The following is a 288,358-nucleotide window of genomic DNA, read 5'->3' as shown; positions in this document are numbered from 1 at the left end:
ATCTGAGTTCAGTGGTTTTAAAAGTCTTAAGAAGTATGGCTCAACTGTCCCACGACTGAGGGCCACACAGTGATATTTCATGGGCTCTAGACAATTTGGTTTCATGGACCCCTTCCTCCATGAAATAATAATAACATATTTTATGACTGCAGTGGTATAAAGTGGATATAACCCAGGCTGGATTGATTATTACATATTGGTTATTATTGCATCCATCTTTTTTCTTCTGATTTTAAAAGAATGTAAAGGGGCACCTGGGTGGCTCAGTCGGTTAAGCATCCGACTCTGGCTCAGGTCATGATCTCACAGTTCATGAGTTCAAGCCCTGCGTCAGCCTCTGTGCTGACAGCTCAGAGCCTGGAGGCTGCTTCGGGTTCTGTGTCTCCCTCTCTCTCTCCTCCTTACCCGTTCACACTCTGTCTCTGTCTCTCTCTCTCAAAAATAAACATTAAAAAAACTAATTTTGAAGAAAATCGAACTGGAACATTTTTGTGAGCCCCCAAAGTTACCGTGTACCTCCTGGGCCGCCAGTCTTTGAAGTCTGATGTCTTACGAGTGTCATGGGGTCTCTGTACAAATTCAGTCTTCTTCCTGGAACCCTCTCCCCTTATTTACTTTCCAAACATACCTTAGAGCAGGGGCTCTCTGAATATCTCACTCTCCTTACAGCCTGGATTCCTGGGCGTTACCCCCAGCTTCTGATGCAGGAGCTCTGGGAGGAACCCAACAATCTATTTTGTTTTTCATTTAGTTTTTTAACGTTTATTTATTTTTGAGAGAGAGAGAGAGAAAATGAATGAGTGGGGAGGGGCAGAGAGAGAGGGAGACACAGAATCTGAAGCAGGCTCCAGGCTCTGAGCTGTCAGCACAGAGCCTGACACAGGGCTCAAACCCACCAACCGTGAGAGCAGGACCCGAGGCTAAGTCCAATACTTAACAGACTGAGCCACCCAGGCACCCCCAGAATATACATTTTTAATAGCGCCCAGGTGATGCTCATGCTCTGGTCCCAGGACCACACATGGAGCACAGCTGCTCTAGAGGACGGCGGGTGTCCATTCTCTCTGGTGAGCCTTCTCTGACCTGGTTCACTCGCGTTTCTCCCTCATATGCTCTCCAAGGACAAAGGCATCTGCTTTATCTATGGAATGGCTTGATCCACGTTTCTCTTGTGCACTTGTCTGCAGGCTGGCTCCATGCAACTTTTTGCTGGCTATGCGATCTGCCCAAGCAGTGGTAGGTGGTCAGTAAACATGTGCAGACTGCTGTTCAGAGAAGTTGAACCAACTTAACCTCCTAGCAACAGTGAATGCGGTTTCAGAATCCTTTTAAATCACCTGCACTGCATTTTCCCCCTTCAACCTCAGAATTCTCATAGGCTCCCCATTCTTGTGGAAGAGTAAGGAGCTTGCAAACTGGTGCAGCCGCTCTGGAAAACAGTGCGGAGGGTCCTTAAAAAATTAAAAGTAGACCTGCCCTATGACCCAGCAATAGCACTGCTAGGAATTTACCCAAGGGATACAGGAGTGCTGGTGCATAGGGGCACTTGGACCCCAATGTTTACAGCAGCACTTTCAACAATAGCCAAATTATGAAAAGAGCCTAAACGTCCATCAACCGATGAATGGATAAAGAAATTGTGGTTTATATATACAGTGGAATACTACTTGGCAAAGAGAAAGAATGAAATCTGGCCATTTGTAGCAACGTGGATGGAACTGGAGGGTATTATGCTAAGTGAAATAAGTCAGTCAGACAAAGACAGATACCATATGTTTTCACTCATGTGGATCTTGAGAAACTTGACAAGACCATGGGGGAAGGGAAGGGGGGAAAAGTTACAAACAGAGAAGGAGGGAGGCAAACCATAAGAGACTCTTAAATACTGAGAACAAACTGAGGGTTGATGGGGGGTGAGAGAGAGAGGAAAGTGGGTGATGGGCGCTGAGGAGGGCACCTGTTGGGATGAGCTCTGGGTGTTGTATGGAAACCAATTTGACCATAAAATATATTTAAAAAAAAGAAAAAAAAAAAAGAAGCTGGGCGGAAACTGCTTTAGCGAGTCCCCTTACGGCCTGGCCCTACGCCCCGCCCCACCCCGCCCCACCCCGCCCCATCCCGCCCCCTAAGGCCATAGGCCCCGCCTCTCTCCCCGCCCCAGGTCGCGGCTGCTCTGCGCATGCCCACTCGGCAGAGCGCGAGCTAGGAGTTGCGGTGGGGAAACAAACTTTGCCCCGGAGATGTCTCCAGCTCGTTCTTCCCCGGAGCCTGTCAGGTAAAGTCCCCCGGTCCCTGGCACTCCGAGCAGGGCCCGTCCGTCCCCGAGCGCGGCGGCGGGGCCGTTCGGCCGGGACTTTTCTTGCCGCGCCCATCTACCCACCTGCGGAGCCCGCGCTCGGTGCGCTCGCCTCCCGGGCCGCCCGCGGGGACGCGGGGCCTCTGCACCCATGGGCTCACACCCGGCCCCGCAGGGTCGCACCCCTTTCTCCTGCCCAGCCGCCTTTCCTCTTCAGCTTAGGGCTTCTCCGGAGTTCCATCCCAGAAACCAGGAGCCCGCACCAGGCAGCTCCGGGTTCAAGGCCGCGGTGGCCACCTCCAGGGTCTGGCAGTTACCTAACCTCTCTGAGCCTGGGCGGGACCCAGTCCTAACCTCTCCCGGGCTGTTGTGGGGACAGAAAGAGAAAAGCGTGGAATGCGTGGGACGAGCCCTTGCTCAGAACCAGGTGGCTGCTACGGTGGTGGTTTTTTGGTGGTTATTCCAGCCAGCCCCTGATGTGGACACACACGTTTTTGCAGTTTTGCTTCTGCTGGTCCCTCTGATCGGTTCTGGGGCCTCTTAAAAAGCCACAGTCGGTGGGTCCAGTGCACACTCTGGCGGGCCAGTTTTCTGGACGTGGGCCTGTGTGCATGGGGTACACCCAGGAGCCCCCTCCAGTGCCCGCTTGCTGTGGTTCTGAAAGGCCTTTGGTCGTTTTTGAAATCCACTGCTGGTACCCAGCCAGCTTTAGTGAGCATCCTGTCATGAAGAAAGAGGCAAAAAAACAAAACAAAACAAAACAAAAAAACCACAACAAAACACCTTCCCCAAACAACTTGCCCACCTAATGCCGGACACATGTATGACAGCAGTCACGACGTGTTTACAGATACCTTCAAGCAGGTCACAGATGAGGAAAGCAAGGCCTGGAGAGGTCCTTCCAAAACACTTTACAAGCAGTTCTGCCCCCCCCTTAAATATCTGACTTCGCCCACTCTGCAAAATTGCCTTTCCCAGAGAAAAATCAAAACCAAACTGTTAGTTTCTAGGGCCGCTGTAACAAAGTATCACAAACTTGATGGCTTAAAACAACAGAAATTCATTCTGCCATAGTCCTGAAGCCCAGACGTCTGAATTTCCTGCCTGTTTCAGCTTCCGATGGATCTTGATGTTCCTTGGCTTCTGGCCACATCACTCTAATCTCTGCCTCTGTCTTCACATTGGCTTCTTCTGTGTGTGTGTGTTTCTATGTCCTCTCTTCTTATGAGTATGCCAATCATTGGATGTAGGGCCCACCCTACATCCGGGATGATTTCATCTTAAGACTCGTGATTCCACCTGCAAAGACACTGCTTGCAAATAAAGTTGCATTCTGAGCCTTCTGGGTGACATGAATTTGGGGGGACACTATTTAAGCTACTACACAAACCAGCAACAAAATACACCAGTCAAAAAGACCAGAACATTCAAAGTCATGAATTCGGGGCACCAAATGTGGTTACAAATCCAAATACTTGCATATTGTCAGGTAATGGCTCTCAAAGGGGGTTCCTCTGGTCCACAGCATCAGCATCCTGGTTGCTTGGGAGTTGGATACTAAGTTTCAGGCCCCACCCCAAACTTACCGAGTCTTGCTTTAGGGGTGGGCCTAGCAATCTGTGTTGTAACACGGTGAATCTGTTGTCACTAGATTTTTGGGACCTTTAAGGCAATTGAAGACATAAGGGTTTTTAACCCTTTTTGAAAAACTTTATAAGGCAATTGAAGACCTAAGGGTTTGAGGACATAAGGATCAGGCTAAGAGAGTTCTAACTTAACGACAACGACCTGTTTACCAAACCTGTCTTACTGGAGTATTATCAAGGATTGCAACATTTAACTGTTGCAGTTTTGAAAGAATCTTTTACCATAATTTCTACTTAATTTCCAAAGTGAAACCATGCACTAAACTGTATTCTTAGCCTTTTTTTTTTTTTTTTTTTTTTTTTTTTGCTCATTTTATCTTGCCGGTCATGCAGTTGGGCTGAGAGTATTATTCCTGCCATGTTATCGACAAATACAGTGAGAGTCAGCCCTGGTAAGCTCCGAGATGCACAACACAACAGAAACATAGGCAGGACTGGGAGCTTTTTCCCACACCTCTGGTTACTGAAGTGTTTTGTTTGTTTCCATTTCAGAAACAGTCTGATAGATGATGCGAAGGCCCGCTTAAAAGAGCATGATGCTGGGACCAGATACTCTCATTTGTCGTATGACAAATACTCTGTCCTTTTACCGTTGCTGGTGAAAGAAGGAAAACTCCATTTGTTGTTCACCCTCCGGTCGGAGAAGGTAGGTGACAGAAAGGTCCCTGCCATTAAAGTTCCAGGACCTTCGAAAACCCCACCGAAACCTGTCACATGCACGCATTTTGAGGCCACGGATTCTCAAATGGACTTTGAAGATTGTGATGTTCAGGGGACAAGAAGCCGCAGGGTAGCATGGCATTTTTTGGAGAAGTTTTAGAAAGAAAAATAAGCAATTAGCAAGTAGTTTGAAATATTTTTAGGTCAGGGTTTCTTAACCTTAGCTGTATTGGTTGGCATCTGGGCTGGATAATTCTTTGTTGTAGGAGCTCTTCTGTGCACTGCGAGATGTTTAGCATCATCCCTGGGTTTTACCCGCTAGGTGCCAGTAATACACACACACACACACACACTCACACACACACACACACACACACACACCCCTTTGTGACAACCACAGGTGTCTCCAGACGTCCCTGCCCTGGCAGGGTTGGGGGCCACAACTGCCACTGCCAGTAGAAAATTCTCGAACACAGAAATGAACAGCCAGGGCCCTGAAGCTGGCTGCCCGCCTTTGAACTCAGGCTCTCTCCTGGCCAGCTGTGTGACTTTGGTCTAGTTGCTTACCCTCTCTGTGCTACAGTCTCTTTACTTGCAAAATGAGGACAAACCACCAGTACTTGCTTTGTGGGGCTACCCACGAAGGATTTCCCAGGGAAACAAACACAGAGCACCTAAACCCACCTCTTGCTTGGCAAGGACTCGGTAAGTTTCATCCGCCACCATTGTTACTGTTAGCCCACTCGGCCTGGGCTTTAAAGATAAACTGTTGGGGCGCCTGGGTGGCTCAGTCGGTTGAGCGTCCGACTTCGGCTCAGGTCACGATCTCACGGCTCGTGGGTTCGAGCCCCGCGTCAGGCTCTGGGCTGATGGCTCAGAGCCTGGAGCCTGCTTCCGATTCTGTGTCTCCCTCTCTCTCTGCCCCTCCCCCATTCATGCTCTGTCTCTCTCTGTCTCAAAAATAAATAAACATTAAAAAAAATTTTTTTTTAAAGATAAACTGTTGTACTTTAAAGAGGTGTTGGGCTGAGAATGGAGTTTCCATGGGTACACCCCTGGATACAGTTATTCTCCTTTGCTGTTGGGGTACTTCTTTTTTTTTTTTTTTTTAACGTTTATTTATTATTGAGAGACAGCATGAGCATGGAGGGGGGGGCGGTGCGGCCAGAGAGAGGAGGAGACACAGAATCCAAAACAGGCTCCAGGCTCTGAGCTATCAGCACAGAGCCCAATGCGGGGCTCGAACCCACAAACCGTGAGATCATGACCTGAGCTGGAGTCGGATGCCTAACCGACTGAGCCACCCAGGCGCCCCTCTATTGGGGTACTTCTGAGGTAAAATTGGGGAAGCAATAACTTCAAAGTTATCCAAGTACAAAAATGAAAATGGGCCATAATAGGCATGGCTTTCTAAGCAGGACAATGAACAGTATCCCCTCAGGGGGACAAAGACAGCTGAGGAATCAGCTGAAGTTTTGTGGGTTTGGGATTAGACTCGTATGGATTCTTCTTCTTCTTCTTCTTCTTCTTTTTTTTTAGTTTTATTTCTTTAAGTCATCTCTACACCCAATGTGGGGCTGGAACTCACGACCCCGAGATCAAGAGTCGTGGGCTCTTCCTGACTGAGGCAGCCAGGCGCCCCTAGACTCGTGTGGGTTTTTTTGGATCTGGGTCAGGCAACCATCACATCAACACAGGAGGTAATGAAAATCCAGGTTCCAACAGGAGAAACCCAACTGGAAACCAGGGGACTGGGTCTGTTCTCATTTCTGCCAAAGAGCAAAGAAGCACTTCAATATATTTTTTGAACAAGGGGACAAACTAGTGTAGAAAATCGAGGCAAGACCCAAATGGATCTCCAAGTTCTGTATCACCCAGGTAGCTTTGCCTGTTGATAATTACAGGAGAATCCTCTTAGACCATAAACTCTGGTGTGCAATGGTCACATTTCTTTAAAAAAGAATATTGAGGGGCACCTGGGTGGCTCAGTTGGTTGTGTCTCCAACTTAGGCTCAGGTCATGATCTCGCAGGTCATCGGTTCGAGCCCTGCGTGGGGCTCTGTGCCGGCAGCTCAGAGCCTGGAGCCTGCCTCAGATTCTGTGTCTCCCTCTCTCTCTGCCCCTCCCCCACTCACTCCCTCTCTCTTTCTCTCTCAAAATTAAATAAACATTAAAAAATTAAAAAAAAATGAAGAAAGTTTAAGTCTAATTAGATCCGACTATATCCTATTTGCCCCTGGAGGGCAAGGAATGTCCCTCCCAGGCATTACTGGAGCTGCACCCCTCCCCGGAGTCATGCATGCAAAGGCTCATGGGTTTCCCACCAGTAAATGGGGAAGGGGCGCCTGCCTCAATCCCTCCTGCTTCCGTGTGGGCTCCCGTCCTAGCTCCGGAACCTACAGCAAAGTTCTTCATCTCTGTGAGCCTCAGTTTTCTATTCTCAAAATAGGACTGAAAACCGTGCGTAATGTTTGGAGGGTGAAGAAGCTCTCCCTGTCCCTCTTCTCTCCCCTGTTCTGTCCCCCTGTCTCCTTGCTTCCCTCTGCCCCCAGCTCTCAGGACTTGAAACAGACAAGAGGAAAGGCAACAACAAAACGTGGACTGAAGTTTTAGGAAATCAGCCTGCAACCTCATTTGGCTTCTGAAGAGAACTCCACAAGGTTTTATTTAAGAAAAAATGTTACGGTGTTGAAAGATGGGGTGCCTGGGTGGCTCAGTCGGTTAAGCGTCCGACTTTGGCTCAGATCGTGATCTCGCCATTCATGGGTGTGAGCCCCACCTCGGGCTCTGTGCTGACAGCTCGGAGCCTGGAGCCTGTTTCAGATCCTGTGTCTCCCTCTCTCTCTGCCCCTCCCCGGCTCCCACTCTGTCTGTCTCTCTCCAAAATAAATAGACATTAAAGAATTAAAAAAAAAAAAAAAAAAAAGAAAGATGGAAACCTTGCGTACTTTGATAGGGGCCTTTTTGGTGCTGACAGTTTGTGAATAATCATTTTTATGAGTGTGTCTGTTCCTTGAAAACAGCATAGCATTTTCTTAGGAGTATTCAGAATAACCCATTACATCAGGCCAGTATTTCTGTCAAAGCCGATGATTCCCTGTAAGTGCCTTCTGCCCGTATCGCTTTGATGCTGAATGAGCTAACAGAATGGAGGACTTCTTTCAGAGGTGATCTTACAGGACGTCTCTTTCTTGGGCGAATGGGTGGTCATCGTCAAGACGGTAGAAACATATCCCTCAACCTTGTTTTCACCAACTCATAACCCTGATATGAAGATGTGTGCGATTTCTGTGTACTATGGCAATTCCTGCAGTGTTATTGATTTGTTAGCAGAGAAGAACTTTAAAATGTTTCCTTTTGCTTTTTAGAAAGCTTGCTCAAATAGGACTTTCAATTCTGGAATGCTGCAGAATTGATAATGGCATCTGGCTTGTTCTTACACAGATGTATTGGCCCTGGTGCTAAAAATGCCAACAGGACCTTTGATTTAGCTTCTAAACATCATGAACTGACCTTGCAAGTTGATGTCAACAAATATTTCACATGGGCCAGGCCCTGTGCCATGACGTTCAGCCGCTAGCTCCTGTGACTGGCCCTGTGACCTTGGGAGGTACCTGACCCTGGGAGGTCTGTGGAGGACGTTCCCTCCCCCCACCCCCCACCCCCATGGTGCCCTGTTGAGAAGAGGCCCACCTGGGACTCTTGCTGACCCTGAGGCCTCCTCGACAGTTGAGTAGAGAGAGGATGGTGGGCACTGGGCGGGAGTGAGTGTCCACGAAGTTGAGGTCACGTTTGCTGAGGAGTTTGGTCCTGCACGAGGGGATGTGCTTCCCCACCTCTGGCCAAGATAAGAGAGAACGCATAACAAGACAGAGACAAGAGAAAGGGAGGATGCCACAAACGGAGCCACAGTTCTGGTCAGGAAGGCCTGGGATCAAGGATGGAGGTGAAAGGGGCAGTGCAGGGAGAAGGGACTCCTGTCCCTTCACGTGCATGTGCAGAGGGACACAGAGGCACCCCCACTTGTCACCGCTAATGGCTCAGGTGGCCACAGTTCCTGTGTTTTAGTAAGCCCTTAATTAATGCTGGTATGCTGGTTAAGAGCCGGGATGGAGAAGTAAACACTCGACTGCGTACCTTGCGTGACCTGGTCGTGTTATTTAACCTCTTTGAGCTTAATTCCCTTGCCAAAAAGTGGAAGTGATAATAGAATAGTAGCTTATATATCCACAAATGGATGGAGAGATAACTTGTGGGAGCACCTGGGTGGCCTGGTTAGTTGAGCATCCGACTCTCAGTTTTGGCTCAGGTCATGATCCCAGGGTCATGGGATCAAGCCCCACGTCAGGCTCCATGCTGAGTGTGGACCCTGCTTAAGAGTGTCTCTCTCTCTCTCTCTCTCTCTCTCTCTCTCTCTTCCCCCCTCCCTCCCCCTCACCCCCTCCCTCCCTCTCTCCCTCTCCCTCCCTCTCCCTCTCCCTCTCCCCCTCTCCCTCTGCCCCTGTCTCCCACTTGTGCTCTCTCTCTAAAATAAAAAAAAAACATTTTGGAAAAGATAACAAATTGTGATATATACATACAGTGGAATACCGTTCTGTCATGAAAAGGAAAAAGTGCTGATATGCCGTGGTACAACACAGAAGAGCGTGAAAACCTCACTCCGGTGTAATGTATATATAATTGTTGAATCACGATATTGTACACCTGCCACTAATTTAATATTATATGTCAACTATACTTCAGTTGAAAACTTAAAGATTAAAAAAATTTTAAAACATTATGCTAAGTCAAAGAAACCAGACACGAAAGGTCACATGTCATATGACTGCATGTATATGAAATAACCTGGGGTAGGTAAATCCCTAGAGACAGGAGGGGCGGGGTAGGGAGGGGTGGGGAGCAGCTGCTTAGTGAGTACAGGGTCTCCCTCTGGGATGAAAATATTCCGGAACCAGGTAGTGACAGTGCTCACATCCCACTGTGAATGTATTAGATGTCACTGAATGGTTCGCTTTAAAATGGTTCATTTCATGTTATGTGAATTTCATCTCAATTAAAAAAAAAATGCTTTGGGGCGCCTGGGTGGCGCAGTCGGTTAAGCATCCGACTTCAGCCAGGTCACGATCTCGCGGTCCGTGAGTTCGAGCCCCACGTCGGGCTCTGGGCTGATGGCTCAGAGCCTGGAGCCTGTTTCCGATTCTGTGTCTCCCTCTCTCTCTGCCCCTCCCCCGTTCATGCTCTGTCACTCTCTGTCCCAAAAATAAAATAAACGTTGAAAAAAAAAAAATGCTTTAAAAAAAACCCAACAGCATGTGGAGCCGATCTGAGGGCTCCTGTGAAGCAACATGCCCAGAACATGGTGGGACTCAGTAAAGCTTATCTGCTGGTCACAGTGTCCTTTGTATCACCCCTCCTGCTTTTCTTCCCCCGTCCATGTAAATCTGTATCTTCTGGGCAGATACAGATTTTTCTGAGAACGGTGACAAGTAAAGGGAGTTCGCAAAGTTCATGTTTTAAAAGGATTCAAGTAAAAACTTTGTGTGTGTGTGTGTGTGTGTGTGTGTGTGTGTGTGTGTGGTGGGGCAGTCTTCTTTCCGCTTACTCCCACCAGGGTGGTGGGACCGGTCTGTGACACAAGTTCGGTAAATCCTTGCTGAGTGAGTGAATGGTGCCTGAGTGGGAATCCCACATTGCGACTCTGCCCTTTCAATTCCCAGCTACGCAGGTCTCCTGGAGAAGTTTGCTTTCCTGGAGGCAAGTGTGAACCCACAGATGTGGATGATGTGGCCACGGCTGTCCGGGAAGCCCAGGAGGAAGTGGGGCTGTGCCCCCGTCAGGTGGAGGTCGTCTGCCGCCTGGTGCCGTATCTGCTTGAGGTAAGTGTCAGGGTGGATCTGGGTGGCTCGGACTCCGAGCACCCAGCGGATCCACTGTCTCAGCATTCCATGCGTGGCCAACCGTGACCCTCGACAGCGCCTAACACAGAGTCAAGAGCCTGGTTCTCATGCGGACTTTGCCCCTCGTGAACTCAGTGGCCTTGGGCACAGCTCCGTTGCCCATCTGGGCCCCTCTTTAACCATCCAGAAATGAACAGGTTGAACTGCATCAGTGGGTCTCAAAATGGTTTCTGTGGAACCCTGTTCACAGAACAGAGTTCTTTCCTTAGCATTCGGTTTCCATTTACTTTGCACCGGTCAGCATTTCTTTTGAGAATTCTGTTGAAAAACCACCACACATGTGAGCATGCTGTATACCAAATTTTCACCCCTTGGAGGCCACCAGTGCATCACCTTTGTCCTAAATATGCTCAATTTTATTATTTTTTTACTTATTAAGTTTATTTATTTTGAGACAGAGTGCAAATGGGGTGGAGCAGAGAGAGAGGGGGAGAGAGAGAGAGAGAGAGAGAGACCGACCCAGACTCTGAAGCAGGCTCCAGGCCCCAGTCTGTTAGCGCAGAGCCCGATGTGGGGCTCGAACCCACAAGCTGTGAGATCATGATCTGAGCTGAAGTCAGATGCTCAACCAATTGAGCGACCCAGGCACCCCTAAATATACTCATTTTGACACATACCATGGAATCAGGCTTCTTTTCCATATATTCATTGAGTAGTACCCTGAGAGCGCCAGGCAAGCTGTTCAAAAACTATTACTATTTGTGACTACATTTCTGTACGAGTCAGGATTTCTTGAATAGTATACACCAAAAACCCATAAATGCAGCAAAATGAATTCTGGAGCTGATCTAGCCTGATCTTATTTCATATGAATTTACGACTATTTACTAGTTGACTTTAGAAGGAGTAAACGTAAATTTGTATTTGGATACCAGCATTATTTTAAAGTTTATTTATTTTTGAGACACAGAGAGACAGAGCATGAACAGGGGAGGGGCAGAGAGAGAGGGAGACACAGAATCTGAAATAGGCTGCAGGCTCTGAGCGGTCAGCACAGAGCCCGACGCGGGGCTTGAACTCACGGGCCGTGAGATCATGACCTGAGCTGAAGTCGGACGCTTAACCGACCAAGCCACCCAGGTGCCCCGATACCAGCATTATTTTATCGCTTTAAAATTTTTAACGTAAACTTGCAATGTCAGAATAGTTGGAGATTTACAGAAAAGTTGCAAAGATACTATGAAGGGTCCTCATAATCCTGCCCCCACTTCATCTCATTGTTAACATCTTGCATCCCTGGTGTCTATTTGTCACAACTAAGAAAGCAATGTTATTACATTGCTGTTACCTAAATTCCACATTTTATTTGCCTTTTACCAATTTTTCTACTAATGTCCTCCTTTCTGCCCTGGATCTCATCTGGGACATCATATTGTATTTGTTTGTCATGTCTCCTTAGTCTGTGCTCTGTGACAAGTTCTCAGACTTTTCCTTATTCTCATGACCTTGACAGTTTTTTTTGTTTTTTTTTTTTAATATTTACTTTTGAGAGAGAGAAAGACAAAGTGTGAGTGAGGGAGGGGCAGAGAGAGAGGGAGACAGGATTCCAAGCAGGCTCCAGGCTCAGAGTCATCAGCACAGAGCCCGATGCAGGGCTCAAACTCACAGACTGTGAAATTGTGACCTGAGCTGAAGTCCGACGCTTAACCGACTGAGCCACCCAGGTGCCCCAATCTTGACAGTTTCGAGGTGCACTAGTCAAGTATGTTGTAGAATGCCTCTCCATTTGGATTTATCTGATATTTTCTTCGTGGGTAGGCTGGGGTTATGGGCTCGGGGGAAGAATACCACAGAGGTAGTGTGCTCCAACCAGGTATCGGAGGTAGGTGTGAGCTGTATGTTTTATACATTGGGCATTCAGGTAAATTTTTATTTCGGGAGGAGAGTCCCACTGATGCATACAAATCAGAACACCCATGGGTTAGACCATTCTTTTTGTTCCATTTGGCCTCAAGTCTTGGTGGTACAGCCTTGTCACAATCAATGATGCTGAGACATTTATCTTAATCTGGCCCATTTGAAAAACAGAAAGGTCACCACTCGGGGGAGATTGAGTTGAGAAGAAGCTAATGGCCTCTCAAATAAATGCTTCCTAACTAAGAGGGGAAAATGTGGGATTAGGACAAGAAATGTGTCAATTACTTAATTACTTTCTAGGCAGCTCTGTTCTCTCTACGGGGAACCCTTTCCACTTGGTATCTGCAAAATCCTCCAGCGTGTTTTGGGGATTTATATTAAAACTCTATTGCCAGATCGAACCGTAATGGTTAAAAGTTGCCCCAGTGAGAGGAACTCCATTTCCAAGGTGCCTGGGAACTACTGAGTTCTGCCCGGAGTGGTGGAATACAACAGTGTTCACAGGAGTGTGTTGGGTCTCAGGAGATTTCTGTGGGCCAGACGCTCCTGGGGCCGGATGTTTCTACAGTGACCAGCTCTTGATATAATAATGCCAGTCACATGATCAAGAAATGAGGAGGAACACAGGGCTTTCTGGAAGGGTGTACTGTCTTTGGAAGTGCTGGCGAGGATTGCTTTGTTCTTTGAGCCTTGCAGTTCTTTTAAATGTAGCACAAAAATGCCATGTGTTAAACACTTAGAAGCATAATCTAATTCAGTGCCTCCTACCTAGGGGCGATCTCCTCCCCCAGGGAATGTGGCAATGTCTGGAGATGTTTCTGGGTGTCAGAGCTAGAGCGGGTGCTGTTGGCTTTTTCCCACCCCTGCACTAACTCCCCCCCCCCCCCCCCCCCCCCCCCGCCAAGGCAGGCTGTGGCCCTCTGAGCCCAGCCCAGTGGTCTTTTCGTCAAACGTGTGTGTACTTCTCTTTGCAAAAGTCTCAGGAGACATTTCTTCTTTTTCTATGTCTGTGGCCCTTACGTTTCCGTTCACTCCTTCACTTTGCCATCTCTGCAGCTTCAACTCCTGTAAACGTTTCGGTGCGTTCCAGTGGCATGTCCCATCCTGGGCATGTTTCTAAGAGCATGTGGCTTGGGACAACTGGGTGGCTCAGTCAGATGTCTGATTTCAGCTCAGGTCACCATCTTGCAGTCTGTGAGTTTGAGCCCTGCATCAGGTTCTGTGCTGACAGCTCAGAGCTTGGAGCCTGCTTCGGGTTCTGTGTCTCCCTCTCTCTGCCCCTCTCCGGCTCATGCTATGTCTCTCTCTTTCTCTCTCAAAAATAAATAAACATTGGGGCGCCTGGGTGGCTCAGTTGGTTAAGCGTCCAACTTCGGCTCAGGTCATGATCTCACAGCCTGTGAGTTCGAGCCCTGCGTCGGGCTCTGTGGTGACAGCTCAGAGCCTGGAGCCTGCTTCAGATTCTGTGTCTCCCTCTGTCTCTGCCCCTCCCCTGCTCATGCTCTGTCTCTCTCTGTCTGAAAAATAAATAAAAACATTAAAAAAAATTTTTTTAAATAAATAAACATTGAAAAAAAACAGCATGTGGTTTCCTCCAGAGACCCAGAAGCATGCCTTTCCCCTTTCCCACAGCCTAAGCCAGTCTCCACGGGATTCCAGCCCAGCAGGTGGCCGAAATTCAGTCTTTTCTTGGTCCTAGAACGTCCGCCATGCACCCGCCATCTTTCTTCCTTCCAAGATGGACACCCGTGTCTAGGAACTGGGTGTCCAAAGATGCTTGTTCATTTACTGATTTCCAAAGTCTCTCACTTTTCTAAACTTGAACCACATTGAACGTGCCTGACTTCCCTTCTGAATCATTCAGTCTCAAACCGTTATCTCCCTTCGTGGCTTTGATATTTTTCCCCACCAATTTCCTCACGCTTGGACACGCTGGTCCAGGGGCCAGCACTGGCCTCGCTAAGTTGCTCGTTCACACCCGTGCCTGTAACGGTTTGGCCCTTAGAGTAAGGATGCATTTTTGTCCCTACCTCAGCCCTCAGCAAGAGCTTAAGTCCGAGCTGCAGCTGAGAACTCTCCAGAGTGTGTGTAAGCCACGTGCAAGGCTGGTGTGCCACTCGGAGATAGGTTAACATCTGTGTCTTCACCGAACATAAGTGCTCTGCTCTACAGCGTGGGCAGCAGGCCAGGTGAATCCTGGTTCCTGCCAAGTATTAGCCGGCTTTGACCTTGAGCAGGTTTCCTCAGGTCTCTGATTTCCATTGTTAAAGCTTCCTCAAGGTCAGACTGTCGTGAAGAAGCAGGGGGAGGGTGCTGCAGACGAGACCAGGGCCCCTGAGGCTGCGGTCACGGCATGGTGACAGCAACCACAGATGCGCCCTGCACGAACACTCCGGGTTCTTCCAGACCCTTTCTTATCCCTCTTACTGTAGTCTGAAAGCTCACACCCGCAGCTTGCCACCTTCCCCTGCTCACAGAGAGCCTGGAGGGCCCGAGAATTCACGCTGCCAGGAGCCCCTTCGCCGGCGACCGTGCTGAGGGTCGTCAGAGTCCGGCTCCGACGTGAATGGCCGCAGCCGCCCTTGCCCGGGTTCCTCCCTGCCTCACGCACCTCCTGGGAGCTCCTCCTTCAGAAATCACTTGTATCTGAACGTGTCATGTCTCAGAGCACTTCTGGGGGGCCCGTGGCCCGAGAGGCTGAGCATCCACTCGGGGCCAGGTGGTGGTTACTGCTTCGGCCCTGGGGCCACTTCTGACCCCAGATTTTCCTCCCAAAGGACGGTGAAGGTCTGTGCTGCCACCTTCCCCTCCTGGCCCGCACAGTTGACTTTCACCATGAATTCCGTTAATGGTCTGAGTCATCACCGCTCTGAAACATGTTTCAGCTCTCGCTCCCCTGCGAAGTTTTCCACAGGCCTGTGAATCCTGGTATCCTGGGTCGGTCTCCCAGTGTACCCCTGGCTTCTCCCGGCCGGCCGCTTTCTCTCGGGACGCCCCCCAAGAGCTCTAGACTTCTCTCGCTTTCCATTTCAAGGGTACGCGGCTCTTCTCTTCTTATGCAGCTGCCTCACCCTCCAGGTTCCCAGTGGGGCCTTTCATTTCACGATACTTTGCGTTCCTTTGCAAGCAGTTGTGGTTATAAATAGAAATCCCCCCTCCCATACATAGACATCTATGTTATGTAAACTGGTTCATATGTAATAAGTATAATTCCCTATAATTGGGCCTGTGCCACAGTTGATATGTCACTGGACTTTTGTATTGATCAGATGGGCACGTCCTTGTCTGTACCGATGGGGACAGGTGGTGTCTATCACATTCATTTTAAGGGCCGAGAGTATCCCCTTACACAGATACCCTCCTAACTGACCTATGCTGCACGTCCGTCCGTCAGTGGATGAGTGGAAACTTCAGAGCCTGAGGCTAGTGCAGATAATGCCTCGGTCTTGCATCTTGACTCACTGGTAGGACTTTATCATACAGATACGTTTGCGCAAATGCGCTTGCGAGGTCAAAGGGACCACGTTTTTATAGTGTCGCCAGGCTGCCCTTGCCAAAGATGATGCCGGTATGTTCACAAAAGAACATTTTCAGAGTCGTTTCACAGATACTGCCCACGTATGTCCCCCCGTTTCACGGGGAGCATAAAGTTCATGTCTGGAGCAAATCCCCCCTCCGTCCCTACCCACCTTATGTGATTGGCCGCTCTGGACTGTTCTCTTATTTTCCTAGACGTGCCAGGATTTTAGCGTCTGAAACAATTCCCTCTTCACTTTTTTTCTTTTTTTTTTCAACGTTTATTTATTTCACTTCTTAATTCGTGTGTTTTGTTTTCCGCTTTCAGAGAGATACGCTGATAACCCCCGTTGTAGGATTCATAGACCACAAGTTCCAGGCCCAGCCCAATCCCGATGAGGTGAAGAAGGTGTTCCTGGTGCCTCTGGAATATTTCCTGCATCCGCGGGTCTACCACCAGAGTCACATGACACTTTCTGGCCATGATGTTGTTGTTCACTGCTTTGAGTACAGACATCCTGAAGATGACATCACCTACCAGATCAAGGGAGTAACGGCGAAACTTGCCCTGTTCGTTGCCTTAATTATTTTGGGGAAAAAACCCACCTTCGACGTTGAATTTAATCTCAGCGATCTAATGTCATCCTCTGAAGAGGTCTTCCTGAAGCGGCATAAACGTGCTACAAGCAAGTTATGATTTGTGAGACGAACATCCAGATAACCAAGAGGATTTGGTGTGTGCTTATCCACAAGGACAACAATAACGCCAGCTGTCGGAAACGGACGGGCGCGAGTATCGTTCCCGCAGTATGAAGGTAAAAGATACCTTGCCTTTTTCCCACTTGCCCTCTATTACCCGAAAGAGCAAAAGGTCTTTCAAAAGTGGAAAAATGTGAGGGGCGCCTGGGGGCTCAGTCGGTGAAGCATCCAACTTCAGCTCAGGTCATGATCTCGTGGTCTGTGAGTTCGAGCCCCACGTCAGGCTCTGTGCCGACGGCTCAGAGCCTGGAGCCTGCTTTGGATTCTGTCTCCCTCTCTCTGCTCCTCCCCAGCTTGTGCTCACACACACTGTCTCTCTCTCAAAAATAAATACACATTAAAAAAAATTTTTTTTTAAAAAGTGGAAAAATGTGTTTATAGTGTTGCGTAATTTCACCCACAGTTTGTTAATAATACATTTTTTAATACTTGTAAGAAAAAGTATCTGGCATATAGTAGGTACTTAATAAATATTTGTTGACTATATGACCGTGTGGCATTGATCTTATTCTTAGGAGGTAATATATTCCTTTCTGTCTGTTGTTACATGTGACTAGAAACTTCAAACCACCTGTCAGAATCTAGTCACCTTCTCCTCGCTGGCAGCAGAGTTGAAGCTGAGCTCTGAGCTTCCCAGGAAGAAACAGCATTACCCAGGACCCCTTATAGTTAAATGTGGCTCCGGAACTTAACCTGGGCCAACAGGATGTGAGTGAAGGTTGACCTTGCAGGCCATCTCCAATTAAAAAAAAATTTTTTTAACGTTTTATTTATTTTTGAGAGACAAGGAGATGTAGAGTGTGAGCAGGAAAGGAGCAGAGAGAGAAGGAGACACAGAATCCGAAGCAGGCTCCAGGCTCTGAGCTGTCAGCACAGAGGCCGACGCGGGGCTCGAACTCATGAACCGTGAGATCATGACCTGAGCCGAAGTCGGACGCTTAACTCGACTGAGCCACTCAGGTGCCCCTAAGGTCATCCCTGTTTTAAAAGATAAGCCAGCTTCCTCAGACTCTCGTTCCCCTTTCCGAGAGCCACAACACAGATGTATCTGCAACCCCGCCTTGACCATACAAATGAGCACAATTCTGGGGGGGCGGGGGCGGCAGACCTCAGAGGTGGTTGGAGTTTGGATCTCTAAATGACTCTGTAGCAAAGCAACCTGTCACTCTGCACTGTGACATTAGGTCATTTTTCTGCCACTTATTTGGGGTCATTTTGTTAGAGCAGAGTTATTCCCCTAAGTAATCTGTAATACTTGGAAATGGCCAGCTGGATAGTCACCCAAACTGGAAGGACTGCCAGCAGTTAGAAGTTGCGACGATCTGACGTTGAACGTATGGGTTCTGTGACATGCACAAGATGCCCGGGGGTATTGCCTGGTTTGGCACTCATTATCCAGAGCAACTGAAAAGAAGGAATTTGAGGCCCCTATGCCCACCAATCGAGAGAGAGGATGTTCTCTTGTCTTAAGATGATGAAAGCAGAAAAACACTGGTCTTGAGCACTAGCCCCAAATCAAAAGTCAAAAAGACAAACGTCCTGAATTGCATGCCTTGAGATGTACCACTTCTTACATGGGCATCTCCAGACCTCATGCTTCGGAGTCAGCAGGAAATCTCTTTAATCATGGTAACCGTCCTGCACGAGGCCAAGGACACCAGTGTGCAAAGCAAAATGACCTCAAGTTCGTGATGGCAGTTTCCCGTCTTACTAGCAGTCGCCGGAGGTATAGGAAACCACACCAGTTGTAGGAAGACTCTGGGATAGCTGAAAACAGAATGCCCACGCCAAAGCCACCAATCAGCCACACAACTGCCCATCGCCTCGGAGTTCTTCTTGTCTGCAAGCTGGCAGAGGAAAGATACCCGATCTGGTGCCGCATCCCCAGAAACATTGAAATGGCAGAGATCTGGCTCCAACCTTGAAAGCAGATGCTGGGTAAGCCTCCCCATTAACATGCAGTAGCTGGCCCTGCGTGAACAGGCCCACACTGTTGCCGAACAATTACAGAGGCATTTGCGAACGTGTATTTACAATCTGACAGCAGTGTAATCGCCTGGTAGATTCTTGAGCCCTCTGACCATGCAGAAAGCCGCCTCTCTGAACTGTTTGTTTTCGTGAACCCCGCAGGCCTGCCTGGTTTCTAAGAGGACGTGGCCCGGCCAAAGTCTACAGTCTGAAGCACGCTCGTGGCCACCCAGTTTAAGGGGCCAAATATTTAGCATTGGAGGTATTACCCAACCCTGAACATACACCTTTTTTTAACAGTGTATTTTATGACATCCATGTTCGGGATTCCAGGGAAACGTCCTTTGGTTAAAAGGAACAGAAGTCTAGCAAATCCGGCTCAAAGGAAAGAAGGTATTGGCAGGGTACAGACCTCATGGAGTCTACAAAACCACTGAACCAGTCAACCTCAGGAAGCTTAGCAGTGGGGAGGGAGCAAGCCCAGCTAGCCACCTCTAAAGCAAGAAGTTGTAAACCTTCCTTTTTGCATCCTGTTACTTACTTTAGAAAATTTTTTTTAATGTCTGTTTATTTTTGAGAGCAAGAGAGAGCACGAGCAGGGGAGGGGCAGAGAGAAAGGGAGATAGAATCCGAAGCAGGCTCCAGGCTCGGAACTGTCAGCACGGAGCCTGACGTGGGGCTCGAACCCACAAACCACGAGATCACGACCTGAGCCGAAGTCAGACGCCCAACCGACTGAGCCACCCAGGTGCCCCGCATCCTGTCATTATTGTGACAATAACCGCCTATTTCAGTTGACTGATACAGACATAGAAAAGCGAGAGGCCCTCACTGCGTCCATCTCTGGTTTCTTGGAGGAAGCTTCGTTTAATGGAGCTTGGGACACCTCGCACGTTTCCAGTAACCTGTGGATACGTTCAAGGGCAGGGGTCAGAGTTGGGACCACAAATGCACACATCTCCCTAAGTCCCCTGAGTTAGTAGGCAGTGGGTGGGAGCACTTCAGAAGAAAGTGGGCTAGGTGGCCATCCCCAAACATCTAGTGTCTCCGGTCCCTGAATTCTGTGGATTGTGCCATGCAGACAGCTCAGCTGTCTCCTTCTTTGCATCCCTGCGTCCTTGGTAAGCAAGTGGCTAAGAGCCTTGAGTCTGAGAGTCAGGATGCCTAGATTTGAATCCCAGCTCCAGCATCAGCCTATTTGGTGACCTTTAGCAATTACTCGTATACTCTATAGGCCTCAGTTTCCTCTTCGGTAAATGGGAGAAGTCAACCTTTTGTTTGAGGTCTTTTGGAGGGTTTAAAGGAGTGAATACATGTGACCCCTTTACTCACAGCACAACCAGATGCTCAGAACAAGCATCTGGCTAGTAATTATGGCATTCTAACTGCAAGGTTATATTGTAACAATAATGTCAAGTATTGTCCTTTCTCTGGTTCAGAACGTCGTCATTTTCCTGTACAGCGGTGCCTGCACTTTCTTGGTTCATCGTGAGCACCCGTGGCCTCTCAGTAATTTTTTCACAACACAGTATAGGCCAAAAGAAACCTAATAGTTGCATTTGTTATGTCGTTCTAGCCAAACAATCTAGTAAGTGTTTATGTCCTACTAACTTGGTAGCTATTTGAACATAAACTATATACTAGAAAAATACTGTTTTTTTATTTTTGTTTTTTATTTATTTTTGAGAGAGAGAGGGAGAGAGAGACAGAGCATGAGCATGGGAGGGGCAGAGAGAGGGAGACACAGAATCCGAAGCAGGCCCCAGGCTCCAAGCTGTCAGCACAGAGCCCAACGCTGGGCTCGAACTTACGCACTGTGAGATCATGACCTGAGCCGATGTCACTGAGCAAAGATGCTTAACCAACTGAGCCACCCAGGCACCTCTAGAAAATACTGTTGTTTTTTAAGTTTATTTTGGGGGGGGGGGGTGGTGAGGGGCAGAGAGAGAGGGAAAGAGAGACTGAGAAACCCAAGCAGGCTCTGTGCTGTCAGTGCGGAGCCCGATGCGGGGTTCAATCTCCCAGACCATGAGATCATGACCTCAGCTGAAATCAAGAGTCAGACGCTTGACCGACTGAGCCACCCAGATGCCCTTTAAAATACAATTTTTATTTGAATCTTACAACCACATTTGCTTACTAATGGGATATGTGCATACTAGTTGGGCATAGAAATAGATGAAAGATTCAAATACCGCCATGTGGTAGGAATAAACACACAGACACAGAGAAGAGAGATGGATGCCTGACTCAGATTTAGGACTCAGGGAAGCCATCTCCGAAGAGGTGGTGGCTGAGCTGAGCCTTGATGGCCGAGTGAATGGGGTGGTGGTGGTGTTGAGGGGAACTAACATTGATTAAGTGCCTGTTACATATTTGGTCCTTTACTTTGATTCCTCATTTAACCCTCACACCAAATCTCTGCACTGAGGATTACTCCTAACTCCCAGTTTATTTTATTTTAAAAATTTTTAACGTTTACTTATTTTTTTAATTTTTTTTTCAACGTTTATTTATTTTTGGGACAGAGAGAGACAGAGCATGAACGGGAGAGGGGCAGAGAGAGAGGGAGACACAGAATCAGAAACAGGCTCCAGGCTCTGAGCCATCCGCCCAGAGCCTGACGTGGGGCTCGAACTCACGGACCGCGAGATCGTGACCTGGCTGAAGTCGGACGCTTAACCGACTGCGCCACCCAGGCGCCCCAATGTTTACTTATTTTTGACACAGAGAGACAGTGTGAGCAAAGAGAGAGGGAGAGGCAGAGAATCTGAAGCGGGCTCCAGGCTCTGAGCTGTCAGCACAGAGCCCGATGCGGGGCTCGAACCCATGAACTGTGAGATCATGACCGGACACTTAACCGACTGAGCCCCCCAGGCGCCCATAACTCCCATGTTAGATGAGGACCACAGAAGTTAAATATTTGCCCATGATCGCACGGTTCATAAATGGAAGAGGCAACATCCAAACCCACACGTATGAATTTCGGACCCTGTGCTTTTTCTACTGTTACACACCTACTCCAAGACAAGGCTCGTTTCAGAAGGACACGGGCAAGAATAGAAGGTTAAATTTACGTTTCCCTTGATTCGCTCTGTCTGAAAGGGAAGACAACACAAACTTAATAAATTGGAGGGGGAGCAGTGTTTATTTTTGCCGTCATCGTGTCCTCCCGCTTACTCAGCTGGCGGTGCACACAGTGAAATGACTAATTAGCTAGGATGATTTTAATTAAAATGGAACCTACCAATTAATAAATGAAAGTGCTGGCATACTTGCTAATTTAACAACTCTGTCCGTGGTGCCAGCTTTTCAGTTGAAGAACCGAGACGGGGAAACCTTGCCTTCACCCCTGAGACAAGACGATTTAATAGAACTCAAGTCGTGTTCTTGTTTCCAGTTGGTTTCTTATCTGAGAATAATAGCACAGCTTTTGATAAGATCATCGGAATGATCCTCACTCAGTCCAGTTGTCTTAGATGTGGTGTGCGGGGTCGCCGATGGGGTCTGTGTGTACACGGCATTTGGGATTCTTGACTGCCTTGCCATCACCCCTCAGTGCCTTCCCGTTGTTGAACAGGACTCAGACTTTGAGTTCATGCCCGGGTGCCCACTGCCTTGACCACCCACGCTACGTCGTGGCACGGACACATGGATATTGCCCTGCATTGGTTATCTGTTGAATATGTGTGTATCTGTGTGCTTATTCCAGCCGTGACCCTGGAAGGGACAGATGAGCATTCCATGAGACCTCCCAGTCTGACTTCCCCTGGCCCTAAAGGAAGCAGGGATGGGGGCAGCTGGGTGGCTCAGTCGGTTGAGCGTCCAACTTTGGCTCAGGTCGTGATCTCACAGTTTGTGAGTTTAAGCCCCACGTCGGGCTCTGTGCTGCCAGCTCAGAGACTGCTTTGGATTCTGTGTCTCCGTCTGTCTCTCTACCCCTCTCCTGCTTGTGCGCGCTCTCTCTCTGTCTCTCAAAAATAAACAAACATGAAAGAAAGAAAGAAAGAAAGAAAGAAAGAAAGAAAGAAAGAAAGAAAGAAAAAGAAAAAGAAAGATGGATGGCCAACCCAAAGGGAGTATTTAATTTGATGGCCAGTGATCTATGACTTGTGTGGTCTACTTAAATGACTAAGCTAAGTCTATTAGACGATCCAAAGAATTTGAACTATGCCACAACATTTGAACTATGCTCAGGAACTACTCTGGGCCATGTGCATGAGATGAGTAAGCCCCAAAAGTCAGAGTTTTGACTTACTGAGTTACTAACTAACTGACTTACTAACTAACAGTAATAGCCAGTAATAGGTAGAAATGTGTCTTGAATTAGCCAGTAATAGGTGGCTATTTAGTTAGCCAGTAATAGGTGGAAATGTGTCTTGAATCTAGGCAGTAGCTGTCCTGTCAGAATCCACCAGACACAACTGGAAGAGGAAGGAATATTTCCTGATGCAATTTAAAGATCCCTTTTAAAGACCTCATATTCAAGTCCATAAATTTTTATTTTATAGGTGTAGCCTTGGTGTGATATTTCCTCGACTATAACTTTCCCCATTTTTCATTTTATATCGTCAAGGCTTTGTTCGTTCCTTCATCATGGCTGTCAATGGCACTTCTGTTCCCTTTTTTTCTTTTCCCCCTCTCTTTTTCATTTCTTTCCCACGTGAGACTGAAATTTTCTGGTCATTTTGTTCTACTTTCTTAATTGATTTGTGTTTATTAATTTGTGAACAGATCCCTCTCTGGGCTCATTTCCTTTCCTTCAACCAGCCTGGGTTTTTCTTCTAAATCTGCTATATCCCATGGAGCCCATAAAGCATTCTGAGAAGTTGCCTACCTTTTTTTTTTTCTTTCTGACTACAAATCTGTATGGCCTAACATTGAACCCAGTGATAAACTGAAGATAGTTTTGCTAGAGTTCCTAACCTCTTATAAATGCATATCAATCTGTCTTAGCCCCCTCTAGTGAATTGAACAGTGGCCCCAAAAAGAAATGTCCGGCTCCTAATCCACAGTACCTGTGAAGGTGACTTTATTTGGAAAGAGGGTCTTTGCAGACGTGATTAAGGATCTTGAGATGAGATCATCCGGGAGGTAGGGTGGGCCTTATACATGGATGGAGGGGGAGATCTGAGACACACACAGAAACACAGGGAGGAAGGCCTATGAAGACGAAGGCACACGTCGGAGTGATGTGGCCACAAGCCAGGGAACACCAGGAGCCACCAGAACCTAGAAGAGACAAGGAAGGTGCCTTCGCTAGCAATGTCAGGGGTAAGTGTCAACCCTGTCAACACCTTGATTTTGAACTCTGGCCTCAAGAACTATGAGAGAATACATTTCTGTTGTTTAAGGCCACCAAGTTCATGGTTCTTTGTTATACCAGTCCTTGGAAACTCATACCCCCGGCTCTGAACCCCTCCCCACCACCAGTTTTGAGGAGTAAGTCTCCCTTCTGTCTTAGGATTACAGTCCCCTGTCGACCGTCCACGGGTTGGCATGCAGCCCACGCCGTTAATCAGATTTACTTCCCCAGTAATTCCCCTGAGATTAGGACCACGCAGCACCAGCACCTTCCTGCTCTCTGGAGAACATCCTTGGGTGTTCTCACTAACTAGCCTAGCAGTAGTCTGTAAGTTCCATGAAGGCAGTGACCTGACCTTGTTGGCATTTCCAGGGCATGACAGTACCCGTGCTGCAGCCCTTCCCGACGTTTCTTATCTCAACAGCTCAGAAATCTTTGTCGTCCTTGACACTATCCTCGCCCTTACTCCCCAGCAGACACAGTCGGTAGCCCACTCACACCCCCAGGTCCCCATCGATGCAGTGAGCTCCAGACCACTTCCAACAGCCAGTTCTTCCATCTGTGTTTCCGAAGGTTTTTCTAAATCCGTAGCAGGCAGGTTGGGAGTACCAGAAAACTAATGGCCCCCAGGTCAGTCCTCAGTCAGTAACTGGAAGAATTTGGTATATCAGTCGCCCAGTTTCTTCACCCGTCGGGTGGGATAATTCTGAGGCGTAATTCTTCATGGACTCGGAGAATGAACTGAGTTCCAGTTGTCTGCTAGGGTAGCCGACTCGCCTTTCAGTAGCTGTCTTCTTTTTCTTGTCCCCTTTCCTCACTCCCCTACGGATGTGTCCTGCATATTCCAACAAATGACTTGAGTCTTTCTCTTAGATGTTCTAGGTAAACTCAAACTAAGATACTCCCGTATTTGAACTGTCACCCAATTCTGCTGAATTTACCTTCTGAATATTTGTCAAAACTATCTTTTCACATCTCTACTGACATCAACTTAGTTTAAGGCATCATAGACTTCCAGAAAATATCTACCTGATAACCACTGCTCTGTACCATTTTCTTCCCTAGCCGGAGTTATTTTTTCAACATTTAAACATTTTCTTTGAGACACCTGGATGACTTCCCATTGTTTTTATGAGAAGAATGATGGAGCTTAGAAGCCCTGTATTCTGGCTCCTGCCTACCTCTCTAGCTGCCTACCTCTACCACTCCTACACCCTTGGCTTTGGTTCAATTCATGGATGCCACAGGACTCTTGCACCAGCCGATCCCTCAGTCTGCAACGATTTCGCATTGGCCTTTGCTAACTCTTACTTATTGTTCGGATCTCAGCTTCTCAGAGAAGCCTCCTCTGGCACCATAAATAGGTCAGCTCCCCTGGTGATAAATTCTCTCGGTATCGTGTACCTCTCCGCCATAACTCTTATCACAGCTACATTATTACACCCCTTTGATTCCTCGATTGACGCATCCTTCCTCCTCTAGACTCCGAGCTCCGTAATAGCAGGATCGTGTCTCACTTTTGGTCCGTCACTGTACCCTACCGTTTAGTGTAGCCCTTGGCAAAGAGTGGATGTTCAACACATATTTACTAAGTGCAAGAATAAAACTAAATGGGCAAAGAGGCATGTCTTTCTAATCAAATAGCCAGTTTGGCGGGCTAAGGAAAAATCCAGTCTCTTCCAAATAGTGGACTTGACAAAGAGCAACCCGAGACGGCCCGATGTGGTTCGTCAACCCCATTTACTGCATAACTGGTGGAAAGTGCCCTACCGAGAGTCAATCAGGGAGCAGCTCTTAGCTTCAATCGGTCACGTGGTTGTTTCCCTACCTAGCTGTCTGGATGCACTTTCCCATGAGCGCTGGAGCGCAAGAGTGAGACCCCCTTCATCCTGCCTCCAATGCCAGGCACACGTTCGGGCCTATGCCCCTTCAGATCTAGATGAACTTGACTTGAATCCCCACTGTGATTCCAGGGCAAACCCAGTGTCCTCCCGAGATTTATTCCAACCCTCAAGGGCTTACAGTTACTCGAATCACTTCTGGCTCAATCTCCAGCTTTGGCGAATCTCAGTTCTGTGTTCTATATCTTGAGGTTTTTCCTTCCTCCTTCCTCTACCCCGGTGTCAGCCCAAATCTGGTCACAGACCATCATCTCTCCTTGTTTTTCGCAAGATGCCTTTTATGTAAACCTCTGAGTGCCTTTGTTTGCTTGGAGACAGAGGGGTATCAGCCAGGAAAGCAGACTGTAACATGAGAGAGCAGAACTTAAATCCGAGTGTTGTGTTTTCTTGTTGTGAAAAAGGTCCCGTCCGCTTCTGCCAAATCAGGCTCCAGGTGGACACCACCCTCCTCAGCCCTCTGGCCCTTGCCTTCTATTCACTCGCACTCCCTAAGTGGCACTCGTTTCTTTTCTGGAAGGTCATATCTGACTTACTTGCCTCCTTGCATCTCGTGAGCACCAGGACTCACCTTCCACATCCAAAAAGCCTCACAGTGAATTTTCCTACATAAGAAGAATTCATCTACATATGGTACATGGATTCCAATCACATTTTTTTCCCTCATCCCCTTGGATTTTTTTTTTTTTTTTAATGAAATGACAGGGTCAAGTGAGCACAGTCTTCGAGCAAAGCCCATGGATGCTGGATGGAGAAAAGCCCACATGTGTGCAAAACGTATGTGGTGTCTACATGCATTGATTGTGTAGAGAGATAGGCGAGCCTGAGAGATGGTGGTGAGAGTGATAAGATCAGACGTTGGAGTAAGAAGCTGCATTTGAGGGGCTGGGGTGGGGGGTGGAAGGACGAAGCAATGGGGTCACAGTGGAGTACGAAACACGGAGGCGGAAGAGAGCGGGAAAGGAAGAATTTTTATCGAGGGGGCAGTCTGACTTTTGGGGGAGGGGGTCGAGAGGAACAATCTGGACACACCTAGAGACAACACTGGGTCACCAGCCAGGGACGTGGGCACTGGCCCTGGCACTGTCCCTTACCATGCTGTGTGACCTTGGAGACATTAACCAACCTTTCTGAACCTCAAGTTTCTTATGGATGAAGCAGATTTGAACTGGTCGCCCTGTGAACAACTTCTACTTCTAAAATCTCTACTTCTGGACCTTCCCCAGCCATATTTGAGCACATACAGGTAACTAAGCGGTTTTGCTTACCGTTTTACAAAGGAAAACATCTGACTGAGGAAAAGAAAAGAATCGCTTTTTGTGTACTGTCTGAAGCCAGCGGCGTGCAGAGAGCTCATTATGCGAAAATACCATGTGGGGGAGATTAATTAAAAACTCTGACATTCAGAGCAGGGATTTGGGGCAGGAATGTACAAGTCCAGAACTCTAGGTAGAACTAGGCATCAAAACGGTGAACCTTATTAGGTGTCTATTAGGCATTAGGAGGCGGACATTTAGAAGCCAATATTCGAAACCCAAATGCTGGTTTGTACGTTTTGTTTGAATTATTGCACATTTAATAGGATTTGGCTTCGGCGACTGTGCTTAATGGTCTGTTCCCTTGACAATTCAATCCCCAGAGGGGCAGAGGCCACGCGGAACACATGGGCCATTTTGTAACTTAGCAAGTGAGTGAACGTGTATCCCTGCCCCCACTCACACAGTAAGGAAAAGAATGGCCAGCACGTGGTAAGTGCTCAGTGATGGAGGCCTACTGTCATTACTATCAGAAAAAAAATCCACACTATCCTTCATATTATAATAGACGCCCAAACAAGCTATTTTTTTCCCCAAAAATGCTTAGCAGACAAAAGACTTTTTTCGGTAGTTCGACTGGCACTGTCTTTGATTCTGGGTGATTTTGCTCCCCCTACATCCCTCACTTGCTTTCCACCGGCCAGTCTTGTCCCAAGTCATATCCCAAATCCATCCAGTTCTCCCCATTTCCCCCATGACACCTGGACTTAGCCGCCATCACCGCCTACCCGGACCCACAGCAGCCTCCTAACTGGCGCCCTCCTTACGCCTTTTCTTGCCCCCGCCCTCACTCTGTCCTTCACTCAACATCCAGGGTGATCTTTTGAAAACAGGAGCAAAATCATGTCGCTTCTTGGCTTAACCCCTTCTCGTACCTCCCAACCGTGCCTATAATAAGGTTCAAGCTTGTTTCCTGGCTGACGAACAGGCGCATTCTGGATCCTGCCTGCCTCCGACCCCCCTCACCCTCGGCCACTTTGCTTCCTTCAATACATTCTTCCTTCTCTCCCAGAAGCATGCCAGCGTCGTCCCTATGACAGGTTTCACACCAAGCTGTCCCCTTGCCTTGGGATGGTCTTGCCCTGGTCTTTGAGTGTCTGGTGCCAGAGTTATCACCAATTGTCAACACTCTTGTCCTTTCCGGGGAGCGTGTTATCCTTACAAACCCATGCATCAGTTTTCTACACCCGGCTTCCATATCTGATATTTTTGTATATTTATTTTATGTTTCTTCCTCTGTCTCCCACTGGAACCTAAGCTCTGTGTGTGTGTGAACATTTTATTAAATTTTATTTTCTGCCAGGACTCAGTAAATCTATCTGCAATGGATGATGGATTAATTTTGTTGAAAACTGGGTGGCCGAGTCCTTTTGCCACAAAGAAGTAGGTCAGCACCGTAATGAGATCATATCAATGATTAGGTCAAAAAATTCCCAGGTATTCCGATTTTGGTGTTTATTATATTTTAATATTGGTAATTTGGGTCACCAGGGGGCAATTCTGTCACGATTTATGCATCTTTAATTATGTTTTAGAATTGTTAATTTTTTTTCCTTCTTAAAAAATGTCTAATTTATTCCAGCTGATTAGCCCATTTCTATATTTGTATACGTTAGGAAAAAATTAGGACAGCCTAGACACCCGACAACTTGCGAACGGTTTAAATAAATTATCGTAAGTTATGGAAAAGTCTATATGATTCCATTTTTGTCTAATAATCTTACCCGTGTTTCTCGTTAGGTAGTCACCAAGGTGTTTGAAATTGTCTTCTCAGGAAGGGGGTTGGGATCATGCTACCCTTTAACCCAAAAAAACTTTGCAAGGCTATAAAATGTAAGGACTTGGGATGTGTGAGTAGGAGGAAAGAACTTAAGAAACAAAACAACAACCGAATGCCCAGTAGAGAAAAAGGGGGTAAAAGTCCAAATACCGAAATCAGGATTTGCAACTATAGCATTCAGCTGGGGTGGTCGGAGAACGGTAATTCTGGCTGTGTTTCTGGTAAGCACTGGCTCAGCCAACCGGGCAACACCATGGCACGCTGTGGGTGGCTCTGAGACCATCTTCTCCGATGTCCCCTCTCTGACTCCATTCCTTGCACGCCCCATGTCACCCCCATCCACCCCAGTGTATCATCTTCATGTACCTGTGTTACAAATTGGTCACCTGTAAAACACTCAGAGAAGCTTTGAGAAGGTTTGTTTTTGCTTTCTTTCTTTTTTTCCAGTTTATTTACTGATTTTGAGAGAGAGAAAGCACAAGTTGGGAAGGGGCAGAGAGAGAAGGAGAGAGAGAGAGAGAGAGAGAGAGAGAATCCCAAGTGGGCTCTACACTGTCGGCACGGAGCCCGATGCAGGGCTCGAACTTACCCACCATGAGATTATGACCTGAGCTGAAGTCAGACGTTCAAATGACCGAGCCACCCAGGTGCCCCACCACTCATCCCACAACAGCAAATAGTGTTGATATATATCTATCCCAAGACTATCCCCTAAGAATGGTTCTCCAAGATGAGGAAGAAAACACATTTTATAGTCTCACAAAATTTCCAGGCCACTCAATAATCACAGATGCTCTGAACTGAAGACATGGGTTTCAGTTACGGCCAGATATAGGTAATTATTTGAGAAAACAAAAAATATTGTACCTAAAAAAGAGTCTGAGCCTTTGCATACAGAAGACACATGCTTCTCATGCCACAGATTTTTTTTTTTAAGCAGGCTCCACACCTGGCACGGAGCCCAACGTGGGGCTTGAACTCATGACCCTGAGATCAAGACCTGAGCTGAGATCAGGAGTCAGACGCTTAACCGACTGAGCCACCCACGCGCCCCTCCACAGATTTAAAATAAAAAAACCACAAGCGGGTCCTTCCGTGGGGCTCACAGATTTTGAAAACCTTCATCATCAGACAACTTTTCTCAATGGCCTCCTCTTCTACCCACTGCTACTGGAAATGGCTGAGTCTAAAAGGACCCAAGCAACAAACGGAATGAACAAATAACGAGTGTTTCCGGGGGGCTTTCACGCTCCGCTCCTTGCTTAGTCGTCCTTATGCTCCTACGTGCAAGACTGGAACAGTTAGCCCTGTTGTACACAGCGTGAGTAAAGAGATTTGTGAGGTCGAATGATTGCCAAAGGACACAGGGCTCTTCAAGTGAGGATCACTACTGCAGGACCTACGCCGGTCCACCTGAGTCACCTTTCCCAGGAAAGACAGAAGGGGTAGCTGTGGTTTTGACGGCCCTAGCATGTTTTCAGGTCTCCGTTAGCCGACGGTCATCGGTGACTTTCCTCAATCACTCCTTCTGAGCTTCTCGTCAAAGAATCCCCGTGTGGTGTTTCCTCTCTGGGCAGAGAACCCACAGACCTTTCTAAGCCTTATGGAGGTATGACGAGAAACAGAATACTATTCAGTCTTGTGCCCTAAGAGTTCTGGGCAACACTAAGTTCAGAGGACCCCCCGGAATAACATTAAAACGACACCACCGACAGCAACAACACTAAGCAGCTGACAGAGTGGAAATTGTCTGCCAATGAGTTCTATTTTTTTCTCTCTCTCTCCTCCAGGCAATCTGACAAAATTTATTAATTTTGACCTCCAGCTAATAACACATCGGGAGATAAGCTCGCTGATGAACGTTTTCATTTGGAACATAAGGCCATCGGTGTTTGGAGATCATGCAACACTGTTAAATTAATGCTCATGCTCTGTTAGTAGGGGGGAAATAAAGTTGTGGATCTTGAACTGAACTCATCAGATAAATTCTCTTGGCTCCTAAGCACTCAGACCGCAGGGAGAAGCTGAAAGTAAACCGCTGGATTATCTTGGTCTACTCGCATTTTCGCAGTGAGTTGTTGCATATAAAATTTTCCTTCTCCAGCCCTGAAGTTGAATCTTGACTGTGTTAATGAGAAATGAACCGGGCTATCTATTATTTATTTCCCCAATTATCCTCACTTACTACAAGTTTTGGTCAATAAAAATGGAATCGTTAAGGGGCCAGCATAGCAAAAAAGTGATACTCAAGAGGCAAACATGTTTAAAAAGGGACACGCCAAAACACTGGGATTAGAGAATTTTGTTGTCCGATTTAAAGGCCAAAGGAAAGAATCCACCCCCACCCCAGCAGCACTTCCAAATGCAAAAACACTACTCCAAAGAGGATGCAAATGAATGGCACCAGCCCCAAATTCTGAGAACCCGGCAGCTCAAAGAATAAGGGTTAGGTCACTATGAGATACTTCCAATAACAATAGCACAGAGTCATAATTACTACCACCATTTTATTTTATTATTTATTGATTGATTGATTGATTTTTCTAAATGCGAAATTTATTGTCCAATTGGTTTCCATGCGACACCCGGTGCTCACCCCGCATTTTCCTCTTTAACCCTCACAAAGACTATGAGGAACGCTGATGCTATTTCCAGTCCCACTTTCCAGATGAAGAAACCGGGGCCCATAGAGTATCAAGTAACTTGTTCAAGTAAAGCCGGGGCTCAATCCACTTCTCATTGTAACAAGTCACCTTTTTAATGAACCCCCGGGGGCTGCCTCCCTCCTGCCTACCTGCTATTGTCCTTCATTACACCGGTACCCTCTAAAACCTACAAAATCTGCTTCCCGGGGCCAGAAAAAATAGCTTTGGGAGCGAAGGTAGAAGCTTCTAAAGGGCGGATTGTGGGGGCGGGTGCGGGAGACCTTGCTGGGAAGCCCGTTCTGCATCATGCATGAGATAAATATTAGCCAGTAACCAAAGATGTCGCCACAAAATCAAACCCTCCCTGCCCAAACATCCTCTCCCCTCTCTTCTCCCACCCCACCACTGATCTTTAATAATTTAGGAAAAACTCAAGGATTTCCCCACACCACAGGACACAAAACAACACCAATACGGAGCTTGCGAGAACTCTGTGGCCAACTCCCATCTGAGATCACCGTGTTCCAACTCGGACGATAAAACCAATGACGCGTAAAGACCGACAGACAGCATGGCCGCTTGCAGGAATCTGCCATTTTCGTGACATCTCGAGAACGACGGGCGCTTTCCGTACGTTAGTTCCGACCGTCACCACCACCTACAGCATCGGTACGACGGTTGCCATGCTGCCAGTGAGGAGAGCCACCAGAGCCACGGAGCTGGCGAGGGGCGAAGGATGTGATCTCTCTCCATCCTTCCAGTGCTCTTCCGTTCTCATTCGGGACGTGCACCTTCTCCGCCCATCTTAGCCCTGCCCCTGCTCCCTGCGCTTGCCGAACGCCCTTGGCTTCTCTGATTTGACCTTGTGGGAGCTTTTCGAGGGCCGGCTCGTGCTCTCATGTTTAGTCCTCCACTTCCTCCTCTACTCACCGGCAGGAGGGGGATGCCTTTGACCTCCTGCCCCATGCTCTGCGGGGACTCTCTCTGCCCCTCAGCGGTCACTTCACCTGACCGGTCACCTGACGGTCACTTCACCTGACAAGAGTTCCGGCTCCCTCTCGGTCTCGGTCTCGGCAAATCCAATTAAGATCCCCGGTAACGTGTGCATATTTCACCGTGAACCTCTCCACTGAAGGGCTCCGACACTGCAGGGAAACTGAACATCATGGCTCCCTCTGCGGAGCCCACAGCACAGGCATATGCGAGAAAAGGCGGTGGACGGAAGTAGGGGGGAAAACCCACTTGTTTTGGGCCCATCAGGTCTGAATCTATGCAGGTATGGCCAGTCCTTTACTACTGTTGGCCCTCACGTCCTCATGTGTCAAAGAAGCATTGAGGTACCCAGTCCGCAGGGGGATTGGAAGTAACAGAGACAATAAAGTGAGTGACCTCTGGACTCCTGACCAAGAGGGCACCGAATGGTCACTGGTATCATCATACACACTGCATAGACCCCTGCCCAGGGGATTTTTGTCTCTAAAACTATGTGCCCAGAGCTACCTCTCTAAACCTCTCTCTTTGCTCTAGTCCGTTGCTTCTCAAAGTGTGGCCCTTGGGCAAGCAACATTGGTCCTCACGCAGGAGTCTCTGTGAAATGCAGAATCTCAGGCCCTTCTTCAGACCTCGTGAATCAGAATCTGCAGTGAAATAAGATCCCTGGTGATTCTTGCGAAGTTTGGGAAGCACTGCTCTATTTTATTCTTCCCTAGTAAATATCACCTGTAATTTTTGTCCCCTCATACATGTTATCTGGTGTATTACATTCCTCTTGCTGCTGTAATGAATTATCACATATGGAGTGGCTTAAAACCCCACACGTTTATTCTCTTGAACTTCTGGAGGCCGGAAGTCCAAAAGCAGTTCTCCTGGGATGGATCTGTTCTTCTCCCTTTTCCAGCTTCTAGAATCACATTCCTTACGCTTGTGGCTCCTTCTCCATCTTCAAAACCAGCAGATAGCCTCTTACGTCAGCCTTCCCATGGCTTGTGCCTCTCCCTCTGCTTCCTCTTTTAAGGATTCTTGTGGCTACATTTAAGGCCCAACTGGATAATCCAGGAAAATCTCTGTATAAGAAGACCCTTACCTTAATCACATCTACAAAGTTCCTTTTGTTATATAAAGTAACATTCAAGGCTGTAGGGATTAGGACATGGGTATTGGGGAAGACCATTATACAGCTTGTCTGGGTCTCTGTCTGGCACTTGGTAGGGTCTTTGATAGAAGTTAGTTGACGGTGCTGTTCATTTAGAGGATGTCGCAATTCGTACGTGCCCACCTAGAGATGACTTCACGGAGACAGGCAACTAAATGAATTGACTATAATCTGTCTTCATCAAATATTAATGAACATGTCCCTCAGGTTCGTATGTTTTCAATGGAAGAAGTAATTAACCTTCAAGGCTTCACAAAAGAGGCGAACTAAGTCCTGAGAAATGAATAGAAACTCTGCAGGTGACTGAGACAGGCAGAGACACTTCAAGCAGAGGGGAGAGCGTTTAAACAAGCATGGCGACGTAAAATAGCAAAGCCCATTCAAGGAGCTGTAAGTTTTCGGGGAAATAAAGCACCAGTATGAAGCCAGGAAGATCAGAAGATTAAGCAAAGGCAGACAGGAGGGATCACACGAGGGAGGGCTTTAAATGCCCGACCAAGCAAATTGGTGTTCATCCTGTAGACAGCGGGCAAGCATGAAAGAGTTAAAATCAGGGTATTGACGAGATCGCACATGGCTGAAGAAAGGTCCTCCTGGTGACAGCGTGGAGGCTCTTTTGCAAAAGCTCAGCACCATTAAATTAATGTTCAGTGCGTTGTGGGTGTTAGAATAAATATCTGCTCAGTGTTTCTCATGCACCATCACTCTTGAACTGCCGTGGAGAAAGGGACCCAGAATCACAAGATGTTCTGTTCCAAGCAGATGCCACTCTGATCGGAGTTGGGGGCACAGCTGTTCAGTGGTAATCAACATGCCGTTGCTGCTCCGATCCTTTTTAACTAAAGAGGGGACGCCAGGTATTAAATGGCAAGAGAGCTCTTGGCACGGCCCGCCTGGAAGGCGTCTTCGTTCCTTCAAGGCGAGCTCAGTCTGTTCTCCTCTCAGGGCTTCTGAGCCTCAGAAGATCTGCGCCAGTCACAGTCATCGGCCTTTTGAATGGGCACCTGCGGGCAGTTCTGGTGGTCAGCAGGGTTGAGGAGCACTGGGCTGGCCACTTGAGTTGTCCTTGGGAAGCTTGAGGTCCGTGAATCATCTGGGGCAGTGTAGGTAGACAACCATGACTTTTCCTGGCTTGTCTGGAGACGGGGACGACAATGAAGAAGCTGATGGTGACAATGACTGTTCAACCACTCCCTCTGTGCCTAGATCTTGCTTTACCTACACTGCCTCTAATCTTTACAAGAGTGTTCCTAAAACTTTTGAGTGTCACCCACAGGAAGGAACTCATTTTATACTGTCATGCATTATACCCATCTATGTGCGTAAACGCTGCACGAAACTACACGCTCTGTGTAATCCACTATGGCATTTTCCACTCCATTCTATTTCATTTCATATGTTTTAAATTTCTTTGAATGTGTATTTATTTTCGAGAGCGAGAGAGAGACAGAGCATGAGTGGGGGAGGAGCAGAGAGAGAGAGGGAGACACAGAATCCGAAGCGGGCTCCAGGCTCTGAGCTGTCAGCACAGAGCCCGATGCGGGTTCGAACTAACAAACCGTGAGATCGTGACCTGAGCCGAAGTCGGGCGCTCAACCGACTGAGCCACCCAGGCGCCCTTATTTCATTTCATTTTTTAGATGTTGGTCGTCGTGTCCTAAATTGATTTAGCGATCTACGTTCAAGAGTCAAAGGCGAGTATGCTTGTCCCCACCCTCCTACCAAAACAATCAAGGGTGACACGTATTGAGCACCGTGCCTCGGGGACCAAACATCCCAGTCCACTGCAAACTCCGCGTTCCTCCCATCCTGTCACCCTGTGCCCCAAGGCACAGGGCCTCTGCTGTTGGGAGAAATGCCTCAGTGCCACAGAGAAGGGACAATCACAACCACAGCAGTGACATCATAAATATCAACAGCCAGCACCATTTAAGCCCTGTTGACGCGATAGCCGCTGTGCTAAGCGGACGTGTAACGTGCTTCCCGCTTCGAGTGATGGACACGTACCACCAGAGACACAACGCAGCACGTGGAGCGTGCACCGAACTGAGCACCGGAAGCTTTGCCGTCTGCCCCGCTCCCATCCCTGACCCCTCCTCACCGAGTCCGGCCTCAGATCACTTAACTGGGCACGGAGGCCAATTACTTGTGCGACGCCAGCAAAAACATCTAAGAGTCACATTAAGGATCAGAAGCGCTAAATCCCTTTGTAAACTGGACAAATGTCAGTTCTTTACTTGTTTACCATTCTCGAGAGGCCCCCTTTGCAAAGAAGATGGAAAAAATGCCAAGCCCTCAGCTTTGTTCTCTCAGCAAAGAAGGCAAATAGGAGTCTTGGCGTTCCTCGCTTCAGGAAAAAAAAAAAAAAAAAAAAAAAAAAAAGCCTGACACAAGCGGGGATTTTGCCAAAAACAAAAAAAACAAAAAAAACAAAATCTGGTTTCCTTCCAAGAAAGGTACTGCCGCGGTCATCCGCCTAGCTGACACTTCAAGTGGGGATCTGTCCCTTCCAGAGCCTCTGGGGCTGGAGGCTGGGAGTCTGGCTCTGTCCATGCGCCTTCCGCCTGTTCTCAGCTCTTCCGGGAAGGCCTCCGCTCACCAAAACTGGAGGACAAAGGGGCAGAAGGTGCACGAAAAATCCAGAGCCCAGTCTCGGGAGGAAAAGCTCTAGAGACTCTTGAAGAACAGGCCCCAGATGGAGAGACACCAGGAACTCCGCTAATGGAGCCGGCGGAGATCAGAGTGCGCGGGAAGCGTGGGTGGGAGAGGGAGACACAGAACCCGCAGCAGGTTCGATTATCCTTCGGTCGTGTCCCTACGCTGCCCTCTGACCTCCAACCTTTGTCCGCGCTGTCCCTTCCCCTGTATGTCTGCTCCGTGCTCCCGTCTCATCCGCATGGGGGCCGTCTTTTGTCTCCCATCATCTCCCCCTGAAACATCAGCTTGGCCAGACTCAAAGGCCTTCCTCTCAGCAATCCAAAACACCAGAGTCATGAGGACAGACCACTCTTGCCAGACAGACTGCAGAGCAACAAGGAGACTTGTAGCTGACGCAGCATTTCCCCTGCGTACAACACAACCAGCCCATGGCCTCGTGGAAAAACACGGGGCATGACGCCAGGTTCCTGCGCTGTGGCACCAAACGCTCTCAGCTTGCTGTGCGCCTGTGGGTGAGTCACTTTACCTCTCTGAGCCGACAATGCCACGCATGCCTGTTCCTACGTAGATATGACGCCACCATCAACAGAGCCCCCACACTCTGCTGGGTACTTTGTATTCATTATCGCGTTTAACCTTTACAACAGCGTTGTGTTGGGATTTGAACCAGAGTTGATCTGACTCCAGATGTCATGTTTTTCGATTTTTCACAAGCCAGTTGGCTTGTGTATCACCTCCATGATTTTTGCCATAAAAAATGCCATCCTGCACCCCTACTGATATTTTCAAACTTACAGACACTTATCCTAAAGGGAAACTATATTTCACTACCATGGAAGGAACACCAATATATCACTGGCCACCAAGAAAAGACGAACTCAAAAGGAGGAACAAAACAATGCTGTAAAATGCTAGCCAGATATTGGTATGAATCCAAGGCTCACAGAAAACAGCTGATGCTCTCACATGGGAAAACCGAGGAGAATTTAATGGGGACATTAGTAACTAAGATGTAGAACAAGGTTAAGGGAAATGAACCTGGCAAATGTCGGGAGCAATTACCCACTAGGGTAGGCTTGATGGATTTAGCAAATCAAGACACGGGATGTCTGGTTAAACTTGAGCTTCAGAAAACAGCAAATAATTTTTTCAGTATAATTATGCCCCATGCAATATTTGCTATCTGCTTGTACTAAGAGTGTTTGTTGTTTGTCAGAAACACAAATTGAACCGGCCTTCCTGCATTCTTCGAGCAAAGCTGCCCTAGGAGGGATAGAGCAGGAGAAGTTATTAGAACACACGCGGAGTGCGGTATCTGGAGAAGAACCAGTGGGGCAGGGTAGGACCTGGAGGAATGAAGATCCGAGCTCTCGCTCCTCCTGCCGGTATTTCCCATTTCTCGAACAATCCAGAAACTGGCGTGCAAGTGAGTCTGTTGACAGTCTTCCAAAGGTTTCCACGGAGATCAGCCTCGAAGGGCACAGAGCAGGGTAGAGAGAGGAGAAGAGTGGATCCGGAGGGCCCTAGCACACCTCCAGGGTATCCGAGCCCGAAGTCTAATTTCTTACAGTTAAAACTTTAGCAAGACTTAGAGAGGCGTCGAATATTTGCTAGCACCCAACCTGATACTTTCTCCTTAACTTAGCCAGAAAGTATGGAAAAAGGAAAAATAACCTCCTCGTGAAGCGACTGGTGTTATTTAATGTCACGGCGATGTACCACCAAAGATTATCGTGTGCGCGGCCGGCGCTTTGGGAAACCTTGCTGTAAAGTCACCTCTGCAGGGGTAGGGCTGGGGTCAGAGCAGGGAGGCACTCACCTTGGGTGCACAATTAAAAAAAAAATTTTAATGTTTATTTTTGAGAGAGAGAGAGAGAGAGAGAGAGAGAGACAGAGCATAAGCAGGGGAAGGGCAGAGAGCGAGGGAGACACAGAATCCGAAGCGGGCTCCAGGCTCCGAGCTGTCGGCACAGAGCCCGGTGCAGGGCTTGAACTCACGAACCATGAGATCGTGACCTGAGCCAAAGTCGGATGCTTAACCCACAGAGCCACCCAGGCGCCCCTGGGTGCACATTTTAAAGGGACGCCAAAAAAGTAATCAAGGTCAACAGTAGTCTAATGCATGATTTCTAGAAATCAGAACAATGCAAATATCCAAGATTACCGAAACATCGATGTTTCAACAAAGACAGGATCCGCCCCCGTGTCTGCATAACTCATTTTCACTCGCATCCCCCTAACCCCGCGTCTTAGGCAGTGTCTGCACTTGGGGGGTGTGGTTATACCAGTACTTTTCACATCTAGGGAGTACTTTTTAATTATTAACACCTTATTTGAAGTTCCCAGCAATCTATGAGGGAGCCAGGAACAGTCATGCCTGTTTTATAGTCAGAGATGAGTGGTTTTAATCAGGGACCTGGGTTCAAAGCCTGTATCTGCCTCCTAGATGTGTGTGACCGGGGACAACCTGCAAATTTACCTTCCCCGGGAGCCTGAGGTCCTTCAGCTGCCCCACTGCCCCCTGCCCTCTCCCTTCACTACAGAGCCACTCAGTACCCACTGAAAGGTCACTTCTAGAACTGGCAGGGAGAGCCCCTCTCTGCTGAAGACTCTTTATTTCCTACCAAACTCATTTGCTCTCATTCAGTTGAAGAGGCTTTCACTGGTTGACTTATTTCCGGTCTTATCCGTGAAAGGAGCGGAGGGAAGGTACGTGGAGGGACTAAAGAGTCATTTTCCACCATATGCACAGCGAAGCAAAGAAAAGGGTTGGAATAAAAAAGCAGATTTACAGAGGGAAGCAAAGAGAAAGCACCGTACCCCCCAGAGACCGAGAAAATGCCAGGAGGGGTTTCAGACTTCCTTGTCGGGAGTCCCATCCACCCCTGGAGTCCTTCCAAACACCACCTGGTTTTTTCTTTAAGTCCATTTTTAAAGGTTTTCTTTTGCTTTTACCAACGACAGTAATGAAAAAGCAAAAACCACTTTCACAGCAACCTAATTAATTCACCTGTAGCTCTTGGAGGCTCCATCGCTTCTCCTGTGTGGAGTGAATTTTCCCCTCTCCAAACAAGAGGTAAAATTGAACTGTGAGGCTCGTAAAATACGCCAAATAAATATTCATCATTGCCTCATCTGCTTATTCAAAATCCCTCCTGGATATTTGCAGATTTTCTTGTACAGATTCTAAAGCGTATAATCCTTCCATACCTCCTGAGCTTTGAACAGAGGAACAAATCACACCAAATGTAGTTTTCAACTCTCTGAACAATTCTGATTGCTGTGACCATGAACGTATTACGGGCTCAGTTATTTTGAGGAGTGTTCCTCTTTGAAGAAGATGGTCTGGGGATTCGTGAGTCGGACACAGGTACGGGTTCTGGTTTTGCCACTTATTTGCTGTGTGGTCTTGGGCAAACAAACAAACAAACAAACAAACAACTTAGTCTCTCTGGATCTTATAAATTTGAAATTTATAAGGTGGGAATAATATCTTCCTGGCAGGAGTTCTAGAAGAATCAACTAAGATAGTATATACGAAGGGGGGATGAAATTAGCTCCAACATACAAGGTGCAAGAACATCACATTTGTTTCTCTGAGTAAAATGTACCCTACTCACAGCCTTGTGCATCTCAGTAATAAATAGTTTATGGCCCGGCTGCTTCTGCCTCCCCAGTCGCCTAAGCCCAGAATCTTCTCCTTCCCTTGGAGACATTTCAACTCTATGCAAAAGTGCAGGCCAGAGATGATAGACGCACAGCCCACAGATGTGTTTCAATTATTTTAAAAACTGAATGCGTTGTTAAGGTCTAAAAACTGGGCGACAATCAACCTTGGTACATGCACACAATGGATTACGAAGGAGCTGTAAACACAACTAAGAAAGATCTCCATGAACTGATTATAGAGTGATTTCCAGGAGAGACTAAGTGAAAAGAGCAAAACACAAAAAAGCATATACAGAATGTGTTCGAAGAGAAAAAAAGAAAACAGTCATATATGCGCTAATCTTAAAAAAAAAAAAAAAAAGAAAGAAAAAGAAACAAACACAAAAGATAAGCCAGGAAACAATGAACTGGTTACCTGCAAGGGTTAGGTAGGAGGAAGAGGGCGGGAGAGATACACAAAGGGGCAAACTTCTTTGAGTGTACCTTTTCGTATAGTTTTGACCGTTGGAAGAGTGTTCATGCTCCACGGGTTCAAAAACTAAAGTGAAATCCACCAGCACCACCAGGGAGGAGTGATGCAGCCCAAGGTTAAGCAACCTGGGGTCAGTCGGCCGCTTACACACCCTGAAAGCGGGTTTGAGTTAGACCATCCAGCCCATACCAACCCCAGGGCCAGTGGCTCCCCTGTTTCACCATTTTGGCACCAGCTCTCCCAGCCGCTGACTAGAGATGAGACCTTCCATCTAAGCATCTGAGGTGTTAATGCCTTAGCACTACCTACTTTGCAGTTAGAAGGTTAAAAAATACTTTCCTCCTTTGGAAATTCTTTCTATCCCTTCCATCCACTGCCCTTGTGTATCTCTCATCCTTTATCTCCCCCCTCCCCTGCCTCTTGGGGTGAGGGAGGGGTCCCACTTCTCTCTCGTTCTTTCATTCATTCATTCATTCATTCATTCATTCATTCTTTTCTGGGTGGGCTCACTGGGAAAGAAATCACAGGCTCCTCTTGGACCCTGCAAGTGGAACACATGGGTAAAAGAGTCCTCCAGAAGGTTCTTTGGGACCTGGGTGACAGCTGGTGTGATGAACATATATGGGCTTTGGAACCAGTCAACCTGGGTTGAACCCAGATTTTCCACTCTCTAGGGTGTTTCTTGTAAACAGCAGTAAAATTAAGAGAAATGTACTTTCTACTCCACGGGATATTGTGTCAGTTAATGAGATGATATATATAAAAACATACACCATGTAGCTATTCACTTACTCATTAAAAATTACTTCTTTCTCCCATCCATACAGCTGGAAGGGAAGACATATGCCGGAATTTTTTTTCTTTAAAAAACATTTTTTTTTTATGTTTTATTTATTCTTGAGATAGAGACAGAGCCTGAGTGGGGGAGGGGAAGAGAGAGAAGGAGACACAGAATTCGAAGCAGGATCCAGGCTCTGAGCTGTCAGCACAGAGCCCGACACGGGGCTCGAACCCACAAACCACGAGATCATGACCTGAACTGCGAGATCATGACCCGAGCCGAAGTCGAACGTTTAACCGACTGAGCCACCCAGGTGCCCCTGGATTTTTTTTTTTCTTAAAACAAGGCCATTTAAAAGTATTCAGTATAAAAGCAATATGTGTCAACTGTAGAAACATTATCGAGTACAGATATGCATTAAAGAATAAACATTTCAGGATATTCACCTGATATCCTGATAACCACCACGAAGACCTTCCTTGATGTGTCCAGATCATCTTACCCTTAAGTATATAAGCGTAGACACAGGTATCATTTTTCTGGGTGCTTTTTCAGCCTGCTTAATATATTCTTCCATTGATACTATTTTCAAAGATCCCATGGTTTTTAATTTTATGGGTAGGAGAAACAAACCTCTTATCCTGACTTCTGTTGTAGAAGATTTCCAGGTTTGGAGTATTATAATTAATGCCACCGTGAAACAGGCTTGGAGCAAAAACATTTGCATACATCTTTAATAATTTCCTTAATATATCTTTCTAAAACGGAATTGATGAGTCGAACATTTACATCTTCCAAAGGCTTTTGTCTCACACAGATTCCCTTCTCAGGGGGTTGTACCCCTTTTCACCTCCCAAAACACTCCATATGGATCCTTTGCCCAACACCTACAGTCACACCGGACTGTGGCATTGAAAGACACACAAAGACACACTCATCACACAATTTCCAAATTGACTGGCAAGAGAAAGGAAGTCACCATTCAAATTTGTATTCATTTGAGCTTATTTTTCTCAGATGCTTCTTGCTTACCAAGCGGAACGTTCTTTTTTTTTTTTTTTTTTTTAATGTTTATTCATTTCTTTTGAGAGAGAGTGACAGAGTGTGCATGCATGTGAGTGTGAGCTGGGGAGGGGTGGAGAGAGAGAGAGAGAGAGAGAGAGAGAATCCTAAGCAGGCTCCACACTGTCAGCACAGAGCCCAACTTGGGGCTCAATCCCACGAACCGTGAGATCATGACCTGAGCCGAAATTAAGAGTTGGATGCTTCACTGACTGAGCCACCCAGGTGCCCCACAACCGGAACATTCTTAAATAAATCACTGTCCTGTCCAGATTGTGTCTTCGGCCTTTTCCATGAATACAGATGGTTTCTCACTTGAACTGTGTCTGTCTGAAACTGACTTTCACTTCTGAGCATATGCCTTTCCATGAAATCCCAAGTTAATACCCCAAAATACAGATGGAAGTTTCTTGAATAGATTATATGGCCCATCTGTTTCCAATACTCTTCTTAGGGGAATAATTTTATTTTTTACATAATTACAGAGAAGTTGGCAAAGCAAATTTACCTGGGACCCTAGGGTTTTTTATTAAAAATAATAAAGCCTCCATTTCCCCCCAAAGAAGCCCTGGTGTGTAATTGATGTCAGCAAGAAGTGATGCTTGTGGGGTCTTGATTAGTAGGTTTCCTTTGTGTTTTATTCCCTGGGAAATATTTTGTTTTCCAGACTGGGACACCAAATCTCCTTTGAATGTTCCCCTAGTACTTTTTTCTGTAGCACATTTGGTTTTCTTTCTTTAAAAAAAAAAAGTTTATTTATTTTGAGAGAGCGAGAGAGAGGCAGAGAGACAGGGAGAGAGAGAATTGCACACAGGCTCAGTGCCATCAGTGAAGAGCCCGACTTGGGGCTCGAACTCATGAACTGTGAGATGGCGACCTGTGCCGAAATCAAGAGTCAGAAGCTTAACTGACTGAGTCACTCTGGAGCCCCGAACATTTGGTTTTCTTATAAACACTTCGGTCTTGCTTGCTTTTATGCCCATGTGTTCTTTCTTCAAACCACATCTGAAGTTCCCTACCCTTCAAAACACCTTTTCCTATACCAAGTGGAATTCTGTTCTCCTCTGTTCTAAAAAGTGCTCTTCTCTCCTGGCTCCTGCCCCAAGATTCATTGCCCCAATCTGTTTTTTTAAATTTATTTTTGAGAGTGAGAGCGACAGAGCATAAGCGGTGGAGGGGCCGAGAGGGAGGGAGACACAGAATCGGAAGCGGCTCCAGGCTCTGAGCGGTCAGCCCAGAGACCGAGGCGGGGCTCGAACCCACGGACCGTGAGAACATGACCTGAGCCGAAGTCGGCCGCTCAACCGACTGAGCCACCCGACCCCAATCTATTTGTGTTCAAGACCTGAAGACCTACTAGGAACCATCTCCTTCTCTCCCTTCCCACCCTCTTCCCTCCTTTAAGCATGCATCCAATGCCTACTCTTGTCCGCAAAGAAATAAGTAAGACGGAACCCTTGCCTTCCAGAACGAGATGGAGTAACAGGCGTGCAGTGATGCGACCGCATGGCACTCATTTACCGAGAGCACCTCTCACTTCCCTATCTGGGGAACTCAAAAACTTCTTTTTTTTTTTTTTTTTAATTTGGCCACTTTAATATTCTTCTGGCGCACTTTCAGGAGACTGTCACTAGCCTGCCAAGCTTTTCCTGTGCATCTTTAACCGTGACATACTAGAGAGAAAATAAAAAGGAAGGACCATTGCCAACATGAGTCAGCTTTTGTGACGGGCCAGCACCTGTGCCTCCTTCCTACGTCTGGGGAGCCCCCCACCTTGAACCCTGGAAGTAGACAAAACCTGAATCCCACCCTGGAACCTGATGATGCCACACGTTTGCTGTGCCAGCCTCCCGCCTTGTTAAGATGCAGGCTCGGGGTCCAAGCGCCACCGATCAGATTCACGCCCAACCTGGGCTCTGACGCAGGGTAGCAGAGAAGTGATCCTGAGGCTGGCGTCTGGTACGGGGGCAACAATGTCAAGGCTTTAAGTGGCAACAGAGTGATGGATCAGCGGTGGTATCCGGCCTCTGCTGTGGGTGGCGGTGGTGCAGAGGGGTCCCCTGTTTACCAGAAAGGTGAGAGCCGTGTCCCCACCAGACAGCTTCCGCGGCACAATTTCAGCTGGAGTCCTGTCCGCTTCCCAGCCAGGATGACTCTGCAGTCCTCGCACTAGATTGTGCGGGTGACCCAACCTCCCTCCAATTAATTCCCTTCCTTTGTATGTTAGATCAGCCCGTTTCGAGTAAGATCCTTGACTGATGAGAGACTTCATACAAAGTGACGCACTATGTCACGTGAAGGCCAAATGACCTCATAGCTGCGGGCTTGACTTCTGGCAGCAGCCGGGAAAGAGCGAAGTAGGGGGAAAATCAAGTTATCACAGCCTATTACTGGAACCCCCCCGCTCGGGAGAACCTGCCCCTTGGTAATTAGTGCCACATTCACATTGCAAACCTTGATTTTGTTTGACCAAACAATACCACCCCGTCGCGGCGAGTCACTGTGGCAATTTTGACTCGTATTCCTTTTTACCGCTTGAAAATGTAGTATGGAGGCATGTTTTGCTTCTGTGAGTTGTTTACAAGAGCTGTAAGCGTGAGGATATTGCGGTTGGCTTGCCTTCATGGAAGCAGTGGGATGGCGATAATAGCTTCAATCGATATCCTACAGCGGTTGACCGCACTGCCCCACCCGTGTGCCCTTCACACTCACCTCTGCCCTCTTAAAACTGCCGGCTAGGAACACCTGCTGCTCTCCGCCTGAGGGCCTTTGCTACAGGAGCCAGCTTAGCCTGCGAAGCAGGGCAAGCCAGAAGTTCTGAAAAGTGAATTCTCCTGCAAGCAGCCCTCGGCAAATCAGAGAAGGGAAATTATGAGTGCCCAAACACCCCAGCTTCATCAGCGCCCGCGTGCAATAACTCAGAGGCATGTTTTACCCAGCCTTCCATAATCCCCCCGAGGGGACGCGCCCCGGGTGCAACTTGAAAATGCACCCTTTCCCTGTTTCCTTTCAAACGCCATCAAACTCGTCACTCCATCACTGGTGCTTCCTAGGATCCTCTCCCAAAGAAACTGAGCGCACCTCCCAGCCTCGGGGTCTGCTTTAGGGGGGAGCCGGAGCTAAGACACCCGCACATCACCAGCATCGTATACTTACCTGAATTTCGAACGTGTGAGGGACTGGCAGGCATTGCACACATTTGCTCACACACCTACCAGGCGATTAGGCTGATTTCCCAGCCCAGCAAGCCAAGGACGTTCCTGGAAGCGTGATTGCTGCCCAGAGAAGGGGCAGAGACAGCGCACTTGGAACAGTTTCTCTGGGTCCCAGACCCCCTAAGAGGGGCACAGCTGTTCAGGACACTGAACCCAGCATGGGGTTTGGCTTTGCTACTGCCGTTGTGTCTTCAAATTCGTATGACCATTCTAGAAGATCTTGCCCTACCAATCTACACGCTGCTGTTAAAGCAGATGTTGCAGTCACCTAGCTTTCCTGAATATTCCCGAATGGGACTCGGCATCGCCCAAGGTCACGAACCTCCTCTTGCAGGGCGGGGGGATGGGAGGAGTGGGGTCAGTGCCCAGGATCCCTAAACGACACCCCTGCCTGGACCTCTCCAGGCTCACAGAAAGCCCTTTCTCCCTAGTGATGTATGCCATTTGGGAAACCCCGCGGCACGCTGAGGAGACGAGCCATGAGGCCACACGAGGGCAGCCTGAGTAGTGGGGGTGGGGTCGGAGTTCACATTCGCAGGAACACGCGGTGTGTATTATCACACGACCTCCATTTACTGTCTGTCGCGTTGCCCCTCCGTCACTGCTTATCCTGGCCAAAGCATCGACACCCCTCTCCATTCATCTCATCCTGCAGCCTGCCTCAATTCCAGTGGGCATGACTGAATTAAATCCTTAAGACAAAACAAAACACACACACACGCACACACACACAAGCCGTGTTCCTGATAACCAACCAGATGAACAGGTTCGTGCGATGCCAAAACTCAAACTCAACATCGGAGAGACCATCCCATTTGGAAAGGCAGGGGTGTGTTAGATTAAAGCACGTCCTCTGACTTTTCCCGCTACAAAATATGAACTGTCTCTGAAACAAAACTGCCCAGGATGATTTAGCAGCCTTCTAAAATCAGCTTCAAATTTATTCAATTGTCTAGAGTGAGACCTCCAGACATGAAACAGGCTTCTGAGCTCTTCCAAAGGACAAACAGTGTCCCAGCTTGGAGACACTCCCCGGCTGTGTGTTGTCATTTCTGTAGCGATCATTTCTGATCAATGTTGTTGCTGCAGAGACGGCCCTTAATGCCAGGCCACTGCCAACACTGACGACTGATGTGACCTCAGCCCCTGGGCTGGAAAGTCCCTTGAGTATCAATTAGCCCAAGTATCTCCTTTTACCAACTGGAACAAGGACATTTCCAAAGTCACACAGGCAGCAAGTCAAAACCACAGGCCTCCTCGCTCACAGGACCTAAGGATCCGTGGCTTCCGGCAAGCTCTCTCGACTTTGACGCTATGACATTTGGGGCTGGATAATTCTTTGTTGTGGGGCTTGTTCTGTGCATTGCAGGATGTTTAGCAACATCCCTTCCCTACCCATGAGATGTCTACAGCACTAGCTGTGATGACCAACATCGTCTCTAGGCATCGCCAGATATCCCCAGAGGGGCAAAGTCACCCCAGGCTGAGAACTACTGGCTTAGAGCAACAAATTGCAAATTGGTGCCACCAGGGCTAAATTTGGCTCAGCTCTGCTTTGTTCGTCCTAGGTAATATTTGTTGGGATTTTAGAAATCTGGGACATTTCACATAAAAATCCAGACTTCCGGCTTCTCTTGAACATTTGGAAGATGTGGCATACATTCCGTGAGCACACGTCTCACGGCCATGGCAGATTGAAGTTGGGCTGAAGCCATGGCCATCTGCTCTCCTGTTTGTTACACTCCCCACTGCACAATAGTGCCCCACACCAGACATGCGATTAGTTTCACCATCTACTCGGACCCCGCTTTAGCATTTAAGTCTTCTCAAAACTGTTTGTAGTTTTATTTTCTCTTGAGCAAGCCTCTCAGCTCACTGAACAGGGGTCATGCCATGTTCTCCTTTTGTTTCCCCTGTAGGGCCTAGCCCTGAGCAGACATTCAGAAACAGTTATCCACCGATTTCTAGAGCAGCGTTTCCCAAAAGACATCCTGCAGGATGCTAGCTGTGGACTTCAAGGAAAAGGGGCTAAAAGTTGAACAAGGTTGGGTGAAGCTGCCTTCCGTGTCCCCATTTGGGATCCAAAAGTCTCAACTGTACAAGGCTCTAAATGGCCCTGCATTAAAGAAAGCTGCTAGACTGCACTTGACCTAGGGTGTCACAAGCAAGTTTGACCACAGACCTCCTTAGAACCCCAATCCTAACCACAATCCCAACAAACTACTGTTTTACTGAATGTACTTTGGAAATTGTTAGATTGGAACTCTAAACTTCTCGAATTAAACATAGTTGTTGAAATACCAAGTGCCGTGGCAAAGGCAGCTACAGAGTACCGGCATATAAAGAGTGATGCTTCTCAGCACAGACGTTCGTTTGAGTTACCTCTTTTAAACTTCCCATGCATGTTTGTAAAGTTGGTGTGATCAATATCCACATCTTACAAAGTAGAAAATAAAGCTGCGGAAAGACTAAGGGGTTGGTCCATGGTTGCATAGCTAGGAACAGTTCAACACAGTTCAACACAGCCTGTCTCCATCCCAGTTTCTATGCTCTTACCCTGGATTGACATTGTTCTGCCTCCCTGGGACACTGTGCCATGTTGTTGACACGTGTGTCTCCCTCTCAGAACATGCACCAGACCTTGGTCATGCAGGAAGCAGAAAGGGAATAACTGTCCATTCCCCCACTGCCATGTGTGGGAAATAATGCTTGGAAGAGTCTGTCATGGTAACTCATGTAGTTTTTCACACCAGGCCTGAAAATTAGGTCTTTTGGGTCTAATTTAATTTGGGCAACTCTTTTAACCTCTTGGAGCCTAAAAGCCACATAACTAGTAAATGGAAAACTGGGATCTGAACAAGTTCCAGAAAAAGGGTTACGGGCTCCTTTCACTTTGCTTATTTCATAGCAGGAATACAGGAACTGGATGAATAGATGGGTGGATGGATGATAGATGGATGGATGGATGACGGACGGATGGATGGATGGACAGATAGATGAATGGGTAGTTGGATGGACAGATGGATGGATGATGGATAGATTGATGGATGGACAGATGAATGGGTACTTGGATGAATGGATGAAGGATGGACGGATGGATGGACGGGTGGATGGATGCATGGATGGATAGATGAATGGGTAGTTGGATGGACGGATGGATGGATGATGGATAGATTGATGGATGGACAGATAGATGAATGGGTACTTGGATGGATGGATGAAGGATGGATGGATGGACAGATGGATGGATGTATGAATGGATAGATGAATGAGTAGTTGGATGGATGGATGAAGGATGGACAGATGGATGGATGGATGAATGATGGATGGATGGATGGATGATGGATGGATGGATGGATGGATAGTGAGATGAATGGGTAGATGGGTGGATGGATGATGAGTGGACATTATTCCTTGCTCACTCACTTTGGGTAAAGCAGCCCATTAAACTTTGTGAAGAGGAAGGGCATACTAGAAGGGTAGGGTAGGACAGGCATACTAATAGGGTAGGATGCCTGCCCCTGAAGAGGCTTCTCCTGGGGCTTGAGTCTTTTAATCTCAGAACAGGAAAGGCAAAATGTGCCTTTCTCACACTGAGCATTTTCAATTTGCATTGAGATCTTGTAGCTTCACACCATCATCACTCTGAGAAAGCCCCAACCCACTGGATATGGGCCAAGAAAACAACAAAGGAAACAAAGCTCTCCGGGAAATCAACTCGTAGCCCCAAAACATCAGGGAAGTAAGAGACTGAGTTAGCTGGAGGGTTATTTCATGCTGATTTATAGTATGGTTCTCTCAGCTTATAAGAAAAATGGTAATGATGGGGTAGGGGAGGGAATGGTCCTCCTTTCTGGTTTCTCTTAGGCTCCATCTGAGGAGTAAATGCTTTGTTTGCTTCTCAACCTGAATTTTACATCCCTATCCCCTTACCATTATTCACAATGATCTATAGCAAAGTACTTTGGGGAAAACACAGCCCTCTGCAACATTTGAAAGAGGCAGACAGCATCATTGTAGCGATGATTCATGCAAGAAATCAAACAGCTTCACCCTAAGGGGAAAGCCCTACATAATATTCAGGGGAAGGGGTAAAAGAAATCACTCAGAAATTACCTTTCAGTGCGAACAAGTTTTCAAAAACATAAACTACTTGATTTAAATTCCTTACTCAGTCTTATGTGGTAGATTCTTCCTACTTGGCCAACCACATTTACCAAACAATACTAAATGATTGATAAGATCATCTCTATGGATAACAGCTACTTATGGATAAGAGAGGTGAAATGTTTCTAATTCTAATCATACACGATCGTGTCCATTAAGAGGTAAAATGGTTTTCAGTATCTTACGACTGGTATCTTTTGGTTCTGGAAAGAGCTGGGTTTTCTTCTTCACCTCCCTTGTAAAATTCCAGTGGAATTACTATGAAGAGAAAATTCCAAGAGGGTGAAAAATGGTCTTAAGGGAGTTGATGAGAGAACAGTGCTGAGTCACATGGGTTGGGATCCCTGGATAGTGCTGCACTTACGGCAGGCATGGGAAGGACTGGCCTCCATCCTCCATCCTCCACCTCCATGCATCCATGCCCTCCAGGGGCATCTCTGTAGCACTGCTATACCTCCCGGCACTCTCTCTCCTCTTCCCCATCAGTGGTAGAACCCTGACTTCTACTTAAGGTCACTTAACTAAGAAAAAACTCTATTTCCTGATTTCCTTTTCCACAGGCTGTGGCCATGTGACTGAGCTCTGGCCAACAAGAGGGAAGTAGATGGACACAGAGGACTCTTGAAGTACCTTTAAAAAAAGGATGTGGGCCTTTCTTCCCCTCCCCCCATCTCTATCATGTTACCTGGAACACGGAGGTGAGGGCTGTAACCTGAACCATGAGAACGGGGGCTGATCCTTCCTTCAGGTGAAGTACAGAGCTGGAAGGAACACTGATCAATCCTTGGTGACTTTGTAGAGACTCCATCCCATCACTTTCATTGGGAAGCCTTCTCTGACCCTCTGGCCAGCACTTGGTATTTCTTCTTTGCAAGCGCTTATCGGGCTGGTAAGTGATCTCATTACTTCTTTAACATTTTTTGTTTAGTATTTGTAGCAGAGACTGTCAATGCTCCACCCACACCCTCTTGGAACTCACTGCCATGCATGATGACCCAGCGTTACATGGAAGCACTCGCAACAGTTTCAGGATAGCTTGGTCTAGCCACTGACTCCACAGCAGCCCCCACACAGGGCAGACCGGAGGGACAGATGGGGAGTGCACCCTCACCAGCAGCCCTTGACCAAGGACTGACAGGAGTTGGTGGACACGCCATGGACCTTGCCACAGGACACCTGTGAGGTAGTTTCCCACTGTCATCTGGAGTTCTGAGCCAATGACACTGATAACCTGCTGGATAACGTGCCTTGCGTCGACTTTTTCCCTTTGTGGCCTCATTTCCACAGAGCCCTATTTCCTGGAATCACCACGCAAATAAGGCATTTGCTTTCAGATATTTGAATGTAGCAAAAATGTGCTTCTGGGGAGCCCAACCTAAACTAATATCTGCCTCCCTGGGAGGAATCCTACCCTTTTCGTACCAGGACTATGTTTGTCCCTTTCACCATTTTGTCTGCAGTATTAGCAATAATAGCCCAAGGCGAGCACTCAAAACGGGATGAATACATGTCAGTTCACTTTTTTCTCCCCTCGGACGCATTTAGAGTTAGCCGCCTATGACTGGTCCTATGAGATATAATTAGGAAGCTTCCTCTATGACCTTCAGGATGGGCTGCACACCTAGCTTGAACTTCTCTGAAAATAACGCTGAGCTGGTGACAATCATGCTCCATTATCTTTTAAATTACATCAACACAAACCATAGGAAATCATGGCGCACGTCCTTTCATATGAGCTCTCGGATTGTACTAAGAGTTTTCAAGGGCATGCATCTCCTCCCTTTCTTCACTATTGACCTTCTAAATTTGCCTCTTTGCCCTTGACCCGTTCTATAGCACTTGAAATGTATAACAGCATAGAAAACCACAGACATTCCAGCCTAGCGGTTAAGTATCCACATATTAGACTCAAATGGCTCCCACTTTACATCCCTTCAGCGCTACAGACTAAGTTGGTGACCTTGGCAAAGATGTGCAGTTTCTGTTAAATCTCCTCCCATGTAAGATCGGGATCATAGTCCCTATGGCACAGGATTACTTTGTAGATTAAATAATATGATGTGTGTATACCAAAAGATCCTAATTATATTGAAGAAAATACAAGAGAAGAAATATTATTAAAGGATATAGCTAGGGGAGCCTGGGTGGCTCAGTCGGTTAAGTGACCCACAGCTGCTTAGGTCATGATCTCACGGTTTGTGAGTTCGAGCCCCGTGTCAGGCTCTATGCTGACAGCAGAGAGCCCACTTCAGATCCTCTGTCCCTCTCTCTCTCTTTGCCCCTCCCCACCTCTGTCTTTCAAAAATAGATAAATATGAAAAAAACAAAGGATATCTGAAGACATTGACCATTTGTCCCAGGTCACATATTTCTCTAGAAAGTTACTGAACCATCCCAAGTTATTTAGAAAACCATTCCCAAAATTGTACTAAGATTGTGTCCCCTATATTCTTACTCAAAGACCTCATTTCTGTTGGCCACTCCCTCAGATGGCCAGTACCTTGAGGGGTTCCTAAATTTGACCCTCTATACCCTTCTCAAATGTGCTCACAGCTGTTCCTGGGCCCTATACCAGTGGACAGAGCTGAGCTGTAACACCGCGTTTCACCATAAGTGGCCGCTGTTTGACGTTGCCTACAACGTAAGCTATTTTCACAACTTGAAGCTCTGAGTGAGTGAACGCCCAAGAAATGCATTTTACAAATTGAAAATAGATTTAGTGTGTTGATTTGGAGAGGTGCCTCGCAGCGTGGCTCTTGCCACATTCCACCGGAGAGGAGCAGGTTTGGGAATACTTAACAATCCAAATAGTGGTATATGGGACTCAGAGGAAGGTTTTCGTCCCCAAGCAGCACAGACTGTAGTGTGCTTCCTCTCCGTTGTTGTGACAATCAGCCGCATACCACTTATAATCTGGGGTTTGTAAACAGCCAGAAGATTCCCTCGGAGGGAGTAATTATATTTCCTTTAACATGTAAGGCAAACAATTTTTCTGAAGCATGCTATGTGCTGACTGCAAAGTAGATTTCCTTTACTAATTATAAAGGAAAACCCTCACAATGAAGGCACGGAATTTTGGCAGGACAGAGATATTAGGAGGCCAATAAATGAGCAGAGAACATGAAAAATGCCATGGAGTATTATTATTCAGGAGCTGAACTGGGTGGCCCGTTCAAAGAAATATGCATGATGAGATGTTAAGAGCATTGATGTTAAACTCAGTTTTCTCTTCTATGAAGTGGGAATAATAATGCTTACCTAATAAAGTTATTCGGAGAATCAAACGTACCTAAGGTGTCCAGAACAGTAGCTACCCCCAAATGATGTCATATATTGTGGAAGTTATCAGCCTCAACCCATATCCCTTTCTAACTCACCATTGCCTATACAAGACAATGGCTTCCTACCGAGAGCATCCCAAGTTCTCTCCCCGGGCATTCTCTTAGCCCAGGTGCACGGGGCAGGTCGGAAGTGCCAGGGAGCTCATGCGTCCAGGAACGGCCCTTAGCCAATCATGCAGAAAATTCAGTGACAAATACCCATTTCCTGGCTTCTTGGGCGGGGCCACTCTGAAGCTTGCTCCACAAGGGTCTGCTGTCAAAGTCTTGTTTTGAGATGGAAGGCAGCCTAAACACTCTATTTCACGTTAGCAACAGGCTTCCTAATTTGGGATCGTAATTGGGTTTACAGTGACGTGTTCAATGCAGTAACCAGCCTTGTCTACTCAGCCTCCATCCCCCAGCCACTGCCTTGGCTGAGGCTCTTCTCTGTTTGCCTGTGTGTGCACCATAGTCTCTGACTGACCTTCACACTTGCAGTAAATCTATCACCCCATCTCCCGCCCACTTCCCGCCAAAGTTATTATCCTAAAACACAGTCATGCCATTCCCTGGCTTTTGTTTTCCTAAGACTTCAGTGGCGACCGTCACCTCCATGATTACGTCTTAAAATTTATAACGTGATGCGTGAAACACTTCAAGAACTGGTTTGAAGCAATCTTTCCGCCTAGCCTCCAGTGACTGCTAACCCCAGCTGATGCTCAGTCCATACAGATCAAGACAGTGTCTTCTCCTTTTACCCGTTACCTTTCCATGTGTTTGAATGGACTTGTGATCTTCCCCGAGGAACCTGGCTTATCCTTCAAGGTCTGGCTCAAACGTCCGCACCTCCATGAGGATCTCCTAGGCCAAGTTCCCTCTTCTGGGCTACCACAGTAGCATCTGTATTCACTGACTCATTCATTCACTCAACAAGGGTTTTTTTTCTTCTGAGCATTTTCGACTGTGCACCAATCAGGGGCTGAGCCCCAGGGAAACCCATGCTGGATGACAGCAGAAACCGCCCCTGCCCACAGTGCAAAAAAAGGAAACAGACAGTAATTAGCAGGTCGATCATATAAAAAAATTCATTACAAACTGCCATGAGAGTTTACCATAAAGGATGCAGACCCAACCTGCGGAAACAAGGAATGGGTGCTTAAGTTGAAAGTGAAGTCGGCGATGACACCAGATGAAGGACTTGAACATACATTCCAGGTCAAGGGACAGCAGGTGGTGGGAGGGAACATGGTTCCATTTTTGAGGAACAGAAGGCCAGAGCATTTAGAGCACAGAGGCACAGGGAGAACAGAAGGAGGAGAGGCACTTACACCATTCACTGTGTCATTTCCGTTTCTTGGCTGTGTCCTCCCCACCTTATGATTGAGAATAAACTCCTTAAAGGGAAAGACCATGTGTCACTGAAAGTCCTATCCACCCCCGCACTTAGCACAATGCAAATAAACAAAATTAATGTACCCATTTTATGGATGAAGTTGTTGAGGGTCAGAAAGGTTGAATGAGTCACCCAAGGTCCCAAAGGTGGCGGCGTTTGCGCGGTAATAGAATATACATCCATCACTCCTCCACAACAAGGTTTCTCTTAACAGTCCACCAACACTCTCGCCTGCCCATCGTTTTTCTAAAAAGTTCAAGTTTCTCTATAAGCTCCTTTTCAAAGGGCTCATAACAAAACTCCCAAATTTTGCCGGTTACCGGGGAGGAGTGTGTGTGTGTGTGTGTGTGTGTGTGTGTGTGTGTGTGTGTTGGGGTCAGAGTACCGAATGATCTTCTGGTGATGAAAACAAAAAGGGGACCCTTTTCTGGTACAGGATTCTTTTCTGAAGCCTCTTTGGTGCCTGGAAATGGTGCGGGTGGTGAGAATTAGCCATCAAAAGAGGCTCCTGGTGATGCCCCTTAAAGAGCATCCGCGCGCTGAACCCGAGAGTCTGGAGTGAAAAACACCCTGGTTTAGACTCTTCAGGGGAGTAAGTGGGATTTCTCGTTTCCCGCTTCCCGAACCTTTTTGCCCTTCCAGCGGGTACCTGCGATTTGGGAAACAGCCCCACCTCCCGTCTCTCCCGCCTGCCCCCGCAGATCCGTGCGGGAGGAGGCAACCGTGTCTCCGGGAGGCATCCTCCAGGCCCAGACGTTCGACTCTGTCCATTTCAAGGCGCCGAGCCTGCGCCGTAAATAACAAAGTACTGCGCCGCCCGCCGAGGACACGGCGTCCTCTCTGCGTGTTTTATTCACGAGTCTTGGGCAAGTCTGGGCTCTGGGGCTGCGATCAGGAGCCCGATTTGAGACCGGCTCTGGAAGTGGAGTCGAGGCTTCGCTGGGGCAGGGAGAGGGGGCGGGGAGCGAGGGTGGCGGGGTGAAGGGGTGGGGCGGACGGGGGCGCGGCTCTTGCGAGGATTACGGCGGAGGCTGTGGCCCTTAGCGCGGCTCGCGGAGGCTGCAGCCATTGCACAGCGGAGCATCCCACATTCAACAGGAGGAACCCGCCGGAGAGGAGCCCGAGCCCCCCGCGCCGCAGCCGCCGCAGCCCGTGCGCCCCGCGCCCCCCGTGCACCATGGCCAAGGAAGGCGTGGAGAAGGCGGAGGAGACGGAGCAAATGATCGAGAAGGAGGCAGGCAAGGAGCCTGCGGAGGGCGGCGGCGGCGGCGGCTCTCACCGCCTCGGGGACGCCCAGGAGATGCGCGCCGTGGTGCTGGCCGGCTTCGGGGGGCTCAACAAGCTGCGGGTCACCAGGAAGGCCATGCCCGAGCCGCAGGACGGCGAGCTCAAGATCCGCGTCAAAGCCTGGTCCAGTATCCGCGTCTTTCTCGCTTTCTCTCTTTGCGCGCTCGGCGCTCCCGGGGCGGGGGTGGCGGAGCCTCGGCGCGGCCGCTGCGCGGGGAAGAGTGGCCGTGGGCGCCCCCTCCGCGCCCTCCCGCGGGTCCCCGAGCCTCCCCGCGGCCGGCGGCCGGCGGAGGCGGGGGAGGATGCCGCGAGGTGGCCCCGCGCCCTCTCCCAGCCGGATCTAGGGGTGACCGGAGGGGACTGTGAGCTCTCGGCGGGGAGGAACGGGGTGGATGGTGGCGCCCAGCGCCCCGGGGTCTGGGAGATTGCGCGGCGGGGGGCTCTCCGTCGGGTAGGACAGCTGAGCTGCCGGGAGAGGGAGTTTGGTAACACGGTTAAAGAATAATAATAACCGTTGGAGGACTGTGTGCCAGCCATCATTTTTAGAGTTTTAGGTGTGCGATCTTATTTAATACTCCCTGGGACCCAACGAGTTAGGGACCGTCATTGTCCGGCGTTTCATGCGAGGAAACCGGGGCGCAGAAAGAGCGATTTGCCCAAGGTCTCCCTGCCGCCACTAACTGACCTGGCCAGGATTTCCTACTCACTCTTTTTAAGCCTCTATGCTGTAGTGCTGCCGGGTCTGGCGACAGAGTGAGGGCTGGGGAGGTGCGTTCTCCCTCCCCGCTGGTGCACTCCGCTCCTCTGGCACCCGGGGATGGGGAAAGGCACTGGGAAGCAGGGGCAGGGGCGGGGGGTTAGGTCCTGGAGCATCTGAGCTTAGTCAGGGGTGAGGCCAAGGCTCGCTCTTCCCCGCCAGCGTCTTCTCTTCTGTGCTTTTCCGAAGAGGAAAAGCAAACAACTGGCCATCTTCTCCCACCCCCCCCACCCCCCCATCTCAAAGGGAGCTCAGCAGTCGGAGTACCCTTCCTATTCCCCACTCCTCCTGGGGGAACTTCAGAGTTAGGCCCGCCTGGGATTCCCCCTTGGAGTGCTTAAGCCTCTCTGTGTGCTGTCACTGTGATCCCTTCTCTGAAGTTCTAGGAGGGAGGGCTCAACCCAAAGGGTTCACTGGATCCAACACTCTGAGTTCTTCATGCAGCAGCATGGGAAGCTCCCAAGGGGAACTTGCCCTCAGCACAGTGAGACGGACTTACCCTCTCTCATGTCTGTGTTTTAAAGTCCCCAGCAGTCACTGCTCTCCCCCCCCCCCCCCCCAAAAGCAGCAGTCAGCCTACCTGTTCTTAGGTTAAATCCCAGACCTAGACTCTGGGGACATACGCAGAGGCAAGACAACAACCACAAAAAAAAAAAAAAAAAAACCCCAAAAACAAAAAAACTAAAAAAACACTGCAAAGGAGATTCTCCTCCCAGTCGCTACAGTGAGAGCAGGTGCAGGACTCCATGGCAGGCTGGAAGGTGGCTGTCAAGAGAAGCAGGCACTGATCCCTGACTCACTCTTCATACATGTAGCTGGTCACAGTCGACTCCAGACATGACTTTTGGGAATTCAGGGTAAGGGAAGAGGCTTTTGCAGACTGGGGAATCCTGTGTAGTTCTATTTTGTTAACTCTTGCTGAACCAAGCACATTGATCCCAGAAGGCAGAGCTTACGTCGGCCCTTTTCACCAATAAATCCCCAATGCCTAGCACAGTGTTTGGAACACAGTATGTCCCGCATCAGTTGCTGCTGACAGACTAAGTTATTGCTGAAGGAATGGATTGAGAAAAGACGCTCGGACGGGGAGGGTAGAGTGTTTCTTTTTCTTCACTTGCCGGTGAAAGAACGTCTGGCTTGCAAAACTAAAACTATGTATTTATTGGTAATTCTCCTTTTTTCACCACTGATGAGAAATATGGTATAGATGCCTATGTGTATCTACAATTTATGCCCCTTCATCCAAATTGGATTCTAGGACTTCATCAGAGGGGATGTTCAGAGGGTAAAAATGTTGAAGCTACTTTTTAAAGAAGAGAGCATCATTTGCAGTACAAATAGGTCTGGGTTCTCTAGTCTTATGCTAATTGCCTAGAGGCTGATAGGAACTGAAGCATTTTGAAATAATAAATGTCAAGATGAAAGCCAGGAGATTGATTTTCAAAGCCAGATGCACAAGCCTGTTTTTTATTGGAGCTGCGCGCGCGCGCGCACACACACACACACACTCTGGAATCACTGCAGATTCCCCACCCTAGTTGTTCAGTAAGCCAACCAGACATGGGGCAACATTTGGAATCCGGTATTGCAAAGGGCCAAGATTGATTTTCATTTCCCCAAGCTGGAAGCAGAGTTCATCGGTTTTGCAAGGGGGGATTGAAGTAGGTTTGTGAAGATTGCCCGCTGGGTCTTTCCTCCTACACTGGGCTAGGATTGGCAGGCCAAAGATGCCCACTGATTGTAAGTTTAGCCTTGGGAGCCAGGATGACTCATTCTGTGTTTTTATGAATCAGCTGATGGCTTCCTGGATGAAGGTCCCCCTTTTATGTGCTCTCTGTTTTTAATGGAAACCTTTTATCATCAAGTAGGATATGCTATTTGCTTGGGAATAAAGCAGACTCTGAACTAGTATTATTCAGACCTGGAATGAGGGTCCAAGTTGGTTACTCCATACGTTGTATGGGAATGGAAGAGAAAAGGTGCAGGGAAATGCCTGTTTGATCTCATTTACCCCTTCTCTTTTATGGTGCAAGAAGATAGATATTATACTGGAGCGAATTGAGGCTTGGAGATGTTGAGTAATTTGCTAAAAACATCACACAGATAGTACAGTTAGGATCTGAATCTTCGTCTGCTGTCTTCCTTTTATTCCATTTGTCTCCCTCTGTGGGAGAGCCACAGGAAATGTGATTTACCTCTCTGGACCTTTGGCAATGCAGTGCCAGCTTGCTTTCCTTCCCTTCTTCAGTGAATATGGCTCCTTTGACTTTTTTTTTTTTTTTTTTTTTTTTATGTCTGACTTAAGAGAACACTCTCTGGCTAGTTCCAAAGTAATATGGCTTTTCTCCCCAAAGGGAGATATGCTGGTCAGATGAAGCTCAGAAAGAACCGTTTTGGGGAGTGCAGGGCGGGAGGGATTACAGAGTCTTCTAATTGGTGACAAGAGCATCAGCTTTGATGGGGAACCGGTCCCGTCACCCGTTCACTGAGCAGTTTACACGGCAAGCTACTTAAGTGGCCGTGCGGAAACAGCACGTGGCCTTTGGAAGGCGAAGGATCCGGAGGTAGGCCCAAGCCTCAGCACTTTTTATCTGTGTGGCCTCGGTGGACACATCTCGGCCTCTCCAAGCTTGCCACGCCTCAAGTGCAAAACGCAGACAAGATGAACCGCCTATTGTCGAGAGGATCAGATGCAAAAATGAGACTGGCACTAAATGAGGAGTGGTTGTTGTGACTGTTGCCACCTCTGTTGTCCTGTCTGTGCCTGCGTGACTTATTTCTTTGAGGACTTGGATGCCGTCATTTTAGTCACGTGGATATTACAGGCGACGTCATGTTACGTTTGCTCTTTGGTGAAGACTGAGACCTTCCTAGACAGGAGTCCCAGCCCCATCTCTTGCTAACCATAGGTCATGGGTCTTGTCCCCTAGAGGCAGAGCCAGACACAAGGCTGCTCCCTTAAGGGTTGATTGAGGGGGTGGGAGGAGCTAAGCAAGGATTTCATCTGCCCGGGATCCCGCCAGGAGTTCTGGGGCATGAATTATACCTTAGAGTCTGACCTCGCAGCAGTAGGGGAAGTCTCTGTGTTCCCCACGCCCTCTGGCCCCCTGTCGTCAGTCAGGTCTGGGCTGTGGGACGCCTTCTTAGTGGGGGCAGGGAGCCTCTCAGGCAATGGTGACTCCTGTTTGAGCGCTGTTCCTCCAGAAGAGGGAAGGGGGTTGGGGCACTGCACTGAGCCCTGAGCGGCCGGCACTCCCAGCAGGCGGGGGATGGGTGTGCTGCCCAAGCAAAAGGGGTCTGAATGTGGCACAGACATCGATCGCCCTGTATGCTGGCTGACCTTGAATGTGTCGCTTACTTCTCTAAACTTGAGCTTCTTGGTCTATAAAATGGAGATAATAATAGCACCTCCTTTTACAGTGTTGTAATCGAGTTTAAATGAGATATAGCGTAGAAAGACCTTTTTGGTGATGCCTGGCATATACAAGTGGTCAATAAATGATAGCTATTATTACATTCTTATTCTTGGTTTCCATCTGGTGTCTCATTCAAACTGGAACTTTTGGGGGTGTTAAAGGGGCACTATTCATAGTTACTCTGGGACAGCAGGAGCAGACTGGGACTGTTTTAGGCAAACCAGGGAACACGGTCCCTCCCCTCGCCCCCCGCAACTGCCTTTGCTGCCAGAAGTCTTGTCACAGTGGGGCTTTTCTTGGACAGGAGCTGGGAGGATTTGAGGCTGAGGGTCTCCAGGCTGGGCTGCGGAAATATATTTAAGTGGCCATTAACAAGCCTTGTCTCTGGTTTGTGGCTCAAATTGGCTTGTGATGGAAAGGCACTAATGGATCGGGGACATTTATTTTCCCAGACTGATTTACAGAGAGAGGCCACATGAAACTGCTAGAATGAGAGCAGTTGGATGAAAAATGGTCCCAGCCGGTCATGGCTGCATTGGCTGATCTGAAAATGGGCCGAGGGCAGGCCACACGAAAGGAAGGCCAACACACGGTGGGCTTCTAACGTGTCACGGAGGTGGAGGGCATCGAGCCAGGGGAGGGAACTCACGCTTACTCAGCACTCGTGAGGAGCCAGGAACTGAGTTGCCTGCCAGGGGCTTTGTTTCATGTCATCCTAGGGACGACTCCACAATATCAGTATTACTATCTCCATTTTCAGGTTGGGAAACGGACATTCAGAGCCATGAAAAGATCACAGACTGCTATGTGGAAAAGCAGTGTGAAGGTCCGAGCCAGCTTTGTTCCTGCACTCTTTACGTTTGGGAAAATCAGAGGGATTTGGTGACAAAGGCACAAGAGGGAAAGGACAGACAGTGAGGGACCAAGAGGTAGAGAGAGGCAGGCAGACACAAAGACTGGAAGCAGGAGCACAGAGAAAGACCAGGAATGCATTTCACTGACCTAAAGCGTAATGGGTAGGACTCAAAGTTGGCACGGTGCCATCTCGCCCCCCACCCCCAAAATGGCCATTTGTATTTCTAAACCACGTCCACTTTCCCTCCGTTGCCGATCTATGGGACTCTTTGGAGACCTACTTAACATCAGATGGCTAGGACTGTTGACCCAGAATACCCATGCTGATGAAACACAGTCACCACTCCTCGGATCCACTCAAGACATTGAGGTTTCTTCCTCTGCCCCCTTTGCCTCGATTGGGCCACTGCGACGTTGGCAACTTGCCTGTACAATATCCCCAAACAACGCGGCATTAAACTGTCACTGGTGAGGCCCATCTAATGAAATATGGCCAGTAGTATCTTTCCTGTGTTTATTCACATAAACAAATGGAGTGCAGGAGGTTAAGTGACACGAGTGCTTATAAAACTGAGAAATCGCTTGGACGGTCTCTTGGCCAGGAAGCCAGGCCCTTGGCTTGGCCAGGAAGCCACTCTGCCATGATGATTGGAACAAAGTGTTCTGGATGACTCTGTATCGGAGAGAGATACGAGGATTTGACAGGAGAGGATGACTCTGTCTGAGTCACACCGAGCCCTGCTTGGTGATGACGCGAGATGGAGACGCTACTTTGGGGATCTTATTTATCCGGGAAAAGTTGCATCTTCCCTTTAACTGGGTCCTCCGCGGGGAGGGCGGGGTGGGGGGGTGGCGGCTGTGTCTTCTCTTCAGCCGATAATGGAATGGACTTCTTGCCTCCCCAGCAGTTGGAGGAAGAAAGGAAGCCCAGAATCAGTGCTTCTTGTGTTTCACAGAAAAAGGAAGTATAGGACATCTTACGGAACACCGGACGTGGAGCAGGTTCCCAGAAACGGCAGCCTGATCTCAGAGGAAACCAATGGCAGGTGGCCCATGACGCGCGAAGGGAGTGACGGCTGATATTTACGCTCACCCTACCCCTACCCCTCGCCTGTCTTAGCTGCCACAAAGCTCGTTGTCCTTCTCCGCGTTACATCGGACCCTCATAACCCCCGGAGGTTATCGCGCTTACTTTCTAAGAGAGCTGCACTGCAAGCGGTGAGAAGCTGCAACAGATCCGAGTTCAGACCCCAACTTGACCCCACCATGGCCGGGTGATCTTAAGCAGACAGTACCTTCCACTTGCCCATAGCCTCGCCTTGGTAATTACACCCACGTGTACTTGTGAGACCAGCTGAGAGTCTGTCACGTCCTGACTGCGCCCTGCACATAGCGGGCGCTCAAGGAAGGCTATTTCCTTCCTTAGTCAACCAGGCTGTAAAAGATGGGCGGGCACTTGACCCCACCCTCTGGTCCCTGGTCCTGCTGTGCCACCTCCAGACTACACTGGCACCAGGGGGCAGGGTGCTGGCTTTTGAATCTAATTTCCAGGGCCGGCATGCATTTGGACTGACCTGTTGCGACCCTCACTCTCGATGGCCCTCTGCCTGCCCACCCGAGGGCGACAGTAGGGATTTCTAGGATAGCTGGATGTGCAGGACCGTCAAGCCTCTGGAGTTTGGTTCGCTCTCATTCAGAGGAACCCAAATCCCACCACCTCTGGGCACATCACTAGCATCCAACACGGACAACAGGGCTCACCCAGGCATGGGGAAATGGCGCCCCCATGACCCCACGTTCCTGGCACTTCTCTCAATAGGGAGCTTTTTTGGCGTCTTGGCATTCGTCGTAGAAGAAAAAGTTTAATTAGAAACAAGACGAGCCTCCTCACAGGAAAAGGGTAGCGGGCGTGTAATCTCAAATTAGTTTGATTCCTCTGTGTGTGATCTCACACAGAAAATCGGTTGGAGCTCTGGTATTAAAATGAGTAAATTCAATGTTTGAAGGCCCAGGAGACAAAATTTATGCTTCAGTGAAAGAGGCTGTTTCATCTTTGAATGTTATATTTTCTTGATGGAAACACACAGGGAGCTTCTGTCCTCAATCTCATTCTGCCAGTGACCCTTGATCCCTCACCCAAGCCTCATCCCGATCATTGTTCTGGAGCCAGGTGTGTGCGAGACGGTGCTTTCCTAGACCGACCCCCCCCCCACCGCCCCCCACCCCGGGAAGTGAAACAACGGGCCCGCTTACTCCTGACTTGTCTAAATGGCTGTAGACCCCAGAGCCCAATGCAGGATAATTGTCTTCTGTGAAGGGAATGATAATGGTTCATTCCTCGGGCCGGCATGGACAACATACCCAGGTGGGATGGGAAGGACGTATGCTTTCTGGTTATAAAATAGTTAATGCCTGGAATGAAACAGACCTGGATTCGAATCTTAGATCAGATCATTTTAGCAACCTATCTAACCTTAGGAAAATGACTTAGTCTTCCATTACCTCAGTTTGCTCATCTGTGTTATGGGTACCATTATAGTACTCAGGGGGTAATTGTGTGTGTGTGTGTGTGTGTGTGTGTGTGTGTGTGTATAAAAAGACATAACACGTCTAAAGTCTCTAGTGATGAGGTTGGCATTTTCATATTTGATGAATGAATGAAGTCCTTGTCGTGTAGTATATGCTTCATATATGTTAATGGTAGGGAGAAGAAGTAGGACATTAAAAAGTCCCAACTTTACATAAAGTTTTCTGGACAGAGGCCCTAATCAGACTCCAAAACGCTAACATCCAAAGTAGCCCCAGACAGGATGTGCCATCATGCCATGACGTACACAAGAAGACTCAGATGAATTCCCGAAGGAACAAGAGAGGAGACGGAGGCACAATGCCCGGTGCTCCTACCGTGGGCCAGAGGCCGGGCTAAGCACAGAGATCTTCTGCTCTGACTTCTCTTTTCCTTATCTCCGCCATGCTGACCATCGCGATGACGTTGTCTCTGGAATTCTAGGCTCTCCCCTTTCCTTTCCCTTCCATCTTGTGTCTTCTTCTCATGAGTTAGCTTCATGTGCTCTGTCTGCAACGAGCTTCCTTCTTGAGACTTGGAGAGATGGCGGCCTTCTGCCCCAGCTGCCTCGTGCGAGTGTGGCGAGCCCCAGAGAGAACGGTTTTCTCCCGCTTTCCATACATCGAGGAAGGAATCTTAATGGCCCTCCATGAATCACATATCAGCCCCTGGATCCCTCTCTCTCTGTCTGGCCCAAGGGGTTAAGGTGCTGTGATTGGCCACATGTGCATCTCACGTCCCCCTACCCTGATCTAGAAGAATGGGACACCTTGATTGATTGCCTTACCAGGAACACATGAAGAGTGTGTGTGTGTGTGTGTGTGTGTGTGTGTGTGTGTGAGGGTGTGTGTGTGTGTGTGAGGGGGTGGGGACATATTCCAAAAGGAATGGAGGGCAGTTACCAGAAGAGAGGGGTAAAAGATACACCCAACTGATCAAAATGGCAGCCGTCATGGGTGATGGGAGACTCTGTTCTTCACCACAAAAAGTGAAGGGTCAGAGAGGGGACTGGAAGGCAGCTCCATTTCCTATCCCGGGACATTACATTCTCAGCACCAAGTTGTTGAATCATATTAAACGACATATATATAATATTTCCAACTGTCAGGCCCACTGTCTTTTAAATCTATTTGGTAATCTTGGAAATTCTAGAAACTTTCTCTATTATCACTTCACTGGTGAGCACCAAGCCTGGTGCTTGGTTAACAGTAGCCACTCGATACATGTTTGGGGAATGAGCGAATACATGACCGACTGTCCCCCAAATGTTAGATGTACATTTCAACAGAAGTTGCCTTGCCACTTGTAAACACCAACAGTGTTTACTTTCCTGATACGGGTGGTAGCTGGTCCACACAGGTGTGGCTTCAGGCTCCCCTCTGTCACCTCGGCTTCCTCTGACAGGAGGTCTAGATCTCTCCAGCTTGCGGCTCTTTTCGCAGAGACTGGCGAGGACACCAAAGGAGCTACGTATTCAGACAGTTTTACCTCTCCTTCATACAATCTGTTCTCTTGAAGCTGGATGTTCACTTTTTGAATTCTCTAATCACTACTTTCCCTAGGCTGGGAAATGCGGGTCTCTGACTTCTCAAGATGCTCTGTAATTTTCTCCTTATTGACATCCCGCTGCACCGAGTGCTGGAAGCCAGGGATCTTGAAGACAACCCATCGTGCTACATCTGGGGGTTGTTATTCCGTTATTCCAGGAGCACTTACTCGAGCATTCCGGCTTGTCCCCCCGGGGACCCAGGCCCCAGCAGCCTGGATGCTAAAATGAGATTTAACCAAACTAAACCTACTGTGGTAATCATATCACGATATACATATGTATCACATCCATACATTGTACTCCTTAATCTAATGCAATGTTATAAGTCAGTCATATCTCAGGAACACTGGGAAATAAATATGCCTTTCAAACTACTAGGGGAGAAAACCCAGTGTTTGAAAACAAACGGTATGTCCATGACTCTGTTCCTACTTTCCTTGGTAGGTATCAGGACCCTCCCCCTTCAAAATCTGCCAGGTGGGTGCAAGGGTTTCCTAGGGGGTGTTGCCCTGACGCACCTCATTGATTCTGACCCCCTGCTATTGTCCTGTCCTGCCCCTCCCACCATAGCTGGAGCCATCTCACCAAGTTCCCCCATTTCCTCTCCATCCCAGGGGGTGCGGCCCTCCCTGTAGGCTGTGGCACCCTTTCTACTCCATTTATAAGCAACGTATGCCACCTTAGGTACGCATGCCCCTGCTTTTCGGAGCCAATAAATGTAACACTCTTTCCTTAATTACTCATCATCACTATTATCGTAACGACCTTCATTGAGTACTTATGTTACAGGTTTTATAGGAATTTCTAGGGTGCCAAACATGTCACAGATGAAGACACAGGATCAAAGGGGTGAGGGAACTTGCCAAAGATCACACAAGTAGTGAGACAAAGAGAGCTGATGTTGACTGAGCCTGGGTCTCTCTCCAGGGCTTCATCTTCATGGATTTTGTACCCATTTTTCCCTCCTCTGTCCTAGACTCAAGCCCCTGGAGGTGAAGGGTGATATACCACATATCAGAATCAAGCCCCTTCCCCCCTTGTATTGCCAGAAGTGTCTTCGTGCAGACTTATGTGCTCCAACCTGTAGTTCCCTTAGGATGATTGTTTTTCTTTTCCCCAGAAGGCTTAGCTATTCAGGCACAGAGATACAAGGTGGGCAGCCCCACTGGCCCAGACAGTCTGAGTTCTACACTAAACTGGTGAGGCTTTCAGGCTGTGCTCTGTGGCCGCCTCTCCTTCCTCTCAATACAGACACGCGTACTTCTTCAAACAGGCTATCCATCAAATTACAGACTTTCTTTTCTTTTCTTTCTTTTTTTTTAAAAAAAAGAATTGTTTTTCAGAAAGAATTGTTTTTCATTTGTTTATAGTACACCTAGTTCTATCAGCTAATGGGGAGCTATTAATGGGGAGCCACCGTTCCTATGACTGGTCTGAATGATCTTGTAAATGGATTCTTTTTAGCCTCCCAGCTAAACTCACTAACGTTGTTCTTCCTGGGGACCTTGTAATAAACTTTGAGTCGGCATTTCGCAGCCAGAACCTGGGTCGCTAAATGCAGCTAGCAATGTGCCCACCTTCCTAAAACAGCCCTTCCAAGTTTATCTGCCTTCAGATCCATGAGAAACTTCTCTGCCTGACCATAAAGGAGAAGGTCCTTTCTTCTGGGACTGTTCCTTCATGGGAAATGGATAGCAAAGGCAGTTTTCACCCACCCACTCCCTTGGAGCCTCAACCTCTCTGTCCTCAGCCAATAGCACGTGGGGGAGACTTGACTTCTTCTTTTTGCTCTTTTGACATTGCCTTTGCTTTTCCTATTCTTCTTTTCCCTTTTGTATCCTTGATGTAGTTGGGTCTGTTCGCTCTTGAATAGAAGCCCAACTTCCAATAGAATTTCAAAGCACTGTCAAATTCTGTCGAGTCCTTTGGAAAACACCAAAGCAGGTCGCATTTGTGCTACAGAGAAAAACCCCTCAAAAATTTCCTCTTCCCATTTCCATCCTCTGTGCCTCCTGCTAACCTTTAACCTGGCCCCCGTGCTCTTCAAACTCCCCCAGACTCGCAAATCCTACCCTTAGATTCCTGGTCTCGTACATTTATCTCTGCTCACCTTTCACACCTATTCTTTTACCTTCCAGAAGTAAATCTTTGCTTTTCCCAAAGCACATCAATCAAGCAGGACTTTGATCTTCTCAGTCCCCCTCCACCCTTCCTGCTACACCGACATACTCAATAAGGCTGCCGCCAAGCATCGAGCACGGCTGAGCTCGTTCTCTTCAGCAAGAAGGAAGGAAAGAGCTTGTATCATTCCTAGCTATTTTCCTGCTGACCCCTTCAGCGGAGGAATCGTTTTCTGCAAGGCCAGAACGTGCCCTATGCTAAGCAGTGAACACTGAGAGAGGTGTATTTTAAGACAAACTCTGCCTTGGAGTTGCTCATAATCTGTGGGGAAGACAATAGGATAGTGATGCTGCTCCTGCTTTCTTCTTAGGTTAATTACATTTAAATATTAATTAACTAAAGTTAAAAGTTCAGTTCCTTAATCACTCTAGCCACATTTCAAGTGTTTGGTAACCATATATGGCCAACGCCACCATACTGGACAGCACAGATGCAGAACATTTCCACCGCTGCAGAATGTTCTGTTGCACAATTTGCTACTCTAGACTTCACCCCATTTATTCCCCCAATTGAAACAACTGTTTTACTAAATGCTGTTTTTAACAGCAGCAATGACTTAAGGGATAATGTCACATCACAGCAAAAACGGGCTGTTTCTCTGTGGAGCCCCCGCCTCTCTGGGTCTCCAGGAAGGAGTCAAGCAGGAAGCGCCTTGCAATGTCTGACACTGGCTTCTCCCTGCCACTTAGAGGTTGGATGAGGGAGAAGAGGTTGCGAGAACAGGAGCAAAGAATACAACCTTTCCTAAGTGATGGTTTCTTGGGGATGCCTCCGTGATTCCTGCTAAGCGAGTCAGTAACTGCCCTCTGTGCTAGCTATGACCTTTGTACCGTCTCTTGTTAAGGGGACTGTCGCACCATGTAGTCATTTATTTGTCCTCTCCGAACTCCTGAGAAGCGGAGATGCCAAGCCCCAAGTCACAGGGGGGCTCGCTGAATTTAAATTGAATTAGACTGAATGTTCTACATAACCAATCACTGCCAGGCACCCGTTTGAAGTCAATGACTTGGTCAACGTCTAACATGGAACATAGAGATTTTAACCTTTTTAGAAACCTTCTTAGGAACAAATACCCGCTGTGTCCTCAGGAGAGGCTGAGAGTAAATAAATAACTCCGGGTCCAAAAATCAAGGGATTAGTCTTGGGATCAAGGAGAGCTTGTTTTGGACCCATCTGGACCACGCTCTTCTGTTTCTGTTGAAAGCTGGCTCCTTGATATTTAGACTCTCAGTCACTGGCCATTTTGTTCCATGTTAGAATACTACAGAAATGTGTTTTGAATGCTAATTTGGACACAGGATTTGAATGTATTTCCTCTCTCAGAGGGAATCAAACTGACTTGTACAACCGTAGCCCAAACTGTGCTGCCCTCATCATCATCCCGATTTTGTGGATAAGGGGATCTGGGTGGGGCAACAATAGCGTTATTGACTTAATAAACAAAATGGTAGATTACAAAAAACATCAGATGTGTCGGAGAACTTCAATAGGTCTCAAATGGCCGCAGTGGTCTGTTGATCTAAAAGCAGTGGTGAGACAGGGCGGGCAGGGTCACATGGAGGGGGCCAGTATCGGGAACCACGGGGCAGCGGTGGGGAGAGGAGAGTCTGATGGAACACAGGTGGCTTCTCTATCCTGAGGTCCATCCAGGACAATTCTGGTTGCTCTCAAATGAGAGATGCCATTTGAGATTTGCCTAAAAGGTGTCCTTGTTTTAGACAATGAGTGTTTTTTTTTTTTTTTTTGGCTCCCCTAGCAGATTAGTATCAGTGTATTCTCACAGTCTTGAGATAACCCAACAGGCACTTACACGAGCCCAAAAAGAAAAAAAAAAAGAATTGGGAGCTAGATCTTCCGAGACCAATGCCTATTGTCCTGGGCTTTCTCAAGTTATCAGCTGAGATGGAGAAACAAAACCAAAATCGTCAGTTCTGGGGAAATGAGGGAATGCCTCACACATCCACTGCTTTGCCCCCGCTTGGATGTGGAGTTCAGTGCTTTGATGAACTCAGCAACAGCCAGGCGAGAGCAGAGTGAAGAAGGCGCATATCCTGCTTTGGGGCCCTCTTCTTCTTTGGGGAGCTGGCAGGGGTCGCCACTGACGCTTCCCGAGCCCAGGGAAGTCCAGACTTCCCACCTGGAGCTTGACATGTTCTCCTTGATGTCCACACCCTATCCAGCATTCTGTGATTTCCCACGGACCCATAGAAAGCCCCGAACTCCAATTTTTCACTGACCTCCCCAGGACTGACCAATCCTGTATGTATTTTGACAACCCACCTGCTTTCATCTTTCCTATTTTTCTTCAGTCTCTGCCCCTTTCTCGGTGCTTTGATCCCTTCAATTCCTGCCTTTCCCTTTCCTCGTATATTCTCAGGTCCCAGCTGAAAGATCGCATTCTCTTTCACACCCTCCCTGCCTTAGTTGTAAGAGTGCATGGAAATTTCCTCCTCAGGGACCACCATACAAAGGAGCTTCATAATATGGCCCTTTGTAGCAACGTGGATGGAACTGGAGAGTGTGATGCTAAGTGAAATAAGCCATATAGAGAAAGACAGATACCATATGTTTTTACTCTTATGTGGATCCTGAGAAACTTAACAGAAACCCATGGGGGAGGGGAAGGGAAAAAAAATGAGGTTAGAGTGGGAGAGAACCAAAGCATAAGAGACTCTTAAAAACTGAGAACGAACTGAGGGTTGATGGGGGTGGGAGGGAGGGAAGGGTAGGTGATGGGCATTGAAGAGGGCATCTTTTCGGATGAACACTGGGTGTTGTATGGAAACCAATTTGACAATAAATTTCATATATTAAAAAAAAAAGGAGCTTCATAAATATTCAGCATCAGGGACAACTGCTCTGTGCCCACCAAAGGAATAAAACCCTGCAAAGGAAGAATGTGCCACCCGTCTTGTAGTGGATACTGGGGTGCACCCCCCAGAAACCCCTTCTAGGACCCGGGACCAGGAGTGATGGTGGCTGATCAGTCACAGCTGTGCCCCTGCGGAGGCAATGCCCTCAGCCGAAGGAGGCCACCTTGCCCCAGACTGCGCTCCCTCCCTGGGGCAGCTCTCATCCGAGGGTATGAAAGCCTAGTCCCCTGGCCTTGATTCATGACGACCTGTGGGGCCATCGTAGCTCTGGAACTTTCCATGGATACAACGAGTCCTTCTTGCTTCTATGTCAGTGTTTAACTTCATCCTCTACCCAGCCCAGCTGCCCTCACACGCACACAGGGGTTGTCTCCTAGAGTTCTGCCCCTCACACCTCCTGCATGCAAACCTCAGTCTCAGGGTCTGCTTCCCCTGGAACCTGACCTATGACACCTTCTTTGCGTGGAGATGGTGGGCTGGGGAGTGGTGACAATGACCGCGGCTCACATTTATGGAGTACTTCCTGTGCGTGAGGCCTCCCGTTTTACATGTACTGTCACATACACGCCGCACCAACACCCCAAAGGGCGAGCACGTTGCTATCCCATTTTTGAGGTGAGAAAACTAAGGCTCAAGGCTTTCAAGCAAATCGTTTGGGGAGGAGCCAGAGGGCCACAGCCAAGGATCTAAATTTCGCTATAGCAATTGCAGCGGGCCACTGCAATAATCCCTTGGGGAAGTCCTTCTGGGGGCCAGTGTTCTGACATCATGGTCATCTTGCAGGACAGCCTATGTCCTGGTGGCCGTGGGAGCTCTCTGCCGGTACTTCTGTAAAACCACCCATCGCACCACACTGCCATCAGCTTTTATAATTTTGGGCCCCCTGTTCGCTCTGATATCCGATACTCAGTATGGAGTTAAGTGCTCAATGTGACAGATGAATCGAGAAGTCCCCCTCTCTACAACTGGGAAAACGGAGGGGTGGTCCGTCCAAAGCAAAGCAAAACACCGCGGCAAAAGTGCAGCCTCTGGACTCACACCGCTCACGTTCCCACCTTGGCTCCATGAACCTCGACATGCCTCGGTTCTGATCTCTGTAAACTGTGGTAACAGGATTTATCTCTTAGCATTGTTACGGTTGCCGTAAAAAAATTATGCTTATAAGACATGCCTGCTACATAGCAAGTGTCCCATAAATGTTATCTAGCCACAGGTAATTCCTCTTCTCCCCTTGCCCCATCATCAGAGAAATCAGAATGGGGGTTTCTAGATATCCGCCTGCTTCTGGGGGGCCCTCCAACTATCATGAAGCCCTGTGGGAGAACCCTTCTCAGAAAGGGTCCATCCTCGGGGCGCCTGGGCGGCTCAGTCGGTTAAGCATCCGACTTCAGCTCAGGTCATGATCTCGTAGTTTGTGGGTTCGAGTCCTGCATCGGCCTCTGTGCTGACAGCTCAGGGCCTGGAGCCTGCTTCAGAGTCTGTGTCTCCCTCTCTCTCTCCTCCTCTCCTGCTTATGCTCTCTTTCTGTCCCTCAAAAAACAAAATAAATTTTAAAAAAGAAGGAAAGAAAGAGTCCATTCCTTCTTTAGGGGAACAGCTGACTTTGGGCTATTAGAACAGTTTTGCTCAACCCTAAGGGCATGAGCATATGTGCGTGGGCTAAAGCAGTTCTCATTGCTGAGGCCAAGATGTACACATTTAGGAAAAAAAAAAATATATATATATATGTATATATATATATATATCTACACACACACACACACACACACACACACACACACACACGCACACCACAATGATCCTGACATGCATCCAGAAACTGACTGTACTAGAGGCTCAGTCAGGCTGTACCCTCTGTGGGCAGCAATTACCGCTACGGGGGAAGGGGAGACCTGCCATCACCCACCAAGACTGTGGCCTCATGGTCTCATTGAAAACTCGTCAGACACGAACTCAAAGGGTCTAGGAGATGTTTCAGAGAATCACAAGAGCTCGTGATTTCAAGAAACTTAAAACATGTCAGCCAGTCTCACATTTTAGATTCCCTCCCACGACATCCTTCACCCTCTTTACAAACACCCGAAGTCACTAAGAATGTGACTAGTTTTTGTCAGCAGTTTGAACCTGGAAGTAAATGGCGTGATAACCACATTTTTTCAGAGGATACAAATTCAGGAGGAAGAGCCAAGTTTTGGGATGAAAGAAGGAGGGTACAAAAAGGAGCCAGACAAATTGGCACAATGAACCTAATCTAGTAAGACCGCATTTCACAAGCATACATATAACCCTTTGGACCAGGATCAAAAACTCCCAAGTGCCCTAGAGGCCAATGCCAGAGTTTTCCATTTTCTTACCTATTTAATCATCATCTATTAATTTATACCTTGCCTCATTCCAAAAAGGACTTGAAGTAGCTTAAGGAGAAAGGATGCAGCAACTATTCTCCAAGCGGCATCCCCAGACCAGCAGCGGTAGCATTGCCTGGAAACTTGCTAGAAATGCAAATTCTTGGACCTCGCCCCAGACCTGCTGAGTCCGAAACTCAGCAGTGGGGCCCTGCGATCTGAGTTTTTATAAGCCCTCCTGGGAATTCTGATACATAACAAAGCTTGAGATGCATTATAATACAGTTTAAGATTTTTTTTTTAACTAGAAACTCCAAAGCATTCAGAAAGTTGAGACGAAGCTGAAGCTGAATGTTACGATGACAAAGAGAATGAATATATAAAGCCCTGCAGTTGGGTGGGGGTGGGAGGGTGCTGCAAATTTGGCTCAGAGCTTCCTACTAGCCAATGCAAAGAAAAGCATAGAATTGGTTTCTAAAGTGCTGGGATTGTAAGATCCACACAAACCGGTCCTTGTGCTGAGAGTTGAGGGAAAATTCCTCTGTGTTTCTAAAGAAGCGAACGTGTGTTGTAGCAAATGATATGCTCAACAGTATTCCCTAGTAGGGGAAATGATAGGTTTCGGAAGATGATTGGCCATGTCTCCTAACTGAGCCAAGGACCAGGCAATCCTTGGGATTTCTATTGAACTTGAGATCAAAATATATGATAGGGCTCTAGTGATCTTCATCAACAGAAGTAAGCTGCTGGAAGAAGGAGATACTCATCACACGGTTCTCTGTGTGGTGGTCTGACAATATTTGGATTCCCACGGCAACTTGGATTTCCCAGTGCTAAAGGTACCGTCAACCTGGGGAAGGAACCAAGAGGCTAGAGATCTAATCCTGTCATAGAAACCGCCCCCCCCCCCCCCACCTTCCTTTCAGCTAGAGAATAAAAGGCAGGGGGAACTTCTCCATTATCTACTTGCCTCTTCGTTGCTAAACTTTTTTGGGCCAATTTTCTCTCCTATTGGAAAATGAATAAACTATAGCTAGTTGATTCTTCCATCATCCACTTAGTGGTGTCCTTTGACAACTCATTTGTGTCTTCTCTGATAATGATCAGCATATCCAAAAGACAACGGACAGATCCCAAACCATGAACGCTGAGGACAAGAATACATAGTAGTTTCCCATGGTGTGGAGTTAACAGAATGAAAGCCCAGCAGTCAAACACTCAATCTTGGAAGTCACATGAAAAGGGCTCGTTTCTCAGTTTTGTCACCTGCTCTATGACCTTGCACGAGGTAGTTCATCTTTCCTCTTGCACAACACGGAGATTGAAATGGTCCATGCTCTAATACATGTGGCACCAGCATCATGGGAGCAATATTTGTTGACTCTAGCAGAACATAAAATGACAACAGCTAAACACCTCTCAGGAGACTTCACAGGGTTGGAATCTATCACTTAATGGATAACAGATAATAAAGCATAGAGGCCACGGCTAGCTTGCCTTCCTTCAGCTTCTAGATACAATCTCGGCATCCCAAGTCAGCGTCTTTATTAAGACCACCAAGCGTGTCTTCCTCCTTATGTAAGCTTTGATTATATCTTAAGGAGACCGGACAGGACAAAGGATTGCCCAGTGAACAGTGCAGGAGAGCGAGGGCGGGCTTCGGTGACTCTACCAAGGCCATAATGCAACGACGGCGGTGCAGAACCGCAGCCCGGACTGCCTGCGTCTCTTTCCTTTCACTGTTTTCTCTTAGGCTTCTTGTCGCTGGTTCTTGGAATTATTGATTTCAGTCACACTTGATTTACTGAGAGTTCTGAGAGTAATTGAGAGTTCATGGTGCGGCAGGATATGTAGTCAGCAAGGAGTTTGGAGACCTAGATACAAGTCTGAGCTCTGCCATGTGCTAATTGTGTTGTCTTTGACAAGTCAGGTTTCTTATCTAAGGAGTCTCCCTCTTCACATCTATTTAATGGGAATAATAACATCTGTACATCTTGCCTTTCTGGGATCGTTACGAGGTTTAATGAGATGTGTGTGAAGGCGCCGTGCTGTGTGGATGTAACGAAGTAATATTTAAAAAAATATTATTTATTTTGAGAGAGAGAGAGAGAGAGTGTGTGTGTGAGTACGTGTGTGGGGGGGGGGGAGGGGGAGAGAGAGAAGGAGAGAGAGAATCCCAAGCAGGCTCTGAGCTGTCAGCACAGAGCCCGAGGTGGGGCTCGATCTCACAAACTGTGAGATCATTGACCTGAGCCAAAATCAAGAGTTGGATGCTTACGTGACTGAGCCACCCAGGTGCGCCTCAATAATAACCCTGTAAACACAGGCTCTGAGTAACAGTATGAGAGGAAAAAATTAAGGCCTTATTTATTTAAATTATACTAATCTTTGAGAAAAATACGACTACCTAGCAGAACATTATGTGAAGCACTTGCCGACACTTTTTTTTTTTTTTTTTTTTTGCAATAATCTTAAATGTGCAAGAGCCATATAAGTATTAGGTAAGAGAGATGTCTGAAGATTACCCACTGTGTGAGCCCGGGTCATGAAAACAGTGATTGCCATCCCAAAACAATTTCCAAGTGAAAATCAGGTTATCTTAGAGAATACTAGAAACTATAATTAAGAAGGCATATTGCTTGGAAAAAGAAGTGTTAGACTCCGGTTTAAGCCCGTGGCTTCACTCTTCACTGTGTGCAAGGCCTTGGGCAAATAATATTATCTCTACACGATGTTACAGGTATTTTCTAAAAAAAAAAACCAAAATGAGGTTGGGGCGGGCCCCTGAGTGGCTCGGGTGGTTAAGCGTCCAACTCTTGATTTCCCTCTGGTCACAATTTCACGATTCATCAGATCGATCCCCACATCAGGCTCTGTGCTGTCTGCCCCTCCCCCGCTCAAAATAAATAAAATATTTTTATTTTCCCTCTCCCTCTCTCAAAATAAATAAAATATTTTTAAAAAATGAGGTCAGTAATGTCTGTCCAGTGGATGACTTAGGGTTATTGATTATGGTATTTGTTTTTGTGTGTCTCTTTTGGTTTCATGAGACAGTGACCACACACATAACTCAAACAAAGAGGTTCTAAAGACAGGTGTGGAGTAGCAAAGGAATTCTTGACAATCGGGGTAGGAGGCGTGCTGGGCCTGGGCTTCACCAAGCACTTGGCATTCTCGGCAACTTGGCGATGGCATCTGTGAGTGCACCCTGGGACAGGTCGTTGAGTTGCTTCCTCTGCTTTTCTCTTCTTTTCATTTCCCTACCTACCGGCTTTTTTAACTTACGCTTCCCCGGAGCACAGGTCACTAGGTCCCTAGTTTTATCTTTCCGTGTCCTTGATGATGATGAGTTGTTTTCTTGGTGCGTATGTTGCAATTCAGAGTTTTTGAGAGAACACCCAATTCTTAGATCAGCTTATTTATTTCAGACGAAGAGATGGATTCCTGCTTAGGTCGGGAATGGCCACTCCTCCGACACTGGGCCCACCAGTGCTGCAATCAGCTGTCAGAGAGAGAAGAAGTTATAATCGTGGCCCCTTGGATGTGTCGCTTTAGCAAGGGTGGTGAGTGAAGTTCCCAGAAATGGGCAACACGGCGTTGTATGTCAGGGCTCAAGTTCTAGACGTGGCTCGCATACAAAGCCTGATTTTGACGGTTTCTAAAGATGTGGCGTTACTTAATCTTGCTTAGCCTCGGTTTTCTCAGCTGAAAAATAGATGTGACAGTTCATACTTCCTAGGAGTACTGCTGAGTCTTAAATAACAAAAGTAAAGCACTTAGCACAGTTCCTGCCACAAACTGAACCCTCAGTAAATGCGAGCTTTATCCATACCAGGAGCAGGTGCGTGGGCAGGGACCTTGAAACGGGTTTGGTACGACGTGTCAAGGTACTCCATTAACAACTGTTCACCACCTCTTTGTGTGGAGATAAACACTGACCCGTTCCCCGTCCCCTGGGATATATACCCACTTCACGTTCCTTTCCTGAAGACGGGTGGCTAAGTCAGGCTTACTTCGCCCTTCTCACTGGAGTTGAGTAGCTGGCTCTCAGTTTGGAATCAGTGTGCCCACTTCGTGCTGGATGGGGGTTGAAGGCAGCCCGATTTAAGAGCATAACAAGTGTCTAGGATGAAACCTTCTCCAGGGGACTAGCATGTGTACAGAACTGTTAAGGAATTTCTTCTGGCATTTCTCCATCAGGGTCTTGGGAAACCAGAGGTATTCACAAAGAGGAAAATACAGTGAGCTAAAATATGCATGAACCGAGATGAAGTGCTTGATTTGGGATGTAGAAACCCCTTTTATTGTTACACAGCGATGCTTTATTTATTTGGTTTTGTTGGAAGATGGGCTGTTTCGCAGAAGTGAAGTTCATGGATAGCAGAGGTTTGCCCATCGCAGCTCTGAAACTATCTTTAACCCTTATTTCGTGGGAGTCTTCCTAAAACGTGTCACGTACTGCGCCTTCTTAAGATACAAATTTAAATGCTAGCACTTATTGAAACTTACTCCATACCTGGCGTTATGCTTAGGTGTTTAACTGTCATTAATTTTCCCGACACCCCTGCGAGACAGGTACTATCATAAGCCTCCACTTTACCGACGAAGAAATGGAGGCTTACAGAGGCTGAGGAACTTGTCCAAGGTTACAGAGGGAGAAGTGATGGCATTGGAAATTGTGCCCAGGGCCTCTCCAAGCTCTTCAGAAAGTGGCCATGCTACTGGAGAACAATTTGGTTAATCAATGACCCTCAGAACTGTTAACCATTAAAGTAGATCTTTGGGAGTCTCCATGCACATTTCAGAAATGTGTCTGTTACTCTGAGCATCCCTTGGACACTTTTTTTTTTTTAATTTAAATTCAAGCTATTTCACATACAGTATAGTCTTGGCTTCGGTAGTAGAACCCAGTGATTCATCACTAACATATGATACCCAGTGCTCGTCCCAAAAAGTGCCCTCCTTAATGCCCATCACCCATTTAACACATATGCCCCACCCACCTCCCCTCCAGCAACCCTCAGCTTGTTCTCTGTATTTAAGAGTCTCTTATGGTTTGCCCTCTCTCTGTTTTTATCTTATTTTCCTTCCCTTCCCCTATGTTCATCTGTTGTGTGTCTCAAATTCCACATATGAATGAAATCACAGTATCTGTCTTTCTCTGACTTATTTTGCTTAGCATAATACCTTCCAGTTCCACCCACGTTGTTGTTGCAAATGGCAAGATTTCATTCTTCCTGATCGCTGAGTAATGTTCCATCATATATTCCACATCTTCCTTATTTATTCATCAGTCGATGGTCATTTGGACTCTTTCCGTAATTTGGCTATTGTGGATAGCGCTGCTATAGACATTGGGGTGCGTGCGTCCCTTCAGATCGGCATTTTTGTATCCTTTGGATGAATTCCTAAGTAGTGCAATTGCTCGGCCGGAGGGTAGTTCTATTTTGAATTTTGTGAGGAACCCCCATACGGTTTTCCAGAGTGGCTGCACCAGTTTGGAGTTAGTACTCAATCTGGCAGCACCTGTTTTTGAATACTCACAGGTATTCCTCCATTCAGCAGATTTTCTTGAGCGCCTGCTATGTTGCTGTGGGCCTGGTGCATGCCTGGCACTCTGGAAGCAAAGAAATACGAGGCATGCAGCTGCCTTCAAGGGGGACACACATCAGTGATACTTCAGCCGGAGCAGTTGTGAAACGTGCCTGATGTGTGAGCAGCAAAACCTTGGGAAGGTGGCTCCTTTTGAGCCCACCTTTCAAAGAAGTCACCCTCTTCGCCATTATCCATTCTCTGTGGATGGGACTGAGGAGTGGAGGCCAGGAGCCATAGGTACAATTTGATGTTTCCTTGGCTCCATAGAGGTGGAGAGAGGAATGGACAAGCTGTGTTTTAAAAGTAGTTCGAGCAGTCTTGCTTGGAAAAGAAGCTGTGGCCAGATGCTAATGGGCCACATGGAAGAGTCTGGTTTCTATAACCCCAGACTTTCTTAAGATGGTGGCTTATGAAAACAGGAAGTACATTAGAGCATCCGGTAGAAAAAAAAAACACTTTCAGTGGGATGTGTTTTCTCATTTGATTAGTTAATGAGTATTCAATGCACTTTCCAAGAGTAGCTCTCAAAAAAGACAGCAGTTTGGAGCATTGGCATTATTCTCACGAAAATCAAGTATATGGTTTTCCAAGGAGGTGGTTTAATATATCTTAATGATAACTTTCCTATTTCAAAAGTAATATGTTAATAGAAACGACTAACCACTTTTCTCATCCAGAGAGAACTAAGGTATTCGAAACAGTCTCTTCAGTATTACCATATCCATTGGTCTATCCGTTTGATCTCACTTCTAGTTACCGTCCCCCCCGTTAGACATAACGTAGTCTCTCCGTCGTTCCTATTCGCCATTATGGGCGCTGTATATGGCACAGTGCTGCTAGGAGTTTCTGTGATGACTGATGTGTGACAGTTGTTCCAAGACCTTTTAAATTGGTCTTTTTTCTCTCTGATTCTCAGTAGATTGGCTGATGGCCATTACGTCTGGCTGCTTTCCCTGTGTCTTCTTATCACTTCTTCCTAGTATATTCTTTACCCTTGACAAAGTGTTAGCATGGCTAATGACTGGGCTATTTAGTACATGTTGTTAGATTAAGCAGGCTCTGAGGGGACAAAGGGGCGGTCTTTTGAATTGGAAGGCCACCTCTGCGATGGCTATTTTAACTGCCAGGAAAGCATCCCTTATCTAGAGAGATAACTGTTTTGCTTTATTAGTGAGGTCCAGCCAAATGACTTACTATTAGGCATATTTTGCCAGGAAGGAAAAAGAAAAAAAAAAAGAAAGGAGGGAGGAATGGGGCAAGGGAAGGAGGGACAAGAAGGGAACGGAAGAAAAGTCAGGTCATGGTGTTCTCTTGGCTCTCATTTTGAATGTCTCTCTTTTCCAATTTGTCGTTCACAGTGGATTAAACTTCATTGACTTGATGGTACGACAAGGGAACATCGATAACCCTCCTAAGACTCCCCTGGTGCCAGGATTTGAGTGTTCTGGGATCGTGGAAGCTCTGGGGGACAGCGTGAAAGGATACGAGGTAATGTTTTGGCTAATGACGGAAGAAGTAATACCTATCTGGAATCTGTTGCGATCAGAAAAGATGAGGCAAAAAATGTTTGCGAGAACATGTGTGTGTTAGGACTGTTGTCTTATTGTTAGGGTTTTTTTTTTTTTTTAATTTTTTTTTCAACGTTTATTTATTTTTTGGGACAGAGAGAGACAGAGCATGAACGGGGGAGGGGCAGAGAGAGAGGGAGACACAGAATCGGAAACAGGCTCCAGGCTCCGAGCCATCAGCCTAGAGCCTGACGCGGGGCTCGAACTCAGGGACCGCGAGATTGTGACCTGGCTGAAGTCGGATGCTTAACCGACTGCGCCACCCAGGCGCCCCGGTTTTTTTTTTTTTTAACAGTGTTTATAAATAATAGATTTTCCACATACCCTGTGCATTTCTCATGCACCATCTTGGTTGCTCCTGGGAACAGTCTGGGAAGTGGCCCAGGAAAAGAAAGTTTCCCTTTTCTTCGTGTAATACAGCTGAACAAGACCGTGTCGCCTCGGGTCAACCAGGTGGGCATACTCCCTCACCCTGCACATGGCTCCCATCTACCCCGTACCTCAGGTGCAAAAATCGACGACACAACATAGCAGCTAGGGAGAAATAGCCTCTGTATTTCATAATTTGGTTCCCTTAGGTATCTACTTAAATGATGCATTTAAGTAATCTTTTATAAACCATTATTTCAGACACTGGGGAGGTGACACTTTTAAACGATGATTTTAAAGGCAAAGGGTAGAAGTACCTGTCAACGAAGCAGAACTGGCCGTGGGTTGATAGCGTTGGAAATAGGGCAACGGATAAAAAGGGTTATATTTTTCTGACTATTTTGTAAGTGTTTACAATTCTCTATAATAAAAAATTTTTAATCGATGAAAAGACATATGACCCTTCCTACCACGGTAATGCAAATCAAACAGAATCCGGTCTCTAATGACTGAAAAACTGTGGGCAAATCAATCGCACAAAACCGCAGCCGTTTGGAGTGAGGAAAACCAATGCCAATCAGATACAAGAGCTCTCGCTCATAACTTAAGGGCCTCCCCAGGGAGAAACGAACAGAGCTAACATGTGAGAACCCGACATAACCAGAAACATGGGCAAATCATTCTTTTTCAGCCTTACCACAATGCTGCGAGGTAAATACTGCTATTGTCCCTTTGGAGATGAAGTTCAGAAGGGTGCAGTTGTTTCCTGTGAGGTCAACACGAAGGTAGTTGAATCTGGAACCGACTCTTCTTTAATCCCATGTTCTTCGCCCCTGCTCCCAACCTGCAAATGCTGCAGGGCTAAATGCAGGAAGGAAAATTCTATAAATGGAATGCCAAAAAGCCCTTGGCATTGAATTTGAGACTGCTGCTCAGTCTCAAATATACTCTGCGAGTATTAGTATGCTCCAAATTCATTGTGACGAATGTCTGAAAGTCTCATCCCACTCATCATTTTGCCACTGGTTTCCAGATAATCGAGCAGAAAAGTGTTAAGAAAGAAGTAAATGCACTTTTTCCTTTCTTTCATATGGCTTTGCATTTTCGGTCCCCAGGTAAGCAATATAACCAGTGGCAGCACCCTACCCCTCACCGCCGCTTCCCTCCAGTGTCTTCCAGCTGGACAAACAAATGAAAGAAGCCACCTACAGGTTTCCAGTCAGGGTGTGGCTTGGGGGAAAGCCAGTACTAATTTTCCCCCTGGAATTCTGATTTAGTTTTTTCAATCATGTTGGAGATGGGATTTCATGAAACCACACACTGAATAGCTCTGTTGGTTTGATCCATTGCAAGGGAGGCTTGAAAAGTTGTCTCCAGAGGTACGGTGGTAAAGGAATAATTTGGGCTCAACCGCCCAGGACGAACTTCTTTTTATTAACAAAATCAAATAATGAGGTCAACTGGATATTTAAAACAGAAAACAACAAAAGAGCTGCCTACCTCTGGACTCAGGCTAGGGCTGATGTGATGGCTAAGCCACTCTTGCCATTTTCATGGAGCAAAGCTGAATAAGAGACTGGAGCAGTCAGCCCTGTGACAGTGTGATCAGCCCTGTCAAGGTGGTTAAACTACTCTTCATTGTCCTCTGTGTGGACACTGGGGGTCATCAGCTACTCCATGGTATTTTTGGATCTTCGGTTTACATGATTCAGTGCAAAAGAGAATGCCAGTGTTAGACCTTGGTTATCCTCTGGCCCAAGCGGTTGCATGTAAGATGGTAACTCTCAACAATCACCATTTGGCCTTCAACCCTTCCAGGGATTGGGACACTCACTGCCAGGGAATAGCCTTTCCTTTCCGTCAGTTCTTTCGTTAGACAGCCATTCCTTCTACTTCGTGAAATAGGTCTGTATTCAGTGTGCGATCATTGAGCTGGGAGTTCCATGAGGCCAGGAACCCATCTGTTCTCTCAAAGAGTCAACGATTGTTCTCTCCTCGCTTTACGTGCCCCGTGCCAAGAGTACGGCCTGTGTGTTATGTTATTTCGTCTCTGTGAGGACCCTTTCCTTACATCATACTCACTTTACAGCTGAAGAAACGGAGACTTAAAGAGTTACACCAATATTCCCAAAAGTGGTAGGTTCCTTGGTAGACACCTTTAGAAAAATAGGTCTCTGTAGCATGTACCTCAGGTGTGATGAATTAATCATTCGTATCTAGAGTCAGCCTTGGTAGACTCAACTCCTGGCTCAGCTACTCCCTAGCTACTTGACCTTGGGCAGGTGCTTTCATGTCTCTTGGCCTCAATATAAATGTCTGTAAAATCTATAATCCTTCATCTGCAATGCGAGCTCTTACACGCCCATCTCATAGGAGGCTTTTGTTGTTGTTTGTTGAGGAGGGGATGAAGAGAAATGCTAAGCTAAGAGAAAACAAAACAGGAGGCTCAATTGTAAATATATGAAACTAAAGCACATGTGTATGAAAGCCATTCATTGATGGAAAATTCGCTATGACCACAGCAATTTGAATACTGCATTTGAAAGTCATAGACTACAAGCAACTAACACCAAAGAGCAGAGTGGGTCAGCTTAACCAGCACTGAGCAGTTCATACAAGTCATCAATATCAGTTCACTTAGTTGTATTTCCCTTTAATAATGATATACTATGAAAAAGCTTACCATATCACCTGAACGACTTTAAAGGGAAGAATGCCACTCCCCCCAGTTTTTTTTTTTTTTTTTTTTTTTTTTGCATGATGTCTGGCTATGTAAAAAACTGGTGAAAAGAACATGCATTCAGCCATGCCTTCATAGCGGTTTGTAAAGATCAGACGAGTTAAAACATGTGACACCCGGGGCGCCTGGGTGGCTCGGTCAGTTAACCGTCTGACTTTGACTCAGGTCATGATCTCACGGTTCGTGGGTTCGAGCCCTGCGTCGGGCTCTGTGCTGACAGTGCTGAGCCTGGAGCCTGCTTCAGAGTCTGTGTCTCCCTCTCTCTGCCCCTCCCCTGTTCACACTCTCTCTCTCTCAAAAAAAATAAATAAATAAACATTAAAAAAAAAATTAAAAAAAACCCCAAAAACCAAAAAACACATGTGACACCCCTAGGATAACACCTGACATATAACCCATGTCCAAAAAGGTTATTCTTCATACTTGGCGGCATCTCCCTAGTTTGCTGTAAGTTTGGCTGTTCTTGTTCAGTCTCCTGCACTTAGGTTTCCATGGCTTCTTCTGATGCACCACGTTTCACCTCTACTGTGATCGGTAATCCGGTGCTAGGCTTTGATGCAAATATCCCAATGCACTAGCCTGGCAGGGAGTCCATGTGGAGTGGCAGAAAACAGATGAGAGGAGATAATCTAGCCCCGCCTGTGTAAACTGCCTTATGGCTTAGTTTTCCTTCACTCCAAAACAGAGATAGGACGAGAGGCTGAGTTGGTCAAATGAGATTCTGACACCAGTATTCCACGGTGTGTGATGTGGTGACATTGTATAGGAAAGCTTCAGAAGGCAGATGGAGAACCTGGCTTCTATGACTCCTGGCAAGTTTTCATAGATGGGCTTCAGAGCATCCGCAAATGCCTTGGAATTGGGAGGCCGGTGAGGGTGTGCATGTTTGAGGGTTTGGGCTTTCTTTTTGGGAAGGAATCTATAGTTTTCATCAGGTTCTTAAGAGTATTTGAGAAATCTTTCAGGAAAGAGTAGGAAGCTTCCATTAACCATGTGCTTCCTCGTGCCCAGATCGGGGACCGTGTCATGGCATTTGTCAATTACAATGCCTGGGCAGAGGTGGTCTGCACGCCAGTGGAATTTGTCTACAAGATCCCAGATGACATGAGCTTCTCAGAGGCTGCCGCATTCCCCATGAACTTCGTCACAGCCTATATGATGCTCTTCGAAGTTGCCAACCTCCGAGAAGGAATGTCCGTGCTGGTGCACTCAGCTGGCGGTGGTGTGGTAAGTTGGTTGGTTGTGCGGCCTCTTCCTCAGTATCATTATGGTGAAGGTGGACTGATACCCAGTTGACAGTGAGGTTCTTATGTGAGCTATTGTCCATCAGTAGGGATGATCTCTGTGGTTCTGGATGAAGCACATATGCATGGCTCATATAGATGATTGCGCTAGGGGTAGAATGAGCCTCTGGAGTTTGAAAAGTCTCCGAGATGGCATGTTAGGACTCAGTGGGTCTCAGGGATGGTTTCAGTCTTGGTGTCACAATGGACTATTATGTCGATCATTGTACAACGGCTTATAAGTCATGTACTACCGGTATGATCTGAAACACCAAAATGGTGGATGATTTACTTCTTCAATAAGTTGCCATGGATTCTAGGTTGTTCCCATATTAATGACATCCTTATTCATTTGTGTTCTGATCTATTTTCTTGAGTGGGAGAGGTGGATGGAGATTGTATTAGCACGCTGGGCATTACACATAAACCTAAGAATGTCTGTGTGAGTAGGTGAACCTGCTAATATCACCTGTCAGCTGTGGCTTTGGTAAGGGGAGAAATAATGGAAATACAAAGTTGCTGCCTTAGAGCTCAGGATGGCAGAAATTTCTTCCATGGTTTGGATGTGTCTCAGCCCCAGGCACTCAGTCCGTGTTACACGCCTGCCACGTGGTAAGCACTGTGTTCCCATCCCGGTCTACTGGAGTCAGAGTAGAGCTCTAGTCTTTCTGAGCACGAGAGGTATAACTCATTAATTCAACAAGTGTTTATTGAATACATTCTATGTTATGGATTCTATGGGTTGGAGATTAAAAAGAGAAGGTCCTGATACACCCTTGAGTAGGGTTTGCTCTCAGTATTGGTGATTTTGTGGTTTGATGAGCTCAGAAATGAACTCATACGCTTGGGTCTATCCATAAAGATGTTTTCCGTGGAGGTTCCGCTAGCATTCATTCTTTCTTTATCTGGGCTTTCTACAACTATCAAAGCCTTATGCAGTATAAAGCGCATTTCTGTTTTGCTCTCCAAGAAGACGAACTCACGTACAAAAACGTGAAGGCAAAGTCGTGAAACTTAAGGAATATCTTCAATCACCTTAGCAAATTTGCTGATGTCTTTTGACCATGAGTAAAGATATAATAAAAGCTAAACATCCTTAGAAAAGAAATGGATTTCAGTGCCAGTGAATCTACTAACAGCAAGCAAGCCATTTAGAATGCTGGCATTTATGATCTCCATGTGCTCAGCATACCAAGTGCCAGAGACTGGTTTTCATATTAACAACAGAAGCTCCCCTCTTTACAGTGGTGCCGGACCCCGTTCTGCTGAGAGCCAGTGTTTAAACATTGGCACTGATGATGTTTTCTTTCTGATGTATTTTTTTTTTTTCATTTTGAGTTTGTTCCTGGAACAAAGAGGCGTGCATCGGGGGCACGTGTCTGTCTCACAAAAGGGAAGAAAACCTTGGGAAATAACAAAAGTTCTTGTCATGCTTTATTCAGGGCTTCTAGACACTGTCACGGTAAAGATCCAAAGAGTGAAACATGTGAAGGCAAACCGGGGGAAGGGACGAGGAGGTAGGAAGAGAAGTCCGTGCCCATAATGCAGACTCTGACATCCTAAAGCTTTGCTGCGGACTTTTCCTTCCTAATAGTGAGCGCAAAGAGGGAAGAACAACCAGCCACGCAAGCTAGTGTTCATTTGAAGGAAACAAACCAGTTACTAGGGGAAACCGTACCCAGTACTGGGTTTTGAGACCAGGGAAATATTTCTCTGCAGTTTCTCATAAGGAATGTATGCAATACGCAATCAACTGCCCTCAACAATACTGGTGTAATACGTGCAGCTATTTCTGTGATGGCTTTTCTTATGGTGTACCCCTAATGTCATCTAGTGGCACCAAAATAAAGCAAAATTTAGTGAAAGCAGATACCTCGGGGCCAAAAGGATGTAGTCTGGCTTAACCTACGGAGAGTTTAAAGGTGTCATTGGGCGGCCCATCTCTCAGGCGAGTGGGTCTCCTTGAATGGTATTTCTCCCAACCAAGATTTGATCGGTGGGGTGGAGCACTGAGTTCAAGGTGACCGTTAAAGGAAAGACTTTTGACGAAGTGCACATCCATGTGTATCAACACTCAACCAAGCTGGGTGGAGTTGACACTCTCTAACAAAAACCAAAAGAGTCCTAGGGCGGGGGTGCCTGGGTGGCTCAGTCAGTTGAGCATCCGACTCTTGATTTCAGCTCAGGTCAAGATCCCAGGGTTGGTGGGATTGAGCCCCGCACCATGCTCCACAATGAACATGGAACCTGCTTGGGATTCTCTCTCTGTTTCTCTCTGCTCCTCCTCCCTGCTCATGCTCTCTCTCTTTCTCCCTCAAAACAACAACAACGACAACAACAAAAAGGAGTCCTCGGAAGAGCCCAGACCATTCCATTGCCCCGCCAGGGAAAGACCAGCGAGACACGCCCAGGCAGAGCTAGGTTCCTCCCAATAACACAACCAGCCACTATTCTCATGGTTGGGGGGGGGGGGGGGGCTCCCTAGGGAATACATTTTATGTGTTATCTGTAGCATCCTGGGGAGGAATGGGGGCGCTTCTCACCACTGTGGGGCAAATCTGGTAAGCGCAGCCTCTGGCTCATGTTTGCTGTGGTAACAGGAGAGTGACCTCCCGCAGACGATCTGTGCTCTAATCCCTAAAGTGAGTACTTAACCTTACATGGCCAAGGAATTTTGCAAATGTGATTAAGGTAAGGACCTTGAGATGGACAGAAGATCCTGGATTGTCCAGGTGGCCCCCCATGTCACCACGAGGGTCCTTATGGATAGAAAAGGGAGGTGGAAGAGCCAGAAAGAGATTTAAAGAGGCTACACTGCTGACTTTGCTGATGGAGGAAGAGACCACAAGCCCAGGCATGTGGGCAGTCTCTAGATGGCTGGAAAGATAGGGAGATGCGTTCTTCTCCTGGAGCTTCCAGAAGGAACGCTTTGATTTTAGTTGAGTGAAATCCATTTTGGATTTCTGATCTCCAGAAAGAAACAGAATAAATCTGTTTTTCTGGAGCCACTATGTGTGGTAATTTACGGTAATGAGAAATGAATACAGCCACCTTCCCTGGGCTGCCTCCCTTCTCACCGTGGAGCGCGCACAGCCAGCAGCAAAACTAGGATTCAACACCCTACTCTGGCTGATGCCAAAACCTATTCTGTCTCCGCTCGACAGCCTGGAGTCTTGGGAGAACCCAAATCATTCCTCCCTTCATTTATTCATTTGCCTGACAGATGCTTGTTCAACCTCTACCCAGTGCTGACCGTAGGGCCGAAGGCTGTGGCCCAGGTGTATGTTTTCTGACTTGATGTTGATAGGATGACAGAGATTAGACCTAATTAGGACAAAGTTTCCCAGATCGAGTTAACATGAAGTTTGCAGGTCTCATGGCTCCAAGACCCCTATCTGATTTTTATCCAAGGCTGGGGAATTTGCAGACAGGACGTGTGGAACACCAGCCTGAACTGTGATTTCGAAGGACACTACTACGGCACAGCCGTCCCCGCCTTCTCCAAGGGGGGTACTTTCCAAGACCCGCCGTGGATGCCCAGAACCGCAGGTAGTACCAGACCCTGTGCAGACCGTGCTTGCTCCCACACGTACACACCTGTGACAAAGTTTAATTTATAAATTAGGCGCAGTAAGAGGTTAACAACCACAGCAAGAAACAGAACCGCTGCAACGTATATTGTAATAAAAGTTATAGGAAGGGGATCTCAAAATATTGTACTGTACTCACCGCTCTTGTGATGACGTGAGACGCTACGATGCCTACGTGGTGACGTGACGTGACGTGAGGCGAATGGCGTAAGCGTTGGGAGGCGGCGTTAGGCTCCTACTGAGTTTCTGATCATACGTCAGAAGGAGGATCACCTGCTTCCGGATCCAGGTTGACCGCGGGCAGCTGAAACCGTGGAAAGCAAAACCGCGGATAAGGAGAAACGCCTGCGTAGGAAAACAGTCCTGTCCAGAGTAGAATGCTTTCTCAGTGGAACTGCCCCAGTGTCTACACTGCTCTGTCACATCTTTGAAGGCACTTTGCCCCTGACAATAGCAGAACCAGATAAGTCTGAGAAGGTAATGCCCCTAATCACATCTTTAGAACCCAGTTGAAAACGGGCTTGCAACCTCTTAAAGGAAAAGGAACACAATAAGTAACCGAGTGGGGCTCGTGTCAGGAACTTCACGACGAGGGTTTTGCCGCCCATCCCGTTTAACGAGCCGCTAGGACTTGGAGCATCTCGATTGGGATGTGCTCAGTTTCTGGAGATCAGCGTGACCGTCACCCTCTGGGTATTTGCTTCCGTGGCTGACATTTGATGCTTTCCAGTTTTTGGCATCCTTTTACCTTTTCATCATCTCAGCTGAACAGAGAGAAGGCAGCCGGAGATGGGCCAGAGATCTTGGAAAGGAAAGCAGAGCTCAACTTTCAGACACAGTTCCGTGGCTACTGCTCACTTATTAAATTCTGTTCATTATAGATGGGGCATTTCCAGTGTTGTTCAAATCACTCTGAAGAAGAACCACAGAAAGGAGAGCCAGGATCTTTGGAGGGGGCACTCTGAGGCTCCCCTACCTCACGGGGTCCCCCCTAAGTGGCCGACTAACCATTAGCATTACACGGGCAGAGCCTGGGGAGAGTGGGGGTCCCCGGCGTGTTGGAGAATTTGGACATATCAGATAGCCATTCTATTTTAGCAGAAAAGACAACGACCATCTGCAAAATCACTACATGAGAATATTTTGTTGAAAACAAACCTGTCATTGATCATGGAAGGCACTAACATCTACCCGACTAATCTAGCCAGCAATCCAGGAATCACGGTGAGCCCGTCTCCTGCATGCGAGAAGTTTCCACATCCTTTGATTCGTTCCTTTATTCATTCACTCATCCAGCCCAGAGGTAGCAAGGTCCCACTCAGTTCCAGACACTGGATTAGGCACTAGGCGTTCAACATAGAAAAACACCAGATTTTTTTCATTCAGTGAGATGCCCTATAAAGCAAAGGTGAGCATATAAATCAAATAATCACAGGAATAACTTTGCCAAGTGCTAGGAAAGGGAAAAAGAAGCCAAAAGAGTGCTTGTAATAGGGAAATGACCTGGGTTAGAGGCGAGGGGTGAAGTCGGGGGGGGTCCCCCAAGGAAGTGGCATTTGCACTGTGATCTCTGGATGATAAGCAGATAGAGTGGCCAAGAGTGGACACAGAGGTGGAGGTGGAGGGTAGGGCATTCATGAGACATAGAGGCAGGGGTAGGCATAAAGAATTACAGACGGGGGGCGCCTGGGTGGCGCAGTCGGTTAAGCGTCCGACTTCAGCCAGGTCACGATCTCGCGGTCCGTGAGTTCGAGCCCCGCGTCGGGCTCTGGGCTGATGGCTCAGAGCCTGGAGCCTGTTTCCGATTCTGTGTCTCCCTCTCTCTCTGCCCCTCCCCCGTTCATGCTCTGTCTCTCTCTGTCCCAAAAATAAAATAAAAACGTTGAAAAAAAAAAAAAAAAGAATTACAGACGGTAGGACCTTCCCTATAGCTACCCGCCATTCTCTGCCGCGTCTCCTGCTGCTTTCATCATGGCCCCCGTCTCTCTCACCCACTTTACTGCAACGGCCATTTGACTGCCTTTCTGTGCACAGCCTCCTAAGTCAGCTCTACTGGCGGCCAACACCCCGTCTTCTCTTGTCACCCCTTATGACCCACGGACACTCCCACTGTTGGGAGGACAGAGTTCGGTCTCCTTAGCTTCTTGGCCCCAAAATGGCCCTCATCATCTGGATCTTGTCTTTCTCCCTGGCCACTTCTCCCTATCCCTCTTCTTTTGGTGACACAGGACTCGAAGCTTCCATAGGCACGTGGCCAAGATGGCCGCCCAGCCAGGGACTGCATTTTCAAGCCACCCCTCCCCGCCGGGCCCTGCATCTAGCTGGGGCCACGCCCCTGAGCTCAAGCCCGTGGGCCACGGCAGAGGCCTCCATGTGATGCCCACCCGCTAACCTTGTGTCCCTTCTTGTGAGACCCTCTGCGCTGTCTTCCTAGTTTCCTGGCAGATGGTGAGGCTGACCCGGAGCATATGTTAAAGACAGCCGAGTCTCCATCTGCCCAGGACCCTCGGTTCCTGCCTTTTCCTGCCCTGTCGCCGCCCCTCCTCCCCCCCCCCCCCCACCACTTAGACTGTACGTGAGCAGGGGGAGGAAGAAACTTCTGTTGCCTTAACTGCTGAGATTCCTGGGATCACCTGTTACAGCCGCGAGCGTTGCGTTTCCTTTCCTGCACACAGAGGGCATCTGACGTCCCTGCATCCCCAGGCTGTGCCCGCCTCCTCCCTCCGCTGTCCCCAGGGTGAAGGCACGGGCCCTGGAGGCAGACAGTCTTCATCCACGGCTCACCTCCTCGGGCAGGGGGGCAGGGCTACTCAGCGTCTCAGTTTCCTCATTCACGTAACGGGAATGATAACGGTACATTTACTTCTCAGTGGGTTTTTGTGTCTGTCGACTGGGTTGATGCTTAGGGAGCACCTCACATAAAACCAGACACGGAGCATTAACTCTTGTCATTATTATATGTTGCTTTGCTCATCTTCTCCCTTCCCCCAACCTCCAAGCCCCCTCCATCAGAGCACCTGGGTCTTATCCTTTTTGTGCCTATTCCTTGCTATATAGTAAGTGCAGCAAACATTGGTGTTTCAAAAAGCTGTTGCAGGCCGTTCTTCTGTGTTTTAGAAAAGTTATTTGCTGAGCTGAGGAGAGCCCTGTCATTGAGTTAATCCCGGGGTGGGGGTGGGGGGAATCATTTCTCAGGATCTTGTAAATTCCAATCTATTAAGAGGCCCTCCGTGTCCTTGCTCAGGCCGTCCAACGTTCTGCATATTTTTCGCAGATGTTTTTGTCTGCATTTGGTGTCCATTACTCATTGGACGAGGCCCCCTTTTCATGGCCCTGTGGCCGCCCCACCCATCACCCCCTCCATCATTCTGTGGTCCAGCACGTGGTCAGTCTGTGTCCTTCAGCACCCCAGCTAGCAGGTACATGCATGAGACCTGCGAGCAGGAAGGAAACAAAGACAGATACCAGCTTGGGCCGAACAAACCGTAGCTGCGTATAGAGTCTTTGAAAACATGACTCATGTAGCCATCCTAACAGCCCTCTCCCATTGGAACCCACTGGATAGCACTTGACAGTGAAGAGATGGGGCACGAACTCTAGAGACAGACTCCCTGCCCCACCTTCCCAACCACCCTAAGACTCAACTTCCTCGCCTGTAAAATGGAGGTGATATTAGTGCCAGCCTTCGGTGGAGCTTGTGAACTTGGGGCGGTGCTTGGCACATGATAAACACCCAGTGAAGCTTAGCGATTATGATTTCCTAGGTTAAGAGGTCGGGTTTTGTTTCCAAGCCTGCAAAGTTAATTAGTAGGAAGGATCAAATCTGAATGCATGTGTCCAGGGCCAGGAACCCCCAATCCAGTGCCGTTGACAGTACACCACAGCCATGGCCTTGGGAAGGTGGGCACCTGCCCCCGTTTCTTCTGCCTGCCCCACGTTGTACCCCGGACAAGGAGGACTTCACGAGAGCAAGACCTCCCGCCTCCCGGGATCTACAACACGAGGAAGCGAAGCCTCTGAAAATTTAAAGACAACAAAGTGGCTCTGTCATCTCCTTCATGAATAATCAAAGGTACGAGGAAACACGCAAGGGCAGCATCAGCACCAAGGGCTCCAGCCTGAGGACTCTGGGATGCCTAACACCCTGTCCTCTCAAGACCCCAAGAATAAGGCCCTCACCTTCCTAAATGTCACAGGTGCTTTGGTGAGCGACACCTCACGTCTCTGCTCCTGGAAACCTCTGAGGCCGGCGGTCGGTGCTTGGATTCCCCACGTCAGCAGTATGCCTTAGGTTAAGGAGAAATATGTCTAAAAACACGTCTTCCGAGCGACGTCTGTGTCTGCAAAAGCCTCATTTGATCTTTACTCTAGCTGCTTTTAACTCCTTTACAGTAAATCATGACTGGGTCAAAGAAACCATCTTTATCATAAATATTAGAAAGGTTAAATTTGGCCCCTGAGATGGGATTCGTGCATTCATTGGTCGTGGAATAAATGTATCAGTTCACAAGGGGATAAGGCCTAGATTAGAAGGAGCCCAGCAATTTCCATACACCGTCCATGAGGCAGATACTATCACATCCTCGTTTTCACAAAGAAACTGAGACACAGAGAGGTTAAGTAACTTGCTCCCGCTCCCACAGCTATGCAGAGGAAGAGCTGGTTTATGAACTCGGGTCCCTTTGAATACAGGACCCACGTTTTCAAGTACGAGGTGGTGTTGACGGGTTGGCGACACTGGTAGAGACCCTGCTTCTGCTTAGAGTGAGCTGGAATGGATTCCACTCCGTGGATTTGGTTGGTGGGGTTCTTCCCCCAAGAGCTGAGGACAACCTGGGGTTGCCCAGGAACTCACGGCTCCTCAGGAAGACGGGAGGATCTTCTTGGGACATGGGCAACTTCTTGAGGAGCCAGGCACATTCAGCACCGGAGCTGCCCTTGGTCCTGACCATCCAGCCGAAAGGAAGCCATGGCCGCCGGGTTGGTGCAGGCAGGGATGGTGTGATCTCTTCATCCCTGTATCCTGAGCACCGAGCCAGGACCTGACACAGTGGTGTCAGGTTTGTAGAGGGAATGAAGGAAGAAAAAGGAGAAGGAGGCAAGAACGGGGCCCAAAAAACAGCGTTTAAGTTATAAAGATAGTAGGAAACAAAAAGGTCCCGATTCTGGGGTCACCACTGGTTTTCATCCTAGCTTCTCTGGGGTCCAGGGGAGAGACCTCGAACAAGTACTTTAACTTCACTGGACCTTGTTTCTTCATCTGTAGAAAATGGATGTAATACCTATCTCCTACTTTTTATATGGTGTTTTAAAAGAGCGTTACGGGACGGGCTTGGTATGCTATCTGGTGCACAGAAAACTCAAGTGTCAGAGGCTCTCATTAGCGGTATTATTACCATCATGTTATAATTACTGTTATCTGATTAGAAAATATTATTCAACAGCACTCTGGCATTTACAGCCAGAAGCCAGTGGGCAGCAAATAGGACACTCAGCTGGCGGCTGGTTGTTGAAACCTGGGGCAGCAGGCAGCCCGCGCCGATCTCCGCCCCGTCCATGTGTCTTCCCTGACGGCCGGCTGCACGGTGTTAGTGGGGTCGTCACACAGGCCCCGTCCCAGACATCACTCTCCTCAAACACGGAAGACATAATTAGACATTAAGGAGAATCTCGCTCTGTAATTCTAGCCCTTGGACACGTGCCGAGAACTCCAAACACACGAACTAGTCTTTGCTGAATTTATCCGACCCTGAGGACCCATCGACTTCCCAGCGACACACCCAAAGGGCGCACTTGCTTTGCAGAATATTATTGCCCTCATTAAGATGCCAAGTCAGTTCAGCTGGGAAAGAGTGAGATGCACAGCAAGGAGCAGGCTCGTCTGTTCTCACCGATGCCAGCAGGCTCTGGGTGCCCTCGCACCCCGCGGTGCACGCCATGATACCCACTGCTGCCCCTGACTCACCCCCCGTTCAACACGCGCCTGGGCTTCTCAACTGTGCGATCGATCGGATAGCGAGGGGAAATGTGAACCCCACCTTTGCTCACCCAAGCTGGAGTCCCCCCACCCTGCCTCCACCCTTCCCGGCCCACACTCACCGCACTTGGTCATGACCCGCACCCCCCGCCTCTCTCGCATCTCTCTTTGCCTGGTTCTCTTTCCCTTTGTCTAGCTTTTTGTTTCTCTGTCTGCATCTCTCGTGCTTGCTTCTCGTTCTCTGTCTCTCTGCCTTTCAGTCTCTCTTCTTCCCTCTCTTTCTCCTTCCTTCCCTCTCTTCCTCTCTCTCTCTCCCCCACCCCCTCCTGAAGCCTGCCGTCTCATAGATATGATGCATATTTCCCAGAGGCATGTGGATCCCTGATGGCAGTAGTGATAGGTACTGTCGTAGGAGTACAGGGTGCTGTGACTATAGAACGTGGGACCCAAGCACCTGGGACCCAAGCACCAAGGCACTCTGGGGATCAGAGGTGACTGTGCTTAGGAGGAAACTTAGAGCTGGTATCTAAGGATGAGCAGGAGACCGGGAGGTAAGAACGGTGAAGGGAGGAGGGATGGGAGGTTACAGGAATGGGCAATGACACGGAATCTGCACAAAGAAGTGACAGTGAATAATTGGCAGGTAAGTGACCCCATAGCAGCCATGCTGACAGTCTCATCCTTATCCTTGTCCTAAAAGCCATGCGGAGTCGTAGAGGGTTTTGAGCAGAGATTTAACTCATGGTTGACATTTTCATAAGCTCCTGTGTTGCCAGAGGGTGAATAGATTGAGCCTTTAGAAACAGCGTGTCTGCTCAGTGATTTCAAGATGGCTAAGTTCCAGAATGTTCGCTCCAACTTCCCTCATTAGAACAGTGAGAGGGAGGGCAGCAGCCAGGACTCCGTGCTTTGGGCTGCTATCATCACGGTGTAACCCTGGGTGAGCCCTTTGCCATCACTGTGCCTCAGATTTTCCTGTAAAATGAGGCAGACCCACTGCTTCTTCTGTAAAATAAGGTAGACTCAGTATTTCATCAGGAAAATGAGGAAGGCCCCATGGTTTCTAAGGTCCTGTCCGTCAACTTCCCTTAGCGATCCTGTGTCTCCTTGTGATGTTTTCTTCTTTACCTTCCGGATGCAAACTTCCTAACCTGTCTCTCTCTCAGCACCCATTCCCCTAACCCTGGGCCCCCTTCTTTAAACTTTTAGAGAGTTAGAGAAACAGTTAACAACGGTTGTTTAGGCATTCAGTCTTTGGGGCAGACTTCCTGAATTTGAATCCCGATTTCTAGGACTTGTGACTTCGCTGTGCTTTACTTTCTTCGTGGATAACATGGGTGGTTCTACCCACCTCAGAGTAGTGGGAGCCCTGAACGGATCAATGGGTGTAAAACATTCAAATAACGCCTGGCCACAGTGAGTGCTGAATAAATGTCACCTAGTAAAACTAGTGGATGCTGTGATGTGCCATCCAAAAGGCCCTTCAGGACTGAGGGGCCACTTCCCGTAGCTGCTGTGGGTGGGTTGCCTCCTGAGGACTGTGTCCTTCTCCAGGAAAAGCCCTCGGGGGAAGGGAGCTGCCTTGTCAAGTTTCCTGACCCTTGCTGGGGCGGCCTCTGTTCCCATCACTGTGGCTACAGTCCCCTTGCCCCAACGGGGACAACTCTGAAGGGCTAGCCCAGCTTTGGAGCAACTTGTGGACCAAGCTTAAGCATCTCTTGCGACCGTACCACAGCTCAACCTCCCCTTTCTGCCCAGTCCTGTTTCACGCATTCCTTGGCAGATGCTCTTCCTGAGGGTACTCCCCAGTAAACACCCTGCATGCAGGTCTCCACTCAGAGTCCTTCTTCAGGGAACTTGGCCCACGATGATTACTGCAGCGACCGTTACTATGATCCGACATGGTATCTGTAGCCCATGCAAACCTGTTGGCCTACCTGGTCCATCCTTGAGTTCCTCAGCAATGGCCCCCATTTAGACCTTGCTGCAGAGCTCCAGACTCACTTAGTTCAGGAAGCTCATTTTCTCCTTTCTGAGAATCCTCCTATTGTCTAGAAGTCTGCCGAGTGTCCAGAAGGAACTAACGAATGCTTACAGGTTGAGTATGTGGATGAATATGGGAGCGGGTGAATATTTGTCTTCTTCCCAAATCACTGGGGCTTCTCTTGGTATTAACAAACCCAGGATGTGTGCCAGCCCGAACATCGGAATACCTTCACAACACGGCCCTGAGCTGGGTAAATGGAGCCCCGGGCTTTAGTCTCCCGTGGTGGGCTTTGCCACCAGCATCAGGGAGAGAAAAGTGACATGATTCTGGTATCAGCTTAAAGAAGAGAAGCTCAACTGAAAGGTTAAAGGTGTATTTCTTTTGACCAGAGCAAGTTACTTAACCTCTTGGGACCCCACTTTCCTTGTCTTCATCATGAAGCGTTGATGTGAGCATTCAGAGAGTTGAGTCAGTGGTTTCCAAAGTGTGGTCCCTGGACCGTCAGCATCACCCGGGAACTTGTTAGAAATGCCAGTTCTTGGGGGCGCCTGGGTGGCGCAGTCGGTTAAGCGTCCGACTTCAGCCAGGTCACGATCTCGCGGTCCGTGAGTTCGAGCCCCGCGTCGGGCTCTGGGCTGATGGCTCAGAGCCTGGAACCTGTTTCCGATTCTGTGTCTCCCTCTCTCTCTGTCCCTCCCCCGCTCATGCTCTGTCTCTCTCTGTCCCAAAAATAAACGTTGAAAAAAAAAAAAATTAAAAAAAAAAAAAAAAAAAAAGAAGAAATGCCAGTTCTTGGGCCCCGCGCAGACCTACTGAAGAATCAGAAACCAGGATGGGGCCCACAATCTGGGTTTTAACAAGCCCCCCCCCCCCCGGGGGGATTCCAGCGCAAGCTCGACTTTTGAGAACCGGTGATCCAGAGAGCTTCCTTAGAACAGAAGTTCTCGCGGAATTAGATGCCACTGCCTTGGTGTGATGGTGCTCCGCGAGGTGTAATCACATCGACTATGGATGTAAGGAACGCATTACTATTCGTTTCGGTCCCCTGTACTGATACAGGCGAGTTTATGCTTATCACGGCCCAGAAGTTCAGAGTCTCGGACGCCAGACCCATCTGTGTTTGCCTGTCAGCTCTGGCAACTAACCGGATGGTCTGAACCCACTTGCTTAAGCTTTCTGAGTCCCTGTCCCCTTGTGTGCGAGACAGTGTCCCGCGGTTAGCAAGGTGGTAGCATCCTCGGCACGACGCCGGCCCCAGTGAGCACACGGTAAACAGCGCCCGTGATCACGTGCAACTCCCACCCTAGCTCAGAGACGATAGTAACGGAAGAATGATTTCGTACACATTTTAGCATTTGCTAGGAAAAGCCGACGTATGTATGCCAGGGGTCCGTGCGCCACCTGGCACGCGATATCCACTTAGCTATTTTTAGTTTATTCTGTACTTCTTTTTAAGTTTATTCATTTTGCGAGACAGAGACAGTGTGGGTGGGCAGAGAGGGAGAGGATAGAGAATCCCAAGCAGGCTCTGCGCTGCCAGTGCAGAGCCCGACGTGGGGCTTGAATCCACGAAACCTCAAGATCATGACCTGAGCCAAAATCATGGGTCGGACGCTTAACTGGCTGAGCCACCCAGGCGCCCTCCACCCCCACTTAGCTATTTTTAATTGTGCTGCTGTCGGAAATGATGTTTTAATTGTCAAATTCCGATGTCCAACTTTTCAAATTTTGTGAATTTTCATTGAAACAAATTTTTTTTTTTTTTTTTACGTCTTCTTTTATTTTTTGAGAGACAGAGAGACACAGAGCATGAGCAGGGGAGGGGCAGAGAGAGACGGAGACACAGAATCCGAAGCAGGCTCCAGGCTCTGAGCTGTCGGCACAGAGCCCGATGCTGGGTCTGAACCCATGAAAAGCGAGATCATGACCTGAGCCGAAGTCGGATGCTCAACCTACTGAGGCACCCGCCCCATCAAGTTTTGTGAATTTTATGTGTAACATATGTATTATAGATACGTAAAATTAGGCATGGAAATCCATTTTGTTCTTAACTTTTTCACAAGTATGCTGTCGAATGCCTTGTACCCATTTTTTAATTTATGTTCACAGCAACTCTGTGAGGTATATACTATGATCATCAACGCATTTTGAGATTTAGGGAACTGAGGCTTGCTTAGGAAACTGAGGCGGCTCTCCAGAGTCGCATGCTTGGCAAAGATGGAAGTACAGAGATCACGGTCAGGTGGGTCTTTCTCTAAGCCTGTGTTTTAAACCACTAAGGTAGGTCGGGAGACGAGGAAGGTGACAGCAGGTATGGGTCTACCCATCTGCTCAGTGCTTCTGCCTGTTGTCTATTTTGGGAGCATTGAAGCTACCTTGTGACCAGCTGTCTTTTTCGATGGCATATAGGGTCACGTTGGCCTGAGAAGCCAGGTGACAGTGGGAGGGCAGGAGTGAAGCTTGGGCGGGGGTGGGGGGGGGGAGAGCGTTACTCCTCACTTGTCCGGAGCCCCGACAGAAGGTCGATCCCAGTAGGGTGGCCAGATTTGGCCAGTACAGATTTTATCTGGCAATCCGTATTTCCCAGGGGCCCCCGAGTTCTCCCACAAAAAGTTCTGAACCTTCCAGGGAATTAATTACACCGGCGAGGCTGAAATCCTGGATTTGAGGCGATTAGGGGATACATCCAGTCAGGAATGCATTAAGGACGGCAAATATTTTAAGCCTGGAGAAAAGGCACTGAAAGGAGCCTTGTTCTCTAGAGCCCATCCCCACGATGCGAAGCGGCTGCAAGTTCAATGGCAAGACCCAGCCTCCCCTTCAGGGCCAGACAGAGGCCAGTCTTACTCCCTGCTACTCAGGGCTCTCCTGTAGCCTCAGGACCCCACAGCATGGAGAGATGACAGCACCTTGAAGCCTGGGGCTGGGAAGGGGGACAATCGTGGGGATGGAGCCTCCTCTGACACCAAGTGCACAACGCAGGCAGTGGATCCTATCTATGCACCCGGCAGACCTTCACTGGGCGTTTACTATGTGCCAGGCACCACGGCGGGTGTCTAGAATGCAGTGGCACATAAGGGAGACAGGCACAGAACCAAACGGCAAACAGATACCTATATACATATACCCTATTTTCTAAACATGTGTATGCGTATGTGTATATATACGGATATAGATGCACATTTTGTTTGTATAAATACACGCATATTACAAGGGATTATGTAGTATTTATTGTTACGTAGTATAGGTAATTATATAAATATCCTATATTATATATAATATTTTACATCTCTAAAAAGAAAGGCTCAAGATGCAGAGAGAGTAAACAGGAAGAAAGATGCAGATTGAATCTTCAAAGACGACCTCCCTGAGCGAATGACATTTAAGCAGAGACAAGGGGGCGATTATGTCAAAAGCAGGAAGCTCACTGTGGGCTTCAGGAAGCAGCACACACCCCAGGCAGGAATAGCTGATGGCCCTAAGTCAGTGGAAGAGGGCTGTTCTCCTTGTCTAGTCACAGAGTCGGCTTGCTGGGGTCCAGGCTGCAACCCGCTAGGGCTGTGCGGCAGACATCCAGACGCCCTCCCACACCACATCCCTGCCCGAGGTCGGCGCGCAGTCCCGATTCATGCCAGCACTCACCGAGGTCATTCTCTCGTTTGAACTTGGCCCTTGCATGGGTAGGCTGGAAGCATCTGGGAGTTACTGACCCGGGAACATCCCTCAACTCATGAGCAAGGGGGTTGGGGGGCAAATTCCTGAGCTCCCTCCCCTCTTGATGGGATGATGAGTATTAGCATTGTCCACACGGTCTCTCGTCCCCACCAGCGATGGGTCCAGGTGTTCACTGGGGGGAGCCATTTTACAGGCTTCCCTCCCTCCCCTGCCTCTCTGCCCCACTTCCTCCTTCTTCCTCCCATCTTTGCGATCGATTCCCAAAGAAGCTGCACGCACACAGATCTGCATCTTAGGGTCTGCTCTGGGGGAACCAAACCATCTAACAAGTCATTCGTGATCAGCCAAAGGCTAACTCAAGCATTCCCTGCCCAACATCCACTCCCACCAACCTCCATATCTCCCTCTGTGCCCCTCTGCCCACCTTCCCCTTGGAACCGCACGCTTTTCAACCTGACAGCGCTTGCTGTTCCCTTCATCCCTCGGCCTGGAAGGTTCCTGGTCATCATTCAAATGTCACTTCCTCTTAGAAGGCTTCCCTGCTCTCCCATCTCTACACCTTCGACGTTGTTTTACTGATATCGCTTTGGCCAAACTCTATCCATCCATCCATCCATCCATCCATCCATCCATCCATCCAACAGATATGTACTAACTACCTCCATATGCCAAGCACTAGCATGCCACACTGCCCACGAGTCTTCCTGTCTAGATAGATCTTCTTGAGGTCAGAGTGGATCATTAGGCATCTCTGTGTTTCTGGCACATAACACGGGGTCCAGGCTGGAGTGGGCGCTTGGGAGACACTTGATCAAATTAAACTGGTAAACGTCACCTGTTCCAGGCAGACAGCATCTGTGTAACGATGATGAGGTTTTTAATTGTGCGGAGGAGGATACATTTATTAAGTATGTAGAACTAATAAATGAGTCTGTTTTCATCAAATTGCGAACTACATGTAGACAGTTTCATTACTTAATATGGCTTGTAAGCCATTAAACCAGCGACCATGTTTGATTTACCAATACCAAAATGAATTCTTCAGAGCAAAATGCCTGCAGCATGCTCTACTTTATTAGCCTGTGGATCACAGAGTCTGAAATGCATGCTTTCCATTCCAGTCGTCTCTTTAGAACTGTGCTAAGCGTTTTGACCTTGTAATTTCATACTGGTAGCGTTGCCATTTAAAATACAGGATGCGGAGCACCTGGGTGGCTCGGTCCGTTAAGTGTTGGGCTTCGGCTCAGGTCGTGATCTCCCGGTTTGTGAGTTCGGGCCCCGCGTCGGGCTCCGTGTGGACCACTCAGAGCCTGGAACCTGCTTCGGATTCTGTGACTCCCTCTCTCTCTGCCCCTCCGCCGCTCGCTCTCTGTCTCTGTCTCTCTCAATAATCAAGAAACGTTAAATAAATGAAAACACATGATGCAACCCTACCTACTGGCAATCTCTTCTCCAGAAAGATTCAGAGAGTTCGTCACACAGGGACCCAGTCTGTATTCAAACAATGAGCATTGACACTTTGTCCAACAATGTGCTAGACACAAAACATACAGCAGCGGATAAACTAGATTTAGACTCTGCCTTCTGAAACTTACAGTCAAAGATCCATGTACAAAGGTGTTCATTGAAGTACAGCTTACAGTAGTATGGCATTACAATTTCCTAGAAGACAGGGGTTGGTTAAAAGGCATTATAATAGACCTACACAATAGAAGATTCCCCAGGTATTCAAAATGATGAAGCTAGGGAATTTTTCACAACCCACAAAAATGCTTACAATATGAGCCTAGTAAGAAAAAAATAATGAGGGCACACAGTGGTATATTCAGTGTGATTCCAGTTCTGTCAAGAATCAAATATATACACATATATATTGCAAAAACTGCTGGCACAAAATGAGCCAGATTATGTAGAGTATTTATCTCTGAGATACGGCATTATGGTTGGTATTTTTAGAGTTTTCCGTATTTTCCAAATGTCATTCTTTACCATGGGCATGAACATGTGTTGCTTTCATAATAATACTTTTTAAAGAGCTGAACAGAGAGCAGACTAGATCCTTCCACTGCACAATGTGGCACTTCCTCCTCTCCCACATCAGAAGAGCTTACCAAGATGTTCAGAGTTTATGCTGTGCTTAGGGAAATAATAGCCTCAATCTTGCCAGGAGCTTTTGGGGAATGAGGAAGCAGACAGGAAACTCAGAAACCGTAAGTGGTTTATGTTTAGCTCCCTTGTGGACTGCAACCTATAAATATTTAGTGGACAAAAGCAGGGGGTGTGCGAGAGGGGGACGGGAGACAAAAGCCCAGCCATCCACCTCTCCCTCTATCCCCCATGCTTCTGACATACACACATGTGGTCCTCAAACTGGGTTGCCCTGATACTGTTCCAGCAATGCATCTCAGAACCTTGGCAATAATGGGCCCATGTGCATGCTTTTCCTCTGAGGATGCATACCCTGCCTGCCCACCAGAGTGTGGACTTGAGAGAGCTCTAAAAATGTATCATGCAATACAACTTGCCGTGTGTAAAGTGAGAAGGTTAAATGGATGCTGTTGCCTAAAGAAAAACACCTATTTACTGGGCCATGCAAGACATTTGGCTCGTGCAGACATGTAAAGAGAGCCTGATCAGCCACTAAGCAGTTCTGAAATCAAGCGGCGAAACCCAGGAGACCGGAGGATGACCGCGTTGGCTTTTCAGAGAGTGTGCAATATTGCTAGGCCGTGGTCGGGAATAGCAATGCGATTTCTCCCTACTTTTGTAGTGTTCTGCTCATCTGTTTGATCTGTTCGAGTTCTGTTATGCAAAAGTAGGCTGCGAACACAGAAATACCTAGAACTGCCAGTGCAGAAGTGGAGGGAGGTGGTCCCACCATGCCACAATTCAGAGGCTGTCGTCCATGGGACGTAGTTCTATTTGCCTGTGACAAGACACTAAAGGGATTGGACATAGTCAGGCTGGAAAAAAGAAGGTTCAGGATGTGAGAATGATGTTAGAGCGATTCAACAGAGTAGTAATATGGGGTGTGAGCCCCCACAAGTGTATTGTTTTGTGCGCCATGACTCCCGGGAGCAAAATCTACAGGGAGGCTCCCCAGAGCGCAATATAAATGGGACCTTCAGAACCATTAGAGTTGCCCCCAAACAGAATGGGCGAACTGGGGAGGCCATCCGTTCTCCATTTCCGTCTCATCAGTTTTCATCCTGGAAGGACAGAGCGGGAGCTGGGTTGGGCTTTCTGCACTAGATTAGAGGGTGGAGGACCTAGAACATCTTTAGGTCTTGAAGACCGTGAATCTCGGCTTTCGATGCTCTTCATGTTCATACCTTCTTGCCCCCCCTGTGTGTGATGGCCCAGTCGGAGAGCTTGTTGGGGAAATGCAAGAGGAGTCAGAGTCCTTAACCATAATATTAGCAGGTGCAGGCAGGATGCCCAACCCTTCATGAGATGGCATCCGTCACGCCTCACACCCGAGGGGCGGGCACCATCACCACACACGAGTGTGCAAAACGAACGTTCTGCAAGCTCACGTGAGCTGCACACTTCCAGAAGGCTAGTAAGTACAGTCAGGGGTATTTTGTAGTCAATCCGTGTCCAGAACCTGCTGTCTGCTCCTTGTATTCCTAGAAGTCTACTACGGTGCGTGGAGAAAATAAGCATGCACAGAGCATAACACGTTGATTTATGTGCTGAATGGAACAAAAGCTAAATGTAAAGCTTGTCAAACTGCAAAAATGGATACCATGAAAGGAACAGGATGTCGCCTTCCTGAGATGTATCAAAGAAGGAAGAGATGTCAAGAGATTTCCACCCATTCATTCATTCCCACACTTACGAACACCTTCCATGTGCCTGGTGCCGTGCAAAGGTGGGTGGGGGTTCCCAGGAGTGTCCATTAAGGATCTAGTGTTGGGCCTGGTGGTGTCACTGTAAGAGAGAGGGCTTGATAAACAACACTGAGGGTGGAATTCATTTTATACTTGTTGCGTTTACAAAGAAAGTCAGTCAACTTTGAAAGTTTGCTGTTGATTTGAAACAGCAGGACAAAGCCGGGAAGTGAGCTGCTCTTTAAAAAGATTTTTTTTTTAACATTTATTCATTCTTGAGAGTCAGAGTACAAGCAGGGGACGGGCAGAGACAGAGGGAGACACAGAATCCAAAGCAGGCTCCAGGCTCTGAGCTGTCAGCACAAAGCCCGACGCGGGGCTCGAACCCACGGACCGTGAGATCATGACCTGAGCCAAAGTTGGATGCTCAACTGACTGAGCCACCCACGCTCCCCTAGTGAGGTGTTCTTTAGAGAGAGCAGGTCTGAGGACGGAGAGGGAAAACATGTCAAGCAGACGGGACTGAACGTCCCTGTGGGAATTCCCATCGGGAGACCAGCCTCTGCCCTTCGCTTCCCCACAGGCCCGAAGATTGAACATCCTCTCATCCAGAGCCATTCACTGCCACCCTCCCGCTGGGATGGGCTCTGCAACACCCAGTTCAGACCCTCAGCCGAGGGGTTTGAAGCTACAGGAAGTCCCGAGGTCTGATCTCTGAGGGCAGGCAGGGGAGAGCAGTGCTTTGAGAATTTGGGTATTTCGTGCCCCGGGGCAAATGCTTTCCAGTGAATTCGTTGATCGCATCAGAAGGTCAGCCTCCTATTCTTGTTGAGAGACCTGGTTAATGAGGGGCCTTCAATGAACAGGGATATCAGGAAAAGGCGTGCAGGCAGACCCCTGAGTCGTGGAAACTGTCATCTCAGGTGAGGGCACTTACTTTCTGCCAGTCTCTGATGCACCTTGGTTCCCAAATCTCTGCGGTTGGGGCACAGGCAATATAGCAGAGGCACAAAGACGGGAGGAGGGATGTAAGCTTATACTTCCTAAGCCGCCACTTGGTACTCAACCCCAGGCAGAGCCTTCTCCATATACTATTTAATACTCAGGTCAATGCTGTGAGGCGGGTAATACGATCCCAACATTAGAGATGAGCTGTCTGTTCAGAGTACTCGGGCCACCGTCCCTCCGGTAATGAGTGGTAGGTCCAAGGATCAAACTCCGGGTCTCACGGAGGCCTACACCTTGGCTCTCCTCTCCTGGCCACCTGGACTTACCTTGACTTAACATGAAGGTGGCTACCCTCATAGGGTAGGGTGACCCAATCTGCCTAGGGCACCTCCGGCTTATGCTTGTTGGATGGAAAAAAATGAATAATAGCATCCCCCTTCACTCTCAAAAAGTATCCCAATTTAGACGATACATTTTACGATCACTCCACCTAATAAGGTTTGGGTTGAAATAGATGCATTTATCAAAACCACAGCTCCAAACTGTGGGTACAAATTATAATTTGGCTGGAAATGTGAATCCGGCATCCTACTATGCAAATGTAATCATCCAGGAAATCTATTCAGATGCACTGCATGGAAGGCAGCCAGCCTGGAAGTGGTTCCGCCCCGCCATGATTTGGAGTCCCGCGAAGGAGACTTTGCCATCTGGTGGGCTGGACTGGCTCCCCGGCCAGGATTCCGGTCGCATGGTTGCTGGAGGCCAAGTCTCAGGCAACGTGGGAGTCTGTGAACGAGGGGATGGGCAGTGGCTACCCGTGATTTACATCGGTTGGGAAGTGGTACTGACAGGAGACACAAGACTTGATATGATCCTCACGAGGGCTGGTTAGTAGGGTCACCATGTGCAGCTGGGCAAGTTGTGCACTGCACAAAAACACTCAACCCCTGGGACAAAAGAGGGATGCTGTTTTGTATTTTTTTATTAGATGTGGCCACAAGAGGAGGCAGAGGAGAGGGTCAGAAAAACGAGGTGTATTGTACTCATAGGTCCTAAAAACGGGACGCAAAGCATGCCGCAGAGGACCCATGGGAAAGCCACCAGGGTGGTCAGGAGGAAGAAGACAGCAGCAGTGGATTCACTCAAGCAATGCCCTTTATTGGGGTCTCTGTGGAAATGCAAGGTGGGGCAGGGCGGGCAGCCTAGGATTGGCTAGTTAGAATAATATCCGTGGGATCTGGGCCGTAGGGATGGTCTCTGTTTGCCTGATATCTAGCCCTGGGGTGATCTACGCAGAGGAATATTGCCTCCTGGGATATATGGACCAGACAGAGGGGGTCTGGCTCTGGATCGCTTAGTTTGCGTATGGATGGCATGCTCCCAGCTGAGCCCTTTTTTATTTCCAAGATTGGCTAGCCCAGAGAAGGACCGGCTCCCCAGCCAGAAAGATTTTTTGAGATGCCAAAAACAGCATGTAATTTTCATCAGACTTGAAACATTTACAACGTGGATGCCCACACCCCCCCCCCCCTTGTTGCCAGGGCTCCCGCTGTGCCTGCAGGAGGTAGGGGAGTGGGGACGGATGGCCATAAATCGAACCCTTCCAACCTAGCTACCTGCCCTGCAGCTGATAATCATAAATCCCAGGGGGCCTGAGAGGACGCTGTATAGCCTGGAACTAGCAGGCTGAGGATCCTAACATAGGATGTCCAATCTTTAGTGTGAGAAGAGCAGAAAGGCCCTGCAATGGACTCTCTGCCTGGCACTATATAACTAAATAGTCTGTGCTCACCAACACTTAGCACGGTAAGCCCATTCTCCATTTTATTGTTCATTTTTTGGTACTAACTTGTTTTTAAGTTTTTATTCATTTATTTAGAGATAGAGAGCATGAGCCGGGGTGGGGCAGAGGGAGAGAGAATCCCAAGCAGTTTCTGCAGAGTCAGCACGGAGTCTGATGTGGGGCTCAAACTTGCAAAACCATAAGATCATGACCTGAGCCGAGATCAAGAGTCAGACGCTTAACCGACTGAGCCGCCCCAGTGCCCCTCGCTTGCCACTTCATAGATGAGACCACTGAGGCTCAGAGCTGAAGTCTCTGTCCAAACTCACACAGCCCATCGGTGCTACATCAGGGTTTCAAATGCAGGTTTGCCCGACTCAGAGGTGCTCAGGCCACTTGTCTTCGGGGGAAATGCAAACCACAGCCACAGCGAGATAACACCTCCCACCTGCTAGGATGGCTGGTCTCAAAAAAAAAACAAAAACAAAAAATAAGTGTTGGCAAGAATGTGGTTGAAAAGGAGCACTGGTGCACTGTTGGTAGACGTGCAAATTGGTACAACCATTATGGAAAAGACTATGGAGGCTCCTCAGAAAATTAAAAATAGAACTAGTGTATGACCCGGCAATTCCGTTTCTGGGTATCCACCTAAAGGAACCGAAATCACAACCTTAGGGAGATATCTGCCGTCCCATGCTCATAGCAGTATTAGTCAACACAGCTAAGACGTGGAAACAACCTAAATGTCCGTCAGCAGATGGACGGATCAACATAATGTGGTGTAGACATACAACAGACTATCATTCAGCCTTAAGAAGCAGGGATTGCTGCCCTTTGTGACACCATGGCGGAACCCGGAAGGGATGATGCTACATGGAAATGAGCCAGACCCGGAAGAACAGATGCTACGTGATCCCACGTCTATCAGGGATCTAAAACATCCAAACTCACAGAAGCAGAGTGTGAAATGCTGGTGGCCGGGGGCTGGAGGAGAGGACATGTAGCAAAGGGGTCACAGTTTCCGTTACACAAGACGACTGAGTCATAGAGATCTCGTGCACAGCATAGCGCCTCTAGTTAACGATACCACGTTGAGTACTTAAAGATTTGTGAAGAGGGTAGGCCTTAGGCTAAATGTTATCTCAGAAAAAGAGAAAAGAGGGAGGGAGGGCATTTTAGAGGTGAAGATGAAGTGGGTGGCATTGGTTATTATGAGAGTTTCATGGGATGTATGCATTAAATTCATGAAGACGTATGCATTAAATACATACAGCTTTTTTCTTGTAATCACACCCCAAGGTTTTCTTTTAAGTCCCTATTCTCCTCTCCCTGGATGCTGAGCTGCCTCATGTAGGGCCCTCGGAGATGCTGTGCTCCAGCTCTTCCTGCCCATATGAGAAATTCGAGGTGGGAAGGGCCGAAATGGCGGGAGGGAGCTCAGGGCTCAGCAGTTCTGTTCCTGTGTGTCCAGGGCTCCCTTTGGAGCCAGCCTGTTTCGGGTCTTGTCCTGAATCTCCTACCATCTATGTCCCCCTAAGGCCCCACTTCTGTGTCTCCCTCAACCCCCGTCTCGGGGCTGTCCCTCCCTACTGCTCAAACGAAAGTACGCCCTGTTGTTTGGCCCGCGAACACAGCATGAAGTGATACCAGACCAGCCTCCCTCTCGATCAGAGCAGAAGGCTGAGCTGCCACCAGCACATCATCCCAGTCGGGCCCTGTGCCCGTGGGACCACCTCCTAGGGGAACTTTGGAAAAGCGAAAGTCCCCTGCCTGCCACCCTCAGTCCCTAAGCTGCCTGCTGTGCTTGGTGATGGACAGTCTGTAGGAGGCCCAGCTGTGCCGACCAAGGGTTTCAGGCCCAAGTGGGGAGCGGGGCTCATGCCTGGCAGCAAGAGTCATCCCTGCCAAATCCCTTCACGAACACATCCCTCTGTCCCCAGAGGTGACCACATTCTCAGAAGCTGGGAGGTGTACATGGGTGGGCGGGGCAAGAACAGGGCAATGTCTGCAAGCCTCTGAGCTGGAAGGAACCAAATGGATCCAACTGTTACCAGGCTCTGGGGGCTCTTTGAGAAATACAGTACAACTATGGCTTGCGAGTGTAATTCGTTTCGGAAACATGCTTGTAATCCAAAGCACTTGTGTATCGAAGCGCATTTCAAGAACCATTGGCTCAGTGTGATCACGTGACGTTTGGCATCATCTACTACTCGTATTGCGAGACATCGCTCGTTTATCGAGTTCAAATTTATTAGAAACGTTTGCTCATTTTGCGGGAACACTCACAGAACAGGTTACTTGCAATCCAAGGTTTTGCTGTGTCTTTCCTCTGCCCGCATCTTGTGCCCTAACATTCTTTCTACTCCATGTATATGGTTGAAAAGAAAAACAAGAAAATATTTACTCTGGGCAGGCACGGAAGTTTCCCCCCTTCACCGATGTAAAGTTGTAACTGCCAAATGGATGTGGGGTTGACCTTGTCCACATCCAACCAAGAAGATAAAGCAAAGAAGGACTTGTATTCCTAGTCCCAGCCCTGGATTGCCCTCTGACCTAGTGGGTCCTCTCTGACCTATGCTCTTTGTTCTCTAAACTTCTGTTTACTGCTATTTCCTGCATTCAACACACGGTCACTGAGATCTAAGCAGTGGGCTCAATGCTTTGGATACAGAGGGGAATAAGATGTGGTCTTCTCCTTAAGGCGTTGACATGTGGTGGCAGATACGATAAGAGATTCTTTTCTTTTTAAAATTTTTAAATGTTTTATGTATTTCTGAGAGACAGAGAGAGACAGAGTGTGACCAGGGGAGGGACTGAGAGAGAGAGGGAGACACAGAAGCCGAAGCAGGCTCCCGGCTCCAAGCTGTCAGCACAGAGCCTGATGCGGGGCTTGACCCCACAAACCGTGAGATCACGACCTGAGCCAAAGCTGGACGCCTAACCGACTGAGCCACCCACGCGCCCCTAAGAAAGAGATGTTTTAAAAGGAGGAGAGTCAGAGGTGAAGGAGGAAGAGAAAGGAGGAGGGGACAGGGGAGAGGAGCAGAGGGGACAATCATAGCACAGAGTAAAAGATGGTTGGGAGTGATGTGTGTGAGTTTGGGGACAAAGCAGGAGACATTTACCCTTCTCACGATCTCCGGGAGGGCTCCCCAGAAGAGGAGGACTGTGGAGGGGGTGGAGCTTATTTATTGAGCACCTGCTCTGGGTCATCCCTGGGGAATCACATCACTTATGTTGCTTCCTTTGCCCCACACTTGACCCCTTGAGGTGGACGTTATCATCCCCGACTTAAATAAGGGGAATCTGAAGCTCACCCAGGTGAGGCGGCGGCTCCAGGACTGAACTGGGTGTGGGGTCCAGGAGTTGCAGCTTGCTCTGCAACCTCTGATGTGTCTCATTTCTATGAGATTGTCCCGATGGTCCAGAACAAAGAACTCCGGCTTAGTGACAAGAAGGCAGTCACTTCCGGTGGCTAGTACTTAGCCTTTCTGAGCCTCAGTTTCCAATTCCCAGCAGGATAACCTTCTGTAAATTCGTGGATCTCTCGGAGCCTCCATTTCTGAGCCCGGCTTCATGACGGGAATACGATGTTGGGAGGGTAGAACGAGGTATGTGAAGGGCCTGCAGTGCTAGACAAAGAGTGGCCGGTAAGAGATGTTCCCCTACCTTCTCTCCTTGTAGCCCTTCAGACTCACCCCCCAGGTAATGCGGGTTCAACTCTTGTCGCTGGTATTGCTGTGTGACTTTGGACATTTCTAGGACTGCTCTGTGCCTCCGTTTTTTTCATCTAGAGAGTGAGGAGGCCATGATGCAGACCAAATGAACTGTGTTTGTAGAGCAGTTAGACTGCCTGGGCGCACAGCAAACTCAGTGCATGTGAGGCCGAATAAAGAAACCTACATTCTTCATCACTCCGCTCTGCTGCGTCTCCACTGAGTGCCTCTGACATGAGCTCAGTGGCAGGAGGAGCAGAGGACAGGGTTTAAATATTCGCTCTTGCACTTGCCTGATGGGCAGAGCTGTGAATGGCTTGGAAAACCTGGATGTTCAGCAGCAAAGCTGAGGCCCGGGGAGCAGGGAGGCTGGAGTTCTCCAAGCATCCAGAACTTCAGGCCCTGCTAATGGGGATGAGCGATTATTTTTTGTCTTCTGACACCTCTGACTCACAGAAGACTGTGTTAGTCATGCCTTGATCTATAGGATCCCACATACTAAACCCACGGGCTGTGATGTCAACCCCAACTCGGAACAGAGGGTTGTTATGATGCCATCCATCAATGACCCAGTTGGTAGAAGGGAAACTTTACAGAGCGCTAGACCTCAGCAGGGGCTGCGTATTAGAATTATGTATACTGTAAGTAATAGACTTTATACTATAAATATGTGTTAATACTAAGGCTCCACCTTGGTTTTAAATAAAATACTTCATATTAAAGGAGGCGCCTGGGTGGCTCAGTCGGTTGAGCATCTGACTTCGGCTCAGGTCGTGATCTCATGGTTCCTGAGTTTGAGCCCCACATCGGGCTCTCTGCTCTCAGGACAGAGCCTGCTTTGAAGCTTCTGTCCCTTTCTCTCTCTGCCCCTCTCTCCCCCCACCGCCTGTCAAAAATAAATGAACTTAAAAAAAAATCCCATATTAAGATATTCTGAGCATTATGGGGGCCTTAGCAGTAAATTATGTGGGGTAGAGTGGGTGCTTTTAAAGGATGATACATATTGGTGGTTCTCAATGTGAGCTGAATCAGAATCTTCTGGAAGGCTTGTTAAAACTCAGATGCCCAGGTCCCACCCCCAGAGTTTCTGATTCTGTAGATCCCGGGTGGAACCTTCTAGCAAGACTCCAGGTGGTGTGGGTGCCGCTGGTTATGGCACCACGTGTTGAGAAGCACTGATCTATAAAATAAATAAAAGTGGGAAATAAAGGTATTATCTACCAAGTCTTCCCTGGAATGTGTCTACTGCTTTTTGGGAGTAAAGAGAAGTTTCCCCACTTCCAACCTGAGCAGTCGATTCCTCCCTTTCTCTCATCCTTCAGCCGTGTGCCGCTGACGCTTCTTTGCTATGGAAACTGTCCGCACATGTATGTCAACGGGAGTGCCATGTGTAGTTCAACAGGTGTGCGGTGACAAACAAGAAAAACCTGATTTTTAGAGCCTACTAGGTGAGAACGTAGAATGTTCTTTGCTGCCTTTGATGGCGGGTCACGTGGATCAGCCCCCACAGTTGGATTTGAATTTTCTCTCCTTATAACAATCAAGTCAACTGGATTGTTGAACAGGCAAATGACAGCACTGATCTGTAATCAGTGTTTCTAAACCTGTGTCTAAATCCCATGTGGGAATTCGTATTATCATAAGACAAGAATAAGGCTGGCCCAGGTATCCAGTGTCCTAGATTTTGTGATAACGTTCAGTTATCTTTCTTGGACTAAGTAAGTGCATCTATGCATTGATGAAGATGGAAAATAAACTGACGGTTCTTTGGAAGAAAATAATCTTGCTTCACCATTCACCCTAGGATTCTTCTTGGTACATTCACAAGCTCATTTTGCTAATTCTTTTCCATTCTTTGAGTATATAAGTGGCTGTGGTTTCCATAAGCTGTGTAAAAGGAAAACAACTTTTGGAAGAGATAAACGTAATCCTATTTTTTTTAAGTTTTTTTATTTTAAAAGAGAGAGAGAGATTGAGAGAGAGAGAGAGAGAGAGAGAAGGCACACACATGTGAGCGGGGCAGAGGCAGAGAGAGAGAGAGGGAGAGAGAGAGAATCCCAAGTAGTCTCCATGCTATCAGCACAGAGCCTGACACGGGGTCCGATCCCATGAATGAAGAGATCAGGATCCAAGCCGAAGTCAAGAGTCAGATGCCCAACCGACTTGGCCACCTGGGCGCCCCAAATGTAAGGCTATTTTTCAAATGATCTCAGAAATGGTCAAGTTAGCAATAGAAAAATTTCACCCTTTCGTCAGACTTAGGGTAATGAGTGAACTTGCATTCTCTTTGGGAGGTGTCCTCAAATAGACTTTCTTTAGCAGCTGAAGAATTGGTCTGTGTGTGCTAGAAATCTTAGGACTGGAGAGGACAGAGAGACCAAATCTGGTTTCCGTTTTATCTATTCTCTCCCCCATATTTCCCCTTTAGTTCATACCTCTCGTTTTCTGTACATTTGAAAAAACACAGTGCACCAGTGTGGTCTGATCCCAGTGGTTCAGTGTTTGAAATTGGTGTTCGCAGCCTACTGGTTTCAGGCTACTGATTGTACTTTTAATTGTAAACTTATTTTATTAATACGGTTGCCTTTATTGGAATGCAAGCTCCGAGATGACAGGGACTATATATAATTTGTTCTCCTTTCTCTTTCTAGCGCCTCTCATAGTGTCTGATCCATTAGAGGCACTTATTAAATAGCCCCCAATTATTCACTGAATGAATAACTCAGTGAAATAACAGAGGGGCCAAGACTCAAAGGATGAGTAGGCATCAGCCAGGAGAAAAGACAGGGAAAAGGATTCCAGGCAGTGTAAATTGCATGTGCAAAGGTCCTGTGGGTGATAAAGGAGTGGCGCTTAGGAAAGACTAAGCATTTTTCCAAATGGCCAAAGGTAGAGTTTGGGTGTATGATGAGAAACAAGTCTGAGGAGGAAGAGGTTATTCGTGTGATAAAGTTATCCATTCTTTGTGTCTTTGTTACTGGAGTCTCTGAGGCTGATTTCTGAATTCCAGTGCACTGACAGGATCATCTGTCCTAAATTCCCATCGAAGGGGTAATCAGAATTTCAGCCAAGCTCAGTCCTAATTGCAAGGCACTGATAGCTAAAAAAGTGCCACTTAGTGAGTACTTGGCATGTACCAGGCAGTGTACTAAGCCCTTTACATAGATGCATTCATTCCTCCAATCATGTGTCTGCTGTGCCTGGCTTTTCTGGAATAGGATCTTACCTTGAACCAGCAGTCTCTTGCTAAGAGTCGGATTTCAGTGGCCCAAAACAGCTCCCTTTCAACTGCCATCCCTGGATTTCTCATGGCTGTGCTCTGCCTGAAGGAACCTCAGCAGCCCTGGAATTAGGATTGAGCTGGCTGAAATCTGTTCACCTGTATGAACCCAAGACAAAGCTATTGAAAGAGGAGATCAATGCAGCCTTCCAAACTGATGCCAAAGATCCTTGGTTTTCTCTAGGACTTCAGGGAGACCTGAGTGCGACCCCCAGCCTTATCACGTACAAGCCATATTACCTTGGACAAGTTCCTTTCCCCGTCTGAACCCCCGTTTTTGGGCATAAAAGGGAAATAAAAGTATTTACTCTAAAAGCGGTTTGAGGGTTTAACGAAGCACGTAAGCACAGTGCCTGGCATATGGGGAGACAAGGGGACTGTCAGCTGCTGTACTGGCTGTATCACCAGCCACAGGGGAGAGAAGAGGCTTGCTGTGGAATTCTTACGCTCTAGAGAGAGAAAGGAAAAGAAATTAAAAACAAGTACATGCAGATCTCTATTTGCTGCTGTTGCTGGGAGAATGGATTGTCTTGTTCACTGTATGTTCTGGGTCTGCAGGTAAATTGCAAAATCCTTTTTATTGAAAATTCATTCCACCTTCCACAAATGTTTATTGAGTCCGTGCCATTTGCTAGGCACGTGGGAGAAACGAGGATAAATTAGAGGCACTCACCTTGGGAGTTGGAGGAGGGAGAGTACAGATTCGCTATACATGTGAGGAAAAGCACACATTGTGCTTAAATACAGAGTGCTGAGTATTATTTACTTTAGATCATTGAGGATCTTGCAAGGGCCTCTCATTGCCTTAGTGAATTAATAGAGAGCTCAAGCTACAAACAGGTGTCCACTGAATTTGGTTTTCCACCCATTGTTATTTACATAAGAATATGTTATCATATAATATCGTGTAGAATACTTGCATGTTTTGCTATTTACATTAATTATATATTATATGACTATATAATATTATTTTATTATCATACTAATATTTTACAAATGGAGTATTATATACTAAAATTACTACTTATATACATGTACATGTTTATATAATACTGATTATACATATACGTATACTAAATATATATTCTAATTATACATATTTATATTTCTGCATTTTGTATTATGTAAAATACTCATAGATGCTATATAAACATAGAAGTAACCCAGTTACTTATAACATCTCAGTTTGCTACCACACATTTCTTCTTATTTAAAGTGGAAACGGTGGGGCACCTGGGTGGCTGTTAGTTAAGCGTCCGACTTTGGCTCGGGTCATGATCGCGCGGTTTGTGAGTTCAAGCCCCGCGTCAGGCTCTGTGCTGACAGCTCAGAGCCTGGAGCCTGCTTCAGATTCTGTGGCTCCCTCTCTCTCTCTGCCCCTCCCCCACTTGTGCTCTGTCTCTCTCCCTCTCTCAGAAAATGAACAAACGTTCAAAAAAATTTTTAAAAATAAAATGGAAATGGTAAAGTTCTGCTTGGGTGAGATACTAGATACGTTAATCGAATCTGTGCTTTACTCCTACTCTGCAATGCTAAAGGACGTAGCGATCTGCAAACTGATAAGGGACTTCCCTGTCACATCACATTCCTGTTTCTCATGCATTCATTCATCAGGTGTTACCAAATCCGTTTTATGTGTCAGGCTCTGCCCTGGGCACTGGGGTACAGAGCCAGATATATGGCGCGGTCCCTGGCCTCATGGGGCTCACAGACAGATCAGTTAGCAGCCACAGAAAGCCATGGTGGCCCCTGTCCCAGAGGAAGGAACCCCAGGTCTATGGTAGCACTAAAGGAGGCACCAAGGGAAGGTGGAGGCAAGCGCCTGGGGAGGTTTTCTAGAAGAGGAGTTGCCTAGGTGGTGGGGGGCCGGGGCGGGGGGGAGGGGCTGTGGTCTGAAGAAGAAAGTGGGAAGAATAGGCATGGATAGGGAGGGGACAGCCTGTGAGAAGCTAGTGTCAATGCTCAAATAGCGTTACACGTTCAGGAGAATAGGATCATGAATTTGCTGCTTCTGCTGACGTAATAATAATAGCAAGAAAACCTAACAGCATTCAAAGTAGTAGTGACAGCAAATACTGAACATTCTAAGCCCTTGGATGCATTATATCAAATCGTCCCACAAGAACCTTATATATAGCATTGCACGCTCCATTTTAAGATGAAAGACCAGAAGAACTGACATGTTACTCAAGGTTGCTCAACTGGTGGGTACAGGAGATCAAAGTCCGCCATCTTACCCTACTGGCCTTGGACTGGGTGCCTAACCTTTGTGAACCTCATTCTCCTCATCAAAATTAGGTTCGAAGTTCATTTTGAGGACACCACGGAATGAGGGTCACATAGCACCAGGCTCGGCGAATGGCAATCGGGGGTGGATCGAGGGCCGTGTCTTGTTAGGGAGCAGAGACTGGAGAAGTGGAGGGAAGCCATGTTAGTGAGATGGACTGGGCCACCTGCCAGAGGGCCGGCCCGTGGGATAAACCGAAGGGTGTGCTTTTCTTTCTGAAAGCCAGTGATAGGCATTGGGAAGCTTTGCGACCAGTCACGAGATGCTCAGGGTTGAGTCTGAGAAAAACCACTCTGTCCAGAGGGTGACGCGGACACAGCCAGGCCAGCCAGAAGGGTGGTGTCATCATCCAGGTGAGGAAATGCAACAACCCAGACTACGAAGTGATGGTCACAAGGGTGTGGAGTGGATGCAGTACCCTAACTGGATGTGAGGCCAAGGGACCAAGAGGAGTCCGGCGACCCCCAGACTCCTGACTTCAGCCGAGGGACAGGCGAATGGTACAGTTTTCACCCACTGAGGCAGGAGGTACAGGAAGAGGAATGTTACGGGTTGAACCATGCCCCACCCCACTGATATGGGGAAGTCCTGAGCGCCACTATCTCAGAATGTGTCCTTATTCGGCAGTAGGGTCCTCAGAGAGGTAATCAAGTTTAAATGATAGGACTGGCGTCCTTCTAAGAACGGGGGACATCTGGACACAGGTTGGCGTAGAGGGAAGACCATGTGAAGAGGCCTTGGGAGAAGAGAGCCATTTACAAGCCAAGCAGAGAGAGCTGGATCAAACCCTTCGCTCGTAGTCACTGGGAGGACGCAACCCTCCCGACGCCTTGATTTTGGACTTTCTGACCTCCACGAGTGGGAAGCAAATTTGTTGGCTGAGCCACCCAGTTTGTGGTATTATGTTACAACAGCAACCGGCGAATCAATGCAAGGAGTAAGTCATTTGCAGATGGCCAAGAATAATGTTTTGGATGAGTTGAATTCGATGTGTTTTGGATAGCCAGGTAGAGACAGACAGCCCAGTGGTCATTCAGTACACAAATCTGAGGCTCGGTGGGGGGGGCCCAGAGATAGAGATTAGGGTGCATATTCATTCCCGATACTCTCACATCCATCTACAGCACAGTGTGACCAGTACATAATAGGAATTTGGAAAAGTAGTTGTGTGAGTAAAAGTCATGTTGGCCTAAGGACAGTGGGCAGGAGGGATCAACTAGTTCTGATGTTTCATCCCAGCACAAAAGAGGTTAACCCTCCAAACCCTGTCGAGTTTTAGAGGATTGCTGCACTGGTTGTTGATATTTCCACTCGCCGAGAAGGAGAGTCCCGTATTTGTTCTCTAAAATCAAATGAAAAAAAAAAAAAATGAACCAAATACCAAAGCTATTCTTAGAACACAGAATGATAGCCTGTCTGGAGTCTTCGGTTCATGCCCATGTCTTAAAATGTTGACCTCCAAATCAGTAACAGGTCTATTTTAGGGACCAGCTTCAAAATCTGCTTAGCTTAAAATGTCAAAATAAGTAGACAGCATGGCATTATTGAAAATGGCAATAACTAGAAGTTAGGAGACCTTGCTTTGCATCTCAGATCTGCCTCTGAAAACTGAGTCACCTTAACCTTTCTGAGTCACCTCTCCCTCATCTGTAAAACAATGATGGGGTGGGGATAATTGGATGATTTTCCAGCTCTGACATTCTATGATTCTCTCAGTGTTGCCTTTCATTGCGAATGCTGGGAAGAAAAAAAAAAAAAAAAAAACATTTCCAGAAATAGGCCTGCCAACCTGATTTAGTCCACCAACATGAAGGCATGTAATGAAGTGTTAGGCAGAAGTTACATTTCACAGGTGACTTCGGTAGAATAATTTCTGCCTCCTTAAGATGGCAGGTGGAAAGCTGGAAACAGTACCTGGTTTGGGAAGGCACCTTAATTACCAGCAAACTGGGTTTTACTGGAAGATTTCTGACTTCACATGATCGCAGGATTTTGTCCAATGACTTACATTTCTGACCCTGTTGAAACAGGACATGGAAAAACCACCCATGTCTAACTACATTTGTAATGTCTCTTAGACCCCTCAATATTTAAACCTCATGCGTTGGGCTCTTCCTCATATGCCTGGACATCCCAGCCCCAAAGGAGTACAGATGATTCAGATTTACATGTCATGTGTTATGCCAGGTGCTTGACCCGTGTGACATATTGCCTCATTTGATACACCGTGTAGCCGATCCCGTCACCATATCTTCTCCGCACTCAACATTGCTGACGGTTGTTGACTTAGGGCTTCCGTCCGGCTGTGGGAGCATGCTTGCCTCCACAAGCCAGAGGTGCCTGGGAGTTACCGCTGTAGAAGCAACCCCCGACTGATACAGAGGGGAATTCGGGGGATCAAAATACTCCAGCCTCCTCACCATGTGGTTGGGATACCTCTGAGTGTATTCTACACTTGTGCACGGGGGTCCTCAGAGGGACTGAGTTCCAGTTACCCACTGGGTGCTGCCTTGAAAGCACACCCTTTATTGGCCGCCTTCGATTTCTGTCTTGATACCCTGGTATTTCCTGTGGTCGTATTCCAGATGAGGTACTTGCTCTCAAATCTTTGCGTCGGGGTCGGCTTCGGGGGGAATCCAAACCCAAACAGCTCCCGAGACCCGTATGGAGCAAGTACCATTACTGCTAAGGTTAGATGAGGAGCCTGAGGCTCAGTGTGGTTAAATGATAGTTGTTGAGTCTTGATACCGTGGCTTTGCTGGCTTACGTGGATTTTCCTCCACCACCCCTAGTTGTCAGCCAAGGGAGACTATGTCCCCACCCCGGGGACATCTTGGCATTTTTGGTGATCAAAACTGAGGGGAGCTATCGGCAGCTAGCAGGTGGAGGTAGAATAATTTGGTAGACATGCTGCGTAGGCACCTTACAAAGCCCAGCGGAGCCCGACAAAGACTCATCCAGCCTCAGAGAGGTCAACAGCGGCAGGGTTGAGAAGTCCTGCCCTACACCCAGCGAGACCGGTTGTCGGGCGGTGACCCTCCCGTGTGACCGGTGTCTTGTGTTTCACTTCCAGGGTCAAGCTGTGGCTCAGCTGTGTTCCACTGTCCCCAATGTGACTGTCTTTGGAACAGCTTCTACTTTCAAGCACGAAGCAATCAAAGGCTCCATGACCCACCTCTTTGACAGAAATGCAGACTACGTGCAAGAAGTGAAAAGGTAAGGTGTGTGCTCTAGAGAGGGCCAGGTTGGTTCTTGCTCTTCTGCCTCTTAAAAAAACCAGCGGCGCTCATTTAGACGAGGGCCCGTGATAGTAACAGTGATAGTAATACTAGGAAACATACGCCGGGGGCTTGATAACACCAGCTCTGTGCTGAACACTTCACACGTATGACCTCGTTAGATTCTCGCAACCCTGTTGGTACCGCCATGTGGAGAGGACGATACTGAGGAGCAGTGCGGTCGGGTGACCGGCCGGCGCGAAATTACGATAGCTGCTCTAATGCGACCTTAACGCAGAGAGGTTTATTTCTCATTCACTCACATACCAGACCAAGGACACGCGGACTCCAACCTGGGTGTGACCGAGGACCGCCGAAGGGCCAACATGGTGACACGATCAGATTGGAGTTTTGAGGAGTGCAGAGAATGAAGGGGGGTGGGGGGTGGGAGGCTGCAGGCAGGGAGATCATGTTGTTTATCTCCTATGGCGGGGAACGTTGGTTTATAACCCGACTCACGATCCAGGAGCCACCGGCTATGGCCTTGTGCACGTCAACACAGGGAATCAGGTAGAAAACCCAGCTGCCTTGAGATGGTTTGTGGGTCACACCTCTGCTGCTGCCCTTCTCCACCCCCAGCTCCTGAGGGGTTTCAGAGGTGTCTCAGGGCTGTTGTTCTGGTCTTTTCTTTGCCCAGCAGTAAGTTGTAAGATACAGAGAAATTCAGCCGTCCGTCTAGCCTCATACTGAAGAACTTACTGCAACCTGAAGGACTAGAGGATGAGAGGTCTGGTGAGGGTGACAGACTGAGACAGATTAGGTGACATTTGGGGAGTTTTTTGGAAAGGAGAGCCTTCTGATGGTCTGGATTTTCAGGTTTGTTTAAAAAAATTTTTTTTTCATGTTTATTTTTGAGGGAGAGAGAGAGAGAGAGAGAGAGAGAGAGAGAGAGACAGAGTGTGAGCAGGGGAGGGGCAGAGAGAGAAGGGTCTCCGAATCCGAAGCAGGCTCCAGTCTCCGAGCTGTCAGCACAGAGCCCGATGCAGGGCTCGAACTCACGAACCATGAGATCATGACCTGAGCTGAAGTTGGCCACTTAACCCACTGAGCCACCCAGGAGCCCCTCCGATTTTTTTTTTTTTTTTATTTTAAAGATTTGCACAGAGTTCAAGTCTGTCCCGATATCTCCAGTAGGACATGGAAAGAGAGCTCCAAAACTTGATATTAGAAGTTCGCCACCTGTTTCTCAGATATGTAGATACTGCAGGCATATTTTAAAGACTTCCGGCATAGACTTTCGCCTATTTCCGTAACCCTCAGGTAGCTCTTCCTTTTTGTAACTTGCATCTCTGGAGCTGTGATCGGGAAAACGGACTGCCAGTGTCCCTCCAGCAGTCTTTGCCTTTATCCCCTTAAGTGATATTTTGGCAAACATCCTTTCCTCCATTCGTACCCTGACCTGCTTACTACCAAGTGTCTCTGATGGGCCAGGTGCTGTGCTAGGGCAGAAGATCCGGCAAAAAACCACCTTGAGCGTCACTATCTTTGTGGAGCTTTGAGTCTAGTTGGGGAAGAGGGATAAAAACACTCTTTTAAAAATGGATTGGTTTATGCTTTTGATACGTGCTCTGATGGAGATATGCAGGCTGCTGGTGAACATATGCAGACAGGGAGATTAGACATAGCGTTCATCCAAGAGTGAGACTCGGGCTGAGCATTAAAGGATGAGAAACGGGCCAAAGGAACAGCATTTCTGACTAAGTTGAACAGCACGTGCTAAGGCTTAGGGTCAGGAAAGACTTGGTTAAATTCAAGAATCTGAAAGGAGACCAGAGGAGCTGGAGGTACTACAGTGTGGGAAGCAATGGGAAAACCAGGTCAGGAGGTAGCTACTCTTCTGAAAAAGTGACAGTCTGGGGCACCTGGGTGGCTCAGTAGGTTGAGCTCAGGTCACTTTGGCTCAGGTCACAACTTTGGCTCAGGTCCCCATCTCCTGGTTTGTGGGTTCAAGCCCCGCATTGGGCTCTGTGCTGACAGCTCGGAGCCTGGAGCTTCGGATTCTGTGTCTCCCACTCTCTCTGCCCCTCCTCTGCTCACGTGCTCGCTCTCTCTCTCTCAAAAATAAATAAATATTAAGATATCAAAAAAAAGGGACAGTCTGCCTTCCCCATTTTCCATGGAGAATTTTCCCATCCCCTTATCCCTTTACTGTCCTCGACCTACCTTCCTAGCCCGAGTCAATGATTCCTGCTGATGTCAGAGGAGCAGAAAGGGACAGCATCTGAGACCCGCGTTCCCACCACCTTCTTTCAAATGCGACTTCCGACAATTCCTTAGGTTTTTAAGCAGAGACCCTGGGATTCAATTAAAAATCACTAGGAAGCCACAGATAGGTTCATTCTCTCTCCCACCACCCCTGCCCTCAGGAAAAAATTCAAAGGAACAGGCACCTGCTGCCTGTTGCAGAACCAAGTAAATGCTTTGGCTTCATGGTAGGTGTTCAACATATGCCAACAAGGTGAATTATAGCATTGTCTGTTACAGTGAGATTTCAGAACCAGCCTCCATTATCAACAGGAGGAAAACACTTCAGTGCATTATGCGACACCCACGCGCTTGAATATTATGCAGCCCCTAAAAAAAAAAAAAGATAATTATGAAGATTCTGTCACAAAATGAAAAAATACCCATGGTAGCATATTGAGTGGGAAAAAAAAAAAGCAGAATGCCAAATTCCAGCTACACTGTGATCACAGCTTTGTATAAATTCTTGGCGCATAAAGACAAAAAAAAAAAAAAAAAAATGAAAGTGGTGGGAAAAAATCTAACCACTAATATGCAGCAGGAGTAGAATGCAGAGTGATTTCTCTTTACTTTTTGGACCACGGTTGTTGTTTGTTACAGCGTTTGGTGGTGATCCACCAGGAAAAAAAAATATTAACATAAAATTTCTTTTTTTTTTTTTTTTTTTTTTAAATTTTTTTTTTAACATTTTATTTATTTTTGAGACAGAGAGAGACAGAGCATGAACGGGGGAGGGGCAGAGAGAGAGGGAGACACAGAATCGGAAGCAGGCTCCAGGCTCTGAGCCATCAGCCCAGAGCCTGACGTGGGGCTCGAACTCACGGACCGCGAGATCGTGACCTGGCTGAAGTCGGACGCTTAACCGACTGAGCCACCCAGGCGCCCCTAACATAAAATTTCTTGAGATGCAAACTCTTTGTTTTAATTTTTTTTTTTTAATGTTTATTTGTTTTTGACAGAGAGAGAGAGAGAGACAGGGCATGAGCAGGGGAGGGGCAGAGAGAGAGGGAGACACAGAATCTGAAGCAGGCTCCAGGCTCTGAGCTGTCAGCACAGAGTCGGGCGCGGGGCTCGAACCCACGAGCTGTGAGATCATGACCTGAGCCGAAGTCGGACGCCCAACCGACTGAGCCACCCGGGCGCCCCAAGATGCAAACTCTTTTATAAGCCAGTCAACTGCTAAGCTGCTTTGAACCCGTTCTCAGCCTTCCAGCACGCATTGTAAAGGGAATGGGGGCAAAGTGTTTATAACACAGACCGAACCTTTACGTCACTCACCCCTTCTCTGTCTGACTATGCTTGAACCAAACAGAAGAGTGAGAAGCTTTGGATTCTGTGCATCCAGCAGTAAGGACTTCCAAAATAGAGGAGAGAAAGACGAGAGAGACCACCGAGGTGGGCAGCCCCCAGCGGGGCGCATGATGGATGGGAAGCATCTAAGTAGGTAGAGGGAGGTGGGGAGCGAATCCCAGCAAGGTGCGCGGGCACAAGCAAGGAGGATAATTGCACCCGGCTTTGCTGGTCTCCTCCACTCTGCTGACCCATACGATTAGACCATCGTTCATGCACCTCGGGTGGTGCTGTGAGGGCAAAGTGCCTCGTTTTACAGCTAAAGAAACTGAGGCAGCGGAAATCGATGAGGTGTAATCACTCAGAACAGAGAATGTGATCGAGAAAGGATTCCTAGATGTAGTATTGACAAATAATTGTCAACATGTACTAAGAAGCCTCCTATGGTCCAGGGACGGTGCCTGGCACCCTGTGAAAAGCCTCTTGTGCACGGGGTACTGTGCTCAGCCTCCTGTGAGAAGCCTACTATGTGCCAGGAACTGCACGCTGCCTTCCGTGTGTCAGACCGTTGTGTGTGCCACACACTTCTCTGGGAGAAGCCTGCCCTGCACCCTGTGCCGGGCACCCTGCAATGACCTCATCCTCCCATCATGAGCTTGGAAGTGGTTAAAGTGATGGCACAGATGAGTTCTCAGAGAAAAAGGAATTCAGAAAGAGAAGCACTGAGCAGAGAGCCAAGGATCCAGCTGGAGATGAAAGTAACAATAAAGGGGGAATTAACTTCTTGGCAAAGTCAAGGGCTTCTCTCCCAGGAACGGCCCTGGTGGCCCTACTGCCGCTCAGGAGGGATTCTTCACTGGATCCACATGGGCGGGAAGCAAAGAGGGGCGTCCGTGATAAAGGGGCGAGGGGTTGGGGACCCAGGAAGGACAGGCATGGGAGCCTTCGATCAGCCATTCCCAAATATCCTTCTGCTGAATTGGGCCCAGAGCATCTCTGAGCTGGGGCTCTTTCTGTTTGGGCTTTGAGTGTGCCGAGATTTATGACAACAGGAGAAAGCCCTCCCCCCCGTCTGCTTCTGTGTAATTATGATTACACACACACACGCCAGGCGGACACCCCCAGAGATTTTCAGTGGCGGGGGCGGGGGGGGGGAGGTGCTAATAAATGAGGATGGCCCCTGACTTTCTGAGGGGCTGCCTAACTCTGCTTGTGAATTTCATGATCGTTCCATTAAAAGGAGCTGCTAAGGTGCCCTTCACTGTGAATATGAGTAAGGGAGGCCCTGATTCCAAATAGACCCGACTGAGTCCCATTCTGTCTAATCCCCTGGTTGGGCTTGTAATGATTGAATGGGGGTGGGGCACTTGATCCATTTTGAAACTCCCCTGCAGGCTGCCCGGGGAGCAGCCCCCAGCTTTGTGCAGCCCCTGCTGGGAGCCCGTGTGCCCACTAGTGGCAATGACGGTCACCAGGGCTGACCACAGCTCATCTTAGGAAAGCCGGCTCTGCCTTTGGTGCCCTCACTTGGTTTCTAGATGTAATGGATGTAATGGTTCAAACCAGAGTCCCCGCCCCCCCCCCCCCCCCCCGCCCAAATCCCATTCCTGCAGTGGCCCCTTCAGTATGTTGCCTGACCCCGTGGAGCCTCAGTTTCCTCATCCATTACGTGGGGATGATGATGGCCCCTGGGTTACAGGGTTGGCGTGAAGCGTCCTCAGTGAGACGGGACTCAGGAAGCGCTCAGCACTGTGGCTGGCACCTCGTAAGTGCTCTTGAACGTGGGACACCTTGTGCTAGCAGGGTCAAGGGTAGCCAGCCTCTGCTCTAGTGGTTTCTGGGCTGGTGGCTCCACCCACCCTAATGGTTGTCTGGGCTAATGGTTGGGGTTGTTGACGTTTTGCAGTCTTTCGTTTATACTCTTCCCACACTGAAAGAATTCTCTTTAAGTTGGCCCACTCTGAAAAAATAAAAAAAGCTACTGTGGACCCAGAAGCTACCATAAGCATCATGTTCCATGTGCAGAAACTCACCCAGGCTTCACAGAGGAGCCTGGGGCGGGTGTTATCAGCTGCATTCCCTTCCACAGTTGGGGACGCTAGACAATGAGAGGCTAAGGAACTCACCTGAGGTCACACGGCAAGTAAGTAGCAAACGAAGTGCTAAATACTGAGATGAAATTCAGATTCCTGAGCCCAGTGCCCTAGGGCCCTAAGGCCACCCCCACACCTGCCCACCACCCCCATGTTAGTTATCAGCTGTGGCACACACTCTTGTGTCCTTCTGGAAGGAGACGGTGTCCAGACAGGGCCTCCCGTTACCATGGTTGGTGTCCCAGAGCCTCCTCCTTGGGCCTATTCGATGCTCACTGCCCCAGGTCAGCCTATCACAGTGTCTTCTGCGGAATGACTTTCCTTTGGCACCTGGCCGATTCCTCTCACCCATTAGCACTCAACAGAAGGACCATCTTCTGTCACCCCAAGTGGCTCCGTTGGAGCTATGGTGATTAGGTCTGGGCTGTCCATTTAGTCTGTCTTCCCTGGTATGAACTCCTGGATGGCAGGGATTAACGTGAACCCTCATCTGTGTACCCCCAGCTCAGCACACCCAGTGTCCAGTGTGACCTAAGCACTCAGCAAGGGGTTGTCCAGTGGCTGGAAATTTAGGACCAATGTGTAGGACCCTGACCTGGGGCCTCTCCTAACATCTAGCATGACAAAAAAGGAGCTTAAAAATAGAAACCTCTTGGCCTCTCTGTTTGAAGTAACATAGTCTAACTCCGGGCATGTCTATATTTTTTTAATCTTAAAAAAAAATATTTTTGAGAGAGAGAGAGAGTGTGTGCGTGTACAGGCAGGGGAAGGGCACAGAGAGAGAGGGAGACACAGAATCGGAAGCAGGCTCCAGCCTCTGAGCTGTCAGCACAGAGCCCAAAGTGGGGCTTGAACTCAAGAACCGCGAGATCATGACCTGAGCCGAAGTCAGACGCTTAACCGCCTGAGCCACCCACACGCCCCTCTGTATTTATTTTTAAAGACAGCGTTTAAACCAGAATCCTTCAGAGACTGCATGAAATTGACTGCTTCCCAGAGCTGCTTGCTAAAGCAGTGCTTCCGTAATTGTACTGATTTGAACATTTATTAAATCTTAAGTTCAGAACGGTGAAAAGGCCATGGCTCTGGAATCACACTGGACCGCGGTTTGAATTCCAGGTGCACTAGTTACGTAAGCTTGGGCAAGGCGCTGCATCCGAGAACCTCCATTTCTTCCTCACAAAAGTGCAGTTAAAATGCCTGTCTCATAGACATGTCATAAAGATTAATTCTGCAATGCCCGGGATACAGTAGAGCTCAGGAAATGTGAGTTCCCTTTGAAGGAAGCACTCAGATAGCAATGCAGAATGCCGTTCTTAAAATGTTTCCTCGTTGCCTTGCGTTCATTCACTCATCATCCACTCATACAATCCATCAGTATTTGCTGAGAACTAACACTGTGTCCGGCAGGATGACAAGGGCTGAGGATACGACAACAGGCAGCACAAACACGGTCCCCGTCTCAGGGGGCTTACATTTTGGCGGAAGAGACAGACAAACAGAATAATCGCAGCCCGTGATAGATACTGAAGAGTGTCTTTGGTATAGACGCGAAAGCGCAAAGGGAACTGAAAGAGAGGCCATCTGGGGCTGCCATTTCAGGTGGTGTGGTTAGTTACAGCGTCTCTGGGGAAAGTCTCATGTGGGTTAAGACGTGAAGGATGAGAAGGAGCCAGCTCTAAGGAGAGCTGGGGAAAGGCTGTTCAGGCAGCGATTCCAGCACATGCAAAGGCCCTGAGGCAGGAAGGTTTCAGGAATAGCCACAAGGTCACACTGCCCTGAGCAGTGAGTGGCAGGTGAGGAGGAGGGAGTGGGCAGTAGGCTATAGGTCGCCCCTTGCTGGGGTCTGTTCTGCATTTCCGCAGACCCAGAGGAAAGAGCAACGGGCCTAGATGGATGGGGCAGCTGTGCCTGGCAGTTTGGGGCAGAAAATGGGCGCTCACAGGTGGAATCCAGATGTGAGGAGCGTCAGGCAAGAAGCGAGCATTTGGGCCTGGGCAGGTCCGTCAGGGGTGCCCCAGAACGTGTGCACAGCCCAGCGTGTGAGGGCTGCTCCTGAGCACAGGTGGGTGTCTTGCAGTAAAGGAAGGAGTTCCCGGGGAAACGGAGTTCACGTAGAAGACTAGGTGGCTCAGGAGGGCTGGCAGTAGAAGCAGTGAAGGGTCCTACCTCCTCAGCAGCGAACACACTTGGCAGAAGAAAGACTTGGCAGAAGTGAGGAAGACAGGAGCATGGTCACCCAGCCCGTGAAGCAAGGTGGAGACCTGATCGCCGGGGGTGAGGCACCAGCCTGGAGCCCACCCAACCGTGTGTGTGCGTTCCAACCCTCGCCTGCCTCTCGGGTCTCACCTCAGCACGCTCCCTCTCATCTCTACTCCAGCCAAACTGGCTGCTTCCCAGGCTTCCTGCTCACAGGCCTCCTCTCACCACAGGACCTTCACACATGCTGTCCCCCCCCCCCCCCCCCCCCCCGCCGGGAACACTATTCCTGCCACTCTTTACCTAGATAACTCCTACGCTCTGCCTTTCCCCAGGGATGCCTTCTTGGGCGTACATAACTGGGCACACTAGATTGACACAGTCTCGTAGCACCTTTGTGGCATTAGACCCCAGTCAGTTTCAGTCTGATATTCATTTGTGAAATATGGGTTAACATCTGCCCCACAGAAGTTCTAAAAGGGGAGGAATCAAATCTGTTTGGTCTCACCACTGTATCTCTGCTGCCTCGTGCAGCGTCAGGGCTAAATACTTAATGAACAAATTAATTATTAATAAAAAACAATAATGCTAGCTTGACTCTTCAGTAGCTGGCTTAGACCAGTGGTTCTCAAAGGGTGGAGCCAGCATCATCAGCATCCGCATCTCCAGGGAGCCTGTTAGAAATGCAAATCTTTGGGGCCTGCTCCAAAACCGACTGAAGCAGAAGCTAGGAGGCGAGGGGGGAAGGAGGGCAAACTGCAATCCGTTTGAATGAGCCCTCGGGGAGATCCTGGTGCCCACTTCGGTTTTAGATCCACTGGCCTCATTCCCTATAGTGGGGAATTTATTTTTATTTATTTATTTATTTTTAATTTTTTTTTTCAACGTTTATTTATTTTTGGGATAGAGAGAGACAGAGCATGAACGGGGGAGGGGCAGAGAGAGAGGGAGACACAGAATCAGAAACAGGCTCCAGGCTCTGAGCCATCAGCCCAGAGCCTGACGCGGGGCTCGAACTCACGGACCGCGAGATCGTGACCTGGCTGAAGTCGGACGCTTAACCGACTGCGCCACCCAGGCGCCCCAGTGGGGAATTTATAAGTGAACTTATAAGTGGGACTTGAACGGCCCTGTCTTTACAGATAACCGTTCCATTAGGCAAAAGCTGAAACTAATCTTTTTTGTTGAGCCATTGTGATGATTGGACTTTGGACTTGACCTGAGGGCTTTAAAGGTCACGACTCAGCTGTGCTGGGGCTTGGGGCAGGTGACTTAGCGTCTGAACCGTAGACATACACGTGCAGTTTCCTACTGGGGAAAACAGGACCCAGCTGTTGACTTGAGTGGCACTGCCTGAACTTTGTTCAGAGGTGAGGGTGGCAACACTCAGCTCTGTGCTAGACAAGATAATCCTGCAAACTCACAAACTGAAGCAGAGCAGGGCCCAGCCACAAGCGGGTGCTCCGGGGGCTTGAATATCTTCCCTACCGTCGCTGGAGACTTCCTGTTGGCAGTTCTCTCCCGCATCATATCTTCTAACACTGGAAGCCCACCGATGTTTGTTAAATGCATAAGTGAGTGAATCAAGGAATGTATACATAAATGAATGGAAGAAGGGATCAAGAAATGCTTCGTCTGCTTAATAGAATACAAATGTGGATCCTCTCTGTTGTGGAACCTTCTACTGCAGAGAGGAAGATCCTCTGTATTTAGCCCTCTTCCTCAAAGATTCCATTTTTGATTGAACCCAGAGATGGAATGAATAGAAGTTTGTGAGTTAACTAACGGGTCTTTAGAGCTCCACTGAGGAGGCAGGGAGAAGGGAAGAAAAGCTAATCCCTGCTAGACGGGAAACCTCATGACGACGGGAACATGTTGCTTTTGCTCCCCACTCCGTCTCCGGCATCTCAGACAGAGCCTGGCCCATTACCCAAGCTCCACAAACATCAATTGTTGAGCGACTGACTTACGGAGCGACCGTTACGTGACTGGCGATCGGCCAGGCATTTCATGGGTAACCACAAAGGCTCGCTGCCCCTAACAAAGGAGAAGGCCGCATGGCATGGCTGGATGCAAATCCGGGTATCTGGCTGTGATGTCCATGCTTTCCCGCCTAACCCGGGCTGGCCCCTGGTAGCAGCCACCGGCCAGATTCTTCGTGGCCTCCAGGTTGTGAAATTCTTGTAGTTGCATCCGGGAAGGTAAACCCACCTCCCGGCCTTCTGGGCTATTTATGGCCGCTCCCAGAGCCCTTGCTGTTCCTGGTTTGGTCCCTAACATGAGCGTTACAGTATCTCTCTTACTTTGTCTTCACACCTCTTAGAATCTCTGCGGAAGGAGTGGACATTGTACTGGACTGCCTGTGCGGGGACAACACTGGAAAAGGTCTCAGCCTTCTCAAACCACTGGGAACCTACATTTTATACGGTAAGTGCCGAAGAGAAGCAGAGATACGGTCTGCAACAGGGGGCACTGCACCTGTGCTTACAAAGGCACTGACAAATGCCTTGTGTTGATATGTTGGGGTAGCGAGACGGGGGGCTTAATTTTTAAGTGTTTTCCATAGTCTCGCTATTGCCAGTCGTTATTTTCAATTATAAAAGCAAGCGTATATGCCTATTGGCCTGTTAACCCCATGAATACTTCTCATTCCAAAAGGGGTAAAGCAAGACCAAGCTGGTGTAGCCATTGAGATAGGACTTGACCCACAGAAGGTGGCCCAGGTGGGAAATAGTACTGGCTTCGGAGGAAGTCCAAAAAAAATGAAGGAATCAAGGACCCACAGTAGGACGGGAGGGGGCGGCAAGGATATGGGGGTTTTAAGGGAGATTCTCCACCATCGGAGATGAATTTGCAAAGCACAGCCTCTTCCTCTTCTCAACTCCTCCTGTGTGTCCTAATTCCAAAGAAGCCCTGGATGGCTGGAGCACATTCCCTGATAACGCTCTTGAGTTTGAGCGGGAATTTATGAAAGTTCTCTGGGAGATTTTCTCCATCAAAATGAGACCCCAGACCTTCCTCCTCTCTTCTTTCTCTCTTCTGTCACACGATTGTAAACTAATGTCAACATGAGTCTCTACAAAGTCAAAAAACCATCTCTGAAGCCAGATATCACATTCTAACGCCCAGTGATCCTGGGGCTATCCAACGTTTGAGAGTTTTAGCACTTCTGTCCCCTGTCAGTCTGATAGCAAGTTGAGCCTTTGCTCTGTGGAACTCAGAAAAAGGTGCTCATTTCCCTGCTATTCACTGAGAAGCTTCTTAAAGAGTTATTTGAGAGGTAGAAATATTCGAGCATCTTTTTATCATCATCGTTATGACGGAAAGAGAGGAGATAAGCTTCCCATTGCTGGAGCGTTGCAGTATTTTCAATAGCGGTCACACGTCTGAAAGTCTTTGGAGGTGGATGCGTGATTCTTTACCCGTTCCCACTATTTATAAAAGGAGTTGTGAGCGTCAGTGCACGATGCGGGGATACCAGATATGATGAACATGTGAGCTGTACTCGCTTCGGGAGCACATATACTAACGCTGACTAACATGTGAGTCAAATGTTAGACGGACAGTTTATTCGTTCTTATTTATTTGCCAGTTCTGTTTTTGCCCCAGTTCCATGATGCCATTTGGAAGAACATAATTTGACCGTCTCACATAGCATCTAGTTGATTGCATCAGTTACTAGGTAACGAGAGCCAAGTACCGTCCTGCTTGGTGATAAAAACAGAAGCAGTGATTGAATAACTGGCTACTAGACGACACAGGCCAAATAATGAGGTTCAGAATATACACTGTTTTTTCATTCACTAGTGGCAAAGGACTAAGAAGGACTTATTCCCAATCTTTGGGGACAAGGCAACAGAGTTGTTGAAAAGACACCAATGTGGCATCTGAACTGTTAAGAGCTCTCTCATCCACTCCCTACCCCCAGGAACCACACAAAGGGAGCTTTTTCTCCCTGTAAGAACATCGTAGGAAATCCTCCTAATTCCCTCCCTCATCCTCCCGTCGAATACTGCGTGTTCCCATCAGCAAATCTCCATTTCTCGCACCGTTTGTCTCAAGCGGTTTTGACCTTCCTGCTCAGATTTCTTTGGAGCTGGTATGTCGGTCACATCATTTCCTTGGCTCGTGAACCTATTTCACCCTCATTAGCTCTTCTGTACCCCATTTTTTCCACCCGTCTAACTTCTAACTCAGCCCCACCTCTCCCTGCCACTTAAGTGCCCAGCCCAGATCAGAGCCCCTTAACTGGTGAAGGAATCGAATTCAGACCATGAATTGGGCTCACCTAAGACTTCATCTCCAGTCTCGAAGAATGGAACCAATAAGACATTTCAGGAACTCATCATTTCATTAGAGTGTGGGCCTAAGTCACATTTTTGCTACGTGCCCAATTTTCCAAAGTAATGGCAGGGTCACCTTGAGAAATAGTACTTTCTCTGATCCCATGACACTTGGCTGAAATTAAGTCAACCTGACGCCACCCATCCTCTCCATTTCCCCCCTTGTTCCGAGGCCGAATTGAAGTTATTTTCAAGCTCTTGGCACTTCTGGACCAGACAGTTGCTATTCTTCCATGTGTGGCAAGAGATGCTGATTTTCATTAGCAATAGTTTGACTTGGGAATGCTTCATTTGCAGGTTCATCCAACATGGTGACTGGAGAGACCAAGAGCTTCTTTAGCTTTGCCAAATCGGTAAGTATCCAACACACGTCAAATGTACTGTGGTAGGTAGTGTGGTGATTTGTGTGTTGTGAGCTCCTCCATGTAAAGACATTGACCTAATAACCTAAATCTGGTGTGTCCGTCCTCTGTGTCATTCTTTTTCAATATAGACTGCATTCCCATCATGCTCCTTACACATGGGCAAGACCGTGTGCATAGTCTGGCTGCTTTGTCTAAACGAAGCAGAGAGGTGCGAGCCTCAGAGAAACTCAAAAAAGCTTTATTTTGATTTCAGCAGAGATTGCGTGAGTTTTTGTGTTTCTTACCCCTGGTCAAAAATAAACTTGGCATTTCATGCATCTTCTTTGCTCCGTGGAGAAACCAACCTTGAGTGTGGCCACTTTCTGACCGGGTCTCTGGGGGGGTTCTTAAGATTTTCTCTGTATCTCCGTTCTACTGAGCTGGAGATACAAATGGGATCCCACAATTTTAGCAAGTCCCCAGGGTGATTTAGGACACAGGCAGATTTTTGTGTTCAGTAGCTTCAATAGCTTCAATAATCATGCTCTGCATGTAACGGTTACTTTGCAACTGAGAAGCCACATCCCCGGGCATTCCAAACTATCCAGATCTATATTCTCACCTAGAGCAAACACTTGCTAGAAGCAACTTATTTGGGCTTGAACTTCAATTTTTACCGCTGCCCCCTCAACAGGGAATTCTGCTTCCTATGAGAGCTTGCTTCTGTCTCCTCTCCTCCCCTCCCTGCTCCCCTCCCCTCTCCCCTCTTCTCTTCCTCCTTCCCTCTCCTCCTCCTCCTCCTCCTCCTCCTCCTCCACAGCAGCCAGGGTAGCACTGATGGACTCACTCACTTTGCAAGCATCTTCTAAGCACCTACCCTGTGTGCAAGATACCAGAGTATTGCAGTGAATGAGATGGGTTCATTGCAGCCCCTTGGGCCTCCTACCTTCTAATGAGGGAGACAGACTGAAACAAGTAAAACAGAATTAAGAAGAGGATTATCATTATGGTCATAAGAACTCTGAAAGGGATTGAAAACAGGGTGCAGGACGGAGTGGAGGCATTTTGAATAGGGTGGCCAGGGAAAGCCGTAGAGAGGGTTTTAGAAAGGATTCTAAGTGTGGCACCCTGGGGTATTCATGTGTCCCTTAAGTGGCCAAAACTGGCTGCGAAAGGCTTCACCCCCGAACATTCCCTGGTTCTGGAATGATCAGTACTCCCTGTCCTGTGCGAGTAGAAGTAAAGAGGCTGTCTTTGTGTTTGAACTTCAGCATTCAGGTCAAGGAGCGTTGCAACTACAGAATCTGCAAGGGAGCAAGCACGGGGTGTGATGAGGGATGCTGTCTGAGCAGCAAGTCCTCTGAAGACAGGCTTCATGCCTCTCAGAGCTGTTTTGTGGCTGTAATTAACGTGATGCTGACAGCCTGCTGTGGGTAACCACGTTGACCCAAATTGCAAGCAACTGGAAGAATGTTTTCCCTGTCTCCCCCAAACGCACAATCACAGCACACGGTGTTAATGCAATGACTGCCGTGGGCCCAGGTTCAGTGAAAGCTCTCGTAAAAACACCGCCAGGAGGGAGGTTGAGACTCTCCTGCCTGAAACGGGGGTGCCGATCACAAGAAAGCTAAATATGGGGGGTGAAGAACTACCTTTCAGGGGCCTGGCCCAGTATTGGTTGGTCAGTTGGAAGCAACATGAAGGTAGGGCGTGCCAAGGAGTGGAACGATGACTTTGTTCTAGAAGGTTCTAGAAAGGAATTTTCTTCTATACATTGGAGAAAGGCTTAGAAATTAAAGGCATACTTGGAACCATACAAGAATTTCTCACTCGGATGTCCTAAGTATGTTCTACCTTAAAACCCTTGCAGAACTCGAACTCGCTCTTGGCCAAACATGCCGTTTGCTTTTAGACCATAAAGATGGTTCACGACGGTTAACACCTAGAAAGCAACCTGACTCCAAATCCAGAACTCTCCACTAAATCAAAAAGATCCCTTCCAACTTAAGATAACAGAAATATTTTATATTTATAGAAATATTTTATATTTATATTTATAGGTCTATATACAGACCTACTCCAGGTCAGACACTGTTGTAAGGACTTTGTATATGTTGACACATTTACTCCTCACGATGATGCCATGAGGTGCAGTAGGGAAACTTAGCATAGAGAGGTTAAGTGGCTGGCCTCAAGTTGCACAGCTATTAAGTGGCAGAACTGGGATTCAAAGCCAGGCTCTGGAGCCCACTGAACTACAACTGTGCAGAAATCGCAGAGTTAGCAGGCACTCGTTTCGCAAACATTTACCGAGACATTGCAGATGCACCGTGAAACAAGTCATTAATCATTTCTCTGCTTTGTTTTTGCGGCAAGCAGCCCATGGCCAAATAAATGTCTCTCCTAGAGCTGGCCTCTGGGCCCTCAGGGAGTGTACCTTAGTAAAGAATTTTGTGTGTGCATCTTATCCCTGTTTTCAACTTGTCTTTCTCACACGTATGTTCCTAACAATATGATTTTCCCGCTTAAAAAAACATACCAAAATCTTTTGTGAGCTTTTGGGAGCTTTTGGGATCCAGGAAAGGCAGGATGTAAATAAACACACCAGTAATGTAAACATTAGGAATGTTCCTAAGGACCCATCACATGCCTCTTGGCCTGTGCATTAAACCGTTAACCAGGGGCGCCTGGGTGGCGCAGTCGGTTAAGCGTCCGACTTCAGCCAGGTCACGATCTCGCGGTCCGTGAGTTCGAGCCCCGCGTCGGGCTCTGGGCTGATGGCTCGGAGCCTGGAGCCTGTTTCCGATTCTGTGTCTCCCTCTCTCTCTGCCCCTCCCCCGTTCATGCTCCGTCTCTCTCTGTCCCAAAAATAAATAAACGTTGAAAAAAAAAAATTTAAAAAAAAAAAAAAAAATAAACCGTTAACCATTTTGCGTTACAGCCTTCTAGAAACTAGAACTTGGAATTTCTAAATTCTAACCAGCACCAAAGAAGATGCAGTTAAACTAGAACAAAACCGTTGGATAACCATTTCTGCAGTCTGTTCATGGGTTTTTTGTTTTCTTATTTTCATGTCTGGCCTGGGGGATGAGAGGCTGGAAAAGAGAGAGTCACACTTGTCACTTGGGTGTCCCCCACCTAGGACCTTAGTGGTACTGGCATCTTGGGCTGGACTACTCTTTATCATAAGGGGCTGTCTTGCTCACTGTAGGATGTTCAGCACCATCCCTGGCTTCCACCCACTAGATGCCAGCACATGCCTCTCCCTTCCAGTCCCCACGACAAAAACATCCCCAGACACGACCAGATTGTCCCATGGGGAGTAACACTTCCCTCAGATGAGAACCACTGGCTTAATCCCATCCCAGTGGCTTCACAGTTCCATCACACTATTTCTTCTGCCTGGGTTATGCTCCCTTACTCTCTCTCTGCTGGATTCCTACCCAGCTCTCCAGGCGTGCCCTTATTGGCCCTAGAACGCCACTCCTGTGGCTGGATCATCGTCCCACCAAGTCCCCACCACACTCGGCGGCCTTCGCTGCCACCCTGCCCCTTCCCCAACCCCGTCACTGCCACCACCGTTCATACACCAAACTCTCCCAGAAAGCTGAGAGGTAGTACCCGGCCCCTGTCCGTGGCTGAGGGAAACGAAGCACACAGAAGAACAGGGGTTCGAGTGGTGCAGCCAGGACCCAACTCCAGCGCGGACCGTCCTAACCCGGGGCCTTCATGTTCCGACGACACGAGGCCTGATGGTTGTTTTCAGAAAGTTGGCTTCTTGCCCCTGCCTAGACACCCGTGCTCTGCTCCTAAGCGTCACCGTGCACTCACAACACTGGCTGGAGAGCTGCTTTAAAAATGACCCCAACACGGGCCACCATTTGGCCGCCTGGAACCCGCCACACTGGGGCCCCATCTGCCGCCCACAAGGCTGTGACCACGACCGGCTCCGGTTCCCTGTAACCGACACCTTCTCTCCTTCCAGTGGTGGCAGGTCGAGAAGGTGAACCCCATCAAGCTCTATGAAGAGAACAAAGTCATCGCAGGATTTTCCCTTTTAAACCTGCTCTTCAAACAGGGCCGTGCGGGCCTCATTCGAGGAGTAGTGGACAAACTCACTGAGCTCTACAACCAGAAGAAGATCAAGCCCGTGGTCGACTCCCTTTGGGCCCTGGAGGAGGTAAGAGTGGTGGGTTTTGTTTCCCCCCAGCAATTAATCTGTTTTTAGTCCAGGGAGATTTGGGCGGCCGGGATAAAAATAATCTTTCATGCAAAGGTTATTCTCCAGGTTTGTTCATTTCAAATGACAGTCCTAAAAGTCATTGTCCTACCGTATCACGCTTTAGATGTAAGAAACCCTTTGAATTCCATAGTGGTTCTCAACCCATGTGCCTCAGCCTACTATTTGTACCATGAATCCCTCTCAGGCCATCAAGTTTTAATGGGTGTGGACAATCCACCGGGGTTCTAAGAAGGTATGGATATGGCTGCAACATCATTTACATTATCACCTTGTGGGCATAGGACATCCAGGTTGGGGCAGACCATGGCTCAGAGCTGAAATGTTTTGTGTGCTAAACCCAGATGCTTGGAGACCCTGGGGGACGAGATGCTGTTGGCTGTCACACTGGGCATTGTAATTATTCATGAATCGTCGGATCTGGTATTGGGCCGTTTTCGTTAACCGATCTGCCAAAAGTTCTAGTGTGTGAAAGCGTTCCTTAATCATGAAACAAAACAAAACAAAACAAAACAAAACAAAACAAGAATCCCTAATGTAACCTTCACTGCAGCAGGTAGAATGTGCTAGGTGGAGGCTGGGTCTAGGAAATTCTCCAGGATCGGGGAAGTTTTGGACATTTGGGAAGCCAGTCGTGGTAGCTATCTGTGGGGAGAAAATAAAGAAGTAAAGCCTAGATTTCAAGGGGCATCTCACTGAGAAATCTTCCTAGGTCAGGCTGTTGGCTGTGGGAAGCTGTGGAGCCCCTGAGAAAGATCTTAAAATATGTGGGAATGTGTTTTGTGTTTGTGTGGCTTTTGCATTTTGCATGGGTGAGTGCCTTACAGTACAAGAACTTTTTTGTACTTTTGGGAATCACAGACATCCTTGAAAAAAGCTAACAAACATAATGGTCTATGGAACAGAGGGTAGGTATTGTCCTGGAAATAAAGCTGGTGCTATTTGCCTAATGAACTAGGTTGGCCAAAATCCAATGGCTTCCCTGAGCACAGAAATTGCCTCCCAAAAAACTTTGTGAGGCTCCATGTGTAATCAAATAGGACTGGTTCTGGATGCTGTATATGCTTCTCTGATCTTGCAGAATCATGAATGGTCTTTAAAAAAACCCAACAACCGGGGCCCTTGGGTGGCTCAGTCGGTTAAGCGTCCGACTTCAGCTCAGGTCATGATCTCACGGTTTGTGGGTTCGAGCCCTGTGTCGGGCTCTGTGCTGACAGCTCAGGGCCTGGACCCTGGTTCGGATTCTGTGTCTTCCTCTCTCTCTGCTCCTCCCCCACTCATGCTCTGTCTCTCTCTCTCTCAAAAATACATGAACATTAAAAAAATTAAAAAAAAAAAAAACAAACACCAATCACCAAAACCCTTGTGTCTTATGGTGAAAGAAATATATGCTTATTGTAGGAAACTCATAAATTAAGAACAAAAGTGTAAGGAGAAAATGAACATCAAGTCCACACTCCAGAGACTGGCTAACACTATCACATTTTGGTTTGCTTCCTTCCAGTCTTTTTTCTTTTGCAGATGGTCACTGTGATTCAGCTGCTTCTTAAATCAGATAATCAGGCATTCCTTCCGCTGTGTCATTTCCAAGATGGCTAGCTTACTGTTATACTCTTCTTGAAAACGTTTTAATTTACCGAGTCAGACATCCGTACGGTATTGGCTGTGGTATCTCAGTGGTGTAGACGGGCTGGACTACACGGGTACCGGTTCTCAGTGGTCAAGGACAGAGAGAAAACTGGAGGTAGTCAAGGTCAGGGCTAAGAGATGATTCGTGAGACCGAGCCCCACATCGGGCTCCACGCTGACAGCACAGAGCTTCCTTGGGATTCTCTCTCTCTCTCTCTGCCCTCCTCCCATTCACCCTCTCTCCCACACGCTCTTTATCTCAAAATAAAAAAATAAACAACAACAAAAAAGAAACGATCTTGTTCATCTGTTGACTTGTTGAGGCTCTGCCTCCCTTCCACAAGGAAGTAAACCCCAGATGAGGAAGGACCCCAACTGTGCCATTCAGGACCCCAGTGCCTGGCCTGGAGTCAATACTCAATAAACACACATTACGTGAGTGGATTGATGAGTCTGGCAATATACAGAAATATGACTAACTGGGTATTTTCTATGTTCAACAGTAAATATTTGTTGAATGAATAAATGAATGAGTGAACAAGACGTAACTAAAACAACGTATTATTACTTTAAGACAACTTGGGCTCAATTGACATTTTGGCTGAATCATCCTTTGCTGGGGGTGGGGTTGTCCTGGGCATCGTAGGAAGTTTAGCGGCATCTCTGGTCAGACACCAGCTGTGGCAATAAAAAATATCTCTAGACACCGTCCAATGTCCCCTGAATGGGATAGGGAACAGGGGCGAAACTGGAACTAGGTGAGAAACACTGCTTTAAAAGAAGTCATATTGGTTGAGATAGTTACGAGGAAAACAAAGGAATTATAGGTTCCTCTCGAAAGCTAGTCACCCACAAAGGGAAGACAGACAGCTGCTGCCTGTTTGCCAACAAAAACGTCCACAGCCACTCATCAGTCACACCCACCGACTTTCCGAGGGTTCTTTTTCGACGATATTTGCAGACATCTGTTTAGAGCTGCATTTGGGCAAAACCCAGCTATTTCTCAAGCCCATGCAGCTGTCCTGGGCCAGAGGAGAATAGAGCATGCTTATTACTTGCCAACCGCAGAAGGATGACCATAATGATGTTTCCCCTCCCCTTCGGTAAATGATTTCACAAAATTGCTTTTCAGGCTAGCTGTGTAACTTCATCGATGGAACAGAAAGCCCATAGGGATTAAAAGAAAATTTTCTTGGGCTCTCCGAGCCCTCAGACTAGAAGATTTAATAATTTCAGAAACGATTTAGGGTTTCTTTCTAGCCATCTATCTTTGACTTTATTATAGATTTAATACACGGAGCAGAGAGAGATGTTCCGGCATCAGATTTGCCTCCAGATATTAAACGTGCAGCGGGACATTAAGTTGGAAAAAAGCTCCTCTTTCCAAACAGTTCAGAGGTGGGAAAAGGATGAAAGATATATATATGTATCTGTCAACCAAGAGTAGTGACATTACTGAGACCTACTGTGTGCTAGTACTCTTTCATGATGTCGAGTCTACAAAAGAGACAGACGTCTCGTTCCCCGACCCTTAAGTTCATGATTTAGTTTCTGAGACAACACTGAGGTGTTTAGTCGTGGGGTCCTGCTTTCAAGTGCAACCTGGATTCAAGAGCTAGAGAGAATAATGTTAAGTGAGAACGAATGCTCAGAGGTGGTTCCGAGAACGAGGTGGGGCTTGGTTGAAGCTGGAGGGATACGAATTCTTTCCCTGATGTTGGGGTTAAAAAAAAAAAACAAGGGATTACGAGCATGAGGGACAGTGACAAAATCTCAGAAGCAGGGGTGAGTATGGGGTCGGTGGGGTTGAGAGTCTGAGCTAAACACGGCAGAGGTGGCTGACTAAGGAGGGGAGGAGATAAGGCTGGTTCGGTCAATGGAATCAAATCCCTGAGGCGGTCACTGCCAAGCAGAGAGGAGCAGTTGACGTTCTCGGTGAGGCAACTCCTCTTAGAGAGCGTGGCCCAAGGAACATGGTACCATCTGACCCTTTCAATTCCCAGAAGCCCTTCCTGGTCCCAGTATGACACTAATAACTAATAACACCTGGACTATGTCGCTGTCGCCTCTGGTTAAAAATGTCTTCTCCTGAGGAGCCTGGGCGGCTCAGTTGGTTGAGCATCTGACTCTCGATTTCAGCTCAGGGCGTGATCCCAGGGTTGTGGGTTTGAGCGCTGAGTGTGGAGCCTGCTTGGGATTCCCTCCCTCCCTTCCTCGCCCTCTCTCTCCCTCTCCCTCTCTCTCTGTCTCTCTCCCCTCTACTCTCCCCCGCCCCTGCTCATGGGTTTGCCCTTCCTCTCTCTAAAATAAAAAAAAGTAACAAAATAAAATGTCTTTTCCCACCTGCCATCTAATAGCACAGGGAGAACTGTTACGAGCTGAATTATGCATCCACTCAAATTCATGTGTGGAAGCCCTAATCCTCAGTGCTTCAGATGGGATTGTATTTAGAAGCAGGGCCTTTATTTATTTTTTATTTTTTTTAATGTCTATTTTTGAGAGAGAGAGAGACAAAGGGAGAGAGAGACATGGTGTGAGCAGGGGAAGGGCGGAGAGACAGAGAGGGAGACACGGAATCTGAAGCGGGCCCCAGGCCCTGAGCTGTCGGCACAGAGCCTGACGCGGGGTTCGAACTCACGAAATGTGAGATCATGACCTGAGCCGAAGTTGGACGCTTAACCAACGGAGCCACCCAGGTGCCCCAGAAATAGGGCCTTTAAAGAATCAGGTTAAAATGGGGCCTTGGGGTGGGCCCTAATCCAGTCTGACTGGTGTCTTCTAAGGGGAGGAGATTAGGACACACAGAGACACCAGGGATGTGCACACAGAGAAAGCATGTGAGGACACGGTGAGAAGATGGCCGTCTGCAGGCACAGGAGAGGGGCTCCGGAAAACAACAAACCCTGCCGACACCCTCATCTGGGACCCCCAGTCTCCACAACTGTGAGAAGAGAAATTTCTCTTGTTTAAGCCACCCGGCGTATGATATTTTGTTATAGCCGCCCTAGCAAATGGATAGAGAGTAGCCTGGAGATCTCGGTGGTCTTAAAATCCTTTACTGAAGACATTGTTTGTAGCATTTTACAACATGATCTACATAAACCTCTATATGTGCACTCTCCAGTATGGTACCACTGGCCACATGTGGCTATTTGAGTGTAAATTAATTAAGTCAAATTAGAGATTCAGTTCCTTAGGGGTACGAGGCACGTTTCATGTGGTCAATAGCCACATGTGGCTCGTGGCTACCATATTAAAAGACCGTGCCTGTCATTGCAGAAATCCTGCTAGAGCTGATCTATGAGATGATGTCATCCTTCTGTTTGAAAAGAGGAGAAAATTTGCCTCCCTAGCAATCTGGCATGATTACCTTTTAGTAAATTATGTTAATTATGCCCTTCCATGTAGTATCTCTTTGCCTTGACTGTAGTAAAGCTCGCCAGCCAAATGCAGTCACTTATTTATGTGCCCCTTAGTCCTCGTCATATTTCCCCCGCATTTTCCCCTTCACGTTAATAGTCGTGGTTTAATCCTATGTGTGTTTTCCATCCTATGCCATCACAAAACCTATACAGAGATAGGTCTGCCTACAAGAATCAATGGAAAAAATAATAATATGATGCTGAGCTTGTTGGGGACACTTATGTGCCCTGGAGCAAGAGACTGGCTTGGTAAGAGACAGATCAATGTTGCACACCAGCGACAGAGGATGGAATGACCCGGAGACAAGGCTGGGTGGGGAGTGTGACTGTCTGTGTAAAGAAACAGCAGGCTTCAAGTCCAACACCAGGCTGGTAAGTTAAGAGAAGACAAAGCCAGGCATCGGATACAGTTGTCCAAACCCAAGCTAAGGAGGCAGAGGTTCAAGGAGAAACCGTGGAAAGTCGTCCGTGATCACGGCAGATGGCAGCTGGCTGGCAAGGAGCATCTTTAAAGATTTAGACGCTCCTTCTGAGGCACACGGTTGGGGGCAGGGAGGGTATTTTGCAGACATCACCCAAAAGCAGGCAACGTGTGGTGTTTCACGGGCATACTGGTTTGGAGAATGGACTGGGGGGCAGCTGGTCTGGCCAGGAGGTCACTGAGGGTTTTTAGGCGTGGGTCGGTAAGCCCCAGACAAAAGTGGGGGCCGTGGAACAGAGGAGAATAAGCAAGTCGGCGTCACCGGAAAGCACGAAAATTGGAAATAAAAGATAAACCAGAAGCAAGAGTCAGAGGCAACCAGGGGTCTTGTATCCCGGGAGACCAGGAGTGGGGTGCTGGCGAATGCCATTTTACTCAGCCGCGATAGGCGCTTCCATGAGGAAGCGGGATGAGCTGAGCTGTGAATTTGGCTTAAGGTGACGGCGGAACAGGGGGCTGGGGATGTCCCCGGGCAGTTCCGACCCACAATCGCACGGGGATGAGAGACGAGGTGAGCGCTGCTGCTGCTGTTGCTGCCATTTCTAGAGGACTCACTGTGTGCCAGGCATTGTGCTAAATGCTTTGCGTGTATGAGATCATCCGAACTCCCCAACAACCCTAAGGCCCGGCTATTATCGCTGCCCCCCTCCAGGTCACAAAAATCAGGCTTTCGGGAAGTCACGCCTGCCCAGTTCTCCCGCCTATACTGAATTTAACGAAAAGTTGAAGTCCAGGCAAGTCTGACGCTGAGAAGTTTTTGGGGGAAAAACAATGTCAACGGATAAACTCATTGCACAGAAGAATAAGCAAAATGATCACGTTAGCCAACACCCGGGCCAAGTAGTTTTCCAAGCGTTTTCCGTTCATTAACTCATTTAATCCCCACAATAACCTCGAGTGGTGGGTACTGTCCCTATCGCTGTGGCCCAAATAAGGAAGCGCACTTGGTGACGAAGGGAGGTGCCCCAGGCCACGTTGCTGCTGTGTGGCCACTTGGGTTCTCGGGTCTGTGCCACGGACGTTAGCTTCTCTACTGCAGAGAGAAGAGGTTAAAGCCAGGGCCCTGGCGTGCCCCAGCCTGCACAACAGCAGGGGAGAGACGAGGCGTCCACAGACAGGACGCTGGTAAGGAGACCTCCACGGCCATCTGACAGGTCATTAGTATTGGCTGTGCCTCTGACTGACCAGGAAGCATGTAGAGGAAAAGCCTTTGGATTGGGCCCGGGGTCATGGTTGACCTTTCAGAAAGCCCTCTCGGTAGGACGATGAGGGCAGAAGTCTGAATGCAGAGGGTCAGGAAGGGAATGCGTGGGTAAGACAGGCTGACGACCAGCACATGCCTCCCCCTGGGCACTGAGCAGGACGCACCCCCCCCCCCACCCCGGGGCATAAGCAGGAGGAGCCGCTGCAGAGTAGACTCATGGTTGCCTGGGGCTGGGGGACTTAGGGGGGAAAGGGGAAAGGGACCACTAAAGGGTATGGTGCTTCTGTTTGGAGGGATGAAAATGTTCTAAAATTCCTGGTGGTCGTGGTTGCATGAGTCTGTGATTGTACGAAAGGCCATTGCATTATACGTGTTATACGCATCGTAATGCACCATATGCATTATACACATCGTAATGCACCATATGTGCAAATTGTGTCTCGATAAAGCTGTTACACTGGGGTGGGGGGGGAGAGAAGGCCCGTGTATTTTATGTATTTGTTTGTCTGGTTTTTTTTGTTTTTTTGTTTTTTTTTAATTTTTTTTTTCAATGTTTATTTATTTTTTTTTGGGACAGAGAGAGACAGAGCATGAACGGGGGAGGGTCAGAGAGAGAGGGAGACACAGAATCGGAAACAGGCTCCAGGCTCCGAGCCATCAGCCCAGAGCCTGACGCGGGGCTCGAACTCACAGACCGCGAGATCGTGACCTGGCTGAAGTCAGACGCTTAACCGACTGCGCCACCCAGGCGCCCCTGTTTGTCTGTTTTAAAGAGAGAGAGCACGAGCGGGGGAGGAGGTCAGAGGGATGGAGAGAGAGAATCCCAAGCAGGTTCCACACTCAGCACAGAGTCCAATGTGGGGCTCGATCCCACAACCCTGGGATCGTGACCTGAGCTGATATCAAGAGTCGGACGCTCAACCAATGGAGCCACCCAGGCGTCCCAAGAAGGGCTGTGTAAAGTTGGGATCAGGAGACTTGGGAGATGGGAGGAGGGACAGCTTGGGGAGTCCAGATCCCCGGCCTCAGTCCTTAGGATGTCCTATCTGCATGGCCTTGTAAAACCTTCCATTTAGCCTGGTCCCTTCCCCTAGTTTCCAGATGAGGAAATGGAGGCCCCAGAAGCCACTGCTACCGTTTGCTTTATGTCCCTAACTTTCATTTTCCCTTTGCCGTGTGTCCCCCTTTCTCTCAAGCAGAATCCTAGATTTTTCAGTTCAGCGCAATCACCACCAGCCCCCCTGCCCCACACGCGTGCGCACACACACATTCCCAATTTCCACACCCATTCTCCGTCCCTCATCACGTGTGTTTTCTGCAGCTCCACATATCAGCACCGTCATGCCCACAAGCCCTGCCGTGCACCTGCCCTCCACCCTGCTCTGAGCTTCCCAACAGATCAGGAAATCGAGACACAGCTCTGGCTAGCTTATCCATCTCTGGCGGGCTGAATAATAGCCCCTCAAGGTGTCCACATCCTAATCCCTGAAGTCCTCGAATGTGTTACCCTGTAGGGCCAAAGAGACCTTACAGATGTGATCAAGGAATTTGAGGGGAGGAGATTACCCTGGAGTATCTGGGTGGTGTTAGAGTCACAAGAGTCCTTGTAAGAGGGAGCCAGGGGAGGCAGAGTCGGACAAGGTGATACGACAAAGGAAGGCGAGGGAAAGAGATGATATGATGTGGTGCTACAAGCCAAGGAAAGCAGGTGTCTGCAGAAGATAGACAGGGCAAAGAAGCAGATTCCCCCGTCCCTCCAAAGCCTCCAGAAGGAACCAGTCCTGCAGACCTTGATTTTCACACAGGGACCCATCTCAGGCTTCAGACCTACAGCACTGTAAGAGAATAAATTTGTTATTTTGTGTTAGGCTACTAAGTTTGGGGTGGTTTGCTACAGCAGCGATTGGGAATGAAGACACCATCTATTCCACTGAAATACGGAGGGTGGGCTTTGAAAAGGCACCTGCAAATGGGAAGACATGGGTCCACCTCAAGGAGCAGCCAGGGCGGCAGGAGTGAACGGCCTGACAGTTACATAAGCAGGATGTAAAACCCAAAGGAGGGAGCTGGAGGGGTGACCTAGGCACGTCCCGCCTGGGCACAGGCCCAGAAACTGGACAGAGAGGAGCTTGGCACATCGAAGCACAGGAAGAAGGTGTTTCTGGTGGAGCATGAGGGGATAGGGAGGCCAGGAGGCAGACCTTGGGGGGGTGGAGGAAACGGAGTAGGTAGAAATTCCCTCCACCACCCACCTGTGCCGTCCTGACTCTGGCCAACTGGACCATTGTGACTCTTCAAAACCTGAGTCTCTTGCCCCCTTGCCTGTATTCGTGCCGTTCTCTGGTTTTTCCACCCGTCGTGCCCTTCCCTCATCCTTGTCCTGTGAAATTCCTGCTCCCCTTTCAAGATTCGGGGATGGTGTTGACTCTTCTGGGAAAGGATCCTCAACATCCCCCAGTCTTGCCATGACCCCCGGCCCTGAGTTAGGAACGCCTCCTTTGTGTTCCCCTGGGCTTGCCTACTTCATCAACGTGTTCGTGGACAATTGCATACGAAAAAATGGAGAAAATAATGGTACCTCCCATCAGTTTCCAGTTGCAGGAATCAAATCACCTGTGTCTGACAGACAGGTGCTAAGTGCTCGCTGGCTATTACTCTTGTGATGCAATGCAAATGTATCCCCCACAGAGCTGAGATCTTTGGGGCCAGGGGCTCTCACGCAAGATACCGAGCAAGGAGAACACAGGATGTGCGGTGCAAAAGATTTCCAGGGCCTCGGGGCATGTGTTTCCATCAGCCTGGTGCAGCGTCTACCATCCAGGTTCTAAGCAGACAATTTTGCCTCCACCAGAGACCACGACATGTTGCAGGATTAGGTTTATTCACAGCTCAGCGCCCCTTCTTAGAAGTCTGGGAGCTCGGCTCCGAATTCATTTCTGTTACATAGAAAATGATCGCTTTTGCCTTCACGCCTATCGTTTGGCTGAAAATACATCACAAGACTGGATTTTCTCGTGAGCCAGGGACACAGTCAATGCAGGCTGCTCTTGGCCGTGTTTTTAAAAGGCCCAGACAAAATTCTGCTGCTTCCAAGGCTAGAAATGTCTGCTTGCTTCTGTTTGCTTTCCAAGTCGATGAAGCAGTCACTTTCTAGGTCTCATTTGCAAGGTGACACCAGAAGACCCGTTTTCAAATGTTTTCCGAGGTATCTGTACCGACGTGTTCATCGCGGATTCTGATCTACTCCCTAGAAGCAGATGAGGGAGCTAACTGTGCCACAGACCAAGATTGTTTGAGCACTGGGATGTACATTTAAGCATTCCCCGGAGAATGCATGAAGAAAGGATGTACCGGCAGACAGGCATGCTGTGGAGGTTGCCTCCAATTCCACCTGCTGGATGCATTACTCCTCCCTGGGCAGCCCTTAAAATGGGCCGCCGTAACCGAGAACCACAACCTGAATGGCTTCAGAGATAGAAATGTATTGTCTCACGGTTCTGGAGGCCAGACGTCCCAGATCCAGGTATCAGCGGGTTAGTTCCTTCTGAGGGCTGTGAGGAGGAATCTGTTCCAGCCCCTCCCTCAGTTTCTGGGGGTTCGCTGCCATCTTTTGTGTCCCTTGGCTTATAGACACATCCCCCCCCATACCGTGTCTGCCTTTGTGTTCACCCGGGGTTCTCTCTCAGTGTCTGTCCCCAAATCTCCCCTGCTTATGAAGACAGCAGTCATTGGAATAAGGCTCACCCCACTCCAGTGCGACCATATCTTAACTGATTTTATCTGCAAAGACCCTATTTCCCAATACGGTCACATTCTGAGGTCCTGGAGGTTAGAATTCAGCATATGAATTTTCTGGGGGAGGAACTGGGGACACAGCTCAATACACAACAAATGGTGAGTCACAGGCACTCAAAATGGGAAAATGTTTTGTGAACTGGAAAGGGCTGAAGAGACAAATTTTTGCTTAAGGGTTAAAGGAGCAGGCTCTGGAATCGGGGCAAAGCCTCTTTCCAACTGGTTACAGCTGTGAGTCCTTGGGAGAGGCATTTCTCTAGACTCTGCTTCTTCATCCGTGAAATGGGGATGATGGCAGTGTCTACTCTATAGGGTTGTGAAAATGTCCCAGACAGTGCAGGACAAGGTTGTGGGGCATGTCCTGGTGACCCCGTAAGAGTCAGTTGTTACTATCTGGGGAGGGATGGGGAGGGTGGGGCCCTGTCTTTCTGACTCTTGTCATTAATCCTCCCAGGGCTGGTTCCCTACCACCCCCCACCCCCACCCTGCCACTGATTTGCCACCATTGTGACGTAAACGGGCTTTACTAGTGCCCTTGCCTTTTGCTTTCTTTTTTTTTTAAATTTTTTTAAAAGTTTATTTATTTTGAAAGAGAAAGAGCAAGCGTGGCGGGGGGGGGGGGGGGGATCAGAGAGAGAGAGGATCCCAAGCAGGCTCTGCACTGTCAGCACAGAGCCCCAGGTGGGGCTCGAACTCACAAACCGTGAGATCATGACCTGAGCCCAGGTCAGACGCTTAACCGACCGAGCCACCAGGCGCCCCTTGCCTTTCGCTTTTACTCGCTTCCAGAGGCATCTGTGGGAGCTGCTTTATGCAACAGAAGCTCCGAGTGGCACAAATGATAAACACATGCTGGTGTTTGGACCCACAGATCCGCCGACCATCTAGACTCTGATTACTAAACTGTCGGCTTGTTTTGGTAGGTGCTGCCCAGGAAAGTACTGCGCTCTGGTTAGTCATTTAATCATCTGCGAGTGAGCAGCTGCCTGTGAGCCCTGGCCAAGGGACAGAGTAACGACGGCGGCTCGAGTCTGACGTTTACACTGAGCCAGACGCTGTCCCGGGCATATTCTGTGTGCACAGGCTCATTTGGACGCACAGCAATGCTGAGTGCTGTCAGGAACTCTTAGTTCCTCACCGCACAGATGACACTGAGTGGGGTCAGTGGCTTGGATGAGGTCGCACAAACACAAGGGGTGAAGCCAAAACTTAGCTCTCAGGCTGACTGTCCTGCAGCCAGGCTCATGGCCATAGCCGTGGCCCCTTCAGGAGAGGGTGGTGGTGACTGTGCCCCGGACCCTTCACCCTGCTTGCCCCGTCTCTCTGATTGGAGGCCTCTTGGTTTGGGTGGAGACGACTGGTTTTCAAGACCTTGGTTCTTCCGCCCCTACCTTCTCCGACTGCAGACGGTGACTCTGAATTGCAAGCCTCAGTTTTCTGAATCTGTAAAACGGGGCTGATAACCCTGGCTCTTCCTGCCCATTTTAGTCTGGTGCGAGGCATGCATAAGCTGTGAACGGCATGCTGTCTAGAAATGCCTCAGGGTTGTACTCAATACCACTTTGGTTTCTTCCTTTCCACCTCTCTCCCTAAATGTGTGTCATTTTCGTGGCTTCCCTGACACATATATGTGCGTTATTCTTCAGCAACTTTGCTCAACAAACCCCCAGTGGGTGAGGATGGGGTGATGATGCCGACAGCCACACGATGGTCACCTCAGCCCTCTGTAGGTGGCAGTAGTTATGTCCGAGGTTCAGATAAGAAGGACGAAGCCGGGAGAGTGGACGCCTCCTGCAAGGCACAGGACTCTAAGGGCAACACAGATTCCCTGGACTCTAGGGCTGGTCATTGAACTTGCTACTTGCCTTTCCTGCCTCGCCCCCGTGGCCTCAAATTATGAACGAGTTGGGCTAATTTCCCTGCATTCCTATTGCTTGGCACTTGGACGTACCCCAAACGATCACTTTTACCATCCAAACCGCTGAATGAAAAGCTGTGCTGGGAAGCATAGACGGGACAGTTCAGAGAGTTTGCTGTTTGCACAGCATTTTACTGGCCTTTTTGGCATCAAGCCCCACAGTACACCCACAGTGATAGGCGGGACAGGTGACATCACGCTCATCGTATAGAATTTCAAAAGGGGGCGCCTGGGTGCCTCAGTCGGTTCCCTGTCTGACTTCAGCTCAGGTCATGACCTCACCGTCCGTGGGCTTGAGCCCTAAGTCGGGCTCTTTGCTGACAGCTCAGCAAAGCTGCTTCAGATTCAGTGTCTCCCTCTCTCTGCCCCTCCCCCTCTCGCACTCTGTCTCTCACACAAAAAAATAAACAGTAAAAATTTTTTAAAAAGAGAGGGACTGGGCAATGTAATTTGTACAAGGTAGCAGAAGCAGGAATCCAAGCTAGATTTCTTATCCTGGAGCTCATGCGTGTTTGTGAGTATGTGTGTGTTCGTGTGCATGTGTGTGTTTGTGTGTGTGCTTTGCGTATTGTATTGCCTTTTGCCCCAGAATAATTTTTTTCTTGCAATGAAAAGAATTATGTAAATCCCGTATAATCACAATGTACAATACTTAGGAAGGAGAAGAAGAGAGACCACCCGCATTTGTGCCACCCTCCACAAAACTACTGTTACTGCTTTAAGGTAGCCCATTCCTGGCTTTGTTCCTGCATATCTGCTGCCCATCCCCCACACGACTGTAGTTGTAAGTGCCCCAGGTGTGCTCACCAGCCTGTGTGAGCAAAGTAGGAGTGTGTTATGATCCTTAAGCAGGAAGGTAGGGTTACAACAAAATGGTGGCAGCGTTTGCCTTGGCCCATTGGGGGCTGGGCCTTCCACATACGACTTGCAGGGGCCGCACAAACATTCAGTCCATAACACTTTCTAAGTTCCCCAGAGATACTTAAAGCGATCCTTTTCTTCCTAACTAACACAAGAATTTCAGGCGAAGACGTGTGCCTTCAGGCTACATAGGGATTCCTTCCTTGACCCACTTTTTACTTAAGAAAATGCTTTTTTCAGGTTCCATGTAGTTTCGTCATCACTTTCTCATTCATTTGTGAGCCATTGGTTAGCCCCAAACTTGTGTCTACTGAGCACCTACTACGTGCCAAGCCCAGAGCCAGGCTCTGGAGAGGCAGGAAAGCAGACGTGTAAACAATTAAAATGGTGTGTTGCTCGCTCAAGCACGGGAGAGATCGCAAGAAATACTGCTGGCAAATAGGAGGAATTCAACTCTACCTGAGTGGTCATGTGGTTACCAAAGGCTCGCCTGAGCCACCCCCTACCTGTCAGGGGGCAGGGCTTTATTTTCCCACCACTTCTGGGCACCTTGTGGAGACAATGGGCTGTTTCAGTGCTCCCAATCTTGAGATAATTTTCTTACAGCTAAAAGAGTTGTTGGCATGGCTTCGTTATCTTTAAGGGAGAAGAGAATTTGAGGCCACATCAAGAAAGAAAAAGCAACAGTTGAGAGAAGGAGACGCCTAACGTTTATTCTCACTGCCCTCTTTTTGCCAAGATTCCAGCTTTATTCTCTGCGTTTAAAAATGTGATGGGGGGCAGAGGGGAGGGGGAGGGGCCTTGGTGGCTCAGTCGGTTAAGCGTCTGACGCTTGATTTCGGCTCAGGTCATGATCTCACAGTTTGTGGGTTCAAGCCCCGTGTTGGGCTCTGTGCTGAGGATGGAGCCTGCTTGGGATTCTCTCTCTCTCTCTCTCTCTCTCTCTCTCTCTCCCTCTCTCTCTCTCTCTCTCTCTGTGCTCCTCCCCCGCTCACACACTCTCTCTAAAATTAAATTAAATTTAAAAAATATTGACTGGGCGGTTTCTTCAGATCTGCCCCGGAAAGATACAAAATATGGCATAGTCCCTGCTGCCCCCCTCCCCCCCCCCCCTCACCCCCAGGATCACTTCGCTGTTCAGGTCAAGTTTTGCATTGTTTCCACTTGGCTACCAACTTCCAGCACCCTCTATCGCCCCATTATGCACAAGTTGACTTTCTTCGCTCAGTTTTTCTCAGTTGGCAGTCTTCCCCGCATCCTTATTCTCTGTTTGTGTCGTTAGAGGCATTTAGGTTTCTTGTGTTACGGGGTCTTCCCTCCGTGCTTTGCAAATGCAAATATGACTCACACTCTGTAGCTTTCATCGCCTGTGTCCGGCTTCCCCTCCGGTGTTAGTGAGCTTGTCCCAGACTTGCTGTGTTGAGAAGCGTGCCTTTTTGAAAACGGTCATTAAAAAGAGTCCAGAGCACCGGCTGCCGCTTCTGTCACGGACATTCCAAGCATCTGTGTCGGATCTAGGAGGTTTGGGCTTCTATTCGCTGCCCGTTGTTGTTGGACTTTCCCCCTCACTATCCACCTCTGCGGTTTTCGGATGGCCTTGGCACACATCGGGAATTGCTGTCCCCTTCTTCCACCCGACAGGGAGTGTTGAATGAATAGTTCCTCCCAGATGTGCTAAACAGTAAACTTTTAAAAAGTGCTTTCTTGGGGCCCCTGGGTGGCTCAGTCGGTTAAGCATCCGACTTTGGCTCCGGTCATGATCTTGTGGTTCACGACTTCAAGCCCCACATCAGGCTCTGTGCTGACAGCTCAGAGCATGGAGCCTGCTTCAGATTCTGTCTCCCTCTCTCTCTGCCCCTCCCTCACTCGTGCTCTGTCTCTCTCTCTCTCTCAAAAGTAAACATTAAAAAAAAAAACCTTAAAAAAAGTGCTTTATTTACTCTTCGAAAAGCTTATTGATATCTACCGTGTGCTAGGAAATGTTGTGAGGAATACAACATCCTACTGTCTCAGTTGCTAGAGTCTGGAAGGAGAGAGGTCTCTGCTGTATAAATGCATCCATCCCAGTATCATGTGGTTCTCTTGGGAGTATAGCATGACCAGGTCTGGGGAAACCAGGCAGGGCTTCAAAGAGGAGGTGCGCTTGATCTGGTTCTCTACCCTGGGCCACTTCCTACTTATCACAACAGCAGGGTCATGTGACAGATGTCAGCAGACCCAGAGGATGCCTTAGGCTGGGACGGCCTCACAGCAGAGGCTAGGGTACAGGCTTGTGTGCAAACATTTATGTGAGAAGCGATCTCACCGAGGAAAAGTGAGGGAGAAGGAGGGCATTCAGGAATGGAACAAAGGCTGTTATCAAAGGCAGCTACTGTGCTGGTAAGTGGTTTCCAGTTGCGTTCTTTCAAGAGACCGAGGTGTTCCCATACAGAGCCATTATCAGGAGGAGGGAGAGGAGGGTGAGGGTTGGCGGGCAGAGGAAGTATGCAGGCATGGAAAGTTTCAGAGTCCCAGTGATGGGAGTCCAAATTCGTCTCCTCCTGAGCAGATGACAACTGACTGAATCACTCTGAGCCTTTGTCTCCCTGGCTGCCCAAGTCAGATTGGCTGTGAGTGGATTCCATGCATAAATACAGCTAGAGTTAGCTTGTTTCTTGGGCAGGCTCAGGAAATGCATCTCACAACGTCTTCTGAGGACACCAGAGGAGACGTGTTGTCATTGAACGTCCGTCCCCATTAGTGAAGGGGGTGTCACAGGCACCAGCTTCCCGGTACTTCTGGGCTCTGCACACATGCCCCCCACTTTCACATCAGGGACGCTTCGGGGTGAGACACACAGAGCCCGAGGCCCTGCATAAAATGGGTCTACACCTGTGTGGTCCCAGCAGCAGTAGCCAGAACGTGAAGGGGACCCAGAAGATAAAAAGTGCTGTGCAAGAGATGCCCGATACAATGAATATTGTGGGATAAGACACAGATTTGTAAAAAGTGATGCCTGTTATGAGAGACAACACAGAAAGCCCCCAAATGCAGGTACACACAGTGGTAGGCCGGTAAAAGTTTCAACAACCGGCCTAGGAGAAGAAAGCCCTGATACGTCTCATTTGCCGGTTTCTGTGGTGGAAATACTCCCGTCGTGACCAAGAGCAAGTCATTAATACAACATCGCTGAATGCACAGCTGGGAAGAGGCACCCATACATCATCAGCCGTCGGAGCTAGCTTCCCTGGTACGCACACCCGGCCCCAGGTTCCATGGGTTGGTTGACAATACAGTCGCTTGGAGGATGGATTCCATCAGGCACACAGCTCACTCTTGCCTCCTGTGTGAGGAGAACCTACCTACATGCCTGCTTGACCACTTGGTGCCATAGAACTGGGGGAAAACACTCTCAGAATATTCCAGAATGTTTACTGTGAGACTGTATCTTAGAAACATCAATATCGAGGCTTCTGGCCTGCCTCAGGTCCGTTTCTGCATAATTCTTTAGGCCTCTGTTTAGCTCTGCTTTCTTGGACACTTTCACCGCCCCCCCCAACCTCCTCCAGCTCATGTCCCTCTACTGTGCTCCCCAGCACCCTGAGGTGCTCCTCCGACACTGAGATACAGTATCTCCATTGTCCATATTCCCCGCCAAACTGCAAGCTTCCTAAAGGCAGGGGCAGGTATTGTGTTGAGTTTTAGATTCCCAGCACTTAACTTACTAGCTCAGTGCCTGACACCTCAGAAATATCCATTTTCCTTTTCCTCTCTTCCCCAGGAAGGAATACGGAGCTGTGCCGTGTGCCGTGTTTAGCTCAGAGCTGAGCACGTTAGGTCTATGAAGGGCAAAAGCCCAACTGGGTTTCTGAGCATCAGTGATTAGAGAGAGGGCCCCCAATCCCCGTTTACTGCCTGTGTAGGGAGAATGGTAACAAAAGCAGAGTAGCAATGACAAATTGGAAAAACAGCTCAGACAACAATAGAAAAGCCCTCCTAAGGCTCTACATGATTAACTGTCAAGTGAAGGCCCAGATAATAGCAGCTGTCAGAGCTCAGAAGAAGCCAAGAACACTCAGGGAACACGCAGAAGGGTAGGTGGTCATCATCTGATAGCAATGATCTTTCAGTGGCTTCAAATAAGAGAGAGAGAAGAGAGGGGTGCTGGGTGGCTCAGTCGGTTGAGCGTCCGACTTGGGCTAGGGTTACGAACTCATGGCTTGGGAGTTCGAGCCCCACGTTGGAGTCTGTGCTGACAGCTCAGAGCCTGGAGCCAGCTTCCGATTCTGTGTCTCCCTCTCTCTCTCTTTCTCTGCCTCTCTCTCTTAAAAATAAATAAACGTAAAAAAATTTTTTAGGGGGGCACCTGGGTAGCTCAGTCGGTTGAGCGTCTGACTTCAGCTCAGGTCATGATCTCACAGCTTGTGAGTTCAAGCCCCACGTTGGGCTCTGTGCTGACAGCTCAGAGCCTGGAGCCTGCTTCAGATTCTGTCTCTGTCTCTGTCTTTCTCTCTCTCTGCCCATCCTCTGCTCATGCAGTGTCTCTCTCTCTCTCTCTAATATAAATAAACATTAAAAAAATTAAAAAAAAATTTTTAGGGGCACTTGAGTGACTCAGTTGGTTAAGCATCTGACTCTTGGTTTCAGCTCAGGTAATGATCTCGTGGTTTCGTGACTTCAAGCCACACATCAGGCTCTGTGCTGGCAGCACAAATTCTGCTTGGGACTCTCTCTCTTTCCCTTTCTGCCCCTCCCCCACTCGCACTATGTTTACCTCTCTCAAAATAAACTAAAAAACAAAAAAAGGATGATGCTAATAACAATACTATAATAATGATAAAAATACAAAACACACATCGAGTACTTGCTATGAACTGGATATGGTCTTAAACACTTTAAATGCGCCATATTTCATTTAATCGTCACAATAACCATAGGAAGTAGTAGTAGTATTTAGCCCTATTCCATAAGAAAGAAAATGAGGCACAGAGGAGTTAAGCAACTTGCCCAGGGTCACGTTTTCTCACGCACTCACAACCAATCCAGCTTTGACAGGTAGGCAGACAAGGAGGCTCAGAGAGATTCATAACTTGTCCAAGATCGGCCATCTGCTTGGTGGAGGAGACAGGATTTTAACCCACGTCACGGGGATGCCATATCTTTCCATGCCTGCCTACTGCCTCAGCCCGTCAACCCCATCCTGCCAGCTCACCCTCCCCTCCCTGCTTCGGAGAGCCGCTCCTACGGGGACATCTCCGGCTCTTAGAAGAATACAATTGGAAGCCACTTATCAAGGATAGGTCAGCGGCCAAATTGCTAGAGAGGGCAGTCTTAGGAGACGCCCCTTCTGATCTCTTGGGAAACAAGAATGACCAATAAGGTGAAATTTAATTAGGGCTTGAATATTCTTTGCAAAGATATGAATTCTTCCCACAAGGGAAACGAGGATGCTTGAAACTCCCCTCGATGACCCTGAGCTCTGACAAGGGCCCCCTATCTGATGAACGGGCACACCTGACAGGAATGAGGAACATTTCCCTCCAAGGGGAGGGAGATGAAGAGTTGAGAAATAGCAGCTGCTCTTTTCTCCTGAAGGGAAATTTCAAAGACTTCCAGATAAAGCTAAAAATGGACTTCTCAGCGTGTGTTTCCCAAGCATGAGTACCAGTGGTGGGGAAATTCAGCCTACAGAGTCACTTGGTGTGACATCTTACACACTGGGAGAGGTCCTGCATTAATGACACTTAGGCTACCACTGCCCAAAGGTGTTAGTACATCAGTATCATAGTCGTCGTTGTCGTTATGTCATTGTCATCGTCATCATCTTACATTATTTGGCCACATACTATACAACCTGCCATTGTGCTAAGAGCGATCCATGCAAGGTTCATGCTGAATCCCGACAAGTGTCTAAGACTCAGTCTCGATCCTGTTTGATAGAGAATGAAGCAACATCTCAGGGAGATTCAATGACTTCCCAGGGGTCACACCACTAATACTAGGCATCTGAACCCCCAAAGTCTGACTCCAGAGCCTTCCTTGTAAACTGTAACATGTGAACACCGACGACCATTGAACAAGGCTGCACAAATGGTTTGCAGTAGTAACCAGCCAGGGTCTACGCCAGCCTGCACCATCCAGTAAGGCCAGCGTCCAAACCAGAATGCCAGTTTATTAACTGACCATGAGAAACATAACCCCAGCCTTAGACACACAGTATCTTTGGTTAGCCCTGTGCCCGTTGAGGAGAGAATCGCGGAATCCAAATGCTAATTAGCCGAGGTCCTCGGTTATAATAAGGAAGTAACAAAGAGGTCAGGCGGCAACTTCTGTTCCTTGATCGGATTCCCTACCGTTTGCCCAGGGACCAGCCTTCTCATCCTCTGGCTCGGCGCCCTGAGCAGTTGGGCAACAACATTTACTGAGAAAATGTCTGACAGCTGACTTATTTTCTCAAGTTCTCCGGTCATCTGCCCTTTTGAAAACTAAAGTCACTCATTCACACGGCAAGTGTTCAGAGAGCTGTTACGAACCATGCTACACACTCTGAATTACAGACTAGATGCAGTGGTGTGTTGGAGCTAGCTTGTACCATCTCACAAGAGCCTGTTGTTAGATAGTCTGGAATTTTGTGAGGCGGTCACTCAACAAAACTTTTATGTTAAAAATCAAAGTATATGAACTTACAATTTAGAAAATGCTATTATAAGAAAAGGTAATAAGTACTTAAAACTCATCAGTTCTTAATTATTTTCCATTTGACTATCCGTGCTCTTGAGGTTATTTACACTTACTTGATCTGTATCGGGAAAGTTCTAAATAACAGTTACATGGCTTCATGACTCTACATCTAGTGATACCATTTGGGTAGCTTGAAAGTCATCATGCTTTTTTACACCATGGAAACCAGGGCTTGATGTTGTTGTTGTTGTTGTTGTTGTTGACAATGTATAAACTTAAGAAAGTAAGGGAGAAAATGTGAATACTGCAGGTTAAACTTGATAATGTGTCACGTCTAGTCCCGAAGCTGAGAGAGGTGACAGTTTATTGAGTTAAGTCTGGAAGAGAGTGAGAAATAGCCTAACAGCAGATCAGGTATCAATCATCTATCAGGGTCAATAACACCAAATCTACTGGGGAAAGAATAATCACATTGTGATGCAAATCAATTTGTCAAGTCATGATTGAATTGTGACCATAGGTTGGCCACAGATAGAACAGTTCAGCAAAAATCAGCAGAAACATTCGATGAGAATGAGTTGACTCTATGGGCTTTCAAATAAAGAGTAGTGTGGATCTTACTATCACTTGTAAATTGTGGACTACACATCCTGTATGTCAGTAAAATTTATAGTAAATGTATATACATCCATATATGCATATATGTTCTAAGAGAGTTGGTTGTTAAACATACCAGCATGCCACTGGTTGTGAACATGACCCTAATCCATAGGAACTTAAAGTCTATGTGGGAGGAAACAAATGGCATGGATGAAAGAAGAATTAGGGGAAAAGAAAACGTATGACAAAGGGGTACTCTGTTTACCGTGGGGAAATGTCACAGAAGGCCTGGGAAGTAGATGGGAGGGACCCATAGGGGAATCATCAGTGAAGACCTCACAGAGAAGATGGCCTTGAGTAGAACCTTAAAGGAAGCATAGAATAGGGCTGTGCCAAGCTTGGGTAAAAACAGAGTAAGCAAAGGCTTAGAGGCAGGAGAACATAGCACTGGCGTTCCAGCACCGGGCATGCTCCAACACCGAGCCTGTGGGGACACATGAATGAATGGAGAACTAATGGCAAGTACTGGTGGGAAAGATGAGATGGGGTCAGAGGCAGGGTCTTGGAACCCAGAAGCAGACTCTGAGACAGGGATCCAAGTGCGAGATACTTATTTAGGCTCTGGAACACCCTGGTGGGAGAGGTGGGAAAGTGAGATAGGAAATAAAGCAATCACTACAAGGTGCATTAGGAAGCCAGCCAGCCCTGCGGGGGATGGAGGTTAATCCCATGGGGCAACTATGAGGCACCGTAAGACTCCCATCTCCATGTAATCCCACCTGAAGGACGAGGGAACCAAAATACTTAAGCATCAACTTCCAACAGTCATTGGCTGAAAGCTGCTCCAAGAATGGGAAACGTTAATTTTTTTAACATTCCTGGCCTGTTGTACAGGTAGCATCAGCAAGAGAGAGCCTTTGGGCAAAGAAATGGGTGCATGGCACTCTGGGATCAGTAAAAATGGGAGTCGGCTACACCCATTAATTTTGGATTTGGTGAACTCAACACCAAAAGGAATTCCATCAAAGGGGATTCCAAAGTGAATCCGGGGATTCAACGGAGCACGTTCTTGAGCAAAGAAGTGTTCTTGGAAATGCTGCCTCCCCAGAACTTCCCCTATGATAAGATCCCAACAACATGGTATAGAAGAAGGTGCCAAGGGCTCATGTTCAGAAGATCAGAATTCAAGTCCCACCTGTGCCTCTTAGTAGCTACATGACTATGAAACTCAGAAAGTCCTTGTCTCCTCCTTGGCTGTAAATGGGAATATTACTGGGTTGTTTTAAGGATGAGAAAAATATATAAATATGAGCGTGGTTTCTAAACTGGTGTTTTGTTATTTTCATTGCATGTAGAAATATCAAAGAAAGAAAGGTTTTTAAAAGAATCTATAGTTTCTTTTTTTAACCTCCTCCTAAGGGGATCCTTCTTATGACATATTGAATTCTGTCTCTTTTTTTGAAAGGCAGGCACATCTTCAAAGCGACCTCTGTCATTTCTCCACTTTGTTGTCAGCTTCCTGTGCAAGGAGTGCGCTCTGATTAGTGGTAATTGCTCTCATGGTGACATTAGTTATCCTCATGGTAACAGCCAGGAATTCTAACATACGTTGCCTTGAGAAAAAAAAATCATCTCTGTGTATTACTTCAGTGAATTGAAGTTTATGATTCATCCACCAGTACTTGAAGGGTTTAGGTAAGAGATATTCTTGAGTAATTTGTCTCCTTGGCTTAATGGACGCTCTGAAATATAACCTAGATTCTCAGACTCACCTTGGAAGCCTCACTTCATTAACTGAGGACCAATTTGGATGAATGATGAAAGGAAAATAAAGGAAGAGATTAGAGGAAGTCTAGGCTCATCTTCCAAGTATGAAGAGGAGAGATGGGAGGTGAAATCAGAGGGGGAGACAAGTTGGAAGAGACAGAAAAGGGAAGGCTAAGGCATCTTGAGCTCTAAGATGTACCTATTATGTAGAAAGGCAGGCCTAGGCTTTGTAATTTCAGTGATATTACCTTTTATTAAAGTAGTTCCTGCACTCATGTCTCCTTTAATATTGGATACTACAAACTGCGAAGGGGACTCAGGTCCCACTGCAAATTAGCAGAGATAATTAAATTCATCCTAATGTAGTCTCAAAGATTCCTGTTCAGCTTGAAATCATTGCATTTCAGAGGGTGCTTTTCTTTTTTTTTTTTTTTTTTTTCAACGTTTTATTTATTTTTGGGACAGAGAGAGACAGAGCATGAACGGGGGAGGGGCAGAGAGAGAGGGAGACACAGAATCGGAAACAGGCTCCAGGCTCCGAGCCATCGGCCCAGAGCCCGACGCGGGGCTCGAACCCACGGACCGCGAGATCGTGACCTGGCTGAAGTCGGACGCTTAACTGACTGCGCCACCCAGGCGCCCCTCAGAGGGTGCTTTTCAATCCAGCTCAGAGAACGAACCCCATTTTCTTCATGTTTTGCAATGTGTGTTGCTTCCATGGCTACCGATAGAAAATCAAGGCTCAACCACACAGGTATAAGGTGAAGGGATTTGGTTCTTTCTGTCTCACCTAAGCATCCCTCTGCTATACTGCCTTGATCTTTGGGTTCCAGCAGATTGCTTCTCCTCTCTCTCAGGAGAGATTACTACTGAAGTATGTTAAAGAGTAATGAGGAAGGTATATGATTTGTTTTGCCTTTGAGTGGGAGACACAGGTGGGAAGGACTCTGAATTCCCAGACTTCCCCATCTTCATACTTAGGGGAGCCCCAGGAATGGAAATCACTTGAAGTCAGACACTAAATTTCTGGATCTATAATTCTCTCCAGATGTAGGCAGCTCCTTCCCATCATCCTAGGAAATAGTAAATCATAGGATATCCGCCTAGGCAAGGAAATAAAGAGCAGAGACATAAATCTGAATCTCTTCTATCAAAAAGACACACTTTGAAGGATTTCCTGGTGCAGTAAGTATGTGAATGGGGGAGCTATGGGGATGCAAAGCAAAGACATTAAGGAATTTGCTAATTGGCTCGGGAAACTGGAAGGTTCTCTCCCTGACCCTACACCAGCTGGTCCAGCAAGCTGTTTATTCTGTGTTGTCTCAGAGGCCATGAAAAGATGACACAGTGAGCCCAGGAAGCTAGTTACTGATGGAGACATTTGGAAATGTTGTTCTCATCACGTCCCAATTAACGGTATTACCGTCCATGCCGGCAGCCATGGTAGAACTCTCTCTTCCGCAGACACTATTCAAACACGTATTTTGTCCATTCTTTCCTCGACATTTCTCTTGAGTCTAGTCTTTTCTCTGTATCCTACAGCCACTGATATAACCCCACCCACCACCTTCTCTGTTAGTCTACTTTTCTGGCCACTTGCCTCCTGTCCCCTTGACCCCTGCTCTCCTTGTGGCCAGCTAATGTCTACTGGGAGTATAGGTATGACTCATGGTGCACTTGGTGTCCCTGAGTGGTGGGAAGGATAGAAAAATCTCCTCTTCTGATTTTTTCTCAATCCAGCTCCACCCCTGAAAATATAAGCTTAAAATGGAAAGGAAACGTGTCAGCCCTCCAAAGCCGCTCATGAGTATGCATCCTATGGGACAGCGAACCAGGTCTCTTAAATTTTCACTCCATAAATAGTCTCTTAGGTATGAGCTTCCAGGTTTCCTGGCTTTCTGGCCTCCCCTTAGTCTCCTGAGTCATTCCTCTCCCCTGACACCTTATGGGGCCCTGGCTTCATCCTGGAGTAGCACACCTGGGCATTGCCCCAATTTCCATCCTGCTGTCTCGTCAAAGAGGCATGTTGCCTTTTACATCCTGCGAAAGGGGCATCTATAAGCCAAATACGCGTGTCTCTTGGGGACACTGACACCGCATCCAGGATACAACTTCAATATGTTACTTTTTTAATAAACTGTTTCTTTCTACTCTGCCACCCAGAGGCAATCCCCCTCCAGAACACATGCCATGGATGAGGAGCGGTACGGAAGAGGGAAGGGCACAGGAAGAAACGATCCTGTCCTACCAGGAATTCTTTCATACTTGAGGCCTCTTGGTTTCCTCTGCCCTCCCTCTTACTGCATTCTACAGAATTGTTACTTTGCCTTTCTTCTCCATCCAGCTCTGAGCTCCTTGGGGGCAGGAGACTTCCTTCATTCATCTCAGGGTTCAGGATGTATAACACAAGACCTGGCCCGGGATAGGCTCCCAGTAAATGTTTGTTCAGTGGAATAAGCTCGGTCTTCCTCTCATGAGTTTAGCATGGCTATTAGTTAAAATTAAATCACTCGGGAAGGAGGCATTATCCATCATTCCTTCTTATCCATCTTCTTATTTATTCACGGCAGTGTTGGCTTGATAAACAACGCTCAGGCATTAATATCGCCTCTCACAGTAGAGACTGTGCCAATGAGGAAGGACAAGGGTTGAAACCAACCAGCCACTAATGCAAGGATACAAGTACCTTTAGAGTTTCTAAGTGTGTGTGTGTGTGTGTGTGTGTGTGTGTGTGTGTGTGTGTGTGTGTGTGTTTTGCCTACAACCTGCGTGCCAGGGAGGAAACAGAAAGCCCCTCATGCTTCCGATTTGCAAATATGATTTGGCCCTTTGATGATGGGTGTTGTGCCTAGACCAGAATGCTGTTTTGATTGGAAAAGATGCTGGGCTGATTAGTTGAAATAAAACATTCTCCAATTAAGAGAAATAGAGTCTGGGATGTGAAGTGCTCAGCAACAGCATTGCCAGGCAGCCTATTTAAAATTAATTAGAGGTGGAGATATGTGAAACGGAAGAACACCCCCCCCACCCTGCTCCGCAGGGCTGGGATAGGTGAGGAAGATGTAGGACCGTGCATGTGTTGTGGTCTGAGTTTGAGCTGTCTTCTCAGATCCCATTTCTTCAAATGTGCGAGCAAAAGTGAGTCTATATATGAAATAGAGACGAGAGACAAACAAAGGGCAGAAATTGGAAAATATCCCTTATTGTCTAAATCTCCTTGGCTTCTGGGTTCGCAGAGCAAGACTTCAGAAAGCAAGAAATACCTGGACCTATTAGGACTGGTTCACTATAGCTCATTCATCATATCCAGACACATCACATTTCCAGAAGGGAAGGCAGAGCCATCACTGTTGGAACCTCACCGAGATGCTGAAAGCTTATGCCTAGTCAGTTAAGACCTAGTTCAGGTCTTGGGAACGTTTACTTTTCATGCAGTTCTAACCGCTGCAAATCTTGTCTGCTTCTCCTCTGGCCTGGCGTGGGGCGTCGAGTTTCGAGAGGTGGAGGAAATAGAGGCGGGTCCACTCACAAGGAGCAGACAGGAGTGTGAAAGCCAGTAGCCCAGCCATGAGGGAGGAAAAAGCAGAGTAGTCCTGCTGCCCAAAATTCTCCCCAAAACACAGCTGCCATTTGTAGCAGGTGCAAAATAACTGTGCCTGCTCACTTGCACTTGAAAAACCCCACGAAGTTATAGTTCAAGATGTTACCCAATGACCAGAAGACTGCGTATGTAAATATATGTGTGTATATGTAATATGTCTCCGTGTATAAATATGTATTCTATAAATGTACAGGTGTGTATACACACACATAATATAATGAATCCATTAGAAGTTAACACAAACAGGGGTGCCTGGGTGGCTCAGTCGGTTAAGCGTCCGACTTCAGCTCAGGTCATGATCTCGCGGTCCGTGAGTTCGAGCCCCGCGTCGGGCTCTGGGCTGATGGCTCAGAGCCTGGAGCCTGCTTCGGATTCTGTGTCTCCCTCTCTCTCTGCCCCTCCCCCATTCATGCTCTGTCTCTCTCTGTCCCAAAAATAAATAAACGTTAAAAAAAATTAAAAAAAAAAAGTTAACACAAACATCCATTCTTCTAGATTAGTTGCAGGGGCAAATCGATTTTATCTCCTACACCCATTTCAGTGGGTTGCCAGTGGCCACCGGGAAATCTGTGTTGGGAAGGATTCTGAGGCCAAATCTCATCTTAGAAGGAGGGGCTGTTACTGAAAGGTGATAGGACTGTCGTGGGACCTGGGAAGCGAGTGCCGATAGCTTCTGACTTTTTCCTTGTTGAAGCGAGTAAGAGCCGAAGAACGCTACAAATCAAGACCCTGTTTCTCTGACTCCTCCTGCAACTACTTTTACCCAGCAGCGTGTTGACGTTTTCCTGTCATGCACTGAAAGATGCTACAATAGGAAGAAACTCATTGTGTATCTCAGGGGGGTGTTTGAAGAACTTTATCCATGTCAGAGATTCCCCTTGATGAGGACCCGTGGGAGAAAACACCCAGTGGGAGACAAAACGGTGTTTCTCTTAAGAACCGGATTGGCTCCGATCTGCTGGAGACCACAAATCCTATGATGAACTGTTTCCCTCTGTGCATCGGCTGTGGGCGCCTGATGTGGGCTCTCCTGTAAACTTGAAGGGCCTTTTTGTAGATTTTTTTAAAGTTTATTTATTTATTTATTTTGAGAGAGCATGCACGCACACGCAAGCAGGGGAGGGGCAGAGAGAGAGAGAGAATCCCGACGCGAGGCTCTACCCCACAAACCATGAGATCATGACCAGAGCCCAAATCAAGAGTTGCACGCTGAACTGACTGAGCCTCTGTTTTGTAGGTATTTTACCCGCTTATCTTACCCCTGACTTAATTTTATGTCTCTATGAACATGTTCCCTTTGTCCAAATTTGATCCGATTCGAGACCTTCGGGCACGTGTATTTTTCTAAGTCACCTCAAATGCCACTTGAATAAATAACCATCGGGGAATCGTGTCCAGTTTAGGAAAACTTTCCTTCAGATTAGCACCTGTTCAGACAAGTCATTACCATCTGGACAGCTCAAGCATGTAGGACCGTATCTCATACGTGAAGAATGACTGTGCACACGTACGCATCTGTGTGTGCCCGGATGTGTCTGTGTGTCTGCGCACACACATGTGCATGAAATACAGAAGGCTCTTATCAGGTCTTGGAATTAAAAGGCACAGTGTTCAAGCCGAGCATCTCAGAGCCACAGAATTGCAGTAATTACCAGGGCCCCTTCCATCACGGCAGCCGAGCCAGACATGTCTCCGCTGAACAAAGGGAGCCTAAGCCATTGTGAGAATGTGCTGCTTATTAACGGCTGCAAGAGAACATTCTTCTTCTGCCTTGGCCTCAGAATGGACGGAGATTAATTCCTTATGAGGAAAAGACAGTTGCTGGTGGCTTGTCACAGCCGGGAAAGTGACGTGGAGAGAGGTGGTCTGGCATGTGACGGCAAAGATGGGAGCCTACAAGGGGGAGGAGCAGGAAAGACAGCAGCCTCTCAAATAAAGGCAGAGAGGGACAAGGGTGCTAACACCTATAAAGCTCCTACTATGTGCCAGGCACTGGGTTGGGCACTTGGAAGAAATTCTTACTAAACTTTCACACCCCCAAACCTTTCCCACTTCATGGATGAAGAAGCTTAAGGACGATCAGCACCCTTTTATCTTTACGTCATATAAGTTGTTTTAATAAATTTTAAAACTCCAGTTGGATCAAAAGAAAAAGAAAAAAAAAAGCATCGGTAACAGCTTAAGCTGTTATCCGGGAAGGAGGATAAAGCTCCTTCCCGGTAGCTAGGTTGCTACCATTCGGGAGAGCCAGGATTTCAACCCAGCTTTGTGGCGCTTCCCAAACCAAGTGTTTTGTTCTGTGTCGGTGCCCCTGATGCAGTGTGGTCTGTGTGAACCACGGAGCTGGAACCCCAGGAAGCTCTGTCATGTAGATTTCGGGGCCCCAACCCAGCCAGACCTTCTCATTCAGAATCCTGATCGACCTCAACACATCCTAAATCTTGAGAACCACCGCACTAGGCTTGTCGGCCTCTCAAAGCCAGGCTATCTCGCCACAGCGCTGGGCTTGGGAAATGTCCCCAACTCACAGTAGCCTCCCCCAGCAGCAGACCTCATAACCTGAAGACCTGCCCCTCCCCCGCCTCCCAATACACACTCCTCAGCCTCCAGAGCCCAGTTCTGGGGCAGGGGGCAGCCGTGAGGTTATCAGCCAGCAGTAAGCTGCGAGGGACCGGGTGGTGGCCAATGGCATCCCTTAAAAGGAGCCACCTCAGGAGCCCAGAATCAGGTCTTCAAATCCTGGTCCCTGGAAGGATTGATTTTAACAAAATCAAGCAGACCTCTTCACCAATAAGGCTTTTTCTGCTCTCGTTGGGCTTCTGTGGAATCCCTTTGGCATTTTTCAAAAGCCAGCTTCCTAACTGGTCTCTGGACTTTCTCCTCTGGGCTTTGGTTTCCCGATCCTTAAAATGAGGGGGATGGGCAAGGATATCCCCCAAGGTCCCTTCCTGCTCAGGTTTTCTACCTAAGCTGGTGGAGGCAGCTTCCGGAAGCAAAGTGCCTTTAACAACAACAAAGTGGCTGCTGAGAAAACCATCCTAGGACAGCTATTCAGAGGTTAGTGGCCACAAGCTGGTGTGTATGAGACTCTTTATCAAGCTGGTCCTCTCTCCATAAGCCTTAACGTCTCTCTCATAGTTTGGAATGTGCCTTCTCACCTTCTCTCCCCCGCTGCGCCGCGCAGATGAGGACGAGGTTCACGCAGCTCTGGACCTAGACTCACCAGAGATCAGATCCCACTGTCTCTTTCCAGCTGTGGGACAATGAGCAGTAGACTCACCCTCTCTGAGCCCCGTTTTCTGTATTGTGCATAATATAGATGTCTGCCGGGGACCCTCTCTCCTCTTAAAAAGCAGTATTGATTCAGGGGCGCCTGGGTGGCTCAGTCGGTTAAGCGTCCAACTTTGGATCAGGTCATGGGTTCGAGCCCCACGTCGGGCTCTGTGTGGACAGTTCAGAGCCTGAAATCTCCTTCAGATTCCATGTCTCCCTCTCTCTCTCTCTCTCTTCCCCTCCCCCGCTCACACTTTCTCTCTCAAAAATAAATAAACATTAAAAAAAAATAAAACAAAAAAGCAGCATTGATTCAGACACAGAGACAATCCCACGGTCTGTATCAGTGACCTGATGCTTTTCAATGTTTGCTCTTTTCTGGAGCTTACAGTCTGGTGGCCATGATCCCGGCAGGGTCTCTGTTTCACCCGGAACTGCCCTGGCATCAGTTCAGCACCATGAGTGCATAATGCAGCCCTCTCATCCCGCGCCCCCCCCCCCCAATGCATCCAGCACTTTGAGCTTTCGTAGAATCTGCTTGGGACTCAGGGGCATATGAGGGTGGGGCTAGGGGGTCACACCAAGGTACATGGATCCTCGGCCTTCTTTAAACTGCCACTCACTCCCCCTTATTTCCATCTCTCCTCCACCGTGCTTCCTAAGATCTTCACATTCTTTCCTTCCACCTGGCAGAGTGATTTCTCCCTTTCCTCCCCCTTACACTTGCTGTCAGCAAATACCGAAGCCCCAGGGCAGGGAAATGCCAGCTCATTCTGTCCCTTTTTGTTTTATTAAAGGATTTCCTGCCAAGTATATGGCCCTCTCGATAAGAGAAATTCTGGTTTATACAATTATTTCTACCTAATCACGGGCACACGAAAGGTTAATATACCCCCTCTCAAGGCATTTGGGAAGCTGGTCGCTCTTTACATAAAGCTCCTGGTAGAGTGTCCAGTTCATAGGTGGTCCCTAAAGTTGGGAGCCCACTTGCTCCCCACCACCAACCAATCCTGACAGCAGCATGGATGGACTAGGGTGGGGCAGAGAGGTGCTCGGTGCAAAATGTAAGCCAGAGCTCGTTCTCAGAGTTAACATACAACCTTGCGAGGGAACCCCTCCTTGAGTCTCCTGGCCCTTACCCTGGCCCTTCTGACAGCACTGTCTGCCCCTCAGAGTTATTTGATCTGACGGGTGTGAATTTGACCCCGGCATTACCAAACATCTCTGTTGGAACCTAAGTTGCTGGAGCTTCGCCCTGGTGATAAAACTGAGCTCACACCCCTTAAAAGTAAGGAGTTGTTGAGGGGAATGAAGGGTGTCCATATACGAAAGGTGTTCGTTCAGTAAATGCCGCTTTCCTCATCCCCGAGCTAATGAAAGACAAAGGGACACTTCCGGCTTCGAGGTTGCCAGTTTTCTCTGCTTTGTTTAATAAAACAAACTCAGCAGGAGAGGAGACTAACCCAAAGCATTTTTCACGGTGTTCCTTCCTAGAATCAATTTTGCCTTTCCCCAGCACTGAGTGATGTACAGTCTAGAGGAGAGAGTAGAGGAAATTGAGAGGCTTATAGATCACGGATCTGGGGAGTCATTGCTGGATCACACGACGGTGCCCTTTGAGAACTCTTTAAAACAACATAAAAATCCGGAAGCATCATCTTTCTTTGAAAACCCCCCTTCTTGCTTTGAAAGTCCTTGACCATGAAATTGACTAGACGCTTCATTTGGTCCCTTGATGATCAGTGGTTCATGTGCATTTGATCCTTTCCTGCCAACGATCCGTCATTAAAGAATAATGGGGAAAGAAGAGAACACTCAAAAATGTGGTAGTTGATTAAGTGCGTGGAAATGCGGCCAGATTTTTTTTTTTTAAGTATCTCAGAATAAAAAATAAAGTTGGCTCACAGCCCTCCCCCCCTCCAGCCCCACGCCTGATGGCTTTTTTGACTGTGCAGCTTCCTGACCTAAAGCTCTGGCTGAGCCTTCGTTTTCGGCTCAGAGATATCATTCCTTTGCAGTCTCCCTTTGTGGGGACACGTCTCCCTCTACCTGTGATCCGGAAAGAACTCTGGCTCCTCAGATCACCCCATCATGGCTTTCCCGGAAGTCATCCATCAACCAATGGTTCACTTAAGAACCGTTACACATGTACATATTCTAGTCCGGCTAGGAATATACAATACGGTATCACATCAGCTACTTAGTGAGAACGTAGTACCCACCACGCAGTTAGGAGGGCATATAGTGAGTACCACTGTTCTCCCTATTTTATAGATGGAGAAACTGAGGCTTGGCAAGGTTAAATAACTTGATGATGGGGCACCTGGGTGGCTCAGTCTGTTGAGCATCCGACTTCAGCTCAAGTCACGATCTCACAGCTCATGAGTTCGAGCCCCGCATCAGGCTCTGTACTGACAGCTCAGAGCCTGGAGCCTGCTTCTGCTTCTGTGTCTCCCTCTCTCTCTGCCCCTAACCCACTCGCATTCTGTCTCTGTCTCTCTCAAAAATAAATAAACTTAAAAAAAAAAATAACTTGATGAAGGTCGAACAAATGCTGTCTCCCTATGGTCGCCCTAGATGCACCCATTGATTCACATCAGGCCATCTCCCCTGATTTGCAGTTCAGAAAATAAAACCGCCAGGGCCATCAGGTTTTCAAAATGCTTTTCAAATTCTTGTAATCAGCATTGCTGATCAATGGTTCTAACTCCCTTTGTGTGTGGAAATCAAAAGTCATTGGACCTCTGGTTCAATCCTTTCCTTCTACCAGGGGATGCCTCCTCTTTGCAGTATCAGAATAACAAAGCAATTCTTCTCTTTGGCGTCTACTTGGCTCAAGTGCAGCATTTTCACAGCAGGACGTATTGCCAAGGCTGTTTTAATGTAGCTGAATCCCATCAAAGACCCCAGAGCCAGCCTCCCTTTGTGAGGACTTTGTGAGGACATCAAGACCTGGCTGTGAGCCATTTGCTACCCATAAGGTACCTGGGAAGCCATCACCTCTCTGGTCACCAGATTCCTTTCTGACAAGTGCTTGTGTGTAATACTCTACGTGAGAAAAATTATGTCATCACCTAGCTCAGTGCCCAGGACTTGTACAAACTGTTCACTAATTCTACTATTGTTAACGGCGATTATTTGGCTCTGACTGTTATGCCACCACGGGTGGGGCAGGACTCAGGGACGGAGGGAGGTGGTCTCTCAGCTTTTAAAAGTTCGTCCTCAAGTTGAGACTTCTTAGAACACTACATTTCGCGTGAGACCAGAGTCCGATCCCGGTGTCCCATAACTGGCGTCTCGGAAACCTCTCTCTTGGATGTTACGTCCAGCCTTTTCCTGCTTAAAGCATTTGTACCCCATTCTTTCCACCATGGCGACATTTAAAGAAATAGTTATGATCAAAGGAATAAGATTGGAAAGCAAGCCCCTCTGAAATGACTGTTTCATATTACTCACCAAAATCAGTTATAAAAACAATGGCACAAAATGTCTTACATTGATAGAGGAGTCAGACAAGTAAGAATTTTTTTTTTTAAAGAATATTTGAGGGGAGCCTGGCTGGCTCAGTCGGTTAAGTGTCCAACTGTTGATCTCGGCTCAGGTCATGATCTCATGGTTTTGGGAGTTCGAGCCCCACATCAGGCTGATGGTGTGGAGCCTGCCTGAGATTCTCTCTCTTACCTCTCTCTCTCTGCCCCTCCCCTACTCACCCTGTGCCTCTCTCTCTCTCTCTCTCGCTCAAAATAAATAAACATTAAAAAAATTTGCAAAGAATGTTTGAAGCTTTGTAGGTTGCTGCACCAGGAAGCTGTTCTGTTTATCCTACATGGTACTGATGTACTTTGAATGCTCTATATTTGAGCTCTGAATTCTCTACCCGGATGAAATATGAATGCTCTATATTTGAGCTCTGAATTCTCTACCCGGATGAAATATGACATCTCTGTCTCCAGAAACTCCTTCTCTCTCCTTCAACAATTAGCACTTGACTCAGTGTCCCCTGAACTGTGGGGCACTCTCTTCCAGTCAGGAATCACTAGTGAAGGAAAGACCAGCAACGCTCTTCTACATTGGTGGGAACAGGAGTTATACAAGCTCTCCGCGCATGTTTTTAAGAACATATATTTGTATTATTCCCTGAGGAGTTCCGAGACATGCTGAATTTCTTTAAGTGTTTCATACTTCATAAATAAAGCCTTAGTGGCAATTCTCAGCTCTAGCAAATCACGGATATGTTCCAGAGAACATTTAAAATATAAAAGTAAATTTCAAATGAAAGAAAACAGCCCCATTTTCCCAAGTAGTCAACATATCTCAAAGCACTGACATTTCCGGAATGGAGAGAGAGACAGGGAATCACATGGGAACTCTTTGGTAGAATGAAGACATTCACAGAATGAGCAAAGCCACCCTCACCCTTACTAAGTGCTTCATACTCATAAGGTTACGTGAGGGAGGTACTGAAATTACCCCCATTTTACAGTTGGGGAAACACATAGAGGTTAAACCAATTGTCTGACGAGACCCAGCTGGTAAACGATAGAACTGGGACTTGAAGCCAGCAGAATGATTCCAGAATGCCCCCCAGGCCACCATCCTATCCAACGCAATACACTCTGCTTCCTGCATGCCTTTCCAGAAACAGCACCGTATTTCCAAATGAACCTCTAAACCCCCTTCGTGGCCCCCACTCCTTATCCATTTTGGAATGAGCCACCAATATAGCCCCTTCCCCAAACCACAGGTTTTGTCCTTGGAATGAGCCACCAACATCCCCAGCAACACGCCAGCTCACACTCCTTAGTGGAATGAATCACCAACATCTACCCTGGGCCCATATTCCTTACCAGTCTCGGAATGAACCACCAAATTCCACCCCAGCCCATATTCTGTGTTTCTTGGCCATGCACGGCCCCAGTGGCAGCTGCTGGGTTTTCTTCACTGTTACACACACACAGCTGTTCTCTGTGTAATGGCCGCCTCCCCCTACCCCATCCATTGGCTCTGTCTCTCACCACAGTGCAGAGGAACAGCAGCAGTTTAGTCTGACATTGTCCTTTGAATGACTGTCCTAGCAGGTGGGACAGGTTTCTGGGCTGGGGGGCGGGGAGCATCATATAGATGACGCCTCAGGGAATCATACTCAGCAGCACACCCCTAATCCTGATTCAGTGTTCTAGACGGTCTTAGGGCTCTTGCCTCACTTACATCTCAGAATGAATTCCCTGACACCCAATAAAACCGTGCAAGGCATGGATCACCCTTTGGTGCTTGGACAGTGTTAATCCCAGGGCCCTGAAAGCCTTGACTGCTGAGAAGACCCTTCATTATAGCTCCCAGGAGACATGTATCTCCTCTTGGCCCATCCCGATATTGCAGAGTTGTCCAAGGGAGCATGCAGATGTATGTCCTCTCTCCTACCCAGTGCATTTTCCCTTCTCGAATGAGCAGGTGAAGAAGGGTGGGCTGATCTCCTGCCACTTCATGCTTTCTGGCTTGACCCTGACCCAACCTAAGACACAACATTCAGCCTCATTTATTGAGTGCTTATGATGTGCCAAGCTCTGTACTAAGTATTTTAAATTCTATTTCATTTAAATTTTTTTAAATGTTCTTTTATTTTTGAGAGAGATAGAGACAGAGACAGAGCAGGAGCAGGGGAAGGGCAGAGAGAGAGGGAGACACAGAATCCGAAGCAGGCTCCAGGCTCCGAGCTGTCAGCACAGAGCCTGACATGGGGCTCAAACTCGTGGGTCATGGGACTGTGACCCGAGCCAAAGTTGGACGCTCAACTGACTGAACCACCCAGGTGCCCCTAAATTCTATCTCATTTAAAGCTCACCACTCTCGAGGTGGATAAAGTATTCCCTCCATTTTGCAGATGAGGCTTTAAAAAAAAAAAAATCACCTGTTCACAAGCACACAGACAGTTGGTGGTAAAATTGCAATTCAAACCCAAGTCATTCTACTCCAGAGGTCAACAGCTTAATCCTTTTATTAGACTGCTTCCCAGATCACAATTACTGCCTCAGAAGAACATTCTTCTGTCGAAGGGGGCGAGTGGGCATTGAGCAGGGTAGCTTCATACAGAACGACATCAGCACACAAGGAATGAAAGAAGGCTGGAAGTGAAAGATTCAATAGCTTCTTCTATCTACCTATCCATCTATCCATCTATCTAAGGAAACTGAGGGCCAGAGAGAGAAAAAACCTGGCCAAGATCACACATTTTAACTCTGGAAAACAAAAAGCAGCAGCCTATTTAGGATTCTTTTTTCCCCCCCAATGTTTATTCATTTTTGAAATAAAGAGAGGGTGAGCAGGGAAGGGGCAGAGAGAGGGGGACAGAGAATCCAAGGATCCAAAGCGGGCTCCGCACTGACAGCAGTGAGCCTGACACGGGGCTTGAACCCATGAACCATGGGATCACGCTCTGAGCCAAAGTCAGATGCCCAACCGACTGAGGCACCCAGGTGCCCCCACTTAGAACCCATTTTTACATCAGATTTTCCAACATGTGTTCCACAAAAGATTAAGGTCTAAGAGATGTTAAAAGGTAGATCAGGAAAAGGAGTGGGGGGCCTGAGGCCAGATACTGTGTTTGCTCATGCACAAAATTTACTGGATATATAGTGCTTTTCATCATACTTTTTAGGAAGTGATCTTAAAGAAGGAAAAAAAAATGCATCCCTGTAAGTGCAGAATGTTGTACAGTGGAACCCTAGTTGGAAACCATAAAATCGGGATATGTAGTAATTCCTTACAAACCCATGAGGGGATATGAAAATTACATAGCTAACAGAAATAGATGAGTCTTAGTGAATGCTCGCACATGGCAGGCTTATTAGTAATATATTTAAGTTCAAAATGTTAGGGAGAAAACCCAAATTCTACACCTAGGCAGGTATGTGGACTTTAACTTTCTATTTTGATAAGAAAACTTCTGATCTAATGTGACAAAAAAAATGTGTCTTTACTGGGATATTTTTCGGCTGCCCATTTTTCCTCTAAAGGACCCCATCCAGTGTTATTTTGCCTTGGGTTTTCATTCATTCATCTACACCTGGGTATTTAGTGCAGGGTGATCTTTGGATTCGTAATCTTTCGTTGCAAGGTGGGGAGAAGAAATGCATCATGTAAGATTGAACTGAAGTTAGTTTAAAAACTGCTAGGTTAAGGCCACCTGGGTGGCTCGGTTAAGTGTCCAACTTTGGTTCAGGTCATGATCTCACGGTTCATAGGTTCGAGCCCCGCGTCGGACTCTCCGCTGTCAGTGCAGCATCCGCTTTAGATCCTCTTCCACCCCCCTCTGTCCCTGACTCTCAAGCATAAGTAAAAAAAAACATTAAAAGAAAAAACAGAAGTGCTAGGTTAAAGGAAGTTCAGCAGGTTTCTTTCATGCAGGACTTCCTATTGACAGATCATACTGCACTGTCCTGCTTGACTGCAGAAGGGGAAGCCCTTTCCTTTGTAGCTCACTTAAAATTTCCTGAGGCACAAGTGTTCCATGGAACACAGTTTGGGAAACTACCTTCTCTACCAACATTTTTATAGCTATGTCTCTGCCATCAGGTTGCCAAATCCTAGCGATGCAATAGTTCACACTTGGGGGAAGAAGACAGTGCTCCTTCGTTAGAATCCGCAGTAGAGACAGAGCATATCTGGGGAAAAGAATGCCACCTCCTGCCGATGAAGCAATCCATGAGGTATCACCCCACATTATTTAAGCCAGCCACAGAACCCCAGGCTTCTCGTTCTCTCTGCTCTGCTCTGCCCACAAACCCACATTCTTATTTGCCTCCATGAATTCACAGAAATCCGATGGGGAAAAATACAAGGGGTCTTTCTTAACCAGGATTGCTGAGAGAGCACACGAGAGAATGAATGTTGACTGAAGTGGTGGGAAGAGCCTCCCACACAAATCTCATTGGCTAAGGCCAATCACACGGTCCTGGCTAACTCTAAGGATGCTGGGAAATGTAGTTCTCCTGAGTGTCCAGGAAGAAGAGAATCAGATACGGGTAGCACTTGCGGCTGTACCTCAAGCCCCTACGATCTTGGTCATTTCAGTGGCCGAGAAAAGGAAATGAATGTGACAGAATATTTCAGGTATCACATCTTATAGTTTCATTTCTCTGTCTCATTTGAGTCAATCTGCAATACACATTAGCTCCTATTTTCAACTGGGGGAACACTGTAGCTCAGAACAGTTGAGTAACTTACCCAAGGTTCTTCAGCTGATCTGTGACAAAGCCAGAACCAAGCCCATAGCTGTCCGACTCTAGAAACTCTATTTGCCTCACAGGGCTGTTGGGAGGACTGGTTAAATTACAAATGCATTCATTCAGATATTTATAAAACTCCTACGTGTACTGTTTGCTATTCAGGATGTGGTAATGGTAGGCAGAAGGGTGGCCCCCAAACATGTCCGTGTCCTAACCCCTGGGAACTGTGAATATGTTATTCTACAAGACAGAAGAAGATCTACGGATGTGACTAAGTTAAGTGTCTTGAGGTGGGGGAAGGTTCTTGGATTAGCCAGGTGGGCTCAACATAATCACAGGATCCTTATAAAAAGGAGGAAGGTCAGAGCCAGAGAGGGATTTGAAGATACTGCTGGCTCCGGAGGAGAAGAAGGAAGGGACCGTGAGCCAAGGGACCCAGACAGAATCCAACTCCCTGAGAGCATCCAGAGGGAACTGCAGACACCCTGATTTTAGCCCAGTGAAAGTCATCTTGGACTTCTGACCTCCAGAACCGCGAGATAATAAGTTTGCGTGGTTTTAAGCCACTGAGGTTGTGGTAACGGGTTACAGCAGCCAGAGGGAACTAATACAGTGGTACGTGAAGCAGGGCTTCCAAAACTGTAAATTATGAAACAGTGGCCACCACAGAAAACTGGGAATTACAGCAGAGAAGGCAGAGGGAGACGGATGGGTTTAGGTTCAAGTCGAAAAAAGGAGAGTCCTTACTAACGTGGTATCGTAGAGCCTCAAAGACAAGCAGGAGGTGCCCATTTATGGCGGGTCCTGCATCAGGTGATAGAAATGTCAGGATAAGGAAGAGGGAGGGTCCGATCTTGGGAATGAACGCCGCATGCTGGGAAGCGATTTCACGGCAGTTTAACGGCCCCATCTCTCTACCTCTGAAAGGGACTCTGATCCAGTCTCCATTTTTGAGTGGAGAGAAAAATGCCTCACGACACTCCCTTCCCTTACGGTCCCACCTCGGCCCCACCAAATGCAGCTGCTCCACTTGGCTCTGACTTTCAAGAGAAACCAGCACCAATGGTTCACAGGGTAGAAAGCATCCCTGAAAAAATAATAAAAGATTCATTTGAAAAGTGAAATTTTTTTTTTTCGATTGTAGGAGACGTCTCTTCACCTAATCTGATATCCTTCTAAAGTGATAATTGAGATTTTTATGGAGTGCAATTAAGCAATGTCATTACTGCTTATTACGGATAATGAAATAAATTGGCAGTGCAGGTAACAGAACGGATATTCTACAGAATTACAACTCTCCGGGAAATCGGAGGCGAGCAGCCTCTTGGGGGCAGCAGAAATGTTTTCAGTATTTCCAGTGAGCGAGAACCTTGTGCCCCATATCCCCTCCACTGTCCGTTCGGACGTTTATGAGAAAATCCTACTCTTACCCTAGATCTCAGAGAGAGAGAGAGAGAAAGAGAGACGGGGAGACGGAGAAAGAGGAAGAGAGAATGAAGATCAGAACAGGAAGTGATGAACGTGAGAAAGAGGTTCAGGCTCATTGGCTTGTGTCCACAGCCCTTGCCAGAGACAGATCTGCTCTGTAAAATCAGTCCTGGTGCTAAAGTGAAGCCGACCAGAGTCTGGCACACCGGAGGCCACGGGCAAGATGTCCAAGCCCTCTGAGCCTGAGCTCTTCTGTCCATCAGATGGAAGGAATAACACGTGTGTGTGTGTGGGGGGGGGACTGTCGCTCATGCTCACATATCTAAAGTGCCCAGCACAGGGTAAACATGGTCGATATCTACTAAATATTCCATTGTCCAGAGCATCCTGCCTCTCTTCTCCCCACACCCCCTGAGTTTTCTCTTCCAGGAATCGGTGAGGGCAAAGCAGGTAGGGAGAAGGGGGGAGGCATGATTCGGTTGTAGGGAGCACACAACCCTGATGATTTTTCTTATCAGTTCGTTAGGCTGACAGGGGAAAGGCCGGGGGGGGGGGGGGGCGGGGTACGGTGAGAGCCTAGTTATCTTTATATGCTAACACTGAAGGTCGAAGGATTTTTGTACTTTGGAGCTGTGTTCCCCCCACCTAAACGTCTGGAACAACGGGTGTCCCGTTTTAGAGGGGAAGAAACTGAGGCTTCATGACTTGCCCCGGATCAGGAAGCCCAGTGAGAGGAGCCCCAATGGTCTCAGGTCACCCCGCAGGCAGCGTTTCCTGCCACAGCGCACCGCCCCCCCCCCCCATCTTCGCGCGACAGCCAAGTTCTGAGACCAGGGGGAAGTTCTGGGGACACGCAAGCTGGGTCTCTGGCGTCACGTGAAGGAGGAGACCAGCAGCCCCTAGAACGAGCAGCAATGCCCCTTCCACGCGAGGATTCGAAAGAGGCTCCTCAAGCCGGAAGTTTGGAGGGAGTTGACAGTGACCTGGGAAAGCGTTCCCAAGACTGGAAATGGGCCCAAGGTCGTCCGGAGGAAGACCCGACGGCACGGACGGTTTAGGAACTGGGAAGGTGTGCGCTTCTGCAGACAAAAGACATTGTTCTGAACACGTAAGACGCCAAGCCTACCGATGCTGGTGCCGGCACTAGAAAAGCCACAGATGCTTGAAACGGTTCTGGACTCACCCAGGGTGGAGACCGCTGCTTGACTCCCGTCTGCCTGACGGCCCGGGCGTCCCCCCGCGGGTCCACTGAGCTTCGTGCTGGCACCTGGGCAGGGGCACGCTACGAACGCGAGGGGCAGGCCCCTTGCTCCCGGGAGCCCGAGCCACTGGTGTTTGTTCCCTCTGACTGCAGAGACTGGGCTTCTTTAAGTGTGAACCACCTGGGGCCGATTCCTGAGCCTCACCTCTGACCCAGTGCATCAGACGCTGTTGGAAGGGGGGCCCGGATCCTTCCACTTTACCAGAATCCCCTGGCGACCCTAATTCCCATCGCAAGTTGGGAACCCCTGCTCTGGGCTCCCGTCTTGGGTCTCCCTCCCTTGCCTGCCGGATCCGAATTCAACAGCTGTTTATTGAATCCCAGCTGTCTTTCAGGCTGTGGTTTAGGCACTTGAGCTACACCTGTGAACAGAACTAACAAAAATTTAAAAATGTAGACCTTTCATTCTACTGGGTGGGGGTGGGGGAGTGAGGGAGGAAAAGGATAGGCAATAAACGTAATGAAGAAATACATTGCTTTTCACTCTATATTAGAAGGTAATAGAAGCTAAGGGGGGGCCTGGGTGGCTCAGTCGGTTAAGCCTCCCACTTCGGCTCAGGTCATGATCTCGTGGTTCACGAGTTCGAGCCCCACATCGGGCTCTGTGCGGACAGCTCAGAACCTGGAGCCTGCTTCAGATCCGGTGTCTCCCTCTTGCTCCGCCTTTCCCCTGCTCATACTCTCTCTCTCAAAAAATAGATAAACATAAAAAAAAAAAAAAGCTAAGAAAAAAATAGAAGGATAAAGGGAACATGAGTGCAGGGATGGGAGAGGAGGGGTGAGCTGACTCGGATGCATCCCGGGATCCTTTCACCGCTCCTGGAACAAGGCTTTGGACCTCTGCACCCGCACCCATCATCTGCTGGGATGTGGACTTCCTACTTGGAACTGCGTCTTCCCCCAGAGGCGCTTTGCTGCCCCCTTATGGTCCCAATGGACCCCACCCACAGAGGGTCCTAGGGTAGCCCTTCCATTGCTGGCTGGACCTGGTCACCACCTCTCCACGCTAACTCTGGGAAAGTACCTGTCTACACGTTTCTGTGGGACTGAGCACTTACCAGTCCTCTGAAACGTTGGAAGGACTGGAGATTTATCTGAGCCACACTCAGTGGTGTGCTGGAGCTCCTGAGAGCCCACCGCATGGCATCTCTTTCCAACTATGCAGCAGTGACATTCGCGCGCTCTCTCTCTCTCTCTCTCTCTCTCTCTCTCTCTCTCACACACACACACACACACACCAGGTACAGAACAAACATGTTGTTACCCATCTAACCTCACACGGATGGCAAGTCACTCTTCTGTGCCAGATACAGCCACACAGAAAACTTAATCCCAAAGCCCTGCCCTTCCCCTGATATCAGGTAACCTGGGTGTGGTCTCTCTCTTGCTTCCTGGGTTAGTGAAGACTGAAGGGTTTGAGATTCTGGACCAAAAAGATACACAGCAATGCTTGGAATGAAACAGACAACAGTAGCATGAGGGAACACAAAGGCTGAAAAATTCCCGCACTCAATTTATTGTCTTCTATCTTGTTTTTGTTGTTGTTCCCTAATAGCCATTACACCCTCAGAAACTGACTTTCCAGGGCATTATAAATCCAAACATTTAGCAGAGCCAGCGCTAAAATAGCTCATTAAAGAGTGTGCGTTGGAAAGAAGGATTGTCAGCGTACTTTATACACAGTAATCAATTACGGCAAATTTCTCAGCACTGGTGTCTATCACTCTTCTTTAAGATGCAATCATGGAAATGAGATCATCACCCTTAAAGAAGTTATTCAGTGCATCTGAAGTTGTTCCCCGCAAATACTCCAAGGCAGGAGGAAGGGAAGGGACCTCCCCAGAAGTCTAAGCCTAAAGAGTAAAGCTCTTTACAAGTTCAGAGCGGCAAAGAAGTCTTCAGCTGGAGGAATGTGAGTTGAGTGTGGTAACAATGGGATCTTGGCGGTGTAGGCTGCTCCCATTTGTAGCATCTGCCTGTATTCGTGGTGTAAAGATTCCCACCCTTGCCATTTTCAAGCAACCAGTGTGCTGTCGGCTGACTTGCTAAATTCCCGAATATTTAATCATCAGTGATAATGAGCAAGTCACACACACCGCTGACTTTGGTTTTGAAGCTAATACGAATCTTGCCTTCAGCTCAGTGACACGTCCCTGCTTAATTTTGTTTCCAATGGCTTTCTTTCCGCCTTCCGATCTTCTAGTGACATCTAATACAGTGTTTCATCTACTTATGTGTGATGGCATGGGGTAGGGCTTTAACATGGAACAGCCTCGCATTGAATCATCCGGTGAGAAAAGTATTTCCTTTGCATTTCCCTCTTAATGCTCCATGCCAGGAGTAAAGTCACCGTGGGGAGCTCACGTGCTTTGACACCTCTAGAACACCTGTTCCTCACCCTCTTTTCCAAAGAGGGAGGGGGCCCCAGGTTCAAGTCTTCAGGCAGGCAGAGGTATCAAACCAGAATGTAATAAAATCGTTGCATTTTATTTTACTTACTATGCTTGGCTTTTTCTGGTAAATAATACTGATTTTTTTCCCCATGTATGGCAACAGCACAGAGTTTTCTTCGCAACATGTTACTAAATATGCTACTTGTACTTAGGAGGTACCTGGATGAAGCAAAAGTCACTTGCCGCTGGGAATCTTCAGAAGATAAGACCCAGCCTCTGTGGGGTGTGTGCTTGTAGGGCTCTCTGGGGACAGAAATGCCCGGAGGCAGCTTGGTTACATTTGTAGTTATTCTCTACCTTTGGGGTCTCCTGCTCCCATCTAAATCAAACATCATGTAAATGATTGATCTAAATCAAACAGACTTAGACACAAGTAGCAGTGTGCTGTCGCACGCGGATTTATAGCAGGTGCCAATTTCCCTGGTGTAAATATTCCCACATGGCCGATTTCAAGCGAGCAACGTGACATCACTGAGCTCAGAACTGGGAAGAAATGTGCACAGTCAGCTTGCCACTTGCATGAGCCAGCAGGAGCTGGCTCCAGCACGCCATTGGCTGTAACCGCCACTTGTCGTAGGTTTTGGATTATCTTGGAAGGCACCACCCAGGGCACCTTCCCGTGGCAACTCATGCAAGCCCCCAAAGCTATAGTTGCTGCTGCTGATTTCCCATTTTGCAGAGAGGTAACTACTCTGGGGCAGAGAGGTTACGGGACGGGCCCAAGGTCATGCAGTTGGTAGGTGATGGGCATGGGGATTGAACTAGGTCTGAGCACAAGCACCCTCCTCTACCACGGGGGCAGACGTCACCGCGCTCCGTGTCTCATCCTCACGCATCAGATGTATCACCCCCCAGAGTAAGGAATGTAGCTCCCTTTCATCTGCCACTTGAGGCCTGAAACACTCTAAGTGGCATTTGAAGCCCTGTCTGCCTTACCTCTCCAGATACACATCTTCTGACCCAAGCCCGTCTCCATAGCACGCAAGGAAGAAAAATGAAACAAAAACCATTGAATCCGCCCAGTACTCCGAAAGATCCTTATTCAGCCCCCAGAAAGTCCCAAGCAACTCCCTGCTGTTAGAGCTCACTTTCACCCAGGCCGTGACATTGAATATCCTGCTCCAAGAGGGTAAAGAGGAGGAAAGGACCCATTATTTGTTGAGCTCCTGCCGTATGCCTGGCTCTGTGCTTGTGGCTTTATGCCCTTCTCTCCTACCTCCATGACCATCCCGTGAGGTGGGCATTGTTATGCCATTTCAAAGATGAGAAAACTGAGTTTCTAGGAGGTTGAGTGACCTGCTGAAGGTCACCCAGCTAGGGAGCGATATGGCTGGGATTGGAGCTCCAAGGCCCACGGTCTCTCCTAAGCTAGCTCTGCCCCAGGGCCCGGCACATGCCCAGACACAATGAATTCACGCTTAATCTTCTTGCCAAGGGATAGGACAGAAGGGCCGTAGAGAAGGCCACTTGACCTCATAAAGGTATTTTCTGGATTTACTGAGCTGGGTCACTCCAGAAGGCTTAGACTGTACTAGAAGACTAGTAACTAAACCTCACACTCCCACACACAGTTAGGGACCATCTCCTTGGGATGCCAACAAGCTTGCTTCATCCCCCCGAAGTAGACCCCACTGCCCTGCACGGAGAGGAAGGAGCAAGCACGTTTCCTGGGCTCTTTAAAATGATCCATGAGACCTACAGGCCACCTGCCCCTGGAGTCAGAGAGAACCTCCCCGCAAGGCTATTTCCAAAGAAAAACCGAAGTCAGGAAAATGAAGCGACTGGCAAAAGGTCAAGATTCCCGAGGTGGTGAAGCTGTAACTCCGCTGGTGGTCTTCTGAGAACTTGACCCAGACGTCTTTCCCTCCTTCCGGCTCCGGCCCCGCCGTGAAAGAGTGACCGCGACCTGCCTGTAAGTCCCTAAGTAAGCTGGCCTAGATTTTAAGCCTCCACGTGGACTGCCATCTTCCAAGAATAGTGGAATGAGCTGGGATTTTCAAGTCAGACAGACCTCGGTTTTAATCCAGACTTTGTCACTTACTAGCTGTGTGTCCTTAGGCAAGTCCCTTTACCTCTCGCTGCTGATTTCCTCCTTGGTGTTCCTTGTTCTTGATCCCTGCAGGGTTACCATGAGCCCAAGAGAAGATGTCATGGTCTTAATCGAAGGATGAGTAAATTATTGGAGTGGGTTGTGTCTGAGACTTTGGTTGAGTCCTACTTACATGTTAGAACCCATTCTCATCTCATTCAGTAATTAAGTAAAAATGACAATGGTGCGCTTGGGCTAGACCTCGAAGGACAGCAGCGCCCTCCACAGGTTGGAGTGGTAATGGCAGTGGTGACAGTGAAATCGGAACAGCTCTCTCGCTCTCTCTCTCTCCCCTTCTCCAATCAGTGACCCGCCCGACTTCAGAGGATCAAGTTCAGGGAGGCCCCGGGATCGCATATATGTAGACAGTGCACCACAATGGTTCAGGTCCACAGACCCGCTGCTTGCCAGCTGTGTGGCCTCTGGCAGGAGCCATGATGTGTCTAGGAGCACAGGACACATGGCTGTCACATAGCAATGGCAGTTATTAGGCTGCTGTTAGGATCACCATCCCTATCCAGCTCCCACGGATGCGGGACCAGGGGAAAGGGGCGCTGTTTAAAGATGATGCAGGGGCTCCTGAGCGGCTCAGTCGGTTAAGCATCTGACGCTTGATTTCAGCTCAGGTCATGATCCCAGGGTTATGGGATCGGGCCCCACATCGGGCTTCTCACTGTGCATGGAGCCTGCTTAAGATTCTCTCCCTCCCTCCCTCTCTGCCCCTCCCCCACTCACTCATGCTCTCTCTCTCTCTCTCTCTCTCTCTCTCTGTAAAACAAACAGAACCATTAAAGATGATAGAACTTCAGAGTTGTCTCCACCTGTATGTGACTACCTGATGCTTGGTCACAGGCCTGTCTCCCCCCAACCCCCACTGGCTTCCAATTTCTAATGCCTACCTCTTGGCAGTGGTTCTCAACTGGGACGGGGGTTGTTCTCCAGTGGATAGCTGGCAATATCCAGAAGGATATTTGCTTCTCACAACTGGGGGAATGTTGCTGGCATCTCGTGAGCAGAGGCCAGGGATGGCACTAACCATCCCGTAACACACAGGCTCGCTCCCCACCCCCAAAGAATTATCCGCCCCATGATGCTACCGGGGCCAAGGCTGTGCAACACACGCTAAGGAGTTAGTGATCTGGGTCGCTCTGGACGACGTGTTTGTTCTCTTGGGATGCTGGAGGAGTCTCTGGGGTTCCCATGCTGAGAAGGAATGGCGTGGCCTCCGTGGATTGTAGCCACATCTCATACTCTGCAGGCAGGGTATGAGGACTGTCTTTGGGGGATTGCAACGGCATTTCATCTTCCCACAATGCCTCTCACTTTACTTCCTCCCATGATGACTGCCTCCCATGTAATATTCAAAGGCACCTCCCGGCAAGGCAGCCCCATGGAGCAGCACCTAGCTTCTGGAAGGGCAAAGCCAATCACTCAGAGCACGAAATACATTTAGGGTATGGACGAACACCCTGATACGAGGTGTACAACAGTTCTTTGATGATGATTCAAAGACACTTTGGCTTGGATGGTTGACTGTCTTGTTTGGGATGGATGGATGCACCTTGACCTCTCTCACTGTCTTGCTTAGAGTTTCCCAGCATCTATATGTCATTTACTCAGCCTTTCAGCACATCTTGTTAAGCATCTGCTGTGGGCGGGGTCCAATGTTAAGTGTTAGAAATGCAGTATCTGCCCGAGATTCTTTGCCAGGTAACAGGACCTCTGTGCTGTAGGAGGGGGAAGGGAGCGGGCCCCAGGGTTGCTCAGACACTAGCTGGGGTTGAATCCTAGCCATGCTGCCCACCAGCTGTGTGATGTTGGGAAAATTACTCAACCTCTCTCAGCTTGTTTTCTCATCCTTAAAAACTGCAGCGGTACCCCCCACTTCTCAGACTTGTTAGAAGCACTAAATATCTCAATGGCGATGATGGAATAGATCTTACAGACCCTGTTCCCTTCTTTAAATCCTAGCTCTTGGGGCGCCGGGTGGCTCAGTCGGTTAAGCGTCCGACCTCGGCTCAGGTCATGATCTCACAGTTCATGAGTTCGAGCCCTGCGTCACGCTTAGTGCTGACAGCTCACAGCCTGGAGCCTGCTTCGGATTCTGTGTCTCCCTCTCTCTCTGCCCCTCCCCTGCTCGTGCTCTGTCTCTCTCTCTCAAAAATAAAGAAACATTAAAAAAAATTTTTTTAAACAAAATCCCAGCTGTTCCACTTTTTTAACTGAGACCTTGAGCATATTAACTTCTAGGATTCTTGATTTTCTCCTCTGTAAAGTAGAAATAAAGCACCAAAGTTGATGCGAAGATTAAAGGAGATGATGCTTATGAACCCATTAGCCGGTTACTGCTGGCATGTTGTAAGTACTCAGAAAAACGTAGCTTTTACCGTCATTACTATCACTATTATATTGCCTAACATAATCAGAGCTCAAATAGCTATTTTTGTCCGCATTATTGTTCTGGATCTATTTCAGTTTTTTAAACAGCTGTGGGTGGCTGGGAGGCAGGTGTACCTGCCTCTCTTTTTGTGCCAAGACTCTGCAGACTGATGAGCAGCGGGAAAGTAAAAGAATCCAGGCAGATGGGACCTTCACGGGGGCAGGTTTTGCATAATTCCACCTGCACACACGCAGAGATAAACTGAACGCTCTCCCAAGCCTTCTTCATCCATGGGATGATTTCTTTTAAAACCTGCATGGAATCCCAAGTAATGAAAAATGATGAGGCTAATTATAGATTCCGCATTGTACACGGGACTGTCTGCCGTGTATTCAGACAGATTGTCTGGGTTAGTCAAAGTCCGTTCAGAGTGCTCGAGGATACCATCCGGAAGCTAACAGATCTAGCCCGTCATAGCCACGGGGCCAAGCTGTCCTATCATCTGGTCTTGTAGCTCCCACAATGCCTAGAATTGCTTTGACGATAGAAGGGCCTGAAAATAAGTGTAGTAAGTGGCCTGTGGTACCTGTATGTATGAAGATTATCAGCTCATTCACTTGGAAACAGGGCTGATTCCAGATTGCAGAGCTTTTAAAAATGATTTTCTTCTAGTAGGAACAATAACACATACTCAGGGGAGACGTTTAAAAATATGCCCCTTTAAAGAAAGAAAAAAAGGGAAAAAAAAACCCATCTGTCTTCCCACCACCCAACAATAACCCTTGTATATACCGCTGACCCTTGAACAAAGTGGATTTGAACTGTACGGGTCCGCTTACACGCGGATTTTTTACAATACAGTACCGTTAATGCATTTTCTCCTCCTTATGATTTTCGTAATAACATTTTCTTTTCTCTAGTTTACATTTTTGTAAGAATACAGTATATGAAACATGTAACATACGCAATATGCGTTAATCGACTGTTTATGTTATTGGTAAGGCTTGCAGTCAGCGGTAGATTATGAGAAGCTAAGTTTACGGGGAGTGCAAAGTTATACATCGATTTTCGACTCTGTGGGGAGTACCGGGGGGTGGGGAGTGGAGTTGGCACCCCAACCCCGGTGTTTTTCCAGCATCAGTTGTACTCTGTTGCTTGTTTCTTCCAGTATTTTCATTTTGTGCATTTGGGGTTTGGTTTTACCATTCTCTGGTTTGGAGGGTTGACATTTTTTGGAAATTATAATCACACTGCATAAAAAAAACTCGGCAGGATACTTTTCTCCCCCCTCTCAGAGACTCTTTTTAAGCATATTAAGCTATCATGGCCGCATCATAGTCCAACAAATGAGTACGTCAGAGTTCACTCAGCTGTTTCCCCTTTTATGGACATCTAGGTGCTCATTTTGATTGTTTCAGCCCCTAACAAACATTTTGAATATAAGGTTTTTTCTTGTTATTATTCCAGTTATATCCAGAAGCGGAATTACTAAGTCAGAGAAATTGCAAGGTTGTGCAAGGTGTTTTAAAGACGTTTTAAAGACTCTACAGACATTTCGTATACTGCTTGGTGTGGATACTACCTCAGGTTTTTATTAGTGCGGGTGAATTGCTATCCTCCTCCCCACCCTCCCCCGGACCCTTCGTCTGTTATGGGGACCTTCCCAGATCCACTGTCCCCCAGCAGTTGTTGTCCAAACGCCACCCCTCGGGCATCAGTCCAGTTTGACCGCCCAGCGAACCCCAGTTTGGAGCAAGACTGGTCAGCCATTCTGTCCCCTACTCGTCAACCAGTTGGCTGAGGCAGTGGCCCCCGGGGTGGGAATGGGAGGCTGCTTCACAACACCTCCCATCTTCGTACTCTTCTCCCCTGTCTATTGAGTCTGGTTGCCGTCTCGTTGCCATGGCGACCCAGTCCCAAGGCTAATAGCTATCTCTTGGTGCTTAGAGGAGAAAACTCAGCTGACAGACGAGCGAGGAAGATGCAGGAGAGAAGAGACTAGCCCCCCCGAATGCACCCGCGAACTTCGGCAAACGGGCACAGATAATTAGAAATGAGGCTGTAGCGTCACACAGACTCTGACATAAGGAAGGTTCCGGGGCCAGCAAGGTCATCTGTTGCCAAAGCTAATTAAAATGGATGAAGAGAAATCAAATTACCTCAGATCTCGTCTCTGCTTGATGGAGAATCTTTCAAAACATAGGTCAGTGTTTAGAGGCTCTTTCTACCCTTGGGGGAATGATATGGCTTCTAGAAATGACCTGACATGGTCTTAAAGGCGGAGTGGGATTTAATAGCTTATCTCCACATCCCACGGCCATCTTGTCAATTCCACCTGACCAGCATCACCTAGTTCACCCGTATCTCTAATTCCCAGTTCTCTCCGGTCTCCTGTCCTCGTCCAGTGCCCCGCCTGCCGGGACACACCTCCCATGGCTTCCAAGTGAAGGCCTCTCCCACGCCCTGTCCCCACAAAAGAGCCCGACCGTCAAATCTCAGCACACAGCGTCCCCCTCACTAACACTCAGTTCCCTGAACGATCCACAACCCCCTTCCAGGACTCTGTTCTTGCCTCAAGTACACGCATCTTGTCTTCCCGGAAGACGCCTCCCCCTCCTTCGAAACCCAACACAAATGCCATTTTTCTCTAAATTGAGTCGTTTCCTCTCCTGGCTCGAATGCCTCTTCATTCATACCTACAATATAGCTCTTCCCACACTCTACTGGAATTGAGCGTTTCGGTGGCCTTTCCTCCTCGGCAGCCACGGGCTTGCCTAGGGCAGGGGCTGTGTGTACTCATCTTCCTGAATGCAGCCTGGCACGTGGTCAATCCTGGAGGTCATTACCTCCTCAGAGCTGGGCTAGCTGGTTCAAAGGATACATTCTTCCATCTGGGGAGGTGAAAGTAGCACCTTGAACTTCTCTAGCACCTAGTTTCCAAGGAAGCCAAAGCCCTCAGTCGTAACGTCGTCATCAAATACGTATCGGGTTCCTAATGATGGTGTAGCAGTTGAGCACGTGGATGCTGCAGCCGTCGTTATAGTTGTTGTTTGGGGAGCAGAGCTCAGAGTTCCTTTTTTATAAGCTTTTTGGCAAATTCCAAACACAGTCAAAAGTGTCAGTAGAATACTGACCGTCCTCCCCCATCCACATGCCCATCAACCCAGCTTCCGCGACGATTAACGTTTGGTCAACTTCGTTGCCTTCTGTCGCTCCCTCCCCACCCCACTGTTTGTCCGGAGTATTTTAAGGCAATCCCAGACATAAGGGTGTCACCTGTTGCTATCTCATAAACAGTCTCTGCCAAAAATCCTAGCTCTTCTAGCTGCTATGTCTGTGACCTCAGGCAGGTTAATTAACCTCCCTGATCCTCATTGTCTGTATATGTAAATGAGAATGATCACAGCACATCCATCATAGGGTTCTAAGGAGGACCAAATGGAATATTCCACGAAAAACACTTGGTACCTAGCCTGTGCCTAGATCACGCGCTAAGTGGTCAGCATTGGCCATCAAAAATCACTATTATTATCACTGTCATTACTGAGTTGACAGCACGGTCCCAGCAGCGGGGACATGAAGGACAAACAACAGTATCCGTCAGTAATCACGGCTCTCGCAGCAGAAGGAGGGCACACTGGGGTGTGGAAAACCTGCAGCCTGAGACCAGATAGGAGGCTGGGAAAACCGTCGTCCAGGGTGGGCTGGGGGCTGGAGGTGGGGGGACAACGCACCCAGGGATATGAGAGCGGAGGCCTCCCACTGACTGGCTGCTGGCAACTGCCAGCTTGTCCCCCGTATTTAAGACGCTGGGTTTTCTGTTTGTCTCTTTGTTTGTTTGTTTGTTTCATTTCTGAAACTCCACACGTGAGTGAAATCATATGGTATTTGTCGTTCTCTGACTGATTTTACCTAGCATTATACCCTGTGTGTTCCTCCAAAATAATTAGCAGTAGAGTTACCATATGATCCAGTAATTCTACTACTGGGCATTTCCTTAAAGAAAATAAAAAACACTAGTTCAAAAAGATATAGGTACCCCTAGACCCCTGTGTTTACAATAGCCAAGATACAGCAGCAACTCAAGGGTCCATCCATAGATAAATGAATAAAGGTGCGGTGTGGAGCATTACTCAGCCGTAAAAAAGAATGACATCTTGCCATCTGCAACATGAATAGACCTAGGGGGCACACTCATTATCACTATTCACACTTACAATACGATGAACACGTGCTCACTGTGGTCAGTTTTCTAAACACAGAAAATCATATAATCTCACTTATATGTGGAATCTAAACTAGGCACGCCTACCAAAGCAGAGAACGGAGCAGTGGTTATCAGGGGCCGGTGGAGGGAGGACTGGGGGGGGGGGGGGGTGGTGGTCAAAGGGTACGAAGTTTCAGTTACATAAGATAAATAAGTTCTGGAGGGCTGCTGTGCAGCATGGTGCCTATGGTTAACACGGTACGTATTTTAACATCCGCTAAGAGGGCACATCTTATGTGAAAGTGCTCTTACCATAAAACGTAATTAAAACATAATTATTATACTGAAGAGAACAGGAGGAAACTTTGGGAGGGGGTGAGTAGGTTTATGGCTTTAATTTAGATGGTGACGCTTTCAAGAGTGCGCACTTTGCAAGTTGTAAACATTAATTATGTACAGCTTTTTACATGTCAAATATACCTCCATAAAGAGGTCCAAATAAGTAAATAAAAATTTAAAACACAGATGACGAAGAAAATGAAAACTAGCCATATCCCTACCACTCAGAATATAACGTACTATTATTTATATTAATATATATTTTACATAGATGTGATCACTCTGAATATTCAGTTACTCCTTCTCTGTTTCATGTCAGCAAGAAACAGGAGAGGTGACCTTACCGTGTCAGGCCTTACCCCTAATTTTGCTTCTTTTGAAAAGCTGTAGCTACCAGGAAACCTAAGGAAAAAATCAATTATTTTTCCTGCCTTTCCTGTATGGATTGTTTATCACTGGTAATTAAATAATGGATGAAGGGATGTGTCTCCTTATAAATTACGGCAGCTAATAATACATCAAACCTTGATTTCAGACTTCTAACCTCCAGAGACAATGGCTGTTGTTGGAGCACCTGGGTGGCTCAGTCTGTTAAGCACCCAACTCTTGATTTCGGTTTAGATTGAGCCCAACACCGGGCTCTGTGCTGAAAGCTCTGAGCCTGCTTCGGATTCTTTCTCTCCCTCTCCCTCTGTCCCTACCCTGTTCGCATGCACAAACATGCTTGGTCTCTCTCTCTCTCTCTCTCTCTCAAAATAAATAAACAAACTTAGAAAAAAAAATTGCTGTTGTTTTAAGCCACCCACTTTGATGTGCTTTGTTTCAGCAGCTCTGGGAAATGAATACATTGCCCAAATATTACCATGTGTTCTTGTTTTTTTAATTTTTATTATTATTATTTTTTTAAGTTTATTTATTTTGACAGAGAGAGAGAGAACTAGTGAGGGAGGGACAGGAAAAGGGGGGGACAGAGGATCTGAAGCAGGCTCTGTGCTGACAACAGAGAGCCAGACGTGGGGCTCAGACTCACAAACCATGAGATCATGACCGGAGCCGAAGTCAGATGCTTAACCCACAGAGCCACCCAGGTGCCCCCATAATTTTTTTAAGTGAAAAAAAATGAATAGTTTAGCCATAGACTGGGTGTGATTTTTCAAGGTATTATTACCAGGGTCTCGTCCATATTGCAAATCATTATTTACTTGGTGGTAGTTATAGTCAAATACAATTTCATTTCTGGACTCTGGTTTTCACTTTGCAGAGCACTGATTTGCATTTCTTTATTCAAAGATACGCATCTGTACTAGATGGGTCATGCTAGATCTTAGTTTCCTTCCTCAAAATGAAGTAAGTCTCCCACTGCATTTCCAACATGCAACTCTGCTTCTGATTTTCCTGCTCAGGTTGCAGCAAGATCTGGCTCAATGTACCATAGGTTGTGGGTTGCTCGATCACCCGCTGATTCTGACTGATGCACGCACATCCCATGACCCCTCCGCCACAGAGATCATCCCCTCAGGCCATGAGCACATGAAACTCAGCTGCTAGGTCCTTTGAGGGGCCACACAGAGCCAGTGAATGGGTTGAATTAATAGTAAAACAGTATCCTGAAGGTCTCTTCACGCACTGAGCCAAAATCAAGTTGTTTGATGTCTACACAAGGGTACAGAGCCAAAGCGGAGAGCAGATTCCTTCCCCGATGCCCCAGAACGGGAGGGGCTGTGGCTGCGGCCCTCTGCTACTGTCTAACATGCAGTGATAGATAAGCCCAGTGTTAAACTAGGCTCTACCCAGATGTGACAAAGGGGGACAGACTCGCCCAGAGAGAGATCTTAGCCAAGCGGGGGGCCGTTCTTTCCTGTCCCTTGTCACAAGTCGGCCTGAGCACAGTGCCTGACTCACAGTGGGCGGTCAATATTTGTGAAACAAAGAACCAGTTAAGCTCAAGGGTCTAAAACTTCAGAGCCCCTGAATCACCTAAAGTGGAGTGTCTCCATAGTCTCAACAAACAGGTATAGGCAAGGCCAACATACCACTTTAAAAGCTGCACTCTGTGATTTTGATGTAGGCAGCCTGCCGTCCACACTTTGAGAAAGCCTAACATAACCAATGAACGTTTTGCAGTCAGAGACCATCTCATGTTCTTCTGTTATTGGACACCTGCCGCGTACCGCATGCTCTTCCTAGTCCTGGGGATAGAGCAGAAGCCAACCTTCTGTGGGCCGGTCTCTGTCCAAGGTCAAGGTCATATGGGTAAGGAGGGAGACAGCGCCTGCCCTTGAGCCCAGAGACCAGTGGGAGGGATGGAGAGGGGACAATGAGGAATATGCTTTCACAATATGATAGGTCTCGACTGGAGGTGATTTTGCCCTCCAAGGGACATCTGGCAATATCTAGACACATTTTTGTTTGTCAAAGGGGGAAGTGCCACTTGCATTGAAAGAGGACAGGCCAGAGATGCTGCTAAAGGCCCCGTAATGCACAGGACAGCCCTTCACATCCAAGAATTACCTGGCGCAGAATGTCAATATTTCTAGGTTGACAAAGGCTTCAAGATAGAATGGGTTAAGTGTTATAACCAAGGGACAAGCAAGGTACATAACCAAGTACGGAGGAAATAGCCCACTACTGGTCCTACAATGCGGTGCCCAGGGCCCCGGAGCCTCCCTCCCTGTCTCCCACTCCATCCCACGTGTGCATGCCTAGCAAATGTGCATGAAACCTGGAGTTACGCGGGGCTCAGTTTGAAGCCTGGCTCCTCGCCACTGGGCAAGCCACTTAACTCTCCCGAAACCTCACTTTCATCCCAGCTCTCCTCCATGAGCAACAGGGACTCTGGAAGAAAGGGGAGAATATTTTTATGTACCCATGATTGACAGTCTGACAGACTCCCACTTACCTCACAGGGTTGATGCAATGAAGTGAGGTCATGCTTTGCCCAGTGACAGCATCTGCTAAGTGTCTGTCATGTCAGCTACTGTGATGATAATGAGTGACGCCCCCCTCCCCCCACGGCGGTACCGCCTCTGCCTTGTCCCTTACATTTACCTGATTTTTTTTTTTAATTTTTTTTTCAACGTTTTTATTTATTTTTGGGACAGAGAGAGACAGAGCATGAACGGGGGAGGGGCAGAGAGAGAGGGAGACACAGAATCGGAAACAGGCTCCAGGCTCCGAGCCATCAGCCCAGAGCCTGACGCGGGGCTCAAACTCACGGACCGCGAGATCGTGACCTGGCTGAAGCCGGACGCTTAACCGACTGCGCCACCCAGGCGCCCCATACATTTACCTGATTTTTAGATACAGCTCCTTCCTTGAGACTCTTGCCTTCTCCCAGCGCATTGTACAGACAGCGGTGACTCTCCTCGATATGGTGCCAGGTCCAGAGCCTCTAGCCATGCCCTGTCCTTCCTCTCTAAGTGGGGAGATCCTCAAGAAACTCCCCTTCAAAATTTTTTTGTTTATTCATTTTTGAGAGAGAGACAGACAGAGCGGGTGGGGGGCGGGCAGAGAGAGGGTGAGAGAGAGAATCCCAAGCAGGCTCCGCGCTGTCACAATGGAGCCTGACACAGGGCTCGAACTCACAAACTGTAAGATCATGACCTGAGCCGAAACCAAGAGTCGGATGCTTAACCGACTGAGCCACCCAGATGCCCCAAGAAACCACCCTTCAGTCACAGTGAGAACCAGCTCTCAACATGAGCACTTGGTAAGCACCTCAAACACCAACACAACTCCTCTTTTATTTCCGATCCTTACTTTAGGCCATTTTACTGTCCAGACAACTTGTCCCAGACATATCTGTCTCTGGTGGCCGGTCTCCTTTGGCACCCTCGGCAGCTCGCCCTTGACTAAACCACAGCTATGTCAATGGCATAATCAACACATCTCAATTCCCTTAGGTTCTAAGGATGCCCCCCACATACCTGCAAGTGGGCCCTTTCTCTCCAAGCCTAAAGACACGTCACCTCTGCCTTCTAAACGGTAATTTTCTAAAGGTCAGCACGTCTGGTTGTCATTCTTTCAAAAACATGGCTGCCCATCAGAGAACTTCCAAGATTTTGAAGGGTCTCTTTGGCCTCCTTATAGTTCTAACCTTTTACCACAAACTCATGGCTGGTAGCTCCAGCTGAAAGCCCTCAGCCACCATGGAACATCGTAGTTATCAATCAGTGAGCAAATAAAACCATATTATCTGGAAGCAAGATAATTACATCCTTAATAAGGAACCAGAGTCCTCTGAGCAGAAATACGGAATCTCCCGGCTGGAGGATTTTGCTAAAAGATGCAAAGCAAGGGCCAGTCAGAATTATTTGTTGCAAGTTCTACCACCGTCATGTGGAATTTTCCTGAGCGGTGGCAGCTCAGGTTATTTTTTACCCTTGTCCAGCAGACCTGAGGAGCTTCAGGAACTCACGAGCATTTTCAATAACTCATCATCACTCTCCGTGTTCTTGTGGCCATGAGTGACTCATTCTCTGAGGTGCGCAATATTTCCTTGGACTGGTTATATGTCCTTCTATTGGCTGAGTGACAGCCTTCTACTTGACCTTCAAATCTCAAAGAGTCACTTCCTTGGTTTTCATCCTTTTCCCCTCCCCAGCTGCTTCCTTTTTTGTGCCCCATCACGTTTCAAATGTCTCTCTTACAGACTGTACAACAGATATGTTTCTGCATGGCATAGAACCATCTCCTACACTTTTTTCTCTTCCTCCCCAGAACCTCACTCTCATGTTGGAATAAGCATCCACTGAGTGTCCACTTCAGTTCTATTCAACCATCCAAATCCAGCACTAGGAAATATTGGTAAATAAAATAAAACAAACATTGGAGGCAATCCACTAGATTGTTTTTCATCTCTTGCTTTAGTTCAAAATACAATAGGTAAGAATATATAGTCGGGCTTGATTATGGACTGCAGATTTCTGCAGAACATTCTAACTTTTGGTTCAATATTTAATTCACTTGAACCCCTCGTGACCATGGTCAAGAGTCAGTGTCGTCCAAGTATCCATGAAGGAAAAAGGACCAGGTGCTCCATCTAGATTCCACCATCTTGTTTTTTGCATTCGTGCCTCCTCCTATGCAGAATGTTCTTTACCTTTTTGAAGCCAGAGTTCCTACTAATGGCCCCTTGAAAAATCCTCTTGGAGCATCCCCATGGGCTGTTCAGTGGCCAAACAGATACTTCTAAAAGCTACTTAGTGTTCCCCTTCCTTTAAAAATAACGGTCCTCCTTGAGGACCAGAACCAGGGTAGGGCAAGAGATGTGACAAGGGTTAAAAGTTAAGGAGGGGCTTCCTCTCAGGTGCTGACCCAGCGCCTGCCTGATCCTGAGAGTGGGTGCCTCCTTAAATTTTGCACCCTTGTCACCTCCCTTTCTCCACCACAGTCCACAACCTGCATTATTGCAAAGACACCTGTGCAACTCGTCCAAAAAAGCAGTTGGCTGTTTGAACCTTTTCTCTCTTTTCCCAAGTGGGCCAATTTATGTTCCTTAACGTTTTACTTTTCCAGTCACTCTTGCATCTAGGTCAAAATCTGAGGGCTCACTCACTGTAGACTCCTAGAGTTATTTGACAAAACATAGAAATTCCAGATTCCAAGTCTATTTGCAATGAAGGTATTGCTTTTCAATACCCCCTTTGTATTTTAAGCCATTCCAAAGATGGCTGTTGTAAATGTGAGTAATCTTCCATAGATGACATTGGTAGATCTGCTTCTTAATTAGAGTATTACTCATTTCTTCCTTTTCAAACCTTTTAATTTATCACCTAATAGGCACAGTGATCCATGGAATAACCCATCTTCATTTTTCCCCCTGTTTTGGGTGGCTAGGCTTATTGTTATTCATAGCACAGGCCAAATGCTTTGGTTATTAAGTGGTGTCATTTGTACCCTAATGACTTTGTGCCTTTCACACCATTCAAAAGGAAATTGAATATCATGAAACATTAAATGAGATCCCAACAAAGATTGAGCATTGTTAACTTTCATTACTCACGTGTGAAAAAACTGACTACTCAGAAGGTGACTGGAGGTGGAAAGATATTCTAGATTTGTATGGTCACTGTGGGCCCCTGCATCCTTGGAAACTCTTTGCAATGTAGTACCAAAGGCCCCAACCGACCTGACCAGCACGTTGCCTCACATTCACTCTTGCTCTTTGTCCTTGCGCCCACTGGCCCCCTTTTCAGTCTCTCCATTCACATTCTGCCCCCTCTCCTGCGAAAGGCCCCTCTCCCTTCTTGTCTTAGCTCCTTCGTACTCATCCTTTAAACCCCAGCTCGACCGCCACTTGTTCAAGGAAGCCCTCTCTGATCTTCCCAAACAGATCAAACCCCCTATCCACATGCTCATAACACCATCTTAGAATTAGTAAGTGTCAACCTTGCATTCGTTCGAGGCATTCTTTGATGGTCTGCATCTCCCAACTGGACCATAAGCTTCATGACGGCATGAATCTTGTAGGTGTTTACTCACCGTTGTCTTCCCAGGCTTTCAGAAACCCCACCTCTCCTGGTTCCGTTGCAGACAGAAGTAAGAATGACTGTAAGTACTGCTCCTCTGCAAACGTGTTCTGAACCCATTACATTTTCCCCGTAGGCCATGCTTGAACGCCATCTTGAATGCCAGCAGACTTTGTTGGAGCATGAACCAACAATGGCCCAGGGTCAACTCTGATGGCTTGCGATCCATGGGGGCTAAATAAACAAATTAAGAACACAGTTTTTTAATTGTGAGATTCTTTTCATTACGTTTAGCCTATTTAATAAGCAAAACCGTGGGTACCTCAGGACAGAGAGAGCCTACTGATTTCATCCATTACTTAAAAAAAAAAAATTTTTTTAACATTTATTTATTTTTGAGAAGAGAGAGAGCCAGAGCATGAGTGGGGGAGGGAGGAGAGAGAAAAAGGGAGACACAAAATCAGAAACAGGCTCCGGGCTCTGAGCTGTCAGCACAGAGCCTGACACGGGGCTCGAACTCACGGACCGTGAGATCATGACCTGAGCCGAAGTCAAATGCTTAACCGACTGAGCCACCCAGGTGCCCCACCATCCATTACTTTATACACAGCTCCTGGACAGGGCTTTGGCACTGTTGAAGGAGTGACTGACTGCATCAATGAATGGACAGAAGAGAGCTATTATCATTTAACATATGAAGAAGGTGAGGAGCAGAGATGAAGCACCTTGCTGGAATGACAGCGAAGCAGAGTGTAGGACTCAGTGATGATCTCACTGCCGCCTGCCGCCATCCACTTGGGATGGTACCAAGGTGGCCTCCCAGGGACAGGAAAGAAGTATCAGAAAAGCTCAGGTAGCCTCTGTGCTCAGGATCTCGGCATCTTGAGGTGTTTTAATCATATGACTCAAATTTCCTCCCACTGTCTGGAGGGGAGACCAGCTCTGGCTGAGATAGCCTGAGTATGCCCCGAATCCCGAGCCCGGGACATTCCAGCTGCCAAGACCAGACTTGGCCAGCCGCACAGCTGGCGGTGGCTTCTCAGACTGGGTGCGAGAGGCCACGGCCCTGATTACAAACAGACTCCACTGGGACACCCGGGCAGCACTGAGCAGGCCCCCTGGGCCTGGGCCGAGGGCTCCGAGATGAGCGTCACGTGAGACAGAAACCTCTCGTGTGGCTCACTCACGTGACCTCTCACTCGCTCCACATACCACTTGCTTATTCATCCATCCGTTCATCCTGGAGGCTATCATATGCCCAATGCACCCGTGCACTGGGGTCCCTGAGGTTGGTGCCACTGTCCCACCATCTAGAGCCGCACTCCCCAATACGGTAGACATGAGCCATGTGCAGCCACTGGGCACATGAAGCATGGCTCATCTGAATTGAAACACGCTGTAAGAACAAAATACACCCTGGATTCCAGACACGTATAGTACGAAAGGAGGAAGGAGCATAAAATATCTCATGAAGACCTTATTATGTGGAGCATATACTGAAGTGATAATATTTTGGGTAGATTTGGTCAAAGAAAATATATTCTTTAAATTGATTTTACCAGTTCCTTTTTACATTTGTTAATGTGAGTAACTAGAGAAATTTTAGTGTATTTGTAGCCCGCTTCGTATCTCCACTGCACGGCGCTGGCCTAACGTACTGGAGAGAAGAAGGGCCAAGTTCCAAGCTGGGGGTAAGGGTGATGTTATAGCTGGCCTGAGGTGCCCAGGGAGCCCAAAGGAGACTTGGCCCCAAATGCCAGAGTGGGGGCGGGGGAATAGCAGCTTCCTAGAAGGGTCCACATCGAGAACAAGAGCCCCAGAACAAATCCAAGTTAGCTCCGGGACCAGGAAAGTCCAGGAAGGAACCCCGTGTATACAGAGGCACAAAGCTGAGAAGCCCAGGAACCTCCAGATAAGCGTCCAGTGGCAGGAGTGAGGGAGGTGTAAGACAAAGTAGTGACACAGGAAAGGACTGACTTCCTGAGAAGTCAGTCCAGTGTTGTCCAGCAGGATGACTATGTGAGCCACAAGCCACGTTTTCAGTTTTGTAGTAGCCACATCCAGAGAAGTAAAAAGTGGGGCAGGTTAACTTTAGTAGTCTGTTTTATTTAAGCCAGCGTATTTATCATGTTAACGTTTCACCACGTGATTGATGTCAACAATTCGTAACGAGATAGTGTATCTGCTCTCGTCTTTGAAGTTGGCCGCGTGGCTTACACGCACAGCACATCGAAGTCTGTGCTGGCCCCAGTTCAGGTGCTCAGTGCCACATGTGACTTGTGGCTACTGCATTAGGCAGTGCGGGGCTACTAGGATTTTCCCATCATCAAGTGCGCTGGGAAAAGGTTTGGAGCAGAAGTGTCCCTTAGGAAAAAAACAAAAAACAAAAATGGTAGCCACAAGAGAGACAAGGAGCTCTCTGGGAGTTGTCACCACCATCTTTTGGTCACTGTCACCTACCAAGGTCACTGTCACCTACCGATCTTTGAGCATCAAGGTACTTAGCTGTAAAATGGGTATAACATATATCTCTCAATTTACGAACTGGTATTTTGGGAGCAAAGTCTCTTTTTGCAGACTTTACCTCGTGATGGAGTTATGTGAGGGCGGTTTCGGGGTGCAGACAGCAGAGCCCTGTCCTGGCTTTTGTCCAGAGTCCTGTAAAGGGGTAACTGCTCTCTCAGTTCCCAAGTGGTTCGAACTCCTTTCAGTGGGTGACCGGGGACAGATTCCTTAGATTTTTCACCTTTAGGTTTCTCATCTGTGAACCCGTGGTGTGCAGATAAAAGGAAGCAACGTGTGTAAAGTGCCTCACCTGATAAAAAATTGATCAGAAAATGGCCATTTCTTTCCTTCTACGCTGTCATCAAAAGGGCTCTTTCACATCTCCAAGAGCAGCCTAAGAGGATGTTAAACTCAAACAGCATGACTGGGGATCAGACTAGTTCAGTTATGTCTCAGAAACATTCCCAACCCTTTCTCTATCCCCTTCAAAAGGAACTTCAAGGAGTCAGTTCATTTCAGAAGGAAATTGTCCAAAAAAAATATGCAGATTAGAGCCAGCCCTTCGGGGGGCTGTTTTCTAGTATCACAATAAGCTTTAACTGGAAAGAAAACAGCTTTTCAGTGTCCCTGGGCTCTATCTTACTGGAGAAATGGCACAAAAATTCTTCCGAGTCTCCAAGGAGTTTCCAGGTGCTTAATGACTTGTCAGGGTAATAAACAACTGAATTCTGGGAAATCATTATGTGAGATGTTACCTACCACCTTCCTCTGCCTTTGAGAATCAAATGAAACAACACAGTCTGGGTGGAACGGGGGCGGGGGGCAGGGGGAGGAAGCATCAGTTTTGAAGTCTGACAAACCTGAGTTTGAACCACAGTTCTGTCACTGATAGCCACATAGTCTTTGGACAGATTGCTTTGATCTTTGAGCATCAAGGTACTTAGCTGTAACATGGGTATGACATATATCTTACAAGGTAACAACTATGTATGAAAGGAAAGAATGTTAGTTATCTATTGCTGCATAACAAAATGTCCCCAGAACTTATTGGCTTAAAACAATATTTGTGATCTCACTTTACGTGGGTGAGGAACCTGGGCATGGTTTAGCTAGGTCCTTGGGCTCAGGGTCTCCCAAGGTGTCAGCCAGGGCTGCGTTCTCACTTCTAGGCTTAACTCAGGAAGGATCTACTTCTGAGCTCTCTCATTGGTTGTTGACAGGAGCTAGTTCCCCATGGGCTTTTGGACCGAGGGTATCAGTTCGTTAGTGGTTGTCGGTGGGAGGTCTGCCTCACTTCCCTGCCGTGTGAGCCTCTCCCTAGGGCAGCTTACAACAGGGCAGCTTGTGTCACCAGAGCAAGAAGGCACGAAGAGTCAGAGGAAGAGATGACAAGACAGAAATCAGTCTTTTATAACCTAATCTTGGAGGTGACATCCCATCACTTTCGCTGTTTTCCAACGGTCAGAAGCAAGTCAGCAGGTTTGGCCCACATTCGAGGGAGAAAGGGTGTGTGTCAGGGGGAAAGGAAGGTTGGGAACCATTCTGGAGGCTGTCTGCCACGGTATTTAAACATTCTCGGTATATAGTCGTGATGACCAGACATGACAGCATTTTGAAAAGCAGTGTTCACCACAGAAATAAAAGAAATCTACTGGATGTGTATCAGGGTGAGGAAATTTAATCACATGACACTACCAGTCTATAAAAGGGCTGATTCTAACCGATACTAGGTTTTCCAAAGACTACGTTTAAATATGCATTTAACTTACGTTACATACTGATTTGACAACATATTGCCAAGTAACAATGTTTGGAGTTAAAACGCACTCATTTCTCCTAATGTTTTATCATGTCTGAACCCCTTTCTGATTATTTTAGGATGTCCACGTTTTTATGGGGATGTAAGTAAAAATATTCATCTCGATTTTCTCATTTAGCACCATTACAAAGGCATTTGACCCTGCTGTACTTTCCTTGTAATTAGCAGCTTAATAGCAACATAGTATTTCCATTCTGTAGCTAAATCTAAGAGTCGTGGTTTACTTAACCATTCCTTTACTCTGTGATACAGAAGTGGCTGCAAGTGTTTCACGGTTAAAAGCAATGCTGTGATTGAGTATCTTTTGTGTGGTAAGTTTTTTCCCCCCACAATTTGAATTATGTCTTTAGGCTAAGTCCCAGAAAAGCAATTAGAGTATGCACATTTTAACGGCTCAGGTTTTTATCCAAACGGGAAGACAGGTTTCCTCAAAGACAGAAATCTCAGCTTACTTTAAACTAAAAACAAAAACAAAAACAAACAAACAAACAAATAAAAACTATGGCATGTAGCCTATAAGGACATTTCATGAATACTTGTGGACTTGAATGAGTGAACAAAAATATTTAAAAATCTGAGACTTTAGGAAAAAATATTTAGGCCAGATCTCTTGTAACTTTTTTTTTAAATCAAGAGATGTTGTATTTCCATTTAGATTTCACTAAGAAATGTGGAGGGCCTATTCATGCCAGGCACTGGGCATGGTTGCCCTTTGCTTATCTCATTTAATCCTCACCAGCGCCCCCTACAGCTCATTTTCCGCACAGCCAGAGAGTGAAATGCTCAAAGCATAAATCAGATCAGGGCACACGCTTGCTTTTTAAGTAAGCCCGTATCATTTGAAAGGAAAAGTAGGTCCTCTTCTCCGGACAGAATACTAGTTCTGGAGAAAACTCTACTTACGTAGAAACAAAATTTCCACGCAATAACCAGGAGTAACCTAAGGGAATTTTCCTGAATATAGTTTAGCTTGGGCAATGGATCATTTTAGTTAAACTACGAATCAGAGTTATAGAACACTTTGGTAAGCAGGGCACAAGTGACTCTGAGAAAAATAATTTTACCGGTCAGAATTTACTCTGACTGATGTCTTTCTTGGAACCTCACGGTACCCTCCTCCCCACCAACTCCCCCCCTCCCCACCTTTTAAAGAAAATTTCGTCGTCTTATTACAAGGACTGTCACTTTCATTTCTTAGACCCAGAGGACCAAGTTGCTTGCACAAGCTCAGAGTGCCTGAGTGACACAATCAGAATTTATTTCCACCCAGGGTCCCAAAGCATCTCTGGCTTGGCTGCTAACCTTGAACCACAGCGCCCCCACATGGGCGGCGGCTGGTTTGGCTTTTCCACCTGGGCAACTTCTCACCCAATCAGCGCTTCCGTTTTTCTCCTGGCTCAGGTGAAGGAGGCCATGCAGCGGATCCACGACCGAGGAAACATCGGCAAGTTAATTCTGGATGTAGAGAAGACCCCGACTCCACTGGTGAGTCAAACGCAGAGGGATCCGTTCAGTTCAGCACGACAGGGTCTATCAGACGCAGGCACAGGTGGGGGAGAGGGAAATACAGGCGGCTCTCTGGCTCGCGGAGGAGACCTGTGTAATCAAACAACCATGCAAATGGACAATTAGTCACACCGCTGGGATGCGTGCTGAGAAGGAAAGGAAATGCTTCAGTGCGAGCATTTCAAGAGCAATCTAAGGGCAGTCAGGAAAGATAGGGATAACCTGCCTATCACAGGTGCTGCCTCTTGGTTGCCACAGGTGAGAGGAATTCCTGGTAAAATCTAATAGAGTCACGCACATTATCAACAGAAGGATGCCACCTGCCTCCGAGATGCCTCCTGAGGGTACCCTTACGTCCAGGGATCCCTCCAGGAGTGAAGCGTGTCAAAGTCACTCCCCAACCTGCTTGCTGGGGCCACCGGTGGTGGGAGGGGGCAATGTAGTGTGCGGTCGACACACAGAGCGCCGTCAGACTGCGTGGATTCAGAGCCTGGCTCTCCTCTCCTGTGTGTGACCCTGGGCGATTATCCCGCCTGTCTATCTTCAGTAGCCCTGTCTGCAAACGAAGTTCTCACAAGTCAATTAGAGTGATACACATAAGGCATTGTCCCATGCATACTAAGTTCTGGGAAAGGATTAACAGCGAAAATACTTGGGGTTTTTTGTTTCTTCGCTTTCTCACCCGTTGAGTCTTGAACCTGCATCGGGCATTTATAAAAGAAAAAAGAACTAAAATCTTTGCATGTTTTAGTGTGTATTTTTTTTTTTTGTAAGTGTACCTTGGCTTTTGTAACCCTAATGTAGTTCGGGAAGGATGGTCATTTCACTCAATGAAGGGTGATTTCATGAGAGGGCATTTCACAAAGTGCAAATGACCAACAAGTATAGGGACATCGTATGTTAAGTGCTTATGAAGTTCTAGGGGTGTGACAGCAAGTATCTGAAGGCAGATGAGGGGTTGAGGCTAGGGAGGAGGTGAGGGCTGGGCTCTCGGGTCTTCTGTGCACTTCTGTTGTTCTTAAGACACATGACCAGGTCTGTTTTACCCCATCAGTAGAGGGGATCTAGAACCATCCTGGACAGTTTGTTTTAAGCAAGATAGTTGACATCAGCTTCCTGCCTGTGACTGTTACACAGGAGGTCCCGCTGGGCCCCTGGACTTTGGGAAGGCCAGTTTGACCACAGAGGATTCTCACCAGTTGGGCTGAAAAGCCCAACTTTGAAGGTGAGACCTCAGGACCTGCCATGGTGCTGGTTCCTGAATCTCACTCAGGAGGACTTCTACCTTAGGACCGAAAGAAACAAAGAGATGTGGTGAGTGGCCAACTCAGATCTGTGGTGTTTGGAAGGCCTCTGCGGGGAGAAGGCCACGGCCTGCCTGGATAGAGACGAGACCTGAAGGAGGAGGAGCGTGTAGTCAGGCTAAATAAACAGAGGACATCGTGACAGCCAAGATGGGTCCGGCGAATCTTTTCTACGGCAAGCGCCTAACGAAAGGAAATGGCACGGGGTCAAGGCCCCTTGGGAACGCATCATTTCCCACTGGGCAGCTGTTGGGGGTGGGGGCAGTGCGGGGCCTACAGAGGGGCCTTCTTCTATTAGAAGGGCCACTTTCAGAGCTCAGGCCAAGCCAAGGGCCCCGAATCTGCCTCGCTGAGTACACTGCACGGTACTCCCCCTCCTCCAGGAACTATCGGGGCCACGAGGGGCTCGGGCAGCGCTCTGGAAGTGCCTTTGCCAGGAGTGCCTACGAAGTGCCTGCCAAGAGTGAAGGCTCTCCTGCGTGGGGCCTTCCCTCAATGAGGCTGAGCCAGGGCGGAGCTGAGCTCACCTGAGGACAGGTCCCAGGGTCCCAGCAGAGACCGGGCTGCTTCCTCCGGACCCCACGGCGTCGGGGCGCAGCTCTGGCCCCGGCCTGACCGGCGCCCCTGAGAACAGTGGCAGCCTTCTCTGAAGCCTGCCGACCTCTGCCGCCCCGCCACTGCCCCGGGCACGTCACCTCTGGGTGTCCCTGCGCGCTGCGGGAAAACAGAGCCTGCCCACCTTGCACAGGGGGCAGTAGTTACTGTTTCTGCTGCTTCTTGTTGAGAAGATGGAAAGGGGTAATGTGCCTGATCCCCTGGCACACTGGTGAATGTGGGGTACATACTAAGAAGGCAGAGCTCTCGTGATTATTTTTGTCGATGTTTATTTGTTTTTGAGAGAGAGAGAGAGAGAGAGAGAGAGACAGAGCCCGACCCGGGGCTCGAACTCACGAACCGCGAGATCATGACCGGAGATGAAGCCGGATGCTTAACCGACGGAGCCAGCCAGGCGCCCCCAGAGCTCTCACGATTATTCGCTCGCTATTCTCAGAGTTCGTACTCTACGCTCCTGCGTGCCAGGCCCTGTGCTAGTTGCAGAGGATAACACAGGAAGACAAGAGGAGACCTGGTCATCTTCCACGGTGTCTGCGCTTCCCGTGGCGGGGCAGGTGGATGGCTGTCAAGAGGCCATCCGTCCAGATGGGACGCTGCTGATCTGTGCTACAAAGAAGAGCTGGTCATGGGGGGGGAGGGGGGGGGACCGTTCCAGTTAGGGTAGTCTGGGAAGGCTTCCTTGAGGAAGCGGGCTGAGCGCTGAAAGCAAAGTAGGCACCAGTTAGGGGAGGGAGTGGCGGGCTGGCATTGCAGGAAGAAGACACTGCCTGCGGCCAAGAGGGCAAATCCAGCTCCAGGACAGGCAACGCGGGGAGGCCCGAGGACCGTGGGCCCAATTCCTGTTTGAAAGAATGAGTGGTGGGCATAGGCAAAGACTCGGGTTTAGGAGATCTGGGCTTCAGGGCAAATGACGTCGATTGGGGCTTAGGAGTGGAAATCTGAGGCCCAGTTCGCTAAGGGGGCTGCTGATGGACAGGACTAGGATGTCTTGAGCATCCTTCATGCGCTCGGCCCGTTGCTGGACGCTTCAAGTACATCATGTTACTTTGTTTCACTTGGTCGTCATGATAGCATTGTAAGGCAGGTGGGTTTTTTCCCGTTGTAACCATCCGCAAAAGGGAGGCTCAGAGAGGGATAATAACCATGCCAGGGACTGGTGATGATGGCTAGCTTGCTAGAACCAAAGTCCACATTCGTGGACACGGTGTTCTGTGTAGACAATAAAGGACACGAATGCACATTTGTTAGTATGGTTGTTCTGGCTTCTTAGGGAGTGACAGCACCAGGATTTCAACCCCAGCCAGTCCGTGCAGTGGACGCTCTCAGTGCCTAAGGGCGTCCCCCAGCACCTGGCCCCTCTGACTGAGAGTCTCCAGCCCCAGAAGCATGTGTGGCCAGCACGTACAGAACTGGCCAGAGAGGCCAGGGAGATACCCACCTTGGCCATTCCTTGGCTTCCTCCCCCCCCCCCCCAATATGCGGGACACCTGTGAGGGGCATGCCCCTCACTGTCTCCCAGTGGTCCCCAAGAGGACTGAGCCCCAGTTGCCCACATCAGGAGCCTACTTATTAGGTTCCCTTGCCTTTTCTGTCTCGTCTCCTTCCTCCCTACCAGCGCTTCCTTGGAATCATCTCCCAAATTCCCAATCCTTGCGCTCAGATCCTTACGTCAGGGCCCCCACCCTAAAACAGGCGGCACCACACTGCCCTCCTGGGGAAGGAAACAACCCTAACTCTTAGCCCTCGGAAGGAGGCCTTCCCAAGGGGCTTCCTCAGATGCTCCAGGAAGGGAGGAGACATCGCAGACCTTCTAAAACGCCCTGTGTTGAATTGCAGATGGCCAACGACAGCACAGAGACCAGCGAGGCGGGGGAAGAGGAGGAGGACCACGAGGGCGACAGCGAGAACAAGGAACGGATGCCCTTCATCCAGTAACCCAGGACCCTGGCAGGAGAACACGGAGGATGATTTGGAACAAGAGGAGCCGGTGGAGAAAGTTCTTCTGTGCCCCAGTGAACAAATGCTGTAGCCCACTGTGTGTTGTGTTTGTCTGCAGTCAGCTGAGCTAAAAAGCTGTTGATCACTGTTGTTTTTGAAATTAAGTGCCAATCCCATCCCACGCAGTATTAAGTCCCTCCCCCACCTGTGTGTTACTCTCTCCCCTCTCCCCTCCTTCACAACCATCCATCTTTGGGTCCTTCTTGACAGTTCTTAGAACAGCCTTGCAAATTAATACAAGCCCTCAGGCCCAGTGCCTACAAGACCAGATGTGGGCAAAGACAAGTTTCGACTGAAGGGTGTTATCTTAAGAGCAGCGTCCAGATCCTGGGAAGCTTCAGGCCAGTGACACTTTTTGCCTCCAGCCACCCATGATTCTGACAAGAGCGCTTGCCAATGTGGCTGGCAGAAAGAGGGTAGGCCGGGAGGTGTTTTCATGAGCCCATACATTTAGGATCTCTCCAAACAATCCTTTCCCTCTCCCCGTTCAAGAGGCAACTTCCTTACATGCATCGAGTTGTTTAATGGTCCAGAGGTTGAACCACTCTCCTCTCAGCCTCTGATGCTTGATCCCTTCACTGGTTCTTAACCATCAACACAGGAAAACAGACGTGGAGTTTTCAGGATAGAGGATGGGTCAACAGCATGAGTTTGAGGACCAGCCACAGAGACTTCTCCTCTGAAACCATGTCTCATGAGCAAAATCCTCCCCTCCCCCACCACGTACATTTTATTTCAATTGTAAGAAAACTCACCACGTGTGGGACTATTTCAGAGGTCATTACCGAGATTTGCCTACATTTGCACACCTGCCACGGGCATTACCGATTTTGCTATTTCCAGTTCCTGGTAGTGAGCAGCTACCTTTACCAAGGATCCCCCGGGGAAGACCTCCCTTGTAGACCATATTTGGGGAAAAAGAAAATCAGTGAGTGTCTCTTTTCTTGCCAAAGCATGTTCCGACATGTAACAAACTCTAGCGATACAAACGGTTGACGTTCAGTATCTGATGCCAAGAGTGCAGTTCCTCTCCTCTGAAATATAAAATTACGGTGCAGACTCTTTGTAGGGCCCCTGCTTTTTGGTAATCGGGGACCAAACTACTTGATTGCACACCCTTGTCCGATTTTCCAGCTCCTAAACTCCTAGGAAACCCCACACCCAGCCCCACCATACTTGACATGCCTTGAGGCGAACCTTTCCCCTGATGGATGAGGAAGAGTCTCAGTGTCTCCACAAGGGGGCTCCTCATTCACTGCTCCTACTCCTTCTGGCTCAAAGGGTGACTCCTTCATTCACAAACCAAGCTGGAGACACATGGAGCCCACACTATTAGCAACCCCCCCCCCCCAAGTCACTTTGCTTTCTGGAAGACCTTGGAGGGCTCCCACCTTGCCCCACCTCTCCACCAGTGAGCCTTAGGGTCGACCCAACTCTTTCCCCAAATGATGGGAATGAATGCATTCCAGCAATTACCTTTTCATTTCCAAAGTCCTTTTGTAACAAATGTCACCTCATTAATCACATTCTTTTTTTTTCCTACCCCAAGCTTGTGATGATGACTTATTTATGCCAAATATTTATCTGAAGGGAGTTTCTCCTCGTTGTGAATGTACTTGTAAAATATGAAGGCAAAAAAGGGTGCCGCCATCTGATGAGCAGGGAGGTGACAGTATCTCAGAAGACACTGACATCTTCTGTTCATACCCCAAGACTCACCGGCGTTTCATTTCTGGGCCACGTAGAAAGATAATGTGGAGGTTTATCTCCCCACCCCCAAAACTTTCGCTAAATGCTGTATTATTGGTCGTGTTTCTCCCATAACCAAGCTGACAATGAGGTTTTAAGGAGAACCACCCAAGTGACATTCCTGGTGAGCTGGACAGAAATGGCATTTTCTAGGGCTGGGGTAACAAAGAGCCACCGGCCACATCAGGGCTGTCCTCTGCGAGGGGGGCGAGAACTCTCTTCGCAGAGTCCCACCACCGGCCTTTGTTCTGTCCAGAGGAGAGGCATTTAAAAAAAAAATCATGCTTCCCCAAATCTGTTTTTCAACTAGCAAGATTAATACAGTCAAATTATGGCCGTAGGTTAAAGAAGAAACCCTTTTGGCTCCTCGGAATACAGAGTGAGAAGGAAAACTAGAGTCTCACTATCAAGGTCAGGTTGTGCCCTGAAGAACAGGATAAATACCAAAATTAACCCTTTAATGCACCCTCGTTTTTTAAGCACCTTCTTCCTGTCACGTGATTGGTTTTCTGAAGGAAATGTAAAGAAAGTCTCAGTTTGCCTTAAAGGAACTGTGAAGGCTTCTCTGTCATCTAAACTTGATTGGAGTGAACTGAAACATTGTCTAATGTATTTGTGGCTTTAGAGCTTTCGTTACATTGTGCCTACAAAGCAAATTATGTTTACATAAAATATATAATAAAGTATTCAGCATAGCATAACCTAGCCTGGCGTCAGTGACCCCACATCCATGGCTGTTGGGAAAACATCGCCACTATTAAAATGTAAGGAGTGGGTGACCAAAAAAGAAAAAGAAATTAAAAATATGTGACAGAAGAATCTTCAAATGAGAAACTAAAGACTGTATAGAGAAAACAGGAGTCAAAATAAGACGAGCTAAAGGCTTTTTTTTTTAAAGAAAAAACATTCAAGTTCCCTCAAGCAAGAAAGTAAAACCACTAAAGAAAAGAACTGTCCAAGACATCATATAATAATAATGGCAATAGTTATAATGGCATTTATAAGGCACCTACTATATGCTGTTAAGAAAGCTGTATAGATAAAAATCATAATTAAGTAACATATATAATAACTCCCAAGGGCCCGGACAGGTAGGGTTTATCATTACACCCATTCCATAGGTGACAAAAGTGAAGATTAAGATTTTGCACTTGCCCAAGATCACACAGCTAGTAAGTTGTGGGGCCAGGATTTCAATCCAAGCTAGAATCCATGATTTTAACCACCGTATCATGCTTCTTGGCTTAAATAAGGGTGAGATAGGATGCATTTCAAATTACCAGCCTTTGTTCCCCAGAAACTCTTCAGGTATTGTTTCCTCTGATTTCAAGAACATGCTTGTAAATTTGTTTTGCTTTGCAGCAAATACTATGCATATCAAGAAGCATTTTTTTTTTCTGGTCCTCCAATGAAATATTCAGTGAGTTAGTGATTTTTTTTTTTTAGAAAAAGTAATGTTTTTACTCGTTTTTTGAGAGAGACAGAGACAAAGTGCAAGCAGGGGAGGGGCAGGGAGAGAGGGAGACACAGAATCCAAAACAGGCTCCAGGCACTGAGCTGTCAGCACAGAGCCTGATGTGGGGCTTGAACTCACGAACCATGAGATCGTGACCTGAGCTGAAGTCGGATGCTCAACCGACTGAACCACCCCTCAAGTACTGATTTTAAAACTCACACATCTCAACCACTTTCATTTTCATGATCCAATATCTTCAAGGTTACCAAAGAGATACACAAATTAAATCCCCAAGGCTAAGATTTCATGAAAGAGGAATTCATGATTAGGGAGGCTTTAGTATGTTTAAGGTATTCTCAGCAGTAAGCCAAAAAAACAGAGCCAAGCTCCATGTCAATAAAATGCCACATACCTAAACCTGAATTTACAAAGTAGAAAGTTACTCGCCTTGTCAGTAAAATTCTCTCAAAGTGTCTCCACGAAGAGTTTTCTCATATATTCCTACTTAATGTTCATGTACTCCGTATAAATCTCGTGGTCTCACTTAGCCAGTGTTGGTGCACTGTCACATTTAAACACAGTTCCAGCAACAAAAACCGGAATCTAAACTAAAACCCACATCTTCACTTACAACTCTGAGAACGGGGAAGAGGTCAAGCGGCCGGAAACAAAATTCCTTTCAGCGTCGTGAATGAGGTTTGGGTGGTAATGGAGGTAAACCTTTCAAAAGCCGTTTGGGGGCGTAGGGAAATGTGTGTAGAAGCAAAGAGGTAAGGACTTTTGAGGGCATATTGAGGAGTAGAGAGAAGAATGTACCTGAAATGCACACATGGGGATGGAGTGGAACAGGAGAATGGCATGATGGGAAGTCGGTACCAGGTTTGGAGGTCTTGGATGCCGCTCGATAATCTTGGATTTCTGTGGAAAGGAACGAGGATGTGTGGTGGTGTGGCATGAAAGTTGGGGCACGGAGGTGATTACCAAGAGTAAAGGCGGGGTTCAGCGGGAAGAGGGATATGAGATGGGTCAAAGTGTGGGTCTCAGTTAGACATCAAGTACCTCGATTGCCGCTGCCCTGGTTCGGGTCCTCCAGAATCAGACGATGAAACAAGGATCCCGGGGCGCCTGGGTGGCGCAGTCGGTTAAGCGTCCGACTTCAGCCAGGTCACGATCTCGCGGTCCGTGAGTTCGAGCCCCGCGTCGGGCTCTGGGCTGATGGCTCAGAGCCTGGAGCCTGCTTCCCATTCTGTGTCTCCCTCTCTCTCTGCCCCTCCCCCATTCATGCTCTGTCTCTCTCTGTCCCAAAAATAAATAAAAAACGTTGAAAAAAAAATTTAAAAAAAAGAAACAAGGATCCCAAGAAGGAAAGCTTGGGGGAGGAGAGGGGAGGGGAATATAAAACAGGAAAGGGAAGAAGCCAGTTCAGGGTATGTTGATGAGCGGGTTACCGCTGTGGGAGAGGTGGACAGGACCCCCAGCTGTCCCATTTGAAAAGTGAGCAAGTTGTCACATTTCTCCATCAGTTTCCACGCCATCATTGTAGAGGGCTATTTCCACCCGCGTGTTGATTCCCTGACGCTCTTGACCTTGCCCTTGTGTGAACCACCCACGTGGCTGTGGCCAGACAATGCTGTCAGACGGACAGCCACAGGAAGCCATTAGGATACATGGAAACAGCGACGGGATATGGACCAGGGAAGTTCCCACAGCTCCTGCTGGAGCTTTTCCAGGGAATTTGCTCTTCTGAAGTCAGAGGGGGAAGTTTTTGAGGTTTTCCAGCAACCATATTCCGGGCTTACTAACTGCTCCCCCATTCTGGCTGTCCCATTAGCTCACAGCATCCCTTCTGTTTTGTTTTGTGTTTTGTTCATTGGTCTTTTGACTTGAAGAGTACGGCTTCTACTGAGAGGAGACAGCCAAAATGCTCCCCTTTCCCCAACCTCCACTGTGATGAGTTAGTTCATTGGGGTCTTTCTGCCAAATTTCAGGTCCCATCACTGGGGCCAGAAGACCTGGGGCTCCACGTTAAATGAAGACACACGTTTGTTCAACAGGTTTTTAGTGAACGCTTACCGGGTGCATGAGCCTGTTCCGGTCCTAGTAATAGAAAGAAAATAAGACACAAACCTTCCCTCAAGAAATTCAGTCTGAAACTGTGCTATCTAGGAAAAATATGAAGATGAGCCCCATACAAGGTTACATTTTCTTTTTTTTTTTTTTTTTTTTAATTTTTTTTTTTCACCATTTATTTATTTTTGGGACAGAGAGAGACAGAGTATGAACGGGCAAGGGGCAGAGAGAGAGGGAGACACAGAATTGGAAACAGGCTCCAGGCTCTGAGCCATCAGCCCAGAGCCCGACGCGGGGCTCGAACTCACAGACCGTGAGATCATGACCTGGCTGAAGTCGGACGCTTAACCGACTGCGCCACCCAGGCGCCCCAAGGTTACATTTTCTAACAGTCACAGTAAAAACGTAAAAATATATATAATTTTAATATTTCATGCGACCCCAAATACAGAATGTTGTCATTTCAACATACCGTCAGCATAAAGACTATTGAGATTTTTTATGTTCCACTTTTCATACTAAGGCTTCAAAGTCTGGTGTGTATTTTAATGCAGCACATCTCAGTGTGGACTGGACACACTGCAAAGGTTCAGGAGCACCTGTGTCTAGCAACTTCCATTTTGGACAGGCGGGTCTAGAGAATGAGCAGAAATGGACACCGGTATATGCCACACAGCTTCAGAGAGGCCACGTTAGGGGCCAAGTGGGAGCACAAAGTAGAGAAGGGTCAACTCTGTGACAGAAGAGGACGTCAAGGAAAGGGTACCCCCGGGAAGTGATGCTTGAGTGAAGTCTTTAAGATGAATGGGTGTTGTTCAGGAGAATAATGCACGCGACGCACACAGCGTAGTGCCTGGCACAGAGTAAGCACGATCAACCTTGGCTTCTTTTCCCTACTCCCATTTGCTAACGCAGGGAAGAATGGGATGTTTGGGAAAGACTCCATAGCTTCCTTTGATTTGTTTTGTTTTGTTTTTTAACACTAGAGAATATGTAGATCTCAATACTTCACTTCTAGATGTATTTGTGGGGGAAGAAATTCAGTCACGGGTTGAATGTGGGTGTCACTCCAAATTTCACGTGGTAACTCTCCCTCTCTCCCGTGTGATGGTATTGGGAGGTGGGATTTCAGGAGGTAATCAGGATTAGGTAGGGTCACAAGGGTGGAGCCCTCATGAATGAGGTTACTGCCCCAATGAGAGTCCCAAGAGTGTTGCTCTCTCTTTCTCTCTCCCTTGTGTGTGGATATAAAGATACTGGCAGTCTGCAACCAGAAAAAGGCTCTCCCAGGACCTTGAACACGCTAGCACACTGATTCCGACTTCAGACTTCCAGCCTCCAGACTGTACAAAACACATTTCTGTTGTTTAGAAGCCTCCCAGTCCAAGATACTTGGTTGTAGCAGCCTGGATTGTCGAAGACGTTTAAGTGTTTTTGCATTCTCTGCCTTGAGCAGAATAGCAGAGCTCCTATAACCAGCCAAGCAAAGATGCTCGTAAAGACGTCCCCTGAGTTATTCAAATTGGTACCTAAACAGCAACTGACTCAGGAACAACCAAAGCCTCAACACATCACAAGCATATGCACCCGCATGTCAGTGATTAAGAGCATAAGCCTTAGAGTCTTGCAAATCAGGGATCAAATCTGGGCAAATGGCTTGGCGTTTGAGCTTCCCCCTACTAAAATGGGGATAATCATATTGTCTATGACCCAGAATTGTTACGAAGATCAAATTTAACCATGTATGTGTAACCAGATTGAAACCACGACCCACAAGTTCCAGTCTGGAAGCCAGATGGTAAATGCTTTCAAACAAGGTTTTTTGTTCATTCAACAGACATTAATCAGATACCTAGCATGTTCCCAACACACTATTTTTAGTGTCTTAGGAAAAATAAGAAATACATAGCCTCTGCCATCCAAGAGCTTACAATTTAATGATGCGATAACAAACAAATTATATCTCTTATGCAAATGGCAGTTGATTCGTAAAGCCTGCCTTGGCACTGAGAGATTATGTGGGCAAAGGTAAAGAGTGCTTTTTTTTTTTTAATTTTAGAGAGAGAGTGTGTGCTTGTGTGCAAGCAGGGGAGGGGGCAGAGAGAGAGAGAGAGAGAGAGAGAGAGAGAGAATCTTAAGCAGGCTCCATACTCAGCATGGAGTGCAATGTTGGACTCAATCTCATGACCCTGGGATCATGATCTGACCTGAAATCAAGAGTTGGATGCTCGACCAATGGAGTCACCCAGGCGCCCCAAAAGTGCCATTATTGATGAATAACGTCCATCAGGAGCAGGTAAGGAGAGCTTTCCAGAACAAGTAACTAACTACCTTCGGGCACATCCGTGGGGAAGCACAGGGTAGGTTCACAGAATGGTCCATTTCACTATTGCATGCACCGAGAGAGAGACAAAAGATTAACAAGACTGGATTATGGAAATCCACAAATGCCCCTTCAAGGGTTCTGCATTTTGTACTAAAAGCACAGGGCTTAATCAAGGGATTGTTGGAGAATGTTCTCATGTAAGAGAGGACCATGGAATATCTTGCCCAAATAAACTTCACCATTATACTTGGTCCAGTTCTGGAGGCACAACAGGTTGGGACGGGGCCATATTGATACAGTAGTTCTCTGGTTTGTCCCCCAGGGGCGATCCATAGTCTGTTTGATCATGAATTAAGGTAGCTACTAATCTGGCATGAGTGGGAAAGCAAGAACACATCTTTCTTCCAGGAGTGGGAAGACCAAGAGGGGCTGGGGATGCAGGCTTTTCCTGAGGACTGCGGGACACTTGTCCATGGGAGGTCCCCAGACAGGAAATCACCACCCATCAGAGCCCGGAGTCAGAACTAACGTAGGACCCACATGGCAGGCTCATAAACACGCGCATAAAAAACGGGAATCATTTTCATAAAACCGTCCCAGCTTAGCGTTCAGAGATCTCCACAGAGTGAAATCAAATCAAGGCAAACCACCAAAACAAAACTAACATTTACCGAGGATTTGCTGTTTGCCGGGCATTTTACACACACCCTCATTGAATCAAAACGGTTCCTTGGAAAGGAGGCATCAGTCCTGCTTTCAGATAGGGACCATACATTCCAGAGAGGTTAGGTGGCCTGCCCGTGTTTAATCGGCTGGGAAAGATGGGGGGCCAGCAGGTGCGCCTTCATGTCCTCCAGGCAAGGCGATCGTTCCCCACCCCCGACTCCCGACTCCCGACTCCGGACAAGGAAGAGGCCCTTCCCCTCCACTAGCTCGGCTGGGATTCAAGGTCCTCTCAGGAAGGCTCTGATTCATCCAGCTTGGGTCACATGTCCATCCTAAACCAACCACGGAAATGGCCGAGGGATGGCCATCCTGATTGGCCAGCCTGGATCATGTGCCCACCCCCAAGCCTGCTCATGGTGGGAGTGGCAACCTGATCGACAGCTCTACCAGAAGCAAGTCAAGCGACGGAGGGATAGATCCCCACAGGGAGGGAAGCCGGGCGGTTAAAACGGTGTCCACCACGGATACGGAATATGGAATACCGGGGCACCAGATACTGTTTTAGGTCCCCGTGGCAGTCACCACTGATGCCCCAGGACATATCGTCTTGGTGCACCAGAGTTCACCTGCAGCTGTGGACGGTTCCTGGCGTGTTGACAGCATCTCACTTCAAGCACGTGGACTAGTCTGTCTTCCTCTGGGCCTGCAGGTGAACTCCAGTGCCATAGGGCACAAGTGCACTAGGGTAACCCACAATTACTATGGTGGGGAGGGGCTAACACCCGCCGGGGGTGGGCACCTCCACCATGGAGGATGGGAGCCAGTGGATAAATGCCCAGATTCCTCTTTGGTGTCATCATTTCTGGGGCATGTTCCACACAAAATCTCTAAGGTCCCTGGTGGGGTCAAACCTAAATTGCCCACAGTGGTAACTTACTCATTAGCACACCCTTATAGGGCATTGCTAAGAATACTGCTGTGTTTCCTTCCTGATCTCATTCTCCTCACTCCCCAACTCCTGCTTCTTGACAACACCTTCTATGTTTTAAAAATGTTTATTTATTTATTTTAAAAGAGAGAGAACGAGCACCAAGAGGGAAGGGGAAGAGAGAAGGAGAGAGAGAATCCCAAGCAGGCACCACGCTGTCAGCACAGAGCCTGATGTGGGGCTTGATCTCATGAACTGTGAGATGACGATCCGAGCCCAAATCAAGAGTCTGATGCTTAACCGACTGAGCCACCCAGGTGCCCCAACATGACCTAAATAAATGACCTGTCCTTTATCTTGGGGGCTTATCTTGGGGACAAATCCTTATCTTGGGGGCTACTGTGGGGAAAATAGCATTTTTGACGTATTAACTTGCCAAGTACTTACAACAACCTTATAAAGTAAGTGATACGATTCCCCTTTTACTGATGACCAAGTTAAGCCCAAAAGTTAAGTAAAATGCCCAACATTACACATAGCAACCGAGTTTCCAGAATTTGGGCCCAGCAATCAAGGGAAGCATTCTCTAATGCCCAAGTCACTGAAAACGCACAATACCACTTAACATGTTGGAAAAAATTATCCAGAAGCCAAGCCAGTGTCAGTTAAAATGACTTCTGAAGCCAGCCCTTCTCAGTTTTTCAAAAACCTGCCCAGGGAGCAAGAAGAAATTATTGCTGTTTTTCTGACTCTGGAGAATTCTATCCAAGGCCAGCAGGAGGAGGCCCAGCAGCCTGATGAATTAAAAAGCTGTGCTGAGAAGCAGGGAATCAGTCCAATGCACATATCGCAGTACATGTGATCTCTTCATCCTTTGCAGAAACAAGCATAAATCCCTATTTACTGAGCCCAAGCTAATGCTCAGTGGACTGCCGACATTAAGAGATGGTCTGACAAGTGTCTTTGTTTGGGGGCAGAAGTCTGGATGTCCCAATGACCCTTTGAGATTAATCAACTAGCAAGATAGGAAGTCAGCCCCCATCAAATTGAACCAAGTAATTTAACTAGATGAATTAAGAGGATATCAAAAGCTCCCATTCTCAATCAGGAGCAATCTGTCCTTATCTCTCTCTCTCTCTCTCTCTCTCTCTCTCATCTATCTATCTATCTATCTATCTATCTATCTATCTATCTATCTATCTATCTCTACTAAGGTAAGTATTATCAAGGAGACTCAATTCCAGTCTACAGATATTTATTAAGCTTTTGCTATGTGCATGGACCTGTTTTATGTACTGTATAGGATTCAGAGGTAAATACAGCCTGGCCACTGCTGGCATAAAGCCCACTGTCAAGAAGACAGAGTGAGACAGGGACCCAATCAGCCAGAGAAGGCTAGCAGCATAAAAGGGAGAGATGCATAGGGCTCCAGGGTGCAAAATTGGGACAGGTGGCATTTGTGCAGTGGACAAGACAGTCTCCGTGGAGGGGAAGTGGATGGACACTCGAAGGCTTTTCCTGCCAAGAAGTGACTGCACCCTTACTCACAGCTCAGTGGCCAGAAAGCAGGGCCTCTAAAGGTAGATATACTAGGTTTGACTCCTGACTCATCTGGTTACCAGCTGTACGACCCTAAACAAATTCTGCGTTTAATCTCTTGCTTCGTTGTCTCCTCTGTAAAGGGGGAATGACAACATGAAAATGTTATCGGGTTAGGGTGTATATTAAATGAGTCAATAGATGTTAAATGTATAAGTGAGTGCCTGGTACATAATAAGCACTTGTAATTGTGACGTGTTTTGTCAATTGCCCCTGATTTTTCCCACGGGGAATGACGCCACCTTGTATGTTGTTTCAGGGGTCTGGTAAATCAAGGTGCCCTTCCCTCCTCTAGCCAAATGGGACTCATGACCCAGGGAAAGCTAAATGGATGTTCTAGTAATGTGAAGTTCAGGAAGAGATGCAAACACAGGAAAGCGAATGGAGTGCATCACCCTGGGGGCGGGACCCTAAAGAGCCTCCCATGACTCCCTACTACCCAGACCCCCAAAGCCGCCATGTTCCTATTTTCCCCAAGCCTAGATCTCCAGACTTGTCTTGCATTCTGTAGGCGAGCCCATATATATAGTTCAAGCAAGCCAGACCTGATTTTTATTACAATCCACCAAAGAACCTTACCCAATTAAAAGAGGGTCTTTGAACTGGGCCTCGAATAACTTGGTAAGATTGTGACAGGGATAGTTCATCTTCCTGGCCACATTCTCGATTTCCCAAAGGAAAGTCAGGACATAAAGCCTGGCAAAGGATTGTTATGGCACATCATGTAAGAGGCAGTGTAAGAGACAAAGTGTGCATGCCAGAATACAAACACTTTGGAAACACTGCAAGTTCTTTTTTTTTTTTTAATTTTTTTTTTCAACGTTTATTTATTTTTGGGACAGAGAGAGAGCATGAACGGGGGAGGGGCAGAGAGAGGGAGACACAGAATCGGAAACAGGCTCCAGGCTCTGAGCCATCAGCCCAGAGCCTGACGCGGGGCTCGAACTCACGGACCGCGAGATCGTGACTTGGTTGAAGTCGGACACTTAACCAACTGCGCCACCCAGGCGCCCCAACACTGCAGGTTCTTAATTGGGACACAACGGTCAAATATTTGAAATACAAAAAAACAGAGCCAACCTATGCATGATACGAGAGCAGTATTTCTCAAATGTTGCATACCAACATTTTTGTGAATTGTGTCATACCTGGACCCAAAGCATCATTAATATTTTTCTTAATATGTTATATATATCCATATATTACATATAATTGTATCATTAATGTTATATAATTAAGTATATCAATATTGTTCTTTAAATAGACTCACTTTTTTTTTAACGTTTATTTATTTTTGAGACAGAGAGAGACAGAGCATGAACAGGGGAGGGGCAGAGAGAGAGGGAGACACAGAATCCGAAATGGGCTCCAGGCTCTGAGCTGTCAGCACAGAGCCCGATGCGGGGCTTGAACTCACAGACCGTGAGCTCATGAGCTGAGCCGAAGTCGGATGCTTAACCGACTGAGCCACCCAGGCGCCCCTAAATAGACTCACTTTTAAGCATATACATTTTTAAAAATTCTATTGCTACTATAAATGGAAAATCTGTATCACTTGCCAAGAAAAGAAAGTAATCGTAAACATTAATATAATGAAGGCAGGTTAGGGACCCCCCAGGGCCCAAATATGGGGTAATTCGCACTTCAACATAAATAATGATAGTAATGGATTATAAACCATGAATAACGTTGAAAAATCTATGTGTCCACCAATAAAAAATTACTACAGGTGAATGCTAATTAATTCAAAAGAAGTGTTATAAAATCAACTAATTGGTGAAAGTTTGATAAAATCAGGTTATTCATCTAGTCTCAAAATACTTGCCCACAAATTACATATTAATTACAAAGTAAAAAATGATAGCTTTACAGTTGAGAAATCTGACAGACAATGCCTTAACCAAGTGATCAAAGGTAATATCATCAATACGGACAAACTGACATCATTTGCTTCCCGAGAGGGGCACAGTATCACTTCTGTCTTATTCCTACCAGAATATGCATCCCTGGATTTATTCATGAGGGAATGCCAGACAAATCCAAACTGAAGAACATCTTAAAAAGCAAATGACAAACAGAAACAGAAATGGGAGTGTACTCTTTAAAAATGGCCAGATTGGGGGCGCCCGGGTGGCTCAGTCAGTGAAGACTCTGACTTCGGCCTAGGCCATGATCTCGCAGTTTGTGAGTTCGAGCCCTGTGTCGAGTTCTGTGCCGACAGCTCAGAGCCTGGAGCCGGCTTCAGATTCTGTCTGTCTGTCTGTCTGTCTGTCTCTGCCCCTCCTGCACTCACAATCTGTCTGTCTCTCTCTCTCTCTGCCCCTCCTGCACTCACCCTCTGTCTCTCTCTCTCTCTCTGCCCCTCCTGCATTCACACTCTGTCTCTCTCTCTCTCTCAAAAATAAATAAACATTTAAAAAAATGGCTAGATTAACAGAGCTAAAGGGAGGCTAACTGCTTACTAACTAACGAGATAAGAAACAGGACAAGTGAAGATAATGAGCGATCCTGGGTTGAATTCTGGGCTGGGGTGGCAGTGGGGGGGATGGACATTATTGGGACAACTTATGGGACCGAGTATGAACTGCAAATTAGATAATAGCATTGTGTCAACCTTATATTGCCTGATTTTGATCATTTTTGTGTTGTGTCTAAGTGAGAGAAAGGCCCAGTTCTTAGGAAATACACACTTCAGCACTTTAGGTATAAAGGGGAATAATGTCTCCAAAATTCACTCAAATAGTTCAAAAAAAAAAAAATGAGGAGAGAGAGAGACAGAGAGAAAAGGACAGAGAGAATTATAAAGCAAATGGGGCAAAATGTACTCAGTAGGTGAATCTGGGTGGAGTGGATAAAGGAGTTCCTTACATTGTTCTTTGCAACTTTTCTATGAGTTGGAAATTATGTCAAAATAAAAAATTACCAAGGGGCGCCTTGGGTGCTGGGTGGCTCAGTCGGTTGAGTGTTGGACTCAATCTCGGCTCTGGTCATGATCTCACAGTTCGTGGGTTTGAGCCCGAGTCACGGTCTCACAGGCAGCACGGAGTCTGCTTGAGATTCTTTCTCTCTCCCTCTCTCTCTGCCCCTCCCCTGCTAGTGCAAGTCCTCTCTCTCTCTCAAAAATAAACAAACAAACAAACAAACAAACAAACAAACAAACAAACATTAAAAATATTCTCTCTCAGGGCGCCTGGGTGGCTCAGTCGGTCATGCGTCTGACTTCCGCCCAGGTCATGATCTGGCACTTTGTGGGGTTGAGCCCCATGTCGGGCTCTGTGCTGACGGCTCAGAGCCTGGAGCCTGCTTCCGATTCTGTGTCTCCCTCTCTCTGTGCCCCTCCCCAGCTCATGCTCTGTTTCTCTCTCTCTCAAAAATGAATAAACATTTAAAAGAATTAAAATATATAAAAAAAATTCTCTCTCTCTCTCTCCCTCTGCCACTCTCCCCTGCTCACTCACGCTCTCTCTCTAAAAAATAGTAAAAAAAAAAAATTTTTTTTTGAGTTACCACAAGGATACTAAAAAAACTAATATAATAAAACGTTATTAGAGTCTAGGTAACAACTATTGCCTGTTGGAGTCTCTGGGCCTGAGGTCAGTTTTTTGTTGATAAAAAAGAGATCAGCCAGTTTTGGAAAGATTTTAAAAGACATCCATGCCAACCTCAAATGAAAACTGTCTCCTTGCCACCATAATCAAGATTTAAAGGGCACTGCTCTTAATGTATGTGGCCCAACGGTGTGAACATCCAGCTTGAGGGAAAAATGCTCTCAAGCAAACAAGGCTTACGGAAGCTTTGATCTGCAGGGTGGCTGGAAGAGACGGAGGCGGGCGGCCAGGACAGCCTGACTTTCTTGTGAAGACACGAAGACATGCCAGTGTATATAAGTGAATACCCTGGTTTCGTCTCCAAGAAATGCACTTTGTGCACCACAGTTCTGAAACAGATCTCACTTCTGGGTGGTGACGATGTTTTCTACAGCCAGCCGTTTCTATTTAAATGCTGGCTAAAGCTGGCTTCAACAATGAATCATCGACAGAAGTTTAGTTTCCTCCACACTAGGAAACTCAGATGGAGAGAGAAACCATCTGTCAGCCACTTCTGTAGCTTATCACTCGCTGCCAAGCATCTGCAGTCCCCAAATTGAAATGCCGTCCCCAAACGGTCCCCCAAAGTGATCCCAGTACTCTGAAAGGGCTCCGTTTCATTGGGACCAAAGAGTGCCGGGATGGAAACCACGGCCCTGCCCACCGAGTATTTTGCTCTGGTGCTGGGAACACCCTTAGGGATTCCCAGCACCGTCCCCACTAATATTTATGGATGACTTACCAAGGCAAGCCCCCGAAAAGCACTCTGCATGGATTATTTCACTTACTCCTCTCGCTATATGCACTCATTTTGCAGATGAAGAAACCGAGGCGAGGAGATGTGAAATAACTCACTCTGATTCCACAGCCAGCTGCGTGGTGTCAGGATTCACATCCAAGCCTACCGCCAGAGTCCATGGGCTCGACCCTCATCAGCCACTAAGCTGTGCTGCCTCTCGGGAAATAAAAGGGGCACCTTGCTGGTGGGCGGCCGGCTGAAATACAGGATGCCCACTTAACACTGAATTTCAGGCACGAATAACTTTTTAGCATAAGTATGTCCCAAATATGGCCTGCGATAGACTTATACTAAAATATTACTTGTCGTTGACCTGGAATACAAGTGCAACTGGGCACCCAGGTTGTATTTTTATTTGCTGAGGGTGGAAGCCATAAATATGGCTGAGACCAAACCCACCACCTCTGGCTTAGAAGGCGTGTGGCTTAACTATCGGGCCACAGGGCTCGACTACACCAGTGGGACCTAGATCTTCTGGGGTCTTCCAGAAAAATCCACGTGCCCAATCATTTCCGAACTTTTTAGGGGTGGGAGGGTGGTGGCGTATGAATTCCAGAAAGATACCGAAGAATCCCACGGGCAGTTGTCATTCAGAACTAAGGAGCACCTGTGGGCTGAACCTTCAGTACTGGGTCTGGCATATAAGGCAGGGAAGACCAATCTGCATAAAAAAAATCACTATAAATTTAGGGACTCAAAACAATACACATTTATTATTTCATCGTTTTCATGGAACAGGATTCTGGACATCACTTTGGGTAGGCCTCACAGGGGTGTAATCAAGGTCATCAGCAGGCTGTCCTCACTCTGGATCCCAGGGCCCTTTACCACACTTACATGTTCATACGCCCTCTCACATGACAGCGTATTTCTTCAAGACCAGGAGAACAGTATTTCTAGCTCGATGGAAGGCCTGGACCCTCTTTTATAGACTCACCTGATTCAGCCAGGCCCACACAGGGTCATCTTCCTATTAGCTCAAAATCAACTGCTCAAGGACCCCAATCACATCTGCAAAATCCCTTCACCTTTGTCGTTTGCTGCATTAATTGAAAGGGAATCACAAGATCTGCCCACATTCAAGGACAGGAGATTATACAAAGGTGTGGCTACTAGGGGGGAGGGCATCACAGGGGGAGGGTCCAGAGGAATCATTGCTTTAGAACTGTACCTTTCACGCTCTCCAGCTATTGGTTCCTTTTCTGCAAAACTCGAATAAGAGCACCCTCCTTGCACCATTGTTGAGAGAATTAAATGGGAAATCCTAGAGAATGAGCAAAGCACAGTTGGTTCTTCCTTAAGACAAAGAGCAAATGCCTACGAAGGTTCTCTTGGGCAAGCAATGAAAACAGTTGGATGGCCCCATTAATGTAGTGACCAAGAGTGTGGCTCCAAAGACAGGCTACTTCAATTTCAGAAATCCTGGCCCTGTCACAACTTCACTACCTGTGGGCCCTCAGGCCAGTCCTGTGATCACCTCATGTAATTGTAATCACATTCCTTCTTTACTTTAAACAATTTTTTAAAAAATGTTTATTTCTTTTTGAGACACAGGGAGACAGAGCAGAAGTGGGGGAGGGGCAGAGAGGGGGGAGACACAGAATCTGAAACAGGCTCCAGGCTCTGAGCCGTCAGCACCGAGCCCGACGCGGGGCTCAAACTCACGAACTGTGAGATCACCACCTGAGCCGAAGTCGGATGTTTAACCGACTGAGCCACCCAGGTGCCCCGTAATCACATTCCTTATACATAGAATCACGTGCAGCTGGTTGCCGGCCAGACTAAAGCACTTCCGGGGAATCCGATTCGCAGTCTGGTGGTTCCCAGGAATTGGCATTTTTATACACACCAGCCCCAGGTGATTCTGGTGCATTTTGAAAAACCCCACTTAGGTGCCCGGCCCCTCCTGCAATGGGCATGAGCTCTGAGGCTTAGTCCGGGATCGCTTCAGTCCTGAGGCCCTTTCCACACCTGGCTCTGTAGGGCAGGGGTGAAATGTGCAGTTCTGGGGGGGGGGGGCGGGGAAGGGGAGGTAAGGCAGTGGGGAGAAACTTGCCACTCGTGTTGTTGAGACTGTCCAAAGAATATAAGAAATGTTAAATTTAAAAAATATACAGATCTACAGTGGCCTGAAAGTCTTTTTTTTTCTATCCATCCTATCTGTGTATTTTTATGACAACGGAGATAAATTCATTTGTGAGGCCTCTTGTGAAATCCGTAGTCTCAGTGTGAGGTTTTTTGTGAAAGAGGCCCCCTTGCTTCCTGCAACTCCCCCCGCCATACTCTCATGACAAACCTTACCCTAGAGAGACATTCGAGCCCAAGGAAGGGGGCGGTCAACCACCCCTACCCCTGGAGGGCAGCCAGGCACCAGAGCTTGGACTTGGCATGATGCTCCTGCCACCTGGTGGTCAGTCAAAGACATGCTACTAGTTTTTCTTTGCCTCCCCTCCTTTTTCTCAGTCACTGAAATACCCAGCAGACCTTTGTCAAGCACCTGTGTGCTGTCACATACTTTGCCGGGCTCAGCAGGTAAATAAGCCTCTTATTTTCTGGAAGAAACCCTAGCAATCATTTCGTTAAGTCCAGTCGTTACCAATGGTGAAACGGAGCTCAGGAGGCAGGGCAAGGAGGTGACTTACGCAAGGTCCTGTGCAGATACCTCTGAAAACTCACCCCCATCTTCCCTCTGTGCAACAGGGAGTGTAACTTGGAATCACCCGTGGGGCTTTTTCGGACACTCTACCTGTCCACTTCCAGAAGGGCCCTTGAATTTCATATTCAGAAAGCCTCAGGTGGGCTCCCTCACTGTAAATGTATATATTAAAACTCCACAAATATTTATTTCTTATGTACTCTCTCAAACACACACACACGTGGCACACACACACACACACACACACACCCCACCCTAAGCGGGAAACCACAGTTTTAGATCATGAGGCTCTTACCCAGTTTTCGACATGATAATGATCTCTATCTATATGGCATTTTATTTTAGTTTATTATTTTTTTTAGCAAGAGAGACCGCATGAACGGGGAAAAGGCGCAGAAGGAGAGAAAGAAAAACCTTAAGCAGGCTCCACACTCAGTGCATAGCCGAAAGTGGGGCTGGATCCCATGACCCTGGGATCATGACCTGAGCCAAAACGAAGAATCAGACGCTCAACCAACCGAGCCACCCAGGTGCCCTTCTATATGGCATTTCAGAGTTGACAAACTCCCTCCACATCCATTAGTGTGTTTGACCTTCACGCAACAGTGTGCAAGCATAACTTCCATCTTGCTGATGAGGAAATTAGACTTCACAAAGGCTACTTTTGCAGGGTCACGTAACTAATCAGTGACAAGGCAGTGTCTCAAATTCAGGTTCTCGCTGATTTCAAATCCCATGGTTTTCTACTGTTTCGAGGTGCCCCGGATGGTTGGTCAGACAAGAGTACGCATGAGGGCAAGATTGGGGTACTGATCCCAGTCTGGGCCAGTCATTAAAGGATAACATGTTCCAAATTTTTATTTCATGAATATTTTGGGAACGTACAATGTGCAAAGCATAGGGAAGAAGCAGCTTCAGAGATGACCAAGATGTGGCCCTCGCCGTCATGGGCCTTGGTGTTTTCTGGAATCACCATACATCACATACATCTCTCTCCACTTAGACCAGGTCCCTCCACACTCCCCATCACACACAGAAACCTGCCCGCAGTGGTATGCTGGCAAATCAGCTCTCCAGAACTTTTTTAAGCTATAACTTATAGCTGCTGACTTCTGTAAATAATTCCAACATGGTCAACTCCATGCTATCGAGAGTGTGACAGCGACCTTGCAAAATTCTCAAGTACTTACAGATTGGTTCTGCTGTGCTGATAGCAGCTGATTCCTGCCCACACTGCAGCCACACATGTCAAATAATACTGTTATCAGACTAGCCCTGTATTAATTTCCAATTACTGCTATAAAAAAACGACCACAAATTTAGCAGCTTGAAACAACACAAATCTGTTATTGTATAGTTCTAGAGGTCAGAAGTTCGTAAAAGAGCGTTACCGGCCAAAATCAAGGTGTCAGCAGGGCTGCGTTCCTTCTGGAAGCTCTAGAGAAGAATCTGTTCCTTGTCTTTCTCAGCTTCTAGAGGCCGCTCACATTCCATGGCCTCCTGGCCGTAGCATCACTGAGGCCCCTGCTTCTGTTATCACATCTCCTTCCCTCCACCTCTGATCCTTCTGCCTCTCTCTTTATAATGACCCTGTGATTACACTGGCCTCCCAGATAAGCCAAGACAATCTCCCCATCTCAAGACCCTTAACACATTTGGAAAGGCCTTTCTACCATGTAACTTCATATATTCCCAGGTTCCAGGGATCAGGGCATCTTTGGGGGGCCATTATTCTGTCTCCCATGAATGCTTTGATGAAAGAACACACAAGATCCGGGGAAGATTAACCAGCATTCACTTAGCGTGTTGTGTGTGTGTCAAGAGCCAGAGAAGCAAAGATGCTGAGAAAAGTCAGAGTGCTTCCTCTCAGGACGGTTCCTTTGGGAAGGTCCAGGTAAGCCGCCAACTGGTACAGAAACATTCCCCGGTGGTGTGATCTCGGTGCTGGTCTCCAAGTACATCAGCAATATTTACCTAGGTCTGCAGCTATTCTCAGAACATTGTCACATCTGAACCATCCAAGATAGGCCTATAATGCACAGGTACTATGTTCATTTCGGAGATCAGAAAACTGGGGCTCAAAAAGGTTGTGTCTGAGGTCAGACGGTTTGTAAACAGTGGAGCCAAACCAGTGTCAACCCCCACACTTCACCCCAAAGTCCTACCCCATTCCATGACTCGGGGCCCAGAGAAAGAGCCCCAGGACAGGATCCTACCACCTGCAGACTCGTCCCATCTACAAAATGGAGTTGTGTCAGCTAGGATTCTTCCTGCTGCCGAAACCTCAAACTAGCTTAAGGGGAAAAACAAAGCAAACTGGGGAAGAGGCAGCATTTCATTGGCTTATATAATTTGCAAACTCCGAATTTATAAGAAAGTAAGCTCCAAGCAGGAAGGGGCCATATCTCTTTTGCACTCCAGTATGCCCCGGTGTGGTGCCCAGCGCCTGCTTCGTAAAGTAGTACTGTGGCAGATGTATTCATTGGTGACCCCCAATGAATCACGCCTTTGCATAATTCCATCCCCTTGAGTGGGGGCAGAACTTGTGACTTGTTTCTGACCAATGGGATATGGCAAACATGATGACGTCGTTCCCTACGTCAGGTTACACTGTATGAGATTCCATCTTAGCAAACTGGAGCAAAACAGTCTCCTGTGCTGGCTTTGAGGAAGTAATGACCATGGAGTGAGGGTGCCTGTGAGGGGCCACAGAGCTAAGAGCTGGGGGGGGCCTCGAGGAGCCAAAAGCGGCCCCTGGCCAACGGCACTGAAATGGGACCTCAGTCACACAGCTCCAAGGAAGCAAATTCTGCCAACAACCTGAGAGGCTTCCCCAAGCAAGCTTCCAGATGAGAATATAACCCAGCTGATGCCTTGATAGAGTCCCCTGAGCAGAGGACCAGCTGAGCCCTGACTCCCGACCCATGAAGACTGAGAGAATAAGCTTAGGTTTGTAATAAACAAGGCTCTTAAGATTGTGGTAATATGTTACATAGAATTTAGACAATTCTATGCAATAAGAAATTAGACAGTATTCAATAAATATTTGCTGAAAATCAGAGAGCAAAGAGAGGGAAAGGGAGGAAAATGGAAGAGATAAACAGTAAAGAGCAGGTAGGTTCTGAAAGCCATTTGACTTTAGCACAAATAACCTCATAAGATGTCGATAGACTGGTTCTCTCTCTCTCCCTCTCTCTCCCTCTCTCCTGTGCGTGTGTGTGTGTGTGTGTGTGTGTGTTAGGTGTCTGTGTGGATGTATAGGTGGCATGTGAATATTTTTCGGCCAGTGACCATCTCTTTAGCAATCTCAACAGGGGGAAATCCAGTCTCGCTGATAGCTCCGGTGGTTAAGCTCTAGAGAGAACTCTGGCCTGGAGATAAGACGTTCTGGTTGGTCATATCTGGTTTACTGGTCCACCTCCGGAACACTGAAATGGGAGCTGTTCATCTCCACCCAAAGCACAATTCGTTTCTTACAGCTGAGATTTTATAACTAGGAGGAGAAAAACACGGAGGCAGAGGGGAAAAAAAAATCAGTTTGTGTCCATCACGGGAGATAATAAATTATATCTCACAGGTAGTTGTGAGCGTTAATTGAGAATACATGTAATGGTTCTCAAAAGTGTAGGTCAGAAAACGTTAGAATTTAAGCTCTACGCAGGCAGAGATTTTGTCTGTGTGGTTTACTGTTATATCTTTGCACCTAGAACACTTCCTGGTACATAGCAGGACCCGACCGATATTCATAAACGGACAAATCTGAAAGAGAGATGTAGACAGGGACAATACTCCTGTCAAGCTAAGCAGTGGCCTTCCCATCCAGTCCAGCAAACCAGGTCTGACACACGTCCCCTTCTCTATCTATTCTCTTTGACTTGATGAGCCTTGGAGAAATGACACTGTTATTCCAGAGGAAGCAGTTAAGGAGTGTGACTCCTAAGTTATGAACATGAGCCACAATTATATCGCTAAACTCAGGCCCTGTTTCTAGGAGAGTCCAATTAATATTTAATCAAGGCTTGTCAGTTATATAAAGTAAAGGAGAAATCCAATTTCCCTGTTGTGGGACTTCTCATTAACAGTGGAATATTCCATTTGCTATACACCCAGCATCTTGCTTTATTAAATAGTTATGCCCAACAAGTCAACTGAACATTCCTGGGACAGATTTACAAATAAAATTCAGTGGGAAACTGAAAAGTTTACTTCTCACAATGATTCCTATTGATCAGAAATAGGGGGAAAGGGGGTGGCTCAGTCAGTTAAGTGTCTGGCTCTTGATTTTGGCTCAGGTTATGACCTCACAGTTCCTGAGTTTGAGCCCCACATTGGGCTCTGTGCTGACAGTGCAGAGCCTGCTTGCGATTCTCTCTATCTCTCTCTCCTCCCTCTCTTTCTGCCCACCCCAGCTCTCTCTCTCTCAAAAGAAAGAAAGAGAAAGAAAGAGAGAGAGAGAGAGAGAGAAATAAAGAAAGAAAGAAAGAGAAAGAGAGAGAGAAAAATAAAGGAAAAGAAATGGGGGACAGAACAAACAAGGCAGAGCAGGGCAGGAGAATGAACTTCTGAGAGTCCCCTGTGCATCCTTAGGCCTGAATCATGAGATGTGTGGTCTAGCAAGAGATACAGGCATTGATAAATAACAAACTACGCAAATTACAGGGATTGGTGTTCCAAAGAGATAGAACCCAACCTTGTACACTGCCAGGAGTTTAAATAAAAGCTAAGACACAGCCACAGAAGTCCTTTGGTGATTGAGGGGGAAGGTCTGGAAGTCAGATTTTGTCATGGAGTTTGTGGCAAACCCTACTGGTTGTCTACCCAAGAGCTATCTTTCCAAACTTTTCTTTGCTGACAGAACCCAGTTTTGTTCAAGAATCTGGTGGTGTGCCCTTCATGTCAGAGAAAGTGGGTCTGCCATTCTAAGGATAACCTTATGGCCCAATTCAGGCCAATGAAACATTAAGGGGGAATCTTCTAGGGGACACCCGAGAGTGAGTTTCCTCGTGTGATAAAAGGAAGGCATGTGAGGGCTATCTTTCCACTAAGCCCCCATCTCTGTTTTCAAAGTGTGCTGGGAAGATGTGATGCTTGCAGCGACTCTAGCCAACTTATAACTGAGAAGGCCGAGGGAATTGCAAAGACGCTGGACCCATACCTAATGGGGAGCCACTGAGCCCATATCCCGGAACAATCTACCTCTCAATTTCTTATTATGTGAGAAAAAATGTAGCCCAATTTGTTCCCAGTGCTGCTACATACAACAGAATACCCCCTAACTGATTCAGATTTATAGCATGACTGTCAGGATTTTAGAAAGGTTTTTTTACATCTGTTGTGGGTAACCACCCCAAATCTTAGGGGCCTTAAATAAACCTATTTCACCTCCTCAGAATTCTGTGGGTGTAATGCTCTGTAACTAATTACCCCAAAATTTAGCAACTCAAAATGACAACATTTATTATCTTATATAGTTTCTGTGGGTCAGGAATTTGGGAGTGGGTTAGCTGACTGGGTCGGCTCAGGGTGGACCTCTTCGTAGGACTGACTGAATGTCTTCACGACATGGCGGCTGGCTTCTTCCAAAGCAAGAAAGCAGAGAGAGAAGTAGAAGTAGAAGCTGTGATATGTTTTATGACCTAATCTTGGAAGTCCATTTCCAGAACATCTTGTTAGTGACCCCGGTCAGTCCTGCTCATTATAAGAGGGGAATACACAGGATGTGAACACCAACAAGTGAGGACCATCCGCTGAGAGCCACCTTGAAGACGGGCCACCATCCATCCTCTAATTCTGTCATCACAGGGTTCAACCAGAGAAGCAAAGCCATTATGAGATATACACATGTGCAGACACATACATGTATTAAAAGGATTACTGCAGGGATCTGACCTCAATCAATAGTGAAAACTAGTTGACCAGTCTCTGTAAGGCTGTGGTCTTCAGGTCTGAGGTCCTTGGGTCGGCCATGGGGAAGAGAAGACGGAAATGAAGTGAAAGAGGAGGAAAATAAGCTAGAACCCATGAGCACACACCAGAACCCTGATCAATCTCTCACGGCCTCCTGCTTTGATGCTGTGGGTATTTTTCAGGGGAATCTGGTGCCTCGCCATAAGCCAAAGAATACAGGGAAGGGAATTCTGGGAAATGGTTGAGCCGGGCTGAGTCGACATCTTGCAAAGCTACAGTGGTGGTTTTCTTTTTAAGGAATAGTGACGAGGACAGGGCTCAAGAGGCTTCTGGGGCACTGGGGACTTTCTGCTTGCTTTATCTAGGTATTAGTAGCATGGCCAGATTTAAATTTTATGAAGAATCAGAGAGGGGTCTGCTTGCAGTTTGGGCACATTTCTGTGCATGTTATCCTTCAATAAAATGTTTACCTTTAAATATGATGTATATTTTATGGAGAAGGCCTAGAAAACCAAAGAGGAAAAAAAACACCATAATCTCAGCACCCAAAGTAACTATTGTTAGCATTTTGACTTATCCCTAGTCTATACAGACCCCCATATTCACGCATACCCATATACCTGTTACTTCCTGCCCCATAAGTTCTGGTTTATAACTGCTTTTTCCCCCCTTTAGAAATATACTATGGGCATTTTCCATGTCGCTCAGTATCCTTTTACAGCAGAATTTTAATGATGGCTTAGAAGTCCGATAGATTAATCCCCTTTGAGTAATCCTTTTTCAATTTTTGGTCAGAGAAATAATTCTTTGACTTACTCCTAAACTGTCAAGAGACCCAAGCCAGGACTGTTTGTTCCTTTATTCCCAACAAGGCCTACTCAAGGCAAGTAGTGGGTTTTTCAACTGCAATCCCAGATATCTGGTATATATTTTGGAGGGTGGCCTAGACTCCTTGGGCAGAAATAAATTATAGAAGGAAGCAGGCATGGTGAATGTGGGTCTTTCGGAGACATCAGCCTGTCTCCTGGACTTGCTGTCTCCACACCCAAATAAACAGGCTCTGGGAATATTTCCTGTCTGGTTTCTACTGGAAGGAACTCTTCAGCAAAAACCAGCATCCAATGCAAATTGGATGGCCCCTCTCTGCTCATCGGGGGGGGGGGGGGGGGGGAAGCAAGAAGCTGAAAAAGTCTCCTGAGATGAAAAGCAGACACTCATAAAACACTGACTCCCTCCCTGTTTACCAGACATTCAAAATGGATGTGCTAGTGGTTTCCTGAAAGCAAAGAAAAAGCTGGTTCATATTCTAAAGCCTTAAAGGCTTTTGCCTTTGAGAAAAAGAGCAGTGTTTTCTAGGCACCAACACAGCACTCCAGTAAGCCGCCATCTTGCTTCCCAACCTGAGGGACCTCTCCACATCTCTAAGAAAAGATACAGTATTGAAATCCGTTTCTTACATACTTTTTTTCCTGGCTGGAAAATGGGTCATCTGTTCGAAATAGAGTTGATGTATGATGGTGGCATTCATTTGAGGCCTTATTAAATGATATCATGGTCAGTAAAGTACAGAAATATCTTAACCCTGCCCTGGTCCACCGAAACCTCCTCCTTCATGAAGGACAATGGCAAGTGGACGTGAGGACTGACATGGCCAGTACAGAGCTTGTCCCAGACTCCACTAGAGAGCACCCCACAGTGTACTGGGCTAGAACACAGAACCTTGCCCCAAATTTTGGAGCTTGTGTATCTGTCTTAGCCCAGACCCACCACCTTACCACCATCCGTGCCGTTGTATATAATACACAGAAGTAAAGAGATCAAAAGAAATGCTCATGGGAAGAAGCAAAGAGAAAGACACAGCCATTCCCATGTGGAAACCTTTTAAGAATTAGTGACTCTGGGGGCGCCTGGGTGGCTCAGTCAGTTAAGCGTCTGACTTCAGCTCAGGTCACGATCTTGTGGTCCGTGAGTTCGAGCCCCGCGTCGGGCTCTGGGTTGATGGCTCAACGCCTGGAGCCTGCTTCTGATTCTGAGTCTCCCTCTCTCTCTGCCCCTCCCCCGTTCATGCTCTGTCTCTCTCTGTCTCAAAAATAAATAAACGTTAAAAAAAAAATTAAAAAAAAAAAGAATTCGTGACTCTGCCTGTTAGGCCACGTGGTCCACACTGCGTCCCGAAACTGACCCTTCTCTTATTCCCCCACCCCCATCACTGTTCCCTCCCTCTGGGAAGGAGACAAGCTAAGGTCTCCACTTTTCCCATTGAATATAATCAGCAAGATGTATCCAGAATCTTAAAATATCCGTCCCCTTTTGGCTCAGTAGTATCAAATATCACTAATGCTTTTTATAGGCTAAGTAAGCACTTTGTAAGTATTAATCTAAGCCCCACAGCAAGCTTCTATTTTAAATACTACTATTTCCCCCTAGTTTATTGATGGGGAAACTGAAGTGTGGGGGAGTTGAGAATACTGCCCATGATCCAAGAGCTGGTGGCAGGGCCTATATTTGCTATCAAGCAACCTAGACTCCATTCTATGTTGCTAAGCATTAGAATATGCTGCCTGTCAGCAAATCCATTTATAGAACAGGGGGTCCTAAAAAAATAATCTAGAGTACAGAAAAAAAAAAACTGATACACAAAGATGTAGATCTCAACATTGTGTATAATAAAGGAAAAATTGGAAATTAGTTAAACAACTGGAGCCAGTTTGGTAAAGGAAGGTACATGAAATATTATTAATCCATTGAAACAATGTGTGATGACTTATTGGCCAAGTAACAGGTGCAAACCTGTGACTACTGCAGACCCACCCAAATCTTCTACAGAATACAGACAGCAGGTTCCTCCAAGTCGTCAGCCTGCCTCCCACCACCCACGGTATTAAGGAGGAGTCAGGAGGCCAGGTTCCCAGCACAGGTTCTTGGACAGCTCACCAAATGGACACCCAACCCCCTGCCCCCCGCCAGATGAAAACTTCAACCCAGGGCTCGAACCACTCACCATTCCCATCTATTTAATGAGCGCTGCTAGCATTTGCCGTTGGATAGGCATTGCTGTCAGCATCTCCTGTGTATTCACTAACTCGGCCTCTACCTAGGAATTGGGTACTGCTGTTACACTTTCTCTTCCTCGGACATGGGAGACACCGTAGCTGGGGCACACAGCTGAGAGCTCGTAAAGCCAGGACTCAAACCAAGGTGGTCTCTTAACCAGAGCCTTCTGCCTTAACCACCACCCCACACCCCAGCCATTTCCACACAGAGCCTGTGTTGGGAACATCTTCTGTCCACCAGCCCATGGGCAGGGATGTGTGTGGCCCCGTGGCCAGCACATTCCTGCATTGAAAGTGAGGCATATGCAAGACTGTGGGCCTGCAAAGACGATGGGGTAGAATAGAGCCTGGGGCAGGAGACTGTGGAGGGACAAGATGTGCCCCTGCTTTGCACACACACCCCCTCTACTCTCCTGCCCCTCAAATGCAAGCAGAGACATACATGTAGGGGCAGGGAGTATATGGGAAATCTCCGCGCCTTCCCGTGAATTTTGCTGTGAACCTAAAAAAAAAAAAAAGGCTACTGAAAAATTAACTTTTCAATCTCTACTTATTACTTTACTCACTGCAATCTGGTTTCCATGTCTTATGCATTGCAGAAATTGCCTGCAGTCATTTTTCTAACTCCCAAGACCAGTGTTTATTTCAGGCTTTTTCCTGTTTTACTTCTTTGGCGTATCTGCCAGTTCTGTCTCCTCTCTCCTCCCCAAGAACCTTCAAAATATGTGAAAAATCAATGAAGGGAAATACACTTTTTCTCTAGCTTTCCCAACCCCTGAGTCCCTTTCCTGTCTCTCCCCACCCATTAAGTATCTGAGACCCCATGGATTTGTCTCTGATGCTCTTTTCCCCGTATGAGTATCCTGGCTTCAGACCCATCATTAGGTTCCCACTGTTGATGTATCATTGATTCCCTATGAACAAATCATTGATTCTCTCAAACAAGTCTTTTTTTTAACCTCATTCAAGTGTCCAACCACTATTTCCTATCATCAGCTAGACAAACACAGCTGAGTGTCCCATGAAAACCTTAAGACCATGTTGTCCAATACCAAACTTGCTTTGATCCCTCCACCCTCCACATCTTCTATGTCTCTTCATTCATCTCAGATCCAAAGGAAATATAAGCAATGCCTTATCGATACAATTCATCTATTTGATTGCTATTCCTATTCTTTATGAGGAACAGATTTCCTTGGTCTGCGGACCAATTTTCTTGGCCTACCCATCAGGTTGTAGCAGTGCAGGGTCTCAGCCTTGGGAAGCATTTTCTGGAGAGATGACCAAAAGGCAATCCCCTTTTATGCTATCTAAACCAGATGGCATAGCTTGACCGTTTACTTGAGACAGCTCAAGAGGGAACACAAGATGGCGTTAGTTCTATCACTAAATTTCCACCAGGAAAACGGTCAGGGACTTAAAAGTTGGAAAACTAGTTAATCCCCAGAAAGGCAGATTTTCCCAATGGGTCACTCTGAAACCTGCAGTCATCTTGCTCCAAGAACACACAGAGTCTGTAAGCCTCTGAATTCTGATGCAGAACAAAGACCTCACTGTTGTTACCTGAAGGCTGAAAACCATTTCCACTGTGTCCAACGGCGGGAGGCCTACAGAGAGGAATTATGAAGGTTTTCCACCAAGGGCTGCCCTTGCTCTCGGTGGAAGGGAGGCGAATACTGACTTATTTATATTTTTGGGCCACGTTGGCAGCAGGGCCAGGCAAAACGCACAATAAATTTGAAACGTTGGTACACGTAGGAAAAAGAGACCAATGGAATATTTGCTTCCCTAAGAAAATGCACTGTTCACTACAGTGAGTGCTTGGAAGGTGGGCCAGAGGGGGATAGCCAGCTGGGTGGCTACAGAGGGATGACTTCAGAGCAAAGTCAGTAAGGGCTAGGACGTTATTGTAATGATGACGGTGATAACGATAATTAACTTACCAATACAAAGTGCACATATGAAATATCCCTTCTGTATCAGCCACTGTATTGATTGTTTCCAGGGAGCCTTTTTTATCTTCCCAATAATGGTGGCAGATGGTCATTATGACCCCCAATTGATAGGAATGGGGCGCTCAGAGAGACGAATGAGCTCGCCCCCATCACATAGCCGGTAAACGAGCAAGCCCCGATTCAACCCCAGACCCACATGATGTCATTTGTACACTTGGCGGTACCGTGGGCTGCTGTGGGAAGCGAGGACTTCGGTGAGGTATCAGTCCTTTCAAGGCCAAGGATGCGGTAGCTTCAGCCACTGAGAGGCCCCACAAGAAGGCAGAGTGGAATGGAGCCAGAAGAACACTTGGTCTGAAAGAGGGGATGGAGCTAGTTCAAGATGAGATCACACACTAGAAACCAACTCAGAGAAGTAGCTGCCACAGGCCTGGAGCAGAGCACAAGAAACTCAGGCAGGGGTTGTTGTAACTAAGTTTGGAAAAACCCAAAGAAATCAGAGCAAAGGTAGAAATAGTCTAAACGGAGCTGATCGGGCACAGCAATGTCAGGGCACCTTCATGGATTAAACGGGGGGCTGTGATCTCTTCTTGCTGGTCACGAGAGAGGTAGGGGTAGGGTCTTCTGGGTAAAGCAAAACTTTCTAGCAGCAGAACTGGCTGCCTTCGTGGGGAGTGAATTCTCCATCATGAGAAGCGGTCAAAGCAGAGATGTGTCTCTCCCAATCTTGGGATGCCATTGTTCTAATCCCACCACCCTGACTTTACCAGAAAATGTCACACTGACATGTAGGTAAGCCCACAGAGCCCCAAATCCCTTCGTCACTGGGTGGGGTGGGCCCACCCCTCAGCTGAGGAGACCAGCTGTTGAAAATTCCAAGAAAAGCCACTTAACTCCCTAAGGCTAGGTCCACCTTCTATAAAACAGGGATAACAATGCCTTCCTTATAGGCTTTGTATGAAAAATCCTAGCACAGTAGTTAGGATGAGATTAATTGAATCTAAATCACCACTCTCCTTACTCTAAATCCTTTTGGTTGAACCACTTCATGGAATAGACATTTATTAAATGCTACTACACATTATTCATTGCATTAGACACTAAAATTATGCCATCCGACATGGGAGTGGTTAGCCACATATGGCTATTGAGCGTTCTATTGGACAGTGGGTCCAACTGTTGGTCTAGAAAATCAGCAGAGGGGTGCCTGGGTGGCTCAGATGCTTAAGCGTCCGACTTCGGCTCAGGTCATGATCTCGCAGTCCGTGAGTTCGAGCCCCGCGTCAGGCTCTGTGCTGACAGCTCAGATCCTGGAGCCTGTTTCAGATTCTGTGTCTCCCTCTCTTTCTGGCCCTCCCCCGTTCATGCTCTGTCTCTCTCTGTCTCAAAAATAAATAAACGTTAAAAAAAAAAATTAAAAAAAAAAAAAAGAAAATCAGCAGAGAATAAGTCAAGATCTGTGTCCCAGGTAAAAAATGTGAGGGAGACTAAACAGTGTAAGATGTTTAGAAGTTCTATGATAAAGTATGATCAGTGTGGGTGCAAAGAGGACCAAACCTGTAAGGTTGAGGTCAGGGCCAGGGTGAGTCTGAGGACCTTATAGAGATATGATGCTTCATGCATCCATATCACGGTCATTAGGGAAGCCTAAGTTCCCTTGAATGATGACGTACTATGACAAGATGTGGCTTGCATGTTTTATAGACATGTTCTAATTTTCTCAACATTCTGTTAAGACAGATGAGGAAGCTACAGTTAGGAGAAATGACAAAGTCTGACCATTGTCACACAACTAAAAAGTAACAGATCTAAAATCTTAACCCCAGACTCTCGGAGTCCTTGCTCCTTACCTATATCCAATGCTATCCCATCTTAGCAAGGTCTTTGAACTCTCTCCCTAACCCCCATCCACAGCCTTCTCTTCAAATTCCCTGACACTTTTGCCAGTCATAGCTGCAAGTAATAGGCCTAAATATAAATGACACAATTTGTACACAATCCATAACCAATCTTTCCTTCAAGCATTTTAACCTCCACCCTGCTGTAATGAGTTCTGCCCTATCACTCCCCTTAAATTCTGCCCTTGACCCCCTGAACACAGCCTTCAAAGATTTCGGCCGTGAGTTATTAATGGACAAACAACGATGAGGACAGATGAACTTGTTTGTTAGACACTCTGGAAAACAGCGGCTTAGCGCAACTTTAAAATAGCAGCCAGTGGAATAAACACATCAGTTACACAGGGTGGTCAGGAGACATGTTGTAAACAGCAATTTACTAAGGAAATTTAAACTCTGGTGCCAGTTTTTAAATCCTCACCAAAACACTTTCTGACTAAAGACAATATTTTTATAGTTCCTATTCCCTGGTTATAAATGTGCACTTCTTCTTAAATAGCCCTTTCAGAAGGCCTGGTCCAGCCCATGGGACGAGCTGATGACATCATCATGCCCCACAAAAAAGGGATTGTTCAGCCTCCAAGAACACTGAGGGAGGAGGTCTGCCCTCCCCAAGAACAAGGTGGGGACAAGGCCACCTGCCCCCAATACCTTTGATGTGTGTGTGTAGTCCTTGATGTGATTTTCTCCCAGATCATTGCCATCTTCTCCCCTGTTATTCCTGTTGAGGTTTTGGGGGGTGGAGGCTCACCCAAAGGGGAAGGCCATGTCTGATGTCAATCAGCATTTGGGATAAGGACAAAAACCCTTACATTAAGAATATTCTCAGATCCAACCCCCATCTTCTCCCAGCCAAACCTGCAGCCATTTAGTTTCCAATGGTTTTTCCCTAAAGGAGGATGAAGTGGACTTAGAATCTCAGCGGGAGGAAGAGAAGTTAAAAGGAAGCTCCCATCCCTGTCTGGCCTCAGTGCCAGGCACCTGAAAGCCAATCCGAGCTTCCCCAGTGCTGAGCGGGCTGGTTTCCTAGCATGACTCCAAATGTTCTTACGCCAAATGAGTCTGTCCCTTCACTCTTCCAAGACTTGAGTTGCTGTTTCCTTGGTCAAGTGCCTGGTTGCTGGAGCCTCAGAGCAAGGGAGGGAAGAAAAAGCCAAACCATCCCGCCACACATTAGTAAATAGTTATTGAGCAAACACAGTGTGCAAAGTAGTGTGCTGCATGCAGAGTTGAGCTAACCCAGCAGAGCCCCTGCCCTCTGGGAGCTTACAGCCTAGCCAGAGAGACAGACATTCAACCCGGCAGTCAATTAAGTAAATACATTTTTGAATGAGTACCAAAGTATGAGAAGGGCTGTAAAGGAAGAAGGGTACCTTCATGGAGAAAACAGAGTAGAACTCCCTAGACTATGCAGATAGGATAGAGAAGATATGTCTGAGAAGGTGAGTTTCAAGTTCAGATCTGGAGGACAAGAAGGCGCCAGTCAGACTCACTTGGACTCACACCAACAGTTCAAGGTTGGGAAGGGACTGGGTACAGTGACAGAGAAAAAGCACGTGGAAAAGCAGAGTGGGATGGAAAGAGAGAATGGGATATGGCTCAAAGTTGGCAAAAGACCTCCACAAATGGACAGTCATGAGGACAAACCAGGTGGGTCCCACCAGGCAGGAGGTCTTCAGAAACCAAGGTAAGAAGCCTGGGTTTCATCATAAGGACAATGGTAAGATTTGGAGGGTTTTAGGTCAGAGAGTGACAATCCCTTTGGTGATATGTGGAGCGTTCGCTTGAGTTGGGAGGGAACAGGGTGGCTGAGCTGCGTTCAGGACAAGAGGTCTTGGTGACTTCCGATGGGACGAAGGGTAAGAAAGAGGAAGCATGCATGTGCGGGCAGAAACCACAGCACTTGCTGTTGACAAGGTCATGAGGAAGGGTATTGCAGGCAAAGGAGGGGTGGGGTGGGGGCAAAAAGACGCCTAGAGTTTCAGAAGTGGCCCCCTGAATGGGCTGGAGACATTAACTGTACCAGGGAGCCTCGGGAGGAATGAGACTTTCTTAAAATTCATGGGAGGTTAATGGGGGAAGAATCTAGAATTTCATTTAAAAATTTGTTTTAACATTTATTTTTGAGGGACAGAGATAGAGCACGAGCAGGGGAGGGGCAGAGAGAGAGGGAGACACAGAATCCAAAGCAGGCTCCAGGCTCTGAGCTGTCAGCACAGAGCCCGACGTGAGGCTTGAACCCACGAACCGTGAGATCAGGACCTGAGCCAAAGTCGGACGCTCAACCGACTGAGCCACCCAAGTGCCCCCAGAATTTCATTTTAACCATCACGAATTTGAAATGTCTCCAAGACATCGTCATGTGGGCAATTGCAACAGTGAATCTGAAGGAGGAGACCCAAATTGAGAGGTAAATGTGGGAGAATCCCAGACAGAGAATTTAAAGCCACAAGAAGGATTAAGATCACTTAAGGGAGAGAGTATAGGAGGTTAGAGTGGCCAGGGGAGAGTCCTGAGGAGTACTAGGCAGTGTAGGCAGGGAAGAAGTCAATCCTCAAATATTTTTTAAAATTTATTTATTTATTTATTTATTTATTTATTTATTTATTGAGAGAGAGAGAGAGAGAGAGAGAGAGAGAGCAGGGAAGAGGCAGAGAGAGTGAGAGAGAGAATTCCAAGCAGGCTCTGTGCTGTCAGCGTGGAGCCCAATACAGGGCTCGAATCCATAAACCATGAGATCATGACCTGAGCCAAAATCAAGAGGCAGACGCTTCACCGACTGAGCCACCCAGGCGCCCCTGAAATATTTCATTACAACAAAAAGCTTGGACTTTGGCGAAACTCTTCTCTGTGCTACTGTAATGGTGGATACGTGACATTACATGTTTATTTACCAAGATCCACGGAGCTGCACAACACGGAGTGAACCCTAATGTAAACTGTAGGCTTTAGCTGACAGCAATAGATCAATATTCATTCATCAATTACAACAAATACACCACACAAGCACAGGACTTTTTTACGGTTTGTTTTTTGTTTTGTTTTTTGCAAGATGTTAATAATAGGAAAACTGGGGGGGGGGGGCGGGCAGGGCAAACTCTCTATACTTTCTGCTCCACTTTTCTCTAACTGCTCTAAAAAATAAATTTAAATTTAATTAATTTCTCTAACTTCTCTAAACTGCTCTAAAAAATAAAGTGTATTAATTTAAAAGGACAAAAGCATAGGCTTTAGAGTCTGGCTCCAAGAAAACAAATCCAAAAAAATGCCAGAGGTTCTACTGGAAAAGAAGAGCCCAAAACAATACACATTCATTTTGAAGGAAAAAGATAGCCTTTTGTTACAAGTCTAGTTCGAACACAGCAGAGATCAAAGATCCAAGAGAAATCGTTAGCTTTCCCCCACCATTCTGTAGCTTGAAATCTCTTCTCAGAGTAAAGGATTTGAGAAGCTGGCCAGAAGTATTTCCGATCAATCATACGATCAGTTATAAGACATTGATCCTTTTCCCTATTCAAATCAAAGCACCTTTTTTCTCAGGCCAGGTCAGAGGAGAGACCTCCCAGGGTCAATCAAAATGAGATTTTATTTACTTTTTTTATTTGTACCCCCAAACTAGATTTTAAATTCTACTCTGACTCCACTGGCATCTGAGTGATGAAGAAATCCACTTAACTGTCCTGAGGCTCAGCTTCGATGATCTATAAATAGAAAGAATACTTATCCCATAGCCTCCCTCTGAAGACAAAAGAGATCTGGTATTCCATAAATTGTATGTACTGTTATAATTAATGGTAAGGATATTACAGATATTATTACTGTTATTATCATTAAGCACTGGGCACTGTGCTAAGTGTTTACAGCCACTATTCACTTAATCTTTCCAATAGCCCTGTAAAGTAGGCATTCCTAAGTGTGAGAACGGGCCCAGGCAGGTTCAGTGAGTTGCCAGAGGTCACACAGCTGATAAAGAGGTGAAATTAGAATGGGAAATTTGCTCAGCTTCTTTCCACAACGCCCTCAAATGTCTACCCACCCGTAGACTGCCCAAATCAGTATGAGGAGACTGCATTATAAGTAAAACCTTCATTCTTTATTTCACACTTACTAAATTATGTCAGACTTTTCTCTATCAAGCGGTTTTACTTTGGTATCAATATGTGGGAAGGGTACAAAGAGGCTGTGACAGGAAGGCAATGAAGACAGATTAGACTGGTTTTCCCAAGATCCAGAAGGAATCAGTCACCCCTTGATTTTTCCTGTATTGTCTGAAAGAAAGAGAGAGCGAGCGAGAAAGACAGGAAGGAAGGAAGAAAGAAAATAAATAAATAATGAAAGTCTGGAAGTCCCTTGCTTTTCATACAAAAGCCTATCTGGTCCCCGGTACTTGTCCTAAAAAGCCCATTGTTAAGGTAAGAATAATCACACCGAGTCTTCCAGTTTATTCTTCTGTGAATTTCTATCTTCCCTTCGAAAGTATTTTTTAAGCATTTGGGGTAATTTCAAAGAAAAAAGTGTTGGCCGATGGGGGTCTGCAAAATAGCTGTAACTGATATTCTACATTAATTCTTACGGAAATAAGTCACTGTCTTAATTTTCTTTTCATTCTGAGGTGTGTTTCCCCCAAATACAATTCTTGGTTAATCCACAAAATCCTAATAGAAAGGCTTCTCCTTTATCACAGACTCTCCACTCTAGCCATCGCTGTGAGTGAGTCATTCCCAAGTCCCACTGGAGCTGTATAGACACTTGAGCATGTGTAGACTCTGATGGCGCGTGCGCGCACATACACACACACACACACACACACACACACACACACACGCAGTAGCTTTCCTAGTTTTTTGTGTGTGCCTTTTTTTTTTTTTTTTGCCCTGAAAACCGAATTGAGTTTCCTAGAACATTAAGTGAACTTCGGAGGTCCAAAGCAAGGGCTTACAAACTGAGGTCCTCACAGAGAGACTCCAAACTTCCTGGACTTTAAAAAAAAGAAAAGAAGAAAGCAGGTAAAACCCTTAAGCTCTTAGTTAACTCTCATACACTCTGAAAAGGCAAGTCAAGTAGAAAATGTAACCGGAATATTTAAAAAAAAAAAAAAGTCTAACCCGAGACGCAAGAACAAGGGGCCACCTTATGCTGTGGCCAGCCGAGGAATTGAAACATTTCGTCAGCAGGACGCCAGCCAACCTTCACACGCACTTTTATAAAGCTGGCCCACGCCCTCCAGAGCAAGATGAGGCTGCCCAGTCCACTCGCCTCTTAGCTACTCCAGAGGAACTGGCAGAGTGGTCATCAGACTTACCCAAGAGCCATGGCAAAGAACGGGCTTGTAATTTACATCCTGGTTATCACCTTACTCCTGGACCAGACCACCAGCCACACATCCAAATTCAAAGCCAGGAAGCACAGCAAACGCCGAGTGAAAGGTAATGGGGCTTTTCACTCCAGCAAAATTCTAGGATTGCTCAGTGTGGGGAGGGACTGGGCAGTGTTCATTTCCCAGCTCTGCCGGGAAAACTGTCTCCGGTGATCGTGCCATGCCATCATGTGGATATGGCATTTCAGAAAACAGAGCGACCTTTTAATTCTCTGGGACAGTTTGATACTCCAAGGAATCAGCAGTAGGCCTTTTGTTTTTAACAGAAAAAGTTTCTGTATTGTACATCCTTTGTCAAGCGAGCTCAGCCACACAGAATGTTCTTTAGAGAGAGTCAACATAGATATGTGGATATCTGGTATTATGAATGAGGGATCGAGTAGAATAGACTGATTAATAGAGTATACTGTCTCATTCTTAGATATTGTATAACTGTTCAAATGTATTTGTAAGAGAGCTATACTCTTATTGAATGTATAGGTAAGGATAGAGTTATTGTGATATGGCTTCCGTTTCATCACTGGTTATCACGTACGTATGTCTTCGTACCCCTGACAACATAAGGACAGTCTATGCAACACATTTAAGCTTTTTCACATCAGAGAGAAATTGAACCTCTTTTTAAATTTAAAAATATTTCTTCACGTGAAGTCACATCATGTTTGAAAACACTGTAATGCAAAACTGAATCTCCTAGCAATCCCCAAATCTGGGTGGCTCGAATTGAGTGAAGAGGTAAGAAAGAAAAAAACAGGGGCACCTGGGTGGCTCGGTTGGTAAAGCGTCCAACTTTGGTTCAGGTCACGATCTCACAGTTTGTGAGTTCGAACCCTGCATCGGGCTGTCTGCCGTCAGCAAAGAGCCCGTTTTGGATCCTCTGTACCCCTCTCTCTCTGCCCCACCCTTGCTCTCTCTCTCTTTCTCTCAAAATTAAAAAAAAAATCCTGCAAAGAACAAAGACAACAGTAATTTATTTGCAATATGCTGAACCATAGCAAGAGGAAAAAAGTATCAAGAGAGAAGCAGAGTGATCCCCTGAGTTATTTTCATTTTCCTCTCAGGATATTTCAGGGTGAATATAATGACACTATTTCCTTCTCAAGTTCACTGCCTTAGTAACAAAACATACCAAGCGTACCCATGGAGTTCAAGCCTGGATTTGACACACAGCATGGCCGGGGGGTTGGGTAAAAAGGAGGCTTGTCTTGTGTCCTGCTCTGAATATATTACAAAGTGCCCTTTTCAGGGGGTATTTATTTCTAAGATTTAGGTCTGATGCAAGGTTTCTTCAGGGGGAATCTCTTTTCCTTATAAAATACTCCAGTTTCCTGTTCCCTCTATTGGATGGAAGGTTAAAATACTTCTCACTTATGATAAAGCATTTGGTGAAGATGAGAACAGGGAGAGAAAAGACACTGTGTGATGGGGCATTTTCATTGCTAGAGTCTCTTCACCGCCGGGAGGCAATGGCAAAGGGGTGACCATGGGGGGAGGGGTGGGGGATGGGGACCTGTGTGTGTGTGTGTGTGTGTGTGTGTGTGTGTGCGCGCGTGCTGTGGGGGCATTTCTAAAGCCATTCAGCTCAGGTGGCGCCGAGCTCCCCCAACCCACCCCCACCCACTCGCAAGAGCTCACTCAAGCTTCTTTCTGTGTGCCTTTTAACTGACTGCGGACACCTCGTAAACATCAGCCTCCCCAAGGAATTTTTGCTGTTAGGTCAGCAGTTAAGTGAAGCAATAAGCGTGAACTTACCGAACACTTCTCTTTCCACCAACACGTACAATTTTAAAACATTTTAAGTACCTGGGAATGATACCAAACTTTAGAAATGCAAAAGGGAAAGCCATTTTTTTCTCTCCCAACCCTCTCCACAGAATTACCCACTGTTACCGGTCGGGAAATAACATTACCAGAGTTTTTCTAATGCACAATGAAAACTTGATATTTTTAAACAAATAAGCATTGGCTATTAATTTCTTTCATCTATTGGATCCTGGCTATCCACATAAGGCATACGCCCGTCCCTTTTACAGCCGCATAATCTTCCATTGCAAGGCTGGATCGTGATTCATGTACTCTGTTCTCTCTTGGTGAACTTCTGTCTGGTTTCCATCTTTTTTGATCCAATGCCTAGGTGAATGGCTTTGAACACATATATGGACCCCATGCTAAGGTAGGACGTTAGGAATACACCTCTAGGAAACACAGGTTTAGCACACTCTCCAATCGTCTCCCAAAATAATGGCATCAACCCAGGCCGCCTCGGTCTTCAGAGTATGAGAGTGACCCCCCCACACACCTGGACAGCTTAACATCGCATCATTGGCTGAAGCTCTGCTAACCTAACCCCAAAACAAAACACGTCTCTTAATTTGCATTTCTTTGATGGTTAATAAGGTTGACAAAGATTCCTTTTTTGGTTGTTAATGAGATTGGGGTAGAACTCCTAGGTGTGTTTCCTGGTTGCTTCCCAGGAATTATTTTTGCATTTCTGTACTGAAACTACTTTTGGAGAAAAACATCAAGAAAATGAAAGGAAGCTTTTTTCTTTTTTTTCTTTTTTAACTCAAAAGGGTTATTGAGTGATTTAACTCCAAAAACAAAAGTTCCGTGGTATTTAAGCCATAGGTCTTAATAAATTATGTGTCATAGAAATGAATAAAATGTAATTTTTACAGTGAAATAATTGTTCCCTGCATTCAGTGTATACAAAACACATCCACGTTTGTCACAAAGGACAGAAGGCAAAGCCAAGCGACCTGGATAATGATTGCCATAATGGACTCTCAGGAGTATAATATTATTCATGTGTCTTCATGTTAATTACAGTTTACAGCTTCCCTGTGGAGGGCACTTATTTATACAGAATGGAGCAGGAAGCTGAGAGGGAAGGGAGGTGACATTTGTATGGTTGACAACTTCAAACTTGGAAGCAAGTCTCCCGCGGTCTTTGCAAACCTGGCCTCCAACAAACAGTCGATGGGCTTGCCTTCTGAATGCACCCTTATATTTACTCTGGATTGAATGGTCTCCTTGAGCAAATTCATGGGTTACTGTATTTCTGAGCTGAGCTACTGGATGCTTTGAGGACTGATGTGCACTATCAAGTGAAAAGGAGGTGGGGTCCACTCCCGGGTACCCCAGAAAGCATTTTCCTAACCCAATTGTGGGACCACCTGGCTGGCAGATTGCAAGTTTAAGAGCAGGATGAATCAGCGTGCGTAGATTTGGGACCATCCTGAAAAATCCAGGACGGAGCACAGATTCCCCATATGGCATCTACATAAGGAGGCAGCTGGGGACAGTTCATACCAAGCTTCAAGCATCTCCTCTAAGGCCATGTGCCAGGGCCCAGGCAATTACTGTGCAAGAGCACATCAGAGTGATGTGAAGAGAACATACTTGGAGGGAGAGAGATTCAAATCCCAGCTGCACCGTAGCGGCTGGCGGATGTATGGCAGATTAATTCGGCTTTCTGTGCCTCTATTTCTTCTGTGAGCGGAGGATAGTGATGGTGTCCGTTTCATGGGAACATTGAAAGAATTAAGCTCCTGGTGCACAGTATATGCTGGCTCTCAATATTGTTTTTTTTTTTTTTTATTATTTCTTACAATTTATTATAATTCCTGCCTTTGAAGAGCTCAAACTGTCAATATCTAAGGCAGTCCCTATCAGTCCTAGGATCTTGTTTATTCATTCTATTAAGCATCAGGAGCACCATGGACAGGAAGACATATGCAAGTGCAAGTAAAAAATAATTATGGATTAAAGTGCTCTCAAGAAAAGTGAAAGGTTCAAAGAAACAGATTAGCCTGATAGATGCTAATACAGAGCAAATAACGAGAAGAGGCGTCTAGAAAAGATATTTCAGCTCAATAAGGAAATGGACAAGAGTTGGGGCAAGTGTATTCCAGGCGGGAGGAACCCAAAGGAAAGCGTCCGGAGATGACATACGTTGCTCTAAGATGCTCTGAAAGTCAACAGGTTGGATGCCTGATGGAGGGCGAGTCCCACAGGATGGGGCTGGCGAGGCATAGCAGCCCTGTCTCACAGAAGGACCTTCTGGTTTTATTAGCACAACCAAGCTCTATGCATCTTCCTGGCCGACTTCCTTTCATGCGTTACTTTTCATGTACACTGGGGTCAGTTTCATCAAGACCACCCCCACCTTACATTCTGGATCCCAAAGTTTTATTTTGTTTTACTTTTATCTTACTCTAATCACATACTTTTCATTCCTCCTACCCCACCCCACCCCCTCGAAAATATCCCCCAGAAAAGGATGGAGACCTGAAGACTCAAGTTGAAAAGCTCTGGAGAGAAGTCAATGCCCTGAAGGAAATGCAAGCCTTACAGACAGGTAAGACCCGACCCATCCCCATCGATGCTTTGTCTCAAAAGAGACAGGAAAAGAAATTGTGATTTGCCAGCAATTCAAGCCACACCTAGAGTACACGTCAAGTCCTAGGTGACACCTTTTTATTTGTATGTAATGTTTACTTACTTTGAGAGAGAGAGAGAGGGAGACAGAGAGAGTGAGACAGAATATGAGCAGGGGAGGGGCAGAAGGAGAAAGAGAGAGAGAATCCCAAGCAGGCTCAGTGCTGTCAGTGCAGAGCCCGACATTGGGCTGGATCTCACAAACTGTGAGCTGAAATCAAGAGTCAGACGCTTCACCTACTGAGCCACCCAGGCACCCCTAGGTGACATCGTTTTGAAAGAGACATTGACAAGCCAGAGGTGTGTCCAGGAGAGAGGATTCAAACGCAGGTGAGACAACTGTTTTTGGGAAATCAGCTTGGTTTTCCACTCCCTTCTCCTATATATGGCTGGTATAGAAATAAAAACAGGCGTGTCAATAATGGATTTTAAAAGTGTGTTCATAATTCTTCTCTGATAGGCAATGAAACAGAATTGAAGCAAGTATTAATGGGCGAAAATAATTAGCATTCATCAGATGGTTATTACGTGCCCATTGGGAGATCTGCTGAGGTTCAACTAAACACAGCATCACAGGACTCACTCGGTCCACACTGTGCATCAGATGCAAATGGAAGGACATTGGTTAGAACCACAGCTCTGCCAAAAGAGGGCAGCATTTAACACTCTTCTTTGCAAGGGGCTAGGGCTCCCAAGCAGTGGATGCAGCTGTCCAAGCTGTTGTCCCAGAGCTACCCTTCTTGGCTCCCAGGCGTAAGGAAAAGGGAGCCACACTGCGTGGGTTCAAGAATAGCCCTTGCTTGGGGAGCCCAGGTGGCGCAGGCGGTTAAGCGTCCGACTTCAGCCAGGTCACGATCTCGCGGTCCAGGAGTTCGAGCCCTGCGTCAGGCTCTGGGCTGATGGCTCAGAGCCTGGAGCCTGCTTCCGATTCTGTGTCTCCCTCTCTCTCTGCCCCTCCCCCGTTCATGCTCTGTCTCTCTCTGTCCCAAAAATAAATAAACGTTGAAAAAAAAAAAGTCTAAAAAAAAAAAAAAAAAAAAGAATAGCCCTTGCTCACAAGACTCATACCCCCGCGATCCAATACCTCACATAACAACTCCAGAAGCAGAATTTCAAGGGTTCTGCAAGAGACCTGTCCGGTTACAAGAGTTAGCACTTTCAGGGAAAACTAAAGTTATGGCTTCCTATCAAGGATTTATAACTCCCAGGCCAGCTAAATGTTACCAGTTCAAGGTTATTTTTTACCATAAGCGATGTTACTTGATACTACTACTGACATATTCCCTTTATCGGGCTTCCAGGAACAGAATTCGAAAGTTAAAGGAATGTCAAATGCCCATGCAGGAAGCAAAAGGGTTTTATTAATGCTTTACCCACAATTGGGCACGGTAAATACTTCATAAACATTAACACATTAATCCTCCAACAATTTATGAGATAGGTGCCATTATGATTATCGTCATTTTATACATGAGGAAACTGAGGCACAGATAAATTAAGTATTTTCTCCAACAGTTACACACCTAGTAACTGTCAGAGCGAGGTTCTTGAATGCTTTTTTTTTTTTTTCAACGTTTATGTATTTTTGGGACAGAGAGAGACAGAGCATGAACGGGGGAGGGGCAGAGAGAGAGGGAGACACAGAATCGGAAACAGGCTCCAGGCTCCGAGCCATCAGCCCAGAGCCTGACGCGGGGCTCGAACTCACGGACCGTGAGATCGTGACCTGGCTGAAGTCGGACGCTTAACCGACTGCGCCACCCAGGCGCCCCTCGAATGCTTTTTTTTTAATGTTGTTTTTCACATTTACTTATTTTTGAGAGACAGAGTGTGGGCAGGGGAGGGGCAGAGAGAAGGGAGACACAGAATCTGAAACGGGCTCCAGGCTCTGAGCTGTCAGCACAGAGCCCAACGCGGAGTTCAAACCCACGAACCGTGGGATCATGATCTGAGCCGAAGTCGGACGCTTAACCGACTGAGCCACCCAGGCAACCCTCTAATGCTTTACCCTAAAACTATCTTTATGTTTGGTTTATCCTGGATAACCTAAACAATATTACCAGGGCTGAGTTATCTATGTAACAAAATCACTGTCTCTCCATATGTCAGCTCAGACTTTTGTCTGTTTTGTTTTTTAAATCATTATGAAATACCACCCAGTCCCAAAAGTTCCAAGGAAATTCAGCACACAATGGAGCTATACAAACTAGCAAGTAGGTATATATCAAAGCAGCATGAGACTAAAAACCATGTTTTGAGGGTGGGGTGGGACAGAGGTGGGTTTATGTAATTGTGATCATCTATACTACGTAAATTACATTTTTACATACTAAGTTGTTACAATAACAACTTCTATAAGCCTCAATAGTAAAGACAAGAGCAATACAATCTCATTTCATGGGACTGCTGTGATTATGACACAAGTTCATTATTATAAAGTGCTTGGCATAGGGTCTGACACATACAAAATCTCCGATAAATATTAACTCAGCATTATCATCACATATCATTCATTCCACAAATATTAATGGCCGTTTTCCAAGTCTAGCCCTAGATGTCTAACATTCAAAAAGCCTCTTAATATATCCAATTTCACATCTTTACAGTCTGTCTCCGAGGCACAAAGTTTCACAAGAAATGCTACCTTGCTTCGGAAGGCCTGAAGCACTTCCATGAAGCTAACGAAGACTGTATCTCCAAGGGAGGAACCCTGGTGGTCCCCAGAAACTCTGACGAGATCAACGCCCTCCGAGACTATGGTAAAAGAAGCCTGCCAGGTGTCAATGACTTTTGGCTGGGCATCAATGACATGGTCACCGAGGGCAAGTTTGTTGATGTCAACGGAGTCACCATCTCCTTCCTCAACTGGGACCGTGCACAGCCTAATGGCGGTAAGCGCGAAAACTGTGCTCTGTTCTCCCAGTCAGCTGAGGGCAAATGGAGTGACGAGGTCTGTCGTAGCACCAAGAGGTACATATGCGAGTTTATCATCCCTTGATACACCCTTTGCAAGCTCGGTCACGATTTATAGGCTGATGGTTCACAAGAGGAAGTCAGAATTGTCACATGGGCATCTGTGCCCGTAGGAATACAAGAGATATCCAATTTCGCTATCACGTTTCATTGTGATGTTGCCCTCTGTGGGCTACAGATCAGAAAATAATGATCCACCTACGTGCACACTGTTAATGTGGCTTCTGCAAAATGGGCTCTCAAATCCTCCCCAATTTCCTAGGCCCTCTCCCTTATCCAGAAACCAGGTCTGTGTTAAAAATACAAAATCCAGAAAAAACAAGCTTAGGCTAGAAGATTTTCTCTTGGAAGTTTAGCAGACATTTTATTGATGAGAATTCTCTAAATCAGAGATTCAGGGTGCGGTATAATCTAGAAACCTCTCCGCCTGGTGCCCCATCTGTTCCATCCCAGTCACAGCCCCTTGCTGGCCCGTTAACCTTTCTGAGTGGCTGCATCCCCTGGTGGGACTTGTACTGTGTCTGCCACTTCAGAATACAGATTTCTCAGAAGTGTTCTGATTTAACTTCCTTTTCTTCAAGACCCTCTTCCTCCACCATATATACATGCTGAATCTGAAAATGCTCAGTCATGATCTGAAAAGGAGCATATTTGGTCAACTTCTAGCCCCAGCATTACTTACGATTTCTGACTTGAATGAGTAACCCAAAGGCAGACTGAATGGGGAAGTAAAATAGGAAAAAGAAAATATGTCTACTTTTCCCTTGTTTTCGTATCATTATCCTCCTGGATGAAATGGAGAGCTGATATTAAATATGTCAGCTTCCTTTTTTTATATACTTTATATACTTACATATATTTCAACAAGCATATATTTAAGTTTATTAGGGGAAATCTATCTTTGGAGGTTGAACATTGGATTTCAATAGTACTATTTTGGAGTGATACATCTATGCAATATTTTATTCTGTCAAATGCTATTTCCATTAACTAGTTTAACCAGATTGTGTAAAATAACCTCATTGCCTAATAAGAAATTACAAAGCTTAGGCTTCTGGGAAATGGGCTTCTTAGAATCCAACAATTCTAAGTATATTATGTTCTTCAAGTAAGTGTCATTTTTTCCCTTAAATATTGGGTATGTCTTATGAGCAATATCCTTCTCTGCAAACATCAATTACATGTGCTTGGAATTAAGTTTTAGTTTCTTTTACTGCATAATAATAAAGCCTGAGTTCTGATTGATGTGAATGTATTTGGATGTTGATTATAGTTATTCAAACTATGTTGGTTTATATCAAACTTGGCACAGTTTGGGGGGAGGGAATACCCCGTATCTGATTGAACTGGTGATTTGATGTCTTAGGAGAATAACTTTATATGACAATAAAGACTTAAAGTCTGGAGGAAGGAGGGGAACATTGAAGAGAAAATTGTACCTACAACTGGTTTTGGTTGACCCTGACCAACTCTTTCCAACACAACCAGAATCTCCTTAAAGATTATGACAATAATGAAATTAGTAGACATTAATGGTATTCCATTCTGATCATATCCCAGGTACTGTACCAAATTTTACATGATTATCATTAACCTCCAGAACAACCCTGGGAGTTAGGCTCCAGAATTGTTTCATTCCGCAGAAGAACAAAGTGAAAAAAGAGAGATGTGGTGACATGCCCCACATCACGTGCCAGGAAGTAGTGGAGTTATGAGCAGAATCTAAAACGTTGACTCAGATCCTACATCCTTGGTAACTATGGGGGAACTGAAATAATATCAAGCCTGTTCAAGTGGGCAAGGAAGTGGACTCTAATCGATTTCTTTTTTGGGCTACTGTTTTAGTCAAACAGATGACCTTTTTAAAAAAATTTTTTTTTTTAATATTTATTTATTTTTGAGAGACAGAGTGAGACAACATGAGACTGGGGGAGGGGCAGAGAGAGAGGGAGACACAGGATTGGAAGCAGGCTCCAGGCTTTGAGTTGTCAGCACAGAGCCTGATGCGGGGCTCGAACCCACAGACTGTGAAATCATGACCTGAGCTCAAGTAGGACGCTCAACAGACTGAGCAACCCAGGTGCCCCGAAACAGATGACCTTGATAAGTCTGAGATTGTTTCAAAAGGGTGAATAAAGACAACCAGCGATCATCTAAATCAGTGTCAGAGTTTGGGTTCCCAGGAGAAGAGACTTATAGATACTAAGATGATCCTTCTCCCAAGTACCCCAACCAGAAAGAGCAAGAGAAGACACTTAATTCAAAAGAATAGATGAAGGTTAGTGATGGGAAATCAAAATGCGTTCAGCATGAGGAAGAGCAAGCAGATGGACAGGAGACAGAACAAGACAGAAAGGAGTGGATGAAGAAATTATCTGGCTTGCCCAAGGCCAAACTCATGATCTTGATTTCATTACCTCCCCAACAAATTATCCCAAAGCCACACCCACAAGATTCCCTAACCTAGGTTTCCCTTTGGTCTGTTTGGCTTGTGGGGCACTATTTAGGAAACAACAATTGGTCCTCAGGCAAGATTCATAAATAGGTCTTAACTCTTAGGCCAACTTTTCAGTCTCCATGAAAGCTACGAGACTAGGTAGAGAATGTGGACAAGCATCCTAAAGTCTGGTGGAAAGGGCAGCCTGAGAAATTAGTAATGTCTCTCACAAGTTCATGGTAGGAGGCCATCAACATTCATTAACATTGTCATCCTTTGGGTTAACACTTAGGCTTCCTGAAGATATCAATTATATTCAAAGCCCAACAGTCAAGGCCCTACAAGTTTTCCCAGGAAGCTGATTCTCATCTCTAGAGCGGTGCTTCTCGAACTTTGTTGTGCTTCCAAACCACCTGGGAAATCTGTTAAATTGCAGATCCCAAGGGTCGGGGCTAAGGTCCCAACTTCAGCACTTCTACCGCGAAGTGAAACCACGCCCACTAGATCACGCACCGCAGTCTGACTGCAAGGGCCTGAAGCTTTAGTTACTTGCCCAGAGAATCTCTGATGGATTCCTGAAAGTTTGTTTCACTTTAGCTCAAATGTCAAGGGTAAGATCTACAGTTCATCTGAGCGAAGAACAATACTGAGAGCAATTTTTCTACTTACCACAGATGCCATCCATATCATTAAATGAGGTACAAGGTAAAAATCAATTAATTAAAGGAAACATCAATAAGAGAGGCTCAAATTCATGGTGTGAAGGAGAACTTATTGCAATGCTTAATGATTTCTTTCTCTTCCCTAGCATTGCTGAATAGCATTTCTTAAACTAAAAATAAAGTTATAGTCTTTCCTGCTCTGAGGGTAGTGAAAACTAATCATATCCTCAAATAAAGCACATACAATGAATGAAGAAGCCACAAATTCAGCTAGTTAAGCAGAGAATTTAATCTGATGTCAGAAATTCAGAGGGTACCTACTGACTAGGTATTTGCTAGGCAATATTGGAGGAACAGAAAGGAAGTTATGGTACCTACACTCAAGGATATAAAAACGTAGCACACAGGAGGAGAGCAAGACTATCCATTGGAATCTCAGAAGAAAATACTAGTACTTCTGTTCACATATGGAAGCTATGTGGATTTACAGCTTATTAATATGTAGTTTAAATAGAACACCACAAAATGGTCAATGATTTAAATAAGTTTTTTTAGGGGCACCTGGGTGGCTCAGTCGGTCGAGTGGCCAACTCTTGTTTCGGCCTGGGTCCTGATCTCATGGTTCGTGAGATCGAGCTCCACATTGAACTCTGCACTGGCAGCATGGAGCCTGCTTGGGATTCTCTCTCCCTCTCTCTCTGCCCACCCGTAAAATAAATAAAATAAACACTTAAAAATAAATAACTTTTTGTGGAGAAACACCAAATTGAATATACACTAATGATAAAAAACACACACACACACACACACACATGAGCAAGCACAGATGACAATTCTACTCCTAGTGTGACTGGTTCCAAGAGTTGTACACAACCCAAGAAAAGCCCGGTAGAATCTTTTCCAATGGTTGCCCTCTGACACCGAACAACGAAACTCTTTCTGCCGGAGATGCTACATTGGAACAGTGAATTTAGGGCCTCTGGCAGAATTCTTCCCTTCCAGATGGATGCAATATGCAGAATGAAGGAAAACAAAGATGGTGATGATAGGAAATGATGAGGTGGGGTTGGGGTGGGGGGAGAAATAAGCATGTGTATGTGTGTTCATATCATGCTGAGTTCATCATCTCTTAGGTCCCAGTTTCCGTTTCTGTAAATCCTATGAGCTACTCCAATCCCTTCAAGCCACACAAGACAAGATGAGTTATCTTTTCCATTTGAACTAGTCTATGTTGGCTTATCGCCCAGGTTAGGCTATGATCTCACAGAGCTTCCCTCTAGATAGGCAAAATACACAAAAAATAAACAAGGCCTTTTCTGAAAAGGACATCACAAAATGTGGAAAGATCTACATGACAAAATGGCATCACTAAATGACATAATGAAAATAGCAACAGAAGGAAATGAAACAGGCAGATGGAAGATGGAGTGACCAGAGGGGGCAGTATTAGACATGACGGCCACCCCTTTCTCAGACAGCCCTCTCTCCACTGAAAGAGGGAATGGAAAAGAAAGCCACCTTAGATCAGCAGCAGGGCAAAAGTCCCAGAGAGACCCTGAGAGAAGTGAGTTACCCCAAATCACCCAGTAAGCCAGGGGCAGGGTAGGGAATAGAATTCACTTTCCTGTCTCCTAATTCAGAGTCTGGAACATGGCAGTCCAGGTCAAGGTCAGGTAAGGTCATGCAACTTGGAGTCCCAAGACCCAGACTCTACACATAGGCATATGGGATTCCAAGAATAAACTTTGGGTCCATAAACCTTATCTATCAGTAGGAATGATAGATCATTCACAGCACTGTGAGCTCAGATTTGCAAATACAATTTATAAGCAAGCAAATACTCTAGATATGGCATCTTTATAGTTTTGCTGCATTATAAAACCAAAACAACTCACCATAGAAAGAAGTTGAAGAGGGGCGCCTGGGTGGCTCAGTCAGTTAAGCGTCCGACTTTAGCTCAGGTCATGATCTCAGGGTTCATGAGTTTGAGCCCCATGTCAGGCTCTGTACTGACAGCTCAGAGCCTGGAGCCTGCTTCAGATTCTATGTCTTCCCCTCTCTCTGCCCTTCCCCCCTCCTCACACTCTGTCTCTCAAAAATAAATAAACATTAAAAAAAATTTTTTTAACGAAAAAAATTGAAGAGTAGAAAAAACATTTTAGAAATTATCCCTTATCTCAGTCTTTTTCATTTATTTATCCATTTAATATTTATTGGGCATATATATCCAGCAGGGTCTAATTCCACCAACACCCATGCAAAGTTGTAGAGAATACTTCATTAACCAATGTTATATCCTGCTTTATTTTACTTATAAATATAACCATTTTCCTAGCCTTTTCATAACGTACTTTCCATGGTTCTATAATATTCCAGTGTGTTATTCTTTGAGGACATACATGATTGCAATTTTCCAAACACATTTTTGATTGGAATTTTGCTTGAACAACTAAATATAAATGTTTTATATTTATTTAAATAAATGGAAATTTTGCTTTTAATTTTTCTTTTTCTGTAAACAATGCTGTAATTAACATCTTTGTGGTGATTTTTTCTTCTTCTTCTTGACTTTGGATTTTCCTGCCTTGTTAATACAGATTTTCAGAGTGGAATTACTGAATCAAAGGGTAGGAATAACTTTAGACACTTTCCAACATGGCGCTAAGTTGCTTTCTAAAAAGTTGGTACACACTTAAGCAAAAGCAGGCCCTGTAAATGCCACTAACTTTGGAGTCAGTCTGTCCTGGGTTTGAATACCAGCATTTATGTGCTCACTAGCTTTGTGACCTGGAAGATGTCATCTTACCTGTCTGAATACTTCACCAATCTGTAAATAAACCAGGGTAAAACAATAATGTTCATAATATCCATAATATTTAACTCATAAAACTGTGAGGATTAAAAATAAACAGTTCAAATTTTTTTTTTTTTTTGGTAATGGTTCATGTGACAAACATTCATTATTCTACTGAGTTAAAAATAAATAAATTTTAAAAACCCAGATGCTGGCGCCAGACGGGCAGCACTGGTAAGAAGCCTCACGCGTAGCAGGTAACATTATTATTACATCTGGTATACTCATTTGGGTTACACAAATGGCAAGGTGTGCTAAGAACTGGGCCTACAGTAAAGAACAAAAACATAGAGGAGACCGGCATTAAACTGAAAAGTTACCAAAAGAACAGAATGACAAACAACGACAAACCTGTTCTGAAATACAGTGGGGGTAAAACAACAAGGCTTTAGAAGGTCTCAAGAGGTGACATCAGGATGTCTAAGGGTGACCACGGCCTTGAGCCCGATGAAGGGGTATACTTATCAGCAACCACTTCTGGAACTATTTACGTGTTTGGGACACCCCAGAAGCCGGAGAGAGGTGTCAAGGGGCGGGGAGGGGGGGGTGGGCGGTGTGTGCAGCCTGGAGGGGAGGGGCCCTGCCCCGGGGTAGCGTAGTGGTTGCAGCAGCGCAAGATCCCTGGAAGGGATGGGCGCGGGGACCACGGGGCCCAACAGCAGTGCCTCGGCGCCGAACACGGTGCTGGGCACGCGGCTGGCAGGGCTGCTTTTGGTGGCGGTCGCGGCGGCAGCGGACCGGCCGCGGAGGCAGCGCGCCTGCTCGGCTCTGCTGGTGGTCGGGCCCAGGCCGGTGGGGCTGACGCGGCACTCGTCGCTGTCCGCTCGCGCGGGTGCTGAAGCTGACCCCGCAGGACGCACTCGTGGGGCTCGCCGCAGGGGCGCCCGCAGCAGATTGCTCTGGACCCCGCCAATGTCCTCTACCTCTGGCCGAGAGGGGTGGATTTCGGCAAAATGGAGGGCTGTTGGCGCAATGGTCACTTTTTCACTACTGGCGCCTTCCAGGAGCCCCTCCTCAGCCTCCTGGAGAGGAAGGGGCAGCGGCCTAGTCTCTGCCTTCCCCTGCGCACCAAGGTGAGGAGAGGCCTGGGAAAACATATCGCCCCTGACTTAGCCTCTCGACCACCCCCAGCTCCAACACCAGCTGACCACAGGGGGCCAGTGACAACTGATGGACACTGCTGTCTTCTTTTCTTGCCAAATCAGCTTTTTGACAGACAGAAAGCAATTCTATAACATTTGAAGATAGCTAGAAAGTGGAATAATACCCTTACTTCATTAAAGTTTATGTGGCAATTTTATGAGACAGTGCAGGTAGAAGGGCATGGCAGTCTTACTTATAGGAGAGGCTTAGAAAGTGAAAATTATCACCAGCTGCAAACTGATTTCCAAGAACTTAAGATAAAAGGGGCCTCATCTTTTTAGAAGCAAATGCTCAAAAATCAAATGACACGTGGCTCTGAGAAAAGAAATTTCCTGAGTATTCAAAGAACAAGGAGAAGAAGATTAAAATGACAGTAATTTTCCAAGGTGTAGATTTAGCCAGAATGAGCAACCCAAATCAGCCCATCAGCCCTAGAGTTTCTCTTTGAAGACTGAATGCTCAATTTTAATATTTGTCATCTTTTAGCATGGTTCATTTGGGGAAAAAAAAATCTAGGGTACTATTTAACCTTATAACAGTATGGCTTTTCCACTTATAAAAATTTACATGGCACAAGCCATGTTTTTTTTTTTTAAGTGTTTTTATTCATTTTTGAGAGACAGAGTGTGAGTGGGGGAAGGGCAGAGAGAGGGAGACACAGAATCCAAAGCAGGCTCCAGCCTCTGAGCCGTCAGCACAGAGCTCCACGTGGGGCTTGAACTGGTGAACCATGAGATCATGACCTGAGCCAAAGTTGGATGCTCAACTGACTGAGCCACCCAGGCGCCCCAAGCCATGTGTTCTTTAAAGAATAGTTTTAATGTTTATGAGAAAGAGAGAGAGAGAGAGAGAGAGAGAGAGAGAGAGATCATGAGTAGCAAAGGGGCAGAGAGAGGGAGAGAGAGAGAGAGAGAGAGAGAGAGAGAGAGAGAATCCCAAATAAGCTCTGCACTGTCAGCACAGAGTCTGACACAGGTCTCAAACCCACAAACCATGAGATCATGACCTGAGCCAAAATCAAGAGTCAGACACTTAACTGACTGAGCCACCTAGGCACCCCAAGAATTTTCTTAAAACAATTTTTTTTTCATTTAAAAAAAAGAATTTTCTGAGTCCCAGTGTGGGCCATTCAAATTTATTTAGTGATTTTTTTCCTTGTACATATGTTCATCTCACAATAACCATAGGATATGTGTTTTTACGATGTCATTTTAGCAATGGGGAAATTGAGGCTCGAAGAGATTAAGTAATTTGTTGAGGCCGCAAAGGTGGAAGGTAATGAGTCATGATTAAAATCCATATCTGCATGGCTTCAGGGTCCGTTCTCTAACACCACATGGTACCACTCCCTTCTGAGGGCATACTACAGGTTAAAATTAATATTAACATTAGCATGGGGCTATATTATCTAATTAAGCTATTAGCACCCTTAACATGTACTATCATATTTATGTAGATAAATCTGGAGAGCAGGCTCTCAAGGTCAAACACCCAAAGGAAATCAAGTACCAAGCAGGAATAACTCAGAAGAGATTAATGTTGCTTATAGCTATAACTGACAGAACATTCACAGTAGTCAAAACCCAAACAGACTCTGGTCACATAAATCATCCTGTTCACATACCACAAATAGTTACTAAGTTTACAACAAAGCAGACACTATTGTAGATTTTTAGACACACAGCCATTAGCAAGCACATGAGATTGAAAAGGAATGCATTAAATTGTTAATAAGCTGTTACTTCTGGATGAAGGATTTTATGGGTGAATTTTATTTTCTTCTTTGTGTTTTCCCTCTTTTACACACTTTCTAAAATGAGCAGATATATTACTTTTAAATTGAGGAAAATGTCTTATATATGTAAGTGGACTTTAATGGACCAACTTATTTTGATACTTTTGTGCTTGTCAAACACATTTGACAGTTATACCCCCCGACTCACTTGAGAGCTTAATATTTCAGTAACCAAGATTTCCATTGACCTAAGTTGGAGCCCACTTTGTAGAAAAAACAAAGACATTTTTAACAACCACAGTGCAGCTACAGAGAAAGGGAAAAATAATCACGTGAAGCAGAGACTAGGTCTTAAGAACTTTTTATTTTGCCAGTAACATGGATCTAGCCCCCAGAGACCAGCTTCCACCCCAACTTACAACATAGGGAGAAGGTTATAACCATGGAAGCTCAACCTCAAAATAGTGGAGGAAAAACAGTCTATACGTGTATAAATTTAATGAGAAAATTCTGACCAGAAGCTAAGTATCATACTTATTCTTCCCTCCTTTCAATTCTTTCAAGTATTTTCCACCAAGTTACTTCCGCCTAGCAATCTGTACACCACCAAAGAATAAGAGCTCAATCAAGAGATTTAAGTAAAGAATATATGGATATATGGATTTGTAGGAAAACTTACAAAATCCAAGAGTCTTTTCCTAAATCCAAGAATTACCAAAGAAATTGACCCTACTTCTAGGCATCTTCCAAGAAGGACGTTCTTCCCAAATAACAATTTGAAACTTCATTAGACGTCTCCAATTTCCAACAAGGTGGAAATCTTCTTTTATGCTTAATTTACATTCTTTCTGCTGTCTTTGCAGCCCCCTCTCCCCATCCTTTCTGTATTATAGAGTACCATTAACATGGCATTAGCTTTCTTTGCTGAGGAAGTATACATAGATGTGTGTGTGTGTGTGTGTGTGTGTGTGTGTATCTTAATTGGGATGAGATCTGTGTAGTACCAGTAATGCAGAAAATGTGAAAAGCATAAGGTGCAAAATTTGCCATTGGAAAAATCAAAGCTCGTGGGCAAGTTAAGATCGGTATGTTAGCAATAACCCAATGATAGTAAAGATTGTGTTGGGGTCATAAATATCTCTCTACAAATGTCAAGGGCATAGGCAGACATTTTATAAGCTCTGTGGTTATTTATTCAAGCATGTCTGGCCTGGCTGACCTAGAGCTTTTGGTATTTGTTGGCAATTTTCTATGTTAAGAAAATATTTTTTAATCAGATGAACTTTATAGTGGTCAAAGGTCAAACAACTAATTAAAATTAACAGCAGCCCCAGTGAATGACTAACCAACAACAAACTAAAGAGGGAGGTTATCTCAAGTTGGCAGCTCTCTAAATGAAAGAGCTCTGGGGCGCCTGGGTGGCTCGGTCGGTTATGCGTCCGACTTCGGCTCAGGTCATGATCTCACGGTCCGTGGGTTCGAGCCCCGCATCAGGCTCTGTGCTGACCGCTCAGAGCCTAGAGCCTGTTTTGGATTCTGTTTCTCCCTCTCTCTGACCCTCCCCCGTTCATGCTGTCTCTCTCGGTCTCAAAAATAAACGTTAAAAAAATTTAAAAAAAATATAAAAAAAGAAAGCACTCTGACATTAGGCAATAAAACTTACTTAACTGAACTGCCCAGAAATAAAAGGTTTTTGCAGTTTAGCAGAGGCTGGGATGTTGGGTACAGAAAGAATAATTGCTCTTGATATTAGATGCAAAGCAACAAAGTGATTAAGGCTCTGAGGTCAGTCAGACCTAGGTACAAAGTAAGGTTCCTAACTTGCTAGTTAACTAGCAAACTTGCTTAGTTAACTGGGGCAAGTTAACTTCTACAAGGTTCATCTTCTTATCTGTAGGTCTGTACCTGCCTCTATTGGTCATTATGACAGTTGAATTAGACAATGTCCATAGGCTCCTTAGCAGATGTCCATAAGTATGCAATGGATGTTAGCTTTATTTTGTTCTTCATCCATCGTGAGCACATTTTCCCAACTGTAGAGAAGATGACACCCATACCCACACACACATACTCCACCCTGAGTATCTGCTGGATTCCCCAAGGGGCACAGAATAAAAGCCAAGCCCCTGGAGAGCATTCTCAGCTCCCCTGTAGCCTGGTGCTCAGATCCCAATCCCTGTGTGCTAACCTGCTAGGACAAGCATCCACGTAGAGGGGGAAAGTAGGATTCGTCAACCTGATCTCACACGTGGGCTCCACCAATGACTAATTACCAGATGAAATAAAAGAAATTTCTTAACTTCTCAGGTACTCAGTGTCCTCCACTAAAAATTGGATATCCTTGGACAAAGCTCAAAGGATTATTGTTGGAGATGAAATGGAATAAGGTGTGTGGATATGTCAAGTGCAATGTATGGCATGAAGTAGACATTTAGCTAGCACTGGTCAGTTTCCTGACACTGAGCGTTGGGGTATCCCTGTTCTGAGGTCTCCCTATGCAGACCATGCACCTTTGGGGTGTTTCTAGTATAATCCACTAAGTGGAAACATATGCAGAACGTAGTAGTTTTATTCCCACAAACACATAGCATGTGTGCTTAGTACACAGCAAATAATCATGCATTCTTAGTGTTAGACTTGAAAGTTAGGACTACAGAGGCAGCAGGGACAGAAATATGCTTTCATGCTATCTTGTGAATATGCTATCATGTGAAGGCAGCCTGAGAAGACCACAAGGATGGAATACTCTATTAAATCATCTGAGAGGCATTGATAATCTCCTCACTTCAGTTTCCTTTCCAGGAAAAAGAAGGAAGCCTAACTATTCTTCCCAGACCTCTCAACTCTGAAAATTATTCCATGCTAGTCAGAGTTGACCTCTCCTTTCAAACAAACGGGGTGGGGAAACGGGGTAAAGTGGAGAGCCCTTATTTCAGCTCTGTCTTCTCTCCCTCATCCTCCTTTGATACTGTTGTTGCTGGGATAGGAACAGTCCTCCTCTCCCATGCTTAAAGTTAAAAGGAACTTCTAGGGTCTTGCTTGACCACTCACTGAGAATCCCTTACAAGAGAAAAGAGGAAGAGCCCCGATGTATAAGCAAGAACAAGTGTATGCATGGCATTTCTTAAATATGCTTCACCACTCATTTTCTATGTGACTAAGGACAAATTCTTCAAATTCTCTGAGCCTTGGTCTTCTGGTTCATAAAAAGAATTGTCAGTTGAGGGGATGGACAATAGCAACCTCAGATTGTTGAGAGGCAAACAGGATAATATATGCTTTTAGCCTCCTGACAAAACAAAAATGCTCAATAAATGTCACTTCCCCTTCCTTCTATTTAAGTCTCAAACAGACTGAAGGCTATTGAGATTATAGGTAACCTTTTGTATACCACATAGACTCTGCAAATCGCCTAGTATAATACAGTATAGAAATATTTGTGGGATAGATGAAAACGCAAACAAGTATTTTAAAGCAAGGCAAAAGCTCTCAGCACAATGCCCAACTCTCTGATGAGCAGAAAAGACTAGAGTTGGGCCACCGGGGTATGGTTTAATTACCAGATGCATGGTAGTATGATGGATTGCGATTTTCCATCTTGTTATCCTTACGGCACGCCAGAGATCCAGATTATCAACCCAAGACCAATTTTCAGCAAGATCAGGAAAAACCAAGAAGTGGATATATAAATGAAAAAAAAAAAAAAAGGTGGGGGGAGAGTTTGGGTTTGTTTTTTTTAAACCAATGGTCCTGTATTTTGTGGGGGGTTATGAAGTCTACCAGGGAAGCTTGAGTCTTCCTCCCATAAAACACATATATTCACATACACTAACCATTTCAGGGGCCTTAGAAGCTCAAGTTGAGAATCGTCTATTTCGATCTGTTGGAACTCTAAATCTAAATTTTGTAGCCATATATCAGATGTTTGTCAACGCATTACGGACTTCTGGCAAAACATGAGCAAATGGTTAAATTGTATTGATTGTGGAGACTCAGCTGTGCCCTGAAAAGCAACCTAAAGCTCCCAGAGTACAAGATTTGTAGGCTTGCCATGCTGACAGTCAAGGAAAGATGAGTCCTTATTAAAGTGCTCAGACTCTTTGCATTTCACATGTCAATTGCTGGGAAAGAGAGTGTTTACAGGCTCCTCTTCTGGAAGTCAGGTGAACTGAGGAGCAGGGACGGCCATCAGAAAGATTCTACCTCAGTGAGCCCAGACCACCGAGACAGCATCCACACTTTCACTAAACACAGTTAGTGAGGCGAAGCTGTAGCTTTAGCTTCCTAGAGTTTATTTCTAAAACTATGGAGTCTTGCCTCAGTTCTGGGATCGGCTGAGACCTCTGTTGTAACCGCATCTCATTTCAACTGCTCTCTCCACCCAACACGGCTTCCCTCCTGCCCTCCAGATGTTAAGCCTGCGGACCCACCTCAGTGAACCCGCTGCATGAAAATCTTGTCTCTGAATCTATTTCTCGAGAAACCTGACTTATGACACTCTAAAAGCCTCACTGTCCTCAAGTATAAAATGGGCATGGTCACTGTACCTATATATATCATAAGGTTCTTGGAGGATGCAGTCATATAATGCCAGTGAAATGCTTAGCATAGGGCTTGACACCGAGTGAGCCCTTCCCAGAAGCCACAAATTGATCCAGGGAACCAATGCTATCAGGATCAAACTCCAAGCTGGCTTCTTGGCAGAAATAAAAAGACATAAGACATATAGAAAATGACAAGCTTGATCCTAAAATTCATATAGAAGTACATGAAACCAGAGTCGACAAAACAATCTAGAAACAAAACAAAACAAAACAAAAAATTAGAGAACTCACACATCCCAACTTCAAAAGTTGCTACAAAGCTAGAGTAATCAAGGCAGCATGACACTGGCATGAGGACAGATATAGAACAATGGAATAAATTGAGAGTCCAACAATAAGCTTGTATATTTACGGGCAATTGACTTTTGTCAAGGGTGCCAAGAGCATTCAATGGGGAAAAATAATCTTTTCAATAAATGATACTGGGACCACTGGATAGCTATATGAATTAGAATCAGTTTGGAGCCTTTCCTCCTACTATGTACCAAAGTCAACTCAAAATGGGTCCAATCTCTAAATGTCAGAGCTCAAACTATAAAACTCTTAGAAGAAATCATAGGTGTAAGTCTTTGTGACTTTGGGTTAGGCAATGGTTCAAGCAACAAGAGAAAAAAAAAGGACAAATCACACTTCATCATCAAAATTAAAATGTCTGCGCTTGAAAGGAAACCACTAAAAAAAAAAAAAGGCAATCAACAGAATGGGATAAAATCTCTGCAAATCATGTATCTGGTTTGTAGCTAGGATATACATAGAACTCTTTAGAATTCAACAATAAAAAGACAACGCTACTTAAAAGTGGGCAAAAGATGACATTCTACTCTGACAATAATTTCTGCAAATGAGTCATGTAACCTTCTAGGTTTGAGGGCAGACACTATGTTGTATTCCCTTCTGCCTCTCTAGTACCTACCGGAGGAGTGGCAAAAAAACCAAAACAAAACAAACTCCGTGAGCTTTGAAGTAGGAGACCTGTGTTCAGTTAGGACTGCCACGTACTAGCTCTTTGATATTGGACAGTAAGTTCACTTCTCCAATCCCTGTTTTTCTCATCTATAAAATGGACTTAACAAGAACACCCACCTCATAGAACTGTCGACGCTGAATGCCAGCATACACCTACAACTCTTAGTTCATCCCTAGAATAATAGATAGGTCCTAAATTGCAGCTATGATTCTAAGCGTTGAGATAATTATGTGAATGATAACATCGTGAATACTTGTAGCAGCAGCAACAGCAAACAGAACAGCGAAGTATGTTTGCTTGCCACCACCTCAGTCATCAACAGAAACCATCCGTGTGATGGGTACATGTTTGTGCAAACGCTGCTCACTTTGTATCTTAGTTTACAGCTGATTTGATGAGGAAGGGTGTAGTGCTAGGCTGGCCCAAAATCATTGTGGTGGCTGATGGCTCCCATGGGGGAGACCTGCCATGTGCTGGGGCTCAGTCCACATTACGTGGTCGAATCCTGCAACGCTTACGGAGCTAATGCCACCATCACAAGACTGGACCAGAGACAGGTAAGCTGTGGAGGGTCTTTCACACTGTCTTCCCCACTCCTTCCATTCTAAGTGGTCAGGTTGATTATTAGTTCATTTATGGTCCGCAGACAAGTCTGTTCTGCCTCCGGGAGCTCATTTACAAAAAGCACTCAACCAGGTGGTTTCTGGGATATTTGTCCCGGTGATCGCCCCGCCTGACTGCACAACGGCAGCTCCACAGGCTGAATCATCAGCATGGAGAGTGTTAAGGAGGGTAACTTCTCTAATCAATCTGTATTGTGCTAATGATACGATGAACATGATTTGGCATCAACCAAGAATGCTCAATCTTTGGGCCAAAAAACATGGATCATCGAAAACGAAACTGGTCAGGGAATCCGCTACCGACTATTCTAGGAACTGATCAGTTATCTTACACACATTGGGCATGAACAAGAGTGGTCCAGACTGAGATATGGCAGGCACGTCAGCCATTCATAACCAGGATGAAAAGAGCCAACCTTTCACTGTAAAAATGAATTACTTGGGCCTACCTGCCTTATCCTGAAGTCTCCCGCTCGAAGCCTCACTTTTCCAATCTTGCAAGAGTCCAAAGGGGTTGGGGAGTGTCAATCTAGATAACTTAACTTAACAGAAGTCCTGGGGGCAGGGGTGCCTGGGTGGCTCAGTCGGTTGAAGGTCCAACTTCAGCTCAGTCATGATCTCGCAGTCTGTGAGCTCAAGCTTCACGTGGAGCTCTGTGTTGACAGCTCAGAGCCTGGAGCCTACTTTGGATTCTGCGTCTCCCTCTCTCTCTGCTCCTCCCCTGCCCATGCTCTGTCTCTCTCAAAAATAAATAAACATAAAAAATTTTTGAAAAAAAAAAATAGAAGTCTTTGGCGCATCTGGATGGCTCAGTTGGTTGAACGTCTGCTTGGGATTCTCTCTCTCCCTCTCTCTGCCCCTCCCTGACTCTGTGCACACGCATGTGCATGTGTGCACAGGGACCCTCACATCTCAAAGTTATTTTGAGATCAAAAAACTCCATTGAGAACATGATTTGGGGAAGTTGCCAGAGTGCCCAAAGATGCCAACATTGGCCTACATAGGATCTCAGATCATTATGAAGTTATATTTATCTATTTCACTAACATGACAATAGACAATGTGAAGCACAGTAAATTATTTTGGTAAGACATGGAATCTTTGCTTTCCAGGTAGGTTACCCAAAAGGTAAAAAAACACCTTTCACAATCTCTTACCAAGCGCAGACTAATAGTCCAGGAAAACTTAGTCCTTTTAACAGAGAGAAAACTAAATTCTAATATTCTACAAGTATACTTCTGATATTAAAACTCATTCTTGGGGACGCCTGGGTGGCTCAGCCTAAGGGTAAGCATCTGACTTCAGCTCAGGTCATGATCTCACAGCTTGTGGGCTCGAGCTCCGCTTCCGGCTCTGTGCTGACAGCTTGGAGCCTGGACTCTGCTTCAGATTCTATGTCTCTTCTCTGCCTCCCCTCTGCCTGCACTCTGTCTCTCTCAAAAATAAATAAACATAATAAACAAACAAACAAACAAATAAATAAATAAAATTCATTCTTGGAGCGTCTGGGTGGCTCAGTTGGTTGAGGGTCTGACTCTTGATTTTGGCTCAGGTCATGATCTCACTGTCCTAAGATCGAGCCCCATGTTGGGCTCTGCATTGAGCTGGAACCTGCTTAAGATTTTCTCTTTCCCTGGGTGCCTGGGTGGCTCAGTCAGTTAAGCGTCTGACTTTGACTCGGGTCATGATCTCACAGTTCTGGGTTAGAGCCTGGCGTCGGGCTCTGTGCTCAGAGCCTGGAGCCTGCTTCAGATTCTGTGTCTCCCTCTCTCTGCCCCTCCCCCATTCACACTCTGTCTATCTCTCTCTCAAAAACAAATAAACATTAAAAAATAAAAAAAAATTAAAGATTTTCTCTCTCCCTCTGCCCAGCCCCTGCTCATGGTCTCTCTCTCTCTCAAAATAAATAAACATTAAAAAAATTAAAATAAAATCATTCTTTAAAAACTTAAGTAAACTCATTCCCATTTTAGTTAGTCTGGCCAAACATAAAATTCCATTTCCAAGATTTGTTTCCTGTAAACCTTCTACAACTTTTTCAGACCCATTCTGATTCTGTCTGGGTGTTTTTCCTGTTTCTAATTCTCGAACAAACACTCATTCTACTTTGCTTACCTATTTTTTGTATGCAGTTGTTCTCATATTTAATATTTCTAAGTGGTTTTTTTTTTTAATGTTTATTTTTGAGAGAAGGAGAGGGGCAGAGAGAGGGGGGGACAGAGGATCCAAAGCGGGCTCTGAGCTGACAGCAGACAGCCTGACACAGGTCTCAAGCTCACAAACCGTGAGATCATGACCTGAGCCGAAGTTGGATGCTTAACTGACTGAGTCACCGAGGTGCCCTCCAAGTAGTTTTAACTACATATATTGATAAGAGTTCTTTGTCCTTAGAATCCTTAATTCCAGTGAAAACTAAGAAGAAAGCAATGGTAGACTGTTGCACCAGCATTCTGTGGATTGGCAAATTTATAAAAATACATTTCACAATTTCTAGAAGTATATTCTTCCCTGTAATAAACTTTTCCATGTGGCACAAAACATGTTTACTAATAGACCCGAGTATCTTTAGTTCCTCCGTAAAAGGAAACCAAAGAGTAGATAAGCCTATGTCCAGTAATTAATGTTTTGGTATTTTGTCTTTTTGGGAAACGATCTAGATATTCAATAAATATTCCCCCTTTAACTTATTTCAGTATAACTTTAAGGTTTCAAGTTACCAAAAGGACTTTGGAAACTATTTTTAGATAGGCATACCATAAAGACTCATTATTGTTGAAAAGTTTCTTTATAATAAACTTTTATCTTACTTCTATCTATTGTTCTTAAGTACTATTCTCAGACTACTCGTAAAAATTTCATGAGACATTAAACAGCTAACCATCACCTTATCTTTTTGGCTGACAAATTTATTATAGAGATAACCTGACTTTCATTAAACTAAATAAAATGAAAATATTATATTCAATGCTGATAACTCTAAAGATATGCCTGTTTTAATTAAACCAACAAATTAAAACTAGGTTTTATTTTGTGATTATCCTAGATCCCATTAAATTGAAAAAACATTTGGGTTCATTTCTATATTTCTGAAAGTGTACTTAATTTATGTAAATGTTAATTTGTCTTTAAGCCAATCTAGTAGAACTCTTTACAAATCAATTTTGGTTATAGGTTATACAGTCCAGGGGTAGAAAAATATCACATATCTATAGTATATATACATAAAAATACAGAAATGTATATAGACTCAGATCTTATCACTTTCATTTTAAAATTTTAGCCGGGATACAAGTACAGTAATGCAAACCTCACTAGTTTATAAAAGAACAGTTGGGGGCGCCTAGGTGGCTCAGTCTGTTAAGCATTTGATTTTGGCTTAGGTCATGATCTCACTGTCCATGAGTTTGAGCCCCATGTTGGGCTCTGTGCTGACAGCTTGGAGCCTAGAGCCTGCTTTGGATTCTGTTTGCCTGTCTCTCCGCCCCTCCCCTGTTTATGCTCTGTCTCTCACTCTCTCTCTCTCTCTCTCTCTCAAAAATAAAGAAACGTTAATAAATAAATAAATAAATAAATAAATAAATAAATAAATAATAAAATAAAATAGACTGTGGGGATAGTTGTACTTTATAAACAAACAAACAAGTTAACAGTTGGATCCAAATTGTGTTTCTGACAGATAAAATAAGTTTACCTGCTCAGATGGCTGAAGCTTTTACTAATAATTGAGGGAAAGACTTAAAGATTTTTCATCCACCTGAGTAGTTTTTTGTTTTTTGGACAAGAAATACCTCCCTGAAGTTTGCATTTCAAAGCTGGCTCTGGGTGCCTACGATGACATGTCAAAGGCACAGAGAAAAGATAAAAGTTCCTCCAAGGAGGGCTTTTGTTTCCTAAATCCCACTCTTTCACAATATTTGCAAGTCTTTGGAAATGAACTGGGGAAGTCTGGAGATTGGTAAAGAGGATGGGTTTGCTTTAAAATGTGTCTATGGCCACATTTCTGTTCTTGTAAAGACTCGATTTGTAAGACCAGTACAGTTATTTTAATTCCTCAAAGCACTGGTTTGCAACTGGAATGATATCCCATCAAGACACTGGCCTGCCTACCCAACTACATTAGCCTTGATTTTGTATCAAGGAGAAGTTCTTCAACTAAGATGGAAATCAAAAGATCCCATGGTCCAGGGGCACCTGGCTGGCTAGCTTGGTGGAGCATGTGACTCTTGATCTTGGGGCCATGAGTTCAAGCCTCACACTGGGCGTGGAGCTTACTTAAAAAATTAGGGGATTGGATGGGGAGAAGATGGCAGCAACCGCGTCCTGCTGATCACTTAGATTCCACCCACATCTGCCTAAATAACCCAGAAAACCACCAGAAGACTAGCAGAACGGACTCTCTGGAGCCAAGTGTAGACAAAGGACCACGGAAGAGGGTAGGAAGGGCGGAGAGACGGTGCGCGCTACCTGGACTGGCGGGAGGGGGCCGGCCGGTGGAGGGGCAGCCCGCCCTGCAAGGCAGAGACCCCGAGTCTGGCTGGCAAAAGTGGAGGGGCCGGACTGTGTGAGTTCTGACAGCCAGAGGGACTTAACATCTGGAATGTTAAAAGTCAACAGCTCTACTGGGAGAGCGGGAGGGCGAGAGGACAACAGGAGGGAGAGGTGTTGAGCCCCTGAAGACAGAACTCAGGTCGGCAGGGAACAAAGGCGCTCGCCAGCGCCATCTCCCTCTCCCACCCCCCAGCCAAAATCCCAAAGGGAACCAGTTCCCGGCACTGAACTTGCTTGCACAGCGCAAACACCCAACGCTGTGCTCCTGTGGATCCATCCCTCCCACGGATCTGCCTGCCTCCCTCCCGGTGCTGCTGGGCCCCTCCCTTCCCTGTGCACCTTGCGGATCCACCCCGACTAATACACCAGATCCCATCAAAGCAGCACCACAAGCCTGGGAGTGTGCAAGTAGCCCAGACAGGGGCCACACCACTCCACAGTGAGTCCTGCACCTGGGAGAGGGGAAGATAAGGTACACACCAGTCTGACTGTGGCCCCAGCGGTGGGCTGGGGACAGACATCGGGTCTGACTGTGGCCCCGCCCACCAACGCAAGTTACTCCAGACAGTTTGGAGCCACCGCAGGGACTACTCAAAATGACAAAACGGAAGAATTCTCCTCAAAGGAAACTCCAGGAAGTAGCAACAGCTAACGAATTGATCAAAAACGATTTAAGCAATATAACGGAACAAGAATTTAGAATAATAGTCATAAAATTAATCGCTGGGCTTGAAAAAAGTAGAGAGGACAGCAGAGAATCTATTGCTATAGAGATCAAGGGACTAAGAAACAGTCATGAGGAGCTAAAAAATGCTATAAATGAGGTGCAAAATAAAATGGAGGCAACCGCAGCTCGGATTGAAGAGGCAGAGGAGAGAATGGGTGAATTAGAAGACAAAATTATGGAAAAAGAGGAAGCTGAGAAAAAGAGAGATTAAAAAATCCAGGAGTATGAGGGGAGAATTAGAGAACTAAGTGATGCAATCAAATGGAACAATATCCATATCATTGGAATTCCAGGAGAAGAGAGAGAGAAAGGGGCTGAAGGTGTACTTGAACAAATCATAGCTGAGAACTTCCCTGATCTGGGGAAGGAAACAGGCATTGAAATCCAAGAGGCACAGAGAACTCCCTTCAGACGTAACTTGAATCGATCTTCTGCACGACATATCATAGTGAAACTGGCAAAATACAAGGATAAAGAGAAAATTCTGAAAGCAGCTAGGGATAAACACGCTCTAACTTATAAAGGGAGACCTATATGGCAGGCCAGAAAGGAATGACAGGAAATATTCAATGTGATGCACAGAAAAAATATGCAGCTGAGAATCCTTTATCCAGCAAGTCTGTCATTCAGAGTAGAAGGAGAGATAAAGGTCTTCCCAAACAAACAAAAACTGAAGGAATTCATCACCACTAAACCAGCCCTACGAGAGATCCTAAGGGGGATTCTGTGAGTGAAATGTTGCAAGGACCACAAAGTACCAGAGACACCACTACAAGCATGAAACCTACAGACATCACAATGACTCTAAACCCATATCTTTCAATAATAACACTGAATGTAAATGGACTAAATGCTCCAACCAAAAGACATAGGGTATCAGAATGGATAAAAAAACAAGACCCATCTATTTGCTGTCTATAAGAGACTCCTTTTAGACCTGAGGACACCTTCATATTGAAAGTGAGGGGATGGAGAACTACCTAGCATGCTACTGGAAGTCAAAAGAAAGCTGGAGTAACCATACTTATACCAGACAAACTAGACTTTAAATTAAAGGTTGTAACAAGAGATGAAGCAGGGCATTATATAATAATTACAGGGTCTATCCATCAGGAAGAGCTAACAATTATAAATGTCTATGCGCTGAATACGAGAGCCCCCAAATATATAAAACAATTAATCACAAACATAAGCAACCTTATTGATAATAATGTGGTAATGGCAGGGGACTTTAATACTTCACTTACAACAATGGATAGATCATCTACACACAGGATCAAGAAACAAGGGCCCTGAATGATACATTGGACCAGATGGACTTGACAGATATATTTAGAACTCTGCATCCCACAGCAACAGAATATACTTTCTTCTTCAGTGCACATGGAACATTCTCCAAGATAGATCACATACTGGATCACAAAACAGCCCTTCTTAAGTATAAAAGAATTGAGATCATACCATGTATACCTTCAGACCACAAGGCTATGAAGCTTGAAATCAACGACAGGAAAAAGTCTGGAAAACCTCCAAAAGCATGGAGGTTAAAGAACACCCTACTAAAGAATGAATGGGTCAACCAGGCAATTAGAAAAGAAATTAAAAAATACATGGAAACAAATGAAAATGAAAATACAACAATCCAAATGCTTTGGGATGCAGCGAAGGCAGTCCTGAGAGGAAAATACATTGCAATCCAGGCCTATCTGAAGAAACAAGAAAAATCCCAAATACAAAATCTAACAGCACACCTAAAGGAAATGGAAGCAGAACAGCAAAGACACCCCAAACCCAGCAGAAAAAGAGAAATAATAAAGATCAGAGCAGAAATAAATAATTTAGAATCTAAAAAAACTGTAGAGCAGATCAATGAAACCAAGAGTTTGTTTTTTGAAAAAATAAACAAAATTGATAAACCTCTAGCCAGGCTTCTCAAAAAGAAAAGGGAGATGACCCAAATAGATAAAACCATGAATGAAAATGGAATTATTACAACCAATCCCTCAGAAATACAAGCAATTATCAGGGAATACTATGAAACATTATATGCCAACAAACTGGACAACCTGGAAGAAATGGACAAATTCCTAAGCATCCACACACTTCCAAAACTCAAACAGGAAGAAATCAAAAACTTGAACAGACCCATAACCAGTGAAGAAATTGAATCAGTTATCAAAAATCTCCCAACAAAGAAGAGTCTAGGACCAGATGGCTTCCCAGGGGAATTCTACCAGACATTTAAAGCAGAGATAATACCTATCCTTCTTAAGCTGTTCCAAAAAATAGAAAGGGAAGAAAAACTTCCAGACCCATTCTATGAAGCCAGCATTACTTTGATTCCAGACAGAGACCCAGCAAAAAAAGAGAACTCTAGGCCAATATCCCTGATGAATATGGATGCAAAAATTCTCAATAAGATACTAGCAAATCGAATTCAACGGCATATAAAAAGAATTATACACCATGATCAAGTGGGATCCTGGGCTGCAGGGCTGGTTCAACATTTGCAAATCAATCAATGTGATACATCACATTAATAAAAGAAAAGATAAGAACCATATGATCCTGTCTATCGATACAGAAAAACCATTTGACAAAATTCAGCATCCTTTCTTAATAAAAACCCTCGAGAAAGTTGGTATAGAAGGAACATACTTAAACATCATAAAAGCCATTTATGAAAAGCCCACAGCTAAGATCATCCTCAACGGGGAAAAACTGAGAGCTTTTTCCCTGAGATCAGGAACACGACAGGGATGTCCACTCTCACCGCTGTTGTTTAACATAGTGTTGGAAGTGCTAGCATCAGCAATCAGACAACAAAAGGAAATCAAAGTCATCAAAATTGGCAATGATGATGTCAAGCTTTCACTTTCTGCAGATGACATGATATTATATATGGAAAACCCGATAGACTCCACCAAAAGTATGCTAGAACTGATACATGAATTCAGCAAAGTCGCAGGATACAAAATCAATGTACAGAAATCAGTTGCATTCTTATACACTAATAATGAAGCAACAGAAAGACAAATAAAGAAACTGATCCCATTCACAATTGCACCAAGAAGCATAAAATACCTAGGAATAAACCTAACCAAAGATGTAAAAGATCTGTATGCTGAAAACTATAGAAAGCTAATGAAGGAAATTGAAGAAGACATAAAGAAATGGAAAAACATTCCATGCTCATGGATTGGAAGAATAAATATTGTCAAAACGTCAATACTACCCAAAGCTATCTACACATTCAATGCAATCCCAATCAAAATTGCATTGGCATTCTTCTCGAAGCTAGAATAAGCAATCCTAAAATTTGTATAGAACCACAAAAGATCCCAAATAGCCAAAGTAATTTTGAAGAAGACCAAAGCAGGAAGCATCACAATCCCAGACTTTAGCCTCTACTACAAAGCTGTAATCAAGACAGCATGGTATTGGCACAAAAACAGACACATAAACCAGTGGAATAGAATAGAAACCCCAGAATTAGACCCACAAAAGTATGGCCAACTAATCTTTGACAAAGCAGGAAAGAATATCCAATGGAAAAAAGACAGTCTCTTTAACAAATGGTGCTGGGAGAACTGGACAGCAACATGCAGGAGGATGAAACTAGACCACTTTCTTATACCATTCACAAAAAAAAAAAAAACAAAAAAAAAAAACAAACAAAAAAAACACACACACACAAAAAAAACCCTCAAAATGGATAAAGGACTTGAATGTGAGACAGGAAACCATCAAAATCCTAGAGGAGAAAGCAGGAAAAAACCTCTCTGACCTCAGCTGCAGCAATTTCTTACTTGACACATCCCCAAAGGCAAGGGAGTTAAAAGCAAAAATGAACTATTGGGACCTCATGAAGATAAAAAGCTTCTGCACAGCAAAGGAAACAATCAACAAAACTAAAAGGCAACCACCGGAATGGGAAAACATATTTGCAAATGACATATCGGACAAAGGGCTAGTATCCAAAATCTATAAAGAGCTCACCAAACTCCACACCCGAAAAACAAATAATCCAGTGAAGAAATGGGCAGAAGACATGAATAGACACTTCTCTAAAGAAGACATCCGGGGGCGCCTGGGTGGCGCAGTTGGTTAAGCGTCCGACTTCAGCCAGGTCACGATCTCGCGGTCCGTGAGTTCGAGCCCCGCATCAGGCTCTGGGCTGATGGCTCGGAGCCTGTAGCCTGTTTCCGATTCTGTGTCTCCCTCTCTCTCTGCTCCTCCCCCGTTCATGCTCTGTCTCTCTCTGTCCCAAAAATAAATAAAAACGTTGGAAAAGAAGGAAAAAAAAAAAAAAAAAAAAAAGAAGACATCCGGATGGCCAACAGGAACATGAAAAGATGCTCAATGTCACTCCTCATCAGGGAAACACAAATCAAAACCACACTGAGATACCACCTCATGCCAGTCAGAGTGGCTAAAATGAACAAATCAGGAGACTATACATGCTGGAGAGGATGTGGAGAAACGGGAACCCTCTTGCACTGTTGGTGGGAATGCAAACTGGTACAGCCGCTCTGGAAAACAGTGTGGAGGTTCCTCAGAAAATTAAAAATAGATCTACCCTATGACCCAGCAATAGCACTGCCAGGAATTTACCCAAGGGATACAGGAGTACTGATGCACAGGGGCACTTGGACCCCAATGTTTATAGCAGCACTTTCAACAATAGCCAAGTTATGGAAACAGCCTAAATGTCCATCAACTGATGAATGGATAAAGAAATTGTGGTTTATATACACAATGGAATACTACGTGGCAATGAGAAAGAATGAATTATGGCCTTTTGTAGCACCATGGATGGAACTGGAGAGTGTTATGCTAAGTGAAATTAGTCATAGAGAGAAAGACAGATACCATATGTTTTCATTCTTATGTGGACCCTGAGAAACTTAACAGAAGACCATGGGGGAGGGGAAGGAAAAAAAAAGGTTAGAGAGGGAGGGAGACAAAACATAAGAGACTCTTAAAAACTGAGAACAAACTGAGGGTTGATGGGGGGGTGGGAGGGAGGGGAGGCTGGGTGATGGGCATTGAGGAGGGCACCTGTTGGGATGAGCACTGGGTGTTGCATGGAAACCAATTTGACAATAAATTTCATATTTAAAAAAATTTTAAAAATTAAAAATAAAAAACTAAATTAAAAAAAAGAAATACTTAAAAAAATAATTCTGCGCTCTAGATTTAGAGTTGTGTTTCTTCAGAATTTTTAGTAAGTACTTCCACAAGGCTTTCCCTCTGGGTATATAGTTTCATTTTAGCTTAAGGGAGAAGGCTTAAGAAAAGTTCCTACAGGCTCTGAATATCAGCTTCCAATCTGGCCAACTTATGACCCTAGAGCTACTTAAAAACAACAACAACAACAACAACAACAACAACAACAACAACAACAACACCTTTTGAACATATTGGAATATATTGTCAGGTTTCACCTGGGACAAACAGTAAATATTCCTGGCAATAGTAAACAACCCCATGGACACAGGGGAAGGTGCAAGAGAAGGTCCCCAAAGAAGATGCAAAGGATACTGCCCTCCCAGATGCAGAGCCACTCCTAGAGAAAACTGAAAGACCGAGGAATTCCCCTTGAGAGCTGGCAACGGTTGGTAGGACCCTGGCCACAAACGGGCTACCGTTTGGCACCCAAACCAAATTCTCAGCACACAAAACGAGACAGCAAGAGCCGTCCTTGGGAGAGAAAGGATTGATAACCAATATTTTTTTCCTGCCAATTCGAATTTGGAAAGGAAGAGACAACATGAAATTTTACCTTCCTCTTTCGACCACGCACTACAGGTAGGGATCGGGGATCCCTGCCTTTGATAAGAATTCTTACCCTTTGCTGTCTTCTGCCAGTTTTCCAAGGATGCTGCCTTCAGGCTCCAGACTGAGTGGGGTATCCCAGCAAGTCTCATCCTGATCACCAGAAACTACAGAGAAGGAAAAAATAATTTTCCCTCTACCCTTTATAGTGAGGGCCTGACTGAGACCCTTTTTTTCCTCCTAGAGCACCTCGTAACTGGTAAGCCTAGGTTAAAAGTTCTCCCTCGTGGCCAGTGTAATTCAAGATTATCTTCGGTGCAGTTAATCGGCTTGTTCAGCCTTAAAACAAAATGTTAATACCTGAGGACCCACACTGGACCCAGGTCACTCTGACTTGGAACCAGTCTGATTCTAGATTCAATGCAGTTTCTAACCAGAAGCAGTCCAGCCCTGGAGCCAGTCTGACCCTGGACCCAGCTGGTTTCTAAGTCAGAACCAGTCTGACACCGGACCTATCCAGTTTCTAAATCAGATTCGGTCTGACTCCAGTGGGTTTCCGGATTGTCTGGAAAAAAAAAAAAAGCTCAAATAACCTGAAAGCTCTTAACACAACAGGATCCAAGTAGGATGGGCCCACCACCTCCGGGGCAGCCACAGCAGCGAGCTCAAGGGATCCAGCAGGTACCATCATCTGGTGACTCTTGGTCCCAGGGGATGTTGGGGATCTCCTTGGGTTCCCTGACACTAGAACTATTAAAAGATAACGTGTGAGGCACATGAACAATTTTATGACTTTTATTTGAGCAAAACCGCTTTGAACTGGGCAGTGTGAAACCAGGTGTGGCTAGGAGCACTTTAATGGGAGCTCAGAGAGGCTTGGGTAGAGCAAAGGTGGAAGCAGGGTAAGGCTATGGTCGATTGGCTAAAGCTTAAAGCTTACAGCCTCGTGGGCTGTTTGTAGGTAGGTTGTCCTTAGTGTTTTGACTTCCTAACCCCGAGGCAGTTACAAGCTTAGATTTTGATTTGCTTACCTAAAGCTGCCAAGGCTTTAGAGCCAATTCGGTGTAATGGCCTCCTTGTTCCATGAAGGCTGGTAAAACCTAAGTAAAGTGTTTTCCAGAGTTCCGGGAGCCGTTCCAGCAAATGTTGAACCTGAGAGGGGATCGTGGGTCAGGAAAAAGTGCGGGTAGCCTGGGCACCCCGTTTGTGGCTGGTGTCCCAAGTGGGGTCAGTCTAACGGGCTATGGAGCCCTTGAGGTGCGGGGTCTGTGTGAATCCTGGAAGTTTTGATGAGGGAGCAGAAGGCAAGCTGACACCCACCAAACCACCCCCCTGCAGGTGGGATAAGTCTGACAGTCCTCAGTCACTTCCGGCTGCCCAAGAACAAAGGCAAGGCCCAAAAACAAATGGTTAAACTGATAGACTCTCCATCAGTTTAGAAGAAAAGGGCAATCTTATCAATAGCCTAAAGTCCAGTAACTCCCTACTGTCTTAATGTTAATGCTTTGCTAGAGGGGAAAACAACCTTAGTTTGTCAATAGCTAGGCCTCCAGTAATCTGAGTCTTATTTAACATATGGAAACCCCATTAAGAAACTTCCTTTTGGGGCGCTGGGCTGGCTCAGTGGGTAGGGCATCCAACTTTGGCTCGGGTCATGGTCTCATGGTTTGGTTAGTGGGTTCGAGCCCCCCATCGGGCTCTGTGCTGACAGCTCAGAGCCTGGAGCCCGCGTCAGATTCTGTGTCTCCCTCTCTCTGCCCCTCCCCTGCTGGTTTTTACTCTCTCTCAAAAACAAAGGAAACATTAAAACAAATATCAACAACAACAACAAAAAAAGAAAGTTCCTCTTGACTTTAACCTCCCCCAACTCTGTAGTATATAACCAGTCTTCACAACCCCAGGGCAGCTCTTTCTGCCCAGGGGTTTGTCTCTCTCAAAAATAAACATTAAATGTGTGTGTGTGTGTGTGTGTGTGTGTGTGTGTGTGTGTGTATTATATGAACAAAGGAAATTAAGAGTCACCTCTTTGCACCAAAGATGTCTTCAAGAATTCTTTCTTGGCCGCCCACTCTGAACTTCCCATCACTCCAGAACCTCATCGGGTTAGCATCAGAATGGAGTCGAATTGTTGGATGCCCAGTGGGTATTGGGGAGTTGTCTGGTGTTAGGAAAACGCGTCAGAGAGAAGTCCACACGCCGTCAGCAGCTCAGCCCTTTGCCCGTCTCCCGTGCATACGGTGTCTGGAACCGCAGAAGCCCTACCTCTCTTTGGTCGAGCAGTTTCCTTCTCTTCCCTGCTGGGTCTGTGGAAGACAGCAGACGGCATTCCAGATTTCAGGTGTCTGATCACACAAAGCTGAGTCCTCTGGGCTTCACTCAGTTTACAGGAAAAAGACTGTTTCCGGCTTCATCTCTGGAACAGAAAAGGATTCGTTAACCTGCACAACCCCAGAGGGGAATCGGACTGCCAGTGGCCAGTTTCTTCCCCCATTTCTTGCTGGTCCTTGAGGTTGCGGTGGCTCAAGTCCTGTGCAGAGCCAGGCAGATGGAGGGGACTCCTCAGCTGCTAAAGAGAGAGAGAGACTGAGCAGACCAGCAAGGGCCCCTCCAGGGAGGGCAGTCCCTCTCCTCCAGCACTGAGCACCTCGGAGCACACCCTCTGTGTCTGTTCTCAGTGCTTAGTTCACTCAGTATCCCCAACAATGGGCCTGCCTTCCACCCCAACCTCCAGCCAGACTGGTTCTAGGGTCCACCTTCTTTGGAACTGGGGCAGCTTGCTCTTTCTTTCTTTGTTTCTTTTTCTCTTTCTTTCTCTTTATTTAATGTTTATTTATTTTTGAGAGAGACAGAGCATTATTAGAGGAGGGGCAGAGAGAGACAGAGACACAGAATCCAAAGCAGGCTCCAGGCTCTGAGCTGTCAGCACAGAGCCCGACACGGGGCTCGAACCCACAAACTGCGAGATCATGACCTGAGCTGAAGTCGGACACTCAACTGACTGCACCACCCAGGCGCCCCTGTTTTTGTTTTTGTTTTTTAATAGCTCATTGAATTTCTTCTTTTTTTTTTAAGTTTTTTTTTAAGTGTTTTTATTTATTTTTGAGACAAAGAGAGACAGAGCATGAGTGGGGGAGGGGCAGAGAGAGAGGGAGACACAGAATCCAAAGCAGGCTCCAAGCTCTGAGTGCTCAGCACAGAGCCTGACACAGGGCTCGAACCCACGAACGGTGAGATCATGACCTGAGCTGAAGTCGGACGTTTAATCGACTGAGCCACCCACCCTTTTCTTTTAAACCCTCAAATCTCAAAGGGTCTGATTACATTCTCTTTCTTAAGCAGTAGAGGCTACTATCTCCTTCCAGAAGAGAGTAGTAATACTAAAGCCACCATAGGCAATACGCAAACAATGGGCGTGGCTGTGTTCCAGCAAAACATTTTTTACAAAATAGGCATCTGCAGATTTGACCCGTAGACTCTGGATTGCCAGCCTGAGAGCTACACTGAAGCCCTGATGGCTGCCTTTGGGCCGTTCTGATTGTCACCAAAGGATGTCTGGGCTTCCTCCACTTGGATTTAATTTAATTAAACATGCTACAGGCTAGTCATAATGTACGACTCCCTCAGTTACAATTCTATGTATTTAAAGAATTCTGTTATTCTCTCCCTGTCCTTATATGTCCGTTTGCTCTATTGCATGATTTGTACGTTGGCAAAAAAAAAAAAAACAAAGATAATTTTTTAATGGCTCACTATTTGAGTGTATTAGCAAAGCATTTAAAATATGACAAATAAAAGAGGTAATTGGTTATTCTTAATGATTGTCTTCATTCCAATAAGCTAATCCTGTGATTGTATATTTAGAACTTCCAAAGATCACCGGTAATCACATCAATGTAATAGGTTTCCATCAGGGGTTACTGCGTTTTAAAATTCTGTTCTGTTTAATTTCAGACTATAAGGAAGATTGGTCTTTTATGAGAACTTCTATAAAAATGTTTCTTAAAGCAAGTCAGTGCATACCTCAAACTTTTCAGGACCTTCTTTCTGTTCAAGAACCACTTAAACATTTAACATTTAAGTCTCAGCTGAATCATGGGGCTTGAAGTCCCTTGGAAATTGGCCACAAGCTCCAAGCCGTGTTGGATTCTGTTGCTTCTTTTTGCCAACTTGGGCTGGTGCATGTGTGCTTCTCATGCAGGTTGACAGCATGACCGGGAAACAGGTGCCCAGAAGCCGTCTGATAAGTGCTCTCCTTGCGGAAGTGGAAGGAGAGATAATCGTGGCCTCAGAAGCTTTCTCTTGTATTCAGTCTGCCACAAATTCACTGAAGGGCTCAAGGGCAAGTCACATCTTTTTTGGTTTCAATCTCCTCATCTCTTAAACGGGCAAATAGGACCAGGTATCTGATTTTCCTTGGACACCTGTTTTAGCAATATATTCTACCCAAGCTCTCAGAGTGGCTTTCTTCTTACCTACTGAACATCATCTAGAAGCAATGTTTCTCAACTTTTTTTCCATTATCACCCTCTGCCCCAGGAGTATTTTTAGACATTTCCCCCCCTTGATTATAACCCTCCTCCCCTGCCACATAACTTTCACTCAATTTCCGCTATGGTAGTATCTTACATAATATAGCACAATTTCAAAACCAGAAAAATGGTTACTGATCAAATTTGGGTTGAGATGCAAGAAAAAACATACCAATTTTAAAATGTTGTCAGACTCCCCACTTTTAGTTTGCCAGACCCTACCCCACAAAGACAGCTAGGCCTGGTTTCTGCCCTTGAAGGCTTATACACTCACAAGGCAACCATAATTCAGAGACAAAACGTCTCTTATATACTGTTGGTTCAGGAGAAATGAATGAGGGGAACCAAATGCTAGGTCTAATAATGTTTCCTTATTCTTTCATTCAGAAACATTTCATAAACCTTTATTATTTGCAAGGAACTAGAAAGGAAACAAAAAAATGTTTGGAAATGTCTAGAATGTTCCAGATAATGTCTGTATGTACTCTGTCCTCAAGGAGGCAAAGCATCTCTCTCACTGCTTAGGTGTGGGCTGCGCACAGTGACTGCCTTCCAGAGAGGACTGTATGGAAAAGGGCCAAGCAGGGAGGGGAGCATAGACACAGTGGAGAAACCTGACAGACATGACCTCAGGTAGGAGATCAAGGTTAACATCAACAGCAATAAGTCATGGTAGTAGGAGGTACCCTTGAGATGATGTGATGAGAATGGCACTTTATATCTGTGGCCTCTTCCCAAACACCATTACCCCAAACTAACCATGATAAAGATATCAGAGAAATCCCAGTTGAGGGACATTCTACAAAATAACTGATTAGCACTCCTCAAAATGGTCATGGTCATTAAAAGCAAGGAAAGGCAGTCTTGAGGACCTAAGGAGACATGACTACTAAATAGACAGTGGTGTCCTCGGTGAGCTCACAAGACAGAGAAAGGACACTGGAGGACATCTCAGTAAATAGAAATAAACTTTGGACTTTAGTTAGTCATAGTGTATGGATGTTGATTTGTCTGAAAAAAAAAAAAAAGGAGTTTCTAGAAATCTGACTGTAAGAACTCTTTCCTACTAATGAATGTCTTTCAGCGGACTTGTGTGTGTGTGTGTGTGTGTGTTTAAGCTTGCTTATGTATTTTGAGAGAGAGAGTGGAAGAAGGGGAGGGGCAGAGAAAGGGAGAAAGAGAGGATCCCAAGCAGGTTCCACATTGTCAGCACAGAACCCAATGTGGGGCTCAAACCCATGAACCATGAGATCATGCCCTGAGCTGAAACCAAGAGACAGACATTCAACCGACTGAGCCACCCAGATGTCCCTGCAGACTTGTGTTCTAACAAATAATTTTGCTTTTATCAAGTTTAAAGGAACTGAAGGTTACCATGGGGGGCTGAAATCTAGAGCAAATCCAAATCCTTATTAACAGTTATATTCATCTTTTGTTCTCACCTGTTTTTCCCCCAAAGTGGATAAGGTGGAACAAAAAAAAAGTATGCGAAGGTAAAGAACAGGTTCTAGAACCAGACTGGCTCCGCCCTTTACTGGGTGTTCAACCCAGACAATTTCCTCAGCTTCTTTAAGCCTTAGTCCTGAAACCAGAAACCAGGCTTAGTTCCGCCATCTTAAAATAGGGATAATAATGCCTTCCCAGAGGCCTTTGCACATATTGTGCAATCAGCTCTTAATTCATGTGGTTACTCACCATGGTTTACCTTTCTCCACTGTGTGTCAGTTCCTTCAAATGTAGAATGTCACTCACCTTAGTACCTACTTCAATTTTTATTATAAGAATTTGGTCGGATAATGTATGCAAAAGTCTTGGCCAATGCGTGGTATCTATTATATACTGAATGAATATTAGCTTTCATGGTTTAGAACTTCCTCTCTGCAGCCCTGGGTGGAAATATATATTAGCAATTGAATCTGAAAGTCAAAAAGTAGAAGAAAATGCTATAGAGCAGTGGTTCTTAATTGGGGATGATTGTACTCTGGGGACATATGATAATGTCTGGAGACATTGTTGGGTGTCACACAAGGAGGAGAATGTGCTATGGCATCTAGGGGATAGAAGCCAGGATTTTTACTAAATATCCTGTGACGCACAAAAGACCACCAACCTTATCCCTAAGGATTATCTGGGTCCCGTGTCAATAGCACCGAAGCTGAGAAACCCACGGGCAGTTCCGTGGTTCTCAAAGTACGCTCCCTGGACAAGCGGCATTGGCATGACCAGGAACTAGTTGAGATGCCAATTCTCAGGGCCCACTCCAGAGCCCCAGAATCAGATACTGTGAAGAATGGGTCCCAACAGTCTGTGCTTCGACGAGACCCTTGGGTGATTCTGGTACTTGTTAGAGGCTGAGAAACACTGGAGTAACACATGAGATGGCATGAGTCACCGAACTTCTGCCAACTGCTTCATCTGTTTAGGGAGGACTATGTTGCTCCCATCCCAGACTCAATCTGCTACTATTGCCAAAGGCTCATTTCCCTCCCCCTCCAAGGATAGTATAGAATAATTCAGAGAAGAAAACGCCTGACTTTATTAATGCTTAGGCAGAACAAGTATCTTCCAACTGGTGGGTTAAATGTACACCTACAGATTAAAAAAAATTGGAAGAGACACAGTACCTGATACAATTTGAGCAAGAAATCTGTTCAATTTTAACACTGTGAAAATAAGCATTTAAATAACTAGGTTATATTTAAGGAACATACGAATTGTTGATTATTACCTAACTACCCGTACTATATCTTACGTATATTAATAACTATGCACTCATCCACTCATTGAGCCTTTATTGAGTGCCTGCTATTTTCTAGGTACTACTCTAAGAAATGGGTGTGGGAAGATACCATATCTTCCAGCCCCCAAAGCAATGGTTCACAATCATACAGCATTCTGTAGCTGCTATGTGATCTTGAGGGAAAATGTTTCTGGCACAAAAACAGACACTCAGATCAATGGAACAGAATAGAGAACCCAGAAAGAGACCCACAAACACATGGCCAACTAATCTTTGACAAAGTAGGAAGGAATATCCAATGGAATAAAGACAGTCTCTTCAGAAAGTGGTGCTGGGAAAACGGGACAGCAACATGCAGAAGAATGAACCTGGACCACTTTCTTACGCCACACACAAAAATAAACTCAAAATGGATGAAAGACCTCAAGGTAAGACAGGAAGCCATCAAAATCCTTGAGGGGAAAGTAGCCAAAAAACCTCTTTCATCTTGCCCGCAGCAACTTCTTACTCAACATGTCTCTGGAGGCAAGGGAAACAAAAGCAAAAATGAACTATTGGGACCTCATTAAAATAAAAAGCTTCTGCACAGCGAATGAGACAATCAGCAAAACTAAAAGGCAACCAACATAATAGAAGAAGATATTTGCAAATGACATATCAGATAAAGGGTTAGTATCCAAAGTCTAGAAAGAACTTATCCAAGTCAACACCCAAAAAACAAATAATCCAATGAAGAAATGGGCAAAAGACATGAATAGACACTTTTCCAAAGAAGACATCCAGATGGCCAACCAACACATAAGAAATGCTCAACATCACTCATCGTCAGGGAAATACAAATCAAAACTACAATGAGATACCACCTGACACCTGTCAGAATGGCTAACATTAACAACTCAGGCAACAACAGATGTTGGCGAGGATGTGGAGAAACAGGATCTCTTTTGCATTGTTGGTGGGAATGCAAACTGATGCAGCCACTGTGGAAAACAGTATGGAGGTTCCTCAAAAAACTAAAAATAGAACGACCCTATGACCCAGCAATTGCACTACTAGGCATTTATCCAAGGGATACAGGTATGCGGTTTCAAAGAGACACATGCACTCCAATGTTTATAGCAGCGCTACTGACAATAGCCAAAGTATGGAAAGAGCCCAAATGTCCATCGATGGATGAATGGATAAAGAAAATGTGGTGTATATATCTCCAATGGAGTATTACTTGGCAATCAAAAAGAATGAAATCTTGCCATTTGCAACTACGTGGATGGAACTGGAGGGTATTATGCTAAGCGAAATGAGTTAAGAGAAAGACAAGTATCATATGACTTCACTCATAGGAGGACTTTAAGATACAAAACAGATGAACATAAGGGAAGGGAAGCGAAAATAATATAAAAACAGGGAGAGGGACCAAACAGAAGAGACTCTTAAATATGGAGAACAAACAGAGTGTCGCTAGAGGGGTTGCGGGAGGGGGGATGGGCTAAATGGGTAAGGGGCACAAAGGAAGCTACTCCTGAAATCACTGTTGCACTATATGCTAACTAACTTGGATGTAAATTAAAAAATAAATTAAATTAAATAAAAGAAAAAAGAAAAGGTTTCCTGTGAATTTTGTGGTTTTGTGTCTTCTCTCCCTGCTGGATTAATGGCAGGACTGCTCTTTCTTTTTCAGTAGGAGCTAATTTTCACATTGTCCAACTTGGACAGGCTTCAAGTTTTTCAGCACAGAGAGGTTGAACTGTGTGTCCCCCTACCCTCAAATTCATGTGTTGAAGTCTAAACCTCCACTTCCTCCAAATGTGGCTGTATTTGGAATCTTTAGAGAGGTAATTAAGATAAAATGAGGTCCTATATGTGGCCTGAATCCGATAGGACTGGTGTCATCATAAGAAGAGATTAATGGGGCACCTGGGTGGCACAGTCGGTTGAGCATCCGACTTCGGCTCAGGTCATGATCTCACGGTCCACGGGTTCCAGCCGCGTGTCGAGCTCTGTGCTGACAGCTCAAAGCTTGGAGCCTGTTTCGGATTCTGTGTCTCCCTCTCTCTCTGCCCCTCCCCCGCTTATGCTCTGTGTCCCTCTCTCAAAAATAAGTAAATATTAAAAAAAATAAGAAGAAGAGATTAAGACACAAGACACACCGACCGAGAGGCAATCTTGTGAGGACACAGTGAGAAGGTGGCCATCTGTATGCCAAGGAGAGGGGCATCAGTAGAAACTAACCTGCCAGGACTTTGATCTTAGAATTCTAGCTTCTGGAATTGTGAGAAAATAATTTAAAAAAATTTTTTTAATGTTTATTTATTTTTGAGAGAGAGAGAGTGAGAGAGAGAGAGCAGGGGAAGGACAGAGAAAGAGGGAGACATTGAATCTGAACCACGCTCCAGGCTCTGAGCTGTCAGCACAGAGCCCGACACAGGGCTCAAACTCAAACTGTGAGATCATGACCTGAGCCGAAGTCGGACGCCTAACAATAACCATGTGAGTCGATCCGTGCCAGACCTGTGGTCAGAATCAACCAGAAAGCTCTGCTGTCATAACCGTTTTTCTCCACCATCTCCCTAACCTGCTTCTGCCTCCAGATGCCCACACCAGAAACCTGAGCCCACAGCCTCTACCTGGATCTCTCTCTGCCTATGGGGTCGAGGTCACCTCTGTAAGGAAGGAATCCCCGAGCTCACATCAGGCAGTCAAACAGCTGGGTTTCCACCCGAAAACCTATGGAAACTTCTGCCACTGATAAATGGCTTTGGCGTGTCCAGCTTCTGATTCCACTGTTGTGAGATTTCTCTGCCAAACTCTCTCTCAGCCCCTCAGTAAGTACAAGAAGAACAGGGTAGAGAAGTCTTTGCTCTTCATTGTCTAAGAAACTCTAGAGTACTTTAAACTTCCCTTTGTGTGTCTTTCATTTTCAAATAAACATTGTCGTCAACACTTCTGTTATATAAAAATATGTCAGTGGCATTTATTGATTTCTAACAAGCAGTTCTGTAACTCTGCCCCCAGAGATGAAAAAAAAAAAGTGTTTCCAGGCACAATATTGGTAAATACAACCTTGACGATGTCTCAGTGTCTGTGGGTCAGGGATCTAGGTGTGGCTTAGCTGATTCCCTCTGGCTCAGCATGGCTCTCAAGGCTGTAGTGAAGGTGGAGGCTGGGCCTGCCCTCATCTCAAGGCTTAACTGGGGCCCGTGTGTGGATGTATGGTTGTGGAGTGTGAATCAAGCTCCCTTGTAAGGCTCTTATCAGGACCCCACAGGCCTTCTCATAAGATAGCTCATAACATGCCTTCCCTCAGTCAGGGTGACTGAGCAAAGGGGGAGAGAGGCCGGACACCCAGGATGGAAGTCACAGTCTATGACCTAATCCCAAAAGAGACATTCCACATCTTCCGCCATATTGTATTCTTTAGAAGAGAGCTGATCAGTTGAGTCCACATTAAAGGGCAGGTATAACTCAAGGATGTGAATACCAGATGGGGGTCCTTGAGGCATCTTAGAGTCTGCCTTTCATGCCCTGGGAGCACACATCAGGGCTGTCCCTAATCAATACACAAAACTACTACAATGTTAGGCTAAATAGCTCAAAAGCACATTGGATTATTTTCCTGGGCTTATTGTTAATAAAAAAAATCATTAAGAATAAAATATATTTGGGGGGAAGAAAAGGAAAAGGGAAAAAAGGAATTAGCTTTAATTCCTCTATATGTACCCACTTGTATTTTTGCCTCGGTTCTTATCCAAATATATAAATATTTTTACATGCTTACAATTCTCTTGGTGCCCTGTGTTTTTACACATAGCATCATATAGCATCATATACCCATAGCATCGTAAAGAATGTTTCTAGAGACTCTTCGTAATCATGATTTTAGCAGGCTGGAAGTCCTTACTACCCCAAGATCGTTTGGTGTCTTAAAATGAGGACTTCGGCCCCATTGATAAGTAACCAAAATTGTGTTATCAATGGAGCGGAAGCTGTGGCTATAAATTATGACAGTAAGTTCACTGTATGTGATATTTGCCCAAATGTAGGCCATGATAGCAACTCTGCAGAATTTTAGAAAGAAAAATGAGTCAAATGTTAATTTGGAGGGGGGAGGGATGGTTAATTTTCCTGCAAAATTATACAACAGCATTATCAACCTTGTAACACAACTGTCTTCCACATTAGGAACACAAAGAAGGTCTCACTGGCAAAAATGATATTCAAGAACCTCATGAATTTTGATCAGTAGTCTTTTTTTTTTAGCCCCATAATCCAATATATTTATTTGTTAACTCAATTGTTAACTAGTGTGCTTCTCTGGGTTCCTGTGCCCACACTTGAAGCAGATCTCTGAAATAACCTGCATAGATTTCATGAAAGCTCACACTTTTGGGAAGACTTGCAATTCTGCTTTGTAAAAAATTTCCATTGATTGTGTTTGCCTCATGCTGTTAGAGATTCACTACGGCTGACTATCAGTCAGATCAACCAAAAAGATATCGGGGGTAGGCAGGGATAAGTTAGAAGTCACTGTTAATGAGGAAGCAACACTTAAATGGTATTTTATAAGTGCTGAATTCATTACTGAACATTTTCATAGCGTGATGTTTTTTCCCTTGGAATCACACTTGTCTCCCTTGGCCGCACACTGTATTTTTGGTGCCAGTATTTCTTCTAATGTATTTCCTCCTGTGGATGCACCATGAGGGTGGGTGGCCAGGCGTTCTTTGATGCCTATGAAACTTCTCTTTTCCTCACTCAGCATCAGCACCACACAAGCACACACACTCAGCTTCCTCCTTGCTAATGCAGTCATGACTGTGTTCATGGGATTTTTGGAACTGGCTTCCCCCTGGCCCTAGGGTGAGGGTGAATCTCCTTCAGTCTAACTCAAAAATCAGAATGCTGTCCCCCTTGCTAGTCAATGGTCAATTCAAGGATGAATATGTGGTGTGATTCTGGCCAGGGAGGGGTGTCCTGGACGATTTCCCTCATTCTTGAGTGGGTACACAAGAAAAGGGATGCTCTCTTTTCCTGCCTCTGCATATTCTCGCTTCAGGGCAGTGGCAGCAACCTTGGAACCGTGAATGGAGCCAGTGCAAGAAGAGAAGCCAATGTTCCGAAGAGGACAGCAGACTGAAAAGATAAAAAGAATGTGGGTCCTTAAATTACCAGCCCTGAAACCATTCCAAATCAGGCATTCTGGTTACGAGAGATATTTTTGTCCTAACTGTATAAGCAGCTTCTTTCTTTCTTTTTTTTTTTAAGTTTATTTATTTTGAGAGAAAGACAGCACGAGCGGGGGAGGAGCAGAGAGAGAGAGAGAGAGAGAGAGAGAGAGAGAGAGCAGGAGGAGGGGCGGGGAGAGCGAGAATCCCAAGCAGTCTCCACACCATCAGTGCACAGCCTGACACAGGGCTTGAACTCAGGAATGGTGCGATCACGACCTAACCTGAGCTCAAGAGTCTGCCGCCTAACCAACTGAGCCACCCAGGTGCCCCCAAGATCCAGGCTCTTCTGTTCGTGTGTCCAGCTAGGTCCAGTGTCCCCATAGTGTCTCCGTCCTGCTGCCTCAAGTCCACACACCAGGCCTTCACATCACGGAGTCCCAAGTAGAATGCAAACTCTCTTTTCCAAAGCCCCTCTCTTTCCGGGAGGAAAAACCTCTTCAGAAATTCTCAAGAGACTTTCCCTCATATCTCATTGGCCAGAACTGGGTTACGTGCTGATCCACTGACCTATCACTAGCAAAGAGAAGGAGTGGCCTTGATTAACTTGGATGATGGAGGTTTACTTGCTGGGGTGGTGCACTTTGCTTCCAGATAAATGCCGGGTTCCCTGAGCAAGGAGGAGGGGAATAGCTGTTAGTGTGTGTCCCACTAGGGTCTGCACTAACGTGAATCGCAACGCACCTGCAAAAATGTTTCACCTTGGAAGCTCCTCTTACCTGCTAACAGAAGACACCGTCTCGGAGGCCAATGTCCCTTGCAGATGCATTTTTAGGTTATCACCAGCTCCTTTTTCTCCCCTTCTTGCTTTAGCTCTTGGTACTGTAACACAGAGACGGGTTCTTTGCTGAGCGCGGATGAAGATTTTTCCCTCCTGGGATGAAGTGTACTGGTGTCTACAGGAGAAAATTTCTCAAATGAGTCACCTCAAAATGTAATGGGCCTGTGTAGGCTGTCTCCCAGCTCATCCATTAAATCTTTAATTCTGGGCCAAAGTAATCCACGTGTAGGCTAGGTTACTTTAGGTGCCCTTTCCACCTAGGGTCTGCCGAAGTTAGTTTCAGACACGTGAAACCATTCTCAATACACAATCTGCAGGTAATGAAAATGCGTCTACCTTTATTTTTTGTGTGATGCGCTAAGAGACAGAGAAACTTTCCTCGGATGGAGGTAGGACAGGAAATGGAGTTGTATGCAGGACGCAATAAATAGGGTGGAACAAATACATCTATCTGTCTCAGCAGATGATGAATTCCTTAAAGGCAGGGACTACGTCTAAGAGGCCACTGAACGTGGGGGCCTGATTTCAAAGGCAAGTTTTGCCACTTACAGTGTGATCTTTGGAAACTGGCCTCCCCTCTCTGTATCTCAGCTCATCTCAATAATCAGGACAGAAAAAAGCACGAACTTCATAGGGGGATTCTTTTATAGGAAGTAATGTCAGAAACAAACTATATGAAATAGACATCAAATCTGAACCTGTTTTGAATAGAGGACTTTGACAGTCTGAGAAACCTACAGAAACCTTCTCAGGATTGTGTTTTTAAAAGCATAACATAAGATACATGGGCTAACAAAGAATGACAGAATTAAAATACGGTTATCAATTATAAAAAAAATGCATGAGTAGAATATATGTGCTTCTTTCACAATGCATGATATAAGATCTAGTGACATAAGATATAAGTTCTAATAACTTGGTTAATTTCAAAGATGTGATAAGCATACACAATGCTTGGGATTTCTGCACCAACCATGATGTCATTTGAAAACACCCAGCATTTTTATTGGATAGGAAGTTGTGGGTATCACAGTGACTACATTCACAATGGAAGGAAAAGCTACATTTCATTTAGAGGCTGTATCAAAAGAGTTGTAATTTTTTTTTTCTGGTGTCACATTAAGAACCAAATACAGACTGGCATTTTTTTTTATTATTAACCTATCATAAGCAACATTTTAGATAAGTGGGGTACCTGGGTTGTTCAGTGGGATAAGCATCCAACTCTTTTTTGTAATGTTTATTTATTTGTTTTTTTTTTAATTTTTTTTAACGTTTTATTTATTGTTGAGACAGAGAGAGACAGAGCATGAACGGGGGAGGGGCAGAGAGAGAGGGAGACACAGAATCGGAAGCAGGCTCCAGGCTCTGAGCCGTCAGCCCAGAGCCCGACGCGGGGCTCGAACTCATGGACCGCGAGATCGTGACCTGAGCTGAAGTCGGACACTTAACCGACTGAGCCACCCAGGCGCCCCTATTTATTTGTTTTTAAAAGAGAGAGAGAGAGAGAGAGAGAGAGAGAGAGAGAGAGCAAGCGCACATGTGTCCGGGAGCAGCAGAGAGAGGGAGAGAGACTCCCAAGCAGGCTCCACGCTATCAGCCCAGAGCCCCACACAGGGCTCGATCTCACAGACCATGAGATCATGACCTGAGCTGAAATCAAGAGTTGGAAGCTTAACCAACTGAGCCACCCAGGAGCCCCCAGCACCCGACTCGATCTCAACTTGGGTCTTGATCACAGGGTTGTGAGTTCAAGCCCCACACTGGACTCTGTCCTGGGTGCAAAGCCTACTTAAAAATTTTTTTTGAGATAACTTTAATTATCATACCCATCCTCCACCAGCATCAGTTATGAGAAATTCCATTCATCTCCTGGCTTGTTGTTAAAATCATGTGGAGGAACATAGTTTTGTCAGCCTGGATGATGGGTTTCCTGGAGCAGAGACGCAGGCTCTTAAGTCTCTTGCCTTTTCCTTATAGATAATGAAGCCCATCTTCCATCAAGCATTCAACACCTTCAAGATGGATATTGAGCCCCACGCACGGGATGCTGCAATGTGTCTGGGGCAGTGTAGCAGAAGGCTGTTTGAGATCACATGGCCCCAGAGGCGGGCCACCGCTGCCTACATCCAGGGTGAAGCCAGGGTGGTCACCATGGAGGGGGTGCAGCTCAAGTCCTCAACTTTGACACGGGTAAGCTGCTGTGCGGGGCAGTTTCTGAGCGTGGAAGAGGTGGGGGGAAGTGAGGGAGCGGGGACACAAGTGGGGACATTGCAGGTGCAAGGGGCTACCTTCTCGGGCAGATTACAAGTTTCTTAAGGGCAGGGACCATGTCTTCAGAGGCAGCATGATATCAAGGTATGAGTTGGGGCACCAGCTCTCTGCCACTTGCTACTACTTCATACTCAACCTCTCTCGGCCTCTGTTTTCACATGTGTATAATGGGGATATGAAGAGTCTCCTCCTCCAGGGGTCGTTGTGAGATTCAATGAGTTAATTGTCTAGAGTGTTTAGTAAGAGCTGAATGAATGATATTGGCCATGATTTTCTATGCTTGGCCCAGAAGACAAACATAATAATTTCTTAATGTTTTTAAATTGATGCAAAAAATTGAAGAAAGTGCAACAGTGAGTTAATTACCTTCAGCACAAAGGCTGATTCAGATCGGTGCCACAGAGTAGTGGAGAAGACAGTGACGGACGGGGCAGATTTACTTAGTTCAAACCCAGGTTCCACCATTTTTTAGGCTCTACAGATAAATTAGGAAAGTCCCTAC

At 46.7% G+C, this 288,358-nt stretch overlaps 3 protein-coding genes, 1 non-coding gene and 1 pseudogene across 4 annotated transcripts; 4 read left to right on the top strand and 1 right to left on the bottom strand.

Moving 5' to 3' along the window:
• The first annotated feature begins 2,154 nt into the window (after nt 1-2,154).
• NUDT7 (nudix hydrolase 7) lies at nt 2,155-17,177 on the top strand. Its single transcript, XM_025920826.2, has 4 exons — nt 2,155-2,275; nt 4,435-4,588; nt 10,320-10,478; nt 16,261-17,177. Exons 1-4 carry the CDS (start codon nt 2,241-2,243, stop codon nt 16,627-16,629), a joined length of 717 nt encoding a protein of 238 aa, XP_025776611.1. The 5' UTR covers nt 2,155-2,240; the 3' UTR covers nt 16,630-17,177.
• A 38,371-nt stretch (nt 17,178-55,548) lies between these two features.
• On the top strand, nt 55,549-205,243 carry VAT1L (vesicle amine transport 1 like). The gene is made up of 9 exons (XM_086688855.1): nt 55,549-55,902; nt 79,275-79,404; nt 83,605-83,820; nt 118,026-118,168; nt 128,380-128,483; nt 130,697-130,752; nt 134,729-134,923; nt 198,772-198,855; nt 202,632-205,243. The coding sequence occupies exons 1-9, from the start codon at nt 55,670-55,672 to the stop codon at nt 202,728-202,730; spliced, it is 1,260 nt and encodes a 419-aa protein (XP_086544981.1). The 5' UTR covers nt 55,549-55,669; the 3' UTR covers nt 202,731-205,243.
• On the bottom strand, nt 82,590-82,663 carry LOC112857614 (small nucleolar RNA SNORA15). The gene has a single exon (XR_003223340.1). It is a non-coding gene; the product is annotated as a small nucleolar RNA SNORA15 (small nucleolar RNA).
• A 33,395-nt stretch (nt 205,244-238,638) lies between the features above and the next one.
• Nucleotides 238,639-247,477, top strand: CLEC3A (C-type lectin domain family 3 member A). The gene is made up of 3 exons (XM_025920820.2): nt 238,639-238,868; nt 243,096-243,179; nt 245,866-247,477. Exons 1-3 carry the CDS (start codon nt 238,754-238,756, stop codon nt 246,255-246,257), a joined length of 591 nt encoding a protein of 196 aa, XP_025776605.1. The 5' UTR covers nt 238,639-238,753; the 3' UTR covers nt 246,258-247,477.
• Nucleotides 247,478-252,815: 5,338 nt separating this feature from the next.
• On the top strand, nt 252,816-287,828 carry LOC147573362 (uncharacterized; annotated as a pseudogene).
• Nucleotides 287,829-288,358: the final 530 nt, after the last annotated feature.

This window comes from Puma concolor, chromosome E2 (assembly GCF_028749965.1).
Source record: "Puma concolor isolate L17-30 chromosome E2, mPumCon1.1.hap2, whole genome shotgun sequence".
NCBI classification, from domain to species: domain Eukaryota; kingdom Metazoa; phylum Chordata; class Mammalia; order Carnivora; family Felidae; genus Puma; species Puma concolor.
The sequence above is the reverse complement of the archived record's forward strand: the minus strand, read 5'-3'. Positions and strand labels throughout refer to the sequence as shown.

Bases quoted from the DNA above. Each gene is read 5' to 3' on its own strand.
- NUDT7 (XM_025920826.2), top strand. From the start codon at position 2,241: ATGTCTCCAGCTCGTTCTTCCCCGGAGCCTGTCAG. The intron at 2,276-4,434 runs GTAAAGTCCCCC...TTTCCATTTCAG, and splicing joins TCTTCCCCGGAGCCTGTCAG to AAACAGTCTGATAGATGATG. The intron at 10,479-16,260 runs GTAAGTGTCAGG...TTCCGCTTTCAG, and splicing joins TGGTGCCGTATCTGCTTGAG to AGAGATACGCTGATAACCCC.
- VAT1L (XM_086688855.1), top strand. From the start codon at position 55,670: ATGGCCAAGGAAGGCGTGGAGAAGGCGGAGGAGACGGAGCAAATGATC. The intron at 79,405-83,604 runs GTAATGTTTTGG...CCTCGTGCCCAG, and splicing joins ACAGCGTGAAAGGATACGAG to ATCGGGGACCGTGTCATGGC. The intron at 128,484-130,696 runs GTAAGTGCCGAA...CTTCATTTGCAG, and splicing joins GGGAACCTACATTTTATACG to GTTCATCCAACATGGTGACT.
- CLEC3A (XM_025920820.2), top strand. From the start codon at position 238,754: ATGGCAAAGAACGGGCTTGTAATTTACATCCTGGTTATCACCTTACTC. The intron at 238,869-243,095 runs GTAATGGGGCTT...AATATCCCCCAG, and splicing joins CAGCAAACGCCGAGTGAAAG to AAAAGGATGGAGACCTGAAG. The intron at 243,180-245,865 runs GTAAGACCCGAC...ACATCTTTACAG, and splicing joins AATGCAAGCCTTACAGACAG to TCTGTCTCCGAGGCACAAAG.